This window comes from Aricia agestis, chromosome 4 (assembly GCF_905147365.1).
Source record: "Aricia agestis chromosome 4, ilAriAges1.1, whole genome shotgun sequence".
Classification (NCBI taxonomy): Eukaryota; Metazoa; Arthropoda; class Insecta; order Lepidoptera; family Lycaenidae; genus Aricia; species Aricia agestis.
In genome coordinates this window covers 16,160,794-16,414,729 of record NC_056409.1, presented here as the reverse complement: position 1 = coordinate 16,414,729, position 253,936 = coordinate 16,160,794, and the positions used below count along the sequence as shown (strand labels likewise).

Sequence of the window (253,936 nt, the reverse complement as noted above, 5' to 3'; positions counted from 1 at the left end):
TTTGAAGTTTGGAGTGAAATATTATTGGTGCAAGTTATAGATATTAACATTAAATCCTGGAGATGTTGAAGTCCTAAGATGATCGAAGATCATCTTCGAACATGCTTGGTCCGCACACAATGGGTCGGCGGTCCGTATGCGGACCGACGTCCGCCATTTGGTGACCCCTGGGCTATAGGCTAGCCTAGCCCATAGCCATAGGCATAGCTGATAGCATAGCCCATAGTCAGAGTAGACAGAATGATAGAGTGTGTCGACTTAGAACTGATGTTGAAATTTTTAAATTTGACGTATTATGACGAAAATCGTCGCTAGGGTTGTTAACTTGTTACCTACGAATTTAAAAATATGACATATTCGATGGACGTGTTCCTCTTTGGTCGTATTGTTGTTTGTGTTTTGCAATGATATTCTATGTTACTAACGTAACGTTTTGGCACATTCGATTAAAATTGTCAGAATCCAATTTTGAAATCTTTATTTTAAATATTTAAAAATAAATTATATCAGCCAGCGCGAGGCACAATCCGTTTAAAATCCTAGTGAAACCTGACGAATTTGACAGATATTGAAACCTGTCCGTTTCTTTGCAGTCGAACTACTGGTAGTTATGTCTATTGTGCCATAGTCCAATCTAAGGTAGTTTGTAGCATGTTTGTAGTACGACAGTATATTATTATACAGTCGGTCATAAAAGTCATGAAATGTCATCCCTTTTTTCTTGATTGATTTGAAAGGGATGACACTACGATGTTGCCACTTTTTAATTTCATGATTTTTTTGACAGACTGTAAGTTTATGGTTTGTAGTCATAATCCTTGAGACATATTGGCTTTATAAATGATAGCTAAATAAAAAAATATAATAATCAATATTATCTTTACTGTCAACAGTCAATGTCAGAGTGACGTTTACTTTACAATTAAAAATTCAAAACAATAACATTTTACATTTACCAAAAAAGGAAAAAAATCATTAAACAAAAGTTCAAATCTTTGCAGAATTATAAGCATTTTCTAGTTGTTATCAAAAATAATTTCTTAAAGTTACTGATGAGAATATAGTAATATAGATAATGTTTATCATTGATCTCATCAGTTGATGTTGTTTAATCTATTGTAACTTATCTGAAAAGCTAGGAAAATGTCTAGAATTAATTCTGAAAATGTAAATGGAGTAAATGTTACCTTGGTTGTGAACAAGCGCAACCGGACGCAGCCATCACAACGGTTTACAATCAGTTACAAAGATGGCCAAAAAAGCGCTCCTTGGAGATTGAAACTCTTTTTCCTAGCCATTATTTTTAATGTATTCACTATGTCTTATATTCGTGTTAGCGTATTTGCTATATTAATTATTGCCATAGTATTTTCAGTATTGATTATATTCTGGATAACACATAGTGTTCAGTCAGGTTGGTTTCAAATAAAATTTTAACAAATATTTATACAATAAAACACAAAAGATAAATATTATTAATTCTTGCCCTTTCAGAAAGTATTCTTTTCATCCCAAGAGTGGGCATTGAGTCAACAGTGAAGTATGTTTTTGGTCGAGAAGATAATTTTGTACCATGGTCACTTATTGATGATATTATTATACGTGAAGTCATTAAATTGGTGAGTATAATTATTATCTATATTACTACTACTATTACTAGCTGTAAAAATTGCATCCTCACCCATATACAACAGTATTTCTGGCATAAAAACTATCTCCGATCTATTATTCAGCTTTACTTTTTTATATTTAGTTTTATTATTACCTCGATTGTGGAAAAACCAGACCATAGCTTATCTATTGTTATCGCGGTCGCCGGCAACCACTTGGGGCTTGAGGCATTAATAAGCTGTTATTAAGTAACAAAATAATGTCTGTCATTTCAGAATCGGGTGCTGTATTATCTGACAATTATTTTAAAATCACCCAATGCTGGTGAAAGTGACTCTGTAAAAATAATACCACTGTTTAAGGTAAATTATTATGTTTTATTTCTGTACCATTACTAAATGCTAAATTCATATCTGCAATACACTCGAGCAGTTCTTGAGTGGTTGGTGCAATTTTCAACGCAATAGCTCTAGAGCAGTCGATCCTGTGGCCTGTCTATGGCCAGGCCACTTAGCAGCACATTCAGCAATTTACTTTCATATTAAAGATATATACTATATGCCTTCGAGAATATTAAATAGTTCTAATTTTTGTTTACAAAATATAAATTGTGGTATTTTTGTTCCCAGTACACCAAGCCCAGACTGGCCATGTTAGAAGTCATATACAATGAACTTTCAAGCTTTTTAATAGCTTTTAGAAACGAGCAAATGGGTTCAGGTGATGCAGAACAATGAAGTATTGTAGATAAGTTTAAATTAGTACTATTTATTTAATTTAAAGTAGTTGGTATCAGAGAAATTGATTCACAGGCAGATGGCGGACCTGCCTTACTTGCCAATTGCCTAAAATCAATATTCTAATAACTGTACAAATATATTATTATTCCAAAGATTGAGAAGACTAACAAAACAATATGTAATTTGGTCTATTAATATTATATTAAAGTTGAACATTCCTTTAATTTGTGTGTTTTTTGGAACCAGCCTGTAGAAGGTAGTTCTACTAAATAATATTAGCTATTATTTTAGGACTATTGACATTTATTTAACAATAATAATTAAGTATAATGCTTTAGGAAGTAGTGTTATAGGCAACATCAAAATAGGTTTGGGTCTTATACACAGCAGAAGCATAGAAGTTTCTAAACTTTTAACTAGATGGCATAATTCTACAGTAGTACATAAAACGTTGAAAGGCTTGCAGCGCAATTTTTTTTGTGAAGAAGGTACTTCTTAAACTTTAACATATGAGACAAATATTTAAGAGTAAGTACTTATTTAAAATATTTTTATACAAAGTTTCTATTTAATTTCTTCACCTTTTTTAATTACAAGAACACTAGAGCAAATACTGCAACTAGACACCCAGTTAATTGACTAAACTAGGAAACTAGTCAATACGAGGATAGGTGCCAGCTAGCTAGAGAGGTAGGTATTAATTTGTGACGTGTCACAGTCACGACTTCACGAGTGATGAGCGAATAGCGATTTTCAAATTTATCGCAAGCCAGAGAAAACACTGACCTCCATATAGAGGTCAGTGCAGAGAAAAACTCACTCTGCCTCTTTAAATATTATAGGCGCGTTTAGACGTGCGCGGTTTCTGTGCTCGCGGATTCAGCGTCGCGTGTTTTCCCAAACGCTTCAGCAGAAAACGCATAGAAAAATGATTCATCATATTATTATTAATATTAAAAAAAAAGAAACAAACAAAATTTGTTTGTCAAAACTCTGTTATATGTCTTAACGAGCTTTTGCCCGCGGATTCGCTCGCGTTAAGGAGTATTATTATATACAAAACTTTCATCCTCTATTTGAACCCCTTGGGATTGGAATTTATCAAAATTCTTTCTTAGCGGATGCCTACGTCATAACATCTACGTCTGCATGCCAAATTTCAGCTCGATCCGTCCAGTGGTTTGGGCTGTGCGTTGATAGATCACTATGTCAATCAGTCAGTCAGTCACCTTTGAGTTTTATATATACTTATATAGATTTTTAGGGTTCCGTACCCAAAGGGTAAAAATTTTGCTCCAAAAGCGAATCAATAATAATAATAAGGGCCTGTTTCACATGGTTTCACCACTTCCTGATAAGTGAGGATAGGCTATCCACCACTTAACTTGACAGATAGAGTATGGAGAATCTGACAAGTTAAGTGGTGGATAGCCTATCCGGCACTTATCAGGAAGTGGTGAAACAGGCCCTTAAGTGTATATTGCACCCGTGAAGCTATTTGACATTTTAATTTGGCTTTGCTTTTATTCACGACTCCCAAATACTTTTCGCATAATTTATGTGTGTACTGTGAACTGACCCTTAGTAAAAATTAGGCACAATCGTTAACAATATAAATAATATTGTTAACATAATATAATAATAATCACTTAGGTGCCAAAATTCTTTGTAACAGTTTAGGTACTCAGGAAGCCGAATATCAATATCTAGGCTGGAGCCATCAATTATTAGCCGTGTATCGAGCGCTCCGCCCGCGCCATTCCGCTGCACTCCAATGACAGCAGCGCTCAGGAATCGGCGACTAATTGACGTGGAGCTGCCACCACTGCCACCCACAGACACCGTTGGATGATTTCAATTACCTAATTAGATTTAGGTGGCTTCGCTTCGGCAGGAACGTATCTGCAAGTTGATTGCGCCATGAATGCGCCTTTGATTGTCTAATGCAGCTAACGACGATGTTTATTTCTCAGAGACTTGCGAGTTGATTTTAGATTAATTTAGATAATTTTACGATTCAAGATGGGTACCAAAACTATAATGTACCTACCTACTTAATGATAACTAGATTACTAGAGGAATACGCAACCGGGTGCGGGGTGTGACTTTTATTTATTGTTCACTATGTACACAATAATACAATAATTTACAAAGAGTTTATCCGAACAAAATGAATTGTGACAAAGAGCTTAACTGCGCTATGTAATTTTCTAACGGCCTTAGCAACATAGTTCCTCATTCTTTGAAGTCCTTAATGTTTTTGCAATATCTTTACAAATTAAACAAATATAAAGTTATATTTTTTCTTATCCGAAAAGATTCATCTCGGGGCACTCGTGGAGGGCGTGATCAAAGCCGGCGTAAGTGGGGCGGGATCAAGTCGTTCTTGTGATATCTGATATTTTTATTTTTGAAGACGGATGGTGGGTGCTTCACTTTAAAGGTTTCTAGTGTAACTAATTCAATTTCTTTATAAATAGGAGTATGAAATGTTTTCATATTTTTTTCTATTGTAGGCACTAGGAGAACCAACTTAGTAGGTAGTGTAGTTAGAGGTGCGGTTGATTCAACTGCGGATACTTTCAAAGCATGATCTTTACGAGACGCGATCGTTACTCCGTTGCGCCAATTTTTTTTAACGAGTGGGAACAGTACATTTATCCGCAAGAATTACTATCCTTTGTCCACCGACCGTGAACCACCGGTTGTGTGGTCGGTGCCTTTTAGTCCAATTAGTATAGTAAGTTCACCTCGGAATTCGAGATACCCAGCTGTTAGTCTGTAAATATTTGTATATTTTACCCTAAATATTGTCTGAAAACCTACATATGGTAGGGTGTGCGGAACTATTAAATTTCAAGGTCAAAAGGTCACAAAAATAGTTTTTTTGCACTTATTTTGTAAATATTTAATTTCCTATGGGTTTTTTGCTAGTTGTATTTATTACTTACTTGTTGTACTTTTGTTCAAAAATTTTTTTCATAATATGGTGAACCGTTTCCGGTAAATAGGGCGGAGAGCGCGTCACAGTATCACTTCAGGTTAACCGGTGCCTCCGGTCGGAAACGCATCATATTCAATGTGTCGCGACACCGGTGTCCGATCCTTTAGCCCGGCCGCACATTGTCCGAATTCTCATCAGAAACAGTTGAATTCCGCCGGACCGCCACCCCGCATACTATCCGAAATATCCTTCCGGCGAGTTCGAGCTCACTCGGCTCAGTACAAAATGTAAGAGACAGCGCGGACGTTCAACTGGTTCTGATCAGAAATTTCGGACAATGTGCGGCCGGGCTTAATGTCGTAATGTATGGCATATTTCATGAATAAATTGGCTCATCAAAGCGCACGAAGTGCGCGGCCAAGTTCCAGCAGGCCGCGCGTATGCCGTGCACTATTTACACGAACCGTTTCGACACACTTTTGACCCCCTGTAGCTCAGTGCCTATTGCGAGTGCAAAGATAAAATTAAACCTACGTAATTATATACTAGTACTAAGGCAGTATACCAAATTTAATAGACATAGCTTCGATAGATCCTGAAATATCTCCTTGTGAAAATAGCTAATTTTGGCACTCACTCACTCACTGACCGGTAATCAAAACCTCTAGGCCACTTCCAATTGTCCTAGCGTTATGAAGTTTCAAATTTGGCACACAGGTCAATTAGTTACAGTATATTAATTTCAAAGCCCTGACGAATAACAAAATGGCCAAGCCACCGATTTTGGCTAATGTGTCTATAGAGTTTTTAGATTCTTCTCGTGCGGCTGACACATTATAATATTATTATCAAATATTTTGCCGCGCTTTAGTGTAAAATTAAGGTTTTTAAACTTAGGTCTGAGTATGTAAGGTTAGAAACTTGGCTCTACATGAGATCTCACTACTTTTTGACACGACGAACTATAGTATTATGTTCTTATCTTGGCAACATTTTTACATGAAAATATTTTTGGTGGGATTTCATTTCTTTTTGTAAGCTGGTTTACGGGTATTTTTTAGGGTTCCGTACCCATAGGGGAGAAACGGGACCCTATTACTGAGATTTCGATGTCTGTCCGTCTGTCTATCTCCAGGCTGTATCTCAAGAACCGCTATAGCTAGACTTCTGAAATTTTCACAGATTGTGTTTTTCTGGCGCCGCTATAACAACAAATACTAAAAACAAAATAAAGTTAATATTTAAGGGGGGATCCCATACAACAAACGTGATTTTTTTGGCCTTTTTTGCTCTATCAATAATGGCAACAGTTAGGTACTTGAATTTTTCTCAAAATCCTTAGTTATATGTCTACTTTAATATTTAATAATATGTAATATTAAAATAAAATAAAAAATTAAGGAGGGCTCCCATACAAAAAAAACACAAATTTTTGCCTAATTTTGCTCTATAATTGTACGGATATAGGTTAAGTTGGGTTTGATAATTTTTTTGTTGTTTCAGTACGGACGGTAGGCGAAAGTAGTACGGCAAAAACGGGGGGAAATTATTTGAAAGGGCTTATTTGAACGCGCTAATCTCAGGAACTACTGGTCCGATTTGAAAAAATCTTTCAGTGTTAGATATCCCATTTATCGAGGAAGGAACAACTATAAACCTAAAGTCCACGGGGACGAAGTCGCGGGCTACAGCTAGTATAGTCAATGGCGTACGAGTCCTTTGCAGGACTTTTTAGGTTTTAGGTTTAGGTAGGTTTTATAGCAACAAACTAAATTATTCTGTTGATTAAAACAATACTACCTACTCCTGAAGGGTTTCCCTTAAAACTATTGGAACGCAAGGGATAATGTTAGGCTCAGTTACCTTCGTTTAGGTTGATTGATTGTGTTTCTTCGCTCATACAATCTATATGCTAATAGAATGCGAGCGATCTTTTTTAAGCGGGCCTCCTTTATGTAAATTGTAACGTCATACTTATTTTTTTCCCGATCAGCCGCTCTCCTGAATCCTGATACCATTAATGTTACACTTTATTTCATCATAATTCATAGGCTAAAATAATATGAGGTATAAGGATTAAGGTAAGCCATAGTTAGGTTACCTAACGGCTAACAAGCGTTTATATTAGGGCTTCATTCCACCGCGGAGCACGGAGGGGCTACGCACGTGCGTCAAGCTTGCTTTGTAAGAAAATATATGTGACTGTTTCCACTGCAACCCACGAATACGGTGCTCACATAGCTCAACGCTAGCCACGCTACGCATGCTATAGATTAGTTAACTAAAGCTGGAATTTCACTATACAGTATGTTTAAAAATATAATATGTTTGCATCATGATAAAAATTATCGTATAATCTGCGTACGATAATAATATGCTATCGTACATCGTACGTACGCACAAAATTATCGTATGGTACCTATCGTACGGTTCCGAACCCTGGCCGCGCGCCGATCACACGTTACCGACTTGTAACATCACGCTGTATTTATAAACAGTAGTATAAGAAAAACAATAACTGTCCCCTTCACGCTCATAAGACAGACCGCGCGCGAGAGAGACGGACATACTCCTTATGATGCGTATGTAGTACGACGTCACGCCACGCGCTTATTCGATAGTACACAAGCGCAATGTTTAAATGTGTTGATCGTGCCAGCTCTTGTTAACTGACCTGTATGCACGGAATACACGGAAGCGTGTACATAGGCAGTGGAAACGTTGACCCACGTAGTCAAAGAAATAAATCCGTGCACGTCCACGCGTGGCCGTGCACAGCGTGCGCCGCGGTGGGTTGGCGCCTTTAAGTACATATACAAGATATTGCCCACACCTGAATTGAGCTAAAATTTTTGTAGCGAGCAGATACCGAATATTTTCGGCGAAAAAATTATTATTATCGATCAAGTGAATAACATAATTGCAGGGCGAACAGAAACTTGGCAACATTAAACACAAATTACAACGGAGACCGCGACCGTTACAATCTCAAATAAAGACACGTTGGAAAAGTTTCCGAACTTTTCTCCCTGAGGTTACACTTTGACAGTTGGTTTTAAGTTAAGAATTAAGATCTTATAAATAGTGTTCCCAGAAGAAGAAATTTCAGGATTACTGAGTGTTTTTCATGATTGCGAAAGGGGCTCCGAGGATTTTGCAGCGCCGCTGAGACATTGCGACAGATCCAGTTGATTTCGTCTAACTCTTTTATGACTTTTGTTTATATTGCCTACTTTGGAGTTTGTAGCGAAAATTGATAGCACTTTACATGGGCGTAGCCAGGATTCTATATATATAGGGGGGGGGGGCATAGCCCCTTAAATTTTATTTTTATTTTGTTTTTAGTGTGTACTTGTTGTTATAGCTATTACCGTTCTTGAGTTACAGTCTGGAGACATACAGACGGACAGACGGGCAGACTACGAGTTCTTAGTAATAGGGTCCCAATTTTACCCTTTGGGTACGGAACCCTAAAAAAAGTCGTGTGGAAGGGCCCTTATTAGGAGTGATTTCGTTTGTCCTATCTACAGGGTGTACGAAGTTCACTGTAAATGTGGCAGCGCTGAAAAAGGGGCTTTTGTAAATTTTTGTTGCATGGGTAAACTCATAATGCTGGGGTGCTTGCCCATACAAATCTGAAATCATAAAAAATACTCTTTCAGCGCTGCTATTTTCACAGTGAACTCTATTTAGGGACACATACATACACACCCTAAAATATTACCACTTTGTTTTAAATAATAGTTACTGTATTCAGTACACAAGACGTACTTATTTAAGTACGTCTGCGTCGCGTCGCGTCGCACGTCGTCGTTAGCTTCAGTGAGGACGTCTTATTTAATGCAAATTCGTGTCGTTTCCATTCCATTTCAAAAATACAATGCTAGAAATGAATAAAAGTTATCACTTACCTATCAGTTACAGTTATGAAGATTGAATGAGCCGTTCAAAATATTCCATTGCATTTCTACTTAGTAAAAAATGTTTTTTGTTAGTAGTGGCTTGGAGCCAACACAGGATATAATTAATCAAAGAAGCCATGTGGCAGCCTAATTACCCTGGATGCCCTGGAGTAACCCCAGACTATGTTATACTAGGGCTTAGATTAAGCTATTAAAGTTTTTTTTTAAATAATTAAACCTTATTAGTCAGGGTACCCTAGAACTTTTTTGATTACTAATTACTATCAAGCTAATATTTTATGAGAAGCTTCATTTTGATAAGACAAACAACATTTTTATCTGCGAAAAATCTTGAAAGTGCTAGCTAACAGAGATAGAACGGATTTCATACTTTGATTTGATGGTCCTAAAATATGGATATTTCTATTTGTAGGCCAATGTACTCTTCTATATCTTCTAAGCACTGCCGTAAGTAGGGCGGTGCCACCAGTGCCCAGGCACAGGGCGTAGGCTCTGGGGGACGCGCCGCGCAAGAGACAGGCCTATAATATGTAGCATTGCTCTGGGTACCTATAATATCTAAAAAAAACAAGGGTGCAGTTATAGAAGATTGCACAAAAAAGGCTATTTACGGCACTGCTTCTAAGTATACATAATATTATAAAACAAAGTCGCTTTTTTTCCCTCATGTCCCTTTGTTCCCTTTAATCTTTAAAACTACCCAACGGATTTTGATAATTCTTTCAGTGTTAGTATGGAGTGTAGATGGAGGAGAACTATCTCTGTATGTAAAAAGTGTCCGCTGAAATGCGTTAAATTAGGGTGTCGCTACAGTAGCAACAGGGTAAATTTTAAATCATTTAGCAGCTTTTATTTCAGCTATTTTAGGTTATATTTTGAAAATACATTGGTATTAACCCAGTAATTCTGTGACTCGGCTATACGGCTAACTTCAATTTATATTTTGTCACCAACGGCTACATTCATTCCATACCCTTTGCTGCAGCTAGCGCCACTCTTGGAGGATTTTGCAACTGTTATTTGCAATAATGAAAATAAGGGGGCAAACGAGCAAACGGGTCACCTGATGGAAAGCAACTTCCGTCGCCCATGGACACTCGCAGCATCAGAAGAGCTGCAGGTGCGTTATGGTCGATTTACACGGGTGACTTAAGCGCTTATTCCACATGTCCTATTGAGAAGTCCTAGCTAGGATCCTACATAGGAGATTAACTAGAAGCTTCTTATTCCACTTGTCCTAATTTAGTAACTAAATCAGTTTGGTCAGACGTCTTCTTAATAGCTCCAGTTCTATCAAAGCAACAAAAAATTGGTCTTCTCATAGGCTTAGCTGTTGGCTCAATGAAAATAAAAATAAATAAAAGGCGAAAAAGATGGTTGAAAGAATTTTTGTTCCATGAAAAATTAGGTAAGTAATAGGTTCCAAGTAGTTCAGAAAGTTCATAAACTTTCTGAACTACTTGGAACCTATTATCTATTATCCTATAGAAGAAATTACCTACGAATGGATTCCAGATCTTATAACATAATATAAATTGACTTTAATACAGATTTAGCGGTTCCCACTACAGATAAAAGGTTGAAACCATCTGGCAACACTGATTTAGTCAGTTAGAACTTTAGAAGCCACATTTTTTCCGATTTAGGATCCTAGCTTTCTAAATGTTATTTCACTTGACTAAATTTTTTAGGATCCTAGCTAGGAGGAATAAGCGCTTAACGGGTCGATTTTAGTCACCCGGTAAGTCACCAGTCGAATCGCCACCCCATTTACACGGGTGACTAACGGGTCGATTTTAGTCACCCGGCAAGTCACCAGTCAACAGTAGTATTCGCAGCAAGCGATCGCTTACGACTGAGCGTTTGCGCGGTCGATTTTAGTCACCAGCCGCATGCGGCCATTGGCCGCACGACTTTGGGGCTTGCGACTTTAGCCGCATGCGGCGTAGTCGAATTGCCATTTACACGGTCGACTTTCGCCGTGCGGCGGAAATCGTGCGGCTTTAGTCACCCGTGTAAATAAGCCATTACCGACCTTTAAAGAGAGAATAGGGTATTAGGGGAGGGTAGGGAAGGGAATTGGGCCTCCGGTAAACTCACTCACTCGGCGAAACACAGCGCAAGCGCTGTTTCACGCCGGTTTTCTGTGAGAACGTGGTATTTCTCCGGTCGAGCCGGCCCATTCGTACTGAAGCATGGCTCTCCCACGTTGAAGCTATGCATTTTTTGTATCCAAATTATTAATTGATTTGACATTTTTAGCACTAATGCCTTATATAGCACGAATAAGGGATTATTAAACTTATAAATGATCTTTTTAGATTACAAAAATACCGATTGCTCAAGCCCAAAAAACGTTGTTCAAAACTTACGTATTTAATGTTAAATCCACGTGTTTGAGGCATTCTTTGGCCATTCTTATGGTTTATTATTTAGCGGAACCACAAAACTCAATAAAATGTTTACTAAAAACCTTTATTACTTAACACTTTTATTAGATGAAATATGCAGACCGCTGACCGACTCCTTTATTATGTCCTAGTAAGAAGGACATTACACGTTTTTGACGCTTATACACCGATATAAGGCTCTCTCCTATCTATTGTACCTCAATGGTTTATATGGTTAATGGTGCATCTAAAATGCCTTTACGTAATTATACCCCTGTAGAACCGCCAGCCTGGTACAAATGACCAAGAATTTTGTATCACCATCTACAGGCCTATCTCTCCTATGGATAGTTGTCTACCCATACGCCATCTAGTTACTAAAATGAAAACTGTTTGACAATCAAATTAAAAAAATAAGGAAATGCCTCATTTTTGGCATAACGTCTACTGATTTTCTAAAATTCGGTGTGGCAACACTGGCGCAAGTGATGTTGTGTTTTTGTATTAAGCGCTTATTCCACTTCACTTAATTTAGAAGTTCTAAATGATTTAGTGTCTAAATTTAGTCAAGTGAAATAACATTAAGAAAGCCTAATTAGTGTACAGCCGGCGCCAGACATGGGCTTCAAAGTTTGAGCAAACTTTGCACAAATAGGCAAATGTCAGTGCCACACTTGGCGAATTTGCGTATTTGATCACATGTCTGGCCGCCCGCCTACTAAATCGGAAAAAGTGTGGCTTCTAATTCTAACTGACTAAATCAGTGTTGCCAGATGGTTTCAACCTTTTATATTCTGTAGTGGGAACTCTTCGAGGTACTATAGACTGGAGAGAGCCTTATATCGGTGTTTATGCGTCAAAAGCGTGTAATGTTATGTCCTACTTACTAGGACATAACAAAGGAATCGGTCTGCATATTTCATGTAATAAAGGTTTTTAGTGAACATTTAATGCTAGATATTGTTGAGTTTTGTGGTTCCGCTAAATAATAAAACATAAGAATGGTCAAAGGATGCCTCAAACACGTGGATTTAACATTAAATACGTAAGTTTTGAACAACATTTTTTGGGCTTTTCAATCGGTATTTTTGTAAGCTAAAAAGATAATTTAAAAGTTTATTAATCCCTTATTTATGCTAAGTATATAAGGCATTAGTGCTAAAAGTGTCACATCAATTAATAATTTTGCTATAAAAATTGCATAGCTTTTGACTAATTTTTACGGATTCTCATAACTTGAACTATAGTTAATCGATATCATGAACTAATTGACTTTCTTTCCTGTATTATAAAGTGCTTCGAAATAATCGACAAATAGAAATATTCTAGAAAATAAACGCACACTACTTGTATGAAAATAAGCACAAAATGGCCACGCGATAACGGCTAAGACTACATCTCTCTCAACCATCTTTTTCGCCTTTTATTTACTTTGATTTTCATTGAGCCAACAGCTAAACCTATGAGACGAACAATTTTTTGTTGCTGTGACAGAACTGGAGCCATTAAGAAGACGTCTGGCCAAAATCGCCTCGTGGTCACAACTGATTTAGTTACTAAATTAGGACAAGTGGGATATATATATATATATATATCGCACCTTCGGTACAACAAAGTCACAACAGCTCATTTTCAAATTGTGCAGGACAAGGGTTCTAATTTTTCCGCATGTTTTTCTACATTTAAGGATAACAATTCATAGTAGGTTTGATATCTTTAAATAATTAATTCTATATTTAGTTGGCTATAGTTCTAAGTAAAAATCTTCTACTTAATTAACAAAAAAAATCGAATAAAAGACATAACAAAAAAAGTGTCCTTAATTATGCCTTTGTTGCTCCAGGAGTTATTAAGTTTAATGACTTAAGCAAGGTATGTTTTAACTGAAATAAAGTGTCTTAATCAAACATAATCGTATATTTTCTTCTCTAAAATCAACTATTAATAAAAGGTAACGCAAAACAATTAAATTCTAATGACATTCACAACAGTAAATGGCATCATTTTAATACTTTGAGTTGCATTCTAACGCCTCCGTTGTCTAGTGGTAAAGAGTGCAGCTCTTGACTCGAAGGTCGTGGATTCGAATCCTGATTGTCAGACAATTAAGATGATCCATGAGTCGAATGGGCGTGTAAAAAGTCGGTCCTGCGCCCGATCTCTCACCAGTAGTGTCGGTCGTCTGTCCTACTGGGTTATGAGAGTAAACGGAATAGAGAGTGCTCTTGTGTACTGCGCACATACTTGGGCACTATAAAATTAACCCTGCGTAACTGGCCTGGCTTCAATGAAACCGGCCACCTTCACCGAAAGCGGTGTGGGAAGTTATTATGCTTGACCATTATGCTTGTTTTTTTAAATACTTTCTCTGGTTTTTTTGCCATTGACTCGGGTTTCTGGTTCTTTTTTAGACTTTGTAACAATACTTCCTTGTTCAGTACTTGGTATATTATCACAGACTGCATTATGATACACAATTATTGGCACATTAGAAAGACGTTTGCAGCGAAATGTAGATTTAGAGTGCTTGGAACGACTGCCAGATGAGAGCTATATGAACTTGAGCTGGATGTACCGCCATTTGAGCTGGAAGAATCGCCGTTAGAATAGAAGGAATCACTGCTAGAGCTGGATATTCTACGGATTGTCGGAATAACTTTCTTTTGTACCTTTTTTGCGGTGGTTCATAGATCCATCTAGAATAAAAATATTATTAATAAATTACATTTTTATAATACAAAAGCCTGAAGTCAGTAACAACAGTAAAGAAATTGTGAATTGTTTTCAATTTTATAGTTAATCTAATTGATCAACCCTTAATTAGATCAATTAAAATTGAAGACGAAACTCTTTCGGTCCAGCGTGGATCTTCAACTTTATGTTCTAGAATGTAGATCATAAAGTTGGAAATCCATTGGGTACATGATTGTAGTTTCGGTGACGAGCAGATCATACAGCCTTTCAGAAAATAACATAGCTGATCATCACTATGGTCATCAAATTAATAATAAATAAAAAATATGCGGTTCAATAAAGTTGCAAGAACTTTGATAAAAAAATGAACATAAATGAACCTATGGAGTAACAAAGTCTCAATTTTATTTTTAAACTAAACAGATAGTACTCATGATACAAAAAATTGGAATCAAAAAGTCACAAGTCCTTTATAACCAAGTTTTAAATAATAATATTGAACCTTTACAGCATTATTATAGTTTATGACTTTGTAGATCCAATTTGTATAGTTAAATAATATAATAATTTTGGATCAACAAAAACGGTTATTAAAGAAATGCCGTTGTAGCTCCAAAATTATTGTAATTTTTTAAAAAATATTGAGGTGTTAATAACAGATACGTATTTATTGCTCCAACATATAAGAATAAAAATGGTCATAAATACCTTTGTGTGGCTGTAGCTCCAACGTATGTCAAACACTCGCGGGCGCGAGGACACTACTGACTAATGAAACTTTGTCGGCCCAAAATACAATGGAATAACCGCCAATAAGCACAAAGGCACTTGCGCCATCTAGTATAATTTCGAGAAACTTTCGCGAATGTCTTTGTTGCCCCAAGTACAGGCATGGTTTAGAAACAATTTGGCATAATTAGCTTGATTTTGCAGTTTTGGCTATTTGTGACTTTGTCGCACCGAAGGTGCGATATATATATATATATATATATATATATATATATATATATATATATATATATATATATATATATATATATATATATATATATATATATATATATATATATATATATATTTAAATCGCCGAAGACTTGTTGCGTCTTTTCAAAGTCGAACCCTATGGCGTCTACCATTCCCAATGACTTTTTAATTGTTATTCGTGCGAATATAGTTACATTGCTATCATGTGAATTCTATTGTCGACGAGAAATTTTGTTTACGTACGAAAATTAGATATTCAATTTGAAATAATTCTCGCTGGTTTTTTGCTTCCGTTCTCGATGGAAATCATGTGACACATTGTATATTTTTGTATTCGTTCCATGCATTTAATCGTTTTTCCTACATCCATTTAAATGTATGGATATATTGATACCGTATATTGTACTATATTAATTCCATGCATTCTACTAATTAAATGACTCCTTACTATATTTGAGATTATATCGGTACCGTATATTATTTTTGTATGTACGCCATAAACTGTTGAGTTTGTTGCTTCCTCCTAACCTTATATGTTATATCGATATATACATAGGTACCTATATAATAGATCCCAATAAATTCATTGCGTGATGTGGTCTCTGTCTACCCCAATGAGGGACAGGAGTGACGATATGTATGTATGAATAGAGAATCATCCCTCTTTATGAAGTCGATTAAAATGAAATACTTATTTCTATAACTTGGAGGACATAACAGACATTAAAAATAAGTTATCCCTATATTACATAGATTAATTAAATTTAAAATTATAATTAGGTAAGTCCGCTAGGCTAACTAAAAAATATTAAGGATAATTATGATAGATATGATGTGGGAGCATTTTATTTATGTGAGCGTGTTTCTTCTGAACTTAAGTATGAACACAAAATAAAACAATTGTTTCGGTAGTAGGTATTTTTAAGTTTTATTGTTTAAAATCAAGTAGGTACAATAATAAACCCATAGTCATAATAATCAAAGTGTCGGACAAATCAAATACACCGAAATAGGAACATAAAAGTAATTTAAGAAATTAACAATTTTAAGAACGACCAGTTGAGAGGCTAATTTACTGTGACATTGACTATAGTTAACTTGTGTATGTAAGCAATACTAGTTTTCAATCGTGGCTCTGCCCACGTGACAAGTTGATAAAATTTAACAAATTGAAATTCGTTATTAGCCGTTTAGGCGTTAAAAAAATAAAACAAAAATGCTTAGAAAAATATTAACCTGAAGAATCACATATCAGACATACGTACAAAGTCTCAAAAAAAGGCCCTTTAGGCGTCGAAAAGAAAAATAAAAACGTTTAAAAAATTATTAACGTACCTATCAAAAATAAGATAAAACAGTCCAAAATCTCAAAAAATTACACAACTACACAAAAATTACACAACAATATATATACTTTGTTTGTAAATTTAAATTATGGTTATTATCTATAATAGTACCTATTATTTCTGTTTATTTGTTTTGTACAAAAAGAGGACGGTATTTGATTATAATACAAGTTCACAATAATAATAAATTTTTTCGTAAGTAGTTGGTTAACGCGCGCGCGTAAGCAAACACGACGCGACGTTGCGTTCTGTGCTGTGATAGTCATAGTCAATCATGGTTGTCGTGATTGATGTAGATCGTTTCAATCGTTTTTTGTATTGTTTATTGTATCTCCTTCTTCCTAGTCGTATCCTCATGGCTGAGGGACGTGACCACCAAAATTTGCTTTTTGGGATAGGGCTCTCCACTTGTCTCTATTTTTGGCCTGATGAAATGCCTCCTGGAACGTGCAGTCAGCAGCCTTGACAATCGCGTCTGTCCATCGTGTAGCCACTCTGCCTCTGCCTCTTTTCCCCTCTAATTGCCCAGCTAGTATGAGACTCTCAAGATTATTAGGCTCCCGGCGGGCTATGTGGCCAAAAAAGGCAAGTGATCGTTGTAGACAAAGCGTGGACAGGCGGGTGGTAATTTTGAGTTGCTGAAGTATAGACGTGTTGGTCTGGTGTGCGGTCCAAGGGATGCCGAGCATTTTACGCCAGCACCACATTTCAAAAGCGTCAATCTTAGCTCGAGTACGTGCTTTTGTGTCCATGTCTCGGAGGCATATAAAAATATTGAAAAGATTAGGGAACGCATTAGTGTTATTTTTGTGCTACGATAGATGTTCTTATTCTTCCATATCTTTTCTAAGCGCCCAACCGCAGATTTAGCCATCTGAGCCCGTCGGACAACCTCCCTCTCGCAGTTACCATTGTTGCTAATCAACGATCCCAGGTAGACAAACTCCTCTACGGGTTGGAGATCTTGTAGTAAGGATGTCTTTTGTATTTGGTTCAGCTTATCGACGTACATCAGTTTGGTTTTATTGCGATTGATTTGGAGGCCAAAGTCTCGACTAATCTTTTCGAGCCGCGCTAGAAGTTCAGCAAGTTTCACTTCGCAAGTACTTATAAGCGTGGTGTCGTCAGCGACCCTTAGGTTGTTGAGAAGGTATCCGTTAATTTTAATACCATCCTCCCAATCTTCCAACACTCGACGCATTATATATTTGCCTACGAGGTTGAACAGCTGTGGAGAGAGGATGCAACCCTGTCTGACACCACGCTCTGTAGCAAACGGCTCTGACAGATCATTGTCTAATCGCACCCTTGATCGACCTTCCAGATAGAGGTTTTGTACCAAAAATATGAGATGATCGGGGACGCCCAACTCTCTCATCAGCTCCAGCATTTTGGACCAGACGATGCAGTCAAAGGCCTTAGCGTAATTCACAAAACAGAGTACTATTGGGACATTGAATTCTCTGCTCTTTTCTATCAGCTGACGGATGTTTAGGATTTGTTCTCGGGTACCCCTGCCCTTTACGAATCCCGCCTGCTCTTTGGATATCTGTCTAGTTATATAGTGTGCCAATCTGTTGTTTATAACATGGAGAAGAATCTTACTGGCGTGTGAAATTAGAGAGATGGTCCGATAATTTCCACACTTTTTAGTCGACCCTTTCTTATGTAGTGGTATCACGAGAGATTCTGTCCAATCGTCTGGTCACTGTCCTGTTCTCCATACTTTAAGACATTTTGTATGCATTACTCTGATTCCAGACTTACCCAAGCTCTTAAGCACTTGTGCCTGTATACCATCTCCACCGCAAGCTTTTGTTTTGAGCTTATTTATAGCTGCTTCTACTTCATGGAGAACGATGTCGGGTTCTTTATCTGTAAAATCTAATCTAGTGTCAGGTTCATCAGCGTCATATTTGTACAGGTCTTGGCAGTAGTTCCTCCATCTTGTCATCACTTGGTTCTTGTCTAGAATCAGGTTACCCTTTTCATCTTCTATGTTCCAAGATTTTGATTTTCCTTCCCGTGTGAGAATTTTTACCTTTTGGAACATGTCTCTTGGATGTAGGGTATCAGAGTGTGTTTGTATATCTCTACATATAGAATTGATATATGCATTCTTGTCATGTCTACAGAGACTCTGTACTAGTGAGTCAAGTTCAGAGTATCGCTGTTGTTCTTCCTTTGAACGAATTCCTCCAGTCTTTAGAGCCTTTCTTTGTGCGATTGCCTCCCAAGTGGTCATCCACTCAGATCTAGGGTGTTTTACTTTCCGTCCATTTGTGATTGTTCTAGTTGTCTCTTCTAATGCGGCCTTAAGCTGATTCCATGATGTATTGGCTGAGTCAAATGGGCAATACGTTTCACTGTCCAGTCGAGTTTGTAGTGTGTCCTCAAAAGCTTTCGCTTCTTGTGTTAGAAGAATATTTTTGGATGGTGGAGGCTTTGAAACTACTTTGAGGCGGACTCTGTATTGAGCTATTAACAGCTGACGGTCGCTGCCACAATCTGCACCCGGAAAAGTCTTTGAGAGAGTTATGCACGACTTCCATCTGCTGCTGATTAATATGAAGTCAATCTGATTTTTATGACCTGTTGGCGATCGCCATGTCCATAAGCGTCTTGGATGTTGTTTATATGCCGTGTTAGTTACGAATAGTCCTTTTTCAATGCAAAACTCTAACAACATCTCACCTCGACTGTTGCGGGCTCCTAAGCCGTATTCCCCAATAACATTCCTTAGGTGTTGATCATTATCAGTGTGCCCTATCTTAGCATTAAAGTCTCCCAGGATGATAATACATTCCTTCTTTGGTAACGCTTTACAGGTTAATTCTAGCTCGTGGTAAAATTCCTCCATCTCTTCTTCGGTGGCTGCAGTGGTCGGCGCATAGACCTGTACAAAGTTAATTGGGTGTGGATGGGCTGAAATTTTTAAGGATATAATTCTATTGTTGATGGTATTATACCCCAATACCTTGTCTCGTAGCCAGCTAGCAACTATGAAGCCCACACCACTAAAACTATTGTCTTGCCTGTCAGAGTAGATTACCATATTTCCTTCAGGTGTGATATGGTATCCGTTATCTTTGACATGGGTCTCACTCAATCCTAGTATAGCCAGATTATAGCGCTCCATCTCCGCTTCAACAACTTCGATTTTACCTGGCCTTAAAAGTCCACGGACATTCCAGGTTCCTATTGTTATTGCCCTTCCCTTGGGTGTTAGTTTGCTAGAGTAAGATGTTATGTTTCCAACTGCAGCCGGTAGCCAATTTCACACCAGTCAGCCAGGAACCAAGCTGGCGCCGAGCGTTAGTCGGGTCGCATGACATCATATTATCTCTGGTGGCGTTCTTAATCACGGTGGTTTTCTTGGGATTATAGTCGCGGTAGTTTCCCGTTGCTTTCCGCGCTAGACTTTTTGAGGGTATTTAGTCCTCAAGGCCACTACTGCCTAGGAGTCAGGTTATCATATCCGCCGCCTGAGACTCGGCGTTGTTACTCGTTTAGCACCACCCGGGGGACACGTGTAGGGTAGTAAAAGGTAATTCCTACGGACGCGAGTAACCACCGCCCCCGTTTATTGTATCAAGTTTGATTAATTTTAAACATTGATTTGATTTGTAATCTAATTTTAATTGCCTGAAATGTAAAATCAGCGATATGCGATCAGTAGTTGGGAAAGGGTCCGGTGGCTTTAACACAGGTTATACTGTAACCTAGCTAAGCTGCCGGTTGCGATCTTAACATTCTAATATAAAAAACCATTGAAAATAAAATAATTTGCATGTTGTAATTGTCTAGATTAAGGTTTTTATGTTATCGAGCTGAATAAAAGTACATTATTATTGTTACGTGCTAGGGTTCGAGGATTTGGAGAGAAAGACCTGGTGACTCTCTTGAAGACTTTATTAACACTGCACTGAACACTAGGTCACAACACTTAGCACTAAGTCCAAACACTAATCACTAGGTCCAATCACTAAGCACTATCACTGTCCTAGGTCGTAGCCAAGTCGCAGGTTTCACTGGTTCACTCACTATTGATCACTTGATGTCGCCTTGAAGATCGCTCAGATTGAACTGACTTGCCGGGCCTGCCTGCGGCTCTTTTTATATGGCGAGACGAATTCCAGAAATTTCCCGATTCACGTAAACAAGTAAACAACCGTGGGAAATTTCTAGGCGGCTCGGGCATGTACCACGTTAAAACTGCCGTCCTTGCGATAAGTGCAGTAAGTTGAATTTAATTTAGACCTTATGGACTCAGTCATAAGGTCTAAATTCAAACACGCTAACAAATAAAGGGTAAACACGTAAACAAACATTGGACCTTTTTAGAAGGTTCAAGTATGTACTTGCGCACCACGTGTCCGTATACCATGTACCGTAACACTACTCCCCTCTTAGAGATGCTCGTCCCGAGCATCATTGTTACTGCCATGGTAACGCGCCAGACGGTTCCTACGACTACTCCTGGTCTGTGGTCCCTTTACAGCAGCGCAAGTAATACATCTGTGGCACCAATCCTGCACATCATCTCTCCAATGCAACCAGAAGAATCGTTCTCGCACTTTCCTTAGCATCCTCTTGACGCCTAGATGACTCCCTGATACGCCCTCATGTATCTCGCGGAGAACATCTGGTACTCTTGCCCTTGGGACAATTATCTGAAAATAGAACTCTCTGCCGTTAGCCTTCTGCCATTTCCGGTAGAGTAGTCCGTCCTGAAGTATCAGACTGTCCCATTGCTCCCAGTACGCCTTAGTGACAGCGCCAGTGGGTGCAACCTCACTCCAGATTGGTTTTATGTCACCCCGTTTCTTCCATGTGATGATGTGCCGAAGGTCGTCATCTTTTTCTTGAGCCTTTCTCATAACTTCATTCTCCATGTGCCCCAAATTACTTGTTCTCTTTGTTCCGCTCCGTGCCTGGGAGGTAACAGTTACCGGGGCTTTCTCCGCGTCATCCAGTACTCGCCCCTTAGTTCTGGATTCTATTCGTTCCCCATGACTCCGGGTAGGGGACGAAACCGCTTGCTTCTTCAACTCCTCCATTTGTTCCTCGATCCTTTTTATCCTTGCCATCTGGGTCTTCTTCTGCGGACAGTTTAGCTGAAGATGGCCCCTCTCACCACACTTATAGCACATGGCTTCAAGTCTTTTCCTCGTAGAAGCCTTAACTTCCTTGACTTCTTCAGAGACCTTGTGGATCTTATGGGTCTGCCGTATGTCATGGCGCACAGCCTCGACTTCCAAAGCATGCGCTAATGCTTCCTTTAGCGAGGTATGGTGACCAAGTCTTACTGCAGCCCTGACCTCCAAGTCTTTGATTCCGTCGACAAATCCTTGAACAATATTTGTGTCGACCATCTTGGTGTCGGCTCCTGGATATGCCTTCCTGACGAGTTTTTCAATTTCCAACGCCCATTGTTGAAGTCCTTCTCCTGAACGTTGGACTCTGTCACGCAGTTGGGCACGGAACACGTGCTCCAGGTGTCGCTCCCCGTATCTGGATTCCAGTGCCTCCATCAGGTCTTGGAAACCATTTCCCGTATGTGGCAGTGCCTCCAGAACCGACACAGCTTGCCCTCTGAGTGCAACAGTGAGAGCGGTCAAGCATTGCTCCTCCGTCCATCCGTTTGCGGTAGCAACAGTCTGAAATTGCCGACGATAAGCGTTCCAAGAAGTAGTGCCGTCGTACGGTGGCACCTTTACTCTTGGTCCTTGCGCCACACCAGTGACTCCACTAGACACCGCAACTCCCGTAGTTTCTAGGCGCACTACTCTCTTCTGTAGTTCTGTGAATCCGGTTTTCAAATTTTCCACAACCGTCTCTAACCCAGTAACTCGTTCTTTCATTACGTCGACATCTTTACGAAGCTTAGTCACCGTGTCACTGACATCCTTTATGGCCAGAAGCGCTTTCTCTTGGAGGTCCTTTTGTTGCTCTTGAGACTCCTGCAAAGCGCCGAGCTTGCGGTCTTGTGACTCCTGCAAAGCGCCGAGCTTGCGGTCTTGTGACTCCTGCAAAGCGCCGAGCTTGCGGTCTTGTGATTCTTGCAGAGCCTGAATTAACTCAATTAGGCTTTGTAATTGGGGAGCCACTTGAGGGGCCGCAGAAGCTACGGGCGATGCATGGTGGCTGGAGCCAGTAGGCAGGGGTTGAGCAGACGGAGCTCGGTTGGCGGAGCTAGTGGGCGTGGCCTGGTGGGCGGAGCCAGTGGGCGTGGCCATGTCCAAAGTGGGCGGAGCCTGAGGGGCGTGGCCAGTGGGCGTGTCCCGGTGGGCGGAGCCAGTGGGCGTGGCTTCAGCCAAAGTGGGCGGAGCCTGGTGGGCGTGGCCAGTGGGCGGAGCCATGTGGGCGGGACCAGTGGGTGGGGCCTGTCCCTCAGTGGGCGGAGCTTGGTCCCCAGTGTGTGTGACCTCCGCAACTCCTCTCTCGGAGTCAATGGCAGCAGCTCGCTGCGCCCTTGTCCTGACACTCCCCTTGAAGTCCTCTCTCGGAGTCAATGGCATCTCCAAATCGCACTTCTGACACCAGTTGTTACGTGCTAGGGTTCGAGGATTTGGAGAGAAAGACCTGGTGACTCTCTTGAAGACTTTATTAACACTGCACTGAACACTAGGTCACAACACTTAGCACTAAGTCCAAACACTAATCACTAGGTCCAATCACTAAGCACTATCACTGTCCTAGGTCGTAGCCAAGTCGCAGGTTTCACTGGTTCACTCACTATTGATCACTTGATGTCGCCTTGAAGATCGCTCAGATTGAACTGACTTGCCGGGCCTGCCTGCGGCTCTTTTTATATGGCGAGACGAATTCCAGAAATTTCCCGATTCACGTAAACAAGTAAACAACCGTGGGAAATTTCTAGGCGGCTCGGGCATGTACCACGTTAAAACTGCCGTCCTTGCGATAAGTGCAGTAAGTTGAATTTAATTTAGACCTTATGGACTCAGTCATAAGGTCTAAATTCAAACACGCTAACAAATAAAGGGTAAACACGTAAACAAACATTGGACCTTTTTAGAAGGTTCAAGTATGTACTTGCGCACCACGTGTCCGTATACCATGTACCGTAACATTATTATTATAAGTATGCCATCACAGTTACTATAAATCTTGTCAAGGGTGTCGATTTATGAATGAAGAAAGTCAAGATTAAAAAAAAATCTCAGAACACTGTACAGTGTACAGCCTAGCCCATGACCCGGTAACCACTTGACGTTGAGTTTCGATGCACTTGTTTGGGCTATTTTCTCATTACCGTGGCTTTCTAATAGTGAAAGAATTATTTAAGTTGGTTCAGTAGTCTCGTAACTCGTAAGTTAAATAGTAATAAGCAAACGATTAAATATTTCGTCTCTACAATATTAGTAAGTATAGATATTTAAATATATTAGTCCCAACCCAATTCGCAGTCTAAACTCAGTCACTGATGGGCTTTTGTTTAAAATATACAATAGGTAAGTACTTATCAAAGAAAATCATATACGTAGGTATGTAGGTAGGGACATAGTAGTTAATACAATCGATCCAAAATACTTTTAGACAGGTAAGTATATAAACAGTATACAATATTGTTGAACACAACAAACAGGACACCGGACGTCAGGATAATGATCGTAAATTGCATATTTATTTGTTAATAAATATGCTGCACCAGAAAAATGAAGATTTATAAAGCGATTTTATGTTCTTTCGTTTCATAGGTAGAACAAAATTATTTGTAATAATATTGATATTATTCTTGGTCGTTGCACCACAATTAAAACATTTTTTTTGTATTACAAAATGGGTCGACGGCCAAGGCCATTTTATTTTGTCTTTAAAATAGTTTTTAAAATCACTTCTTTTAAAAAAACGATCTACATCAATCACGACAACCATTGACACGATAATCTAACACTGAAAGAATTTTTCAAATCGGACCAGTAGTTCCTGAGATAAGCGCGTTCAAATAAGCCCTTTCAAATAATTTCCCTCCGTTTTTTCCACATTTTCCTCTATTTCTTCGCTTCTATTATTCTTAGCGTGATAAAATATTGCTTATAGCCTTCCTCGATAAATGGGCTATCTAACACTTAAATAATTTTTCAAATCGGACTAGTAGTTTCTGAGATTAACGCGTTCAAACAAACAACAACCTCTCCTGCTTTATAATATTGAAGTGTAGATAACATTTTTACTACTTTTCTTACTATTCTACTACTATTTTTCGAAAATGTGTCAAATAACTACCTAATTGTAATATCGACATTGTATTGATTCGATATATTTGTTCCTGTTTTCCTGAAATACAGTTACAGATTTGATCATTATTCTGAATGATCGTCATTATGTTTTTAGGGCTATTCAGGAAAAAGACGTTCAGGAAAATGAGGAATTCACTAAATTTGTTTATAATTAAGTATTGATATAAAGAAAATTATTAAGAACTTAGAAATTTTGCGGGCCTTTATAACTTGGTATAAAAAAAGTAGTGAAAAACAGACAAATGTTGGCACAGTCGAGAAATGTAAATGACGTCTTATTTGGAAATTTTTGTAGAACGTATTTCAAAGAGAGAGAGAGAGCATAAAACGAAACCTCTATCCACACCAAAGCACTGCGATCAAATAAAGTGAGCCAGCAGATTTTATCGCAAAATAGGTTTCAACCCGTCACGTTGAGTATATCGGCAAGGCATTCAAAACAAACAATGCGCAGGACAATGACGCGAATTTTATGAACATTTTAAAAATATAATTTTTAGTTATTTAATGTAAGTTGATGTGTTATTTGTTGGTATCGGATTCTTCTCTTCTTTATCTTCAAATTAACATTAAATTTTTAATCCTTTCTAGCTCATTTTTATAAATAATAAATTGTAAGCGGCAGTATCGAAACGACACGCAAAAATTTCATAATTTGGTACTTTTTTTTATAATAACTTTTGAAATATTAACTCTACTTTCAAATAGTTTTAGCAGCATTTTTGTAAGTTAATTAGACATTGAAATGTGTAATGTTACATCAAATTTACGAAGGCGTTGTGAACCCAACTTTGAAGACATGAATTTAGTCTCTCTCAAATATTCGCCCCACTACACAATATTTATACCACAAGCGTCATTACGTCCGCGCTGGCCGGCAAAAAATATAAACAAAAACATGCCCTTGCATGTCGCGTGCGAACTCCGCCCCCTCGCCTCTGTCACCCCCGCGTCTCCTCTGGGACGATGTCGTTTTGTGGGACGTAATTAAATCACACATTAGAATTGATAAAAACTTTATTATATACAGGAATCCACATTATCGGCGTGTTATACGTAAACAAAGTATCGAATATACGCCACCGATATACGGCGCACAGTAGCGACCTCCAAAATTCGCGCGCCAAATAGCGGAACTAAGAAATACGCCGAAAAGCACTCCAGTGACAAAACAACGTCCATGCCAATATTTCACCCAGCCATTGTACTAACCTTAACACTACTTGTGGCTGAATTTGAGAGATGGTCAATCTTGCGTCCGTATACAGGATGCAACAAGTCAGTCGGACGCAATATCATCGGTAAAAACCGCCATGTAGGACGTAGTATCAACTCCGGGGTGGAAATATATATATATATATATATATATATATATATATATATATATATATATATATATATATATATATATATATATATATATATATATATATATATATATATATATATATAACACAATTTTAGGAAAACAAAGCGCTATATATATATATATATATAGCGCTTTGTTTTCCTAAAATTGTGTTACTGGGGTTTTTAATGTGTAATGTAGGTAGGATATTAACCATTACATATTCGTTATCGTGCACAAGTGTAGGAAAGTGATGCAATATCCAGAAAAGAGCTATTTTGTATTCCCTCCAAAACTCCATCGAATGTTTCAGTAAAGCGTCTACCACTTTACTGAATCGACCGACTTGACTTCTTACTTCGACTTTCACTAGACTTTTAACCTGACGATATAAGGAAACGATGCTGAAAATTATTGTATGCAACAATACTGTTTTCCCACCTTTTATAATACTTGACACTGGCCATTAGCCGAAGTGCCATAATAAGAAAAAAAAAATTTCAATTTGCATTCTGTCATCTGCATTCTGTGGCGCGGCGTCCAAAGCAACAACAACAACAGCCGAATCGTTATTTTCTTCGCTAAAGTAGCTGTAGTTTGTGCTCTTTACCAAATTATTTAAGAAACAATGGAAAGGTAAGTAATTATTGATTATTTAAATTAAAAATTATAATACAATTTAAAAATACTTACTTTAAAACTCTGTGACTTTAAAAAATATTATATATTCATTATCGAACCACGAGTGTGACTTTATTGTCGTCATTTATTATTTCTTCTTAGTTGTTGATATTTTGTCGGGAATGAATTTTCTCGTCGAGAAAAAATATGTATTGAAGAATATAGTAGGTAATCATATGTTTGTTTCAAGTTAATAATAATATGGTTTGTTTTGACTTTTGAGTTTGATATGTCAACGCGCGAACGTTTGACGTTGACAGGCAGCCATGTTTTTTTCTTTTGGCTCTCGCCTATCGGGCCTCGGCTTTGGCCAGTGTCAAGTAAAATATGGCGGGAAAACAACATTCGTCAAGTAAGAGCCATTAATAAAAAAGAAGAAGAAGGGTTTCGTTATTCGTACGGTACCCAAAGGGTAAAAATCGGCCAAGTGCGAGTCAGACTCGCGCATGAAGGGAATCACCGGTATGGAAGTACCGGTATAGAGCGAAAGTAGGCAAAAAAATGTGTTTCTTGTATGGAAGTAGGGATGCCAGGCGTTCTATTGCCTGTATAAATACTAAATAGTCAGTATTCAAGATGCATCTCGGTCTCAAGATACGGGTCAGGCTCTGTGATTGGTTGGCTGTAAAAATTTGGACCAATCACAGAGCCGAACCGCGTTTTGAGACCGGGTCGCTTCTTAAGTACTGACTATTAATACCAGCCTAAGTTCTGTATATCAACATGGTTGTTTTAGTGTAATAAAGAATTTTAATTCTTTTATTCAATTATCTTTATTTTTCACTTTTAGCATATTATGTTTTATAATATTACTTACTAGATGACCCGGTGAACTTTGTTTCACTAAACAATAATATTCTGCATTTTAGTATTTTTACTAATTATGTGAGTTTTTACAAATAGGATGACCAGTTTTGATATCCCCAACAATATGGATCAAACCATAGGTTCTTAGTAGTGCCTCGTGTACTTAGAATACCTGCGAATTTGTGTAGCTCTATGTGTGGTGTGACCAGGTACCAGGTACCAAAGTGGACTAAATTTCAGAAAAATCGGTTTAGCAGTTTGGGCGTGAAAACTGAAAAGGTTATCTTTTCACGCCCAAACTGCTAAACCGATTTTGCTGAAATTTGGCACTGATATACATTGAGCCCCAGGAAAGAACATAGAATGCTTTTTATCCCGGATTTTTTTTGCGCAACAAAGTTGTGGGCGTTATCAGTAATTAATAAATGGACAGACAGACAGACAGACATACAGGCTGAAATATCTTAGTGGTCTGGTCCCGTTTTTACCCTTTGGGTAAGGAAACATAAAAGGGAAAAATTATTATTATCAATCTTTGTTATTATACTATGCTGACGCGGACGAAATAAATTCAAAAAATAAATTCTTGCAATATTGTTTTCTAAGGTGTTTTATTAATTTACTAGCTTTTGCCCGCGGCTTCGCTCACGTGGAATTCGAACATCGCGTTAAATACGAATATTCTTGCAAATCTCCTTTGAATACGTCATGATGTTTTTCCAAGACCAAAAGTAACCTATGTTACTCTTCATCCTTTCAACTAATTCTATGCCAAAAATCAAGTCGATTGGTTGCTTCGTTAGGCTGCGAAGAAAGGACAAACATACAAACACACTTTCGCATTTATATTAGTATGGATAGCTGATGCCCGCGACTTCGTCCGCGTTAGCATAGTATAATAACGGAAATGGATAATTTTCTCCTTTTTATGGTCCCTTACTCAAAGGGTAAAAACGGGACCCGAAAAATAACGCCTTCAAAAAAAATTGCAACGAAGTTATTTTTAAAGCGGCTGATAAAAGTTTTGGTCACTGAAAAGTGTCTTGCACTACATGATACTAGTTCAGAATAATATTCTACAAATTATATATAAATATTAGCCATGACAAAATAAGTACTAGAAGACTAATTTTTAGTCCACTTTGGTACCTGGTACCTGACCAGGTGTCACACGTAGAGCTACACAAATTTGCAGGTATTCTAAGCACATGAGGCACTACCAAGAACCTATGGTTTCATCCATCACAAAGTAAGTTATGTCTTATCCTTCTGGGATCCAGGTCCACAAAGAATATTTCACTCAAATTACTGAAAGATACAAATGGATCAATCAAACTTCAAAGCCGGATATAAGTAGAGTTTTGATGAAGGAAAACAATTTTCCACCTGATAAATGGCTAATAGTTAGAGTTATAACATAACATCTTGCCAAGATCTTAGGGTTAGAGAAACACACACAACTTTTTTTAAAAGTTTCCGAATCCAAATCGAACGGAAATCGTGAATCAGCCTGCAGGACTGTTTGTGCATGCGTTTTTATTATAAATATGCTTTTTAATATAAGACAACGAGTACGAGTACCTCGCGGGCGACGCACGCGTGGCGGTCAAGGTGGTGGATTGGGAGTGCCTACGCGAGGTGGGGCTCAGAGTACCACGCCGCAGGGTCCGGGACCTCGCTCGCACATAAAACGCAAAGTTCCTGGAATGCTCACTAAGTATGAATTTGTCTTAGGAATGAAGACATGAGTGAATGAAGTGGGTAACTAACAATTTGAAAATAGTAGTTTTTTATAAGTGGTGGCTTTAGGACCGGGATAATTTTTTGAAATAAAAATGTGGATTATAAGTATGTATAGCTTGATATAGGCTAGATTTCAGGGGTTCCCAAACTGTGCGCCGCGGCGCCTTGGTGAGCGGTGGAAAGGCAAGAGGGGCGCCGTGGCCCGTGAGCCGATCCTCCATCATTATCCATAACCACAAATATTATAAAATAAAATTGTAATATGAATTAGCTATACAAAGCGGGCAAATGATTAAAAGTTTGTTTATTATTATTTACTTGCTTAACCTAACTAAAATCATTAAAGGTGTTTATTTATGTATCTTTTTGTAATAGCTAGGCTAAAAAAAATATTGACTTGTAAGTGCGCCGCAGGCTGAAAAAGATTGGGAACCCCTGGGCTAGATGATCAAGTAGGTAAATTACAAGGTTTGCTCTAAGCTTAAAATTATTTATTTCTTTTATGATGTAAAATGTTAGTTACCCAGTTCTTCCACGCATGTCTTCGAATAATTTTCAGTTTTTTTTTCATTATTTTTGTTTCTTCATTGTCTTGGGATGTTGCTTTATTTAAGGAATCATTTGGCAGTACTTTTGACCCCCTCATAATGGGCATTGTCCAAAAAAAATCATATGTACTTTTTATATTTTTTTTCGTTAAAATAGGGTATTTTAAGAATATAAATTAAAGAATTTTGAAATTCATTAGCTAATTTTTTCTCAATAAATTTTTAAAGTTTCGCTCTGACGTCATCATCGGCCGCCAATTGACCTCTGCATATGTTTTAAATTTCCTTTCAATCTTATTTATAATGGCTGGTTCGTCAAATGCAAGTTCTCATTATGTGAAAGCTGATACGAGAGGCTTACCAAAAGTTCGAAACGTAATGTTGGTCGAATTTATTGCTAATTTAACGCCATTGAAGGTCAAACAAAGGTTCAACGTATTTGTTCAAAAATATAAGTAACTAATGGGTATTTTTTTTCCGTTTATATACAGTAGTCTTGAAAATTTCGGAAAGTTTCCGAAACTTTGGAAAGTTTCAGGAAGTTTACCGGAAGATTTCCGTGAAAACTTCCAAAGTTTCCGAAATTTTGGAAACTTTCAGGAACATTAGCGAATTTTTTTTAAATGGTTTTTCTTCTATAAAATAGTAATTTTTACCGACGAAAGCAGATGAGGTACTCAATTCAATACGTAATTTTTTTTATATAAGTATGAGTAAGATCAAATCAGCTGATTGACTTTAGAAAGAAGTTTAGCCGTTAATTCGACCCTTAATAGAGACACTTATACTTCAAAAAAATGTTATTTTCTGTATTACTATTAGAAAACTATTCTAGTTTTTAATTAAAAAATACAATTTTATATGTTTCAAAGAAAAATATACTTAATATAAAAAATCGAAAAGCGTAAAGCAAAGTCAATCCTGAGCAATATATTATGTTTGAAAATAATGTTATCTTAGATAAATATTTATGATAAAAAAGATCTAAATCATGCGACTGAATAATAAAGTAGACAAATCTGCTTTCATATCACATATTTTATACCTATAGTATGTTCAATTTAATCAAAACTATAAAAAGTACCTAATTTTAGTGTTATTTGCATTTAAAAATAAACGTCACAACTGTCTTTATAAGATAAATGACAGTTTTCAAAACTTCCAAATTTGGAAGTTTTCAAGAAGTTTTCAGGAAATATTCCTTAGAAATGGAATCTTTCCGGGGAATTTTTATCTCTAATATACAGAAAAACGATCACTGACCTTATTTCTCGAAATGTTTTTGTAATGAGCAAAATTAAAAAAAATGGACAATCCCCATTCAAATAATACTTTACATAAAGATGCCAGAATCGCATAATATATCGAGACCTGGGACATTGCGAGACTAAGCCCGGCAGCACATTATCCGAATTGCTGATCAGAAAAATTCGGACGCCCCGCCGAAACGCACTCTGTTCACAATTTGTTGTGGACCCCGCATACTATCAGAATTCTGACGTGTCCGAATTTTTCTGATCAGAAATTCGGATAATGTGCGGCCGGGCTAACCTAGGTGTTATAGATTTTGAAAAATTTTAAATTTGTCATAATCCACTCTAAAAATATATATCCATACTTTTATACATTATATATTATTAATAATTATTATAAATGCGAAAGTGTGTCTCTGTCTGCCTGTCTGTTACCTCTGAAAGCCTAAACCGCTGAATCGATTTTGCTGAAATTTGTATGGATATTCATTGGGTGCCGGGAAAGAACATAGGATATTTTTTATCCTGTAAAAATGTACGATACCAACGCGATAAACTAATTTTAGCGCAATAGAGTTGGGGTTGAGGGCATCATCTAGTATTTTATAATAATTATTTATTGATATGAGAACTAGCCCAGTCAGAAGTCAGAATTGATAAGTGTTAGTTAAAATATGCCGACCCCTTTTAATATCAATTAGTTATTTTTTATTTTATTAATTATTTTGTGTTTTTGATAAGATTAATACTTACAAATAAAAAATGATGTTATTAGCTGAGTAATAAAATATATTTTTAATATTTTAATCTATATTTCAGGGTAACCAGTGGATCACTGGAGAGCATTAAACAGGTCCAAGCTATGGAAACTCCGCTCTCCAAAAACACGAGGTCGAGGGACCGGTCGCCGGCAAAGAAACTACCTGATGGGTAAAATAATATTTTGAAAATTTGTTTATTTTAATGCAGCTGTTTAATTATTGTGCTGGTCACGGGCGTATATAGCTTTGATAAGGGGGGGTCCCTAACGTAAAAAAGCGGCCAAGTGCGAGTTGGAATCGCCCATGAAGAGTTCCGCAGCAGCAAATACGCAACAAGTTTAGGAAATCAAAAATATTTTTTATACATGTACCGCACTGATTTTAATCGGCGAGGTACATATATTTGGTCGAAATTGGACAAGTAAAATGGATAGTAATGAGGGGGGGGTCCGGACCCCCAGGACACCCCCCCTTATATAATCCCATGGTACTGGTGTATATAAACAAAATTAACTCTTTATTTATTTGTAGATTACAATCTCTTTGGTCCTCCTTTGAAGAGATCAGCCCCGTCTCCCCCGCCAAATCAGAATGCAGCAGCAGAAGCAGCCAGTCGACTCCACAGAGTACCCCTAAAAAGCGACCTTCGTGAGTTTATATTTTATTAGCTGTTGCCCGCGACTCCGTCCGCGTGAAGTTTAGTTTTTAGCGCGCGATGGTTCCCGTTGCCGTGGGAATGCCGGGATAAAACGTAGCCTACATTAAATTCTCAAAGCTTCCTCAAAATACATGCAATAAACAAAGTTGGTGTCAAAATTCAAAGCTTCGTGAAACCTTTGACAACATAATATTTTGGTGTACTCCTTTATTTTAAAAATGCCATCTGTTGTCACAAATACAATGGAAATAAGATATTTTCCCTCTTAAAAATGGCCCTCCTTTCTCCTTCTTTTCTCAGGCTCTAAACTATATGTGTACAAAATTTTAATATTTATATTACAATCGGTTCAGTACTTTTGGCGTGAAAGCGAGACACATATATACTTTCGCATTTATATACATAGTAGCTTTTACCCGCGACTTCGTCCGCGTGGACTTCAGTTTATAGCGCGCGGTGTCAACAAAATTGGTGTCAAATTTAAAAGCTTATTAAAACCCTGGTACTTACCCCTTAAATCAAAATACCCAAAAACAGCTGTGCAGTGTGCACATAATAGTTCATTATTTTAAATAAACTTTATTTATGCCAAATTTTAAAGCTTATTTAGCCCCCCATTACACAACTTTACCAATAAACTATTTATCATTGATAAGTTTACCGTTTAACCCTTAAGGTTATGTCACTGCATAGATAAAGTATAATACTGAGTAGTGAGTTATTTATAAACGTGTATAAACAATCGAAAGAATCAAAATGGTACCACCTCTTTTAGAAACGTTTGAGTAAGCGCTAGCGCGATGTAGGCGACTCTTAGCGCCATCTGTTATGAATTTTTGGAACTAACTTAATTTGAACAAATTTACGCATAAACACAGGGGGTGTTTATGTTTACAACCCCTTTTTCCAGTTAAAAAGTGCCTATGTCCTTTCTCAGGCTTTAGACTATCTTTGTACAAAATTTCATTACAATCGGTTCAGTAGTTTTGGCGTGAAAGCGAGACAGACAGACAGAGATACTTTCACATTTATAATATTAGTACTTATTAGTTATTACTTATTAGTATGGATTCGTTTTATGAATTTTTGTCATAAAACGAAAAAATAACAAAAGGATATTTTGTTATTACAGGAAAAATGACTCTACCAGAACTACCGGGAAGAGTCCAGCAACAAGGCGGCGCTTGTGAGTTTAAAAATTAACGAAAAGTATATTATGTAGGTAATTAATGCGTCGTCAAATTTTATTACAACGTTATTATTTTTTCGTCTAAGGAAGCTCGCCGGGCCTTCATCTTCAGATAAGAGGAATAATTCCATGTCACACGAGGAAAAAGCCCACCTCACAAACTATGGTAAGTCATTACATGTAGTAGGTAGGTACAATATATTCTAAAGTGAATTTTTTAAGTATATAATTTTTTATCATTTTCGTCCATCTATCGCATGTCGCATGTCAGTTGCCTGTGGAGTCTGTGGAGTACAGGTGAAGTGAAAATGTTTCACTTTTGCCGTGGCTTCATAAATGATAAAACCATATATACGTGGGAGAGCCATGCTTTGGCACGAATGGGCCGACTCGGCCGGAGAAATACCACGTTCTCACAGAAAACCGGCGTGAAACAGCGCTAGCGCTGTGTTTCGCCGAGTGAGTGAGTTTACCGGAGGCCCAATCCCCTACCCTATTCCCTTCCCTACCCTCCCCTAATTCCTTCCCATCCCTACCCTATTACCCTTTTCCCTCTTAAAAGGCCGGTAACGCACCTGCAGCTCTTCTGATGCTGCGAGTGTGCATGGGCGATGGAAGTTGCTTTCCATGAGGTGACCCGTTTGCTCGTTTGCCCCCTTATTTCATAAAAAAATAAATACCATTGAATATTTTCTTGGGTTAGCAATTTTAATGGTTTCGTTTTTTGGTTAAAATTTCTTTTAGAAAGGTAAATATTAAAACTACAATAATATACTGTTTGTCCAATTAGGCAGCGACGAGGAGAGCAACAGCGATAACGAAGATGAAGATCTATTGGCCCAGCCAGTGCTGATGCCCAGGACTGCCGAATTTTTTGTATTGGAGGTAGAGGAGGAGATCGAGGTCTCATCGACAAACGTCGATTTATGCTTTAATTGGCCACCTCATTGCATTTTCCTGCAGCCTGAACCCAGCGCCGAAGGCGAGCTTGAACCCAGTGAAGAAAGCGAGCCCGAACCGAGCGCCAAATGCGAGGCCGAATCGAGCGCCGCGGCTGAGCCTATTGATAAGTTTGATTTCAAGTGGAGAGAATTTCCACAAACTCAAACTCCTCCCGAATTGAGAAGGGAAGCATTTGTTGATATGGGTTGTGGTCCCACAGTACGATTAGCGAGCCCATATGAAGCGTTTACTGCAATATGGGATCGTCAAATAATGGAGCATATAGCAGTAGAGACAAACAGATACGCTCAGCAGGTAGCGACTGCCATGATTAATAACGGGACACTTCGTCCAACCAGCCGTATTACAAAATGGCAGGACACGGACGTTGATGAGCTCTACGTGTATTTCGCAATAATCATGGCGACAGGGATTTTAGTGAAAACACGCACAGAATCATATTGGAATGATGCTCAATCTTTCCCTGGATTTTCGGATTTGTTAGTTACCCCTGGATTTTCGGCAACAATGTCTTTTACCCGTTTTCACCTGCTTTCGAAATGTCTACACTTTAATAATAATAATAACTGCAATCCAGACATAATGACGCGATCGGAAGCGAAGCTTTTTAAGATGCGACCGATTTTTGACCATCTTAACGAACGATTTCCTCGGTTATATCATTTATCGCGAAACATTGCTCTAGATGAGAGTCTCACTAAATGGAAGGGCCGTTTAGATATAAAACAATTTATCCCGAATAAAACAGCTGGAGTCGGAATTAAGACTTACGAGATTTGTGAGTCCAAGACTGGCTACTTGTGGCGGTTCGAAGTACACGCGGGGCACGAACAACCTTCGCAAGATAATCCTTCGCCCGGGATAGTGAATACTCTCGTACTCAGACTTCTCGATGGTCTCGAGCACAGGGGTCACACTGTATGGATGGACAACTATTACAATAGTCCTACGCTTGCGCGAGAGTTAAAGTCGCGGGGATTGGACTGCGTCGGAACCCTCCGTTTGAACCGACAGTTCGTTCCAACTGAACTAGCTAATTTGACCAAGAAGGATTTGGGAGTCGGTCAAATGCTGGGCTGCACTTCAGGCGATGTAGACTTGATGGTATGGCGAGATAAGAACATTGTTCCTTTTATCTCGACGTACCATGGGTTTGCAGCCGCGAAGTCTGGCAGCGGTTTAAAGCCCTCAATCGTACCCGATTATAATGTATGCATGGGTGGCGTCGATCGAAAGGATCAAATGCTCGCGATGTATCCTTTGGAACGGCGGCGAGGTCGAGTATGGTACAAAAAGTTTTTTAGGCGTCTTCTGAATGCCAGCATCCTGAACGCGTACATTCTTCTCCGCACACAGACGGCAATTACCCACCGCAGTTTCCGTGAAACTCTGGTGCGGGAATTAATTGCTAAACACTTGCCATCTCGACCCGCAGCTGCTCCGACGTCGATGTTACATTCTTCAATACATTGTCCGGGTCAGTATGACTTTGTGGCGGGAAAATGTCACGAACGCCCGAGGCGATGTTGCGTTGTATGCAAAAAGCGAACATCTACATACTGTAAGTCGTGCAACGTTCCGCTGTGCGTATTCACCTGCTTTGAGCCACATCACACTCGAAAGCGCAGAATATAATATTATATTAGTAGTACCAACAGGATTCCCACTCGCGAAACCCGTTTAAAGAAATAACGACTCATGCTACGATACTATAAAGTTCAAATTCCGACCGCGCAGTGCTAGGTGCCTACAATTATATTTACCCACCTACATGTGCGCTCTCTTTCTATCGCGTGAGATTTAAGAAGTACCCTTTCTGACGAAATCAAGATTGTCACCTTTTAGAAAATAAAATAATCTTCTTTTAATTACTATAGCTACTAACAGTATACTTTTTTATAGTAATAATCAAATTTTAGTAACCCAACCTATTTATATATTATAATAGTTTTATATTCGATTATAGTGCAGGAGCTGGTCAGGAATTTTTTTAGAACTTAAACAGTAACTTGCATTTATTTCTGTGTAGTATGTGGTTTGTTTGTAACAAATTGGTTTATTTGCTATGTTTGTGTATTTTTTTATCTTTTTTGTATTTTAAAGTATTCAATGACCTTATTGAAATATATCCTTGACCTTTTTTCAATAGTTCATATTTATCAGATTAATAACGATTCTTTCACAGCGGTTAAATCAGTACGTAGATATATGCGACGAAAAAATCTTGCGCGTGCGTCACTGCTCGCTTGTGAGTCCCTAGTGATCTGTCCCTCTAGAGGGGTACTTACAGTTCGATACCTACATACGCGAGTGGGACAGGCCTGTTGAAAGTAACACTACACACATACGCTATACCTACACAAGCAGACAACGCACCTGCAGCTCTTCTAATGTTGCGAGTATCCGTGGACGACGGTAGTTGCTGTCCATCAGGTGACCCGTTTGCTCGTTGCGTAGCGAAAAAATTGTTCACAACGCGTTGTGGTCACACAGTGAAACAGCCACGACGCGAAATTCGCTTTGTGACTTGTGGGCTGTGGCTCTAATGAAAACGGCCACGACGCGTATTGGTAATCACAAAAAGACCATAACGCGAAATTCGTGTTGTGTTTTGAATCTTGATATGCTACGTTTTTCTTGATTTGTTCTTAATTGATTAATCGTCCATAGGTATGGAAGGTTATATTATTTGACCGCGTACTACAAAATATTTTTCTTTTACTAAATCACTGCAGAACGTGTTTATCATTATTATTTATTAAATATCTATAGTTCCATACTATCCGTACTAACTATTATACGTAATAACTATTATTACTGTCTGTCTGTCTCTCTGGCGCAACGTGTTGTTTGTTGCTGTTTTTGAGGGTTCCGTACCCAAAGGGTATAAACGGGACCCTATTACTAAGACTTGTCCTATTACTGTCCGTCTGTCTTTCTGTGTGTCTCCAGGCTGTAACTCAAGAACCGCTATAGCTAGACTTCTGAAATTTTCACAGATTGTGTATATCTGTTGCCGCTATAACAACAAATACTAAAAACAAAATAAATTAAATATTTAAGGGGGCTCCCATACAACAAACGTAATTTTTTTGCTATTTTCTACTCGATATCAATAACGACAATACATAGGCACTTAAAATATACACGAAATACTCAGTTTTATTTGTATTTTAATAATTTATAATACAATTGAAATAAATGAAATAAATAAGAGTGGCTCCCATACAAAAACTCATTTTTCAGCATATTTTTTTGCTCTATTGTGGTACGGAAACGGAACCCTTCGTGCGCGAGTCCAACTCGCACTCGATCGATTTTTTTAAATATAAATTATAAAGTAATCTGATCTCAATAAATAATAAAAATATACTTTTATTTTAATTTAATGAGCCACTACACGAATTTCGCGTTATGGTCTTTTTGTGATTGCCAGTACGCGTCGTGGCCGTTTCACTGTGACCACAACCACAGAATATATAATTAGTACTTTCCACAACGCGTTGTGAGCTATTTATATGTCACCGTAAGATTGTAATATATACAGATTACAATAAAAATATTATTTTAGTCTTAGTTATAAGGTGTAAAATAACAAAGATGCATTTAAATTTCAAGTAAGTACTTACATAATATTATGTAAGTACTAAGTACTTAAAATGCATTACAATATTATACTAATGAATTATAAGATCATTTTGCTTTAGTCGCCCCATACCAAAGAAATGTGCAATGTCGTAAATGGGAATTGTCCATTTTTTTTTAATTTTGCTCATTACAAAAACATTTCGAGGAATAAGGTCAGTGATCGTTTTTCTGTATATAAACGAAAAAATACCCATTAGTTACTTATATTTTTGAACAAATGTGTTTAACCTTTGTTTGACCTTCAATGGCGTTAAATTAGCAATAAATTCGACCAACATTACGTTTCGAACTTTTGGTAAGCTTCTCGTATCAGCTTTCACATAATGAGAACTTGCATTTGACGAACCAGTCATTATAAATAAGATTGAAAGGAAAAATCATACTGCAGAGGTCAATTATTGGCCGCCGATGATGATGTCAGAGCGAAACTTTAAAAATTTATTGAGAAAAAACTAGCCAATGAATTTCAAAATTATTTAATATATATTCTAAAATACCCTATTTTAACGAAAAAAAATATAAAAAGTACATGTGATTTTTTTTGGACAATGCCCATTGTTTATTCAAAACCGTTAACGGAATGGTTATGACTAGACTATGACTATGACATCTAAACATCTAATCATAACTTCCATGTGACGAAATACAATGTGTCCCGACACCGGTGTCGGAAAACTTAAATGGAATTGTACAACCATGAGAGAGATAAAAAATTCGAGGGCCAATTTGTCGATAAAATATGCCTTTAACATGACATTAAGGGAGATCGCAGTAGGCAAACTTTTTGTGTGATCGAGTTTGCGGCGCACAAATTACACACATTAAATATCATTATACGTGGGAGAGCCATGCTTCGGCACGAATAGGCCGGCTCGACCGGAGAAATACCACGTTCTCACAGAAAACCGGCGTGAAACAGCGCTTGCGCTGTGTTTCGCCGAGTGAGTGAGTTTACCGGAGGCCCAATCCCCTACCCTATTCCCTTCCCTACCCTCCCCAATCCCCTTCCCTTCCCTTCCCTAACCTCCCCTATTACCCTATTCCCTCTTAAAAGGCCGGCAACGCACCTGCAGCTGATGCTGCGAGTGTCCATGGGCGACGGAAGTTGCTTTCCATCAGGTGACCCGTTTGCTCGTTTGCCCCCTTATTTCATAAAAAAAAAAATCATAGCGTCTGTTCCTACTGCGCGCCGTCTGCGTTAGCACTTAGCGCGTGTTGAAGCAGTTATTAACGTTCTATTTTTCACACTTTTTGTGCGGCGCGGCGCGATCTGGCGCGGTGCGGTGTGCCCTAATTACACGGATTTTTTTTGCGCCGGACTTTTTGCGCGTTCTATTTCCACAGACTAAAAAGTGATAGTCTGTCGTCTGCGCAGCACCTTAAGGATCGGACACTGGTGTTGGATTACATCTATTTATTATTCGTAGGGTCACATTGTATAAATATTATAATATTACATATCTAGGAATTGAGCTACTACTATTGAAGACTGATTAAGTTAGGTCATCCTTTTTGCTTATACATATTAGTTATTATATTAAACTAAGAATAATTTAACATTTCTAATTCGTAGAGTTTATAACAAAAAAAACTTTGTGTAAAAAAAGAAAAGAAAAGCTGTACCTACCTAGTGCCATGTTAAGTTTGAGTTGTATTTTATGCTGTATTAAACTGTAAATAAAGATTTGAGTATCATTTACATTTTGTTATAATTAACCCATCAATCCCCAAACGGCACCCGGCTGTCGCATAACAATTGAAAATCTATCTGTCTGCGTAGCCACGATCGAGTTATTATAATAATAACAGTTTTTTTTATTAAATCTCAATTCTCAACGAACCAGGGTAGGTATGTTGAATGAATATTCCTGTGAAGGATCTAAAAAATTGCAGTCTTATGTATCTTAGTTACGACGTATGTATGCCCGTCGGCCCGCTGCTCGCTTGCCTGGTAACCTACATAATATTATGAGTCCTCCTTTATTTTTGCCTTACAGCTAATTTTCTTTAACTACGAGGCTACAAACACTTTAAGTTGAGAAATTAATATTATTTTTATACAAAACGGCGAGTATATATTGTGTTGCACTGTTGGTCGCAAGGGAAATCAAACCTTTTGTAATTAAGTACCTATGTGTTTTGTCTCCTCTCCTTTGATTTTACGCCGGCAGGGAGATTTTTGTACTTCTATCGACCCGGTACGAGGAAAATTACTTTTTTGTTGAATTGTAAATCTTTCGGAGTTCCTTTCTTCGTTGTTATTTTAATTGAAATAAAGTACCTACGTCAAACTCACTTTTCCTGAATAGTATTTTGTTTACCTTTCGGCAATTTCCTCTTTCTAGCACAGGTAAAAATGAATGCAGAATAGGCTACGTTTACAACATGACACACAATAATTTCAGTAAGTATTATAAATTAATCAAGGTACAATAAGCAAAACAATTATAGTAAGTATTTAGTTGCCTCTTCATGGAATGAGACTGAAAATGGGGATCACATTTTGATGGTTTGACGAATTGACGAATACTTAACATGGTGGTTAGGATTCCGTACCCAAAGGGTAAAAACGGGACCCTATTATTAAGACTTCCTTATCTGTCCGTCTGTCTCCAGGCTGTACTGTATCTCATGAACCGTTATAGCTAGAATTCTGAAATTTACACAGATTGTGTAAGTATATCCTCTGGTATATCTGTTGTCGCTATAACAACAAATACTGAAAACATAATAAAATTAATATTTAAGGGGGGCTCCCATACAAGTTACAACAAACATGATTGTTTTGGCCTTTTTTGCTCGATATCAATAATGACAACAGTCAGGCAGTTGAAATTTTCACAGAAGTACATATTGTGTACTTTAATAATAAAATTAAAATTTAAGGGGGCTCCCATACAAAACACAACTTTTGGCCAATTATCTCTATAACGGTACGGAACCCTTCGTACCCGAGTCCGACTCGCACTTGGCCGATTTTGTTTAAACTATGGACTATCCAACTTTTAAACTAAATAAGTATCCTAAACATTTACAAATTAATGCATATACTTACATAATATTTATTAGAGCTTAACATTGATTTTTATGAAGTTTCACATGATTTTTAAAATATACTTACAAGTTGTTAGTGTAAACACCGTTATCTTTGAAGCCATCAAATGAGCGCGTAACGGTGTTTACACTAACACACTGTATAAGTACTTCTATCCTAACCTAATTTACTTGTTCCTCGCAATTTCCGAAGGCTTCAGCGTGGAGCGTCGGTCAGGGGCAAAAGTTGGGGGCACGGTTCTTTGACCTTCGACGCGACTTCCATATTTAAATTTAGGCTGACCGGAGTCCATGCGATGGGATATCGACGCTATCACGGCCGCGGCGGTCTTCGACGGATGCGGCAACTCCGGAATTTCTGATATGCAATGCTTACGGATATTCCCTCGCTCATCTGGCACTCGAATCCGTGACTCATCTCCGATATCAGACAAGCGATCTTCGTTATCGAAAGTTGACATTGAATTGAGGCTATCAGTGAATGTTAGGTGCGTGTCGTAGCGCTGCTGGTAGTACGACAGTCGGAGATGCGAGTAGTCGTCGATGTAGCCGTCTTCGTTTGTTGTCGCTGATGAATTTATGTCCTTGTTTCCGTCCATATTTATCTCAAAATATTATTGTAGCTTGCAGAGTCGTAGATACAGTTCGACAACGCTTTAAATGAACGTGGGTGACATTGACGGGAGCGCTGCTGGTAAAGGAGGACTGTCAAACACATGTCAAAAATGACGTTTTTGTATGATAGAAGCGTTTAGTTCCTTTTCTCGCCACGTTCATATAAAGCCTTGTCAAACTGAAGTTACACAGGAATCGTAGTTGACAGGTTTTTGCAAAATACCCTCTAAACAATTATTATGAGGCGTTTTTTTTTCCGTTAAAGATATTTTGTTGGGTAAAGAAATTCACGAAACATATTTGATAATATGAGTAGGAAGTCAGGAAAATAAATTGCGAATATTAAGTAAGTATATTAAGAGGGCGACTAACCCCAAAAATCAAACATCGTCCTTCTCTCTTCACACTCACGCCCGTCTTTCATACGCCTGGTAAAAAGGAACGACGCCGATTCATCGCCAAATTAGTTTTTTCTCAATAACTCGATAAATATACAACATTTTAAAAATCCGCTAGGTCAATCTCTCAATGATAGAATTTTATACAATGTGTTAAAATATTAACTTAGTTGAATGCACGGTTACGGCAATAAATGAAAAATTCGTGAAAATTAGATGCATCTTTGTGATTTTTTTCTATCGTGGAAATTTTAAGATATCGTGTTTTTGCTCAGATCGAATTCTCGGAAATATAATGTAGTATCCAATTTCAGAAAATGAGACAATTCGGGGCTTATTTTCAAGTATAAAAATGAATTATAAAATCGACACTTTAGGGTTAGCCTTAATGTGATTCTATCCCACTGCCCACATGTACTGCACAACTTTTACGTAAGCTGTAAATGTTATAATTAATTAGTACCTTACTTAAGTCCTTAAGTACCTTAAGTAACTTTTTTTTACGCCTGTAATATAATATTGAGTAGTGACATAGTATACTGTACTTTGAAAACGGATTAGAGTATCAAGCAGAAGCATAGCAGAACATGTGGCGTTCCTTTATCTCGCAAAAGCGATAAACCCTTCTTTTGGGTATGAGCAATCGATGTTAGGACAAGTATCTTACATAAGATGATACTCATGATTGATAAGGTATCTCGGACTATATAAGAGGTTTCGGAAACTCTCCAATCATCATTCTCATCATGAAGGTCGCTTTTGCTCTGTTGGCTCTGGTCTCCCTGTCGTGCGCTGCCCCTCAGGCGCGGAAGTCATTCCACGAGCACTATGAAGACTTCATTGGCCTGATCATGGAGGAGGCTCGTGATGACATCAAACACATCACCGGGCACTACCTGGAGTTCGAGGAGTTCCTGGCTGGACTCGACTACCTGGGCAGCAAGGACTTCAAGGAGCTGGTGTACGAAATGGAAGACTTGCCCGAATTCAAGGCTGTAAGTTGTCTTTGGTCTTATCGAGTAGATAAAGTGAATGAACAAAGTGAGTCACTTTGTTGATTCATTTATTCAACCTCTCAACCTTTTAACTTTAATGTAAGTAGGTACCAGAATAAAATATTATGTCTTTTTAAACTTTTACAAAAGCAGACAGGATAAACTATCCTGTAGCTGTCATTGCCTAACATATGCCTTTTATAACGTGTAAGACAAAGACAGCGACATGGATTAGTTATTCCTGTCTTTAGTTCGTTTTTTACAAGACCAATTAAGTTTAGTTAATATAGCATAGCAGCAATACAGCTCATTATAGAGGTATCCGTTTTTTATCTAAAAACTCGACTTAACAGTGAGCAAGTTTCAATTACAATTCATTACTTTCTTGTTAACTTCTACAGAAGATTGATGGTTTGCCTCGTCGTTGTTTCATAAAGTCGCAGCGAACAAAGATCACTCTCTAGAACTTTGTTTTTATAGCCTCATCAACCCTCATAAAACTTTAGTTCCTGAAATGATAGTTTATTTTTTTACAGGTCGTGGAATTCTTGGAGGGTCACGGCATTGACATTATGTACTTCGTCGATTTCCTCAACCAGACTATTGGTAAGTTAGAGAGTTATTAAAAAAAACACTAACTATATACTTACTGTAAATACTAAACATAAGTAAAAACTCCAACGTGTACAAATATTCCGTGACTCCAACAGACACTGTTGGGTATTCAACATTACTCAAAAACATCAACATAACCAAAAGCATTTAGTCACACAGTTTTTGTCCTTGAAAATTTTATTTTATGACTTCTAAAACTCGGAACGGTGAATCAAAACACAATACTTTATTCAAAATACTTAATTCAACAATACTGCATTCAAAAAATCAGCTGGTTAGGGTTCTGTAATCAACAAAACTTGGTTGACTACGGTACCCTAACCAGCTGATTTTTTGTACATTGGTAGGCTAATAGTTATATAATTTAAGAGTAACATTGTCCTACAAATAGAACAATCCATATTTTAAGGACCATCAAATCAAAGTATGAAATCCTTTCTATCTCTGTTAGATACCACTTTCAACTTTCAAGATTTTTCGCAGATAAAAATGATGTTTGTCTTATCAAAATTAAGCTACTCACAAAAAATTTGCCTGATAGTAATAAAAAAAAAATATGTTCTAGGGCTATTAATACATAATATTACTTTTCTCACAGAGTCCATGGGCAGCAAGCGCACAGAGAGGCACACGCTCAGCGGGCGCGACATCTCTGCCTACATCAAGGACGTCATCTCCGAGTTCCCCAAGGCCAAGCTGACCGCCCTCTACGAACAGAAGGTCGCCGAGGACGAGGACTTCGCCAACGCCATGGCCGACCTGGAGACCGACGAGTGGAAGCAGATCTTCCAGGCGCTGCTTAACAGCGAGACTTTCCAGAAGGAAGCCCAGACCCTTCACGAGCACGGCATCGACCTCGACGTCGTGATCGGCGAGATCACCGCCGTCTTCGGTATCTACTAAGGATGTAAATGATCAATAAATACTAAAATCTCTAAGTTTTTGTTAGTAAATTACACACTTACCCCCTTGGCCCTCACTAAGAAAATTAAATTGGGAATAATTATTATAAGGTCTGCTTCCATCCATACTTTTTTTTTTAATCGTTTATTTAGTTATCTAAACAAATACTATATTTAACATAGTGCCGTACCACGGAAACCACGCAGAGTTTATCTGTGATCCAGCGAGTCGCTAATTACACAATAAGTAGATTGTTATTAACTTGCTATTTAGGTAAATGTAGTGTAGTTGTTACTTAGCGTACATTACATACAACAACATAATATTATTAGCTATTGTTTTATAAAATTAGGTAAGTAGTACCGTTTTAACTTATGATACAAATTCTTAACATTATACTTGTTGGTTTTATCTATGGCTTTATACAATTTTTGTAGGTCATTTGGTAGTTCATTAGCATAATGTGGTATTAGATAATCTGAAGTTCTTTGACCATAAACATTGTTAGACTTTGGCAATACATATTTATTAAAATAGGATACTGTTCTTAAGTTCGAAGGTCTCTTTTTTTCTATTAGACAATCTGGATTATAAGATACTGTTAAGATTTGAAATTTAATTTTATCATATACACTCATAACATGACAATATTTAAATAGTTCATTTTCACTGTTTACAATTTTCTTTATAATATTCTTAGGAGTAATATTTTTTAGTATTTTTATTTGTAATTTGTAGATAGCTTCTAGGTATGTTTTATAGGTTCTACCGTAGGTACTTATACCATAAGTAATAATCGAGTCAGCTAAAGCCAGGTAAAGTAACCTTAGTATTTTAAAGGGTACTTAATTTATATTTTAAAACATACAACTCACTCGTTAGTGATCTTAATTTATTACATACGTAATTAATGTGAGGGCCCCAACAAAATCTATTATTAATGCGAAAGTGTGTCTCTCTGTTACCTCTTCAGTCTTCACACTTAAACCACGGAACCGATTTTGATGAAATCTTGTATGGAGATATTTTGTATCCCGGGTAGTTTTTATCCCGGAAAATAAGTGCGGTTCATGCGCCATAAACGAATAATTTCTGTGCAATAGCAGAGTTGCGGGCATCGTCTAGTCTATAATAATATTATACCTCTGACTCGTATGTACCATCGAGGAAATAGATTCCGAGGCAGTTGACGGACCTACGTCATGTGGTCGGCTTTAAATGTCAATTCAATGTTAGCTGTAATCGGTCGGGTGGGTTTGACGTAACGTGACCAAATTACTTTACGTCCGCCATCAGCCTAGGTATCAACTTCTCTGATAGTATTCAAGATCATCTGCCTTTTTCTGTCATGTTTATAGTTTTCCAAAGTTTCAGACAAAGAGCAGCTGACCAGATATTATGAGAATCTTATTACTAACAGTAAACTGTAAACAGCCGCAATCAATGCTACTCTTAAAACCTTTAAAACACGACGAACGGATGATGTTGGGTTATAGCAGTGAGCAGGTAGTTATGATTATAGTGATTACATTGGCAACAGTTTCAAACAACATTAAATTCAATTGCCTATCGTGATCCGCCATGTTTAAAGTGGAATATTGCAAAGGGATTATTTTATATCCCACCTATCTGATCGCTGATGATTTTACTAATTATTTTACGCCACATACAAATATAGGTAGAATATTAGTAACGAGTAACGACTATCAATCTTATTGTCTGCACTTTGCTACAATATGTCTTATACTTATCTATAACAAAATGTTTTGGTAGGTATAGTTAACTACGTATGAATAGTGAATAGCCATTACCTAATTGGATTAGTTAGGTACTTATAAATAGGTTTCCAAAGATTTCAGAAGTTATGATTCTCGACAAAAGTATTAATCAAACGTAAGTTACGCCATTTATGTCAATGACATACCTTAAATGTCAAAAAGACCCCACATATTAATATTAGTAATACTATCTTCTTCTTATTTATAAAAATGGATTTTCAAATGTGTTAGTCGCGCTAAAACTCGAAAACGGCTGATCGGATTGGGCTGATTTTAGACTTAAAATATTCGTAGAAGTCCAGGGAAGGTTTTAAAGTGACACGAAGTTCACCGGGATAGCTAGTAATAATAATATTATAAAGCGGAAGAGTTTGTTTGTTTGAACGCGCTAATCTCAGGAACTACTGGTCCGGTTTGAAAAATTCTTTCAGTGTTAGATAGCCCATTTATCGAGGAAGGCTATAAATTATCACTCTAAGACCAATAGAAGCGAAGAAACAGAGGCGAATGTGGAAAAAACCGGGAAAATTATTTGAAGCCGCTTATCTCGCGAACTACTGGATGAATTTATAAGTTATTCGGCACATAATATGTAGAGTAGACCAAGTGAAGGGACATAGGCTATTTTTTTGCGGGAAAATGTACGATTTACGTAAAATTCCTAATTTATGCGGGCAAAGCCGCGCGGAACGTCTAGTATTATTGTTATACCTAGGTATTGTTCACATCTGTGACAATAAGTATATTTACAAAACAATATGACTATAATATATTTATTGCACTCCAAATACCTCTTCACGCTTAAACGTACACGTACATTTGCTTGCAAGCAGTGCGGCGTGCAGCAGGAATGTACGAGAATAAAGTTGAAGGAGAGGTTATTTTTTAGTAAAAATGGAATATTTTAGTATTGTACTGATCATTAGTGATATATTTGTTACTATAAACAGTGAATTAAATCAGGTAAGTAAAAATTAGGTTGCCTAACAGTCCTTAGTAATCCATACTAATATTATAAATGCTGTCTGTTACCTCTTCACGCTCCAACCGCTGAACCGATTTTACTGAAATTTGGCATGGAGATACTTTGAGTCCCGGGAAAGGACATAGGATACTTTTTATCCCGGAAAAATGTACGGTTCCCGCGCGATAAACTAATTTTGGCGCAACAGAGTTGCGGGCGTCATCTAGTCATTTATAATACCTACTTATATGTAGTAATAATAATGTCTGTTGGTTGCAGGTCAATGTTGCTGAAAATAGCTCATTTAATGTGATGTGGGATAACTCACAGCCGAAAATGACGATTGTTACTGGTAAAGATTTGGACAACGAGTTGTACAAAACTGGCGACACGAAAAACTTGACTGTAGATGAAAGATCTTTAGTTCTTTTGAACAAAAAAATTAAAACAAAATCGTTATTTAGACAAATGAAGGTACCTTTTCCATACGCAAAGTTAATACTAAAAAACCATTTGCTCAATATAGAAAATATGCTAGTGGAAGGACAAACCAAAAAGTATTGTAACAATTTCATTGATAAGCAGATATTAGATGACGAATATAACACAATAGTTCACAAAGTACAGAAAGACAATTACAGTGCTAACGAAAAACATGACGATTCTCAAAGCGATACGAATCTGCGAAAATATGGATATATTCCAGAGATAGAAAAATTAATAAAGAAACCCTTAAGTCATTTCAATAAAACATGTGAAAGTAAAAACTTGACAGTCCTTCAGAACTAATAATTACAAAGTGAACTAATTATCAAAATGATGGTATAAGTACTACCTATAGCTATTTACCCACTGACCTCCATGTATAATGGAGGTCAGTGTATTTACCAAATAATAATTTAATGCAATCGAAATTGTATTGTAGCAACATAATTAAAAATAGGAAATTTAAAACCTAATTTTCTTCTACAGTTTCTGGAATTAATACTTAAAAACCTTAATCTCCTTTGTTGTCCTATTGTCATTCCAACACTCAGAACTAAACTATGTCAACTGCTGAAATTGTCCAGTGAGATAACAATCTGAAATCGTATATACAGATGCGTGTGACAGAAGTGTGCAATTGACGAATAAAAGGGGCAATAAAAAGTAAGCAAAGCAGCAAAGGGACTGAGGAAGTTGTAACCGGGAGCCCGGTTTAGTACAATAGCAACAGAAATCCCTCCATAGTGCGGCGGCCGTGTCGATCAAGATTACGACCGTTCAAAGCTATCGCGATGAAATCTGCGCGCGCACACTTTCTGACTACGCCGTTTGTTGCTTCGAGAAATGAAATGTAAACACTGCAGAATGCCAACAGATGTCCAGATAGCCAATAGAATATTCCCGGACTTAGAGCACTGGAAGTGAAACTTTGACTCATCTCTGAAATGTTCTGGAATTTAAATCCCGTAGGAACATAGGATTAAGTAGGTATTAAATCCATCTTTATATTTGTGTTACCATTAAAACGAAATATTCTTAAGATCATTATCTAAAATCCTCAATTCTAGGTTTTTCAATATGTATTAACCAATAATAAAATTAATAATATACTAACCGTCTTTTATTTATTGCATACCAAAGTAATTTCCGATGTAAAATATTGTAAATAATAATTAACAAGAGTTCAAGTTTTGTTATGTTTATTAATGTTATAAACATAAACCTTTTTTTTAATTCACAGCAAATTATTTAGACTATGCGGTATACCTCACAAACACCCATCTTGATACTTCGAGAATGTTATTTGTATGTACCGTTTTAAGGTGGCTCATCTATTATATTTATATCTGTAAAGTTCTTTGCTGTATTTGTTGAAGAAGATGACTTCGTTCGGACTAGGACATTGTCCACGGATATACAAATATTTTCGGACGTTTCACTGCGAAAAGACTGTATTCAATCTGCTAAATTATTTCGCTGAGCTTAATCTCACTATTTATACTTCCTACTCCTCCTATGATTAAATTCGTTGCGGGTCCCAAGACAGCTTTAGCATGTCCCTAGGGCTCCCTGAGATCATATCAAAAGGTTTTCGTGGTTAGATACCGCTGTCGATCCTGGCGACAAAGGAGATACAGTGGTGGGAATGTGTGGTGGGCCAAAGCCCTTCAAAAAAAGTTATAAAACAGCATGCAAATCCATAATGATTAAAGCTGAACGAGCACAAATATCCTTACTTAAAGTTATGTTTAAAAAGCCATTCAGATACCCTACTAATAATCTTTACCAGGACTCTCAAGTGCTATCAGTCAGACGTCTTTCTTCAATTCTCCATGCTATACTTCACAAACACTCCGAGCTTATTTTTGACCCTGATATACAGCTTAAACGTAGATCAGATAAGGTCTGCATTGTTGTAAAACATCACTCTGTTTTTTTCACTCGACTTATTAAATATTTACGATAAAACAATATATAAATGTAAATCAATTGTGCAAAAGTGGCTATTAAACCTTAATTATAATGAAACTGAATTACTTCTATCAACACACACACACACACACACACACACACACACACACACACACACACACACACACACACACACACACACACACACACACACACACACACACACACACACACACACACACACACACACACACACACACACACACACACACACACACACACACACACACACACACACACACACACACACACACACACACACACACACACACACACACACACACACACACACACACACACACACACACACACATACATATACACACTAACACACACACACACACACACATACACACACACACACACACACACACACACACACTCACTCACACACACACTCATTCACACACACCACACACACACACTCCAATTTAATATGTTAAATACCTACTATGTTAAGTTGTGTGAAATTTTTTTTTTTTATTATTAGTTTTTTGTTTCTTTCTTTCAATGCCCGGTTCCGGAGGTTTTTTAATGTTTATCAACATCGCTGTTGATTGGCTAACATAATATTGTCTAAAAGTAGTGAGTAGATAAACTCTGGTCAAAAAACTTTAGAAACCGGCAATTTTTTTTTAGTGAATCGTGACCGAGGGGCAAGACCACAAAATTTTGCTTAACGGGTTAGGGCACTCTTTTTAGTTTTTCTACCTGTTTTTGGCCTGGTGATACTTCTATTTAATTATTGAATTAATAGACCAATTCACTAACAAATGATTTTCAAAAATTTTTGGGGTAAAATACGGGCTCAAAATCCCCTATTTCTAGGCGTGAACAGAGTCTAGTGAAATATTGTTTGGCAATAGGGTCCTAAATTGGTACATATTTGTTAGCGCCGCAAAGCCTGATTTACCTGATTATATCACACGGATGACGTGCATTACGCAGGCTTCGCCGGGCCGGGCGCGTCAATCGGACTCAGTCCTCAGACACATGTAGGGTGAAAACCTTTGTTTTTGCTCCGTGGTGAAAATACCGCCATTTTAAAATGCTTTTGCATCATTTTAATTAATAATGTGCCCCTTAACTTTTTTGTGTCAAAATTTATATGTCTCACACAAGAACTTTTTTTTTCTTCCGAGATAAAAACTTTCCTATGTTCTCCTCCAGGACAAAAACAGCATTATTTTTATAACGCAACTGGTAGCAGGCGAAATAAGTAAAACATCTTAATTGTAAATTATGACCTCAGTGCCAAAGTTTTGAAGTTAATTCGAGATTGGAAAGCACCGCTCAAAATGTTGAGATGTGCATATTTTATTTATAACCGCGCTGATCCTAGCAAGTCAAGTTTCTTAGCAATTTTGTTAATAAAATTACGGTATGATATAAGAGAAACAATTTGTTAATTATCCTATATTCCCTTTAGTATACGCAAGTAGGTACTTTTAGTTTTGTTTGTTCTATCTCAACACATTTTTAAACAAAATTGGGTCCTACCTAGGAAATTGGAACACTTAAAACTTGTACAAAAAAATATAATTATTAAAATTAAAACAAGACGGAGAACAGGAAGAGAACAAGTGGTTGAGGTATCACAGATAATAATTATTATTAATAATTACTCATTACTCATTATCTACAATTGAAATATTATTTTACAAGCACTAGTAACTAGATGGCGCTAACAATAAATCTATATACAGGGTGTAACAAAAACAAGTGATAATACTTTAGGGTGTGTACGTGTTCCTTGTAGGGCTCGAGCGTCACGAGCTTCCCCATACAAAAGTGAAAAAAATGTTCGTCTTTCAGAGCTGCTACTTTCACAGTGAACTCTCTACAAGGAACATGTACACACCTTAAACTATTATCACTAGTTTTTGTAACACACTGTATATGTCGTTGGATGATTTGTTAAATCGGATTATCGCAAAAATTCTAGAGACTTCGCGAAAACACGGATAATTAGATAATGCTGTTTATATTTTTAAATTTTTCTGAAAAAAGTTAGGTTTTTTGCGAAAACGCGAGTTACTTTAGTAACATTGCACATTCTTAACGCTGATTGGCTTGATTTTTGCTTACTGGCCAATTCTTATTCTGATTGGTTACTATCTTTTTCTATATGTATCTTTGAGGTATTATACCATAGAATTGTAAAGAAATGACAATGCCTGTTCATAGGAACTGTACTTTTTATTTAACCTTTTTCTTATCTCAACCATAACCTCAGAATTAGTTTCTGGATCTGTTGAACTTTCAGCACTAATTTCACGTCTTGTATCAGTCATTTTGTGTTTACAGACACACTTTTAGATAACTTTTCGCGCTACTTTTCAAGTCCAACTGCAATTTTAAACACATTAAAAACATCAAAAACTGCTAGCTCGCTTACAAAAACGACCACAAAAAAAAAACAACGCGTGACAATGAATTGACATTTTAAACGTAAAGTCTTCAACCAATCAGAGAAGATGTTGTTGTGGGGCGCTTAAACCGACCAATCAGTGATTTTTTTCGGTTATAACTAACGATCCATTTTGCAATCTTACTAAGTCAACTCGCGATTTCGCGAAAACAAGACCTTTTGTCGTTGTCGAGGTTGAAAAATGTAATCACCATTGTCTAATTATCCGTGTTTTCGCGAAGTCCCTAGAATTTTCGCAATAATCCGATTCATCAAATCATCCTACTTACGACATATATAAAAATGGATTTTCAAATGTGTTAGTAACGCTAAAAATCGAAAACGGCTGAACGAATTGGGCTGATTTTATTCTTAAAATATTCGTAGAAGTCTAGGGAAAGTTTTTAAGTGACATGAAGTTCACTGGGACAGCTAGTACTACAATAAATACTTTACAGCTGTTGAAAGAAACTTTGACTATATCTATAGTCTATATTATACATTTTATAACCTTTAAAGGAATGCTAAGCTTGATTAAATATTGTACTTGTCGACTTCAATTGGACACTTGTTTTTTATTACCACTTCAAGTACCCTACCTGATACCTCCTAAAAATTGTATGTACATAATTCCACGTGTAAATATCGCGATACAGAGATACCAAATATATTATACTTATAAATAGATACGGCACTCAAAGTAAAGATTATAATTTTTAACCTGCAACGCACGTGAAAAATGTCACGACTCAGGGCAAATTATTTAGACTACCCAATTTTTTCAAATTTAATCATCATATTCAATTTAATTCATCTACATATTCCCCGTTTGAATTTTTTTAGACCAATTTTGAACTAAGTAAAAAAAATTGGATTTTTGTGCGATCTCGGCAACGCGTCAAATGTATGGTCAAGGTCGTTTGCTCGGATTAATATTCGTCTCTGAGTGCGGCAGTAGACGCCAATTTTGTCTACGCATTCTTCATTGTAGGAGTGTTTTTTCTACAATGTTTTGATCAATAATACCTAAAACTAGCAAGCTTGTTTGCTCCACTGGAAATTCATCACACGAAAATATATTGTGAAACATACATTAAAATATATAAGTACCTACTCTTTGTTTTGTTTTGTTAGGACTCAACAACACCTATCAGAATGTCCTATAATGATTTTTCAGTTTCGAAACGTCAGATCTTAAGCAAGACGTTTTAGCCAGAAAATTATGATGTACAAAATCTAGGATAATCTAGCACCCTCGCCAAGTTTTAAACAATTAAGTATAATAATTTGCGGAATTCAAGGAATATCGATCGTGTTCCCCGCGACCTTCCATAACCTACTTGTAATGAGTAGGTACTTCGACGAGATGGGAATAGGAACTTCGCAGTTCGCTATTAGAAATTTCTGTATTTTCGCCTTAAACCTTAGTCTATTTATATAAGTCTAAGACCCAATTTCACCAACCTCTGTTTGTTAAATCCTAACATGGCATTACTTAACGGACCTTGGAAAATTAAACAGACTGTTAAAATACTTATGTCCCACAGTAAATATTTAACAGCGGATTAGTAAATACAATGTTAAGTGAACAACGAGTGAATAACATTCAATTCGTTCGTTCTTGTTATAAGGCGACGAAATTGCAATGTACTTACAAGTTTAATACTGTTGTAAATGTTGGCTGCAATGTGTCATTTTCACCTTATTCGTATAATACGTCATCTGGTAGATAATGCGACCAAATTAAAATATCACTGATCGCATACATTTGTTACACTACAATAGTTCTTTTTAATTTACTTTTCTTTTTAAGTTGTATCATGATTCACATGATACAAACTTTTATTTACTTATTTCGGTTTGGTAATTTTGATACAAGTCAGTGTATTTGCAATGTCAAGGAAAATCCGAGGGCTGAATTTTTGACAAAATGAAAATAAATAATTATGCATAACATGAAAAACATGGCGGAAACACTCAATAGTCAAAACAGATTCTTTTATTGATATTGGATATTGTCTTTGAAAGTTGTTGTTTTGACTATTATAACGGCCTGTTAGAAATTTAACGGACCTCCCCAGCAGGAATTAAAATTTAACACCGTGTTAGGCGATTTGACATGACATTAGCGTATGGTGGAACAGGCCGTTAACTGATTTAACAAGCCAGTATTTATTTAACATTGCTTGATGAAACTGGGTCTGGGCAGAGTAGACAGAATGATAGAGTATGCCGACTTAGAACTGATGTTGAAATTTTTTAATTTGACGTATTATGACGAAAATCGTCGCTAGGGTTGTTAACTGTTACCTACGAATTTAAAAATATGACATATTCGATGGACGTGTTCCTCTTTGGTCGTATTGTTGTTTGTGTTTTGGTACATGCGATTAAAATTGTCAGAATCCAATTTTGAAATCTTTATTTTAAATATTTAAAAATAAATTATATCAGCCAGCGCGAGGCACAATCCGTTCATAATCCTAGTGAAACCCGACGAATTTGACAGATATTGAAACCTGTCCGTTTCTCTGCAGTCGAAGTACTGGTAGTTATGTCTATTGTGGTATGGGTCAATTCAAACAGCAACGCGACGCGTAGATATGCATTTCTAATTTTGTATGGATTTGACAGACGTGCCGTCTGTCCATCTGCGAAATCTGTCAAATCCCTACAAAATTGAACCTTAGACTTATATAAATACTAAATAGACTAAGGGCCAACCCACACGTAGTTTATAAAAAAATAATATGGTACCTATCCTTATATTTGCCGTGCCCGTGCGCGATGCGATCAAAGTCAGATAAAGGACTTTTCCTGTTACTTTTCGCGGCCCAGGCCCAGCTTAATAAGCACGAAATTATCCCTTTTCTTTCAGTCTGCATTTATATTTCGAATATAAAATTATTAAGTATATTTACTGCTTAAATTTAATGAATATCATTAATATATATTAACGAGTACCATTTATGGTTTAAAAGGAAAGAAACTTTAGAAATAATCGGTAGTAAGTATAGAAAACGTTAATATCACGTCGCGTCGCGGGACCCACGGAAACGGTCACGTATATTATTTCTTAGGGCGCGTGCCAACTTCTGTGAACGAGCATTAGCAGGACCAAGATAACAGACTCCAAGAGACAGTAACAATTTTATCGAAGGAATTCGAAGCAAGAGTACCTACTATAGGGACCGTGTAGGAACTATGAGGCGTAGGTACAGTACTTGACAAGTAAGTAATATCTGATCAATTAAAAAACAGTAGATGGCAGAACATCTATATATTATTACGTGAGAGAAAAACTTTGTAACCAAAATGTGTGTTTTGTGTTTACGAAAAATGGGGAGACGTAGGTGCATGAAATTTCGCACAGTTATAGTTTATATGGTGAAGGAGTGCATCGAGCTAATATTATTTTAAAATGATGCTTTTATCATATATATATTTTTAAAAAATAAAACGTTACACACACTTCGACACTACTACTAGGAAAAATGACAGATTTTTGAGTGACAAGCCTATACATACGAATTATACTCTTTTATTTATGGTTGAAGTCTGTTGACAACAAGTTGACAAATTGAAAATGGATTATTGTTTTTTTTTATTTAATTTTAGTTACTATTAGATAATGTTTAAACGGCCAGTCTGAGATCAGCTGAGTCCCAGAGACAAGAAATGAAAAAAACTATGATGAAGTCAATATTTTTTACAAAATATAGGTAGTACTCGAAGGTCGAATTTCGACCATTGGGCTATCTCTAGTTTTAAGTAAATAATCAATTTAAGAAAGTATTAATTATCAGACATGTTCCATGTTTAATAATATAGTCATCTTCCTTTTAACTAGAAAATGTTGTTACGAGTAACAAAGCTGAATAAAACATTATGTTACATTAAAATAACAGATTCAGGATATACCTACACTGAGTTTAATGGTAATAATGTATATTTTGTAGTTTTTTATATTAAGATTAAGACTGCATCGAAACCTTAATATTAAACCATTAATAGAGAGTAGTTAGTTCTAGCTACACCGGTATCGCTTATACATATATGCATCATGCGCAGGACGACTCTTGCTGGTCGTGTCGGATTGTCTATCCCACTGAGGATATTATCTAGACGAAAGAGAGTGTCTTTAAGCGCTGTGCACTACACTGGACAGTGGACGTGGACGTGCACACAACAAAACTACTCATAGCTAGCCTTGTTCCAATGAAACTGACCACCGTCACCTAAACCAGGGAATCATTACTAGCCATCTATGTACAACATGTACGCCCAAGTCGTTGGTAATGACAACATTGAGCCCCGTATAATCCTTTGTAACGTGTGCATGTCAGCGCTTTTATTTGTGACTGAATAGGGTCTGACAGGTGAACCGCTCTTAGTATTTATTAGCGCTGCTATTTTATTTTATGAAGAGGTTGGCAAAATAAATGTGCGCCTTATTACCTACTCATCGTTTTCGATTCTGTCTTATTACGGCCTGAGGACAATACTCACTCAAATGATCCTCGAAGAATTATTAAAATGTAAAATGACATCTTTTTCAGAGATATTTTGCTTTGATTAAAAAAATATAAGCGTTTCAAATTATGTTTTGCAATAAAAATAAATATTTGAAGTAGACTTTAGGCGTAGTTTCAATGTGCCTGAAACTACAACAACCCAAATTCGTTAACGTGAGGCAACCGTACATTTTAAAATCAATTTTCGAGGCTCTCATATCCGAACCAAATTTAATTAAAATCGATTCAGCGCTTTCAGCGTGAAGAGATTATAGTCAAACACACTTTCACTAACACAAAATAATTGATTCGAGTGATCTTCATCACGGAAGACATATTACCCTCCACAATACCTTCTCTCCTCCGTTTTATTGAACTCATAAGGAGAATAAAAAACTTCCTGTTAAGTATCGATAATCTCTCCTCACAAAGTTACAGCGTTTTGGGAATACTTTTAGCTTTGATGTTTTATTTTTTATACTCGGTGCGTGTTTTGTGCTGCCAATCATTTCCTGGCTGTATTGTTTGAGGCAGCTTCTTTTTTTTTTTTGAAAGCAACTTCCGTCGCCCATGGACACTCGCAGCATCAGAAGAGCTGCATGTGCGTTACCGGCCTTTTAAGAGGGAATAGGGTAATAGGGGAGGGTAGGGAAGGGAAGGGAATAGGGGAGGGTAGGAAATGGAATAGGGTAGGAGATTGGGCCTCCGGTAAACTCACTCACTCGGCGAAACACAGCGCAAGCGCTGTTTCACGCCGGTTTTCTGTGAGAACGTGGTATTTATCCGGTCGAGCCGGCCCATTCGTGCCGAAGCATGGCTCTCCCACGCTTATTTTTTTAGTGAGATAAGAGATTTTTTAATAATTGACAACAGCTAAGTAAACAGGCTTTTTGCTCATACAATTCACCGGATTAATGTTTGGTACGTACTAGTACGTACCTGTAGCTTGTCAAAAAAGAGTAGACGCTGTGCACAATTTTTAAATCACATAAAAATATGCAAACCTTATTAAATCTGTGAAAATACCATAAAGTTAATATACCTAGCGGAATAGAGAAACAAAGGCCTGAGCAAGCGAGATGTCACTATCAGTAACACTGCTTGATAAAATGAGACGTGTGATACATGACAACAGCACTCTTTTTTGACGTCCAGTCGGTACGTGCAGCACGATGACAATTTAATCTCATAGAATTCATGTTCAATCATGCTTGTGTAAGTGTATACGTACACATATTTTTACACACAGATGAAACCAATTTCGGTTTCGTTTGACAGCTCGAGATTGTTGCTCTATTCCGCTAGGTATATTAATTTTAGGGGAAATACAAAGAGAAAAAACCACCTTTTAGCGTGATTACGTTTACAAAATTTTGTACTATACTCATTCTTGCGACAGACTGTATAACTATCAACCTTAAAGATATCAAAGGGCATTTTCAAAAAAACGTGTACCCTTGTAAAAATATAAATATATATTTTTAAGGTCATTTATTTACCTTTATTTGAATGTCATATACAAGGAAAAATATTGAACTAATGGAATAAGTTAGAAAGAAGGCCGAAAACGTTATATTATTCTGATATTATTGAAACAAAATCGAATTTTCGGTCGGGTTGTTTTTTCATGATTATAATTTTGATTAATTTGTAGTTAAATTATATTAGATTTTTCAATAACAACACATTTAATTGATACATTTTTTGATACTTTAGGAATCTAAAATATGTTTTTTAAGCAACTTACTTTAAGAAAAAAAATAGTTATTAAAGATTTTGTTACAACTTCTGGGAAGGGGACAGGTGAATTTAATAATATTTCAGTACTTAAAAACCCTTATAAATCTTATACTAAATAAAATTTTATACAAACGTGAATGTACTTTAATAAAAGAAAACTTGTTTTTGCTCCTACATTAAAATTACAAAATGTTAGTATGTAATTTTTTACAAATAATCTGTAGCGAAGTCAAGGGACAAGGTAAAAACCAGGGGTACAATTTTTTTTGAAAATGCCCCAAAATGAAATTGGTATTTCTGATACAGTTCCTGAAAAATACTACTTTTGCATTTTTCGGTAATCCAATTAGGATTACCTAAAAATGCAAAAGTAGTATTTTTCAGGAACTATGAAATTATAAGAGTTTATTTGTTTATATTAATAAACAAATAAACTCTTATAATTTCATAGTATATTGCCTATACCTAAACTATAGTATATTAACATTTTTTCTATCATAAAACATTAATTATGAAATTCACTTTTATAAACTCGGGGGCTGCTGTTTCTAACATAGACGAGAAAGAGATTTTTAATATCCAAACGCAAAATGAGAAAGAAAAGTATAACATAAAACAAAAAGGTTGTACAAAGAAAATATTCCGCGAAGGTCGTAACAGAGGGCGCTACTAGCTTATATCTTATATCATTTCCTCTCAAAGATACAACATTTCTGCTGCATAAAATAGAAAAATATTTTGTCGTAACTTGTTAAAAATCAATGAAATATCAACTTTAGCACAATTTGAACAAACTCATCGTATCTAGGCCTCAGATAATATAAATACGTTCCAATTTTTAACGTTCTATGTTGACGAATATGGAAGTTATGAATTTTAAAAAAGTTTTTTGGCTCTACTGTAAAGTTGGGTTTTTCGAGATACGCCACTTCTGCTTTCACCCGTCGATATATAATTGGAAGAATATATATAATTGGAATCTCGGAATCGGCTCCAACGATTTTCATGAAATTTAGTATATAGGGGGTTTCGGGGGCGATAAATCGATCTACCTAGGAATCATTTCTAGAAAATGTCATTTTCATCGGATACCGAGCAAAGCTCGGTCACACAGCTAGTATAATATTATTTGAACAAACCTTGTATGATGTATCTTATTACTTACATCATCTAGATATACGCAAAATCCTCATTTTTTATTTAAAATCATTTACCCGGTCCTAAGGCCTCCATTTATACAAAAAACGAGGAAAAATTTCAAATCCATACTAATATTATAAATGCGAAAGTGTGTCTGTCTGTCTGTCTGTCCGTTACCTCTTCACGCCCAAACCGCTGGACCGATTTTGCTGAAATTTGGCATGGAGATACTTTGAGTCCCGGGAAAGGACATAGGATACTTTTTATCCCGAAAAAATGTACGGTTCCTCCGCGATAAACGAGTTTTGGCGCAACGGAGTCATGTAGTTATAAATAACCCACTTCTTCCACTTCATTTATAATATCAGTACGGATTATGATTTTTTAAACTTTTTTCCCTTTTTGCTAAATAACGTAAATAATTATGTTAATCAGGTGCAAATATAGTATTTCGGGTGTGGAGCTAAAGCACTAATCAACCCGTGAACAGTTAAGCTCATAATAATAATTAGCGTTGAGTCTCTCTATTTAATTTCATAAACATTACAACGATAGATTAGCGGTTAGCCTATATTTTCGGAAGCATACACTTTTTATTTGTAGTGTTTTAGGCAAGCTTTATGATACAAATACTATAAAGCTATACCAATATTATAAAACTGAAGAGACAAGATATTTGAACGCGCCAATCTCAGGAGCTAGCTGGTCTGGTACTGGTGGTCCTATTTGAAAAATTATTTTAGTGAGTTTATCGAGGAAGGCTATAGGCTAATTATATTATCACGCTAAGACTAATAGGACCGAAGCAACAGAGGAAAATGTGGAAAAAACAGAAATAAATATTTAAAAGTGCTTATCTCACGAGCTACTGGTGCCTTTTTATGTTATTTGGTACAGATATAGAGAGGAACACGTGAAGGGACATAGACTATTTTTTTGTGGAAAATGTACGGTTTCCGTGAAATTCCTGATTTCCGCGGGCAAATCCGCGCGGGCGTCTAGTTGACAATGAAAAAGCTAGGAATAGACTCGATTTTGAATACCAATAATAGTTTATTTGTTTGACCCCATTTTCCGCATACGAGTATGAGTGGTCGTAAATCGTAATAATATAATCGACCATCTAATAATCTTTTAATATAATATAGAAAAAGTATGTTCTTATGTATCAAATAGGCTCCGAAGTAAGGAAACTTTCGATATAGATAAAGCCAAAGGAAAAGGACAAGAATATAATAGGCTTGCCGGAAAAGTCCGTTGATAATAATTCTTATTTGTATACTATCATACTAAAGTATCTGGATGACCGAGCTTTGCTCGGTATAGCAAACACTCATTGACTTCGTGTTACTTAATAACGCCATCTGCTGGTCGTTAAAACAATTAGTTGCTAACAAAATAGTATTATTATTCGCCAATAGATGTCAGGAAGAGTCATATTTTTCAGATTATCGATTATCGATAAAACACGAATAAAAAGACATTTTCTGAAAATGATTCCTAGCTAGATCGATTTATCGCCCCCGAAACCCCCTATATACTAAATTTCATGAAAATCGTTGGAGCCGATTCCGAGATTCCAATTATATATATATATATATATATATATATATATATATATATGTATATATATATATATATATATATATATATATATATATATATATATATATATATATATATATATATATATATATATATATATATATATATATATATATATATATATATATATATATATATATATATATATATATATATATATATATATATATATATATATATATATATATATATATATATATATATATATATATATACAAGAATTGCTCGTTTAAAGATATAAGATAAGGGAAACGAGGAAATAACATAATATTGCACCTATAACTGTGAAGTCTGTACACACAATGGGTTATTAATATGAGTATCTAAATCTATTATTGAACTAGCTGTCCCAGCAAATATTGTTTTGCCATAAAATGATTTTCCCTGTTTTCCTGCTTTTCTCTTGAAGTTTTTTCTGATTTTTTTAAGACCTCACGGAGCCCGAGACCTTTCCAACGAATGCAAAACCGTGAAAATCGGTTCGTGCGTTCTGGAGTTATAGCGCCAGGAAGGAAAACCCGACTTATTTTCATATATTATTAGATATAATATAAAGTCGTTTCTTGGCCCAGCTGACAAATACATACACACACACAGTTTATTGTTATTAAATATCGCGCTTGTGACGTAATAAAAAACGAAATGCCTGCAGCAAAAATGTTAGGTGTATCTCAAACGGCACATGGGTGGACTTTATGATTAAATTTCGCTAACATCAGAATGCAGGTCGTTAAAAATCATAGCGGGACCCTTTGCGGGATTCACCCTTTGCGGGACTTTTCACACACTGTAATGAAATATTTTATTTCGGGGCTACAAAGCTTGCGGGATTTTTACTGAGAACCAAAGCTGCTTTCGGACTACGCTATAATATAATAGCATAAAGCATATCTATAATATAGCTCATAACTCAAACATTTTCACGCAACTCAAAAAAGGTGCAAAGCCGTCAAAGAAGATTCACTTCAAAACAGTGCCGTAAATAGGGCGGTGCCACCGGTGCCCAGGCACAGGGCGTAGACTCTCGGGGGGGGCCTATAAGTAGTATTGCTCGGGTACCTATAATATCTAAAAAAGAAACAGAGCGGAGTCATAGAATCTCGCACACGGCACAGGGCTCAAAAAAGGCTATTTACGGCACTGCTTCAAAAATTACTATGTAGGTACTATCAGAAAAGTTGATTCATAGGCAGATCGCAGACCTACGTATTTTGGTCGCATTAGGTTCAATTCAGACCTTGAGGTCTGAATTGAAAAGAAATCGCGTCGCGTTGACGCGACGCGATTTCTTTTGAATGGATTTGACAGATTTCAATTGCGTGAGACGTCATGCAAATCTGTCAAGTCCATATAAATTTATAAATGCATCTACACCAATCCCAACCGACCAATTGATGTAGGTCCGTCAACTGTCTTTGAATCAATTTCTTCGATGGTACATGAAAACTATGTTAGTGTGCTAATTTCAAGTGTCTTTTTGTAACTTCATTTTCTAATTTATGTCTTATATTGATAAGTTTGAAAAACAGAAAAAGTTTTATTCATCTTGTTAAATGGCTGCTTTCTAATTCCATAGCGACGCGGAGATAATTATCCAGGGAATCTCCATTGTGTCTCGAAAAAGAATAGGCATTTTTGCCTCTTAGCTCGTTATAATATTACTAACCAGCGTTTAGCTTGTGAGCAGGTTTCAATTGAATAAAACCGGTTTGCTTATGCGCCAAATATTGCAGTGACTAGTCTAGACTAATCACTAATGCTTTAAGATACGTCCACCGTTTTGGAATCGCGCTGTATGCTATGTATGCGTTGTAAGTATTTGCAAAATTTACGATATCATGGTGCACCACACAAATTATTACAATGAATTCTGATGTGTGTTACGGCCTAATGATAATAATTCATTTATTGGTCTGATCCTAAGTTAAATTACTAGATTGTTTGACTAGTATTCCTTGATATTATAATACTAGGCTCTATTAAATCTGTGAACAACATGATTTTCCAGTGGAACAGAAATCTCATTTTATGCGAAATGTTTTCACCACAATTATACAGAAAATAGGTTAAATTTTCAGTTTCGTTGGTTATGTTTAGATAATATTTCACATGAGTTAGTTTCACAATAATTTAATTTTAGTGGTCAAATGGTGAATCTGCAAATAGTCTGCGGTCGGTGGTTGGATAGTTGTATAGTTTAGGTATGGGTGCTAAATTTTTACGGTCGGGCATTAATTTTTTTACACAATAATGGGTCACAGGATTAGGGACAATAAAGACAGCTTTCTATGCCAGGAATATGTATACCCATGATTGCGCCAGAGCTATACACTGTACAGAGCACAGCATGGGAAACCATATACAAATATAGTGAGACGACGTAGAGTTTCCGTATAATAATAACTTTATAGCAATACTAGATGACGCCCTATTCCTTTGTAGCAAAACTCGTTTATCGGGCGGTACCATTTTCTGATAAAGTGCCGGATAGGCTATCCAAAACTTATTTAACAGATTCTCCATGCTCTTTCTGCTCTTTCACCAAGTTAAGTGGTGGATAGCCTATCCGGCACTTATCAGGTAGTGGTGAAACAGGCCCTAAGTATCCAAGTACCATACAATATTAACCTTAAAACCTTAATGTCAAGTTTCATGAAGTTTTACCCAGACCGATGTTACAAACTATAGCCAGAGTATTGCACTATAGCCGAGTTGTAATACAAAAACATAATACAATCTACTGTTCAATTTGAGAACCTACCTAGGCGTTTTATTCGTTTCCAGCGGCCGTTTAAATTGAAAATATCAAACAAGGGAATGGACAGTTAGATTTTTATTATCAAAAAGTCGATTAAAAAAGAGAAAAGCATCGCTTGGGGACGCGAAATTGAATATTTCATAGGTTCGTTTGGTCCGGGCCGGGACAAGTCCGGCTCATTGAGTCCGGCCCCAAACAGTCCACAATTGCCGGGGCCTCCGGGACTCGCGGGACTGGAAAGACTATCGGACAACTTCCAATCCTATTAACTAAGAATTATATAATTGGTCCGCCATTTTCTTTCCAGTCTACTTTATTTTTATGAAGTGGAAATTTCGATGTGCTATCGAGTAAATAGGATTATAGGCTCGTACATCTAAGCTTAGTACAGCGTATTGAATTAATGGCTTAGAAGAAAATATGTTTTGATTCATCAAAAATACAGTTTTACACATAAAGTTTATTATTGATTCGAATAAGATATGCCATTGGGATATTTTGGGATCCAAAGAGGAAGAAAAAAGGTCATAAGATGGTTTTTATTGCAGCAAAATGTACGGTTACCGTTAAAAAAAGAAGAATGAAAAAAAAGATGGCTATAATATATTATCTATCAAAAGAGATACTATCAAAAGTTTAGTAAATTATGGTTTTACTTTTCTTTTGTAATAACCGTTGGGATAGGTACTATATCAAAGTTGTAACCTAAAATCCCCGCACACGTACCGGTCACACCTACATTTAATCAGCACCTTCAGGTGCAGTTGCAGTAAGTAAATAGAGCCGGCAATGAATCACCCTAACAGTTTTCCGATAAGGACTCTCTGCGATAGTAGCGAGCCCTGTTTTATTGTGCCAGTATTTTCAGTATCGCGCCCGCCGCCGCCCGCCGCCCGCTCGGGCGGAAACGCGATAGGGCGACCTCTATAATATACCGAACTCCATTTCACTGCACACAGCATCCGATTTCTGATTCTTATTTACGTCTTGGTCACTGTGCGTAAGGTTGTAATTGAAATAATATGCATAATTTAGAAAGTCTCGAGATGAATTGACAAAAAATCTTTACTTCTACTACTAACTTAAACTTATAGAAGTTATAGAGAACCTATAACTTCTGCAAGCTTAAGTACGAGTAACATATAGTCTGCCGTAACCTTAACAAGTAATAAAATGCAATTCTTCTAATTACGGATAGCAATACTTTACAGAATAGAAGACATCAGACGGCAAAAAACACAACAAAATATTTTTGAACGGTCCAATTTTGGAGAGCCGTCGTAATACCTACTTACGCGTACTCCTAGACTATTTTACTTAATCCATGTACGAGAGGGGTTTATCACAAAAGTCTCGGGAGTTTTATTTGCATCGCTCGTTTGTGAGATCACTTCGTTTGAGAAGTGAAGAGGGTCAACATATCAAAGGGCATCTTGTTTCCGAGACACCGGATTATTACGAGACGTGACTTCAAACGACTACAAAATTTCACTACATGTAATCCTTTATTGTGATACTTGATATGCGAGGAGGTAATTACAAGAAGCTTATTTGAAGAGATATTAATAAAGTTTCTTGGACGGTAACTCTTGCACGACACTTTCACCGAAGCAAGCTCCGAATTCTTTCTTACATTTAACAATAATAATAATAGCTCCCACACCGGTTTCGGTGACGGTGGCCGGTTTCATTGAAACTAGGCCAGCTACGCAGGAGTATTTTTATAGCGCCCAAGTGTGCGCGCAGTACACAAGAGCACTCTCTATTCCTTTACTCTCATAACCCAGTGGGACGGAAGACCGATACGACCGGCGAGAGATCAGGCGCAGCTCAGGACCGACTTTTTACATGCCCATCCGATGCATGGATCATCTTACTTATCAGACAATTAGGTGATCAGCCTGCATTGTCCTAACCAAACTTGGAAATAACATGTTTCCAACGCAGGAATCGAACCCACGACCTCCGAGTCAAGAGCCGTGCTCTATACCACTAGACCACGGAGGCGTTCACACATTTAACAATAACAATGTGCTTTATGAAGGAGTAGCGAGATAATATTATGTATCTACGACGTTCTCCGAAAGTGTGCCAATATTTGTGTCTGTAGGGTACAGTTTTCAAGAATCTATTTCTATGTAGCGTCGTTAAAGATGAAAGGCTTTTATTAGGCCGAATAAAACGCGCGTCTATTCCACAGAACGACAGCATCAAAATGTGGTAAGTACATAATATTCCCGACGCTGAAACGTAAGGCCATAACGAGACAAAGTAAAGAAGGCACTCGGACTCAGGAGTGGAAAACTTTTATTTCGCATCTTTCATTTTAGAGACTTTTATACGTCTGCACGAAACAATGGAGGACGTCATACGACGAACCGGAGGACTGCACTTTTAAAACAAATAAAGTCTTCTAATAAAACTGTTCATCTTCCGAAATTGACTTCCTAGTGCCGAAGCCGGGAGATCTGCGAGAAGATCGGGGCGTGTCTGGAATTGAAATCGCGCGAACTTCGGTTTCATGTTTTGCATTTCAAAAGTTTAAACTCGCATAATTTTTCTCGCGCTCGCAGAAATTATGGTGTGTGGTGCACTCGAACGAATTATAGTTACGATAGATGCTAATGATCCGAGCTCACGCCGACGCGGAAACTTTATGTAGGAGTTCGGTAGGCGTCTGCTGCAAAAACATCCATTAGGCTGTATGAATTTTAATTGGCCTGCTCCTTCACGTAAGATTTATTATAAGGAGCGTAGGAGGATATGATTGTATAATTCTCAAAGGTCATTTTTTCAGGATCCTAGCATTTTCAAAGTGTGCTTAAAAGCTTTGAATATTTGGATGGTAAAGTGTTGTATTATTATTTAATGTGATAACTTTATCAAAGGTAGTATTGCTCAGGGAATAGGACTATCTTTTATGATGTACGTGAGTGCTTAGTTGCGTATTACGAGTAAACAATTTATATAGGAGTTAAATATAAATTATTTAGATGTAATTATTATAATGTTGTGCAGGTAATATTGTGTCCCTGTACCTGTATTTATCGTAATATATAAAAAAATCGGCCAAGTGCGAGTTGGACTCGCGCACGAAAGGTTCCGTACCAAAATAGAGCAAAGCCCCACTTAAATATTTCATTTATTTTAATTTTATTATAAATTATTAAAGTACAAATAAAATTGAGTATTTTGTAAATATATTTAAAGTGTCTATGTATTGCTGTTATTGATATCGAGCAAAAAATAACAAAAAAATGTTTGTTGTATGGGAGCCCTCCTTAAATATTTAATTTATTTTGTTTTTAGTAAATTGTTGTTATAGCGGCAACAGATATACACAATCTGTGAACATTTCTGAAGTATAGCAATAGCGGTTCTTGAGTTGTACAGCCTGGAGACACACAGACAGACATATAGACGGACAGACATCAAAGTCTTAGTAATAGGGTCCCGTTTTTACCCTTTGGGTACGGAACCCTAAAAATATCGTAAAATGAATAAAATTCTAGCTCATTTAAATCATCAAATCTGAATGACACCAAATAATATTTTAAATGTTATTAACTCCCTTGGGGGAAGTTAGGTTAGTACAGTTGTAAATATATCATGTAAATAACATGAATCACAATAATTATTTGTTAAGTTTGGCGACCCACGGCTGTCCCTTGGGTGAACATGGATCAGCGGACAACGAACAATGAACATACCTATTACATACTCATGTAGTAATCAGTAATCACTAATCATCAATGACAACTCCACTGATTTTGAGAATTCCATATCTCAAAAAGGAAAAAAAAATACACAATATTAAGTAGGTAGACACAAACTTATTATCTAGATATCCGTCCGTCTATCTTTATGACAACACTTTTTATCTTGCGAACATGAGGAATTCAAATTTCTCTTTCGGATCTTTTAAAATATAAGATAAACTATTTACACAGTTTCATAATTCACAGTAGCAGCATAAATTTCCCACTTCTAGTAACATAATATTATAGATTTTTACTATTAAAATTTAGTGCTAGAAATAACCAAATCTAGACCAAATACACATTTCAGTTTGATTAAAAGTTCCCCGGCGTGTGAAATATTCTGCTTAGATTGCACTTTATTTTGTTTCGAAGCGCAAGTGCGGTCGAAATTACATTAGGAAAATACGACTACATAACTCTCCCCTGCAGATATATTCCGCGCGTAGTTTTGATTTTATTCAATAGAAAACTCTTTTAAATATTGAGTGGAAAAAACATCGCGATCGTTAAACGTTTACGTGTTTGGAATTCGTTTAAAATAGGTTTAGATTTTTATTTTGCGATGGTTATCAGGGCGAGCGAAGCGAGCCCTAGCGTTAGTAACATAATATAATATCATTGAGCCCTAGTATATCTCATAACCTAAGCACTTTTGTGGTACACGGGGTACCCACTACCGTAGACCTTATGAAAAAACTGATTTGTGCTTTAATATAGTAGTTTTTATTTATTATGTAGATGTGTTATCATCGGCCAGTCAAGGTTTGGTTACTATTAAAAATTAAAATATAAAACAAAACTGCCTTAAATATATTATTACCACGCAGAAAAACGACGCGAGCTCTCACAAATCTCGGCTTTTAGCTAGTTTAGATTTGTAACAGATACATCCTTTTTTCTACCAAGGTATGATCAGGGAAACTGATTTATAATTCTATAGATGGTGGAGTGGCGTGGACTTACATTATTCGTCACTGTGAACAAACAATATTATGTCCAATAGCCAGAAGGTGATTTTTAATGCTCAAGTGATGATTCTCATTTGTAGTTACATGAATTTTTTTTGTGCCTTAGACAGCTTTTGTTCTATTAATTATTATGATTTATTCTTGGAAAATCTTAAAAAGGTACCTAATTAGGATGTATAGATTAGGTACTTACAAAAATAAAATCCCAGCAATTTCAGCTTTAAGTATACTTAAGCGTATTATTTACGATTCTATTCAAAAGTTGAATGGTCCCAGTGGGACGTTTTTTATTTTGTTATAACATTTCGGGAATTCCAGAAAAATATTTTTAAATATTGTAATTACTCGTATTTTACACACATAACTGTTACAGAAAGTTATCCAGTATTAAAATATCGATTTTACATTGAACACTTTAAGCACGATAGAGTGTAGACGAACACTGACTAGACTAATAAAATTTTTAGAGCCAATATAGCCGTAAACCTTTTAACGGCAAATTAATGTTGTATAAAAATCCTTTTAGGTAAGTACAGGATATTCTTTTAACATTTTTGCTTGTTTGATATTATACTAGATGACACTCGCAATTCGGTTGCGCCAAAACGCGCGGGAACCGTACATTTTTCCGGGACAAAAAGTATCCTATGTCCTTTCCCTGGACTCAAAGTATCTCCATGCCAAATTTCAGGAAAATCAGTTCAGCGGTTTGGGTGTGAAGAGGTAACAGATATACAGACAGACGGACAAACAGTCAGACATATACACTTTCGCATTTATAATATTAGTATGGATAGTAAGTACTATAATGTACTATGGTTTATATGTCATGATTAGCTAATCATCTGGTTATCTGACAAGAAAGATGATCCATGGGAAAGTAAAAGAGAGTTCTGTTTCTGATCTGACGTCATTCGTATACGTCTCCTATGACACATGAAACTCCTCTAAAATCTAGGCAATTACAGAGTCTGTCTGCCTGTTATTTCGACATAGATGTATTACTATTCGTGACATGGCAAAACTGATGATTCTAATCATTACATTTATTTCTTTGTATAATTTAACAGGTTGCCAGCTTGATCAGAATGGTCGGAATGCAGCAGTCATTCTGACTTGGCTGTCAGTCAGCATTGGTATTGTGGGCGCAGCTGACGTGCGACCCAACATTATTAGCACCGTGATATTGACATACGGAAGTTCCGACCCAAGAATTGGGCAGAAAATAAAGAAAATAATGTTTTGATTTATGTAACACAAATGTATTTTGTACTTTTGACTCAGAAGTTATAAATTAAGTCAATAATAATTATCGACAGAGCCATACCTCACCGGGATGGCGGGACGGCGACGTGGCCAGTGACGTTACCATGGACTCTACGTCGTCGCAAAGCGGTGTTTTTCTTAAATTATATAAAGATTTCAGAAAGTACTTTGAAAAAATGTTCAATTATCTGAGGATATCACTAAAATCAGCGACTGAGTGAGTAACGGAGCATACAAAGACATGCAAACAACTGGCAACGTCAACAGTCACCGCATGCGGAGCGGTCAACTCTGGCTACTGGCGACGGCGACGTAGAGACGCCAGGCTCAGCCAGGTTAGACGCCAGGTTAGATAGCCCTATTAGAATTCGACATTACCTCGGGTCTCGTCTCTCTGTTGCAGTTTAGTACTTATTATGTAGTATAAACACTTGAAATGAATTGAACAAGAAGCAGCAGGTTACATGATAGTAGTAGTACTAGTAAGACTATTTCCTCTAATATATGTAGTTGCGTTATTGGTTCTAAATAGAACTTACTTCTAAAGTGAAACTACCCTAAATACTAAACATGCACAGGCGGAGTCGCAAGCGAAAGCTAAGGCGAGTACTCTAACAGCCGACAAGCAATTATCAGCTCATACACGAGACATAGACACTACGTCTACAATATTTGTGAAGTAATCTATCAAGCCCGAGCGTCTGGTGGAAAGATCTCTTTGAGGGATAACCTCGTCCTTTGTACTTTGCTGTTTGTATTATAGTAATGAAATTAATGCTGTTTTCTATTAATTTCATTATCAAACTAATTTTTATGTCACAGCATGCTACGTGTTATTGCTTTGCTATTTGCTAAAACGCGGCATCGTGAATTATCGGCTCACATCGCACCTGTCGTATTCTCAAAAAGTCTAGTTGACGCACAGGAATACTATCAACGCCCTCTGACCTCTACCTACCTCTAATAAAAAAGTGTCGAGGTCAAATATCGTTCTCTCTAGCTTCCTTTACGCCGAACGCGCGATAAGGAACTTCGTTCCAAAACTTCGTTCCAAAACTTCGTTCCAATAAATAAAATAATACAATATGTTTTATCACTGAATAGATTTGAATCAAAAAACTACTGTCAGAACGTCCTACATGTTACCTACCACCGGTAAAAAGTATGTCCTTTTCCGGGACTCAAAGTATTTGTATACCAAATTTCAGCAAAACTGGTTCAGCGGTTTGATCGTGAAAAGGTAACAGACGGACAGACAGGCATACACACTTTCGAATTTATAATATTAGTATGGAGGCATAGAGAAACTTATCCGTGATGGAAGTTATACCCTCTGTATGTTGAGAAGATATTGTATGAAGTGAAAGAAACCGCTCACAAAACTATTGGAAAATAACATTTAAATAACACAACAGACTGCATTTTACATAACATTGATATTGTAAGCGCTCAGGAGCGGCGAAAATACATAACGTTTTCAATCACTTGGCGCTCAAACTGTTCCAATTTCAACCAAATTCAATGCGGTCGTATTCAAAGGGATCCAAATGGATATACAAACACGTGGCTTAAGGAGAATCGTGTATTCTTTGGGTAGATTTCTCGGTGCATTCTGTGACGTCACGCGCGGAGGAGTGCCTCTACAAATCCTCGTATCGGGCTAGCCGACACTAACAATATCTGTTTAGTTTATGTATTTTGTCTCGTTTCGTTCGCTCAAAAGTTCAGTGTAAGTGGCTTAGCACTGCAATTTGAAATGTTTGTTAGAATAATCCCAGGTTATATTACGTATAGTCCGTCAAGAAAGTGAAGAAATTAAAAAGGGGCAACATCGTAGTGTCATCCCTTTTTTCTTAGATTTGATAGGGATGACACTACGATGTTGCCACTTTTTAATTATAATTCTTTCGTGATACTTGTAGAATGAACAAATTAAATAAAACACAGAGAATGCCCTCAACTCCGTTGCGCTTAAATGAGTTTATCGCGCGGGAACCGTACCTTTTTCCGTAATATCCTTTCCAGGGATTCAAAGTATCTCCATACCAAATTTCAGCGGTTTGAGCGTGACGAGGTAACAGACAGACATACAGACACATTTTCGCACCTATAATATTACTAGATGACGCCCGCAATTCTGTTGCACCAAATTTCGTTTTCGAATAAAAAGTATCCCCTGTCCTTTCCCGGGAATCAAATTATCTTTATATCAAATTTTATATAGGAATGGGGCCCCGTTTACTATTTTCTATCTATACGGCGACTAGACTTTGGTATTTATAAAAATAGAAGACGCATTTAATTGAAATCAATTTGAAAGTTAGTGGAAAGTTAGAAAGCAATATAAAATAATTGGTTTGAGTTAATATAATATCAATAGCCCATTGACCGGGGAAGTTTGCGAACAGCTTTTGATCCGGCGCTTACAGTGTTTGCGCGGTACTTGCGTGCTATTGCTTCTGTAGCGATCACTTTATTCAATTTCATATCAAAATTTTATTTATTACTTTGGAGTTTGGATCAATCCGGACCCTGAATAAATTTCGGTCCTTCCTGGTATTTTCAATTTATCAATCACTACGCTACAATTTCGGTCATTTTTCATGCCTTTCTTTATCGAGACCTGATAAATTTTAAAATGTATAGAAAATCTATGTTTTTCACTTTATTTTATACTATATCCGTTTCTGTCCTTAAGAAGTTTCTTCAACTCTAAGTCGATTCATTTCAGATAACTCGGGCGGAATTTTCTCGATCCCAGCTCAGTTCGATTACGAACTAGCTTACATTTTATAAAACCTAATAAACGATCGGTGTTAAACCTTAATTAAGCTAAGCTAAGTCCCGAAGCGTTTAAGTATTTACGGCCGTCAACAAGTTATTAATAAGATGTTCATTGCGGGACCGTCTTCGTGCCATGATTAATTAGGTATTTAACTTTTATGGTGCTGCTAAGTGGCGCGACGAGAAACTCGTCCGGGGTAATGTAAGCTGAAAAGTTAAACAAATTGTCCCTCGGGAACTAAAAAAATACGAATTGTTCCATTAAAACGGGGCGATCTAAGAGAAAAAGAACATTTAGATTTTAACGAGGCAAAGTTCTGTTTTAATTAGAAACGTCAAATTCGAGAAGGTGTTTGGTGTCTCATGGTCATTTATAAAACTTGGTTTCTAATTCTGATCATTCTAAAATGACTTAAGCGCCAAATGACGTCATTGGTACGGTCATAGAGCTGGTCTCTGGTACGGTTGAACAACAAAATACCTTTGCACGTCATATATTATGATTTCTTTAAAAAAAACTGTCAGTACCTACTGTCACTGACTTTGTGGTAGGTACTTTACTTTGAGGTTATTGAATTTGTTACTGTGTTTAGATCTGCATTATTTTCGTTCCTACAAGCAAAGGTGTGTATCGTATCGTATTCTGCCGTACCAATGACGTCACAAGTGGATTTTTCGTTTTAATTTTTTTTCTCGGAAATTAATGATTAAAAAAATCTGTAATTTTTTTTTGGACTTCGGAAATAAAAACAAAGAAATGGTATTTTTTATTTTTGATGATTAATTAAATGAAATGTTGTCAATTGTTGTCGTGTGACAGATCGAGGGTTCCTTGCGTAGGGACTCGCGGTGAGGCCGACTAATCTTAATATCGGGAAACAATCTCCCCAGCCTGACAATCTCCGCTAAGAGAATATTTTAGGAAATCGTGAATAAGACATGTTCCACGTTGTGTCAATCCAAATATTGGGTTCTAAATTATATTAAACAACAATTTTCATATCATATTATGAAATCTATTACCTGACTAGGCTGCTTATTATTATGCTTTATTATAAACAGGCAATGATATTAAATGAAAAACTCAATAAGCAGGTGTTTTGCTCTTACTACTTATTTAATTAAGTCAAGATTATGCAATTGCTCGAAAAGCGAATTTCAAAAGAGCAAAGACGCAGTCAATTTCAAAGAAGAGCGCCGAGCTCACTTCATTTAGTTATGTCCCAATGTTCAGAGCATCCGACAAAGGTTATGAAAACATCTAATTAGGAAAATATACCGTTGGAAAGTTTTTCAGCTAATTCAATCACACTTGGAGCACGCTGCAAAGTTGGTCTCTCGAATATCATGAGATAACTCGCATCACAAAGCTTTGTCAAGTCGTAATAATGTTTTATTGTTTACCTTTGTTTAGTAAGACTCTTAAGATTATCGTGTTCTCTTTCTATTATCTTAATGTTTCATTAATTACAGAACACTAGCTGTCCCGATGAACTTCGTGTCACTTTAAAACCTTCCCTGGACTTCTACGAATATTTTAAGACTAAAATTAGCCCAACCCGTTCAGCCGTTTTCGAGTTTTAGCGTTACTAACATAATTGAAAATCCATTTTTATATATTTGACTTTTAAGTATTATCACAAATCTTTTGTATGGGAGTATAGAAAAGTATTGTTTTTAGACTTTTTCAGGAAATTTAATTTTTTTTTAGAATTTTTCTCTCCGTAAGAACCATCCTCCTACTTCAAGGAATATTTAAAAAAAAGAATTAGCGTAATCGGTCCAACCGTTCTCGAGTTTTCCGCTTAGCAACACATTCAGCGACTCATTTTTAGTTTGTTATTATTTTTAGCAATATTCCGCGAAAACAACTTCCACCTTTAAGTAAATGAGTGAGTGTACGCATAGGCATGCGTACAGCACCTCCCTCCTCCCACTGCCTATGCGTACACTCGCATGCAAGAACTTGCAAACACCACCACCACACAAGCAATAATGTTGGCAAATCCGTGCAAGGCCCCTCACCACCATGCAGGTTGTAAACCTCGATGCGCGTTTCGCCCCAACACAGGAGCATCCTCAGGAATTGCTAAAAATAATAACAAACTAAATTTAAACTATGGATTTCCGCAAAGTAACGCCTGATTCCATTAACTATCATTTTTATATTATAGACTAGATGACGTCCGCAACTCCGTTGCACCAAAATTCGTTAATCGCGCGGGAACCGTACATTTTTCCTCTCATCCTTCTTCTCCTCCTTCTTCCTCCTTTCCTGGGACTCAAAGTATCTCCATGCCCAGGAAAATCGGTTCAGCGGTTTGGGCGTGAAGAGGTAACAGACAGACAGACAGACAGACACACTTTCGCATTTATAATATTAGTATGGATTTAAAACATTACATATTCGAAATCTTTATTTGAACTCGCGCTAAAAACTCATTTATTTCAGCATAATCAGAAGTGTTTTCGCGCGTGCATTTCAACATTAACAATGGTTTTTGCACGTTTCAAAACGTTCGCCCGTATCTTTATCTGGCCGTCAAGACGACGCCATTGTGCGAGTTTCCGACCCGCTGGCATATGCAAGGAAGCTTCTACACCTTTGACTCGGGCGCACTGACGGCCTTACACTTCCATGCACCTCAATGTTTTATTGTTACACTTGCATTCGCCGGATGAAGTCGAAAAAACATTTATTCCATTATGAGAATGCAGATCTTGAACTAGAATTAAGATGGGCTGCCTCGAGGTAATGGAAAATCATTTTTGTTGCATTGGGTGCCATTGTTAAGTGTCAAAAAAGTGGGGTGGAATAGAATAGCATATTTGCATTACTTATTCTATAAAAAGTATGTATAATAGTATAGAATGTTGGAATATATTTGTAGAAGCATGAATGTAAAATACTTTTGTACATTTACTTTTTAAATCATTTCAATGTTCCCCTTTTCAGTCAACATGCGGAGAAGAATTTAAATTATAGGAATTATTTTTCTGATTCCAATTAAAACCGTGTGTATGCTTAAAATAAAATTTAATGAATCATTGACTTTAATCCCCTAAAACTCGCGACAAAAGTTGATCTGTGCGCAATTATTTCTGAATTCTACGTAAATCTTAGACATAACAGTCGGTCCCGAGGTATTTTCATTGATTCGTGTAATAACGAAGTCCACAGAAGAAGTATGAATGAATAATGAGTTTAGAACAAAGTTGTAACTCTCGTGAAAGTTCCACGATCGTTCTTCATAAACATGATCAGCTTAATCCACTGGAATATTTAACGAATGAATTATAATTGAGATAACAAACATTGAATTCGCTCAGCTCTAATTGACAGCTTCCGTTGAGCTCCGACACACCTCGACTTTGAAAATAAGTCCGCTATCATGGTTAAGCCGGCTATTGTTAGACGGATTCTCTCATTGATTTTTACGTGCCTGAGCTAGCAGTATCAGATTCGGATAACGCAAAATATGATCCTGTAGAATAATTGTGAAATACTTTCTCTCCAATATATAAGTATATAAGTATAAATTACACAAGAAATAGAACACCTATATTATCTCGTATGACTTACTTAATTAAAAAATGATTTCGATTAAGTGTCCTTTTAATTGCATGAAATGCAAAAGCAAAAAAATTAACGGCTAAAGTTTGGAATTGAAATTGATTCACTTAATGGTCGTATTATGGCAGACATCGGCTAAAAGAAATCTAAACTTATAATTGCGACAGAGTTCTAAGTAATAATTCACACCCTGAAAGCCTTAAAGTTTCCTGGTGTTCTGTGTAACTTTGTTTTATAAAGCCATTACTCATTCTTTTGTTAGCGATTACGACAGCAAATTTTTCACGATGAGACAAATTTTGTGAATAAATTAAGCGGTGTTATAATCTCGTGTAATAAAAATAGCTGAGGGGAAAGAGTTTTAATTCGCTTAGAAAGTTTACCTGCCTCAAAATTATTATGTTACATAAAAATTCTAAACTCGGAACGGCTTAAACATTTTTAATGATCGTAACAATTAAAAAGTGTACAAAATATAATAAAACGTTGTATCGTGTTTCTCTGAAAAAAGTTACTATCGGAGACACCTTGCTTACTAAGAATTTGTTTTTTTATTAAGCCTTCCCAGTACTAATATAACAGAAATCAATTTTTATACGTTTTAGTCTTTTACTTTGCGACTGAAACGACCGTGATGATGATAGCTCCGCTATTTATTTAGTGTGAAGCGCTCAGTCGTTTCAGTTGAAGCTAATTTGAAGCGATAAAGTAAACAAGGCGGTCGTCTGCTCAGACAAATGTACGAATTGTGAATATAACTGGGATGAGCCCGTGTCAATTACGTATTGAGAAGGGTCTGCCCTGCGACAAATAGAATAGCTCCGACTCACTTCACTGACGACTTGCTGATCAATAACCACAAGAATCGAGTTATAGACATCATCAGGAGCAAACAATAAATGACCTCACGAAGGTCACATTTTTGCCCCCAGAGAGATTTGAACTCTCGACCCCTGGTTTACAAGACCAGTGCTCTAACCCCTGAGCTATGGAGGCTGTGTGTGTTCCATGAAATTCAGGCTGATGCACAAAACTATATGTGTAAATCAATCTAAAACACTTGTGCAAAGAAGAGCTATAAAATATTATGATAAAGAATATACGCATGCTGATAAATATATACTGACACTATCTTGTATGTTATTTTAAAAGATAAAACTGACTTAAAATTTGTAAGTAATTAAGAATTAAACTTCTGTAGCTCAAAAACTACTGAACCGATTTAGTTGAAACTTGCTGTATTCTCTAAGTTGAACAATACCTAGTACAACAACAAAAAATCACTTTAATAGCACATGTAGTTCCAGAGATATGCGAATACAAACAGTAAAACAATCATACATACATATTACTTACACTTTTGAAAGGCACAAATAACACATAATTTACGAAAACTGGGGTGTTATGGAAATATTACATACATACGGGTCGAAAAGATAACCTCCTTTTTTTGTAGTCGGTTAAGAATTGATAACCTCCTTTTTCTAAGTGGGCTAAAATATAAAAAAAATAATATTAGATATAACTTTATATTGGAATAGTTCACCCGGCAAACGGTGTTTTTAAGCCGTTTCGGAGAAGTTTGGCGAACATTACGTGATGCTCTCCGTCGGTTGCATTTCGTAGAGACATCTACGAACAGCACATTTGACACTCGAAGAATGTAATTGTTATATTGAAAAATACTATTCCTACACAATATAATACTACTATAATACACGAACAAAATAGTATGCTCTATTAGGGATACATTATCAAAGTTTATATTTTCACATAAAGTGAGATGATTTTACACTTGTTATAATAGACGTTTGCCTAAACGTTAACGTTATTTGGTAACATTTGTTTAGTAGCCATCCCCTTGTTTATCCTTCATGTGATAGTGACAGCTTTGTTCTATGATAGATGACTTTCTTACTCAGAAACTATGCGTGTTACGACGTGTAGGACATATTTTAATTCTAAACAGATATTTCCCGAAAGCACAAATTTCGGTCACAGTATTAACTTAACTACGTCCATTCCACAGAAAATCTATTTGTATCCATCAATATCAGTCTAGTAGTTATTAACCCTTTAAAAATTAAAGTAAATAGTTTTTAAACATATCCAAATTTTTCTTCATACTTACATAATTTTTCTATACGATATAAGAAGTTACTCTGAATTACCCTCAATTGTTAACTTCATACATTTTCCTTTATTGACCATTTTGTTGCAAAACTTTTTTTGGACACCGGGGGTGTACTTTGCCATATACGGTACGGTAAAGTAGTAGGTGGGTGAATTTCCCAAACGGCTTTTTTTTTGGCTTCGTTGAAATTGCTATTAAAAAAAGGGATTACTATTGTAAATTATTTGTTTTACTATTCAATGGTTAGCTATAGGATTGTGGCAAAAATATAATATGCCTAGGACTATTACAAAGGTAGAAATAAATAACTTAAATATCTATTTTTATCAAATCGGTGCTGTCCCTCTACTTTTTTTACAAACAAAAACGCTTACATACTAGAAAATATGAATAATTTAAGTGTATAACTTATATTATTTCGTAGAATATTAGTTAATATATTATTATATACCATATTTTATTATATAATTAACGATTATAGTTACTTAGAGGCACAAATGTACTTGTCCTGAGAATTTTCCTCATATCGCTGGATAAAAGAAATTTGAGCATTACTTTTCATCGACGAGTCGGACAGTCTCCCCACCCCAATTTTAATTTACTCCTTAGTGTGTGCTTCCACGCAGTCAAGACAGATTTGCGTCAAACCGCTGCATATTCGTGCCAACAATATAAGTATGCCATTAAAATGTTCTCGGGTAATTATTTTATAATATCGGTGATTGAATTTTTTAAATGTAATTAATAGTTTTAAAATTGTTGTTTGGTTCTAATGAATGTATTAAGTGGTTAAGCTTCATTATCTGTAACCAAGTTTATCCTAGATATAATGCATTTTTTATAATTTCCTAAAAAGTGCGTTTTTTCGCACGTCGCTGCTCTCATTGGTGGTGGTGTAATCGGTGGTCATTTCAACCACCGATATGATAAATTATAAGAAAAAACGAATCGGTGTCTTAAATCTAATATTGGTGTTTAGAATCATGACCAACGCACAGTTTTGTCACATCGGTGGATTGCTTTATCATATCGGTTGATAATTTTACCATATCGGTGAATTGTTTTATCATATCGGTTGATCTAGTGGTATTTTAAAGAAAATACAAATGCGCATGATAGTAAAAATAAATGGATGTTAGGATGTTTGTGCCATTTAAAGTTTTTATTTTATTTTTCTTTTCACATTTAGTTCATTTTAATAAAGACAACGATGATATTTTTTTTATTATTCTATATCCCTACATCAAATGATTGGATTTCCCAAACCACTTTTTTGCGCGGCAAGGCTGAAAACTATCTTATTTTTTCAAGATATCGTCTTCATTTTTGATTTTAAAAGTAAAACAATCTTTATCCTATCTTTATTTTTTTTTAAATAATAATTATTTTCGAAGAAAATAAACATAAATAGGCGATTTCCAATTTTGGTAGCTTGTCGCCGAACAATTTTACTCAATATCTAGACCGATTAACAGAAAACTTGATACTGGATTAGATTTTTATTTTTATGTAGTCGTTTTATATAGTTGACATAATAATATATCAATTTTATTGTGCTAACTTCTGTAGTTGAGTTTTTATGACACAGCTTAGGTCTGTCGCGGAGAATTTTTAAATTTTGGTGGGATTTACGGAACGTTGTTTCTAAAAAATACCATTGATCGCTTAAGCATAAAAAATACGCCATTTACTTACACTTAAGCATAAAAAATACGTCATTTACTAAACTAGTAAGCGTGTGGCTGAATTACATTCAGCCACACGCTAACTAGTTTAGGAGGTGGCTGTGGGCTGGGTCGTACCAGTTTCCAGCCAGAAATGAAAGAAAACCGTTTTATCACAAAACCTCCGATTTTATGCAATTTAGGTGTACTTAAATTATCCTACTTGTGGCAATAATATCATGTTGTTATTTTGAATATCGGTAGAGTTTTGGTTTGTTTAAAGTTAACTTTAGTGCACGTAGTTTTTTAAATGATTATTTTTCTCGCAAATTCTAATTTTGGTGGGTAAGAGGGTGTGTAAAACATTATTTTTACAAAATACCATTGATTCTTGAAGCATAAAAAATACGCCATTCACTTCGTTCTGTCATAAGCTAACTTGTCTAGGTGGTGCTTGTCGTACCAGTTTAATAAGTAAGTAAGTAGTAAACACCTAATCTCCAATTTTGGTGGAAACAAAAAATTCCATCAAAATTATATAAAAATGCAAGTTGTTGAAATCCACTCAAATATTGTAAAACATTTTTAAAATATTTTAATTTTATTTTAAGTACTCTATTCTGGATGCATAAATATAATATTATAAAGGTAATATTATCATATCGCTGGATTAGTATGTCATTTCGGTGGTTTAGCTTATCATATCGGTGGAAACCAGAATTCAAACTGAATTTTCTCCTTAGTCTTAAACGATACGTTAATGATATTAAATTTGGTAATATTTTGTATCCTAAAGAATACATACAACCTGAAAAGTATATAAAATATGTATAAATAAAAAAGTTCACCGATATGATAAAAAAAAGGTCATTTGTTGAAATTCACCCAGGTACAGTACTCCCAAATTAATAATGTGCATGGAAATCTTCACTAATTGTTGTAAACACGAAAACACCCGAATCTATGAAACTTGCATTTTGCACCTTGTTTAAAGGAAATAGAAGTAAAATATATCATATAGCCGATGGCTGTTCGCTGTCGCTAACTCATCCGGGTAGCCATCACGGCGTTACCATGGTAACGTCCAAGCAACGTCAGGTGCCTCTACGTCGCTGCAAAGTGCTGTTTTTCTTAGATAAGTTTAAAACAGCGCTTGCCGCAAAATAACGAAAATTTCTATGCGCATTATCACTTTGGGAGCACTGTACTAAGTCTTCTTTATAATTTTCAGCATCGTTTTACTATATCATCAGGTTCAAAGTCTAGTCAAAGTCTAAGTAAAAGTCAATACAGTCTAGGATTCAAGTCAGTCGATTCCGTAAAGTGGGAGCGTTACGCTTTACTGAAACTTTCGATGGAGTTTTGGAGGGCACACAAAAAAGCACGTTTTTGGATATTGCAACACTTTCCTTCACTTGTGCATGTTATTGAATAACTAATTTCCTACCAATAATACACATATAAAAATTTATGGAATATAATACAATAACACAACATCACTCTGTCACATTCCCGGCTAAACTCGTTGCAAAACTTACCAAAATTACATTAAATACAAAGAAAAAGGTTCGATGCACTTTTCCGAACAACGATCCCCAATACATGCGGAATAAAAACAAGGCTCACCCTCTTTTTTTACAACCACGCCTCACGGTAAATAAACCGGTGATTTATTATTATCAGATAAATTATACCGGGGGTATGATGAAATCGACCTAAGCCCATTATTTATTGAAGATATTTTTATGGCGTGTTAAGGAATGGAACTAAAATCCCTTGAAAAGTCAAGGGTAAAAGTGTCTTAATCGTATATATTTTGTTAGAAAATTGCTTTAGCAAAAAACTTTTACATAAATGCGACTAGTTTTCATCAAAACCAACTTCAATAAAAGTTTTTGATTTTGCCCATCGTAACATTTTTTTAAATCTCCCTACTCAATACTCATTCTATTTGGGATGCTTCATTACACATCTATTACTGTTATCTAATATTTTTTTGTAATCAATAGAATAATAAAAGTGAAATTGAATGAAAATTGAATACGAGTATTTCAGCATTGGAATAACTTAAAATCGAAAGTGAATTTGCATAAAATTATTTAACTCTGCAGTAGCTAGTGTGCGCTCGATCTTCTATTAGCCGTCTAAAGTATGGTTTGATATCCTGTAACAAAATGACGATCCAGCAGAACCGCTGGCAATTCCATTAGACTGTAAATAAATTCATTTCAATCCGAAGTTTCTTTACTCCGTAGATCTCTCGATTTAAGTCTTCAGAATTTTATAAAAATGCACCAGCCATCCAATTAGAGTGAAAACTAAAAAGTGATACCCTTCTACTGTTTTAACTCTACAAACTCCTTCATCAGCTAAGTGTTCGATGTATTTAAAACCGGGTCCAGACAAGTGTAACGTTTAATGTAAGATTACGTGTAATCTTACATTACAGGTTACGTTTCGTTACGGACGGCACTGCGAGCGCCTTTGTTCTCGCGCGAATAACCGACAGCCGATGGATCAACCCCGAGCGTTACATGTGATGCTCGTAGTGCCGTCCACACGTAGAATTCGTGTTACATTACACGGTGGATTACATTGCACGTTACACTCGTCTGGACCCGGCTTTAGATATATAGGTAGTAACAATGCTGACGTAGAGAATGCATTAAACGTATTTTATCTTCGCTAAATATGTATGTCCATGTAGTACAAAAGATAATGAACATATTTTTTGTGTTACAATATTATAATATCAGTACTTAATTAAAAAAAAACCGATAAAAAATAAGGTAAGTACCGATGTTTTTTTTAAACTCGACGTGATGTGACCTTCCCGTCAACAGCTAGCTTCAATATGTCTATAATATACTTGAACCGAAATGGTTAAAAAATAAGCAATATTAGGTATTACACGCCATTTTTTCCCGTTCCGGTTCACAAAAAAGGGTCAACAGTAAAAAGTATGAATTGGAGTCATTAATATCGCTGCAAAGCCTGATAATAATTATATCATTTAGGTGGAGCCGGGAGGAGGCAGTAAATTAACCCCGCGGTGGCTACATTATCTCGTTTCCAGCAGAGTTGCGGTCGCGGCGACCCCGCACCGGTCGCTTCGACCCCACGCTGAGCATCGGGAAACAATATGTCAGATAGTGCGCCTCGATTTCAGAAATTTGTGTTTAATAACTAGATATTACTATTAGATAATTTATACTATTGGATTTTTTATAGATGCCGTATTATGTAATTCATGCTCGGATTGTGTTTATAATGCTATTCATATTTTATTACAGTAAAGTGGATAGGATCGCAGATATTATGAATCCACCAAAGATCATGTTGCATTTATCATTAACAATTTTTGGCGCGGTTGCATGAAATTAACCTTGATCCACTATTATAGTTCAAATAACACGTTTTGTTTTAACATTTAAGAATAAGGTTTTTACACAAAAGTAAAATAAGTTCAAATCTAAAACAGATTCCATTTATTTCATTGTATATTTTGGCGAACAAACTTTGATAAATTGCAGCAAAATATATTTAATAGAACGACTTAAAACAAAATATTACCTCGTTGAAAAATACTACAAAGTCGAGAGAATAAGGAAGAAAATAATACTGTACAGGCATTAAAAACTTCTACCGACAAATATAATAAGACAAGGACTGTTTGACCTACTTGAGTTTATTAGCAAGAATCCTTGTTAGGAGGCTAATGTTTCTTCTATTGTGCAATAAAAAACTTAACAACTCCGTCTTCTCTTGAGTTCTTTTCGCAGCGAATAATTATTTAAGTCTGCTAAATAAGGAACTGGTTTTAGAAAGTGTTACAGTTGTTTATTGATCCAGGTTACTGACTTTAGACTGCAACTTGTGATGTTGGTAGGTTTTTAAGTATTTAAATAAATTTCGAGTGCAAATCATATTGTATGTATTAATCCTCTATCTACCATTTCAATAATTGAAAAACTAAAAACCGTTTAACTTCCGAGAAAATCTGAAACCGGCTAACATTTCATGAAACACATTTTAATCGGAAACTAATGTAAAACATCGAGCTGACGATAAAAGGGTAAAAATATATAAAACTTTTAGCAAATTGAAGCACACTTTTATGTCCGATTGCCAACGTGCCCGCCCGTACAAATTACCAAACATTTGCTATGAAATTTCGGTTTATCGATAACGGAAGCGGGAAAGATTAACTTCGGCACGAATCTCTCATAAACGTGGCGGGCCGGCGATAAGATCGCGGGTGCGGGGCGTCGCCGCTGACTATTTGAATATTGTATGCAATTGACACGACAACTGACCAACCACTTATTAGGCTTGCTTGGATTTTGTGCTTATTGTAGTTTTAATGAATGCGATGGCAAGTTTTTATTTTTTTATTTTTATGTTATTGTATATGATTTCTAAATTAAAGATAACCTATGACTATTATGTGTATAACTTCGTTATTATCTGACCAGCCCTAGTAGACAAGTGGCAAGCGATTATCGTAAACGCTAACACAATGTACCTATGCGATTTGACATAAGCCATCGTTTCGCTAGCGAATACTAATGGCAAATCCCATGCATTTTGTGGCGTTGGCGTTTACGATAATCGCTTGCCGCTTGTCTAGGTCCTCTCACCCTCTGGACCTCATAGCAGAAATACTTTAACGCAAAAATACGCAACGAATCGAAAATGTCGTCGATTTCGATCAAATAGTCATATTATAAAGTCTCTTTTTGATAAATATAATTTTAATTATACTCATTGCCTGTGTTTTCACTTTTTTTTTTTTTTTTTTTTTATGAAATAAGGGGGCAAACGAGCAAACGGGTAACCTGATGGAAAGCAACTTCCGTCGCCCATGGACACTCGTAGCATCAGAAGAGCTGAAAGTGCGTTGCCGGCCTTTTAAGAGGGAACAGGGTAATAGGGGAGGGTAAGGATGGGAAGGGAAGGAAATAGGGGAGGGTAGGGAAGGGAATAGGGTAGGGGATTGGGCCTCCGGTAAACTCACTCACTCGGCGAAACACAGCGCAAGCACCGGAGAAATACCACGTTCTCACAGAAAACCGGCGGTTTTCTGTGAGAACGTGGTATTTCTCCGGTCGAGCCGGCCCATTCGTGCCGAAGCATGGCTCTCCCACGTATATATATATACTTACAATATCTACTGTAGTATTCATGAAATTAATAAAGTCGTCAAATTATGATCATTTATTTTGTGGAATACTAAAAATGTTGAAATAGTATTACACATCACACATTGTTCTTGAAAGATACAAATATTCTGATATTGCAAATCTCGTCCTAACTATTTTCAAACAGTAAACCAGCTGTTGCGTGTTCAGGTAAATAATTAGTATTGTTATATATTATGTCACGTGTAAATTATTGTACTTGAATTATTCGAGGTGCCACGGTTTAATGGAGCCCATCAAAAGCTTACTCGAATACTAAATGCTAATACGACGTTGGGCGGATATGCAAATCGCACAAATACATGCAAAAAGTCTGCCCACTCGACATCGATACATGTTTAATATCGAGCTCATGATGATTAATAAACCGTGGACTAAAGAAAAATGTTATGTAGGTATTCAAGTAAAAACTACAAAAATGCCTTTTAAATTTTATGTCAATTCAGACTTAGGATTTAAGTATGAGCTAAAGTGACCGTGCTGCCTCAATCTGTAAAGCCTTAATCTCTTTTGCCACATCAATTTTAGATGGGCGGACACTTTGAAGTAACAATCTTAAACTGATAACGTCGAGTCCTCTCACAGCAACCTCGATAAATTCTACTCCATAACTCTGTAAGTCCGAAAATACCGCATACTTTTATAACAACACCTCAACATGTGGGGCGTAATATCAAAATGAAGCGTAAAATCGCGAATTAGCCGCGCGAACGATTTGACTAGTTTTAACGAGAACTTTGGTACGGTCAGCGCGCTAATTCCGTTCACAGTAATTAATACGTACCTTGTATCGTTACCTGGGGCGCCGGGCGCGGGCCAGTCCGCCGCGCGCCGTCACGGGGGGCGCACGTGTTCTGTGCTCCGCCCCGGCCTCAACTCTCACGTAACTTTGTGCCGAATTATGCACTCGCCGTTAACCGAGTGCCAACGACAGATTGTGTGATGACATAAAAGGATGCTTTGCAATGCGCGCTTTACTAGGTTAGTATTTAAGGCAGATCCTGTAGTTTGTTGAGTATCTAAAAGCATTTGGTGTTGTGATATAGTTTTGCTTATGTTATTAATTATAATTAGTAGTTGATGCGCATTTGTGATAACGTGCAAGTTATAAAGTATTTAATTTACTGTACATCGTAAAGTATAATTAAATACTAAATGAAAGAGTTCTTTTATATTTTTGCTGTTTCAATTAATACTTATATTTGAATAATGCATAATGTGCATGATTAGATGTTTTATTGCCTATGCAATATGCATGATAAGATGTTGTTTTTTTTTCATAATAAATGTTTTGCTTCCTGCCTCACCGGCAGCGATTTCTGAGTCTTTCTTTTTAAATCTGTAACTTCTAAAGTCTAAGGCAGTGCGAAGCAACTATGCCGTAGCCCGTAGCACTTTGTAGCGCTGCTACGCCCGCGCTTCGTAGCGCACCGTAGCTCCACTATGAAAGGCTACGGCGCGCGTTGGCGCTACGATGCTACGCCGCTTTCGGCCGAGCGGTAGATTCTAGTATCTACTCAGGGTCGGTTTCACCACTTTCTGATAAAGTGCCGAATAGGCTCGTCATAAGTTTTTTTGATAGATTCTCCATACTTGATATGTCAAGTTAATTGTTGGATAGCCTATTCGACACTAATCAGACGGTGGTGAAACAGGCTAGCCCACTTTAGGGCTAGCTAGTTTCACCACCTTCTTTACCTTTTTTCTTGACCTGTGGAAAGCTAAAGGTAGATTTTAGAATATACTAAAATTTACCGCTATCTAAAAAAACTGACGTAGTTATATTTAGTCATAGTCAATTTATTGTAATAATTAGGTATGACATCTCGATCGTTACGTTTTGTGTTTTGTTTATAATATTGAGCCTGTTTTTTTGGAAGCTGAATTGCTAGCTTAAAATCTTTTAAAGCTTTTTTTGTTGACGTTACGTTAAAAAAGTTTCCCTTTATATTTCCCAACTTTTTAGACGGATGAAATATTAATTAAAAACCTCTACCATCAAAGGCAGGCATCATGTTACAAAAAGGTTTATCAATATTGTAATAAATGTATAATTTATCGAACTTCCTATCAAAATAAAGGTTTGATTTTACTTTTAATAACTGTTTACTGCTACCCGCCATTTTTTTTTATTTTTGCAAAATTTGTATTGTTGTGTTTGTTTACCTGTTTTATTCTTTACGAGCTTTTGCCTGCGGCTTCACTCGCGTTAGCATGTATTATTATATACAAACTTTCATCCCCTATTTTGACCCCTTGTGGGTTGAATTGATCAAAATCCTTTCTTAGCGGATGACTACGTCATAATATCTACCTGCATGCCAAATTTCAGCCCGATCCGTCCAGTTGTTTGCTGTGCGTTGATAGATCACTATGTCAGTCACCTTTGAGTTTTATATAATATATATAGATTATCACCATGCCAAACATTCCAATCGGTTTAGCGGCTTAGACATCAACTGGTAACAGACGTACACATTCTCGCATTTTTAATATTAGTATCGATAGTGGGCGTGAGTATGCCGCTCCCGGTTATTGAATACAAAATATTTTCTCCACGTTGCAATACTTGAGAAGGAAAATCTTTAGCGTGAATTTACGAGAAAATAAAGTTTTATAACACTATATAGTCAAACACTTCGTTGTATGCGTGTTGGCTTATTACAGCTGCCTTTCTAGATGCATTTTAATAAAAATATCTATTACAAGCTTCGTGTTTTACATTAATTTTTTTCATAGAGTTTTTTATTTATTTTACACTACAATATGACTCTTGAACTTTGTATCTCTTCCCTCCTAATATATCTTTACTGATAAAGTTAATATATCTGGCGGAATAGAGCAACAATCTCGAGCTGTCAAACGACACCGAAATTGGTTTACGTCTGTGTGTAAAAATATGTGTACGTAATACGTATACACTTGCACAAGCATAATTAATATGAATTCTATGATATTAAATTGTCAACGTGCCGATAAGTGCAGACTGGACGTCAAAAAAAGAGTTCTGCTGTCATGTATCACACGTCTCTTTTTACCACGCAGTGTTACTGATAGTGACATCTCGCTTGCTCAGGCCTTTGTTTCCCTATTCCGCTATTAACTTTATGCTTGGACTTCTACGATTTAAAGACTAAAATCAGCTAAATCGGTTCAGCCGTTTTCGAGTGCTACTAAAACTAGCAAATTGAAAATCCATTTTTACTTACATAGATTATATACTGATCTAACATATTACACATACATTTTCCGTCAACAAAGAGCGGAAAAGTACTTACGTTACATAAGAAACATTGCTTCCATAAGTGGTTAGTCAATTTTCTACCGACACGAGTGAGTCAAGTGGGAGGATAAATATATAGCGTTCTCGGGGACCACATCAATAAAGTGAAAGCAATATAAGAATAAAGTTAACCCTCAAATATCGAGGAAGACGATATAACACGATTTGTGTAGTAGTCCGCAAACTTTGTATTTGCTTTTCAAAATCAATGACCCAAGAAAGTTAAGGTACAATACACACAACAAATTGTTGTGTATGAAAGGTGTTTGGTTATTGTAGCTATAAATATTTTAATTACAAAACGCTCTGAAAGATTTCATGTTATCAAAATACTGAATTAAAAAGTGTAATTGCTTGTAATAAACATTACTTTTGATCGATTTGATCAACGGTTTTACTTTTTTAATGAAATGTAGTATTGAGATACTTTAAGTAAGATAGTTTTCTCTACGAAAAAATTATCGGTTTCCAGGCGAATAACAAACAGCGCAGACGAAGTTAGGAGCAACGTGTTATAGCAAAATTACGTAAGCAGTCAACCTTGCCAGTCATCAGAATTGTTAATTTTACTATCGTAACCATAAAGTTAATATACCTAGCGGAATAGAACAACAATCTCGAGCTGTCAAACGAAACGGAAATTGGTTTCATCTGTGTGTAAAAATATGTGTACGTATACACTTACACAAGCATGATTGAACATGATTTCTATGAGATTAAATTGTCAACGTGCGGCACGTACCGACTGGACGTCAAAAAAAGAGTGCTGCTGTCATGTGTCACACGTCTCTTTTTACCACGCAGTGTTACTGATAGTGACATCTCTCTTGCTCAGGCCTTTGTTTCTCTATTCCGCTAGGTATATTAACTTTATGGTCGTAACACGCTGTAGTGACATAATATAATATCAAGATGCGTACTTAATACGATCCTAATGGCTTTTAAATTACCACCATGCTTTATATTTTGATAATAATCGCTCGTGTAACTAGCCTTGTTATAACACAACTAACGATCAATATATGTAAACTAGCTGTTGCCCGCGACTTCGTCCGCGTGGACTTCAGTTTATAGCGCGCGATGTCAACAAAATTGGTGTCAAAAGCTTTTATAAAAAAACCCTGGTACCCATTAAATCAATACAGCTGTGCAGTGTGCAAACAATAAGTACTTCATTTTTGTATGTTAAACTTTATATATTATGGCAAATTTTAAAGCTTATTTAGCCCCCCAATTACACAACTTTACCCATAAACTATTTATCATTGATAGGTTTAGCCCCAATTTCACCAACGTCTGTTAGTGTTAACAGCTTGTTAAAATATCCTGTCTTCTCTTTCATTCATATGAAAAACGAAACAGCTAACGTGATACTAATTCGAGCATTAACTTTAACAGTCGTTGGTTTAAATTTGGTATTAAGGTTACGTCACTGCCTGCACAGATAAAGTACTGAGTTATTTAATACCGTAGAATAGATATAACAATCGAAAAAAATCGAGACTTAAATGTAAGATGATACCACCTCTTATAGAAAGACTTTTGAGCAAGCGTCAGCGCGATGTAGAAGACGCACGGCGCCATCTATTATGAATTTTTTGAACAAATTTACGACCCTTACAACCCTTTTTTCCAGTAAAAAAGTAGCCTATGTCCTTTCTCAGGCTTTAGACTATCAGTATACAAAATTTCATTACAATCGGTTCGGTAGTTTTGGCGTTTGGCGTGAAAGCGAGACTGACAGACAGAGATACTTTCGCATTCATAATATTAGTACAGATTATGTGCACACTGCACAGCTGTTTTTGGGTATTTTGATTAATTAAGAGGATTCCACACCGCCCTTTTTTCCATACAAACATTGTCCCCTGTTTCCTCCCTGGATAATGCTAGTAGAGTTATATTTTTTTTCCTGAATATCTACGGCCACTAATACAATGTCCCTATGTTTTATTTTTTTTTTCATAATTTAATTATTAAATAAGATATGAACGTTCAAAAACCCAAAAAAATGGCCAGATTTTCCACTGTGTTCAAACGTCCAGAAAACAGATTTGGCTAGATTATACAAAAAAAGCAAAACATAGGAACACAGCTCAAGCCTTTTTTTAATCTTTAATGAAAAAAGTACTTAAATCGGTTAAGTTTTGGAGAAGGAATCAGGGGACAACGAATCGTTGATTTTCTGGATTTTCTGCAGTTGTCTCTATCGCGTTCTGCGGTATAGGCTTGAGGTAAGGGAGACAGCTATAGATATTACACGTACTTTTTTTTCATTTCTCTAGCCGCTGTTGTATCCTCTTAAGGGCCGCGCTACACCGGAATGGCAGCGGCGAGGCAAGCACTTTCAGCGCTGCCATTCCGGTGTAGCGCGCTGCGCGGCCCTAAGAGGGGTACCACTTACCAGGGTTTTAAAAAGTTTTTACATTTGACACACATTTTGTTGACACCGCGCGCTATAAACTAAAGTCCACGCGGACGAAGTCGCGGGCAACAGCTAGTTATGAATAAAAACAATAATATATAATAAAGTAGGTATGATTAGTTCTGTTATAATAATGAAGTAAAAAAATAAAGCGCCATCTGTTTTCATATATTAGAATTAAAATGTTGATTGCTGATTGCATTGATATATTTTCTGGATGGAATATAGGCCAACACAACACACTCGAACTCCTTAGAAATGCAGTAGGAGTTCTATAAGATAAGATAGATTGATTATTATTATAGCAAGTGATAACATTATTAAACATAATATTCTAACGTATTAAAAACTATAAACAAAAACATAACAACTAATAAGTATGATTAGTTCTATGTTACAACGAAGTAAAAAAAAGCGCCATCTGTTGAATCGCATTAGAACTAAAATGTTCATTGCATCGCGTCGATATATTTCTGGATTTTTTATAATATTATACATAAAATATATTTAAGATTTTTGAAATATTATTTTAATACACATCCAAGACCCAGGAACATTAAAAACTTTTTGTTCCGCCTGCGGGACTCGAACCCAGGACCCCCGGGATGAGCGCTGGTCACGCGCAATGCGAGGTAATTTTCATCGATATTTTCATGGAAATAAGATATTTTCCCACATCAAAATGTAGCCTATGTCCTTTCTCAGACTCTAGAATAACTGTGTACAAAATTTCATTGCAATCTATTCAGTAGTTTTGGCGTGAAAGCGAGACAGACAGGCAGACAGACAGAGAGACAGACAGAGATACTTTCGCAGTATATTTCGCAGTATTTATAAGTCGCGGGCAACAGCTAGTTATGAATAAAAACAATAATATATAATAAAGTAGGTATGATTAGATCTGTTATAATAATGAAGTAAAAAAATAAAGCGCCATCTGTTTTCATATATTAGAATTAAAATGTTGATTGCTGATTGCATTGATATATTTTCTGGATGGAATATACCTAGGCCAACACAACACACTCGAACTCCTTAGAAATGCAGTAGGAGTTCTATAAGATAAGATAGATTGATTATTATTATAGCAAGTGATAATATTATTAAACTTAATATTCTAACGTATTAAAAACTATAAACAAAAACATAATAACTAATAAGTATGATTAGTTCTATGTAACAACGAAGTAAAAAAAGCGCCATCTGTTGAATCGCATTAGAACTAAAATGTTCATTGCATCGCGTCGATATATTTCTGGATTTTTTATAATATTATACATAAAATATATTTAAGATTTTTGAAATATTATTTTAATACACATCCAAGACCCAGGAACATTGAAAACTTTTTGTTCCGCCTGCGGGACTCGAACCCAGGACCCCCGGGATGAGCGCTGGCCACGCGCAATGCGAAGTAATTTTCATCGATATTTTCATGGAAATAAGATATTTTCCCACATCAAAATGTAGCCTATGTCCTTTCTCAGACTCTAGAATAACTATGTACAAAATTTCATTGCAATCGGTTCAGTAGTTTTGGCGTGAAAGCGAGACAGACAGACAGACAGACAGACAGACAGACAGACAGACAGAGATACTTTCGCATTTATAATATTAGTATAGATTACTTTTTTGGTTTTCGTCGAGAATTTAACGAATCTTGATATGAATTTCCTTTGCTCTTGTTTATTTACAATTTTATTATAATCTATATTCTATACTAATATTATAAATGCGAAAGTGAGTGTATCTGTTTGTCTGTCTGTTACCTCTTCACGCCCAAACCGATTCTGCTGAAATTGAGTATGGAGATACTTTTGTCACGGGAAAGAATACTTTTTATCCCAAAAAATTAACGCTTCCCGCCGCCCCCGTGATTAACAAATTTTAGCGCAACAGAGTTTCCGCCATCATCTAGTGGTTTATAATTTTCTTATTGAAATATAAATTAGTAGAAATTTTAAAATTGTTTCATTGTTTTATATAATATACAACGTGACATTTTAGTGGTTGTTTTCCCGCTGCAGAACGATTTACTTTTATTTTTTGACAATAAAAAATATTTTGTATGACGTACTTTATACCAATAGGCGCGAGCGGCTATAACCCGGCCGATTTTTTTTTATTTTTATTTATTTATTTTTTTATTTATTTATGATTTGAATAAAAAAAACTTCTCTTCTCAAATCTATTGTACTAGTAAGATATAATTATTTTACTGCGGGAAAACAACCATTAAAATTTCACGCAATATTTCACAACTTGATAAATATTATATTTTAATATCATGTTACAGTTTGCAGGTTTTTTTATTATTTTAATATTTTTTTTATTCTGGTCACTTAGTTAAATTTGTTTTATAGGCCAGTCATTAAAGCCAAAACCTGAAAGAAAGTAGTAACTAGATAAAATTTTAGGGGGTTGTTAAAGAAGGTAAAGTAACTTACCGTGTGATTTTGCAGCGTTCTGGGGTGTACGGAAAGGGTTGAAAAAGGTTTTTTGTTAATAACATTGCGTAAAAAATTAGTAACACGCTGCAAATTTGGAATTAGGTTGTTCTTACCGTTTTGTAATGTGTATTAAATTTGCAGCGTTTTGCAATACACGGAGCATTGTTTATTATTAAAAAACAATAAAATTTGTTAATAACAGGGGTGAAAAAATTAGTAACACGCTGCAAATTTGGAATTAGGTTGTTCTTACCGTTTTGTAATGTGTATTAAATTTGCAGCGTTTTGCAATACACGGAACATTGTTTATTATTAAAAAACAATAAAATTTGTTAATAACAGGGGTGAAAAAATTAGTAACACGCTGCAAATTTGGAATTAGGTTGTTCTTACCGTTTTCTAACGTGTATTAAATTTGCAGCGTTTTGCAACATACGGAACATTGTTTATTATTAAAAAACAATGAAAGTTACTTTTTTTCTTTCGGGTTTTGGCTTTAATGACTGGCCTATTAGGAATATACGGCAAAAGGTGAAAAATAGTAATTGTGATCCGAACCATACTCGCAAAACTTCATATCAAAATATATTCAAATTTTCCTTTTGGTTTGTACTATACCAACTACGCCTTTATTACTATAACCTAGTAATAATTTAGAGTAAATATTACAGATGATATCATTATACGAACGTTCTAAATATTAGGGGACCAGCGGAAGATGAGCAGTCGACATTGACATGACCATCCGACGCGTGATGGATGGCCCTTCTTGTCAATCTGGTCATCAGTCTACATTATACCAACCAGATTTCAGGATATTCTCCATATTCTTCCACTTGTTACTTAAGTGCGTTATGACATCACTACATAATATTATAAAACAAAGTCGCTTTTTTCCCTCATGTCCCTTTGTTCCCTTTAATCTTTAAAACTACGCAACGGATTTTGATGCGATTTTCTTTAATAGATAGAGTGATTTAAGAGGAAGGCTTATAAGTCTAATAACATTTATTAAACAGTAGAAAAATACTGTTATGTTATTTTTGGTGTTTCTAATGTGATGTCGTAAATAATTATTTTTTTTCCGCTTACATTGCACACGCAGGCTGAACCCTACGAGATTTATCAAAATATTGTACACATTGAAAAGGTGTACAGAAAGCTCTGCGATGGTATATTATGTCTATCTCTTATGGATATCCCCACAATAATATTTTTTGTCATTTTCTTTTTACGACAAATAATGGCTAATTTTCGAAGCAATTTTAATAAATACAGCATTAATCCTTATCCAATGAAATAACTTATATACATTGTTGATTTAATGTAGATCTATATGGCCCTTTATAGCATATTATGATTAAAATGAATATTTTCGAAGATATTACGGATTTAAAATTGCGGGAAGTAGCTTTTGCGGCGGTACCGACCAATGCGGGCCACGGGTAGTAACAATGAATACAAGTCAAAACTTCTGAATCGATTTTAATCATTTTTTCAGTGGCTATATATTTTATACCCATGCGAAGCCGGGGCGGGTTGCTTAATTATAAAATTGGTATAACTGTTACTTTTTAAAATTGTTTAGTTGTAATTTTGTAGCTGTGTTAAATTTTAGTATGTACTTATTTAAAATATTAAAAAACTTTTATGCAAATATTTATATAGTAGATATTATGTCCAAATCTGTATCTTTTTATCACCAAGGGTCGGCTCACGTGACAAAACGATGCGAAGCATTTTTAATGGGCATTTGAAATTGGAATAACACTACAGGCAGTTCGTCTGTTAATTCTATGTGTATCTTCCTGACTAAACAATTAAATTCACTATTTAAAGGCTCATGAAAATTCATAGCTTTGTATCTTATGTTCACGTTGCAATGTACAATGACCCCAAGGAGGTAAAAATAACTTTTGTTTGAAAATATTCGTAGATGAACAATTTATAATAATAAATAATATCTCCAGTAAAGCGGGGTCTCGCTGCTATAAATTGGTGGGTCTTAACTCTAAGCTTGTAATCAACACGCTCCTCTATTCAAATACATCATCTAAGGGTTAAAATGTACTCTTACTTTAACTTGTTACGGTAATTGTAAATTAAGGATTTCCGTTAATTTATCTGCCATTTTGATATTTTTTATTTTTTGTAAGTATACAGTTTTCCATGGCATTAAATTTTTACGTTAAAAAAAACCAGCTAGAAATCTAGAGAGTATAGAGCCATAATATAATACGTAATTTTTTTGTCTAAAACTTGAGAAGTTATCAAGAAAATTAACACTGTTTTCAAAGATGAGCGTTTTCCTTCGGGTAGGTCTTTTATATTCTATCTAATATATCCCAGGGTATATGTAATTCATACGATAAATGTTTTAGACACTGAAATAGCCATGTTGACCGTCGTCTAGATCTGTTTTCGATTAGGCACGTCCCTTGAGACTATAATCCGAAATAAAATATTCAGATAAAACATATTGAGAACTTCTGTCTTCCATTTGAAAGGTATAAAAATAAATAAGATAATACATAATTTGGAAGAAAAAGACCAAAAGAAATAAACCTAAAAAGCCATGGTGTGTTTGTAAATGTAGTTTTTGTCAGCTATTTCAAATTTATAAATACGGTTACCCAATAATATACTGTGTATAATTTTAGGTAAATCAGTAATATCATATTTTTTAGAAACATAGAACTCATTCTAAACAAAAAGTCATCAAAATCTATGCAGTGTTTTTTGTGTGAAACGGTATAAAACACACACATGTGCCTCTCCATAAAACGGCATACTCCCCAAAACGCCTCCGTGGTCTAGTGGTATAGAGCGCGGCTCTTGGCTCGGAGGTCGTGGGTTCAATTCCCACGTTGGGCACATGTTATTTCCAAGTTTGGTTAGGACAATGCAGGCTGATCACCTGTTTGATGACAAGTAAGATGATCCATGCGTCGGATGGGCATGTAAAAAGTCGGTCCTGCGCCTGATCTCTCGCCAGTCGTCTTCCGTCCTACTGGGTTATGAGAGTAAAGAAATAGAGAGTGCTCTTGTGTACTGCGCACACACTTGGGCACTATAAATTACTTCTGCGTAGCTGGCCTGGTTTCAAAGAAATCGGCCACCGTCACCGAAACTGGTGTGGGAGCTATTATTATTATACTTCTAAAATGTAATATACAATGTGTAACAAAAATAAGTGATAATACTTTAGGGTGTGTACGTGTTCCTTGTAGAGAGTTCATCTGTTCATCTCGCTGAAAGAGGATTTTTTTTTTGACTTTTGTATGAGCAAGGGCCCGAGCGTCACGAGTTTCCCCATACAAAAGTGAAAAAAAAAATTGGTCTTTCAGAGCTGCTACTTTCACAGTGAACTCTCTACAAGGAACACGTACATAATCTAAAGTATTATCACTTATTTTTGTTACACACTGTATAAAGAAAATGCATGTGTTTGACATAAAGTAAAATGTATTGATACAGCGCCAGTGAAAGTATTTGCGACAATCCGTCGTATATTTAGCAACGCCATCACGTAAGATCTTTTTTAAAAGGCAGCAATACAGGGGCACACTGTCTCCTAAACTATATTAGCGCTTCGGCTCTCGGCACGGGTCGTTGAGCTGCTTTGATGAAGGATTTGCTTCTTGAAAGCTTTTGTTAAATTTTTCTCCGAGAAATTCTCTTTAAAATAAATAGAAAGTGCCTTGGCGTAGATAGAGAAAATTGTACCGAGAAATTGTAGTTATGCAATTACGCTTTTTACGTTCGAACTGCAAAGGCAAAAAGTTTACTTTATATACGATTTATATTTTATTTATTACTATTTTAAAACTGCGTGTGTGTATCTTTTAATAATCATTTTAATGATAAAATAAAAATTTGTTTCAGGTTAACTCAAGAACATGATAATGTGAACACGGTGAAAACATTTGAAAAAGCCTAATTATTTAAAAGTAATTTAACAGCCTACATTTATTAAACCTACACAAAATCAAAGGCTTTGTTAAATTGTAAACATAACACGGAACTAACAATATGGACGAATTGAACGAATCAAATCGATTGTGGAAAATCGACAATAGGTAACGAAGGTTATTCTTTACGGAAGAAAAACTCGACTGTATATAGCTTATTATGTTCAAAGAATAGGCCAGTTTTGTAGATAAGTAAATGTAATTTTTAAAGTTTAAACTATAACCTTTAGCTTGGAGTGGTACTTAGTGGTGATGTACAAAAACCAATTGGTGTAGTAGACATTCTGACATTGCCAAAAGTTTCGGTTTAATTTAATGTAGTGAAAATATAGATTTAGAATCTTTATTACATGTGCGAATTTGTCAAATAGATTGTGTGGAACAGATATAATTTATATCATCTGAAGAGAAGGAATAATCTGGACTAAAAGAACAGAAGCTTTTTTCATTATATAGAAGAAGTTGAAAAAATGGCATTTAGACAATGAAATTTAAATAAAGAAGAATTTAATTATTTCAGAATGTGTAAAATTAACTACCAGTGGTTTGATAATGCGAGTGACAAAATGAACTTGAAACGAAAATCGAACTTGTAGTAAATAAACTAGCATACTAGTTGTTTAAATCAGCCAAGAATCGCTCTTGTATCACTGGACTAAAAGTTGTTGAATTAGCATTAAAAGTAATAAAATGTGTAAAATAAACAAGCAGTGGACTTAGACATTTTAGCAACAATCGAACCAGCCACACATTTGTACTTGTGGACTAGTTGAAGTAGCAATAAATAGTAGCAAAAAATGTGCAGAATAAACTAGGGGGGACTAAAAAGTTGAAATAGTTATAAAAGTACTAAAAATGTGTAAAATAAACTAGCAGTGGACTAGCAATATGAAGTTGATAGTGCTGTTGTGCGCGCTGTTCCGCGCGGCGGCCGCGACGGGCGAGTGGACGGAGGACGCCGAGGACTTGGGTACGTTTAATTTGCTTTGACTTCCACTGCTTATGCTACTGTAGTTAGACGCAGAAAATGGTAGGTAGAAGATGTAGAAACCAGTCTATTTTCAGCCAAGAAATGCTCTAAGAACATTTTAAGAACTGTTGCAGATGCAGACGTGTTATTAAAATGATTTTTTTCCTTACATAAATGTAAACTGCTTTTTGTTAATTGTATATAGGTAAACTAAATAAATTTTAATAACTCTAGCGAAAATCTGAATGCAATTTGAAAAAATGCAATAAAATTTTATTTTAAATATTGATATGCAAAATTATTTGTCAAATTTAAAAAGTACTTGTTAGTCGTTATTGTGTCGATTTTCCGCCGAAGCGTTAAGCAGTATCGCGAAAAAACCAATTAATTTTAAAATTCGCAACACTTCATTTTTTCGGTTCGAGCTTATGACGTTTTTTTTTTCATAAAATTGGATAAATAATTCACATTTTTCTACTAGAAAAAATACAATATTATGATGTGTGTTTATTATTGATGATTGCAATTTTTATTTTCATCTATCAATAAAGTAATTGTCTATACATAAATGCAACTGGTAGTGTATTTAATTCAAAGCTTGCTTTTAACAAGAAAACCTACCAATTTCCATACAAAAAAAATTTCAAGATTTTAGTGTTTCATAGCGCCAATTGTATAAATAGCCGTTTTCACAAGTGAGGCTAAATCTATGTGAGTTCATTTATAATGCAGCCGGTACGCCACTTGCACGTGAACCGAGCCTTAACTTTGCTCTTTATGATACTTTATTATACACTGCAGCATCCAATCTCTCTAAAATAAACGTGATGTTTTATATTCATATATAAAAGAGACGAAAATTTTCATAAAGAAGCTATGATTTCATTTTTTGTTTGCGTTAAATATGCACTGTAACTGCAAAAATATATAAATCTCGACGTTGGATTGGTGAATCATAACCAATAGTTTTTTTGGTATTACATAACATCTTAACGTAAAATCAGTAGAATTAATAGATTAAAAGCTTTCCTTTTTCCAGCAGTTTCCTTGAGAAAATACGACTAAAGTAAAATAAACAAAATATCAAATAGATCTCCAAAACCTAGCGTCGATAACAAGGCACAAACGTCACTTAAACTCGTGCTAAACCTGCCTCCTGTTTATTTCCTATCTGTTTCTACTCCCTCTTTCCATTACCGCCTCAGATAAAAGTTTGGGGAACAGCATTCTCTGAAGTCGGTGGAACGTATAGCGAGACGTCATTAAAATGGCTCGAGCGTTCCGCAATATCAAAAGCACAAGTTCCACGAAGAACGAAAACAGAGGAGCAGTACAATTTGCATTTTTATTTCGGAAGCTACTATCGGTTTCAAACAACAAAACTTTGCATTCTCGTTTTAAAACAGAACAATCTTTGATCGGCTGCGTTCCTATTTCCATACCTGCTGCATGGAATCTGGCGTCACGCCAATTCTTTGTCTCGTCTAGGCTTCGAGTGTCGTCGATGTGGATGTCTACATTATTGAATAAATTCACGTGAAGTGGCTTCCTAACCTTATGGAGATGTTCGCCAACATATAGATTAATAAACCACAGAAACACGAGGTACATCTGTGGTTTGTTTTTTCTCACCGGTGTGGTGTTCTCACTTTCAAAGTAACGTAATAACGAGGAACCTATACAAAGAAGCTATCTCGAACTATGCTTTTAGCGGAGGTACATCTAGTTAGAAAAGTTAGATTACCAATTTTGAAGGCAGATAATGAAATTGGCAGCGGTAAGGTGAAGTAATTTGGCCCCGTACATTTGTGTTGATAACTCCCATTTACCACTACTTAAGGAAGTTACCGTTACATTAGCACATTGGCTCCGAGAACCCCTATTTTTTGTTCTTATCAGATGGACGTTGCAAATGAAGAAACTTGTATGACGTTAAATAGGTCTCCTTTTTCTGCCTTTTCTCTTATAAATAGGATTTTCTGCCAATATAAAACTAAGACACCATAATCTGTTTTTAGATTATAGATGTAGATATATTTTAATAATAACGAGCTATATCCATGACAACACTGTTCTTTTTCAGGCTTAAATAATATAATCTATCCATATATCATTTTTATATATATAAAAATGGATTTTCAAATGTGTTAGTCGCGCTAAAACTCGAAAACGGTTGGACGGATTGGGCTGATTTTAGTCTCAAAATATTCGTAGAAGTCCAGGGAAGGTTTTCAATTGACACGAAGTTCACCGGGACAGCTAGTAATATATATTTTTCTATTAATCCAAAGTATTTTTTAATTAATATCCGTTTACAAGTTACTCGTACAAACATACGCACTGAAAAGCTTTCACTGTATTATTAGTGTTAATTTACACTTCACACTAATAAAAATGACTACATTAATCAGATTACATAAATTAAAATACAAAATATCAATAACACATCCGTAAATATAAAAGTCTAGAACTATCAAAGTAAGATATAATATGCATACGTGATACTTTTCAGTCTGTAGTGTTTTTCACTCAAACACTTTTTCATACTCTATGTAAATGCGAGATGCTCGAGCTCGGAGCGTTTCTTATGCATTCTAAATTAAAAAGGGACGATATAGGAGGTAAGCGCGAGACATTAAGGCCCATCAGCCGTGGAAGTGCTCTTGAAGACTCAAAGTAATTGTTTGGCGGGTCGCCAGCGACAGTCCCACATACAAAATCGCACTGCCTATGGAAATCTGAACGTCTCTACCTTGAGTCTTTTGCTGAGACGTTTTAAATGTTCACAAAGATATGGTAATTATTTCTGTGACACATAATTTAGTCATTTTTATTCTTACTTATCAGCTGATGTGTCGAATGAAAAGTAACTTAAGCATAACATGATTGTAAGGCATAAAAGTTTTTAAATCGTATACCTACCTGATACAATAAGAATCTACCTGGACTAATATTTTCATATCAAAATAATATCATATTTTTTTCATAGTTTTTTTTAATAATAATTTGACGTATTGATGCCAAAAATTTTCGTACCAATAAAGACAACACTTTATCTTGAAGTGGGATCTCAAATACCGAGTCCCAACAAGATATATTTGTATACTTTCATCCCTCTGGGGTTCGAAGTCAACCGCTCCTGTTCAACTGGAGTATTACTATCCAGAAAAATTCAAAATGCAAGTGTATTTTGATAGCGAAAGAGGGAAACGTTATATTACTTTAAGGCTTCGGTACAAAAACCTTAAATAAGAAAGAAGTTACCATATCAAAACAGGTCTTTTCAAACAATTTATTAAGATTAAAACTATATTTGCTATCTGCTGATCTGGATAAAAAATAAAATATATCGGTCGTGTCCGGGTCCGGGGAGCGAAGATACGATTACCCGATCCTCTTTTACTGCTAAAACAGTTTTGGAATACAATTTTATATATTGTGGTACTATTTTAAATTTTTCATCTAGCTATAAGTCGTACTGTTTACTTATTAGAAGATAATTTACGGAAAATGTATTTAAGTTATAACATTATCTACTACTAATTAGCTATAATACATCATATAATAGATTTCATTATCTGCAGCATTCTATGCAGCAGTATGGATAGCAATACTCATATTATTATAGTTTGTCTGTCTGCCTGTCTGTTACGTCTGGACGCATAAATCTCTAAAACCATTTGTTTAAAAGTAACGAAGGTTAAAATATATTGATATTTTTATTGGCGGAAAAATATACGGTGGATAATATTTGCGGGTTATATTTTATAAATCAGTAAATACAGTTTTTGGCATGAAATCGTAAAAAGTATTTCCATAGCTGCATATCCACTTAAATGGTTGAAATATTATCAAACATTAATCGATAAATCCCCATAATCTCCCGCCTAAAAGGCTCACATGAAAGTAATAACTATTTTGTGTAAACGCCGAAAAAACTTGTGCGGGTCGAACGTGGACTTTATCGAGGTCGATGTATAAAAAGAATATTCAACTTAAATCCTTTTCGAGTGCGCTCCCACGTAGCCCACTAGTTGGATGCCAGACGAGAGGATTATTGTTGTATCGTCCGCAACGTCCTAACGCTAATACGACTCGCTAATAAATAGCTGATAGTTTCCGTTGTTGAGACAACTCACTCCTCATTTATCATAATGTAGAATCATTCGGGGAATATTGTTCGAAATATGTTAGGAATTAATAGAAGATGAAACAACTACTTGTTAGCGAGTCGATACGGCGCTAATTCTGTTCGAATAAACTTTACAAGATTGATTGAACGTTATTAGGAAAACGATAGTTGTATAAAGTTACCTCAGAAACGAATACATTAATTAGTTATCATAAAAAGTAAAACAAAGTTATCGGGGCGACGCTAGTTACGTTTACCTTCGGAGTTCGTTGTTCAATAAAAGGTAAATATTTTACCCCAAAATTGGAGAGGGACCACCGAAAGTTACGAACTAAATTTATTAGTTATAACTTTTAAGCCGAAAATATTTCGGCGATCCACTTTTAACTTTTGCCGAATGTCTCCCGTGTAGATTGTAGACTCAATAATTTTAATTACCGTTTTCCGAATACCGCTTTCATTTTATAATGCTCGGTCAAACGTCAGTCAAAAGGTTTTATAGCCAATTAAAATAAAGCTGATTGGTCTCCGGCATATTGACTCTGCAAATGCCAATTTAATTACTTTGTTTTATATCAGATAGTTAAAATATTATTGTTGGTTCACCGTTACCTCGTTTCTTCTTGTATTTATCTATATTAATGAAAAATGATTTATAGATTTGTTTGCATTAAATATTTGTTTGCATTGCATTGCATTTAATAGCGGGCTTAACTACTGAGCCTATATTTATATAGATTAGATCACAGGAAGGGATATAGGCTACATTTTATCGTGAAAAAGTCCCTTGAAATACTCTATTTAAGCGAGTGGAACTTTAGGCAAAATAATAAATAACATTTGGATTCGGACGGCTCTCTATCTATATTAGAGGGAACATGTCCGGAAATAACATACTCAGTTCTATATATTCGCTATCGTACTAGATCTCCACACTTAACTTTAGGCTATAAGTGGTCTATAAGTGGAACCAAATTACTCGGCACATCTCGGAGTAAATTGCTTAATATATCCGCGACGCAGCTGCCTAATGGGATCTTGATACATACACGTTGATAAGTCCAGAGCGTCCCTGATGACCTATTAAAGTTTATGTTGCTCGGAAATTTCGTATTAAAATATAAATTAAAAATCTCAATTTTTCAGAGGTAATGAGGTGCTGGGAATGACGTCATAGCACGAGAGTGCGTTCACGTAGGGTAATGTCTATTCAAAGCTGTTTCGCCGAGGTAAATAAGCTTCTAGGTATTCCGGGAGATCAGACCTTGAGCGTTGCATAGTATGTTTGGAAAGATGTTCCTCCACACCTAATTTTATATTATTAATACGCGAGCGAAAAACTTTGGAACTCTTTTTACGAAAAATGGGGAAACGTAGGTGCATGAAATTTCGCACAGTTATAGTTTATATGGAGGAGTGCATCGAGCTAATATTATATTGAAATTATACTTTTATCATACACTTTTTAACAAATAAAACATTACACCCCCTACAATGTGTACACTACCATATTCTTTTTAAATGACAAGCCTATACATACGAATTATACTATATACTTATTCTTTTGTTTATGGTTGAAGTCTGTTGTCAAATTAAAAATGGATTGTTGTTTTTTTTATTAAATCTGAAATAGTCAATACTGTTACGTTTCGAGGATTTGGAGAGAAAGACCTGGTGACTCTCTTGAAGACTTTATTCACTAAGTCTAGGTCACACAAGCACACACTAGGTCACAACACTTAGCACTAAGTCCAAACACTAATCACAAGGCCAATCACTAAGCACTATCACTGTCCTAGGTCGTAGCCAAGTCGCAGGTTTCACTGGTTCACTCACTATTGATCACTTGTTGTCACTGTGAAATCGCCCCGAAGATCGCTCAGATCGAACTGAACTCGCCGGGCCTGCCTGCGGCTTTTTATATGGCGAGACGAATTCCAGAAAGTTCCCGATTCACGTAAACAAGTAAACAACCGTGGGAACTTTCTAGGAGGCTCGAGCATGTACCACAATAAAAGTAAACAACTAAACACGTAAACAAACATTGGACCTTTCTAGAAGGTTCGAGTATGTACTTGCGCACCTCCTGCCATCTAGTATTGAGTAGGGGATTTATGTTGCCTGTGCTCCCTCGGTTAGTTTCGCTGGTTTGTCGCTAGATGGCAACACGTGTCCGTATACCATGTACCGTAACAATACTTTAAACGGGAAGTTAGAAGAAGAAGATAAATAAATTTAAGGTCGAATTTCGACCATTGGACGATTTCTAGTAGATATTAATTATTAATTAAGCATTGGTATTCCATTCTATAGAAAGCTTTATAGAAATTAGACTCATAATATGACTGACAAAATTTTAGCCGTTTGCGACATGATATTATGAAACAAGATAATATGAAACATTCGAAGTGGCCATTTCCAACTTGCTGATCCCAGAAAGATTTAGCATATTAAACTTTTGGCCGATGCAATGAGATTAAAATATTGTCATAATGTCATATTGGCCACATCGATGACCATTTACAATATTGATACTTTCAACAGTTAAATTTATATATTCGTTGCCATTATCAAATACGTTTAGGCTAAGTGCCCAAGTACCCAACTTTCACTAGTGAGACGGTAAAATTGCGTAGGATTACCGTTGAAGAATACAATGCCCCAGGCTCAAGACCCTGTTCGCTACACTAGAAACTAAGGTTCTTCGTCTACGTCATTTCTGTCGAACTTTTGATGTTAACGGTAGAGATGGTTTTAGGTTTATAGTCACAATGAAGGTTGAAATTAGGTTTTCCATTATATGAATCCCCTCTCCACGTTGTGTAAAGAATAAACATGATGTAGTATGCAAAATAAACACAAATGTTTACTATGGATCTTTTAAATAATATTGAAAATGAAGAGAGATATTCGTAATTGCTTCTATTATAGGCTAACAAGGAGGGTCGCAGAAAATATTATTAATAATAAAAATCAATTTGTTATTAGGTAACCCTTAATAAGTTTATTTTTATTATTATCCTGTCTCAAGCTCTGATCTTCAATAACCTTTATCATAGACATAATATATGGCATTATAGGTTTATGACCTTTATTAATGACAATGAACATAATGCACTATTAAATGACCACAAAGTAACTATAATATAAACATTTAAAATGAATAATAATTATTACTTTTCAGTGTCACAATCAAACAAAGAAGGCAGGAGCTTAACAAAAATGTATTGTTTGAGATTGACATCATATTGTCGATTTTAATGAAAAACATGAAAGACTTTTATGAATACAGACTTGAATATTTAAAAGATATAAAACACGGAAGTTTAAAATAGTATTCATTGGCCATTCCTCTTGAAAAATAAAAGCCGCTTCAGGAGTGTGCACTTTACATGATATTTCATATCAAATTGTACATTGTTTCATTTCGAACCATTAACTTGAATCAGAACAGCAATAAAGGTGAGAAATAACCGCGTAATGTGATATTTCACTTTCATAGCATATGAATTTCAGATGTAGGACTCTCAGTAGGGGAAATAGTGTTTGTAGCGTACTAAACGTCTCTAACATTTGCATTTTCCTTATATACCCCATTTTACGGGGTTATTTTTCATTTGTTATTACCGGTTTGGATATTTCGACTCGGATTCTATTTTAAATTATGGCGCACTGCAGTTTTGTAGTATCCTTTGCATTATAGCCTCATTTTATGTATGCAGGAGGTGTGGTATAATATTATGAAATTTGAGATTTGTTTCTCGAGCTTTCTTTGTCGATTCTTAGCCTAAAAATTAATATAAAAACTAAACTAAAACTCAAGTAAGTTTGCGTATTTTACAGTTACATTGTGGTACCATTTAAGTAACAAGTAATATTACTAGTTTATGGCTTTATACCCGCTACAACGAGCTGGGGTTACAGTCTTTAAATCACCCAGACTTCCCACGCTCGAGCCAAAATTAAGGTCAAAGGTAACTTTAGTGTGGTCACCGCCGTATTAATATTGAAATTAGTTTCCAGATTACATGCCCTTTCGAAACGTGCACGGAAAAATTTCAAGTTTATCCGATAATTTTATGACCTTTCGCAGTAAAAAGGTTGCGATACGAAAACTTTCGGTGAAAGCTACACGTAATTACTTTTAAAATTAAAACGGAACCACAATATTTGCCGAAGCTGCTCCAATTTTGAATAGGAATTAATTCCTAATTAAAAATTAATCTCGAATGAGACCTGAGTAATTATTTCGGATATGGCAACTTTTAGCCGCTTATAGAGACCGTGTCACGGGCCGGTGACCGCCATATTTGTTTGCCGAAAATGCGCAAGCTTAACCGGCGTAAATTAATTACATATTTGCCGGGTGTAATGAGTGAGCGCACTACCGATGCAACTACGACCTAGTTTTTTCGTAATGTGAACAAACTGGCGAAGGTTTAACGCTAAGTAATTACGGAATTTATAGGGTAATACAAACAGCACTTATTAAAACTTACGATACATTTTAATTTTTCTATAAGTAGAAATGTGAGCATGAAAAATTTAAGTTGCTACCCCGATTGTGCTAATTTAATGTAGCAATAATGCTGCTCATGCAAAATTGTGTTGTTCGCTTATTTGTTGTAAATGAGTACCTACTATATTTTGTTTTTTTTTGGACTCGTAATAAACATTCTAAAGTGAAGACTTACGATTGTAAGACACGATTCTTTAATTACTCTAAAACACCTTAGAGGCACAACAAAACCTGATCAAAATTAATACACCAATGATAATATAATAATAGATTGAAACTATTAAGAAGTTATCTTAGAAGGAATTATACGTAAGTCTATTTTCAAAAGCACTATAACCAATCTAAACTAACACCTAACGACCCTTTAGTGTAAGGAATATTATGATGTTATTATCATTTGAAGACTTGAGAAGTGGTTAAAGTGGGATAACTAACATTTTACTACATAAGAGCAATTACTCATTTTCCCGTTATAATTTTAACAAACCTTGTAGCTTACCTGCTTCATCAACTAGCTAATATATCTAGCTATACATAGAATCTATTTTTTTTGATTTTATATCATCATGCGGTTTTACCGCCTCCATTAATGAAAAAAAGAAAGAGTCCAAATTGTTAGTTACCGACTTCATACCCTCATGTCTTCTTCTTCTTCATATTTTATTACATTAAGATTTCTCTCACAATGGCGAGGTTCTGAATAAATAAACTTTTTAATTAGTTCGAGAGCAAAACTAGCAGTTAAGTTGGAAAATAACTGGAACGATACCAGAGATTAAAAGTGCCAAATACGATAGGTTTGGCACTGGCGTTAGAGGTTTGCGAATTGGGTCATAGGTTTTTCTTGATACATATTTAAAGTATCTAATAATCATTTTATAATTTGTAATACGATTAGGAATTCTTTGTTTAACAACATGAATAATAATTAATATTTTTTCGGTTTCCGTGTTACAGAACCAGTTCAATAAAAACATCTCAAAAATATATAGATCACTTTATTTCAGCCGACAATCAAACCTAAATATTATATAATTATGATATTGAATGTACCGTAACTTCTTGGTGGAAATTCATGTTTCACAGTAGTAATAAAGGACTTTTCATGCACTTGTTCCACTTTAATTAATTTATTTTATTACAATAAATAATTAATTGTAATGTAATTAATTGTAATAAAATAAATTAATAAAAGTGGAGCAAGTGCATGAAAAATGTATACGATTCTCTAACCGCCGTACTCAGAGACATTTAATTACGATTAACATTCGATTTAATGAACAGTTTGACAGATAATGTATGGGGCTTATGACAACATTTTGAATTAATTACATTTAACTAATTAATGTTCCACTCTGAGTGCGGCAGTAAATGTTATAGTCCGTGCAATCCACGAAGACGTGCCCCACCAATTTTTGGGTGAGCATCTTTCCCTTTGACCGTGACGCTTTTTCTCAATTATATTATTGGTCTATTTATCTCAGTGTGCGCATGCACTCATAGGTAATTAGTATGTACCGATAACACTCAAACATTGGCGAAAGCTTACAGTAGACACATATTATACTATATATAATAGTGGGGCGCGTCTTCGTGGAATGCACGGACTATATTATGTTCTTTTGTTTTTAAGCACGTATAAAAATAAACTTGCTAAATCTTTCATGATTGGTACACATAAATTTCTGGGTAAAATCAACACGTCGCGATCTGTAGGAAATCTCGCTTTTAATTTGATTTTCGAGAATCGGGAATTAATTTCGCATGAGAGGTTATAAAACTTGAATCATTTTTTAATTCACGCGAGTAAAATTTCAATAAAAGAAGGTTCAATCATAATCATAATCTTTAATAATATAACGCACTTGTGATAAGCATGGATTTCAGAATTAAAACATAATAAATCTATGTTATATATTATTAAGAGCTCACCTGACTCGAAAAATCAAACATCGTCCTTCTCTCTTCACACTCACGCCGTCTTTCATATGCCAGGTGAAAAAGGACGCGCGGAATCATCGCCGAGTTAGTTTTACTTGAATAAAAGACGAACTATAATAATTATGAAAAAAGTGTTAAGATTTTATCAATAACTTTTTAGATATTAAAAAATATTAAAGAAAAGACAGCAAACTTCGAAGATCCAAGCAAAAATGTGTCTAAAACAAGGTTTTTTGTAAAAAAAGAAACTATCGAGCATTTCTTGAGTAATCGTGTTTTCGTCTTGAGCATTTAATCTTTATGAACTGAAGTTACTTGTGTCAAAAAATCAGTTTTCTAGACCTTACAGATTTTGAGATCTAGGTTAAAGTATGTAGTCAAGTTAGGGTCATATGGGCTCTTAAGTCTATGTACCTAGTAAATTTCTTGTAGTTACTACGAATAATAATAGTTTTCATTATTCCTAGTTAGTAGGTACAGTTCTAATTTTCTTTAAGGCTTATGTTTAACTTACCACCAGATATTATACCAACATAATGTTATTTTTGACGACTATAATTATAATATTTTTGCCTTTTGAATATAGTTTTATATATGTTACGCTCAAAGACCGAAAACGCTCAGTGAGCGAAAAATGGCTCACAACGCCTTGTGGTCATAGTGAAACGGCCACGACGCGAAATTTGTGCTGTGCAAAATTTGAAAAAAGTGCTAAAATATATTATAATAGTCTGGATCCTCCGTCTATTTAAAGAAAAAAACGTATTAACTGTCAACAAATTTTATAAACGAACTAAAATGTCTCATTTAGAGCCAAACCACAGCCCCGGCTTGCAGGTACATTGGTCACAACAACGTTGTTCGACAACACTAACATCATAACAACAACTTTCTACTCTAAAAAGTTTGCACACGACAACCGGCATGTATAAAACATTAAAACAACGTTTAACTTTTAATTAATGATATGCGTTGCATTGTTTTTTTTGTACAGGCAAGCTTTATTACAATTTGAAATTTATTTAAGACTACTATAATATAACATGACTCAGGCCTTAATACCTAGCTATGAAAATCATTGTTATGATTTATTACTTTGTGTCTTATAAGATTATTTTCTCGTGCTTAACAAATAAAAATGTATAATCTGAGGAACTCTGTACGCAACAACTGTCCTTCAAGTGACATTTGATTAGCAGCATAGACGCCTCTGTGGTCTAGTGGTATAGAGCGCGGCTCTTGACTCGGAGTTCGTGGGTTCGATTCCCGCGTTGGAAACATGTTATTTCCAAGTTTGGTTAGGACAATGCAGGCTGATCACCTGATTGTCTGACAAGTAACATGATCCAAGCGTCGGATGGGCATGTAAATAGTCGATCCTGCGCTTGATCTCTCGCCAGTCGTGTCGATCTTCCGTCCCACTGGGTTATGATAGTAAAATAATAGAGAGTGCTCTTGTGTACTGCGCACACACTTGGGCACTTTAAATTTACTTCTGCGTAACTGGCCTGGTTTCAATGAAACCGGTCACCGCCACCGAAACCGGTGTGGCAGCTATTAAGGGTCAATACGCGGTCTACGCGTCTCGTCGCGGTCAGAATTGAACCTCACTTTCAAAAGTCACCACGCGCCATTTCGTGTTGGAAGTTTTAGACCTCAAAGACACGATAAAACATTTATATAACACGAGTGGGTGGAGACGGATGAACGGCAACAGATATGAGCACGTAATGACCATTAAAGTAACATAACGTATGAGTATTGACCATGTAAGTGACATTTTACAAAACGCTCGCCCTAATCGGCGCCGCGTCGTTTTTCACGGCGCTCGTGTTACCGGCGTCGGCGCGATACGAGAGCCCATTTGTACCGGACATTTGTTGAAAAAATCCCACGGAAACTTCCACAAGAAAAGGGCGAAATCATTTATCTTGCAGCATTCGTGAGAAATTCTAAATACAAACGTTGAAGAATCTAAAAGTGATTTCTAAATATAAATGTAGATCAAGTAGCGACATTCGCTCCCTACTCGATTTAAATATAATGATAAGTCAGAAGATAATCATTGACATCATACTTTACTTATCCAATAGGTACAATAAAACAAGCGAGATTAAGAAGCATGTAATATATTAGTACTGAAGGCCCTCATATACCGGGAAGGTCCTATAAGTATAAGTATCCTATGTCCTCTCCCGGGACTCAAAGTATCTCAATATCCAGCTTAATCGGTTCAGTGGTTTGGGCGTGAAGAGGTAACATACAGACAAACACACTTTCATATAATATTTATAATATCAAGACGCATGGATTAATGTAAGGCAACTCCTAAGTCCTAACGCATGAAAACAAATTTACTTTTATTAACCAATGCTAGTATCATGTACTGTTGAAATGCAAACTAATTGGCCACCCATCCGCTTCCACTGACCGGCCGCTTGACGTTGCTATAAAAATTACCTGGGGGGTGAGCCAAGATCTTTTCTTTAAAAAAAAGCTTTTATAAAAAAACCTGGTACCCCTTAAATCAAAACACCCAATAACAGTGTGCGCATAACTTATTTCATTTTTTTAAATTTAACTTTATTTATGCCAAATTTTATATATTTTTATGCCAACACAACTTTACCCATAAACTATTTATCATCGATAGGTTTAAGGTTACGTCACTGCATAGATAAAGTACTGAGTTGAGTTATTTAATGACGTTAATAAGAAATAACAATCGAAAAACTCGAAAACCTAATGCAAGATGATACCACCTCTTATAGAAAGACGTTTGAGTAAGCGTCAGCGCGATGTAGGAGACGGCACGGCGCCATCTATTATGAATTTTTGGAACTAACTTAATTTGAACAAATTTACGCATTTTCACCCACTTACAACCCTTTTTTCCAGTTAAAAAGTAGCCTATGTCCTTTCTCAGGCTTAAAACTATCTGTGTACAAATTTCATTACAATCGGCTCGGTAGTTTTGGCGTGAAAGCGAGACAGACAGATCTATACTATATACTATATATCTATACCATAATATTATAAATGCGAAAGTATCTCTGTACTTTCGCATTTATAATATTATAGTATAGATTACCGGTCAAAATGTATGGAATTGACATAAGACGAGTCGAAGGTCAACATCATATTAAGGAGTGAGCACACTGAGACGGGCCGTGCTGGGGCTCAGCGTGCCGGGGCTCATCGCAAAAATCCGCCTCCATACAATTTGTATGGAAGCAGATGCGCGTATCGCAAACTATGTCGGGGCGCAGCGGATTTCCGCTTCCATACAAATTGTATGGAGGCGGATTTTTGCGATGAGCCCCGGCACGCTGAGCCCTGGCACAGCCCGTCTCAGTGTGCTCACTCCTTTAACGAACGCTTATGGCAATCCATTTTGATCGGCAATTCTATAACGAAGCGATAACGAAAAACTCTTGGCCAAATGGCCTGGTATTGCATTCGTTTTTGAATTCAATTAAAAAGCAATTTTGTAGAAACATTCTAAGTACGTACTAAAAATCATTTAGTATTTGTGATTTCACGATAAACTAATAGCGTATTACATTCCTCGGGCGATTTAATTACGATGTCTACACGAAACCGAAACACGAAACAAACTACTGGTAATATTGTTAGAAAGTTTTAACTGAGTATGACTCAAAGCGTCGAGCGATCGTTAGCGGCTCTCATCGATCTATCGAACTAGCGATTAAATGTTTTACAATAGAATAGAACATTATTTATTTCTTGTAACTTAAAACTAAAATTATCCAGTGAAACCTGGTTAATTGGGATCTCAAGAGACCAAGACTTTTGTACCAATTATTAAGGCCTCCCAATAGTCCAGTTATCCAATTAGGCAGGTTTAAAATTATGGGTGTCTCATTTACAGAGGCTCGGCACTCACAGAGGTCAATATTTGCCGTTATTTCCTTTTTAAAGCTTTTTTTATATTTTATTTTTAGAGTTTTCCTTTTCCATCAATACACTGAGACCGAATTTCCTCGTTGTTTTTTATAATTCTACACAGGGTTGACTTTAAAACTGGTGATTCTCTCTACATTCATCACGCGACTTTCAACAATCATTAAATCTGATAGAAGTTTCATTTTTCAGATATCGATTACGTTTTATATTTACGTTTGGACATTTTTTAAACTTTATTCCTTGTTTTTAGGTCAAAAAATGAGATAGTACAAACAAAAAAACATGCACAATAGACGATGCGAAATGTATGTAAACAAACATGTCAAAACTCGTTACACCTATCGTAAATTGTCTCATTTATGCAGGTTAATGAGCTACAAAGTCTCAATTATGGAGTTAAATATCTAAAATGTCTTCTAATCTCATTTTCAGAAAGAATTCTAATCTCATTCGACCAGGTTCAAACATTCCATTAACAGAGGTAATTTTATGAAATAGTGCCTTCATTGCAACTTTCAATAATAGAGGTTTCTCATTTGGCCAGGTCCCGCTTAACCAGGTTTCACTGTATGATAAAAAATAAACAAGGAACTGTAAATAGGCGGCCTCACTGCTTACGGCGGTTGTTTTAGATTCTTATTGCTATAATAATAATATCTAAGGACGCTTCACACCACGTCAGTCTGGCCCCGTGCTAAGTACCTGAAGGACTTGTGTTACAGGTACCAGACAACGGAAATATATTTAATCGGTCAAAGTCGGATGGGAATGTAAAAAGTCGGTCCTGCGCCTTATCTCTCGCCAGTCGTGTCGGTCTTCCGTCCCACTGGGTTATGAGAGTAAAGGAATAGAGAGTGCTCTTGTGTAGTGCGCACACACTTGGGCACTATAAAATTACCCCTGCGTAGCTGGCCTGGTTTCAAAGTAACCGGCCACCGTCACCGAAACCGGTGAGAGAGCTATTATATATCTAATATCTCTATGTTGATTTCATTGCGACAAAAACGATAATCGAGCGGAAACTACTTATTTTTACGAAATCTATACACACATATAAATAAAATTGGAGTGTCAGTTACCTCGCGACCACCGCGCTCGGTCCACGCGTTATCGCACACCGACGTACGCAAGGCTCGCCTACTAGTTATCGTAACTACCTAACTAACATTATCGCGGGTGCTCCTGCCTGCAGGAGCACCTTATTTGTGATGGAGAAGATGTCGAGTACCCCCACTGTAAGTTATGCCAACGTTACCTCCAGAATAATGTACCCCAAGAAAGACCAAGCCATCGTAATAGATTCGATTGACGGATTGATGCTAAGAGATTATTTAATGGCACTCTCAACTGTAACAAAGTCGACGAATATTCGATTTATTTCTCGGATTGCTAACTCAAGAATTTGTGTTTACATGGATTCCAAAGAAACTGTAAATGAGCTAGTTGATGTAATTAAGACAATAAAAGTTAAAGATTATTTATTAGAGATTCGCCCATTGATTTCAAGAAACAAAAGGATTGTTTTATCGAATGTTTGCCCGATCATTCCCAACGAGGTTTTGATAGAAAAATTTAACGATATTAACATTAAAATCTTAAGCCCGATTACTTTTATGAAAGTAGGTATATCGGACCCTGGCTTCTCGCATATAATGAGTTTTAGGCGACAATTGTACGTTTCCCCCGAGGACGAAAAAAGACTGCCGGAATCATTACAGATCCAGTACGAAGACACCAATTACTGGATATATGTATCAAACGAGTCTATGAAATGTTTCGTTTGTAATACTATGGGGCACTTGGCTAAAAACTGTCCTCAAGGTAACCACATATTATCTACTCCTAAAAACACTAGTGATGTCACACTAGGACCTACCGAAAACCCCAACTATATTTTAGAAGAGTCTTCAAATTCAAAAGTTCTGTCGCAGGCAGACAATACTAATTTACCGTCTAAAGATTTTGAAACCAGCAAGGGTATTAAAAGAATCCGTTCTTCTACGACATCAGAACCTTCTCATTCTGATTTAAATCAAACCACTGACCTTGTTATGGAAGAAATCGTACCATTGAGTGATTATACTAATGACACCGATAGTAATTTTTCATTAGAAGAAGAAATACCTAGTAAGAAAAACCTAAAGAAGAAGAAGAAAACACTAGATAACAGATCGGAAGAACAGGTTTGGACGGATATTAAAATTGAAATCAAGGAATTAGAAAATGAAGATGCCTTACCACACTTCCCCTTAACATTAGACCGATTTAGAAAACTCCTTGACGAAACGCGCAACAAACAGAATATACAAGAAATTTTACAAGATTATACTGAAAACACCGCTGAGTTAGTTACAATGTGCCTATTCATTCATCCGAAACTTAGTAGGAATTTAAAAAACCGATGTTCGAGACTAACGAGAAAACTACAAGAGCTTAGTTTAATGAAAGATAAGTGATTTCCTTTTGGTATATATTATTTATATAAGTTGTAATATTAAAATACATAATTCCATATACATATATTGGTAAGCTTATAAACATAATGCGAATTTTGCAGTGGAATGTAAATGGTTTTCATGTAAGATTTGAAAGCATAAAACTACTTTTGAATGATGTCGATCCTTTATGCTTTTGCATACAAGAAACTAATTTTAAAAATAATTATTTTGCTAAATTAAAAAATTATGAATGTTTCTATAAAAACCGAAATAACAGCAGTATTGCTAGTGGTGGTGTAGCCACATATGTTAAGCCCCATTTGTTACCTGAAGTTATTTGTATTAATAGCTGCCTCGAAGTTGTAGTGATAAGAATAAAATTCCCTTTAGAGATTACTATTTGTAACGTGTACATACCTAATAGCTGTTCTATTAACCATCTAGTATTGGACAATTTACTTAATCAGCTTCCAACACCTTTTCTTCTATTAGGTGACTTCAATGGACACCATTTTTATTGGGGCTCTAATCGTTGCGATCAAAGAGGAAAAATAATAGCAGAATGGTTAGATTTAAGTGATACTTTGATCCTTTTAAATAAAAACCAACCCACACATTTTAATTCTAGTAATGGCCACACAAGTAATATTGATTTATCTTTTGCTTCTCAAAATATATCAACTTATTTTGATTGGAATGCATTGGACTACCTTTATGACAGTGACCATTATCCTATTGTTATATCTGCAGAAGTTGAATTAAATCCTGATCGTGCATTAGGTTCTAAGCATTGGAAATATTCAAACGCTAATTGGTTAAAATTCCATGATGACATCGAAAACCATATAAAACAATTAGAAAAATTAAATATTACGTCATGTGTTTGCATCAATAAAACTTTAAAGGAATTCAACGACATCATTTTTAACTCCGCTGAATTAAACATACCTAGGACAAGTGGTAAGCTAAGAAATAATCAGGTACCATGGTGGAACGATGAGTGTTCTAAGTTACTGAAAGATACAAAAAGAGCTTACAGAAAATATATAAAAATAAAAAAAGTTAATTTAAATAAACAAATTTCGGAAGAATATAATGAAGAGGATAAACGTAGGGAAGAAATATTGAAGATAGAATATCGTAAAGTAAGATCTAAGACTAGAAGAATTTTCAAAGAAAGTAGAAAAGTTAATTGGCAAAAATTTGTTTCATCAATAAATAGTCAAACACAGATAGGAACTGTGTGGCAGAGAATTAATTCTATAAATGGTAAAAAGAAGAATAAAACAGAAATAATTTTAAAAAATAACGAAGAAAAGCTTTGTGGTAATCCTAAACTTAATTCAGAGTTATTGGTTAGAGCTTTTGCTGCAAATTCAAGCTCAAACAATTATAGACAAGAGTTTTTATGTTATAAAAAAGAAAAAGAAGATAGCTGTTCAGGTTTTGATAAGCTAAATAATGAAAATACTATTAACAATAAAATTACCTTAGAGGAACTTAAGCTCGTTATTCAAAAATTAGGAAATTCCAGCCCTGGTCCTGATAAAATATCAAATGTTATGATTAAAAAACTTCCATTATTGGCGCTTGAAAGACTTTTAGACATTTACAATTACATTTGGGTTAACCAGGTTTTTCCTGATTTATGGAGAGAAGCTATTGTAATACCCATCTTAAAACCCGGTAAATTAGCTACTACTACATCGAGTTACAGACCGATTTCACTCACATGTAACCTTTGTAAAATTTTGGAAAAAATTGTTAGTAATAGGATCAGATGGTACTTAGAACGTAATCAATTTTTGTCATCTTTTCAGTTTGGTTTCAGACAACTTAAATCAACCCTAGATCATCTGAGCCTTTTAGAAGAAGATATCCTTAGGTCGTTTGCAAATAAGAATAAAGTAGTACTAATTGCCCTAGATTTGGAGAAGGCTTACGAAATGGTTTGGAAACACAGAGTAATATTGCTTTTACAACAGTTAAATTTAAAAGGTAACGTTTTAGCTTTTGTTATAAATTTTTTGTCAGATAGGTTTATAAGGGTTAAAATAAATGATGTCCTTTCTGAGCCCCTCTGCACTGAAAATGGACTTCCACAGGGGTCTGTTTTGAGTGTAATTTTATTTTTGTTGTCAATTAATAATGTCTTGGAAGTTATAAAACGACCCGTCAAAGGATATTTATTTGCAGACGACTTAACAATTTTATGTACTGGAAAAAACCTAAAACTCGTTGAAAAAATACTACAAGAGACTTTAAATAATTTGAGTAAATGGAGTCTAGAAACGGGCTTTAAGTTTTCTGAAACCAAAACAGAACTAATGGTAATGTCAAAAAATAAAAATAAGGAAAATGTTAACCTATTCATTAACAACTGTAAAATTAATGAAGTAAATGAAATAAAAATTTTAGGTCTTACCTTCGATTCTCGATTAAATTGGGTATCACACATAAAAAAACTTAAGTCCGAATGTTTTAACAGAATGAATATTATAAAAATTTTATCATCAAATAATTGGGGATCTGACAGTAAGTGTATAAAAAATACGTACAAAGCTTTAATTATGCAAAAGATTGATTACGGTTCAGTTTTATATGACTCAGCATCAAATAATATTTTAAAAATTTTAGATAGTATTCATAATACGTGTTTGAGATTAAGTTTAGGAGCCTTTCGTACTAGTCCTGTTAATAGTATTCTCGTTGAGTGTAACGAAATGCCTTTATCTTATAGAAGGAAGGAACTGTGCCTAACATATGCAGCCAAGCACGTTGTCAATAATATAGATTCTCTCTTTTTAAAATCTGCTTTATTATCAGACATAGAATTTAGTTTACGGCCTTCTCTTGCTGTTCCCCTAAGACTAAGGGTCAAAAACTATTTACACGAAATTAAATTAGACTTACCTCCATTATTTACACGTCATTTTCCTTTTAAGCAACCACCTTGGGACAAAAATGTACTTAAAATAAATGTAGATCTAGCTGAAATATACCCTCGTGAATCTACTCCAGATTATATTTATAGGAACTATTATTATGAACTGACGGAGAAATATTCAGATTATACAATGTTTTATACTGATGGATCTATTTTTAATAACAGAACAGGCTGTGCAGTCGTTTCAGAAAATTGTAATTATAAATATAGACTACCTGATTATACTTCTATATTAACTTGTGAGGCCATAGCTATCCTAAAATGTTTGGAGATTATTAGAATTACTCCTTCTGTTTCAAGAAATTATGTAATATTTTCTGATTCACTATCGTGTTTAACTGCATTATTAAATAATAAAAATATTGATCCCTTAATTAATACTATAAAAGAAAACCTAATAAATCTAATAAGTAATAACTTTTCTATAGAAATTATTTGGATTCCTAGTCACCAGGGCATTCCGGGGAACGAAAAAGCAGACGCTCAAGCTAAGGAGGCTACGAAATTAAATCAGTGTAGTTTGTTAACTTCTAATGTTTCTGATCTTAAAAAATTTTTTCGGTTAAATATTAAAAAACTATGGAACAGCTATTGGGTTACAAATAATAAGAGTTATTTATACGAAATAAGAAAATCAATCTTCGAAAAATGTACCTATAAATTTAACAAAAGAAGAGATGAAATAGTAATAAATAGACTAAGAATAGGACATTGTAATGCTACACACATTCACCTAATTACTAAAACCCCTAAGAGCAAATGCACAAGATGTGATTGTGAATTGACCGTAAAACATTTTCTTATTGATTGTCCTATGTTCAATCCAGAAAGAAGTAGTGTAAAACTTCAAAGTACATTAAAAGATTGTTTGTTAGATTGGGAAAACACTTTACAATTTCTAAGGTTAACCGAATATTATTCTGTAATTTAATGTATTATTGTTATTACTTGTAGTCGCTAATGACCTTCGATGTTTAAAGCGACTTTAAATAAATAAATTAAAAAAAAAAAATTGGAGTGTCTGTTTGTAATATTGAAAGAACCGTTTTTTACTACATGCATATGAATCTATATACGCTACATACACCAAAACAACATTTTTTACAATTTTCGTCTGTATGTCTGTCTGTCTGTTTGTTCCGGCTTATCTCTGAAACGGCTGGAGCTATTTTGCCGGGACTTTTTTTGGTAGATAGCTGATGTAGTAAGGTGTAACTTAGGCTACTTTTTAACCGACTTCCAAAAAGGAGGAGGTTATATTTTACTTTTTTCATATTTGTTAGCGGACTATCCATCTTTTTTATTATACTATGTTGATTGTTGACGCGGACGAAGTCGCGGGCAACAGCTAGTAATAACTATCTTATTATTATGTCCTTTTCTAGGACATACAAACCTTGGCACTTATAATGTTAATATGGTAATATATAATATTTTTAGGCAGCAACAACATATTTTCTCAATTTCAAAGAGGCTGTCTAATTTTCAAAATAAAATATTGTACAGTTTAGTTATGATAAAAAGTTATGATAAACTCTTAAAAGTTACACACAAATTTTACATCGCAATAAATGTTAAATACGTCTAATAAAATAAAAGGTTTGTCTCATCATACATTACTTGCAACAAACACATCCATTAAGCTTATTAAAACACAAAAATAGCGTGTTCTAAATACGAACATTCGAATAAAGAGCGCATTAAAGTTTAAACTGTTTCATAATAAACACAATCAACAATATTAAAACCTTTTAAAAGTGACTGGAATTTTGAATACATTACTTCGAAGCCCTACGGCGTTCGCGAAATTTATCTCCATTGTCCGAGTCTGTTCTCTCTTGGTGGTTAAATTTGTGAATTATAAAAACGACGCATCCCGAGTTGAGTCTTGTTTCGCGACAATATTCATTCTGCCGGCTCAGTAATATTAATGCCGCCTCTAATGAGATACGTTTTGCATTTTAACAAACATTTTTCGGCTTTATCAAAATTAATGACACGTTTAAAAGGAGATCAAGGGATTTCGGATTGTTTCTGAACAAAATGTAAAGAGTTTAAATTTAAATTAATTTGCGTTTCAAAATTATAAGTATGTAATACTAGGCGTTACCCAACTACGTACTTTTTTTTGCAACAAAAACAAAAACTATCATATTATGTCCTTTCGCGAGTTTCAAGGTTTTTTTTTAATGAAATAAAGGGGGCAAACGAGCAAACGGGTCATGAACGGTGTGGTCCCAGTCAATGTGGCGGCCAGTAGATCCCACATTTTCCGATTTCCTTAGATTTTATGCTGCTCCACCCTTTGCCTTTAGATGTTGTGACATTGGCTTGGTGGAGAGGGGTCACTCAAGCTGGGTGGAGTTTCTAGGGTGTTAAAAAGATATCGTTCTGTGTCGAATCTACCCGCTATGTGGCTGAGGACTTTATCGTTCCTGTCTTTTATTGCCATTTTTATGTTGTAGTCTTTTATGCGTTCGGTTGACACCTCCGTGGCTCTTTTTATGAAGCTTGCTACAGCGTCTTCATCAGTGTCAGTGTAATAGACACAGGTGTTAGTGTGCCGGGATATAGCTAAAACTGCATGAGGAACGCTGTCATGGATTGCCAGCTTTCGGGACTTGGTCTGTATGATGATCACCGAAGGACTCGTTAATCCCTGAGCTTCATGGATTGTGAGGACGCGAGAGTCCGTTCCCGATTCATAGCCTGTATTAGTGAGGGCTGCTTTTTCCTCTTGTGTGTGGACAAGATACAGGGTATTTAGATCGGTTTTAGGTATTCTCGCTCCTGTATACTTCATTAGCTTTAGGGACCGCACAATTTCCTTCGATGAATAGATGTTATTATAGACCATGCTTAAGGCGTATGCCACATCCATATGGCTCCTGTGTGTGCAAGACAACTCCTGGGTGATGCTGGTTACCAGGTTTGGACGAGTGTAATTAAGTTTAAAGAGGTTTTCACGCTCTATAAACGGAAGTTGGTTAATATCTCCAATGAGGATGACATTGTTGGCGCCTGTTAACTGATTCGCCATGACGATTGAGCCGAAATGGTTCATGAGGGCCTCATCAACTATCAACCTTTTGTAGATTCCTTTTGTCCCATTTACCAGCAAAGAGGCCATGGTACGAACTTTATCTTTAACTTTGTTGCCAGTTCGTAGCGATAGCCTTTGCTTTAGATCCTCGGCTGCTTCGATTGTCGTTGTTATTATAACGTCTGTTTCCTCATTGAAGTTATTAATGATCCAAGTTGTCTTTCCACACCCAGGAACCCCATTGACCCACGAGTAGTTGATAGGTTTCGCGAATATGTCCCATGGATATGAATATGGATTTGGGGTCCCCAGATAGGACTTCTGCCATTTCTAGTATCCTGTCTTCCAGCATTATTCTGGTACATTCCGCTATTACCACTATTGGATTCTCAGATTTTGTGATAAATTTGAGTGTTCCCGTGCGTTTTGTCTCATCCTCGTCCAGAACCACGAATCCGCAGTCGGCACTTAATGCCGCCATATACTGCACGGTCATCGCCCCGGCAATTATTGTGGAGGTGACATTGTCGTATATGACAGCTTTTGCATCCTCGAGTCTCACTTTTAACAGCTTTTGATTTTTCCACTGATAGGCCTGCATCATCTTATTGCAGGTCAAGAGCTTTATGGTCTTATTTGCTCTTATTATCGCCTGGAACTCGAGGAAGGCATTTATCATATGATCTTCGGGGTTCTGGGCCAGTCTGAGTTTTGGCGGGAGCACTTGCCCGAGATCAGCCCTATATCTTTTGTTTTTATTTGCCGGTGTTTGTGTAGATGGTTCCCTCAAAAAAGCCTCTATTGCTAAAGCCTGCCGATTTGTTTGTGATGAAGCCTTGATCCGAGAAAGGGTGTTTTTATCCTCGATCATGTCTATTTTTTCACGATGAAGTACTTTTTTGATGGAGCCCACAAACGCTTTTAATTTAGCCTTATTAAAAAATGCGTGGGGTGGTACTGTGTCTTATCTCCATTGCTCCCAACTCCTTTAAAGGCGAACATGCCCGTTCAAAGGCTATTTGCGCGTCCCAATCGAATACTATTATCGTTTTGGTGTCTGATTTCAGTATTCAACGGTCTAGGGTTAATATCAACAACAGGCGCCTTTCAATCTCATTGTCAAATAAATACATTAAAATATTGTTCAATAATATTGTAGGTTTCAGAGCTGCCTTAAATGCAGTTCTCAAATTAGGTCATGTTGGATGCACAATCGTAGACGAAATTCAAAGACCAATATGCCTCCAGCCCCTCTACACTAGTTTCTTATATCAATGCTCTACACGTAAGCTCTTGTATATGTCCATTGTCCATCAATGGCCAAACTGTAGTGGGCGCATGACGATTATAACGATGTAAAATATGGGTCGCGCGCGAGATATTTTATTGCGAGTCTCCACGCTTGTATCACGTGATCCCACAACAGATACGAGTGCACGGACACAGTTATGTAACGCGAGAGAAATGGACCGTTTACCGTAATTGTCCATTCGCGAGTACATTTCACTGGGAAAATGTACACAAAATTATACAACACACGCTGAGGTACGCCGCTGTTCACGGTGGAACACGCACGCTTGTACTTCATTACTGGGACAGTAAGAACATCAAAATCATTTCTGTTCACATAAATATCACTGTAGGCACGTAAAATGAGTGCGATATACCTGAAGTCACAGTAAGCTACTCCATACGATGATAACTAGTAGCAGTACGCCGTGTTGTTTTGCAATAGAGCCTTTAGATATTTTATTGCGACAATTTAAATAACATTCATTCATTCATGCATGCATTCATTTCAGATTCGTGTACCTTTATTCGACAATTATTTTAATATTGAATTTGTTAAAATGTGCTACTTGCAACAAGAACTATCCTATGTCCATTCCCGTTTCACGAAAAATCTGTCATTTCGCACCCAACACACACTTTCGAATTTATAATATTATATTATTTAGGATAACACCAAAACACATCCTGTAAACAGCCTCGAAAAATAAACACGTAAACGTATTTTGTTTTGCTAAAGCCATTGGAATTTGCATGATTATTTAATGGAATATAATCGGGGTGGGGAATCGTCCGTGACTAGTCGACTCAGCTCATTAACTTCTTCTTGAAACGCTAATTAAGTAGTCTTCGAAGCGTTCACAAAGCGATTGCATCGCGTCGACACCACCAATCTGCATTCTCAATTATGCAATACAATTTCCCCAGTATTAGACTTTAAAAAACCTATTAAAACGTCGAGTTTTCCACTTAAAGCTTTTTATCGAATTAGACGTCATCAACAGATTTACGATCGAATATCGATTGCCTAGAATTGGAATTATTATTGTGCAAAAATAGGTTTAAGCTACTGTTTGAAACCTTTTTAGACTGGTTCTAAATATTTCAAAAGTACCATTTCCTTCGATTTAATTGGTTTTGTCAATTGATTAGAAATATTATTAAATTCGGCCGTTGAGCCATCCTCTGATTAATTTAATGAAAATTCATTTAATGAAGTGAATGCACTTATCTCATTTAATTATCTCATTTACACAGGTACAGTGTCCATACTAATATTATAAATGCGAAAGTGTGTCTGTCTGTCTGTCCATCTTTTACCTCTTCACGCCCAAACCGCTGAACCGAATTTGCTGAAATTTGGCATGGAGATACTGTGAGTCCCGGGAAAGGACATGGGATACTTTTTATTCCGGAAAAATGGACGGTTCCCGTGCGATAAACAAATTTTGGCGCAACGGAGTTGCAGGCGTCATCTAGTATTTTTATATAACTATATATTTTTCCCACATTCATCTCATTTATTATAGTAATATATTATATTATAAAGGAGCATAAGGCGATTTCTTCGTGAATGAAAGATACCTACCCCACGATGATAATATTATTATTATCTCTAGGAATTTAGTGACCACCATTAACGATATTATATAATATAGAAGCGGCACAAAATCTACGTACGAAATATTTTTTTGTATTTTGTTTACAGATTTTTTGCGAAAAATTGTATTTTTAGTTAAATACATAAATGTAATTCGTTTGATGTTATGGAATTCAGCGAAGTCATGTTGCCGCTAATTAATTTGAATCCATTGGAATTAAATGAAATTAAATCATACAATGAATGCTAATCAAGCTAATCAAGCCTAGAATATGTTTTAATTATCATATAAGTAATTTTTACTAAAAGCATTTGCTTGGACAAACTTACTTACGAATATTGCTTCTATATGACACAAATTATAAGTTTTATTCTTGGAATTAAATAACTATATTATAAAATTTATCTTCAAATATAATTTTACTAAGCTCCCTATTTTATTTAACGTTGACGCTGAGCATTTCGCTAAGTACGCAGACGCGGCTAGGATTAAAATGGAAATGCTGAACTGTGGTTTCAGAATAGTCATAAAATTGAAAAATTGAACATTCGGAAAAATTGAAAGCTCACAAGTTTGACAGGTAACATAGTCGCGCCTTGTTACCTCTGTCGACATTTTATACATTGTCTCCTCCATTTGATTTTTAACCCCCGACAAAAAAGATGGGTATTTTAAAATTTACGTGGTGGTCTGTCTCTCTGTGTATGTCTGTCCGTGGCATCGTAGCATCCAAACGGGTGAATTTTGATCTTGTTTTTTTCGTTTAAAAGAAATTTATTGTCACTTAGTCACCGTCCGAGAGACCGTTATGTCTGCTCGTATTTCCTTATCAATAATCATAATGAAACTAAACATACAAAATAATTATCGACAGACAAGTAGGCTTAAAGACTCATTAAGACTCTTGATCCATATTCTAGCACGGATCACAGCTAATATTCTACATTTTCTGCTCGTGTTTCCTTAAGAAACCCCTGCACTACCTAATTGGTTTACCCATTTACTTTGCAGAAATACCCACTTTCATACTGCATTCCATACTTATACGCCAGCAAAGAACGTAAACTGTTTTGTATATTAACAGGTAAATTGTTTACAAGAAAGCATTGCACCTCTAAAACGTTAACACCTTGGCTTTGTATTAATATTGAATAGGTTTGGGTTAAAATTTGTACGTAGGGATTTTTATAATATGATGTAGTTAATATCAAGGAGTATATCAAGTAATAAGAAGTAGGTAATTCATGGGCAGATTGCGGACCTACGCAGTTTTCGTCGTTTTGTGTCCAAACCCTTTACGTGGGAGAGCCATGCTTCGGCACGAATGGGCCGGCTCGACCGGAGAAATACCACGTTCTCACATTAAACTGGCGTCAAACAGCGCTTGCGCTGTGTTTCGCCGAGTGAGTGAGTTTACCGGAGGCCCAATCCCCTACCCTATTCCCTTCCCAACCCTCTCCCCTATTCCCTTCCCTTCCCTTCTCTACTTTCCCCTATTCCCTTCCCTTTCTTTCCTTACCCTCCCCTATTACCCTGTTCCCTTTTAAAAGGCCGGCAACGCACTTGCGGCTCTTCTGATGCTGCGAGTGTCCATGGGCAATGGAAGTTGCTTTCCATCAGGTGACCCGTTTGCTCGTTTGCACCCTTTATTTCATTAAAAAAAAAAAAACCCAGCCGACAGATCGCGACTAATGTTAAACTGGCATAACTCTACCAAATGACGTAGGTCCATCAACTGCTTATATGAATCAATTTCGTCGATGGTACCATCGAGGAAATTATCATATAGGCAATTGACAGACCCATATCATTTGGTTAGATCATGTCAATTCATTGGGCCAGGCCACAACACTGCGTTGCGGCGGCGAATCGCAAAAACAATATCGGACAGACATGCGATGCGTTGTTACAACGCAAAAATTTCATCGGAAATGTCGCTGACGCATCGAAAATTTCCACGATGCGTTCCGCGACGTTGCGCGTCGGAGATATTTACGATACGGCGCCGCAACGTATTGTTGTGGCCTGGCACATTAAGTGTGATCTGTCGCCTAGGTTTGACATAAAGCGACCAAATTACGAAGATTCGCCATCTGCTTATGGATCAACTTCTCTGATAGTACATTAAATTTTTTTAAATATTTAAAACTCAAAACTCTACATTAGTTGAAATGAATCAGACACTAATAAAACATAGTTTCTGGTTACTAAATATGTACTTAACGAAGCATTAAATTTCTGGCAGACGCTACCCCATCACTCAGTTTTAAGTATTAATCGCATGAAAACGATTAGCGAAACTTTTGGGACAGTAAAAGACTTGAGCTGCTGAACCAGATAGCGATGGCTCTAAACGGCTCCCCCGAATATTACTAAAAGAAGTCATTAACGAACTTTCAGTAAATTCTGGCCCAAAGGGGAACAAATATTTCTTAAAGATGCCAAGAACAATAACAATTCTCTTTTGTGTAGTTTATGTGATAAATTACGAGGACATTAAAAGCATTACGAGGTTTAATTAAAGAATAATAATATGAGCGTTCAATGTTTAGGTTTAATTTTACAATTATCTTGTGATAATATAAAATATTATCTAAATAATATAAGTTTCGTAACAGATGTTTTAAGTTTCCGTTATTAATTCATCTCAAGTAAATAAAAATAAAATCAGCTAAGTACGAGTAGGACTTTCCCACGAAGGGTTCCGTACCGTTATAGAGGAGGTTAAAATAATAGGACAAAAACTATGTTAATTGCATGGGAGCCCTCCTCAAATTTTTATTAAATTTTTATTCTATTTTATCCTTAAATATTTATTAAATTTTATTTTTATTATTAAAGTACACATATTGTTATTATTATAATTGAGGAATTTGTGAAGGTCTCAAGTTTGCCAATATTTTACGTTTTCATTTGTTATTCTGTTTTTAGTATTTGTTGTTATAGCGGCAACAGAAATACACAATTTGTGAATATTTCAGAAGTCTAGCTATAGCTGACGGATGGACAGACAACGAAGTCATAGAAATAGGGTCCCATTTTTACCCGTTGGGTACGAAACCCTAATTAAAACTTTGCCTTTGAATCCGTTGTGGATTATTTATACAGTATTTTCAGAGACAAGTAACCACTCTTCAAATACTGTATCTGGGACAAGATTTTAAATGCCTGTATGGTTGCCCAAGAACATACGGTATTCTCGCAACATAGTCGGCCTAGCCCAGAGGAAAGAACGGGTCAATACGTCTTGGACCAACCATGTGCGGGTTTCCTCAAGATGTTTTCCTTCACCGTACGAGCGTCCGTATTGAGTACTTGAGACCTTGAATGTCTCATTGGTATACGCCTCCACCCGAAAACAAACCTGCATCCTCTGAATTATTCTCTTAACATCAGGATTTTTTTTTCGCATAATAAAAATGTCCTTAATTAACGAACTCGTTTTTCAGGTACTAATAGGTACTTCATACTTAAATATTAATAATAATTAAATGTTATTAACAATGAAATATAACAAGGTATTATAATAAAAGTGAAGGTAATTTGTAAGCCGTATAATAAAGGAAAAAGGAGACAAAAGGAAAAATTGTAACTGAGCGAAACAATATAAAATTATTTGAAATTCCGAGTAAAACATCGTTTCACAAATAGACTCTCCTGTCCTGTTAAAACTTTAAACGGTAAAAAAATATGAACCTTAAATAGTTGAAATATAATTTCCGTTTCAAAACAATAAAACTTATTACATTTCAATGACTAATTGCCGCACTCAGAGACGAATATTAATAATTACTATAATTAAGATTTTGTGACATAAGCCCACTGACATAGAGTAAACATTATAGCAAGCTATAGAGTGCTTTTAACAAGGTATGAACTGTAAGCAAGAGTGTGAACATATTTTCCTATAAGCGTCTTACGATGGCGCATGGAACATCACTAGACTTGCGTTATACGTTTGACAAGTATCTATAGAACTTCTGCTTACGATCGGCACAACGGGGAACGAGCGATGCGCGTGCTCTATAGCTTGCTAATGTATACTCTAAGCCCACTGACCTCTATAATACACTGGACAGGCTATGCCGTACAAAATGACAGCTATTTCTTATGCCGATTTGAAGCGCCGCGGTGAGCGTACTGTGAACTAATTTATATAGAAAATGACAACCGCTATTTGCAAAATAGTAGTTCCAAGTACACTCACTACTGCTTTCACATAGCAATCAGCGCCAATATGGCGACTTTCAAATAGGAATATTTTATTGATAGCGATCGCCTGTCCAGTGTATTATAGAGGTCAGTGCATAAGCCCCGTACATTATCTATCAATCTTTTCATCAAATTGAAGTTTAATCATCATTAAAATATGTCTCATAAACAAATTTTTTTACCCAATAGAATAATATTCATTATTATGAATTGTCACTGTTATCCAGGTAGAATATTGTAATCACTATAAGAAATACTCATTTACCTGTATGTAATAGATCAGCAGGAGGAATTGCTCGACAAATTCCAAGGAGGGTAGTTTTAACTATGATATTTAAAGAATGTTATCGATCCCCTCTTCCGGCGGCTCACAATGACACGTTTCCCTACTCAAAATACAACAAAAAAGAGACATTTCTTATGGGCCTACTGTAACAGTGAGGAAGGAAGACATTGGAGTGACGTTAGTTTGATATACGAGCGGACTCCTTTGTGGGCGGCGGTATACGGCACAATGCAGAGTTACGCCCGACTTAAGAACTCTGGGAATGACGTGTTCGTAATCAGCTACTTGATTTACTCGTTTTTACCCGATGGCTCGAAAAAAAGGGTTTTATTTTTGAGTGTGTGTGTGTGCGTGTGTGTGTGTGTAATGCTCTGACACGGTCTAGAGTTAAAACTTTTTTTTTTGCACGTGAGTAGTTTTTGTGCTTGAGCATTTGAACTTGAGTGGTTTGTGGTAGTAATTTCGATCAAGGCAGTGAAAATTTTGGATTTTTTAAATGGTCGGTATAAGTATGCATAATGCTGAATGCACATAGATACGAGCGTAAACTCTGCTGCTTACTTGACATCATATAATATTTACACAATGACAAAAATCTTAACGAACAGCAAGTATCAACAAAACATGAGTCATTTTCATATCTAAAATGATGCATGTATTTGACTCTGAAAACCTTAATGAAAAAGAAAAGCGAAGTTATAAGCACGTAACAAGTCTTAGTCATCTTAGCGACTAACATAGAACTTGAAAGTTTGGGGAAGCTCGATTTTGCATTCGAAACATTTATGAATAATATAGCTAATCTTAGCTTATTAACTTTACTTATGTGTACACAGAAGTTGGGCAGTGCTCGCTGACATCGAAGTCGAGAAGTTAGTTTAGAACTACACAGCTAATAACGGCGAGTGAAGACAATTCGTCACTGCCCGCCGCTGTATCTATGTAGCTCTGTCAAAGATAAATTACAAAGATATAAAGCAGACACCACGAAATGTTCATATTTTGCACTGACATTTTATATCTCCTTAATAAATTGCAATGAATGTCCGGTGATAATAAAAGGCGGAATAAAAACGTGCCATTTAAAATTAAGGACGCGTTAACATGGATTTTACTAGGAATTATGTAAGTAGCTCATAGGTACAGTAGCTGACAGAAGCGGTATAACACTTTTAGACCTTGTACCTTGGGTTGCACCAGAGGCGTGGTTAAAGTTATAGTTATAGTTAAGGCAAATTTAACTTTAACCTTAACTTTGACCGGAGAAATTGACAGATGACAGCTGGTCAGATAAGGTTATAAATTAAAGTGGGCGGAGGCGCTGCTGGTAAAGGAGAACTGACAAAAATGGCGTTTTTGTATGATTACAGCGTTAGTTCCTTTTTTCGCCACGTCCATTTAAAACCTTGTCGAGCCCTATAGTTATGGTTAAATATGGCGTCTTGATGGCGTCCATTTTTAACTCTAACCAAAGATTTTACATTTTGCATTGTAGTTAAAGTTAGTTGGTGCAACCCAACCTTAGCAAAAAGTCGAAACAAAATATATATATAGCGAATCTGTCAGCGCACTGTGTTAAAATATTGACCTAGTTTTGAAAATTAATTATGGTTTTTACTTAAAACAGGAATTTTAATTATCATTTGCGATTCAATATTTGTCTGGCGTCGAATTAATAAATCAAACAACACGAATTAATAACAAATGAACATTGTTTACATTCCAGTGATATCGATGTCAGTAAATCTTTAATTAATTGTATAGGGAGTGGCTGGCGATACAGACGCTTAGAAAATAATTGTATGCACATAATTATTTGTGCATCGCAGTCTTTGTACGAACAAGCGGACACAAAGCGCAGAGAAAGTAAAGAGCTTTGTGGTAAAAGTTAGGTAAATCCCTGTGTGAAAATGAAGTAAGTTGAAGCCTAGCTATTACAGTTTTATTCTACATAAGATCTTTAGTTTTTATGTAAACTAAAATAGGCTTTATGGCAATACATTCACTGTTTGGTACGAGAATTATTATTCAGAAAGTTCTGAAATCTGCATCTCTAGTAGTTGCTTTCCATCAAGTGACGTGTTTGCTCAGTTGCCCTGCTTTATAAAAAAAGTCTTGTTTGGGGCAGACATAGTGCATAATAAGTACATCCGGGAAGGATAAAATAAGAGAACTATATGTATGCCTCTGAGAAAATGTACGTTTCTGAATTTGCTTAAGAACAAGCATATGAATCCTTCGTAGACGAATCTTCTATATCTTAAAAAAATATTTTATATACAGCCCATGTCTTGGGAAACATCTGCCAAGTAATAAAATCAGATTATTGAAGTACCTACGCACTTACGTTTACGTAACGTAGAGTTTCAATAATTAGTGAACCTTTGAAGGATCATTAAATGAAAATTATTTCATGAAATTAAATTTCAGGTCTTACCTATATTCTAAATTGTCCTTAATAATTCAACCCTTTTACCTTTAAAATATTATATCAAATATTTTACTCAATTAGAGTCTTTGAAAGTTAAGTATGATAAAATTAGTGCCTCTACAGTTGTCTCTCTGACAAAGGCAAAAAATATTACCTTATAATCTTTTAGCACCATAAAGGTATACACAGTGCGATCATATTTATAATACATATAATACTCTTGGGATAATTTTACGAAGGAGATCCCTTTTCAACAGGTAAATTGCATAAATAATAATTTGTGTCACGAAGACCGCTAAAACTAGTACAAAATATACTTTTTTGGACCTCGCGCGACACTAGCGCCTCTAGTGGCAAATTCACACGCGGAAGCCCCCATTGCTTGTAACCCATGGCCAAACCGCTCGTTTTCGCGGTCGCATATAATATAAATCGAGCCTATAAGTGGATTGAGCGCTGCTTCTTACCTATGAGTGGATTGATCCTGCCTGCCTGATAAGTATGGACTTATCAGGCTAATCATAATTTACATTTAATTTTTATTCACATTTTATTTCTTATTCTTAAAATATCAATATACGTGGGAGAGCCATGCTATACGTGGGAGAGCCATGCTTCGGCACGAATGGGCCGGCTCGACCGGATAAATACCACGTTCTCACAGAAAACCGGCGTGAAACAACGCTTGCGCTGTGTTTCGCCGAGTGAGTGAGTTTACCGGAGGCCCAATCCCCTAACCCCTACCCTATTCCCTTCCCTACCCTCAACTATTCCCTTCCCTTCCCTACCCTCCCCTATCTATGCCCTCTTAAAAGGCCGGCAACGCACTTGCAACTCTTCTGATGCTGCGAGTGTCCATGGGCGACGGAAGTTGCTTTCCATCAGGTGACCCGTTTGCTCGTTGCCCCCTTATTTCATAAAAAAAAATCAAAGATTTATAGCATGCATAGCAAGAATATTCCTTATAATGGTATAAGGAATATGCTTGCAGTGGGCTACCTTCGGTATTTAGAATATAAAATAATAATTACTATACTGCGTAGCACCTTCGTAGCGCTTCGTAGCGCGTGCTACGAAGGCTGTTACAACGTAAACGATTACATTCTACAAATGAGGTTACACACCAAAGGCGTAAAACCTCCTTTACTCTTTGACGTTCGTAAATTACGCCACCACTCAGATTCGACTGTAAATTAAACCTTCTCGCAGAAAACCATTGATGTAAGAAACAGAAAACTGTTTTGTGACTATTGAAACACCTTAACGCTTTTACACAATATCACATAATTGCATAGAAGAAATATATTATACCTCTATAAATAACTTGATTGCTATATTTTGATAGTATGGTCGTTCAATACTATTTTTCTGAAAGTAATTTAACGACCCATATTATTTCGGAACATAATCTGACCTGAGGAACACCATGAATTTACAAAAACTGGTATAAGGTAACAATTTTGTTGGACGTATTATAGGCTGTAGTCGTCAATAAAGTCTTAGACGTGTTAAGTTATTGCTATAACATAATACTAATTACTAACCAAGCTGACTACTTTTCAGATTTATAATCAGCATTAAAAAAAGACATCACAAATTATACTAAAAAAGGTTACAAAAATAAATAACTTTAAATGCGTTAAGTTGGTTACTTTACGCATTTAAAGTACTTTAATTTTGTAACCTTTTTTTAGTAAAAGATATAAATTATTTAAAGGATATATAATATTTTTATCCATACACCACACGTGTCAGTGAGACTCAATTACGTCGCGATAATAGAGGAGTGTCAAGCTCTATATTTTATGTTCTTTGTTACTATGTAATACTGTCTCCGTGGAATTGCCCCAAGAAAATAATATTCTTTTTCCCTTAATGTAAACATGTACTGAGTTTTAATCAAACTTTGTATTTTTATATAGCTAGAGCTGTAAGAACAACAGTGGCATTAAAATATCTAGCATAATATTGTATCTATCGATAGTAATATTATATTAGGTGCTGACTGATGTGAGATATTATATAGTAATAAATTAGTAAAGCAGTTTTTTTAATGAAATAAAGGGGCAAACGAGCAAACGGGTCACATGATGGAAAGCAACTTCCGTCGCCCATGGACACTCGCAGCATCAGAAGAGCTGCAGGTGCGTTGTCGGCCTTTTAAGAAGGAATAGGGTAATAGGAGAGGGTAGGAAAGGGAAAATGGTAGGGAATTGGGCCTCCGGTAAACTCACTCACTCGGCGAAACACAGCGTAAGCGCAAGTTTGGAAAATTATATTTTTTTTAGTCAATCCGAATTATTGATTGAATTCGACGACCTCTGTGCAGGGCCCCCGCTACGATATGTGTAATGTGTGCAATGCACACGGGCGCCATCCCCTAACGGCGCCAAATCGTCATCTTTAGGGGTGCCAAAACCAAGGACCCAAAAAATTTGCTTAAAGGGGCGCCAAAATCCTTATTTTTTACAGGTGCCAGTAGCCTTTACGGGGGCCCTGCCTCTGTGGCTCAGTTGGTGGGCTGTTGGTAGCCCAAGTCGGGTGTCGCGGGTTCGAATCCTTCCTGTCGGAACAAAAAGTTTTCAAAGTTCGTGGGTCGTGGATGTGTATTAAATATGTGTATCATAATATAATAAAAATCTTAAAAATAAAATAGTATAGTATAAAAGTATTAAATATATTTCCGTTGTCTGGTACCCGTAACACAAGTCCTTCAGGTACTTACCACGGTGCCAGACTGACGTGGTGTGAAGCGTCCATAGATATTATTATTATTGGATTAAACCTATTGAATCGATATCAATCTAAATACACGCAAGATTTTTCGATTTAAAGAAGAAAAATCATGCATTTATTAAAGTTATTTACATAAATTACACATAAATATGGTATATTAATTTAATATCGAAAAAGACATCGGTTTTTCGCCACCGCTTCACGCACCACCGGGTAATGTGATCAGGCTGAAATTTCGCTGCGCCGCGCTTCCACCTCGACGGAGACAGAAATAAAATCTACGAAATATTCCCCTCATCACCCGCGCATATCATTAAATTATTGTAACTGTATATGGATTGTAATGCTTTTTACTGTACTAACCTAGATGACAATTTTTCGCATAACAATGTGATGAAACAAATATTTTTATATTTGGCTCATCACATTATTATAAATTTTTTAATTTATTTAGGTTCGCTTCGCACTTCGCATATCAGGGTCATTCGACATCACCAATGTAAATGTTTGTTTTACTAATATGTCACGAAAATTTGTAAAATATAATATTATGGAATAATATTTTAAGATCTGAGAGAATGATTTAAGTAACTAAGGGCCTGTTTCACCATTTTCTGATAAAGTCCCGGATAGGCTATCGACCACAACTTTTTTGTCAGATTCTCCATACCCTATCTGTCAAGTTACGAGATGCATAGCTTATCGGAACTTATCAGGAAGTGGTGGCACAGGCCCTTAATATCATGTTTATTAAGTCAAAGTATAACAAAAAACCCTCGAGTTGCTCCGAGTGTGAGCAGTGAGTTAGAGCCCGCGGATTGCGACACTGTTTACTTCTAGTCGTAAAAAGTTATGGCCGAATGAAAACTTCGTCTGAAATTTCAGCGTTCAATATTTGTTTTCACGTTGTATGAGAAATACGAGGGTGACAAGTCTGCTACTTCATAAGATATTGTTTACTTAGATCACACTTGTAATGACAAAAGTTTAAAGTATAATGCGTGATACCTATAATATTATGCTCCAATACTAACTGAACGGATTTGATAAATTCGACATGGTTTAGACTTATATTAACTTATAAGCTTCTTTTCAATTATGCACTTATGTATTTAGATTTCGTGAAATCTATGTAGAAATAATAGGAAATGCAAAATATATAACTTGAATATGGGTACTTATAACTTTCTGACGACTTGAACGTTGACTGATCCGAAAACTTTATACTTAGTAAAAATCTAAACATTATTAAAATTACACGCTGTACCAATAGATCATGTGAACTAAAAGCAAACAATATAAGAGTGAAGTAAATAGTGTCGACGTGTGCGCCATAATTCAAGTCGCTTTGTGTCGCCTGCCCGTTTAAGTCAAGATGTTTCAATGCGCCGACGAAAAAGGAGAACGGCAGCATTTCAGCGTAGACGAAACCGCAGGTGTTTCATTATTCCATTTTAATAGCGTCAGCGGGATCGGGCTACATGTCTGTGTGTTACGAATAACGTTCTTGCGAATGAATAGGATTTTATACGACTACATATTACGGTCTATGTAATAAAAATGTCGGCTATTCATTTTAATGCCGCCTAAAGTTCTGCTAACGTAAAAATAGAGGGTTGGAGTTTGTTTCGCGCTGTTATTAACGTAAATGTAAATAAATCGCGGTGAACGCTGGATTTGCGCAGCTTTTACATTCGCATTTGTACGTCTGCAGTTACTTAAATTTTGGTTAGCCATTAAATTAACTAGTTAAAAGCTTAATAAATTAGGTAAGCTAAGCGTAATCGTTGAAATGACTCTCTTTATAATTTTCTACCTACTAACTTATTTTAACATTGAAAATTATTATAATATAAACAAGTAAGCAAGTTAAGGAAGATAATAATTTATTTATCGAGCACCTTGTAAAATCGAATTTAATTTAAAATTAATAACAAACTCATAAGCTTCTCTACATATATAAATATCTGTACTTATTTGTTTACTTTATAACTTGTATTGTGAGTGAATGAGAATAATTATTATTATCAAACAAACATGATCGTGTGACCTTATGTAAAATGATTACCGTCAAACGTCTGACTCTACAGAACTATACTACTTAACAAAATTATGCCAAACAAAAATAATCCTTTAACTAATAAGATTAGGTTCATATTTCCAAATGCTTGGATTTAGCAGCAAAGCCGATTCCTGAATTAGTAATTTGGCGGTTTAAGCTCTAACCCCCGGGCATACAGTTGAATTTGCGTCGCAGCTCCACGGCGCTAATGCGATCAAGGAGAAGGGTGTTTTGAGGAGCGCAGTCATTGTCATGGCGAATCAATATTCAACCCGTTTTATGATTGAGTCATTTGGTTTTATTGGCGATGTACGTGCGTCTGAACCTGCATCATTCGGCGGCAATAAAAAATTCCCAGCGCTCTTTTATATTGCATACGTAAAGGAGAAATAAAATGTTCGCTCCATGTTTGATGCGACGTTAAAATTTTATTTTATAAGCTTACTTCATTTAAGTGAATTTGAATTTTCTTGGTTTAGTTTATTTTGGCATTCAATCAATGTTATATTGGATGAAAAATAGTAAAAGTATTTGAACTTTATCAATTATTATTTGTAAACTAAAACAAATCACTATGTGAATAATAAACTGAATATTTTGATAGATCTGAGAGACTCAATGGTGTTTAATTATAACTAGCTATTTGACCGAGCTTTGCTCGGTATTCGATAAAATACGAACAAAATGACATTTTCTAAAAATGATTCCTAGCTAGATCGATTTATCGCCCCCTAAACACCCTATATACTAATTTCATGAAAATCGTTGGAGCCAATTCCGAGATTACAATTATATATACTTATACAAGAATTGCTCGTTTAAAGATATAACAATAACAAGAATAACAATTAAGTAAATTCAGTAAAATAACTGATGCGGAAAAAGAGGAAAAAAATTCCTTTAAAGTCGGTTACAAACGAGTACAGACACGTTATCCCGGGCCAGGCTGTAGGGACATCCTCCTACTTCGAGCTCCCGATCACCTTTTTGTTTGATCTTCTGTTGTTATTTTTTTGTAACTTCAAAGAAACTTTTTTCACTTATTTTGTTACTTATACAATACTAGCTGTTGCCCGCGACTTCGTCCGCGTGGACTTCAGTTTATAAAGCGCGATGTCAACAAAATTGGTGTCAAAAGTTTTTTAAAAAAACCCTGGTACCCCTTAAATCAGCTGTGCAGTGTGCACACAATAAGTATTTCATTTTTTATATTAAACTTTATATTTTATGCCAAATTCTAAAGCTTATTTAGCCCCCCAATTACACGACTTTACCCATAAACTATTTATCATTGATAGGTTTAAGGTTACGTCACTGCACAGATAAAGTACTGAGTTATTTAATACCGTAGAATAGATATAACAATCGAAAAAAATAGAAACTTAAATGTAAGATGATACCACCTCTTATAGAAAGACTTTTGAGCAAGCGTCAGCGCGATGTAGAAGACGCACGGCGCCATCTATTATGATTTTTTGGAACTAACTTAATTTGAAAAAATTTACGCATTTTCACCCCCTGACAACCCTTTTTTCCAGTAAAAAAGTAGCCTATGTCCTTTCTCAGGCTTTAGACTATCTGTATACAAAATTTCATTACAATCGGTTCGGTAGTTTTGGCGTTTGGCGTGAAAGCGAGACTGACAGACAGAGATACTTTCGCATTTATAATATTAGTATAGATTATGTGCACACTGCACAGCTGTTTTTGGGTATTTTGATTAATTACCGCGCTACACTGGAATGGCAGCGGTGAGGCGAGAACTTTCAGCGCTGCCATTCCGGTGTAGCGCGGCCCTAAGAGGGGTACCACTTACCAGGGTTTTACAAAGTTTTTAAATTTGACACAAATTTTGTTGACACCGCGCGCTATAAACTAAAGTCCACGCGGACGAAGTCGCGTGCAACAGCTAGTAACTAATAAGTATGATTAGTTCTATGTTACAATGAAGTAAAAAATAAAATGCCATCTGTTGAATCGTATTAGAACTAAAATGTTCATTGCATCGATATATTTCTGGACTTTTTATAATATTATACATGAAATATATTTAGGTAAACAATAAAACGCCATCTGTTTTCATATATTAGAATTAAAATGTTGATTGCATTGATATATTTCTGGATTTTTTATAATATTATAATACATAAAATATATTTAAGATTTTTGAAATATTATTTTAAAACACATCCAAGACCCAGGAACATTGAAAACTTTTTGTTCCGCCTGCGGGACTCGAACCCAGGACCCCCGGGATGAGCGCTGGCCACGCGCAATGCGAATTAATTTTCATCGATATTTTTATGGAAATAAGATATTTTCCCACATCAAAATGTAGCCTATGTCCTTTCTCAGACTCTAGAATAACTGTGTACAAAATTTCATTGCAATCGGTTCAGTAGTTTTGGCGTGAAAGCGAGGCAGACAGACAGACAGACAGTGACACTTTCGCATTTATAATATTAGTATGGATACATGCATTTTTGTGGTAGTTGTGAAATTTGTTTTGTTATTTCAAAGTGGTTGTAGCTCACACCAAGTACATGCTAAGTAAGTATCCAGAAAGCCTTACTAGCAGTAAGATGATTTTTTTTAGCTATTTCAAAATTAAAATTTGGTGACCTACTTGCAATAATTCTATATGACTTACCTACATTTGGGAAACTTCCAAAACCACTTACAATAAAACAATGATGATGAACACTTATGTAAATATCACTTTACTTTTATAACCCAGTTACACACAAGAAAGTCCAAATGCGGCGTTTTCGTGCAAGAAAGCACTTATCGTCAGCAACACGAACTGACCATGTGGAACTAAGAATACTGAACTTAATTACACGTAACAGAATACCGCAACTCTCCAGCAACGAGTACAAATTGTACTCGATACTCGTGTAATACTCACACGAGATGGACTTTTAAACTATGTTGTAAGTTTCAATAAACTATATTGGTACCAATAATACTTTTCAAAAGTTATATAAACGTCTTGACGTTTTCTCGAATACGTATAGCGTGAACCTTTTATTTTAAATCGCGTTAAAATGTGGCATTTTTCCTGCGTAACTTTTTTGCAGGCATTTAATGAATTATTAAATAAAAACTTTTTTTTCGAGCATCCGTCATTAAAAAAAAACAGATTAAACACTAAATTAACGCATGTAAATTATGTATTTAGTCTTTAAATAATTGGAAATAAAATAAATCAACGCGCAGGACGCTACGGCATGTTTTGTAGTAAACTAGGATTACAAGTGCAATAACCCTCGTTTACACTCCATTGACATTCTATTTACAACAACAACAACAACGCGACGCGAATTGAAGTTTACAAACCGAAAATATTGTTTACAAGCTATTTACGCTTGTAAATCGCTAACATTATCTGTGTTCCTTAAATCATCGCGCCTTTTATCAGCACCATAAATTACGGCGGCGTATCTGCCGGCTGATCAGCTCTGCTATTTCCATGGCTAATACACGCCTCTCCAAAAATATTTGTACTGCTAACAACCTATGAATTAATTAAAACGAAGTTTGCTGGGGTGTAGGTGTTTGGTGTAAGGTTGTTGACTAAGATTTTATTTATAGAAAATTGTATGAAGTTGCATCATTAAAAAATTGTATGAAGCGCTTTTAAGTTTACGGTCCCCTACCCAAAATATTGAAAACTAGCCAAGTGCGAGTCGAAATCGTGCATGAAGGGTTCCGTACCGTTATAAAGAAAAAATAGGCCAACAATTGCGTTTTTTGTATGGGAGCCCCCCTTAAATGTTTATTTAATTTTTTAACAGATATACACAATCTGTGAAAATTTCAGAAGTCTAGCTACTTATAGCGGTTCTTGAGATACAGCTTGGAGACAGACAGACGGACAGACAACAAAGTCTTAGTAATAGTCCCGTTTTTACCCCAAAAAGGGACATTATTGTCTGTCTACATCAAGCTGTATCTCATAAACCTTGATACATAGTTTCAGATACTTAAGCTTTCAAATCAAAGTTCTAGTGACCTGGCTGAACCGGTGCCTTCACCTGAAGTCCTGATCCCTATTAGACTTGCTATTTCTATGCAATACTAATTAAGATTGTTAAAAGTAAATCCTTCTTAAAACGTGGTCGACTAAGGTATGGATTAGCATCAAAATCTACGAACCGCGGCCTAATCAACACAATTTTTGTTACGAACACGCATTATGAGTGTGCAAATAGGTTTGATAAACGAGCAGGGCGTTATCTTCTGTCAAGTCGTTTACAAAATGGCGGAGTTGGCGAAAAACACCACGTGATACGATTAAATGGGAACGGGTTTTATCAGCTGTTTAACTAAGTATGCGAGTCTCATATTGTCTGATCCCCCTTTGGAGTTTACGTTAAAGTAATGCCTTCTTAGAGTGTTTCAGATGTTTTGAAACAGTGAAAAAAATAAAATAATGTTCCTGAATGTTTTTAAAAGTCTTACAAATCATGATTGATATAAATTTAATATTTATACTAGCTGTCTCAGCAAATGTTGTTTTGCCATATAAAGTATTTCGCCCATACTATTTGAATTATATTGAAGTGACTAAATAAGTATGGCACCATGGCAACGTCCATCGCTATCCCGTCGCACAAACAATGGTTGCCGTAGGTTATGAGTTGTAAATTGTAATATTCAATAAATGCATTATCAATAGGTATAAAAAAAGTAGCCAGTAGCCGATTCTCAGACCTACTGAACATGCATATAAAATTTGGTAAAAATCAGTAAAGCCGTTTCGGAGGAGTATGGTTACATTGTGACACAAGAATTTTATATAATAGAAGAAGATAGATATAAAAATATATAAATAAACTAGATGACGACCGCAACTCCGTTGAGCCAAAAATCGTCTATCACGCGAGTAGGTACCGTACAATTTACCGGGATAAAAAGTATCCTAATATGTCCTTTCCCGGGGCTCAAAGTATATTATATCCATACCAAATTTCAGCAAAATAGGTTCAGCGGTTTGGGCGTGAAATGGTTACAGACAGACATACAGATAGACAGACAGACATACGCACTTTCGCATTTACAATATTAGTATAGATGTATGGATATGGATAAAAATGAATTTTAAATTTTGTTAGTTTGGCTAAAACTCGAGAACGGCTTTACCGATTTGAATTATTTTAGTCTCAAAATATTCTAGGAAGTCCAGGGTAGGTTTATAGTGGGAGGAAAGTGACACGAAGTTCACCGGGACATCTTGTTTACAAATAAATAATATGTATGTTCATTTTTTATTCTTTAACAAATCAAACTTCCTTATATTTTGAACTTTGAATTGTGAAACGGAATGAATGGGAACGGAGGGAACGCAACATGTGCCCTTCTCAACAATAAATAAAAACAGCAATAACTATAACGAATGTGAGACTGTAAAAAGGGGGTAAAGGTTAAAACTGTAACGTATGTCCTCGTAAAACTGTAATATATCTGTGGAGGAAAAATTATCTCCTGAGTTATTTTCTTATTTGAGTCACAATAAAGTGAGAGAGCTTTCTAATAATTATGTTGGTAATTAATCGCAAGTTTTGCAACTTCTAGGGTTTTCTTTAATTAAATTATCACCTGAAGGAAAGCAACTATCGTCGCACACTTGCAATATCAGAAGAGTTGCAGGTGTGTTGCCGGCCTTTTAAGAGGGAATACGCTCTCTTCTTGAGGGTTATAAAATAATAAGAAACACGATTTACTTTATTTACTCCACGCTCGTGTGTTTGATTTTTAATCGACTTCCAAAAAGAAATTCCAAAAACGTCACGGTCACGGAAGATGTCCAGGTACAGCGGCGACGCCGCTGTCAAAACCGTGGGAAGGGGCCAGGGCACAGTATAGCAATATTAGTCCCTATGTCATATTGCTATACTCTGGCCAGAGGCACAGTATAGCAATATTAGTCCCTATATTGCTATACTGTGGTCAGGGGGTCACTTAGATCTTGACAGCGGCGTTTTAATTTTTTCGTGGCAAAGCACTGCCACGCCGTAATTTTGTACTTTTTTATGATGCATGTTTTAGAATGGTTTATTGTTATTTCTTTGTTTTATTTTCTTAATAGTTATTTTTTTTTCTTTATATGTATTTTATAATGAACCACCATTATAAAATATACATTATTCTTCTGTCACGTAAAATGAATAAAATGATTCTTATTCTATTTCTATAACGGCTGTTAATATTTTTGAATCAATTATTGTATGTAATATAATACTTTTTAGCTCTTATTCGCTTCAGTGAATTCCGGATCATAAATGCTAGCCTACAGCTTGAATTTTTAAGGGAATCTATAATCTTAATAAAAACATTTTAAACTCTCGCAGCAAAATTGCAAATGTCAGTGTACGATAACAGTTTTTCAGTTTCAAAAATATCATAGCTGTAAAATAAAACTAAATAAAAAAATGGAATAAACTCACCTCGCACAAAAGTTCTAAACGTTTCCACCGTTTTCGCTAATGCTCCGTAATTGTAGGTTGAGCTGAAATTGAGTGCGGAACACAGTGTAGTGAAATGAAACCCCTAAATCATGTGTCGCAGTTCTGTCCACATGCCACTAGCGATGCGTGCTGGATCATAAAACATGTACCCGCACTTGTGACGGACTTTTTCTGAATATTGCACGATGGGTAACGTTTACGGATTGGTTTTTTATTTATATTGTAAGATAAATCTTATATTTTATTATTTTGTGTAAGATATAGTAGCAATTATAATCATAGGAACACTTTTTTTATTGCGGCTTTATCGGAACGTGTTGTGTGGCGTGCAGGGTGCATGATAGATAAAATATTTTTATATTATACCTATCATAAATATTCAGTATAAAAGGAGGAAAATTCGAGAAATCAGAAGAGAAACATGAGAAAGTTTCCTAGAAACCCTGGTAGCCTTAGGGCGGGTTGCACCAGAGGCGTGGTTAATGTTAAAGTTATGGTTATAGTTAAGGCTAAATTTAACTTTAACTTTAACCTTAACTTTGACTGGAGAAATTGAAAGATGTCTGTTGCGTTAATTTTTTTATTCAAGCTACAGGTAACGAGATCGAGAGTATAAAAATTTTCATTATCTGTAAAAATCGACAGGAAAAATATTTCTTATAACAACACAGTAAATATTCACGAAAAAAATGTCGATTTAAGTAGGTATGAGCGGTTATGTTTAAAGTTAAATATGGCGTCCTTAACCAGAGATTTGACTAATTCTCAAATCATAAAACCTGATCAACTAATAGTTATTCAACGTGATCGATTCACAATAATGTAAAGAAAAATATATTTTGACATTTGAAATAAATTTAACAAAAACTCGAAGCACTTAATTAATTGAAGGTACAATTTGTGTTATAAATGATTGTTTCCGATTAGTTGCGGCCCATAAACAGTTGCACAAACTTTCCAATGAATTATTCAAAACGTTTAAATATCCAAGGAAGTTCGGGGGTTATTGAAAGAGTTTCGCGGGAAAATAATGAGGAACTTTAATGAGATTTTCGCAAATGTAGGCGGACGATAAAATTATCTCGGTTAAAATATTTGACTCGGAAGTCATAAAGGAAATTTCGCTTGTAAAGATTTTCGAGTTTAGCCGACATTGTTTTACATTTTAAGCCTTAAACAAAATATACAATGCATAATTAATCATTTTGACCTCTGAAGAGATTAAGACAAATGGATATAGGTTAGAGGAGCATTGGTCATCTAAAATTGTACATGCATAGTTATTATTAATATTATAAAATTTATAAATATTATAAAACATGAATTACCATGAAGGACGGAAGATATAAATGTAGTATTCAGATCATAATATTATATAATATGGAATTAAATATGTTTAAAGAAACTAGGCAAAAAACCGGCCAAGTGCTAGTTGGACTCTCCCATGAAGTGTTCCGCAGAAGTAAAAAGGTTTATTTTTATGAAATTAAAAGGTTTTTGATTTATTTTCATATTTCTGTTGATTTAATGAATGTTAAATTAAGGTTTACCATTTATGACGTATAAAAAAACTACTTGCTAGATCTCGTTCAAACCAATTTTCGTTGGTAGTTTTTATAGTAATGTACATCATATATTATTTTTAAGACTTATCATGCCCCTACTTTATAACTTAGAGGGGGGATACAGATTTTACCATTTTGGAAGAATCTCTCTCGCAAACCATTCAGGTAAGAAAAAAATGATATTAGAAACCTCAATATGATTTTTCAAAACCTATCCATAGATACCCCATACGCATAGGTAATATTTTTTTTTGTTTCAGTTGTATAGGTACAACTGAAACAAAAAAAAAAATTAATAATTTTTACATTTTTTTCAAAATCTTAATGCGGTTCACAGATTACATCTACATACTAAGTTTCAATAGTATAGCTCTTATAGTTTCAGTGAAAAGTGGCTGTGACATACGAATGGACAGACAGACAGTTATGACGAATCTATAAGGGTTCCGTTTTTTGCCATTTGGCTACGGAACCCTAAAAACTATGTCTAGGTGAAGTACCAACAGGTCACAATGTTATCACATGGAAATTACAAAACTGTAAGTTGGTATTTTTGAAAAAATAAAATTATACTATTTAATAATTAGGTACTAAGGTTTTCAGATTTAGATTTATATATGAATACAGTTCACTAGGTATGTATATTTTGCATAGCGAAAAGCATTGCCCAGCGTCGATCATTATGTAGCAGATTATAATGCTTATACCGAAATATTGAATGAGACGATCGGAAAATAATTAAAATCGATGCTATTGCTTTTTGGTCGTTTTATTTTGGTTTCTGTGTCGCCCAAACATTTCGTTTTCGTTGAGTGAGCACTGCGTGATAAAATATGATAAAGCAATACCGGAGCACGAGTTATTTTGATTTCATATTGCAATCATTTTTGAAACTTGATTAAAATATTTTCCTTTTTACCGTTTTTAATGTAACTGCAAAATATTTTGTAACTTCAATTTTAAATCAAAAATAGAACATGATAACATAACAGCTATATATCTTTATTGATTATTCATAGCTGTATGCATTGCGTTTATATTTAACTGTTTTTTAGGATATGCGCCCTCGTTCTCCCTCCTAAGCCTAGGAAAAAAGTCGACAGTGACATTGTATATAAAGATCTTTTACAAAGATGTGTAATGACACCTCGCTGTATCTGATTTTCCCCCTTTGGGAAAAGGGGTTGATGCTTTCATCTTCACCCCTGGCCTGGGTCGTCAAGACACTCGTGGGCTCCCCCTCAGTTTAATAAGGGTTAACACAAGCCCTAGCCTTATTAATGAGAGCGTCCTTCACCATTACCCCTACATATTGTCAGTTCGATAATATCTCCACATATAAGGAAAAAGCGACGGTCTTGCAAAATTTTACCGTAACAAAATATATGTCGCAGCCAACTGATTTAAATAGCCATTCAATCAAACAGCCCTTTGACTGAACAACGCCATTCAATCACACTTTTTAATTGAATATTTAAGTAGCTGAAAACGTGGGTACGTGAGTTTTGTTTACAATATGGCGTCAACTAACCTGTGTTTTTTGGTTTTATTTAAGTTATTTTTCGTAAATATACTTTACAAGTATTATTAAAGATACAGAAATTATGGCGGCATATACGAGTAAATCCGGATACCGGAATTACCGGATTTTGAAATGCATCACCAAGGTATTTATTGCAATTAGTGTGTTCAAAATAAGTTAGAATACAATTAATCTGCTTGTTATCATGAGGGAGATAGCAGACGACAGACTTTTTGTGCGATCGAGTCTGCGGCGCCCATACAGTCGGCAGGGCGCACGCGCGGCCGTGCCATGCCGACTGTATGGGCGCCGCAGACTCGATCGCACAAAAAGTCTGTCGACTGCGATCTCCCTTACGCTTTTTTTTAAATAAAATAAGGGGTTAACGAGCAAACGGGTCACCTGATGGAAAGCAACTACCGTCGCCCACGGACACTTGCAACATCAGAAGAACTGCAGGTGCGTTGCCGGCATTTTAAGAGGGAATACGCTCTCTTCTTAAATCTTTGCAGGTTGTATAGGTCCGGAAAAACTGCTGGTGACAGTTCGTTCCAGAGTTTTACAGTGCGCACCAGAAAGTTACGCGAGTAACGCATCGTGGAAGACTGCCACTCATCAAGGTGATGAGGATGGTATATTTTTCGCGTGGGACGATGGCGAAAAGTTGCAGGTGGTATGATTCCGAACAATTCCTCAGAGCACTCCCCGTGATACAACCGATAGAGGATGTAGAGTGAAGCTACATCTCGGCGTAATTCCAAGGGGTCCAAGCTGTTTGAAACACTATGGCAGTCAACATTTCGAGCGGATCGTCGTTGGATACGATCTAGAGGGAGCAGTTGGTATTTAGGCGCCCCTGCCCAGAGATATGAGAACAATATTCCATATGAGGCCGAACGTGCACCTTGTAAAGTATGTGTAATAATAGCACTAAACTAATGGTCACCTTAGTTAATTTACCATTTAACCAGATGGCTAAGCGTCATCTAGCTGTACGGTTGAACGTTGCAGTCCATAAGTCGGCTAAACGACGTATAGCCGTGTGGTTTAATGGCGTTGTTTAGTCAAAGGACTAGCTGTTTGAACCAGTCTTTGAAAATTGCTTTTTTAATCAGTCGACTGCGAGTTGTGACCTATACACAATAACAGCTAAACTAAAAAGAAAAAAGACCGGTAAATACGGGGGCGGCGAAGGTGGTGTGAAGCGTACATAAAATAAACTACAATATGTGGCACTCGGGGACTGCCACGGTAATGCTGTTGCATAGCGTTTTTATTATCTTACGCAATTGTTATAATTCGAATTTGTCTAGTCGCACCTAGTCGCACGCACACAAATAGCGTGTAGAAGTTTGGCAACAGGTTTTTTTCATTACGGAATTTCTTGATTCGGTCGCCGCACTCAAAGCCCGCGATAAAAGCAATAGCTTAAAAATAAAAAAGAGGAAGCTCCAAATATTTATATTTATTTTACTATTAGATCAAAGCCAGATAATTAAAGTAATAACGCCATTCTGATTGGCTAAGTCGCTTTAAACGCTATTAATTGTTTTTTCATTGCTGCGGCGTGTTCGAGCAATAAATAAACCACTTGGCTAATGATTAATGGCTTTTGACATTAAGTGCGTAGAATGAAAAAAAAAAACATTTAGATAAAGTGTTACAAATGAGAAAGCCTCGCAGTCGAGAATTCTCCACCAGGAAAAAGGCAAAGAAAAAGTCCAGCATTTCCATGTCTTAATTAACATTTCACTAATTAGTTATTTATTAAAGCGTGAATCCGAATTAGAAATTATTTGGGAGTTTATATTTCATTTAGATTCTTAAATATCTTGCCATGTATATTATAACATATAGCTGTTTGACCGAGCTATGCTCGGTATTCGATAAAACACGAATAAAATGACATTTTCTAAAAATGATTTCTAGCTAGATCGATTTATCGCCCCCCAAACCCCCTAAATACTAAATTTAATCAAAATCGTTGGAGCCGATTCAGAGATTCCAAATATACAGAATGTAACAAGAACAATAGTGATAATACTTTAGGGTGTGTACGTATTCCTTGTAGAGAGTTCGCTATGAAAGTAAAAATTTCGTCTTTCGGCGCTGCTACTTTCACAGTGAACTCTCTACAAGGAACACGTACACATCCTAAAGTATTATCACTTATTTTTGTTACACACTGTATATATTATAAGTATACAAGAATTGCTCGTTTAAAGATATAAGATTCTATTTTATGCATTATCTTAGTAAATTAACAAGACAAGAAAACACGATTTAATTTATGATCTTGTACCTAGGAAAGTTAGTGTTTTTTTTCTCATTTTCCCAGATCATGTGTACTTGTCTTAATATTATAGACTATTTTTAACAGATTTTTGGTTTTCTAGATTTTTAAATACAAGTGTCTGAAAGGTATCCGTGGCATATAAAACAACCGTCGCAGCAGAGAGGGCAACAGCGGCCACTAATACGTTTTTACAATCGGCCCGCGGTAATAAAACAAGGATGGGTCCGGGATTAAGCTCGTTTATCATTCGTTTTGATGGCCCTTTTTGCTGTAATCATTCATTTTTCTTCCGTCGTTTTCTCCTTCACTAGTTTCTAAACGCCCCTTTGCTAGTAAATATATTACTTTTATTAAATTGACTTCATAAACGAGATAAGTTTTTGTACGAGGACAAATGGAGGCTTGATAGATTCTTTGTTTCAGTCGATAGAATGTTAGCTAAGTCTTCACATTGTACCATCTTTATATTAAATTGGAATGACTGTTATATTTATTACTGATGTTATTCTAAAATTATTTTATAGTATTTCCATCCTAGGGAAGTGTATGAAACAACTTTGTAATAAAAGTAGAAAACTCTCTAAAATGGCCGGCTCCATTGTGTCCAAAACAATTACGGCATAGAGTTTCCTCTTCGATTTAATAAGAAGTTACGATGTTACGGCTCGTAGCCATAAAACTTGACCACACGACAAAAGATGTTCGGATAATGGAAAATTGTCCGATGGGGTTTTTTCCACACTATACACTTGGGGGTTAAACGAGAATTTACGACGATTTCCTCTTATTGTCCACACTAGCTCCGAATGCATTATGGTAATCGTTTGAATTTCGAACAACGGTCCCGGTGAGCGTTCCGGTTATTGATATACGATGAATTGAAGTCAAATATGGGATACTCCCGTCACGGTCAAGCGGTAATGGATTTGAGTGTCTAGTGGCTGCTGCAGGATCGCCACTAATATGTACAATGTACATAATATAGTAATTGTATTTACCAAATGTAGGTAGTAATACTGGACCTGACTGGACTGATCGTAGGCCGGACTGTCTACCATCAGTCCGGTAAGATCTGTCGGCGATCAGTTTGACTGGATCGATTATCACATAGACTAATGTTGTATATGACAGTATGATGTAGAGTTTGAGAAACTCAAGTATACATTTCAATAATAATAATAGATAATAATAGTAACAAAATACTTTATAATAAAATCAATATAGTATATACCTACCCGGAAATGCATGAGGAGAATTTACGTCATTTTCTATAAATTTTTGCAAATAAAATCGAATAAAAAGCGATATAAAACATATAGTGCTTTAGTTATTGGACGCAAACGGTTTTATTCCGCTTGTATTCCTTGAAAAATTCGCACTTCTATCACTTATTTTGCAATATAAGTTTTAAAATACATTTCGTAAAATGCATCGGTTATAAAATATAAAAAACCTAAGTACTGCTTTTAGAGGTTTTTAAATATTTATTCGTCGTTAATGTTTCTGTTTCAATTATTGTCTTCGTCTATTTTCTCATTTGCAGTTAACAAGCTATCAGAATTTCTTTGAAAATTTATCTTCACTTTGTAGCTTTTTTAGGACTCTGAATGAACTTTCAAAGATTGATTAAGTTACTTTAACTTTTGTAATTGTGTAATGAATTTAAAGCGAATGAAAACCAATATTAACGGTAAATGGCAGGATGATTACGTATCTTGCGACAAATAAACAACAGTCATTTAGCAGCGGATATTGGACATTAAGGGCCTGTTTCACCACTTCCTGATAAGTGACGAATAGGGTATCCAACAATTAACTTGACAGATGAAGTATAGAGAATCTGTCAAAAAAGTTGTGAATAGTCTATTCGGCCCTTTATCAGAAAGTTGTGAAACAGGCCCTTAAGGCATTAAATTTGCTGTCAAAATTTTGTATACAAGAAGTCTGACAGATAGTTGTTGTATATAATATTATAACGTTTATTAGGACTTTTTGAAACGATTAAACCATGATGCTGTCTGCAAAACATCTGCTAAAATACGTCTTTACGAATCTAAGCCGATAGTAATTTGTAATTACGTAATCGCCCTGCGATTTTGCTAAACCTATACCATGACCAAACAACGAGCCGTTGTAAAACTTCATATGAAATCTCAATAAATTTAATCTTAATAACATGCAAATAGAATATTCGTCAGTAATTACCAGTTGCAATGTACACCGCGGGTTATAGAGCTGTCTGGATGATAAACGCGACACGCAAATGCGTTAACTGTCATATCACTTCTGTTTGTTTGTGTGTTTTGGTTTGTGTAATTTACAGCAGTCCAATTGTTAGCACATCGTGTTTCTTTGCCCTATAATATATAATATTTTTGATTTCATTATTTGTATATGTCGCAGTCATCTGATTTAATCTGCGATTCGATTGAATGACTAGCACATTCATTGAGTGACACCATTTAATTGAATGACTAAGGATCACTCGTCAAGACGTTGACTATGACGTTTAACGTCTTGACTAAAAGTCATAACAATATAGTGAAATCGTTAAATGGCATGGCATATTTTTTTAAGTAGTCGTTGACGGGGAAATTCAGGTTAATCCACGCTGTCATAATATTATTCCATTACTAATTTATGTAACTTTAAAGTAAATTTAATGGGCAAAATATCAACATAATGCTATCAGTAGCTGTACGAGCTGTTTGACGCCATATTTGTTTTAGTGACTACTAGCACCGCAGTGGAAAAAAAAAACAAAAACGTTTAATTACCTGACTGATTTCATGTCCCCTATCTTCAAAAGGCTATGTTACAAATCGCTAACTAGTTGGACGTTGAGTGACGATCGCTCAATCGACATTCGGCCGAGTCATTCAATTGAATGCTGTCATTCAATGAATACGCTAGCCATTCAATCGAATCGCAGATTAAACGAGATGACTGCGACAGGTACACAAGAAGACGCCTTGATTTTATGCGTCTCTGAAATGATTAATTCATCAATTCTCCCAAATGATAAAATTTTACGCAGATTTTTATTTTTACTCCCGACGAAAACAGAGATTTTAGGGTTCCGTACCCAAAGGGTAAAAACGGGACCCTATTACTATAACTTAGTTGTCTGTCCGTCTGTCTTTAAAAACATAAAAAAATAAGCACTAAAAACAAAATAAAATAAATATTTAAGGGCGGCTCACATACAAAAAACACAATTTTCAGCCATTTTTGCTCTGTATCGGTACGGAACCCTTCGTTCGCGAGTCCGACTCGCACTTGGCTGATTTTTATTTAGTTTGAAAAGTCTGTAATTAGCGTTTTTATTGTGTCCATTCGTGGCATACATACGGGTGTATCGATTGTAAGAAAAAACTTGCGATAGTACTGAAAGGCAACTGTAGACACCGACAACTCTACGTGACGCAATATTTACTGTCGTTATCATTTTTTTAACCGACTTCAAAAAAGGAGGTTATCAATTCGACCCGCGTATGCAATTATTACTAAATTAGATGACCCGTGAACTTCACATCACATAACTTCTTTCTCATCATATAAACCTTCCCAGGACTTCCACGAATTGCTTCTTAAGAAAAATGGGCGTCCCGAAGATCAACCATCTGCGTACCGCCCCATTGTATTGCTGGATGAGATGAGCAAGATATTGGAGCGAGTTCTGGTATCGCGCTTGGTGCACCATTTGGAGACCGTAGGGCCGAATCTGAGTGACAACCAATTCGGTTTTCGCTCGGGCCGGTCTACAATTGGGGCGGTCGCTCGTCTGAGAGATATTACGGAAGAGGAGGTGAGCCAGGGTGGTGTAGTGTTGGTTGTGTCTTTGGATATATCAAACGCTTTTAACTCACTGCCCTGGTCCACAATAAAAGATGGCCTACGATACCACGGCGTTAAAAAGTACCTGCAAAGGACGATTGGCAGTTACCTCTCGGAGCGGTCAGTGCAGTTCCCGACTCAGGAGGGTTGGGAGGAGGAAGAGGTTGACTGTGGTGTTCCGCAGGGTTCTGCTGTTGGTCCGACCTTGTGGAACATTGGATACGACCCGGTATTGCGAGGCACCTACCTCCGGGGCATAGAGTTGGTCGGCTACGCTGATGATACGGCCGTCGTTTGTCGTGCCAAAACCTACCGCGAGGTGGTGATACTTGCTACGGCGGCTGTGGCGCAAGTGGTTAATCGGATTAGAGCACTCGGCCTAACGGTGGCCCTAGATAAATCCGAGGCCCTGTGTTTTCACAGGCCAAGGAATCCGCCACCACCGGATCTGGCTGTGCTTGTGAGTGGAACTACTATAAAAGTTACTCCCACACTCACCTATTTGGGACTCATCCTAGACGGTCGATGGTCCTTCAAGGAGCACTTTCGTCGGCTCTCTGACAGGGTAACCAAATCCGCAGGGGCCTTGGCATCGTTGCTCCCGAACCTCGGAGGCCCAAATTTAGCATGTCGGCGCCTGTACATGGGCGTTATCCGCTCCATGTCCATGTACGGAGCTCCGATTTGGGCTGGGAGACTGTCGGCCGTCAACAGGCTTGTACTGGGGCGGTTGCAAAGAGTGATGGCGACGCGAGCGGTGCGTGGGTATCGTACCATCTCCCGCGATGCGGCATGCCTACTCGCTGGGAGTGTCCCGTGGGACATCGACGCAGAAGCTCTTGCCAACGTTTATTGGCGTTGCGCAGCGGTTCGCGCGGGAGGCAGCAACCCCGTCCCGGACGTCATACGTCGGTGGAGAGCTGAGGCGAGCGAGAGGTCGTTAGACCTTTGGGCGGAGCGTTTGCAGGAACCGCTGGTAAGCGTCGCCCTGATAGAAGCAATCCGCCCACTATTTAAAGAGTGGGTAAAACGGAGACACGGAGCACTCTCCTTCCATCTGACACAGATGCTGACCGGGCACGGCTGCTTTGGTCGGTACCTGTGCCAGATCGCGAGGAGAGAGAGTGACACAAGGTGTCACCACTGCCTTAACGAAATGGACACGGCCGAACACACATTGTCGACCTGTCCATCTTGGACGGAACAACGCGCGGCCCTTACGGCTGCCATTGGAGTGGACCTCTTCCTGCCATCAATAATCCGGGCAATGTTGACCAGCGAGATTGCGTGGCAGGCGGTGAATTACTTTGCCCAGGATGTCATCACTGCAAAGGAGGAGGCCGAGCGCAGGAGAGAACGGGAGGCGTTCGACCCCTTGAGACGGCCGAGAAGAAGACGCGCACCACGGAGTGGCCGCAGCGCCTTTTCTTAGCTAGGATACTCGGGGTGGTAGTGTGGGGACACCGCCGCCCATTACACCGAGTTCCAGAGAGAGCCGTGATGCGCATGGTGCTCCTGCACATCGCGGCCACCGTGTGGGCTTTTCTAGGCCACCTCGCGAGGCGACCTAGAAAAGCCTGCATGTTTTGATGGGTCTGACACAGACAAACGTTGGCAAAGTTGCGGTAGGTTGATCGTGCCCGTAACTTTGCCTAAGCGGTGAGTTGAGCACCATGGGGTTTTAGTGGCCGATGTCCCCATTCCGCCGGGGATGCGTAACGCATTTCCCCATGTAAAAAAAAAAAAAAAAAAAGTACTTCCACGAATATTTCAAGACTAAAATTAGCCAAATCAGAGGGCCTAGACAAGCGGCAAGCGATTATCGTAAACGCCAACGCCAACGTCACAAAATGTATGGGATTTGACATTAGTATTCGCTAGCGAAGCGATGACTTATGTCAAATCGCATACATTTTGTTAGCGTTTACGATAATCACTTACCACTTGTCTACTAGGGCAGTTCAGCCGTTTCCAAGTTTTAGGGGACTAAAAAAAATAAGAATTATTTTTATTTACATAGAAATACACATAAACACGCTCAGTTAATCAGCTAAAAATGTATAAAACGCTCGAAGTGTTCCCATTGAATTGGAAGCGATTTAATGCAAGCGTTGTGTCAAGCACCACGTTAACTTTTAATATTCCCTACGAGTTTTATCGCGACCCACACCGTATTTTCCACGCTCAATTGAACGCAGCTTTATATACGGTACTAGCTGGAGCCCGCAGTTCTACTATGACGAATCCTTTTATAAGAATATTTTTATCAGTAAAGGTGGCTTTCGGATCTTTGCCGCGAACGTCCGCGACCGATAAAAATTCAAATAAAATGCTACTCTATGACATACACTATAGGTATCATTTTCTACTGACATTTGTGTGGCGACCCACGCTGCCGCCGGCGACGGCTTTGGAACAAAAAAACAAAAATATCAAGCCCCGGACTTATCCGCTAAAGTACTAAAAAATGTGGATGCATTACGCATTTGAGGCAACTCGTGCGCCGCCCGGCCCATCCCGGCCGATCGCTTACCTCACCCCCCGCCCTCTACCTCATACCGCACCCGTTGTCGCCTTGTAATTAGTGCGCCCAAGCAGTTTAGATTGGATAAAGGATAAATTAATTGAAATGAAAAAAATATATATTTGTGAAATAATATGCTCTATTAAGGTACGCGCACAGTTTGTCGGCGCGTGCCGGGGCGCCCCGGCACGCTGAGCCCCGACAAGGCCCGTCTCAATGTGCTCACTCCTGTATCTATAATACCAATGACGTGGTAAAATTTATTGTACTGGTGAAAAAATAATCCTGTATCCTTGTGCCAAACTACAAACCTCCATCCAATAGCATTAATATTAGTCAGGACGATGACGTCATAACACATAAACTCGACGTGTGTACTGTGTACATAAAATAGTCCAGGAGCAGGTGGCAACATTTAAGGGCTCAGCCCGAACGCATTTTGAGCCCCTAATTGCACGTAAAACGTCCCCACGAATATTTTATGTGCATCAAATGTTTTTAAACGTTCATGGCAATTAAGTATGAAACTTCCTAGTCGGGAATAATTAAGGAGTCTACGTCATTTTGAATTCATAAGTTGCAGACCTATCTCAGATCGAGACGGAAAAGGAAAATTTGTGGTGGAAATTAAAATTTAATACGTAGATATTTGCATTCACTAAGTACCTAATAGTAATAGTATTTTTCATGAAATGTGGCACAGAAATAGAGCAGACCCCAAGAAATTTCAGATATAGGCTACTTGAGATCCTAGAGTAGGATTGGATGTTGAAAATCAATGTCCTTAGTAATATTATAAATGCAATGTTTATCTGTCTGTCTTTCTGTTAGCTCTTTACGCCTAAGCCGCTGAACCGATTTAACTGAAATTCGTTCTGGAGATACTTTGAGTAAGTTGAGAAAGTACATAAGATACTATTTATCCCGGAGTTGTGTGCGTCATGAAGTTTTATATAAACAAAAATTACAATGCAAATCAAGTCTTGTTAAGATTCCTTCAAGTGCAAAAGGGAACAATTTGGTGACGTCATCGGTGACGGTTGATGCGCAGGTATCGGCCGACGCTATCAGCCCCTATTCTGTAGTGACGTAGCGAGAAGCGGACGCATTGGGATGACCATCCGTTTTTGATAACTTGGACTTGATTTGGTCTATAATTATGGATCACGTGGCCAAAATCAAAGTCGATTTAATAGGAATTGGCAATTTCAAGAAATAATATAGTTTAATATCGATAGCACAGTATTTTAAATCACTACTAATCTGAGGTAACTAAAACATAATTAACTAAGCTCACTTCACAAGTGTGTGAAGGGGGTTTAGTTACTCAAATCATAAAAAGTTATAGTTTGGCCATACAACGAGGTAATGCTGCCAGTGTAATTGGCACTTTGCCCGCAGCCTCCGATCCAGACTTAATTTTTTACTTATAGTTTATATATGTTAGTACTGTTTATATTTTATAAAATAGTTTAATTTTGTATTTTTATGGTAAACATTTTATTTGTATAAATTATGTTTATAAATCATAAAATAAATTAAAAACTCGATTGTCAAGACCCGCTTACAAATGTCCAGATTTAAGTTAAGCTTGGATAAAATTTGATGTGATTTTAAGCGTCTCGTGTTTATGAAAGGCATAATGTCAATGACAAAATTGTGCCTAAATAAATTAAATCTAAAGTCCTATTAAGTTCCAAATCGTGGTCCCAATATTAGGCTACTCATCGGCGTTACACATTGTCGCTGGCATCGGGAATGACTGCCCTGTAACTCCCCTGTAACACCCCTGTTACACCCCCGGCCCAGGTGCTCGCACTCCGGTATAAAGCCTTGGGCTATCTACCGTTACCCTAGTTACCCATTTCAACGGATTACTAAATATCAACGCGAGAATTTTTAATTTTGCAACTTTGTAGTTATGATGATGAGAATTAAATGAGTAGGAACATAATATTATTATCATTTATTTTATAATAACTTAACATGATAATATCTTAATATATAAAATTCTCGTGTCACAGTTTTCGTTGCCATACTCCTCCGAAACGGCTTGACCGATTTTTATGAAATTTTGTGAGCATATTGAGTAGGTCTGAGAATCAGCCAACATCTATTTTTCATACCAAAAAAATATATATGGCAAAACAACGTTTGCCGGGACAGCTAGTTATTTTATATATTTTAAAGACATGGGAGTCCGATAATAAAATAGTAATAAATACACAGGTTCGTTTACAAAATTTTATTACGTGGGAGAGCCATGCTTCGGCACGAATGGGCCGGCTCGACCGGAGAAATACCACATTCTCACAGAAAACCTGCGTGAAACAGCGCTTTCGCTGTGTTTCTGAGTGAGTTTACCGGAGGCCCAATACCCTACCCTTATTCTCTACCCCTCCCTACCCTCCCCTATTACCCTATTCCCTCTTAAAAAGCCGGCAACACACCTGCAGCTCTTCTGATGCTGCGAGTGTCCATGGGCGACGAAAGTTGCTTTCCATCAGGTGACCCGTTTGCTCGTTTGCCCCCTTATTTCATAAAAAAAATACTTGTGGTAGCAAATTGCCTACAATATTTTTTACTAATTTTCTAATGTTCGATACATTAGAAGGATAACACGTCATAGTATGTAATTACTTTAGACATTACTAAAACAATGCATTAAGAGCCCATATGACCCTAACTTGACTACATACTTTAACCTAGATCTCAAAATCTGTAAGGTCTAGAAAACTGATTTTATGACACAAGTAACTTCAGTTCATAAAGATAAAATACTCAAGACGAAAACACGATTATTCAAAAAATGCTCGATAGTTTCTTTTTTACAAAAAACCTTGTTTTAGGCACATTTTTGCTTGGATCTTCGAAGTTTGCTGTCTTTTCTTTAATATTTTTTAATATCTAAAAAGGTATTGATAAAACCTAAATTTGCTCAAAACACTTTTTTCATAATCATTATTTTCATAATCACTTTTTTCATAATCATTATAGTTCGTCTTTTATTCAAGTAAAACTAACTCGGCGATGATTCCGCGCCGTCCTTTTTCACCTGGCATATGAAAGACGGGCGTGAGTGTGAAGAGAGAAGGACGATGTTTGATTTTTAGAGTCAGGTAAGCTCTTAATAAGAAAGCATGCAAATTTTTATTAATGACAATATGATGTTTATTATTTAAAGTATGTTGTGTATACCCTTGTACATAATTCGATTATAAGTCTATACATTAAGCCAATAATCGCCCCCGTTGATCTTAATCAATGTATTCAAAGTTTAAATTCATGTCATGATTTAAAGCAATTTTAAGCCAATTTTAAAATCAACGCGGAAGACCGAGGAGCGACTTTAAAGTTCAAATGTAAGTCTGAAAGCTTTAATTAACTTCGTTTACTTCTGCTGTTGTAGTTGTAAATGTTTCACCGAAGTAAAGGTACATCTTCAAAGTTTCTTGAATGAATTTCTTTATTTTCTTCTTGCATAAGGTTGAGGGAATAATTGTTTTTTCGTTAAGCTGTCGTGTAAAAAATAGGGCTTCTAAGCAATATTTTGAGCCATAGTTTCAAAAAATGTCTTGTAGTATCTATACAATATTTATCAAACTAATACAATCAATACACTCATAAGAATTTGTGGAGGCAACTTTTGATTGCAACAAATTACATCGAGATTTTCTTACAATCAAAAGTAGCCCCTGTTTTATGTCAGTGACATTCTTTTAAAATAAAACCAGAAGTTTGAGAGTATGTTCAATAGAAATAATTGAAAAAAAAAAATCAGTGCAGCGGTCTTGCTGCTAATGCTGAGCTGGGTCTATCTTTGGCATCACACAATATGATGTTAATTTAAATTTAATTATAATTTGTCCTTGTTCTTGCGTCTGTTTGTAAATATTGTATTGTGTGATGTGCATTTTACGTGGGAGAGCCATGCTTCGGCACGAATGGGCCGGCTAGACCGGAGAAATACCACGTTCTCACAGAAAACCGGCGTGAAATAGGCCTGAAATGGGCCGGCCAGACCGGAGAAATACCACGTTCTCACAGAAAACCGGCGTGAAACAGCACTTGCGCTGTTTTTCGCCGAGTGAGTGAGTTTACCGGAGGCCCAATCCCCTACCCTATTCCCTTTCCTACCTTCCCCTATTCCCTTCCCTTCCCATCCCTACCTTCCCCTATTACCCTGTTCCCTCTTAATAGGCCGGCAACGCACTTGCAGCACTTCTGATACTGCGAGTGTCCATGGGCGACGGAAGTTGCTTTCCATCAGGTGACCCGTTAGCTCGTTTGCCCCCTTATTTCAATAAAAAAAAATGTGCAAAAAAAATGTTTCTTATTATTATTATTTATTTTAAGTTTCGTCTCGGCTTTCACCGGCAGAATGAAGCAGGTACGGGCATTTGCCAAGTATCCTGTTCATAAAGTGTGAAGTTTAGTTGCTATGAGATGTTGGAAAGGATGAAGATGAATTAAGGAAGCGGCGTACTATAGAGCAGGTTATGTAGGCACATAACAATTGACTTTTGTAACTGTATATATGTGTTTTTGTGAAGGTTGAGGGATTTGAATGCAACGGCAAGTGTTTTTGGGATAACGCCGGTTGAAGAGATGATAATAGGGATTATTTTTACTGTATTTTGATGCCATTATTATTATTATTATGTAAAAGAGACAGTAGTCTCGGCTGTTTGCCGGGAAAATGACTCAGGTACGGGCATAAGCCAAGTATCCTGATACATGTGAAAGATGTGTTACGATTCGTTCATAGGGAAAGATGAAGATGGGTTTAGAAAACGGCGGACTAATGAGCATGTATCTATGATGATTGATTTTTACATTCGAATATATGTGTTTTTGTGGAGATCTAATGTTTTCAGAGGCTTATTATTATTATTATTATTATAAACAATTGAATCTTTCAGTATCAAAGTACAGATAAAATCTTTCCGACATAACCAAACAGCTCTATAGGCTAGCAGAGGCTAGCAGACATTTAGGTGCTATTAAGATACCGTTAGAGTGGAATTACATTATTCGATAGCGCATCACACTCGCAGTCGGAACGTCCAGGCGTCCACCATTAAGTGGTCGCTGAAGGGAAATGCGGTTTGCGCCATACACGTGTTAATGGATGTCGATCCTGTCCTGAATTCCAATTACAATTTACTCTGCGGGTTTATACACTGTGGTTGCAGGTAACATTCAATTTTCAGATGAAATACAAGAAACGTATCAACTTTTGCATTTAAAATTGTTTTATTGTACGATTAATAATATCGGGCTCGTAACATTAATTACTCTACGAAATTGACTTCACCGAAGGCATATTTGACCATCCATACTCGCCAAACTAACTCGGAACTATGCAATAATACAACTAAAACAATGTTTCATTCAATTCTCCTATAGAACTATGACAACAACTCTAACACAAATTTGAATAGGAGGAGACTATTTCAGACTCCAATGTTTTGAAATGCAGTAATGTTTGTGAGAACAGTGAAATAAAACATCATCCTGTTTGTGCCTCGTAGACATGCTACGGTTGCGTAGCACAGCGTAGAAGGGCTACGGTGGCGTAGAGATAATATTATAAGCATTTTGTCATCATTCTTACAGCCTGTTTTTTATGTATTTATTTGTATCTATATATTATTATTACGCGAGCGAAAAACTTTGGATCCCTTTTGACGAAAAATGCGGAAACGTAGGTGATTGAAATTTTGCACAGTTATAGTTTATATGGTGAAGGAGTGCATCGAGCTAATATTATTTTGAAAGTATGCTTTTATCATACGTTTTTTAACAAATAAAACATTACATACACTACAATGTGCACACTACGATCTTTTGAATGACAAGACTATACACACGAATTGTAATCTTTTATTTATAGTTGAAGTCTGTTGTCAAATTGAAAATAGATTTAGTTTTTTTTATTGCATCTTAAATATTGTTTCTGTCATCATTTGACTTTATTAATTGTCTGACTGACTGTCTGACAGACTGTCGCAGGAATTCTGCTTAAAAAATATTAAAGTCTATATATTATTGACAATAATTTATAGAAAAGCGTTGAAATTTGAAACTTATAATTTATTTTTTTATTTGAGGTCGAATTTCGATCATTGGCCGATCCCTAGTTCATTATAATTATTCTTATCATTTATTTATTATTTTTCTCACTAAATTTCCTGTTATACTTAATTGCATGTCATTTATTTTTTCTTATCTGTGATGTGTAGAAACACGAAAAAGAACTATCACACTATTACTTCATATTATACTTAATTACTTTGTGAACTTTTATTCACATTACCGATCAACTTACATTGTACCATCGAGGAAGTTGATTCCTATGCGATTGACAGACCAACGTTATTTGGTCGAATATGTCAATTCAATGTTAATTAATAATTGTGATCTGTCAGCTGGGTTTGACGTCACGCAACCAAACTACTTAGGTCCCCGATTTGCATAGGAATCAACTTCTCTGATAGTACATCTAACAAATTTGAAACTTTTAAAAACTCTGCACATCCCGTCCGATACACAATTTAATTCCGAATAATAATTCAAAGTTATATTGTTCACTTGTTCACACTAGCTGGCACAATCATATTAATATGCTCGAGTGAATATGGGTAAACTTTTGAAGTAATTCACGGCGATTTGCGGAATATCCCTGTATATTCCGGTACATAAAGCCAAGTTACGAACAAAGCATCTCCATGGCGAGAAGCCTCCGCCAATTCTGCCACACAACCTAAACTTATTGTTTCGAGGAACGACCGTGTAAATACAAGTACTAATCGAAATAGACATGAACACTGAACAGCTAACTGAACGCTACACTGAAATTCACTTGCTGAATCTGAAAACATCAGTAGGTTTCTTTAATAATCCTGACTGATATTGTAATTTTGCAAAAGTCTGTTTTTATGTTACTTTTTTAACGCTTTTTTTTTTGTAATGAAATAAGGGGTCAAACGAGCAAACGGGTCACCTGATGGAAAGCAACTTCCGTCGCCCATGGACACTCGCAGCATCAGAGGAGCTGCAGGTGCGTTGCCGGCCTTTTAAGAGGGAACTCCGTTGCGGAGGCGTCTTGTGATTAGTGAAGCAATTCAGTATTGTTGTAATGCTTTAATGCAGAAACATGAAGCGTGTTCTAAACAAAGTAAATAGTTAGAAAAATAAAGCTCTTTAATGCGGAATCTAAAAGCAAAGGGCAGCAACCGACGATCGTGTAGTTTCGGGAGCGATTGGCATTTCTTTCAGATGTTACTAGCGCGACGTAGAATTAGTTTGTCCCGACTGTTTCTAATTTATTGTTCCCGGACTCTCACTAACGTGGACATTTTTAGTTATTCTATTTTCACGCTTGAGTAGATAAAGCCATTCAAATTCGTAATTCGATTTTTTTAAATGCCCAATTTTTATAATTGTCGTATTATAAACTAAAATTGCACATACCATTATTATATCACCACTATTATGTTTAAATAGATTTCCGATACCACATTATATTATTATGCTTTTAATTTATCATTAAAATTTTGTAATGGCTGATTCAAAAAATAGATTCAATTAATAGTTTCCTTTTTCAGACCGCTTTCCTACGTAGTCGATTTTGGTGATAGAGTTTGTGTTGATAGTGTTAACATACGAGCGACCTTATTGTTTTACTAGATGATGCCCGTAACTCTGTTACGCCAAAATTCGTTTATCGCGCGGGAACCGTACATTTTTCCGGGATAAAATGTATCCTATGTATCCCGGGACTCACAGTATCTCCATACCAAATTTCAGCCAAATCGGTTCAGCGGTTTGGACGTGAAGAGGAAACAGACAGACAGACAGACACACTTTCGCATTTATAATATTAGTATGGATTATATTATCAAGTGTAGAAAGCTAGGAACTTTATCAAATTTATGAAATGCACACGTCGCTAGCAGACCTTACCCACCTGTACAATTTACGGCCTCAAATGGAAACGAGATAAAATCTCCTACAGAATCACACAAGTTATTCTCATTAATAATTTTCTTGCAAATAATTATACGTGGCAGCGAACGTATCAACGTAACAATACGCATTACAAGGCGCGAGCATACAAAGTTTAGGTTCACGTCGGCGCGCTCGCTCGTTTATTATTTCACCTAAATGGAATCAAGTTCAGCTCCGTGATAATTTAAATTAAAACAAATTTCAATTCCAAAGAAAACATTAACTCGTCGAACGATGTAACACGGTTACGACGGAGTGAAGTTCTGAAATTTATATTCTAAGGTCCCGAGAAATTGCTTCGCAAACTTCACAGTTTAGATACAACGGCGAAAACGGGCGCCGGGAAGGCGAGACACTTTAGAATTTTAGAAAATTTCTCACAAAACTTTGTAATTTTACTAACGCGTCTCGGACTTTAAGATAAATCATAAAAGTTTCATCCCGTGTAAACTGAATTGTACGTCGCTGGGCGCGTTGCTCGCACGCCGCGTGCCGCGTTCTTACCTACTCGAATAAAATCTCATTGAAATCACACTTAACTGCCTCTTTGTCATTTGTGGAAGACAAAATATGATTACATGATACATGAAAGGTAATAATAACTTGTTTTTTAACCCCCGACAAAAAAGAGGGGTGTTATAAGTTTGACGTGTCTGTTTGTCGGTCTGTCTGTCTGGCTGTGACATCGTAGCATCCAAACGGGTGGACCGATTTTGATCTAGTTTTTTTTGTTTGAAAGCTGACTTCATTGAGAGTGTTCTTAGCTATAGTTCATCATCATCAGCCTGCTCCGAGCTGAAAAATCGCGGTTCATCTGGTTCGTGAAGGGCCGATTAGCAACTTGCAGTTGTTTGGTGGGCTTTATTGCATTCTAGTTCGTGACATTTATGAATATTTACACATTAATGGAAAGTTGACCTGGTGCTGCAGCATCACCTGGTAATCAATAGGATACCCAGCTCCTCGCCAACTTAGAGCACCGGTTTCGTGTTTGGGCTCATTTGAATTGCGACAACTAGTAAGACGTAGATAACCAATATTTTTTTGCATGCTGCTGCTGCAGCATCACCTGGATTCTATAGGAGCCGAGCTCCATATGAACCCAAAGTGGAGGTTTCATGTTTGGACTCATATTGACGGCCTCATCCAAAAGGACATTCGTAGATGGTATTCATTGGGATATAATATGATCCTGTTGATAGGAATTATTCTGCACTATAACCAACACAAGTTTAAAAAGCATGAAATAAAATTAAATTAAGAAATTAAAAAAAAACCCCGCCAAACAACTTTAAAAAGTATTGAAATAATAAATTTTACTGACTTTAAGTTTAAATAATTCCTAAGTGTAAAGTGATATTTTAGTCCATAATTGTTGTCAAGGTGTGTCGGGGGACCGCTAATGTAGATGTTTAGATTTAGATGATTTCACATAACATTATAGTTTCAGGGTCAGTTCACAGCGAACCGAATCAAGACAATCAGTGACATGGCGATACAAAATGCAAAACGACACTGTTGGCGGTCCCCCGACACACCGTGACAACAATTATGGACTAAAATATCACTTTACACTTAGGAATTATTTAAACTTAAAGTCAGTAAAATTTATTATTTCAATACTTTTTAAAGTTGTTTGGCGGGGGTTTTTTTAAATTTCTTAATTTAATTTTATTGTATTATTTTATTAATACTTCGATCACAGTTTCCAGGAAATGCTATTGTATTCTATTGTTGTCGCGATCACCGGTGCTCTTATGGGGCTTGAAGAATTAATTGATTTATTTTTTATCATGGATAAAGTAATCATAGTTAAAGTGTGTCATGATACATAAATAAATAAATTAATTAATTATATTATAACCGGAGTAATATCGTCTGTGGGCCTCCGTGTGCTGCCGAGCGAACTGGATGGATATTATACAAATTAAATTCAAATAACAATAAATACATCCAGTAATTATATTTTAGCGATCGTTTTCTTGTACACAATAGTAACCTAAGTAGCCTTAACAATTACAGCAGAGTGCTCGTAGACACGACTGTATCCATACTAATATTATAATTAATGCGAAAGTGTGTCTGTCTGTCTGTTACCTCTTCACGCTCAAACCGCTACACCGATGTTGCTGAAATTTGGCATGGAGATACTTTTAATCCCGGAAAAATGTACGGTTCCCGCGCGATGAACGAGTATTGGCGCAACGGAGTTGCGGGCGTCATCTAGTTGAAAATAAATCATATACCATCTACTATTATTCCTGCGGATTTCCTAGTTTAATTGTAATAAAAAACATAATTGAATTTATCATATTATAACGAAGTATAGTCAATAGAATTAATGAAAATGCAAAAATGGAATTGTCAGATAATACCAACGATGTAGCTAACGATAAATAATAATAAATTACTTATCAAAAAGTAATCCTACCTATTCATGGCATTATTTACATAAAAACGGCTCAATATATTTTTCAATTTACCTTAAAAATTCTAAAAAAAAAGGCTGACAGCACTTAATTTTAGTTTCGAATGCCGCTTTAATTGGATGTACTCATGTACAAAAGTTTGTTCAGCTTGTTTGGAAACATAGTGCTGTTTCAGCGTAATTCATTTAATTGCCTTAGCAAAATACGTATTTCCGGAGAAGCTAATGAAATTCAAGACCGAACACTTTTTGACTTTGAAAGTGCTTGGCGACAAGTTGTAGATTATTGTCAATATATTATGTATTAATTTTATGTTTTTAATATAAATTATTAATATTAATTAAATTTGTTATTTATAATCTTTAAAAAAAATGATTTATTTCGTATTACAGTCTACTTGCAGTGAAATAATAAAATTGATCAATCCATGGCGCGGCCTAAAGGCCAACTGAAGGATGGCTAAAGGCCAGTCGAATATTCCATATATTTTTATTATCTGTTTAATATCAAATTCGGAACTTAAACGTTGGAAATTAACTATTTACGATGCCAACGAAACTAGCAAAATCAAGTGTTTATATAAAGTATGTTACATGAGTCCACAAAGTCATATTTCGTCGAAGGGACGTACGTGTAATCCCAACATTTTGGGACAATTTTGTTAAAATACCACAGTCACAAATTAGTCCCATCCCAGCGAAGTTCGCTACTCATATGCGGTTTTTTGGGTTTGCCTGCTCCGAGTAGTTAAAATCCTACCCCTATTGCGACCCGACCATATTACTTGCTTATTTCACTGTATTAAATTGAAATTTGTAGCGCGTTAATCTTCGTAAGAGTTGCGTTTAGCGGTTGGAAGATATAAATTTTCATTTGTAACAATTTATTCGCGAAGTCATAGTCGTACTAAATTAATTAAAGAGAATATAGTTTGCCGGCAACTCTGTAACGCTCGCAATGTTTTGATTATAATTACAACATACCTCATAACCGAGGGCTGGTCTAATTAAAAGTGGTTCATTTTGACTTCATTTTGTGGGTGCGAATACCGTGTTTTGTTTATACCGACAAATGAGATGACGAATAAAAATATTATTTTATATTTAGACGTGCCATGCTTCGGCACGAATGGGCCGGCTCGACCGAGAAATACCACGTTTTCACAGAAAACCGTCGTGAAACAGCGCTTGCGATGTGTTTCGCCGAGTGAGTGAGTTTACCAGAGGCCTAATTCCCTTCCCTACCCTCCCATATTCCCTTCCCTTCCCATCACTACCCTCCCTTATTACCCTATTCCCTCTAAAAGGCGGGCAACGCACCTGCAGCTCTTCGGATGCTGCGAGTGTCCATGGGCGATGGAAGTTGCTTTCTTTGGTTGGTGACCCGTTTGCTCGTTTGCCCCCTTATTTCATAAAAAAAAAATATAAAGAAACAAAAGGAATATAACAATACATACTGATTTATAAAGCGTCCATCGGTCCACAATGTCAGCCATTCTTTCATATTAATATTTTTCCACTTCTGCATTCGAACATAATATAACCTCCTCGTTTTTTGGAAGTCGATTAAAATACTTTAGTTAAAGGATTGTTAGATATATGGTACATGTAACAGAAAGGATTTTATTTACGTGATAATTGTTTCCGATTAAGCCGAAAAAACTGTTTCCGATTAAGCCTCAATTATTGCAGGCCTCAAATTCATTTGAAATAATGAATGCTAGTATTACTATAAATTATAATTATAAGTTACTAAATTAAAATCGTTCAATCGTAAATGATTTAACATAATTAAATTTTAATATTGTTAATGTATGTTTCATATTTTACATAATATTTAGCGTCTGTCGTTAAATGTGGTTAATTACTAAATGACACTACTATGAGTTAATAATATTAAAATATATATATATATATATATATATATATATATATATATATATATATATATATATATATATATATATATATATATATATATATATCTTAATATATATATTTCTTGTGTGCGTGTGTATGTGACTGAACTCCTCCTAAACGACTGGACCAATTTTGATGAAATTTTTTGTGTGTGTTCGTGGAGATTCGAGAATGGTTTAGATTTACAGTTTGGTCTACTGGAAAATGTTTTTTCAATTAATTTCTTATTTATAAGGAGTTGTTGATTTTGGAATGTTTTACATTAGATCCGGCGGACGGCGCTATCATCGCATTCAATATTATTCTATTTCAATTTTAGTTTGTCCTGACAGATGGTGCTACGATTAATTTGAAAAAAATTTTGTTATTCAGTTCATGTGCTGATTAAAATATTAAATAAATAACACATAGGCTACAATTTTAACCGACTTTCAAAATGGGGGAGGTGTTATGTTCGTTTTCTTATATTCAACGATTACTCCGCCGTTTGTTAACCGATTTCAAAATTTTTCTTTTGGTATATAGGGTATCATCCCAATTTGGTATTATATTCAGAAAAGTGGTGATCTGATGAAGGATCCATAAGTAATCGAGGGAACTCCTCAAAACTTATAGGGAAACATATGGTGACTTCGGTTTCGTGAGAAGTATTCTAAGCATATGCTACCAACAAGTAAGATTTTGCACCGAGATATACCTGGTATACCGTGGTTCGGAAGGTGCTGAGAGAATTCCTGATTCTTTATAGATACAAGTTTGGGAGTTTCGGCGTTGTTTTAAGAACAGAAAGCATATGCTACTATGCAAATTACATTCTTCATCATCATCATCATCATCATCACTACCATATTATACCATTTCATAGTCTTTTAGATCGAGACTCGAGTTTGTCAAGCGATAATTAAAAAAAATCTATATCTACCTAATATTATAAACCTGAAGAGTATGTTTGCTTGAACGCGTCAATCTCAGAAACTACAGGTCCGATTTAAAAACTTATCTCAGTGTTAGATAGATCATTTATCGAGTAAGACTCATCATTTATCGAGAAGGTTATATTATATTATTACTCTAAGACTAATACGACAGAAGAAACTCAGGAAAATGTGGGAAAAACGGGGGAAATATTTTTTATGGGAAAATGTACCTACGGATTCTGTAAAATTTCTAATATACGCGGGCGAAGCCGCGCGGGACATCTAGTATATATATATATATATATATATATATATATATATATATATATATATATATATATATATATATATATATATATATATTTAAGTACTACTTTACTTACACTTTACTATAATATTATATTCCATTATAAATTAGTGAAACCGTTATTCCGCCATAAGGAATAAACAAAATACTTAGCACGTCATAATTACCTAAATTAATGAAGCCCCGTGGGTATAGAAATCAAATCAGTCACAACTTACAGGGGTTCGTAACTATGAAATAATTCCTATTCCCGTGACATTTATGGAGTAATTAACGATTTATGGGAGGTATTTCCGCATTATATATTAATTACAATTTGCTCATGTGTATGTGCTGTTTTATGTGACTTGATATGCTTATAACGAAAATCTGGCTGTAATTTATTATACTATATTATAATATTATACTATATTCTATTTCAGTTCTACTTGATTTCCTAAAGAAATCTCAGTATAATAATTACTAGCTAAAAGCCGAGCTTTGTGAGGCCTCGCATCGTCACACCTTGACTGACTGATAATAACACATAATATACATATAAATATAAATTACTAAAAAAATATGTTCTATGGTATTAATGGCCGAGGTGAGTGAGTTTACCGGAGGCCCAATCTCCTTCCCTTTTCCCTTCCATACCCTCCCCTATTTCCTTCCCTACCCTCCCCTATAATTCCCTTCCCTACCCTCCCCTGTTACCCCTTAAAAGGCCGGCAACGCACCTGCAGCTCTTCTGATGCTGCGAGTGGCCATGGGCGACAGAAGTTGCTTTCCATCAGGTGACCCGTTTGCTCGTTTGCCACCTTATTTCATAAAAAAAATTGCAGTTTTAATGACCTTTTAATAAATAACCTATGTTAAAACACAAATCAATAACGTGATATTTTTTCCGTAAAGTGTACCACAAAATGTACAGGTTGTGGGATATACTAGCTCGCTGCACTCGCCCTGATGCATTATCAGGGTGAGTAATAATATAAGTGTCTTAATATAGTAATTGAAATCTGTTTTGTGCTAAAAAAATCAATAGTCTTACTGACTCAGTCACTGTGAATAATTTCTATAGGACCTTATGTTGCTGAATTTAAGCTCTCTTTTATAAAAGAGCTCAGAGCGTACTTATTTTAGCCAAACACAATATATATTTTGCATAAGACTGCGTAAAACAGCTTGTTGAACAGAGCGTCTTGGTTAACACGCATGGATAGATAAAGTCATTCGTTAGAGGCGTGACAACGTGACAGACAGGGGTCCGACACCAGTGGCTACGAACATAAAAATACGCCACATAAATTATATCACAAAAGCCACGATAATTCAACATGACGCCAATGTTACATAATTCCGTGTCCGTAACACGCAAAAATGCGAATGTGATTTAACATGCGTGCCTTAATGAGCTATAAATTAGAATTTGATGCCGAAAACTATGACATTAACAGGTGACAGTAGTGGTTATACTTGTGATGTTAAAATATTTGTACCTACGATATGACATTCCTAACAATTCCAAAAAAAAATTATGCGGCTGTTATTATTTTTTCATTATATAAAAACGTAACCTCATTAAAATGATTTACTTACTTTCAAATCCGCAATTCTTTCTCATTGGTTAATCTACATTTCTTTTCGTATTAATACCAGTATAACGGTCCAAAATATACAAGTGAATAATTCCTTTACTGCTGGTATCGATTTGTGGAGCTGTCCGTTATTCTGCGAGATTTATATGCAGGTATATCGCAAGGAAACCGATAGCCGCGCTAACGAAGCCTGACCCGCCGCCGTCTAACGAGCCTGCGCCGGCTCGCAAACATTTAATCACGTATAATTTTGTTTCACTGGTTTTTCTTAACGTAATGTTTGAGATTATAATGTTAGTGTGTTTTGGATTCTAAGGATAATATAGACAAATATTTTTAGCAAAAAACTAAAACCGACTTCCAAGGTAAATACAATAATAATATGAACTTAAAACCATTAAATAACTCTTACTCTATAATTATAGTGCCTTTTTCAGAATTCGTCTAAATATCAACTATTTCTGTACATACTGTGTCTTTATTATTTTGAAGTCGGTACCAGCTAATTTAATTAGTCAATGTCAGAATATCTGAAACTTTTGGGACTGGTACCGACTTTAAAGTAATGAAGACTGTAGTATGTACCGAAATAGTTGAGATTAAGACGAATTCTGAAAATGGCACTATTATACAGTAATAGTTATTTAAAGCTTTTAGTTCATATTATTATTGTTTTCACCTTTGTAGTCGGTTTTAATTTTTTGTTAAAAATAATTATTTAAGAATAAGAATAAGAATACTTTTACACACGAAACATCATAATTATTAAACAGTGTTCAATGGTATAGTTATTATGATCTAGTTATATATTTTATAACAATGCTGTGTGATGCCAATCATTGGCCCCAGCTCAGCAAACGCAGCAAGCGAGCCTGCTGCACTGATATTTCACTCTTTTTAGTTATCTACAAGGTAAGGCTTTATGCGTAAGTAACCACTACGAATGTTAACTATGTTACTGTAAGCGGAAAAGCGAAAATGCTTACAGTTATTTAAGCAATGCTGCAATTTCCAAACTTTTATCTTTAAAGGTTCAGGAGTTCTGTTCAGTGCCTTCGGATCAAGAGACACCTTCGTATGAAATTTCACTTATTTGTAACACATATGTTTAAGTTATTAGAAACAACTCCTTATTATGCGTGATTAATTCATCAAGCCCCATACGGTCACCGGTGAACGAGACACAATAGAATATCTATTGTGTCTCGTTTTCCCACGATCGACGGGTTGAATAAATTTCAAGGATTTACCTCGACTGCTCATAGATCCCATCATCAGATCACCACTTTTGTAATTGTTAAACAAAATTTAGATTATATCCTATGCAACACAAGAATTTTAAAAATCGGTCCACAAACAGCCAAACAATCATCAAAAACATCTGCTTCGATGCAAAGTATCACGAAAAACACCAAAAATTGGGTCATAATGTAAAGACCCATGATATAATTATGTTTGTGATGATGATGATTAATCAAATTGATATATTGGTTTATGCTTTCAGTGGTTTAAACAACGCCGAAATCCCCGAACCTGTATCTATAAGGATTCAAAGGTTCTGTTGTGTCTAATTGTGTCTTGTGTGTAGTAAAAATAAAATTTTTCTTTCTTTCCTTCTTTCTTTCTTCTTTCTTTCTGTTGGATACCTCCGGATCCAGGGTTCAACCTGGTGTGATTTACTTTTTGGTAGCATTTACCTCGAAACCACTATATTATGCTTCCATACAAATTTCAAGCAGTCGATCGATTCAAGAACTCGATTCCTCATGGATCCCATCATCAAATCACCACTTTTGTAAACATGGTACCAAATTCGAGCTAAACACTATACAACACAAAAATAATTTTGAAAATTGGACCACAAACGACTGAGTAATCGTTGAACATACAAAAAAAAGATACATACAGCCGAACGTATTACCTCCTCCTTTTTGGAAGTCGGTCAAAAATATTAGCTAGCGATATATTTACATAACTCGTATATATTTTGTTTTGTGTGTAAAATATCCGTAACCCAGATTAAACGAGTCTAAACCGGAACTCAAATCACAAAAAAGAGCAAAATTCGAGCAAAAAATAAAGTCTATGAAATCGACAAATACGAAAAATTGGAATATTGAAATATAAATTCAGTTGTATAAAAGTGTTAAACGTAGCTGTCGCGCGCAAAAGGCCCTCGATCACATTGTGCGAGCATTTGAAACACAAACGCCGAACTCATTTGACGATCTGTAGAGCTTTTTGAGTTTATTGCAGTTTTAAGCTGAATTCAATTAAAACCATGCAAATGTACCTTTTCGAGGACCTGCGAACGTTTTGTGCTTCGTTGGGGGAATTATTGAATTGGAGTTCCGAATTGATGCAGTCCGTCCGAACTCGGAGCGTTTCGGACCTCGGCGTTGTTTATCGTGTTTCTACTTTACTAGATTATTTCATACGACTATAATATCGGCTTTGGCTGAGCGTAAGTATTAATTTCAAATCGTCCGATAGATATTGTGACTCGTTGGGGCTTATTATAATTCTGCGAAGGCATCCAATCGCTTCCAAACAATATAAAACGAAAGGGAATATCGGGGCTGGAAAACATTTTTATTTCCACAAAATACGTTTTCGTATTTTATCAAACGGTTTTTTATGAAAATATAATAAAAATCTAGAAAGGATATGAGAAATTATAAGAAATTCGCAGTGGCGAGGTGGGTGTTTAAGATAATCGAGTCACGTGCTGTCATACCGCAGGGGGCTCGGTTGGGGGGCTCCCCGCCGCTCCCCGCAGCTCCCCGCAACTCCCCACAGACCGGCCAACCGAGTCTTCACGTGAGATGGATTCAAATTGAATAATCGATTTAGGACAACATAGTAATCTGTTTTATGGAATCTTTGAATTTCCTGGCATTGTTTGTTTCGTGGAGTTTGCTGACATTTACTAAATCTAGGTTAGGTCAGTCTAGAATACTAATAGTAACTATATAACTGAAGTGTTATGCAAGGGTACATTGATGTTCCTATTTGAATAAGTAATAGGTTACCGCCTCATAATAATATCTTTATATTATCTCCGTTGTCTAGTAGCTTAGAGGTTAACTTTAGACTCCGACGCGACGTCGGGTTCGATTTCCGCGTCGTAAAAAACGAAAAGGTTGCTTCTAAGTTTTTTTAGAGAAATGCGGAATGATCACAAAAAGGATGATCCATGCGGTATGTGAAAGTGGATCCTGCACAAGAACTCTTACCGATCACATCGACGTAGTAATCCCACTAAACGATCTGAGGTTTTGTTGGTGTTTTGTGCACAAAATTGGACACTAGTAAAAAGGGTTCCTACGTAGCTGGCAATTCCAAGACATAATCCTCTAAGTAATGTGCCCGGCCCTCCTTATACAAAATATTTTTTTTAGAGACTGTAAAGCGACTTAAAATTCAAATAAAATGTATATAATATTATGTTTTTGGTTTCTTACGTAACACAATTTTACATTACAAACAACGTTATCACAATCGGATGAACATTTGGCGCATTAAGCGCGAACAAACAAATGTGGGACACGATCGAAATGAAATGTGCGAAATGTTGAGAGATACATCTAATGAACTGGAATGAGATGTAATGCAAGATAAATATTTTCAATATCCGTGAAAGCTTTATTCGAAGGCGCAGCGTCGCATGTCAATGTTGCAAATCATGTTACGATGTTGCGTACAGTCAGAAGGTTCCTTGTGAGAAACCAAATATTCAATTATCTTAACTAATACAAACATTACTTCATCATCATCATATCAGCCTATAGTCGTCCACTGCTGGACATAGGCCTCTCTCAATGGACGCCAAGATGACCGATCTCCTGCTACTCGCATCCAACATGGGCCTGCAACTAAGCGGAGATCGTCGTCCCACCTAGTTGGAGTTCGACCTACACCCCGATTTTTTTGAATTAACCGAAACATTACTTATTGGTAAATAATTAGTATGTGTATAAAAGATCTTTGTCAGGCAGTTCTAAGAGCCACTTGGAAGACAAAGACATGTACTAAGCTACTAACGACATTACTAATTGTCTTACCTAAGTTTTATCTTATGCGCTGCAAAGTCTATAGTGTTATTTAAAAAACGAGTATATTTCTGAGTGTTGAGTATAATATTATGTTTTTGTCATACCTTGACTAAAATAATTTGTATGGCTTTGAAACGGCGCCCCTAGTGGCAAACAGAAGCAACTAATTCAACGTCATACAAGTCTTCGTATGCCCTCACGGTAGAAAATGATAAAATAATAATAATAATAATCTTTATTTATTATAAACAATTACATTAGTAAGATACAAGATTGAAGTCACCTAGTAGGCCTTGGCCTGTGTCAGGTAACAACGCTCTTCCATACCTAAAAAACCGTAGAAATCACTTATTATTTATAAACAAACTATTTAAGTTATTACTTATTATTAAAACTACTATAAGTAGGTACACACGAAATAAAATACTAAATAGATAATAATTATGATACACAATTTTAACTTAAAACTCATAAACTCATGCTTGATTGTGCAGTTATGTATTGCAAAGAATTTTTAGATATATTATATATTTTGTAAGTATGTGATGTAAGTATGTGATGGTAGTTCTGTCTAACAATAATTAGTGTGGGATAGATCTAACATCAAGCGCAGTTAGTCAACCGAAGGATGGCGGTAAAACCATCAACGATAGGGTCAGTGAAGAAATCCATGGTCATCAATGGGCTGCAGCATTGATGGTTTGATTCATTGGCCCCCTGTCAGATTGCCAATCCGCGTGCTCCGCGTGGCAATTATGAGCAAATGACTCTTATGAAACGCACCAGAAAAAGATGGCCCCTAGTTCCCGGTAGCGGTACTATTCCTGGCCACGGTAGCGGCCATGGTAATGGCACTGCGAGGGGTGTTAAGAATCTCCGGGCTACGGATCGCTACCACCAACTGGACCTGGCGACGTACAACGGACGAACGCTTAGACTCGAAGACCACCTAGTCGAACTGGAGGTAGAATTGGAAAAAATCCGTTGGCACGTATTAGGGTTGTGCGAGGTCCCAAGACAAGGGGAAGACACCATAACTCTGCCATCGGGTCACCTTTTCTACTTCCGAGAGGGAGATCATACATCCCGGGGCGGCGTGGGATTCCTCGTCAACAAATCTCTCGTTGACAACGTTGTCGAGATCTCGAGTGTGTCGGAGAGGGTAGCGTACCTTGTTTTGAGACTCACCGATAGGTATTCTCTCAAGATAGTACAAGTGTATGCACCAACCTCGACACATTCCGATGACGAAGTGGAGACCATGTACGAAGACATCTCCAAGGTCTTAAATACCACCCCTAAGACCCACTTCAATGTTGTCATGGGAGATTTTAACTCCAAAGTAGGAGTACGAGCTAGCGGCGAATCTTGCTTGGGACAGCACGGTGTTGGGATTCGAAACCGCAGGGGGCAAATGCTGGTCAACTTTCTCGAAAAAGAGGGGCACTTCTTGATGAATTCCTTCTTCAAAAAAAAGCCCCAAAGTTACCACAGAGTCAGGGCTTCGCCATGTCCACTTTGGACATGGCGAAGCCCTGACTCTGTGGTAAGGAACGAGATAGATTTCATCATTACGGATCGGAAGTATATATTTAGGGATGTCTCTGTGATCAATAGGTTCAATACCGGTAGCGATCACCGACTACTGCGAGGATCCTTGAGTGTATGCTTCAAACTCGAAAGAGCCCATATGCTGAGGTCTACTCTCCGACCCAACTCCCAACAATCCGTCGCTGACACCCAGAAATTTCAGTTACAACTGAGAAATAGGTTCGACGCTCTTAACATCTCGGAAACTACAATGGAAGTTGACGAGGCTTTAAATGCAATTGTGGAGAGCATACGGGTCGAAGGTGAAAGGTTTTGCAGGCCCAAGCATGCGGGCAGGAAATCCAAACTTTCGGATGAGACACTCAAACTTATGAGGGAACGGAGGGAAAACACGGACTCGGGTTCGTCAGATGCAAAACTTCTCTCGAGGCGAATACGGAAACTTATACGTAGAGATCTTCGCCGCTGGAAATCACGGAAGCGATTGAGCGGAATAGAGGGTCTAAAGTTTTCGTAAGGCGCCTCGGGAGGAGTCATCTGATGAAGGTGAAGAATAGCTGTGGCCAAATTGTTTCCTCACGAGGGGGGGTTCTGTCCGAGATCGAGGATTTCTATAGCCGCATGTATGCTTCACATGCTTTGCAAACTGATCCTCGTGATGACGACCCGCGTGCCAAACTCACCCAGCATCTTTCTGGCGAGCTTCCTGACGTCAGTATGGGCGAAATCGGATTGGCTCTGAAACAACTTAAAGGAGGAAAGGCCCCGGGGAGGGACGGAATTACGATCGAACTTCTCAGAGCGGGAGGCGAACCCGTCTTGAGAGAGCTTCGTAAAGTCTTTAATTTTGTCCTTCAACGGGGAGTTTCCCCCAAAGAGTGGCTTAAAAGCGAGGTGGTTCTCTTTTTTAAGAAAGGCGATAACACCCTTCTTAAAAATTATAGACCCATCTCGCTTTTTAGTCACATATATAAGTTGTTTTCTAGGATCATTACGAATCGCCTATCCAATAAACTTGACGAATGCCAGCCACCGGAGCAGGCTGGGTTTCGCAGAGGCTTTAGCACCATAGACCATATTCACACTTTAAGGCAAGTTGTACAAAAGTCACATGAGTACAGGCAGCCATTGTGCCTTGCCTTTGTGGACTATGAGAAGGCTTTTGACTCTGTTGAGACCTGGGCTGTTCTGAAAGCCCTGCAACGATGTCAAGTCGATTGGCGTTACGTCGAAGTTTTGAAAGGTCTATATAATGCCGCGTCTATGTCCGTCCGAGTACAGGGGGCCACAACAAGGCCAATCTATTTGCATCGAGGAGTGAGACAGGGGGGTATTATTTCCCCGAAACTGTTCACAAATGCGTTAGAGGACGCCTTCAAGACCCTAAACTGGAAAGGACGTGGCATAAACGTTAATGGCAAGTACCTTTCATACCTTCGTTTCGCTGACGATATCGTCATATTGGCGGAATCGTTGGATGACTTGCAGGAAATGTTGAACGACCTAAATGAATCTTCCCGGCGGATCGGTCTCGGGATGAACTTGGACAAGACGAAAGTCATGTTCAACGAACATGTTCTCCAGAGGCCGGTTGCAGTTAACGGTGTCTTTCTCGAAGTCGTAACGGAATATGTCTATTTGGGGCACATACTGCAGGTAGGTAGACATAACTTCGAGAGAGAAACCGATAGGAGGAGGAAGGAGGTTGGGCAGCATTCAGGAAGCTAAGCCACATTCTCACGTCGCATATTCCGCAGAGCTTGAAGACGAAAGTCTTCGATCAATGCGTGCTTCCCGTTATGACCTACGGGGCGGAAACCTGGCCTTTTACAGCAGGGCTAGCTCGTAAGTTTTCCGTCGCTCAGCGTGCTATGGAACGCGCTATGCTCGGAGTTTCTTTGGTGGATAAGCTTCGAAATGAAACAATTCGTCAAAGAACTAAAGTCACCGACATAGTGCAGAGAATCAGTACGCTGAAGTGAAACTGGGCTGGTCACGTAGCTCGAAGAACAGACGATCGCTGGAGTAAACTTACTTTGGAATGGAGACCAAGGCTGGGAAATCGGGGTGTAGGTCGACCTCCAACTAGGTGGGACGACGATCTCCGCTTAGTTGCAGGCCCATGTTGGATGCGAGTAGCAGGAGATCGGTCATCTTGGCGTTCATTGAGAGAGGCCTATGTCCAGCAGTGGACGACTATAGGCTGATATGATGATAAGTATGTGGTGTGTGCGTGTGTGTGTGTGTGTGTGTTTACGAATGTGATTTTATATGTGTAAGTACGACTACACTACAACTTTAATGATTCAATCAGTTTTTCAGTATCATCGTAATTTAAGGGGCTTAGATAATCTCTAACCATTTTCTTTAACTCTCTGTTATTTTTGTTAGTAATTATTTTGTTGTAAATTATAATAGACATCTTAACGTATTGTTTCATCGCAAATTCGGTTCTTACTTTAGAGAGTTCAATTTTTATCCTATTTCTGCGCCCAAGTATAAGATTTTGTCAGCCGTTAATAGTTTTATGCCTTTTAAGAATCGTAAGTAAAATAATATATGTATTATAATTTCCTAACGGTTAGCAGTTTGCTTATTCGATACAGTTCATCTGTTGGAGTTTTTTTGCTCTTAAAATGTATAATTTTTAACAAACAATATTGCGCCCTTTATCTAGTATTTTTGTTTTGCATGCACCTCCCCATACAGGAAAAAGGACATCAAAGGACATAACACAAAGGAAAGATGTTGAAGCTGGATAGCGCGTACCAAAATATCGTACAAACATTTCTACGTCTACTTCATACCGTATTTTCACGGGCTCGGATCGTGTTTGGGTCGGTCGTAGTGCGATATCATTCTAAATCGAAGAAGTAACTTTTATAGTGGTTTTCAATTTAAGCAAACATATGCGATATTTCGCCGACTGTACATCGGAAACGCTGAGACGAGGAATGCATTATGATAATTTGAACCCTTTCCATCGTGGAATGTTTGCATCGGAGTTCTTCCGTTCGACCGACTCGGCCAGCGCTGGACTCGAGTATTGTTTACTTCGGGTTTTGTACATTATACAAACTATCTCTATTGTTCGACGCAGCCCTAGAAGCTTAAATTACTGCATTTTCGTTGCGGGTTCGTTCAAGAATGCTTACAGGTATTTGTAGCTGATTTTAACAACTTCGTTTATTGTCTTTGTAGTTGCTGTGGTTTTAATGTAATGAGTATTTGCTATTTACCGTACAAGTGGATCCATATCCTGAATCAGTTCCCGTATATTTTATTATAGGTAAGTAATCGATTATATTAAAACATAATAGGGTATAATATAAATAAATTATGGTATCAAAATAAATATGACGGTACATTATAATATACAGTGTGTATCAAAACATAGTGATACTCTTAAGGATTTTTATGAGTCCCCTGATAGAATTTACTGTAAAAGTAGCAGAACTTCAAAAGCAATTTTTCAAACTTTTGTAGGGATCAATTCATAATAATCGTTCACCTATACAAATAAAAAAAAGCTCTTTCAACGCTGCTATTTTTAGATTGAACTCTATAGTATAAGGGACTCATACACACCCTGCTTCTGTATTATCAGATATGATTAGAGATATGATATGATAATACAGAGGCAGTACTCGTATGTGCCATGCCATGCCAATTTTTGATAAAATTTGCAAATTATTATACTCTGTATAATAATTTACAAATTTTATCAAAAAGATAATACACGTTGAAATAAATATTCAATTCTCATTTCTGCGACATTTATGATTCTTTTTCCGTGAAAACGCCAGATTTTCTCTTATTTTCCATATTTTAATACTCATACGCTCAATTAGTTTAAAAATATGTTAAATTGTATTTCAGATATTCAAATTGCAATAATTTTATATTGTAGGTTTTATTTGCGGCGAGTGGCGACTGATATGATCTGAAGCTAAGGTACTCGTCTTGCTCCAGCGTGTAAAGGTTTTTCCTTCCGATAACTGTTGATTTTAAATATTGTAAACTAAAACTGCAAAGCTATTTACATATTGGAGAGGTTATAAAATATATATTTTATGACGCGCATAAAAAATCATATATAATATTATATAACTGTCGTATAACTTTGCAGTCATAAAATATTGATAAAGTAAAATTAAGTTTTATTTAATCTCGAGAACGTGAGCCATTTCTTTTTTCTCGGGCTCTCATACTAATATGACCAATGCTTATACACTCCATGATGAGACTTTCTGATGCCTTTAAAAAATCACAAAGGTGCGAAGCGAACGCTCAAAATGGGGAAGGAAAATATTACAATAGCTTAATAATTAAGGATCGTAACGAAACTGCAAAAAGAATTTTTCAATCATAATATTAATCAATGATAATAATAATAAATACAAATTATTGGTAATAAATTTCAAAATACGGGAATTCTTCTCATATTCAGTTCGTTCCAAAAAACTCAACTGTTCAACAATTTTACTTAACGTTTACGTTGTGTCCAAAAACTTATTACATGCGTATTTTCTTTGTTTTAGTGTAATGCCAGGTAATTTGAAATCGATTGCCATATCTCGCGGGTCTTTCTCAAAAAACTCAAGTCTCAAATGCGGGATTTGGTCAACGTGATGATGAAAATTTGAAATGCAAAGCAAAACCAATCACGCCTTCGGCCTTTACTTCGGTGTTTCATAACTTTCGCTTGTAATAATTATGTCAAATATTTAGACGGCTCGCGTGACCGAGGTCAGCTGGCCTGACCTGCTATTACTTCAGTTCAACATTACGCGTTCATAATAACCTTAGATTCGACTGCTTTTAGGGGTATCTGTAAATCTATAAATAACCGAACTCGGCAGTGGTGGATTTACAAATTTGCCGCCTGTAGGCTATTCAATTTTTTGCCGCCCTTATAACTGACCTTTGAATTTCAATACGTTAGTTTAGTTCACAATCATATCCCACCAAAAACATTTTTTGAAAATTTTTGCTGAGACGACCACACATTACAAGGTTTCACCCTGTGTGGTAGCGAAACGGCGAAGCCATACATATTTTCTGGTATGTAGAATTTGTTTAAGTTAGGGTCAGTAGAGTTAGGCCGTGTAGATTCAGAAGCTTGGCTCTACATGAGATCTCATATCTTTTTACAGGGTAAACCTTATGTGGTCGTCTCGGAAATATTTTACAAGAAATGTTTTGGTTGCATTTTTTATCTCTGTAAGATAAAAAATGGAGTTAAATTTGCCGCCCCTCTAAATCTGCCGCCCTAGGCTCCAGCCCACTTAGCCTATTGGTAAATCCGCCACTGGGACTCGGTAAAATGGACCACAAAATCGTAGAAGAGCCAACAATAATAACTCGACTTGAAAAGTGCAGGAGGTCATAAATACGGCTTAGGTTAGGTTAGCTTCGTGTTCTTTATCATGTGCCTAATATATTTTAACAAGTTACAAGTACAATGAAATAAAATTAATGAAAACATTTTGTTTTTACGGTAATTGAGGACTTTTCGTCGCGGTCCATAAAAAATATTTTAAATTGCAACGTATACGCTAAGAAAATTTATTATAATTAAGGAAAACTAATTAAACGAATATCTCTTCCAATATCAGCTATAAATTTCAACTTAAGACCCATTTAGATGGTACCGAAAGCTTCCGAAAGGACGGATTTTATACTTAAGTAGGACGTAACTTTTCCCTAACTACTATCGGACCTAGCGTGTCTGCGACCTCAATCTCAGTTATTAATGCTGTTTCAATATGAATTTAAATATTAATTTCTAAACTTAATGTTTATCTATATGTTACGCTCAAAGATCGAAATCACTCATTGAGCGAAAAAACAGCTCACATCGCGTTGTTGCCACAATAAAACAACCACAACAAGGTTGTGGCAATCACAGAACGACCAAATAGCGAAATGTACGGGTTCCTCGCGATAAACGAATTTTGACGCAACGATGTCGCGGGCGTCATCTAGTATTTAATGATAACAAAGACGTTATGCAGTGATTTTATAAAATAAAAAAAAATGTTTCATAAGGACATCTACGAAAACGTTTCCAGTCTAGGCTCAATATTGAGGAACTACTATAAAAGTTACTCCCACACTCACCTATTTGGGACTCATCCTAGACGGTCGATGGTCCTTCAAGGAGCACTTTCGTCGGCTCTCTGACAGGGTAACCAAATCCGCAGGGGCCTTGGCATCGTTGCTCCCGAACCTCGGAGGCCCAAATTTAGCATGTCGGCGCCTGTACATGGGCGTTATCCGCTCCATGTCCATGTACGGAGCTCCGATTTGGGCTGGGAGACTGTCGGCCGTCAATAGGCTTGTACTGGGGCGGTTGCAAAGAGTGATGGCGACGCGAGCGGTGCGTGGGTATCGTACCATCTCCCGCGATGCGGCATGCCTACTCGCTGGGAGTGTCCCGTGGGACATCGACGCAGAAGCTCTTGCCGACGTTTATTGGCGTTGCGCAGCGGTTCGCGCGGGAGGCAGCAACCCCGTCCCGGACGTCATACGTCGGTGGAGAGCTGAGGCGAGCGAGAGGTCGTTAGACCTTTGGGCGGAGCGTTTGCAGGAACCGCTGGTAAGCGTCGCCCTGATAGAAGCAATCCGCCCACTATTTAAAGAGTGGGTAAAACGGAGACACGGAGCACTCTCCTTCCATCTGACACAGATGCTGACCGGGCACGGCTGCTTTGGTCGGTACCTGTGCCAGATCGCGAGGAGAGAGAGTGACACAAGGTGTCACCACTGCCTTAACGAAATGGACACGGCCGAACACACATTGTCGACCTGTCCATCTTGGACGGAACAACGCGCGGCCCTTACGGCTGCCATTGGAGTGGACCTCTCCCTGCCATCATTAATCCGGGCAATGTTGACCAGCGAGATTGCGTGGCAGGCGGTGAATGACTTTGCCCAGGATGTAATCACTGCAAAGGAGGAGGCCGAGCGCAGGAGAGAACGGGAGGCGTTCGACCCCTTGAGACGGCCGAGAAGAAGACGCGCACCACGGAGTGGCCGCAGCGCCTTTTCTTAGCTAGGATACTCGGGGTGGTAGTGTGGGGACATCGCCGCCCATTACACCGAGTTCCAGAGAGAGCCGTGATGCGCATGGTGCTCCTGCACATCGCGGCCACCGTGTGGGCTTTTCTAGGCCACCTCGCGAGGCGACCTAGAAAAGCCTGCATGTTTTGATGGGTCTGACACAGACAAACGTTGGCAAAGTTGCGGTGGGTTGATCGTGCCCGTAACTTTGCCTAAGCGGTGAGTTGAGCACCATGGGGTTTTAGTGGGTAGTTCCTCGGAGAGTCCCACATACCCCGGCCGATGCCCCAATCCGCCGGGGATGCGTAACGCATTTCCCCATGTAAAAAAAAAAAAAAAAAAAAAAAAAAAAAAGGCTCAATATTGAAAAGTAATGTGCGTCGTTATTAATATTCCATCGTCATGGCTTTTCATCATGGCCACAACGCGTCGAGATCGAATAGTATGTCAGCCACGGCATGAATTTCGCTATTTTGGTCGTTCTGTGATTGCCACAACGCGTCGTGGCCGTTTTTATTAGATCCACAACACGACTTTCGCGTTGTGGCTGTTATAACAGTAAAACAGCCACAACGCGAAATTCGTGTTGTGGCTCACATCAAGTTGTGATCACAGGATTACAACCTGATGTGAGCTATTTTTCCGCTCAATAAGCGTTTTCTGTCTTTGAGCTTATTTAAATTACTAGATGGCGTCTGCAACCTCGTTTATCGCGCAGGGGCCGTACACGTCTTTTTTGGGGGAAAAAAATTATCCTATGTCCTTTCCCGGGACTTATCTCGTATCTCCATATTAAATTACCTCAAAATCGTTACAGCGGTTTGGGCGTGGAAAGTAACAGACTGACAAATACACTTTCGACTTTATAATATTAAAGCATAACTAAAACATTTATTGACAATTATAATTTATACTACTAAATAAAATCTCTACACCGCAAGCGGAAATTAAAAAAGAAAAGAAGACAAAAAGAAGATAAAGAATTAAAAAAGCTATTATATTTTCTAACAAAAATTTCGACACAATATTGCATTTGTAAGTTAGAATTTTTGTCGAAATGCGAGTTCTATTATGGTAGTGTTTCAATGGCTATTATTTTCTTATAAATGGGTGTGAGCCAAACGTTATGTCGTCAAATTTTATTTATCTTCCTTCAAGATACCTATAATTTTGGAGAAGACGACCGTTTTCACTGTCATTGTCTAATAAAAGCTTTATTTCACGGCATTATACTGTCTTGAGGAGATCACGATACAATACGCTTTGAGATAATATTATTATCTTTGATGTGATAATAATCAATGGCATATTATATCTATTGAAAAAAAATTAAGTGTGTATGTTTTTTTGTTATTATATCATATTATTATTATTGATTTTGAAAATAACTTTGAACATTGTTAATAACTCTGGAGATTCTTCTTAACGTAGCTTAACGGGTTCATTCGTTGTGTAGCAGCAAAAAAAGCAGTGCACATAAAGCGAGAGACACATATAAAACTAACAAAAACCCTATATTTTCGTCAGGGGTGTTTTTCAGCACATTGAATAGCGAAAGATGATTTGAACTCACAACTCTCCGATCAGTTATCACCACTTGTATAAATGTAGGTACAATTAAATAAATTAATTTACATGGGGAAAACAATAATATTATGATTGTTAATAGACATTAGACACCACCTTTTTAACATGGGGAACCCCCTTTTTTTCGCATTCTCAACGGATTGGGGACATCGGCCGGGGTATGTGGGACTCTAAGAGATTACCCACTAAAACCCCATGGTGCTCCCTCCACGCTTAGGCAAAGTTACGGGCACGATCAACCCACCACAACTATACCAACGGTTGTCCGCGTCTCGCAGACTCATCAAAACATGCAGGCTTATCTAGGTCACCCTGCGGGGACGCTTAGAAAGGCCCACACGGGGGCCACGATGTGCAGGAGCACCATGCACATCACGGCTCTCTCTGGGACTCGGTGCAATGGGCGGCGGTGTCCCCACACTGCCACCCCGAGTATAATGGACGGACCTACAATATTTAGTCATGTAATAATATTGTGAATCAAGTCAATATTGTCCGTGATTGCTAGGTTTAACATAAACTGACCAATTCACGTAGATTCGCCCACAGAGTATAAAGACCGTTCTGTGATTCATATTTACCCTTTTCTGTGGGTTTGAAATGATCCGACCAAATGACGTAGGTTCACCATTCGCCTACGAACCAATTCCACTAATAGTAACACGAGCTTTACTCAACCGATGGACCGTAAGTTGTAGTTTGTAAATGAACTAATGACCACACGTCAGACCCGTTTAACTCGAGCAAACATCTTCTGATGAACGTCACAAACACTCGGGAACATCGAAACTATTAACTAATATTGTGCCCCACTAAATCAGTTTATAATGGTTCGACCTTTGGACTCGTATATTTAACTTCAAACACTCATCAGTCATCATCAACAGATAAGGGACAGAAAATGAGGCGCGCGTATGACGCATAAAAGCAATAAAATGGCTAGATCTAGATACAGCTAGATTTTTTCGATTTTGTGTTACCAGTATGTATCTTAGCGCTTTATCTATATCTAACTATAATATTATAAAGCGAAAGTTCGTTTACGGACCGCGAAATATTGTAATTTATTTTATACCAAGCGTGAAACAGCAAGGTTTCCTGTGAGAACGTGGTATTTCTCCGGTCAAGCCGGCCCATTCGTGCCTAAGCATGGCTCTCTCACGTATTCACGGAAACCGTATATTTGCGGGAAATGTACGGTTTCCGTGAAATTACACTTAAATAATTAAATATAATCAAAACAAATATTAGGGTAGGGTCAGCATCATAGTATTTTTTACAATTTGGTTACTGGACTATTTTCTACTGATGTTAAAATTAATATTTAGTTGGATTTACCCATTTTATATTGACAAATAACCTTATATCACATAAACAGATGTCAGATCCTAAAAATAAATAATAATTGTTTTTAAATTTTCCGATTAAAACCTGTCACAAAAATAACTATCAAATTTTTAAATGTCAAAAAATTAAGGTACACAATGTCAAACTAAATTAATAACGAGACAATTGTCCAATTACATTACATCACCAATAATTTAATTGAATTGTCCATAATATTAAAAATTATAAAAATGTTAATATTATACCAATGTAAACTTAAATAAATAAGAAAATAAATGAATATAATAAAATGTCCATAAAATATATAAGTAAAATTAACAAAATATATCAGGTCAAAAAAAAATGCGGTGAATTGTACCTACATATAAATTAATGTACAAGTAATCTAAATTCTAATATATAATATAACAATGAGTCGCTGAATGTGTTGCTAAGCGCAAAACTCGAGAACGGCTGAACAGATTGGGCTAATTTTAGTCTTAAAATATTCGTAGAAGTCCAGGGAAGGTTTTTAAGTGACACGAAGTTCACCGGCACAGCTAGTATATAAATATAAGTCGGGTTTTCCTTCCTGCGCTGTAACTCCAGAACGCACGAATCGATTTCCACGGTTTTGCATTCGTTGGAAAGGCCTCGGGCTCCGTGAGGTCTACAGAAAAAAAAAAACAGAAAAAACTTCAAGAGAAAAGCAGGAAAACAGGGAAAATCATTTTATGGCAAAACAACGTTTGCCGGGAGAGCTAGTAATAATTGAAATGTGTTGTAATAATATTGAATTTCATAGACATGTCTGGTCGTTTAATAATTTTCCATATTTTTATGTCTGTTGACTTCTAGTGCTTCCAAAGCGTCCATTTTCTTACTTTTGGATGGTTTTTTTAGGGCACTCCACAACTGAACAAGTCCATCGCGTATATCACGTCATAAGACAATGTCTCGAAAACAAGAATTACTGCTTAGCGGCCTTTCTAGACGTGCAACAGGCATTTGATCGAGTCTGGCACAAAGGATTACTCGCAAAAATAAAAAGACTCTTACCGCACTCCTTGTATCACATTATAAAGTCCTACTTGAGCGATAGACTATTTCAGGTCAAATAAGGAGAAGCTAGATCTTCGCTGTACCCAATAAGAGCTGGAGTCCCACAAGGCTCTGTTCTAGGTCCTGTGTTGTATAACTTCTACACGTCCGATATTCCCACCGTTGCCGACGTGAGTGTTGCGACATACGCTGATGATATTGCTTACCTGGCCGTTGATAATGACCATGAAAAAGCCAGTGAAAAACTCCAGCATGTCCTAAATTTAGTCTCCTCATGGTTCCAAAAGTGGCGCATTCGAGCTAGCGCACTCAAATCAAATCACATCACCTTTACCCTAAGAAGAGGTAACTGTCCCCCAGTATACCTAGAGAATAGTGCTTTACCTCAGACAGACTGTGTAAAGTACCTGGGTTTTCATCTGGACCGACGAATCACGTGGAAAAATCATATTAAAGCAAAGCGAGATCAAATCAACCTTAAGTTCCGCAACCTGAACTGGCTGTTAGGAAGAAAATCACCACATTAAAGCCTATTTGGACATATGGAATTCCAATATGGGGAGTTGCCTGTAAAAGCAATATCATGTGCCTCCAAAGAGTGCAAAATAATATTAGAAGGAACATAGCCAAAGCTCCATGGTTTACTAGATCCAGCGAAGTACATGAGTACCTAAATGTACCAACTGTGGCCACTGAGATTGAACGCTATAAAAATCAGCACGCCATACGCCTTACCAATTATGTAAACCCCCTTGCCCAGGAACTGCTCGACTCCCGCAACGTGGTTAAAAGATTGAAAAGAAACCACTTACTCGTATTTCACTGATTAGAGTATGAAGCACTGGCTTCAGATTCTCTTAAACGCCATTCAATCATTCAAAACATCTAATTATAGTCTGGCGACTGATTGTAGATCGAATACAAAAAAAAAAAAAAAAAAAAAATATATATATATATATATATATATATATATATATATATATATATATATATATATATATATATATATATATATATATATATATATATATATATATATATACATATATATATATATATATATATATATGAAAATGACATTTTCATCGGATACCTGCCATCGGCACGTGCCGCACGTTGACAATTTAATCTCATGTTCAATCAATCTTGTGTAAGTGTATACGTACACATATTTTTCACACAGATGAAAACCAATTTTGGTTACGTTTGACAACTCGAGATTGTTGCTCTTATCCGCTAGGTATATTAACTTTATGATATAATATACCTCCACATGTTTTATTTTTTTTATTTTTCACAAGTGTTACGACAGCGCTCTGAGCTCCGCTGTCATAAAACTGCACTATTTTACTAAACGTCTAGTAATAAAACGAAAATATTTGTCTGTAATTAAGGAAGCATAATTCATTTTACTACTTCGCGGTAAAATATCCTCCTTTATTTCATAGCCTGAATATAATAATAAATTATGCATAGAGAGCAACAGAGAACTCCAATTACTAAGCGGAGATAAATGTTGGTACTAAAATGGAAATTTCACCAGAAGACTTAATTTCGTCATATCTTTCTTCGAGTTAAAAAAAGGGGGAATTAGGTACCTACAAAGTTTTTATTTTTGAAATGATTAAAAATAATGGTCCACTTTATTAACCGACTAAGTTACAGCCAAGTTAAGGTCAATGTCACGAAAATCGCCAAGCTGGTTGGTATAATAACATATCTCTAATTAAAAGCGTCTAAAACAATTTAATTAATCCTTACTAATATTTTAAATGTGAAAGTGTGTCTGTCTGTCTGTTACTTCTTCACGTCAGAGCCGCTAAACTAATTTAGATATGAGTATGAAGATACTTTGAGAGACGTAAAAAAATAAATAGTTGCCGCGCGATAAATAAACTTCTTCGCAACTTAATATAATAATTTATCAGTTAGGTCTAGCATCAAATGCTAGACCTAACTGATAAATTATTATATTAATACGCGAGCGAAAAACTTTGTATCCCTTTTGACAAAAATGCGGAAACGTGGGTGATTGAAATTTTGCAAAGTTCTTTTACTAGCTGATCCGACAACTGTTGTTTTGCCATATAAAGTATTTCGCCCATATTATTTTACTAGCTGTTGCCCGCGACTTCGTCCGCGTGGACTTCAGTTTATAGCGCGCGATGTCAACAAAATTGGTGTCAAAAGCTTTTATAAAAAAAAAACCCTTGTGTCTCTTATATCAAAACAGCTGTGCAGTGTGCACATAATATTTCATTTTTTAAAATTAAACTTTATATATTATGCCAAATTTGAAAGCTTATTTAGCCCCCCAATTACACAGCTTTACCCATAAACTATTTATCATTGATAGGTTTAGCCCCAATTTCACCAACGTATGTTAGTGTTGTAAACAGCTTGTTAAAATGTCATGTCTTCTCTTTCATTCATAAGAAAAATGAAAGAGGTAACGTGATACTAATTCGAGCGTTAACTTTAACAGTCTTTGGTGAAATTCGGGCATAAGGTCACTATATATAATATAAAGTACTGACTTATAATTAATAACGTAAAATAGAGTTAACAACCGAAAAAAATCGAAATTCGAATATATAATGATACCACCTCTTATAGAAAGATGTTGGGCAAGCGTTAGCGCGATGTAAGAGACGCACGGCGCCATCTAGTCTGAATTTAGAACTAACTTAATTTGAACAAATTTTCGTATTTTCACCCCCTTACAACCCCTTGTTCCAGTAAAAAAGTAGTCTATGTCCTTTCTCAGGCTTTAGACTATCTGTATACAAAATTTCATTACAATCGGTTCGGTAGTTTTGGCGTGAAAGCGAGACAGACAGAGATACTTTCGCATTTATAATATTAGTATAGATTAGTATAGATTGAAGTGACCTAATAAGTATGTTACCATGACAACGTCCATCGCTATCCCGTCACACAAATAAAGGTCGAAGTCAGTCTTGAGTTGTAATAAGATGACGCCCGCAACTCCGTTGCGCCAAAATTCTTTATCGCGCGAACCGTACATTTTTCCGTGATAAAAACAATCTTAGGTCCTTTCCCGGAACTCAAAGTATCTCCATGCCAAATTTCAGCAAAATCGGTTCAGAGGTTGGAGCGTAAAGTGGTAACAGACAGACAGACAGACAGAAAGCCAGACACACTTCGCATTTATAATAATATTAGTATAATTAGTATGTACAGTATGGATATGGTGAAGGAGTGCATTGAGCTAATATTATTTTGAAATTATGCTTTTGTCATACATTTTTTAACAAATAAAACATTATATAAAAAAATAAAAAAAAATTATACTCTTTCGTTTATGGTTTAAGTCCGTTGTCAAATTAAAAATTATTTAAAATGGATGTTTTTTTTTAATTAAATCTCAAATAGTCAATGCCTTAAAACAGGGAACCAAAAAAAGAAGATAATTAAATTTAAGGTCGAATTTCGACCATTGGGCGATCTTCAGTAATAATTGAACAAGGAAATAAATTTTCGTAGTGTGAAATTTTTGTTGTATTAACCCGGGCCGGAACCATGAGCTCACTTCACTCTACGAAAAGTTATTTCCATGTTTAATACCTCGATAGTGGGAATTTTTGAAAAATTTTGCTCAATAGCAATCTATAATAAACTAGATGTCCCGCGTGGCTTCGCCCGCGTAAATTAAGAATTTCACAGAAACCGTACATTTTCGAATAAAAATAGCTATAAATACTCCTTTCACGTGGTCTACTTTATATAAATGCCAAATATTGCTACAAAAATTGCTCCAGCAGTTCGTGAGATAAACCCTTTCTAATATTTTCCCCGTTTTTACCACATTTTCCTGAGTTTCTTCGGTCATATTAGTCTTAGCGTGATAATATAATACAATATAGCCTATAGCCTTACTCGATAAATGAGATATCTAACACTGAAATAAGTTTTTAAATCGGACCTGTAGTTCCTGAGATTAGCGCATTGAAGCAAATATACTCTTCAGGTTTATAATATTAAGTATAGATTTTTTTAAATTATCGCTTTACAAACTCGAGCCTCAATCTAAAAGACTATGAAAAGGCTCATAGTCATGGGACGATGCATGGTATAATATTATGGTAGTGATGAAATGATGATGAATGTAATTTGCATAGAAGCATATGCTTTCCGTTCTTAAAACAACGCCGAAACTTGTATCTATAAAGAATCAGGAGTTCTCTCAGCACCTTCCGAACCACGGTATACCAGGTATACCTCGGTGCAAAATCTTACTTGTTTGTAGCATATGCTTAGAATACGAGTACTTCTCACGAAACCGAAGTCACCACAATTTTCCCCATAAAATTTTTAAGGAGTTACCTTGATTACTTATGGATCCTTTATCAGATTACCACTTTGGGAATATGATACCAAATTGGGATGATACCCTACATACCAAAGGAAAAATTTTGAAAATCGGTTAACAAACGGCGGAGTAATCGTTGAACATAAGAAAACGAACATAACACCTCCCCCATTTTGAAAGTCGGTTAAAATTGTAGCCTATGTGTTATTCTGATGTATAAACTATATTATTGTAAAGTTTTATACAAATCCGTTCAGTAGTTTTTGCGTGAAAGAGTAACAAACATCCATACATCCACACATCAACACATCCACACATCCACACATCCATACATCTATACATCCATACATCCAAACAAATTTTTGCCTTTATAATATTAGTAGGAAGTAGGATATACAATACAACCTATAATAATACATTACTATAATATTGTAGGTATTTTTGTGTGTGAGCGCGCCGACACCGACTCAACTCCGGCGTTTTCATTAAATTACTGGCGTAATGAATAAATGCATTACACCGGGGATTCCTTTCTACACTTTTTCCTTATTTTATTATAAAAAAGTAAGAAAGTGCCTTATATTAACTAATTTTTAGGGGTCCGCGTCTTAAGTGAAATTGAAGTCCGTAAAGAAAATTATCTGTAACGAATGATTCTACCTTGTTCCACGAAGCAAAAAATGTTCTCAATATTAATGTAAAAGTTGGATAAACTGGATTATAAATAAGAAATAAAATATTTTTTTATGAAAGGCTCCGGGCAATAAAGGCGTCATATCAAAACTCGTTTTTTACAGGAGAAACAAAATAAAAATAAAATATGAAAAAAATAGGGGTGATAGACCGATATTAGCTAAGAGGAGCCAAAATTCAAATAATATTAAAAAGGGCGTAACCGGCGTTTACCACTTTATTGCCCGGGGCCAGCGATGTAATAAAAATTGTAAAAAAAAACTAGGAATAGTACAATAATTATTAACAATACTGAATACAATGTAGGTGATATCTCTCACTCAAATTATTTACTGCTTCTTTAAAATTACAGAACCTTTTTCTATATTTATAACTTAATATCTTATCTTCTTTACAAGATTTTAATATTACATGTAATAAATATAACTTTAACGGCGATCCTAAAAGAGTTCTTTTTAATGTAAATGAGATTTAAGGAATAATTTTTGTCATTTGCGTAATAAGGAACTGGTGTCGAAAGCTGTCTCAAATTTTATTGTATTATATGTTTGTTATTTTCAACACAGAGAAATATGATAAAGCTTACTTTGAACAGGGATTCAAGAATAATCTGACAGGTTTGATATTATGATTATATAACAATGTAAAGTTTAGTTACTGAGAAATAGTTGTGTATGTAGTAGGGTTTTATTGATATAGGTACTGATTTCTCCAATGTTCCAATAAATTATCCACAAAAATTTAGTATGTGACTTCCGAATACATATTAAGTCATTAAAAATAATATGTTTTTATTTACCGTTAAAAAAATTTATACAATTATGTATTATTAGTATCGCAAGCTCACCGTAAAAAACCCGTAATAAGAAGCCCACGTTTTTAAACCAAAACCTCGATAATACTTATAACGTGGTAAAAGTGTTTATATGTACATACGATGTAAGTGGCGGCCGAAAAGGAATATCTTCCGACCAAGCGAGATAGCACGCTCGGTCAGGCTCAAGACCGCAGACGTTGTATATTATAATATATATTTTATACAACATCCTTATCTTGCCGTTCTCCAAAACTGCGATAGCGCGATGCAGTATTGTGAGGCTAATTGTGGGTTATATCGCCCCAAGTTCATCTATCCTTACTCACTTTCTCATTTTATAGTAGAAGAATAAAGGTTTAATATTTTTCTTGTATTCCAGTGTCGACGGTGGACGTGGATGCGGTGCTGGGGCGCACGGCGTCGCTGCCGTGTGACGTCACGCCCGACGCCGCCGAGGACCGCGTCTACATGGTGCTCTGGTTTCGGAAGAGCGGCGGAAAACCTATCTACAGGTAATATTTCTTTTGGGGATGAATAGCGGACGGTAGGATAAGATGAGGTGCCTATAGTTTAGAGCTAAACGACAGGAGTTGTTATGTTGGCTGACTAGCCGTGATGGTAGGGAGCCGTGCCCTTTGAAACCGGGTTCAAATTGACCTTATGTAATAATAATAATAATAATAATATAACTCTTTATTGCATACCAAAATACAGTACATAATACGAAAGATACAATAATATATATTACTAATTGATGTACAAAAGGCGAACTTATTGCTACAAAGCAATCTCTACCAGTCAACCTTTTGTAGCTACGATAGAAAATTGGGAATGATATAAAAATCGTGTAGGTGCGCAAACTAAACTAATACTAGTGCTTATATTACTAAAACTAAGACAAATTCTAAAACTATTACTAACTATTACTAATGTACTTGGGAAAGTTGTTTTGTTACCTTGTTATTTTGATAGAAAATCCTACGTTAATTTTAATTTGCCTAGTAGTAAATCGTTAAAGTGAACATAGACCACTTAGTTATTTGAAACATAAACTTTTGACAAAAACATTAAGAATTTCGGGTGTTAAAAATTGTATCCGTGTGCGAAAGATAAAATCGTAAGGGATTAAAACGAGTTGGTAGTCTTACTATTTTATATCAGTCACTCCGGCGTTTGATTAATAATATTAAGACGGGGCTAATGAACCGTTGACAGCGTAAACGGATGAGAGGAAGCCGAGCAAAGTCGATCCAATTACCTTTCGGAAATACACTTACGTACTAAGACTAGCGTCTTCGTCGACCGCGTTTTGTCTATGAAATAATCACGTATCTTTTAGATTTCATTGTTTTTGAAAAAATAGATAATTGGCGAATAAGAGGCGAATTGACTTAAGCCCATATTAAACAATACTGTATTCATGAACTCTCATCCTAATTTAGTGCCTGAAAAAGTGTGGCGTAATATATATTAGGTGTATAGTTATTAGATACCAATTGTGGCTTAAATTAACGTCCATTTTGTAAATCATCTAATGCGGGTAATACTATAAATAATCGCCAGGATTAAAAATAACCTAAGTTTTTGTGCACAGAGAAAATAAAATTCCTTTCAAATATGTATTCAATTGAAATATAAAAGCAGAATCACAGTGGAGCAGCCGAACAAAGCATTTATTTAAGAATAACAATTTCATTCAGAGCGGGCTTACATGTAAAACGTATCGCAATAAGTACCAAAATAATAATAACAGAGGAAATAAAGGTTTCGGGGATAATACCTTCATAAAAAAGCTAGTTAAATTGTTTAACGTACCTGCGAACAGCGGGGCGCACAATCAAATCAATTCCCAAAGCTTCTTGCTGTATAAATTAGGATGAAGGTTGAGCTCGTCCGGAAATTGAAAAACTTCAGTTACCTTCAAATTTTTTTTCTAGAATTTGACAGCCTTTGGGGCCATAAATCCGGAACGACCTAATTGAAAACGATGGATTTAATTTACTTTAAAACGTAAACAGAATAAACTCCAGCCGTGGTTGTGGTGACGTTGTATTTTTGATACAAAACACTACATTATTTAGTTGTAAATTGTAATTCGTGTTAAATTTTAAATTTTTTTATTAATTTCGTTTCGTTCTTCCTAATGTTTATACAATATTACTAGCTGTCCCGGCAAACGTTTCTTTGCCATATAAAGCATTTCGCCCGTATTATTTTATTGAAGTGACTAAATAAGTATGGCACCATGGCAACGTCCATCGCTATCACGTCGCACAAACAATGGTCGCCGTCAGTCTTGAGTTGTAATAATTTACTATTATTTATTCAACAAATTAATGCACTTATCAATATAAAAAGTACCCAGTAGCCGATTCTCAGATCTATAACTGAATATGCATATAAAATTTGGTAAAAATTAGTAAAGCCGTTTCGGAGGACTACGGTGAATAACATTGTGACACGAGAATTTTATATAGAAGATAAGATGAAGACGAAATTGAACATTTATGACTGTTCGAGGTTAAAGTAAGAGCATGCTTTTGTGTAACCGCAGAATTTGTAATTTAAACTAGATTTTCTAGTTTTCTCTCGCAGAAAGAGAGTAAGCGGTCCCCTAGACGAATAATTTTATTGTGCAACGTATTGCGTAGTATTATTATTGACCGTCTAGGGTGATATTGAACATGCTTTCAATCTAAATGTCAAATAAACTGTTCAATAAAATTGAAGCGTGATATTGAACGTGATATTGGGCCGGCTAAAGAAACAGAGAGTGTGCTTGTGTAGGTGCTGCGCGTAATATATTGATTACTTATTTTGTTTTATGAATTATTTCTTCCTAACTGGTCTGTTTTCAAGGAAACTAGCCACAGTGATCGGAATCGGCGTGGGTGCCATATTTTTTCAGTCAGAGTTTCAACTGATGACAGGTGATAGGTAGAAAGGTGAGAAAATTCTTATTGACAGTTTTTCTGTCAATAAAAACCACTTCGTGTGAGTCGGGTCCATTCCTTAGCGACAAATTAAACATCTAAAACTCTCTTAGGTACAACATTCAACAATATGTACAACCCTTTTGGTTGGTTTGGTTTTTTTCAGTTTCGACGTGCGTGGGCGGTCGTTCAACAAGGCGCTGCAGTGGTCAGATCCGGGCGCGTTCGGTCCGCGCGCGTACTTCGCGACTATCACGCGGCCCGCGGCGCTCACACTCAGCTCCGTACAACTCGACGACGAGGGCACGTACCGTTGTCGAGTCGATTTCAAGAACTCCCCGACGAGAAACTTCCAGATACGCCTCGTTGTTATTGGTGAGTGAATTTGGGTACAAATGAGTGGCCGTTGGCTAACGATATTGATACACTGTTACTGTTAAAATCTGAGTGCTTAGTCATTTTGAATGCCCTAATTTTGAAAGTGATATAAGATATCAAAATGTATGGGATTTGAATGCCTTGACTTGTTATTTTGAAGAAAACGGCCATGGAGCTTGCGATTTGAAATAGGACATCGATATGTGACATGACTCTAATTTACAAGTGTATCTAAGTAATTATTACATTACATTAATTTCCTTGGTTTGCATTGGAGTAGATTATGATACAGGAAACACGAGAAAGATTTCGGTTAATGTCACTAAATGGAATGTAACGAATCCAATAAGATATTATGGTCTAGAATACATCGTATTAGAAGATATTGTATGATAAGATAATGTGACTTACACGTGTAGGTAAGAGGAAGCAATTATCAAGCAGACATTAAAACAAAAGGTTGTAAGCGTAGATAATACACTTACATATTCCACAACGGCGGGAATCAATTCAGTCATTATGAACACGGCGGTAGCGACGTCCCGCGGACATTTAATTATCAGTCCGGGGCCTCGGAGGTCTGGGGACTGATAAAAACGTCCCGGTAACAATGACACAGATAAAATCTGCTTGAGACAGGTCGAATTTAAAATAAAATTAGTGAACGGATAAAAAGTTTTATTTTGATTGCTATTTTATCATTCCATTCATAAATCTTATAACATCTTGGGAATCTCCTGAATCTTTAATATGTCCACTTGCGAACGGATCTGGTTTTAGTTTTGGCATATATTTTATCTGTTGAGATCAAATACTAAGAGTAAACAGAACGATACATTTTTAACATTTACTTCTTGGTTTTTACGATTCATAATTACCTAGTAATATTTAAGTTGGTCTTTAACCAGATTGCCAAGAATAGTACTGTTCAATACAAACGATTTTTGATTAATTAGAGTGGGCTAATATTTGCTGACGGACGTACGTGTCCAAGACATTTACAAGAGGCTACTTTATTACTTTTTGATTATATAGAAAACAGTAGCAACATAATATTTTTATGGGTCATAATTTTGTGTGAATGTGTGGGTGGCACGTGTAAGGCGAACATTACATCAAGACATGTGAAGTGCGTGTCGATAGGAACATGTTGGGTTCCGCAAGTATTTATAACAGATTTAATAGAACAGAAAGATTACAGAGTATAAATCTTAAAATGATGGCTATAAGTACATAAAACAGAGTACTCTTGACAAAGAAAGTATTGAAATAAATGAGGATATTGTTTGGAATTTTGTTCTAATGGACATTATTCTGTAAAAATAAAAACTAGTCAGTAAATGCAAAATATTTTATTATAAGCATCGCCATGTTTCATAAAAAGAACGAGAAGTATGCTATTGAAATAAATCTGCTAATTAGTTTGGGATAAAAGTTGTTCGAATTTATTATTCAAATCATCTCATTGTGTTTGATTGAGAGATCTTTTATTCCACACATTTCTATAGCGGCTTAAAATTATTCGTTTCTCTTTTGAAAAGAGAAATAATTTTCTATTTCTTGATCATTCTTTTATTTCTTGGACTCATAATTGCGTAATTGGGCTATCCAATATTTCAGACCATTGTATTTAAATCTTTTCTATTTAAATCTTGACATGTATCCAGATGTAGTTTGTTAGGGTTCCGTACCCAAAGGGTAAAAACCGAACCCTATTACTAAGTTGGCTGTCCGTCTGTCCGTCTGTCTGTCCGTCTTTTTTTTTCACAGAATATATTGTGTATCTGTTGCCGCTATAACACATACTAAAATAACAAATATTAAAATCAAAATAAAATTAATATTTTAGGGGGGCTCCCATACATGATACAACAAACGTGATTTTTTGGCCTTTTCTGCTCTATATCAATAATTACAACAGTTTAGTATTTAGTAGTATAGTATTTAATAATAATTTTAAAATAAAATAAAAAATAAAACCGGCCAAGTGCGAGTTAGACCCCCCTATGAAGGGTTCCGCAGCAGCAGTAAGGATTATTTTTATGAAATCAAAAAGTTTTTCATTTATTTTTATATTTCAGTTGATTTAATGAAAGTTTATTTGATGTTTACTACTTGCTAGATCTCGTTCAAACCAATTTTCGTTGGTAGTTTTTATAGTAATGTACATCATATATTTTTTTAGGTTTATCATGCCCTTACTTTAGAAGTTAGAGGGGGGGCGAGACACATTTTACCACTTTGCAAGAGTCTCTCTCGCAGACTATTCAGGTTAGAAAAAAATAATATAAGGAACCTCAAAATGATTTTTAAAGACCTATCCATAGATACCCCACGCGTATAGGTTATGTTTCAGTTGTACCTATGGGGACCCCTAAAATTTTTTATGGTTTTTCCATTTTTATATCAAAATCTTAATGCCGTTCATAGACTACATCTACTTACCAAGTTTCAATAGTATAGCTCTTATAGTTCCGGAGAAAAATGACTGTGACATACGGACGGACAGACAGACAGACAGACCGACAGACAGACATGACGAATCTATAAGGGTTCCGTATTTTGCCATTTGGCTACGGAAACCTAATGAAGGGGGGCTCCCATACAAAAAATACAAATTTTGGCCAAATTTTGCTGTATAATGGTACGGAACCCTTCGTGCGCGAGTCCGACACGCACTTGGCCGATTTTTTATAATAATTAATTATAATTGCAATTAATGTATTCTGTGTTAAGCTTAACTTAAGTTATCCATAGGTACTTTAAGTTCAGTTGCGGTGTATGTTTTGCTGGAAAAGAGACAGAATGAATATTAACATAACTCAATACAACATGTTATGAAATAAGAAAATTTATCCAATAAGACGTGGTTCTGTGGAACGAGCACAATCCAGCTCTTTGCGTTGCCGTGAAAGTATTCTAAAGCAATAAGCGCGGGAGTAGCTGCGAAAGAAATTACCCCATTCATGGCGACGAAAGACGCTGCAAAGGAGATGAGGGAAGTAAATTACTTTTATACAGAACAAAGAGTTTAAAGTGAGCCTACATATATGCAACTCCATTGAAATCCATTAGGCAGCTCGCGCCAAGAGGCCGTTTTGCGGAGAATCTTTTATTAGCGAAGGGACGGCAGCACAAAGAGCTCTGTAATCACGTACGTTTGTAAAGTAATAAAATTATTTCAACGAAAATCCACGAATTATACCCGAGCTAACAAATATTTGTTCGATAGCCGTTTGAGTGGCTTTTCAGTATTAATGAGTCCCGTTTGTGGTGTATTTTTAATAAGATCTGGGCAACGAAATGGTCGGAGAAAAAGAAAATTGGTGTACGAAGGTTCAACGTAGCCTTTAATGCCTAATTTTATTCGAGGAGTCGATTAAAATACATAATCTAATGTTTCTAGAGGATTTTTGCTTCCGGGGGCTAGTTTATTCAAGTTTAAGACCTTGTTGGTTCCTCGGGGGCCTGTAGTGCCCCAGCATGGGGGTTAACTATCACAACTGCGTTAATATTCAACATGTATTCATAGATCTCGGCGGGCCGGAGTGAGCGGAATAGTAATTTATTCGTAAAATGCTAGGTTAACTATCATTATAATATTTAACTATTCAAGTAAAATATCAGATGCGCAACCTATTATAATCTGTTCTAAATACCATCTAAACTTATAATATAATTTAATACTAAAATATTATATTACTAGCTGTCCCGGTGAACTTCAAGCCATTTTCGAGTTTTAGCGTTACTAACACAATTGAAAATCCATATATATATATATATATATATATATATATATATATATATATATATATATATATATATATATATATATATATATATATATATATATATATATATATATATATATATATTATAATAATTCAAATTATTTCATATTATGTACATCTGTACCATCGAGGTAGTTGATTCCTATGCAATTAAACCTTATCTGTGATGTGTAGAAACACGAAAAAACTATCACACAATTACTTCATATTATACTTAATTACTTTGTGAACTTTTATTCACATTACCGATCAACTGACATTGTACCATCGAGGAAGTTGATTCCTATGCGATTGACAGACCAACGTTATTTGGTCGAATTTGTCAATTCAATGTTAATTAATAATTGTGTTCTGTCAGCTGGGTTTGACGTCACGCCACCAAACTACTTAGGTCCCTGATTTGCATAGGAATCAACTTCTCTGTTAGTACAACAAGAGAAATAATTATTGGTTCATAGGCAAATGGCCTACCTAAGTTATTTTGCAGTTATGCGAAGTCAATGATAGTCGTGATTTATTTTTTGGCCTTGACATAGCCCAATAAAAAAAACAGGCTGGCAACGCACCTGCAGCTCTTCTGATGTTGCGAGTGTCCATGGGCGACGGTAGTTGCTTTCCATCAGATGACCCGTTTGCTCGTGTGCCCCCTTCATAAAAAAATTACGTGTGTCCACTATCTGCCTATGAATAAATTACTCTAGTAGTACTAAAGTCATAAAATAAGTAGTGCACAAAGTTTTTGTGCTTAAACATTCTATGGAATCGTAATAAGACCATGATGGTATTATAAATTAAATATTAATATATAAAGCGAACGATACTAGAGAGCTATTTGAGAATGTCTTATTTTTCTTGAGATCGTCGATCGGCTTAAGTGATATTGAATTGTACCAGTCTTATTGTTATTGTTATTGCTTCGCCAATTTGCACAGTAAATGTGCTTCAAATATAATGATATTGTGGCTTTACCAGTTACGTTTCTAGAGGAAACAAGCAAAGATGAAATATAAATTAAATTTAAACAGTAAGATACTATTTCAATTGAATAGATGTTTCATCTTTAGTTTCATAAGCTAATATTTTACTTATATACACAAATTCTGTTGCTGGTTTGAAAGAAAAAAAATATAATTGATTTGCAATAATTATGTTTTGTAAATTGTGGTTGACATAATATTATTAAAATGTTTAATTTAATGTATTTACACAAAAATTATACGTGGGCAAGCCAAGCTTCGGCACGAATTGGCCGGCTCGACCGGAGAAATACCACGTTCTTACAGAGAACCGGCGTGAAACAGCGCTTGCGCTGTGTTTCGCCGAGTGAGTGAGTTTACCCTGAGGCCCAATCCCCTACCCTATTCCCTTCCCTACCCTCTCCTTTTCCCTTCCCTTCCATTCCCTACCCTCCCCTATTATCCTATTCCCTCTTAAAAGGCCGGCAACGCACTTGCAGGTCTTCTGATGCTGTGAGTGTCCAAGGGCGACGGAAGTTGCTTTCTTAAAAAAATTGCTTATTTCATTTAAAAAAATTACTATACGTGTATGCCTCTCCACATTGGTCCACGATGGCTAGCTATTACTAACATGTAGAATATAAACAAAAGGAATATAACACTACATACTGATTTATAGAACATCCATCGGCCCACAATGTCAGCCATTCTTTCATATTAATATTTTTCGACTTGTCCGACGACTTTCGAGATAGGAAATCATGGTAGAGGCCTTATTTAAAGAGAGGTCTTGAACACCAATAATAATTATGATCTCTAAATCTCTAACCTCTGAATGAAGTGTTTGTGCGATGATATTTTATCAATGATTTTGTTTCAGTTCCCCCGCATCAGATGCTGCTGTACGACAAGTCGGGCGCCGACGTGTCCGGTGTCGTCGGACCTTTAGAGGAGGGAGCGGCCCTGGTTTTGGTCTGCGAAGTTAGAGGAGGTATGGACTAATATCTCAAAAAAAAATAAGTGAAAATTTCTTCAGTGGCATTGAACTCGCAGCCGGTCATGTGATTTGATGAAAATTCGACGACATCACTTCTGCCAGCACTCCCGGAAAAGCATACCCACCAAACACCCCCATAAAACAAAGGGTTCCAACAGTTTTTTTGTTCGATATAGCCATTGTAATGCTTTTAAGAAACACTTCGCTTCGCTATCTTCACAATAATATGTACATATTACACAGAAAATACATCATTAGCTTTCAGGAATGGCAATTATTCAATATTTTTTAATTATACATTTTCCATTAAAAAACTATTACTGTCAAGAACAAGTTGGTTTTACTTTACCAGTACTACTGCCAGACGTCCAATGTTCTTAATTTTATCACACGAGCCACTGCCATTTTTTCGCTAAATTAATTTTATACTTTAACCCTTATAACACGACATCAGAGACGTCACCAAAATATCGGGTGGTGTGCCCGAAACACCCTAAACAAACACACAACAAAATATTTGTTCGAGGGAAAGTCATCTGACTTTTCATCACTCTGGTTGGAAATCTTTACCTTTAGAATGATGCAGGCACTGAAACAACAGAGTCGTTATAAAGAGTTATTTAAAAGCTTACTATGGAATTAAAATGTGAGAGGGACACTTTTTAAAGTCATTGTATTGTATGCAATAGCTAATTGAAATTAAATGTTTTGTATGCAATAGCTAATTGAAATTAAATGTTTTAATGGTTTCTAAACAAAAATGGCGTTATAACAGAAGTGTTTCCTCAAGTCATCTTTGTTGCTTTAGAAAAACTAGCAATTTGACCGAGCTTTGCTCGGTATTCGACAAAACACGAATAAAATGACATTTTCTTAAAATGATTCCTAGGTAGATCGATTTATCGCCCCCGAAACCCCCTATATACTAAATTTCACGAAAATCGTTGGAGCCGATTCCGAGAGATGATATAAGATTAGTTCTCATATATGTAGATGAGGTCTAAGATTTTTTTAGCTCGTTACTTATTTTATTTTATCACCCAAATTACACAGCAGTTTTCTCGTTATGGCGTCGCGCGAGAGAGAGTAAAAATTACACAACAAGTAAAAATTCATAGACCACAACATAGACTATTGACACAGATTAAATAAAGTTATTTGTTTATTGATTAAGCTTATTACATACTGCAAAAGAAAAAATCCTACATATATATAAAAAGATATGATATGATTGTACAATGTACACACTACACAGCCAGTATTTCGTTAATTCATCAACAGCGTATGGACTACAATCTGCCTTTCCAGTCTGCAACGCATTCAAATTCGAACAAATATACTAGGCAATATTAACTAACACAATTACTATCGGACGCTGAAATAATTCATAACACAATATTGTTTCTATTACAAGACTGACGTTTGTTCGATTCCGATACAACACGTAATGGTTCAGCGTGATTTGTGAGCGATACAAATGATTAATACAGAGACACAGCTTCAACTGTTCGTGTCTAATGACTAATTCGATTATTACGTTTACAATTTGTATGTTTGGATGAGTCCAGTGATATGAGTGTGGAATCTATGACATCATAATGTTACCGAATACCAGTAATTGTAAAATTTTTGGTCAAACTTTTTGATAAATTTAAAAAAGTTACGACTAGTTAGAACTCACTGGTCTTCCCTCTGTTGTGAGTCACATAATATTATGTGAAGGACAAAAAACTGAAATTTAATTTACTTTAAGAATCTTTAAAATTATTATGGTCCAAGTAAGACAGACGGAAAGGTTTGAAGTTTTGTTTTTCATGGAAACTCCTAGACTTCTGCAAGAGACAGAATGTTGGAATTTCTTGTGAGTCGCCTCGGGCGAGAGGGGAGGAGTCACGTGCAGGCCGCGGGCGAGTCGCACGTAGATCCTGTGTAACCTAAATAAAGGACAAATATTGAAATCCTCACAGAAATAGAACTACTCGTGTCAATAATCATAACTGTATATTTCCTTTTTATTTTACGTTGATTAGATAGTTTTATAGTATACTTGATTTTTATAATTTCACTAGTGTTGTTTTTATTTCTTTTAGATATTATTTATTATATAAAGCTTTATGATGAAATGCCAAGCATCATCAAAAATGTTCGCTAAATGGAACCAGAAAACATTCGCCATTGAAACAGTTCAGCCTCGTTGTCATTGAAGCATCTTTGAAATCTTTAAAATGTAGCCGAAATTAAGGCTTTTTATGTCGTTTGACTTCTTTCATGGAAACATTGCGAGAGATATTCCATTCGAATGGGTTCATTGAAAAGTCCGCAGTACGGCCGCCTGGCGGCGCGCCAGTTCTGAGCAGATTATCTCCTGCCCACCGATTGTGATGATGCAGAGGTCATTGTGACCTGACCCGCTTGTATCGGGGGATTGTTCGCGAGCATTTTACGACGATAGCAAGGCTTTAATGTGACATGCGGATCAACTAATCTGTGACATGAAGCGGCGCAGTTTGGAAGCAAGTAGCAATTTACGAAAATTTCGCAGGTAAAGTTACTGGAAAGTTCTATAAATCTTTTCATATTATTCTCATAGCAGTTAGTCGCGCACGTGTATGCGGATGATAAATACCTGGAGGTACGCATGTTGAAGTATAGTTATAGTATCGATAATGAACTGTGTGAATCTTGTTGCGACTCCTATTTAACACTTAATTTACGACAACTTTACGATGGCGTAGCTGTCTACGGAATCGCTTACCCCTCATTATGAAAGCGTTCGACTGTAGGATCGAGCGTCGTTGTGCAATGGCTTGATCGAACGCGGTGGTCTCAGATAATATTAATATTGTTATTAATTTTATTATTAGCACTTGATTTCGCAGAACTATTAATTATGTAAACAATTATTAAAGTCTAATGTTTAGACGGCGCGTGCGGCCATAATTGTAACATAACTTCATACGTTAAGTAAATCATTCAGTTTAATTACGCTCAGCCGAACGATCTTACACGGGAATGTTTGCTTAAATTAATAATTTTGAAAATGGTTAATTTGCACTACAGACTACTGTATATGCCTATATATCAATTGGTTCAGTAATTTATCATCATACATTTCATACTCGCTACTGCTCTTTAACCTACTAGTGTAAAGCCTAAAGTTTAAATTTCTTTTTGAATAACTTTCTATTTCTGATATTATGTTTGGTACTCGTATTTATTTATGTGTACACGACTTAGGAATAATTATAAAATTGTAAAATCTGGAATAATTTATAGGAATTATTGAACTATATAATAATAACTCCCACACCGGTTTCGGTGACGGTGGCCGGTTTCATTGAAACCAGGCCAGCTACGCAGGAGTAATTTTATAGTGCCCAAGTGTGTGCGCAGTACACAAGAGCACTCTCTATTCCTTTACTCTCATAACCCAGTGGGACGGCAGACCGACACGACTGGCGAGAGATCAGGCGCAGGACGGACTTTTTACATGCCCATCCGACGCATGGATCATCTTACTTGTCAGACAATCAGGTGATCAGCCTGCATTGTCCTCACCAAACTTGGAAATAATATGTTTCCAACGCGGGAATCGAACCCACGACCTCCGAGTCAAGAGCCGCGCTATGTACCACTAGACCACGGAGGCGTTAATTGAACTATATTTTGTATATGAAAGCTGAACGAAGGAACAGATTAAAAGCTTTTCATAGGCTACCATGTCATGTTAACGAAGCCCCATTCGCAAATAAAAGCAGCTGTCAGATGCTACGACGTAGTTCTTCGTAGCTCCGGCTCTACGCCGCTACGATGCTACGTAGCAGTTCTACGAAATTGATACAGTGTGATATAAAGTTTATTTTGTACTTACAAAGAAAATTTAATGTGTGTACGATAGAATTAAGTGTTATGTCTTATTAAGTTAAGATTCTATCTATATTTATAACATGGACATATTTTTTTTGTTTCTATCGAATAAGTTCTGAAAATATCGAAAAAAGAAACAACACCTCATTTTTATAGTTTGGACACAAGCTTGCAAATAAAAAACAGTGAAACTTTTTTTAACTTTGCGAGAGACTATCTTAATTAGGTTTTTTTTATGAAATAAGGGAGCAAACGAGCAAACGGGTCACCTGATGGAAAGCAACTTCCGTCGCCCATGGACACTTGCAGCATCAAAAGAGCTGCAAGCGTTGCCGGCCTTTTAAGAGGGAATAGGGTAATAGGGGAGGGTAGGGAAGGAAAGGGAAGGGAAGGGAATAGTTGAGGGTAGGGAAGGGAATAGGGTAGGGGTTAGGGAATTGGGCTTCCGGTAAACTCACTCACTCGGCGAAACACAGCGCAAGCGCTGTTTCACGCCGGTTTTCTGTGAGAACGTGGTATTTCTCCAGTCGAGCCGGCCCATTCGTGCCGAAGCATGGCTCTCCCATGTATAAATTTTTCTTGGCTACATTTGTGATTATTCATACTTCATTACTAGTTACTACGAATAATAAAAACTAAGGAAACGTAACTCCCATACTTCAACCGTTTTGAATTTGATTCCTTTTGGCGCATTAAAATACGGCAATAGCCACACACACTAAAACACTAACACTAAAATTTATGAAATAAAGATGTTGACATTAATTGTCACTACTATATTTATCCAAAATTGTGTACCGAATACATGCATAAAGTTTTTTTTTTTATGAAATAAGGGGGCAAACGAGCAAACGGGTCACCTGATGGAAAGCAACTTTCGTCGCCCATGGACACTCGCAGCATCAGAAGAGCTGCAAGTGCGTTGCCGGCCTTTTAAGACGGAACAGGGTAATAGGGGAGGGTAAGGATGGGAAGGGAAGGGAATAGGGTAGGGGATTGGGCCTCCGGTAAACGCACTCACTCGGCGAAACACAGCGCAAGCGCTGTTTCACGCCGGTTTTCTGTGAGAACGTGGTATTTCTCCGGTCGAGCCGGCCCATTCGTGCCGAAGCATGGCTCTCCCACGTGTATCGAAAATGTATTCGGGTCACATTTTGTAGACTCGTGGACAAATTTTTGACACAGTTACTCTTCCTTAGTTTTATTATTCGTAGCTATATATATTAATACTTTTCAGGTCGGCCCGAGCCAGTGGTCACGTGGTTGGTGAACAACGCCGCAGCGCCGAAGTACATCGGCGTGAAGACGGACACCCACGTGGTGGTGAACCGCCTGGAGATCCCGGCGCTGAGGCGCGAGGACCTCAACACCACGTACCGCTGCCGCGCCACCAACACACACCTGGTGCCGCCGCACGAGAAGACCGTACGCCTGGAGATGAACTGTGAGTATATATTATGGTATAGTAGTGTGTGTGGCGCCTGGAGATGGATTGGGAGTGTAATAGTGTGAGGGGTAACCGCCTGGAGATAAACCGTCAGTATAGTAGTGCGAGTGGCAATTGACTGTACCTGTGTATTATAGTAATGTGCGTGGCGACCACCTGGAAATGAACTGTGATTATACTAGTGTGAGTGGTGACCGCCTGGAGATAAGCAGTCAGTATAGTAGTGCGAGTTGTAATGAATAGTAACTGTGTTTTATAGTAGTGTGTTTGGTGACGACCTGGAGATGGACTGTGAGTGTAATAATGTGAATTGAGAACGCCTGGAGACGAGTCGTCAGAATAGTGAAGTGAGTGGTGATGAAAATAGTGTGTGTGGTGATAGCCTGGATTATAGATCGTGGATGTGTATCGAATGCTAGTGTGAGTGGCGACTGCCTAGAGATAAACTTAAAGTGTATCATATCATTATTATGCTTGAATGACGATGAGCTTCTGCATGGAGAAACTGGAGATCTGGGCTAACTTTTATTAAAGAAATTTTAATTAAAAAGTTAGCTTTGAAGTATATTTTTCGCTAACGTTCTATTAAGTTTCCAGAATAATCATTTTTATTGTAGTTGAATAAGACAACTCAAGCGTAACAAAAAATAAATTTCTTAAAGGGACGGTTAAAATAAATGAGTTTGATAAGACAAACAAGGACGGGGTATTAGTCTTCGCTTAATAAATTTAAAACAATATAATTGTACTAAAAATGGTACTCTATAAAAAATAAATGGATCCCATATAAGAGGCTTACAAAGGAAAATAATATTAGGTTCTCGATTTAAATATTTTTATGACTGCAAAATGTTTAAGGAGTTGATAAAATTTGTTTTGGTAAGAATGTTTTTCTTTTCATTGTATTTTATTCGCTAAATGTGCGTATAGATCAAACTCGTAATCCTAATTGCATGTTTAGCTTTAATAAAGTATATTTGATACCACAGCATTTGCTATAGTCTGTGGCGATACCCACAATAATTCGTCTAACATTCCTGCATCGCGCTATCGAAGTTTTCTGAGCGCGTCGGTATATATACGACAGCTGAAATGTATCACGTGGGCTCCGGCCTGACTGAGCTTACCACCTCGCTCGATCGGAAGCTCTCCCTTTGTGGCCATGCATATTCTTCCCACGAGTTATAATAATAATATTAATAATAATAAATCTTTATTTCAACCCCACAATAGGTCATATTTTTAAATTACAAATAACATTAACTATTACTTAGAACTTTATTACAAATAACATTAACTATTACTTAGAACGTTATAACTTAGAACTTTTCCTTATTCACGTGAGGTAAACACAGCGCTCTTGTTTATCAATAGCTAACTGATATCAGTTTTTAAACAATACCTGTCACACGAACGCTAGCTACGAACAATAATGCGTTTAATTTCGAAACTTGCATCTTACCTAAATTTAAAGTTTAAAATAATAAAGTTGCACACCCTGTATAAACCGCAGCTGAACGCTCCGGAACCCTTTGTCAGGGCAACAAAAGGCTCCCCCTGTATAGTGTTTCGACGCGCCCGGCGTCCGTGAATTTGTTAAAATAACTTTTATTCTAAACACACTTAATGCGGATAGGGAAAACGGGAATGAGATAAAATAAACTGTTTTGTGTTCATCCTCATTTCAGTTTTTTTGGAATGTTATGTAGCAGTTTTTTAAAGTAGATTTCATTTGGGCAAAAACATTAGAGTAACAGATAAACCAAGTTGTCAGTTTTAAATGATTTTTTATTATGATTGAGTCAATCGTAATTTATTTATACATTTTATAGATCCACCCTCTTTAAACATGATAATGAAATATTGTTAAAAAACACAACGTCTATATTTATAAAACTCAAAGGTGACTGACATGGTGATCTATCAACGCACAGCCCAAACCACTGGACCGATCGGCCTGAAATTTGGCATGCAGATAGATATTATTACGTAGGCATCCGCTAAGAAAGGATTTTGATCAATTCCACCTCTAAGGGGTTAAAATACGGGTGAAAGTTTGTATATAATAATACTTCTTAACGCGAGCAAAGCCGCGGGCAAAAGCTCGTTTAATATAAACTAAAGAAACGTAACTCCCATACTTCAACCGTTTTGAATTTGGTTCCTTTTCGCACACTAAATTATGACCAACAACGAGACACAAATTTTGTTATTCGTAGAAAAAACATAAAATTATTTTTATGATTCGTAGAAAAAAAAATTAAAATTGGAGTTCATGGAAGTGCTTTATTTCAGTGGCTCCACTATCGGTGTCTCTGCTCAGTAGACCGCAGCAGCTGGTGGCGGCCTCCACTACGTCGCTACGATGTGTGTCTGAAGGAAGCAGACCTCCAGCACAGATCGTGTGGTACAAGGATAACAGAAGTTTTGGGAGAGATAAAGTATGTATAGGTTCTTTTTTAGAGTTCCGTACCCAAAGGGTAAAAACGGGACCCTCTTACTGAGACTTCGATGTCTGTCCGTCTGTCTGTCTGTCTGTCTTCAGGCTGTAACTCAATAACCGCTATAGCTAGACTTCTGAAATGTTCATAGATTGTGTATTTCTATTGCCGCTATGACAACAAATACTAAAAATAAAATAAAATAAATATTTAAGGGGGACTCCCATACAACAAACGTTATTTTTTTGGCCTTTTTTGCTCGTCATCAGTAATGGCAACTGCTAGGCACTTTACATTTTGATAACGGCCTTAGTTATATGTCTACTTTAGTAATAAATAATAATATTCAAATAAAATAAAAAAATTTAATACAAACAAAAAACACAATTTTTGGCTTATTTTTCGTCTATGACGGTACGGAACCCTTCGTGCGCGAGTCCGACTCGCACTTGGCCGATTATTATTTATTATAATATATCTATTCGTATGTTTGTGTGTATAATTTTTAACACGCTTTGCAGCCTTAATATCGTTATGGATTTTAGCTTCAGATATTATGTCGCTAGATTAGCATTTACTGTAAAACTGGGCAAGCCTTAATTCCGAGACTCCAAAGATAGTCTTTTTATTTTCTAAATTACAATGTGAAAGAAAACCAATTTATTTTCATATACGAAATAAATTGTACGGTTCAGAGAAATTTAATTTAAATTTTACGTGTACTAAACAAACACTATTTCCCAAAGTAACCTACATACAATTCTTTGGAGCATTAAGAAATACTAATTCCGCGAAACGGAGCAGGTATCTAACAACCTGCAATGCGGCGTTCCGTATTTCTTTTTAGGTGAGCGATCATTCGAACGAGACGTGGTCAGTGAGCACGTTAACGTTCACGCCGGTGCCGGAGGACAACGGCGCCGTGGTCAAGTGCGTCGCCGTCAACGCCGCGCTGCCGACGAAGACCATTGAGGACCAGATACAGTTGAACGTAGTGTGTTAGTATGATTATATAATCTTACGATTTGTGGTCAGTGAGCACCATAAAGTTAATATACCTGGCGGAATAGAGCAACAATATCGAGCTGTCAAACGAAACCGAAATTGGTTTCATCTGAGTGTAAAAATATGTGTCCGTATACACTTACACACGCATGATTGAACATGATTTCTATGAGATTAAATTGTCAACGTGCGGCACGTGCCGACTGGACGTCAAAAACAGAGTGCTGCTATCATATATCACACGTCTCTTTTTACCACGCATTGTTACTCGTAGTGACATCTCTCTTGCTCAGGCCTTTGTTTCTCTATTCCGCTAGGTATATTAACTTTATGGTGAACACGCTCATCTTCACGTCGGCGTCAAAGGACAATGGTATCGTGGTAATGTGTTAGATTTAAAGTCTTTAGGATCACTTGCAGGAGAAATCATCGATACTCAGTGAGTCATCGCTGTCTTGCCAGCACTATCACAGTGATAAGATGCGTACGCCGTATGGGCATTCCCAACTGTCAGCTTGGTGGCTTCCAGCCTTCACAACCGTTGCCATGTGGCGGCGACAGTATTCCTAAGTAAGCGGGCCCCTTATAGACGATCAATTTTATTGCGCAATATCACGTAATGTACAACTTTATTGACCATCAATAAATATTGAACGCGCCCGCCTTTTTTCTATTTATTCTTATTGTCGAATAAATTGTTCAATATTATTGTAGGGGCCCGCTAATAAGTAATTGTCTACCTACAAACATTTACTTACCTAAAAGTGTGAAACGGTAAAATTGTTAATTTAGCTCGTGACACATATTTCATGGCTGGACTTGTTAACAAAGTTATTGGTTTTCAGTTTACACTTTGATAAGCTTTAGCAAAAAAGCGTTGTTATCCACGGCGCTGCGGCGCGGAGCTCCAGTTTAGAGCTTGTTTTTTACTAAATTATAAAATAATTACAACTTCGTGAACATAAACTCGATTTTGGTGAAACATTTTATCCCCTAAAATAAATGGTTATAATTATGAACATAAACATAATTACCAACACGTTAATATTTTGTCACCTAACTACTAAAACAAAATGATATAATATTTAATATCTAATATTTTACCTTCGAATCAAAACGTAAACGTCCATATTCAAATGCCAAGTCATTTATTTAGTGTTTAATATTTATTAAACAAAATACGAATTCGTGAGGTACTGAAATGGCCATAAGGCTCGGCACGAATAAACTGTCTCAAATGAATTAATATGGCGTCCTCAAGAAAATCAGTATGAAATAAAATATGTTATGTTTTGCATATAAGATAATAATACCTTGAAATCCTACTTTGGGGATATCTGGGGGGGGGGGGGGGGGGAGAACAGAAATGCAACTTTGCAATACGAAAGTATTTTATATATGGTTCCATTTGTGTTGCTAGTGCGTATTGACGGTAGCTGTCGCTTAATACCATCAAGTGACTTATTAATTCATTAAATAGCAAAATGTTGCAACTTTCCCCATACACCATAATATTTCGCTCGCAATATTTGGGGAAACTCCCGCTCGTTACCTCCTCACGTTCCTCGTAAATGGACGTCCTAATCAACTATCGCCAGAGAAACAAATATTTTTTGTCAATCAACTTAGTTTATGGGGATATATTCTTTTATTATTATTGTAACTATAAATACAAACAAAGACAAAACTATAATAGTTTAAATATTGTGTGCTCGTTATTTTAACTGAGGATATGTACATTTTATGTTTAGACTAGACTTATTGACCAGGCATCATTGTCCATAATTAATATTCCTAATGGAAAAAACAAATTTTGTTTTTGAATATTGAGTATTGACGCATCAAAAACGTTTATTTACTTTTAAAACAATCTCCTTTAAAAACATTCAAGTGACGAATAAGCGGCATAATATTATAATGTAATTTATAGATTTTTTTTGCGCTTCTTTTTTTATGAAATAAGGGGGCAAACGAGCAAACGGGTCACCTGATGGAAAGCAACTTCCGTCGCCCATTCGCCATTTGCAGCATCAGAAGAGCTGCAGGTGCTTTGCCGGCCTTTTAAGAGGGAATAAAGTAATAGGGGAGGGTAGGGAAGGGAATAGGGGATTGGGCCTCCGGTAAACTCACTCACTGTGAGAACGTGGTATTTCTCCGGTCGAGCCGGCTCGTTCGTGCCGAAGCATGGCTCTCCCACGTATAAACACATTGAATCTTATGACAGTATCCGCACTTGCCATAAAAAAATCGCCGTAAATTTATATGAGACGCACGGAAAATAATTCGCGCGATTAGCAGTGCGGACTATCTCTTAAAGAACATATTCCACAGATAACCCGCTGGTGACGCTGAGTCTGGGCAGCACGCTGAACCCCCACGACATCAAGGAGGGGGACGACGTGTACTTCGAGTGCACGGTGCGCGCTAACCCGCGGGAGCACCGCATCTCCTGGTACCATAATGTAAGCTTCAACTTTAATATGCATTACCCAAATTCCACTAGGTCCCGTGAGTAATAGGAAACGTGCAGCTATAGGTGATAGCATGTGGTGGTACATATCGAGTAAATGCACCGTTGCGGACGTTCCCTAAAAGTATGTGAACGTTTAAAAGATTAATTTTTATATCACTTTTTTTGGTAAAAAAGTGCGCCCCCTGGTAGGCCCCCTGCCAGGTTCTTCTCGCTGGGTTAGTTCCCGAACCAGCGCGGTGGTAGGCACCGTAGTATCAATGTTCTGAAAGCATTTTCTTAAAATATCTATTCAGAAATAAAACCATTTTTATTTATTTTATTTTTAATCATCATCATCATCATATATTAATACGCGAGCGAATAACTTTGGATCCCTTAATTTGACAAAAAATGCGGAAACGTAGGTGAATGAAATTTTGCACAGTTATAGTAAAGAAGTGCATCGAGCTAATATTATTTTAAAATTATGCTTATATCATACATTTTTTTTAAATAAAACATTACACACACTACAATGTGCACACTACCATCTTTTTGAATGACAAACCTATACATACGAATTTTTTGTTTATGGTTGAAGTAAGTCAAATTAAAAATGGATTGTTGTTTTTTTATTAAATCTGAAATCGTCAATACTTTAAGCGGGGAGCCAAAAGAAGATAATTAAATTTAAGGTCGAATTTGGACCATTGGGCGATCTCTAGTATTTTATTATTAAATACTAGATGACGCCCGCAACTCCGTTGCGTCAAAATTCGCTTATCGCGCGAAAACCGTGCATTTTTCCGGGATAAAAAGTATCCTATGTCCTTTCCCGAGACTCAAAACATCTCCGGGAAAATCGGTTCAGCGGGTTGGGCGTGAAGAGGTGACAGACAGACGCACCTTCGCATTTATAATAATACGAGCTTTTGCCCGCGGCTTCGCTCGCTTTAAGAAGTATTATTATATATAAACTTTCATCCCGTATTTTAACCTCTTGAGGGTGAAATTGATCAAAATCCTTTCTTAGCGGATGCCTACATCATAACATCTACCTGCATGCCAAATTTCAGGCCGATCGGTCCAGTGGTTTAGGCTGTGCGTTGATAGATCACCATGTCAGTCAGTCACCTTTGAGTTTTATATATAAAGATTAAGTATGGAAGTATGGATGGGCTGAAGGGAAGAGGAGCGTCCTAAAATAATAATATTATGACGAAGCCCAGTTTCGCAAATTGATGCAGAACTATTTGACGTAGGCAAACTATAGATATGATGAATAACAACGATAACGACTATGATAATATTTAGCTTTGTTCACACTGTGCCTTTTTCTGTTCGTCAAGGGCATGCGTTATAGCGCCGTCAACAGCGAACGTGAGGCATACCCGCGACGCTAGCCCTCTGACCGTATCCAAAAAACAAAAATGACAATGTTGGCGTTGCGTTCGTTGACGTATTCAATTATTGAATTCGCCAAAATGAAAGTTGAATGAAAGAAGATGACGAAAATTGAAGACGAAAGCGCATAGTGTGGACATAGCTTATCTATATATTAATACGTGAGAGAAAAACTTTGTAACCCTTTTTACGAAAAATGGGGAAACGTAGGTGCATGAAATTTCGCACAGTTATAGTTTATATGGTGAAGGAGTGCATCGAGCTAATATTATTTTAAAATTATGCTTTTATAATATATATTTTTAACAAATAAAACGTTACACACACTACGACACTACAACTAGGAAAACTGACAGATTTTTGATTGGATTTTTGAGTGACAAGCCTATATTACGAATTATACTCTTTTATTTATGGTTGAAGTCCGTTGACAACAAGTTGACAAATTGAAAATGGATTATTGTTTTTTTTTTATTTAAGTTTAGATAAGACAATGTTTAAAGTTTAAAGTAGACGGCCAGTCTGAGATCAGCTGAGTCCCAGAGACAAGAATTGAAAAAAACTATGATGAAGTCAATATTTTTTACAAAATATAGGTATAAGGTAGCAGTCCTAATGTCGTTGCAAGTAAGGTCGAATTTCGACCACTGGGCAATCTCTAGTAATAATTAATGCATATTCAAAGTATACGTCAAAGATTAACTCGATACGACAATTAACTATTTTATGTAAATAGAGAAACCATTAAAGTGTCAAGTTGTTGGAGCTGTTATGAAGTCACACAAACGTTTTATGCTAAGTTCGACTATCGATGTCTGGAAGCGACGGCTGATCTTTTATTTCGTTAACTTTTATATAAAACTTTTTATTGTTGAGTATGTTCAGTTTTTGTTGTTTTATTTCTTCTATGTTTCTCAGCAACTGCTGGAATCCCTAGTTCATTTTTCTGGGCTCGAAAATTGTGATGAAATAATTACTTAAAGTTAGCCTCAGGCTTTATTTAGGGTTCGCTCATAAAGTTAATATACCTAGCGGAATAGAGAAACAAAGGCCTGAGCAAGAGAGATGTCACTATCAGTAACACCGGGTGGTAAAAAGAGACGTGTGATACATGACAGCAGCACTTTTTTTGACGCCCAGTCGGCACGTGCCGTACGTTGACAATTTAATCTCATAGAATTCATGTTCAATCATGCTTGTGTAAGTGTATACGTACACATATTTTTCACACAAATGAAAACCAATTTCGGTTTCGTTTGACAGCTCGAGATTGTTGCTCTGTTCCGCCAGGTATATAAACTTTATGGGTTCGCTACTAGGTACTATACTGTACACGGCGAAACATGGCGGTAGCGGTCATTGACTCCCTGTCAACAACTTGTCATTTTCTATACAAACCGCAATTGACAATGAAGTGTCAGATGTTGTCAATCGCGGCTTTGTATAGAAAATTACAAGTTTTCGACAGGAAGTCAATGACCGCTACCGCCATATTTCCACGAGTACAGTATAGGTAGCCTACAGGTGTACAGAATGTTTGCGTCAAAATTTGTACAAATGAAAAGGAAAAAAATCCTTTTACAAGTATTAGTTTCGTGATTTAGTGACGTATGAAAACTACTCCAAAATATTATTATTAAAGTGAATCATTATATCTAGAGACAAAATATATTACTTACTCAACTGTAATTCAATGAAGATTTTGTTTCATACTTTTCATTAAATTGAAGTTTAATCGTCACTAAATGTCTCTAAGGGCCTGTTTCACCACTTCCTGATAAAGTGCCGGATAGGCTATTCACAACTTATTTGACAGATTCTCTATACTCTAACTGTCAAATTAAGTGGTGGATACTGGATAGCCTATCCGGCACTTATCAGGAAGTGGTAAAACACGCCCTTAGGCTTCTTACAGACGAATGGCATGCGTCGACGACAGTCGCTGGATTTTTTTCATTAATTTTTTTTGACACATCTTGTTGACGGCAGTCAACGGCGGTCGACGCGTGCCGTCGACAAGTGCCGTTCGTCTGTAGGTGCTTTAAGTGCAGCCGTAAGACAAATATTTCTTAACACCATGTTATCGTAGGACAGACCAGTGACGCAGAACATGACGTCGGGTATCATCGTGAGCACGCGGTCGCTGGTGCTGCAGAAGGTGACGCGGCGCGAGGCGGGACAGTATGCCTGCAAGGCGGCGAACGCGCGAGGCGAGACGTCTAGTGAGAGCGTCGCGCTGCGCATTCAATGTAAGTGATAATTGAAAACACGAGAGAGACATTATTGACCAAATATTTCTCTAAAATCATTTCAAAAATTTAGCATGCTCTGTAGTAATGTACTACGAAACCGTCTTAAATTAAATATAATATGTCCAGGGGACGTACCACGAAACCGTTTTGAGACACAAACCATCGCGTCGGCTGAAAATGCCGCGTCCCACTCTAACAACGTAATCTCTCATTTGTTAGAGTAGGACGCGGCATTCTCGTACGATTGTTTGAGTCTCAAAACGGTTTCATGGTACGGCCCCTGGACATATTAAACTTAATCTAAGACGAATTACATGAGTTATATTAATAGGTAATGTTTTTATTGCTTCAGTCCATCTTAGAGCGCTTAGAAGCTGAGAAGTCTTAGCTTTATTTCTTAAGTCCTGCAAAAGGCTGTGACAATGATTGAAATAATGACAGTTTTTGATGCGCATCCGACTAACAAATGAAATAATGAAACACGGCTAAAAACATTCACAACAGCAGAATAATAGTTGAAGCTGGCAAACGTGAATCCGGATCCGGAAATTTCCCTTTCTCACAGATAAAATAATTCCTGTTTGGACAGATGTGTCATGTAGGTAACTGTACTGTGAATTTAAAACGGGAATGGTGTATTTCCCGTTGATTAATAGGTCGTGGTCTGTTTCACCTGTCGAATTCCCCCGTCGATAAAAAAGTTCATCCCCTTAGGCGGTGTCGAAAAATATTTTAATTTTTCAGCGTCATTCGACCGGCACGATTTTGCAAATTTTCATGCATATGCATAAATCTTTCCCGCACACCTCATGGGCTCGTATTTATCGCGAGAATGCAAATGATTTTCAAATCCCGAGAAGCGGTATTAGTTTATCATTTAAACGACGAAACAATTAGGTATGTTGATGATATCCTAATTATGCAATTAACGTAGCAATATTATGCTAACAGAGATCCCATATTCTAATTATCATCGTGAAATCGTATCCCCGTCCACTTAGCCATTGTATACGGTTGGTCAACATCGGAATACATTAATAGAAGTACGCGGAAGTCGTCAATAAGTCCGCTGAGGACACAGAACTACATAGAACGCCACTCCGTTCGTATCAAAATCCCATTCATCAAATAGCAATTTTCCAAGTTATCTGTGTAGCACGTAGCGCGGTAATAACGTTTCACAATTCAGACGTCTCCAGTGGCCAGAATTTATAATTTGCTGATCAATATTTATAGTTTTCGTGAATTTTAATCGACCGATAGTTTGAATTTTGATGGAACAGGAAATTAAAATGTGGGAATTATGTTCCTTCTAAATCTTACCTGTCATTTCTACATGTAACGTCTATCGTCTTGCTCAATCCGCATTCTAGATAAAATTTGATATTGAAGACGATAAAAGGATCATAATCATATCAGAATCATATTATAAGGATAGTTTTCATCACATAAAAAATAAAGGTTCCCGCCCGTTTCAAGTTTCAAGACGCAATCAAACGCAAGTTTCTGTCCGATAAAGTTGCGGGCAACAATCTACTTTAAATAAAAATTATTGCGTAATGCGTATATCCTTTAACATAGAAACGTATCCGCAACAAAACAGCTTCATCTACATAGTGTAAACTACAAGAATGTTCGTAATTTTACTGTCTGTCATTAATCCCATCCATAAAACATGGCGGGCCGCATAATCACCGGCATTTACATATCCTCACCGTACATCTATTGTAACAATAAAATGTCATAGCGAGTGTGAGTTACGAAGCTATAAATACCGATGTATATTCAAATGATTGCGGCCGGGATCGAAGCCGTTCCTTCCGCCGCCGACCGCATAGTAATTGGCCCGAGGAAGGCGGTAAATCATCCAAATTATTACCTAATATTACCACGATTCGCCGTACCGATCTGTTGTTTTGCTACTTTAATTCATATAGTTTTAGTTTGTGGTTTAAATTGCTCCGGCTTAGCCCGGATATTTGTTTGCATTAAGGCGTCGCGTCGGGCGAATCCTTTTTTTAATGTCGGCCACATTTTATCTACCGAAATACTGCGATGGATTATAACGAATTAAAGCACCAGCATATTTATGAAACAATGAAGTGTGTTTTTAAACTTTAAAATAATAATTATGTACGCGAAAATGTTTGTAAGTTTTTGCACCGACGGCGTTTATGCGACCTGTTTTTACATGATTTTGATGCAATTGGAAGTATTTTTAACCTTTCCTGCCTTCCTTAAATGGGTTTTATTAGATCACAATATAAAATCAACATCCTTGTCTTGAATAAGCTGAATCCCGAGATTATGAGCTGCAAATAGCGTTTTCAGAATTTCGTAAAACGATCGATTAAAGTTACGACAACGAAAAACAAATTTCTAGCACATATTTTTAAACCGTATTACTTTGTTGACATGTTTCACCATCCTTTTTTATCGAATGCACCCCTAAGTGATCTTTTTTTTTTTGTCTTTAAATAGTGGGGTAGCCGAAAAAGTAAAATCGTAGTACTAGCTGAACAAGGTCAGGCTTAAAATCCAGTTTTGTCATATTATATTTTGTTTAATCATAATATTATTAGGTGAACAAGGTTTAAAATCCATTTTTGTCGTAGACGCACCAGTATGTGGTCTGGTGTCACCTCAAATAGTGGGTGCGGCGCTGGACGAGTCCCTGCACGTGCGGTGCTCGGTGCACGCTGACCCCGCTGACGTCACTTTCCTCTGGCAGTTCAACAACAGCGGCGAGAGCTTCAACGTTTCACCCGCGAGGTTCGGTAAGTATATGAGCAATTGAACATGCCAATTTATAAACAATATGCCATACATTTTAAGAGCAGTATACAAACATGCCAATTTGATAAAAACAGATTTGTGTTTGAAATAGGCTTCGAAGCTACTGGGATTATGGGGTAAAGATATGATGCAAAATTTAGCGCGTACAATACAAAGAGTAGTGTCTTTAAAGGAATACTAACGCTATAAAAAATTTATTAATGTTCTATCAGATGCGGATCTACGTTATTTGGTCTGTAAAGTCAATAAGTCGTGATTTGTGGACAGTGTGTGTTAACAACGTCCACCATCTATTTTCAACATGAATTAATTTCCTCGTAGTTACAAAATAATATGCAATATGTTTATGTACAACATGTTTCTAAAATTTTCTACATATTTTACAAACTTTCTGCTCATTTGTTTCCCTCATTCTCGAGTCTCACTCATCGCATAAATAATTCCCACGGACCATCCAATTCAGAAAAGGTCTTGGGCCAGGGTAAATGAAATGTGTATTTGCAAGGTACGCTAAACGGGAGTACCAGCGAGCTGCGGTACACGCCCGCGAGCGAGAGGGACTACGGCGCGCTCACTTGCCGTGGAACAAACAACGTCGGCCAACAACTGCAGCCTTGTGTCTTCCAAATTGTGCCCGCAGGTGAGGGTTAATTGAAAAAAGGTCCGCTTCGAGACTCGAAAAGTTGGAACCGCTTTCGAAAGTCGAAATTAGGATTCGAATCTAGAACAGAGGCCTGAGTTATATTGCATTCGCTAGTTTCGACAGCGAAAAAACGTACGGGATTCGACAGCTTCCCCAAGTGTGCGATCCGTCAAACACAAATTAAACACATTTTTGACATCTAAGGGTTGATTTAGACCGCAACGCGACGCTTAGATGCATATTTTCTAAATTTATATGGATTTGACAGATTTGCAAGACGTCTCACGCAATTGAAATATGTCAAATCCATACAAATTTATACCGCGCTGCTGAGCCTCGCCTCGCCTCATCGCGTTGCGGTCTGAATTGACCCTAACTTAGCAATCGTAACCAGCGAATCACAATTTGTTTAAGTATGTACTTTAAGCATATCCTAGACACATTTGATTATCTACGCACTACGTTGATAACATAAAAAGACGATTTCGTACGCATAATCTTTGTCTAGACAAATAAATATGTAAGGTATTAAAGTCAATAAGCCGTAAAAGCAAGTTTGTCTAAATCTGTGTTAAGACAAGACGTTAAACAAGTCTGTACTTATTTTCCATTGTTATTGGTAAACAATCAGCTTACAACTTTTTACTTCAAGAACTATTTGTAAAGAGATGATTTTCTAATATCTTACTTTATGAAGAAACTTTTATTGTTTCGTTTACTTAACATTTTGTTGAAGTTTTATTATTTTGCTAATACTTACTTTTACTAAATAATAAAATTTTAGAAACAGACACAGGTTCAGTAACGTTTAAGGGTGGGGTGCACCAGAAGCGTAGTTATAGTTAAGGTTATCGTTAAATATGGCGTCCATTATGGACTTTTACTAAGAATTTGACAGTTCATTTGACATTTCGTTATGGTTGCGTAGTCTGAAACCAGCGTAGACAGATATGTTTGTTGTGATTCAAATTCATTCTTTAGAAATGCATCTAACGTCGCGTTGCAGTCTGTATTGACCCTCATAGATAAAAGGTAGATATTTTTTAAATAAAGAATGAAAAAAAAATCCTCATCTTTAGCACGACCGTCCCCGCCAAGGAACTGCACGGTGTCATCGGGGAATGACTCCAACTGGATCGAGGAGAGAGACGAGAGCGACTTGGTGGTGCGGTGCGTGGTGGGGTACGATGGTGGTCTACCACAGCTAGTGGTGCTAGAGGCCGTGGATACCCTCACCGAGTTGGTGAGGTTCAACGTCACCGCCAACGAGACTAGTAAGTATTACAATGTGAAGAAAATGTATACACGGAAAAAATATTCTATAGAACGATTACTCGCATACATTAATTATTTTTTAAGAGCGTTTACACCTAATTTCAAGTTTCCATACAAACCTGCGGCGGACTATTTGAATTGCTTTGCGCGCAGCGATTTATAGTAGTCTTAAAATATTTGTAGAAAAAAAAAACAACAAAAGATTTGTTGATATTTAAAAAAAATTGAATTAAAGTGTTCTTCTATGATATGAAGCTATTATTATATTAAATTAAGTTAAATAAATTGGTAAATAAAAAGCTTTAATTCCTTGATATTTCTTGGATATTTCTCATTCTTTGAATTCAAATTACATAAAGTTAAATACCTAAACGAAATATTTTTTCTGCTAAATATTTGCTTAAGGATCTTGTCAATAGGTTATTATTATTTTTAATTAGATCTGTCGCAGGTTTCGTAAATTAAATGCTTCGAAACTGATACTTAAACGGAATTTAAGAAAACCTCTGTTAAGGTATCGAGATTTAATGTACAAATCTTATATATAAAATTCTCGTGTCACAATGTTCGTCCCCGTACTCCTCCGAAACGGCTTGACCGATTCTCATGAAATTTTGTGAGCATATTGAGTAGGTCTGAGAATCGGCCAACATCTATTTTTCATACCCCTAAGTAATAAGGGTTGTTCACATTATTAAAAATTATTTATATGGCAAAACAACGTTTGCCGGGTCAGCTAGTATATAAATCGTATTTTTTTCTCCGCTAACTATATAGACAGTGCAATTTTCTATAATAATAAGTAATCAACATTTTTATAAAGATAAGTGATTGATGATTTTTTCAAGTTTGAAAAGTGCAGTTATAAGCCAAATTGAGCGTGAAAACGCTCTGTTATTGCATCGCTTTTATCGCGGACTTTGAGCGCGGCGATCGAATCAAGAAATTCCGTAACGAAAAAACCGAACACCCCCACGTTGGCGTTGCCGTATCGCTGTGCCGGTCGGTGCGGTGTTGCCAGACTTCGGCACGGTGTTTGTGTGCGTGTGACTAGATGTTTACGAATTATAATGTCATTAGTATCAACTAATGTTATGCAATAGCTTTAAGTATTGCGGCAGTCCCCGAGTGCCTCACTTTTTTTTAATTGGCTATTTTCTTGATACTGACCCGAGTATGACAACCAAATACAATTAATACTCCTTGGTTTTTTTTTTAAATAAGGAGGCAAATGAGCAAACGGGCCACCTGATGGAAAGCAACTTCCGTCGCCCATGGCACTCGCAGCATCAAAAGAGCTGCAAGTGCGTTGCCGGCCTTTTAAGAGGGAACAGGGTAATAGGAAAGGGTAAGGAAGGGAAGGGAAGGGAATAAGGGAGGGAATAAGGGAGGGTAGAGAAGGGACGGGAAGGGAGTAGGGGATTGGGCCTCCGGTAAACTCACTCACTCGGCGAAACACAGCGCAAGCGCAGCTGTTTCACGCCGGTTTTCTGTGAGAACGTGGTATTTCTCCGGTCGAGCCGGCCCATTCGTGCCGAAGCATGGCTCTCCCACGTATAAAAATATTGGTGTACATTTGTTTGACTCAGTTACATCAGTCATACTATGGTACTTCGATGGGAAATCGAATAAGATATTTACAAATTATTCTTGTCAATATGTTGTTTCTGGTAGATTATTTTGCTGGTTTGGCAAAGCCAAATGACCATAATATTACATGGTTAATTGTCAGAAGTTGACTGAAACGATTTAGGAAAAATAAAAGTCAGCGTATTTTTTAATTTAAAAAGCGTTAAAAATATACGATGTAAAAACTCAATGAATTGTTAATTATGTGTTTCATTTTAACTGTGGCTCTACAGACAGATGCTGACAAATTTTATAATTGTGAATAATTACTGTAATATCGCATAGTTAATTGAAATTTCGTTGATTTAAATCTGTAAAACAATATTAACCTTTCACTTTTGAAGTTGCATTCACTTTTGAAGTATTTAAATGTATTACTATGTTAAAATGTTTGGTATAATTTTGGGTGATATTGTTTGTAAATGGAAATTAATAATTAACAAGTTGTTTTTCGTTGTAATTGCAACAAATTATTACATTTAATAAAAATTGTGAGGTTGGACTATTATTGTAAAAGTATGGCGTAGAGCTTCTACGCCCTAGAGCCATCGTAGACCTTGTACACCGTCGAAATATCGTAGACGTAATAATAATATTGGTCACTGTTAAGCATGTGTGTATTAACCTAGAGTTTTTTTTGTTGAGTTATGAATGTAGTCTTGTTTTTTAAAATGATCTATATAATATAACATAACAATCATTACTCAATACGTAATTGTTTTGTTTTGGATGATACACAAAATAATATGCTTAACAGCGTCCAATTGTGAACACTTTGTGTCTATACGTGGGAGAGCCATGCTTCGGCACGAATGGGCCGGCTCGACCGGAAAAATACCACGTTCTCACAGAAAACCGGCGTGAAACAGCGCTTGCGCTGTTTCACGCCGAGTGAGTGAGTTTACCGGAGGCCCAATCCCCTACCCTATTCCTTTCCCTATTCCCTTCCCTTCCCTACCCTCCCCTATTAAAAGGCCGGCAATGCACTGGCAGCTCTTCTGATGCTGCGAGTGTCCATGGGCGACGGAAGTTGCTTTCCATCAGGTGACCCGTTTGCGGGTTATTTCATTCCCGCTTATTTCATTAAAAAAAAACTTGAATTTCTTAGCAAAAAAACAAAAATGAATTAAAACACGTCATTAGAAGTAAGTATGTATTAATATTTTTGCATTTGAAATAGATGGTGTTGCCCTGTTTCTGGTGCCAGCCGATATAATTTGGTCTACCGGCAACGCGCTGCAGCTAACCGTGTTCTCGAAAAACGAAAAAGGCGTGTCCGATCGAATCACCATTCAAGCGCTCTCGTATCAAGACCCAGAAAGAAGAACAGGTTACTATTTTTGCAAAAAAGTGCATTTATGTGCATGTTTGAAAATGCTTATTTTAAGTTAAAAAAAAAACTAAAATGTTTTTACATAAAACATATTTAAAATACCCAAGAGTCTGTCCCGAGTCTCTGTTCTGTGAATGTATTAGTACAATAATAATATTATGATGCATTAATGTTTTATCGGAACTACCTCTATTTACAAAGAAAATTATTGTAGAAATACAATATTTACCAAGAAACACAAGAGATGCCTCGCGAAAGATTAATTTCATACAATAATAACGTTCACTAACATTATACAAAATAATTAAAACATAATAAGCTTTCAATAGCAATAAATTGTTTCCTTCGTATATTTTGTTAGAAAATAAAATAAGGTCATGTTTTGCCTTATATCATAAAGCATAACATAATGAAGTTTTCAAAGAATGTGCTCGTTTAGTTCGTAGCCGTTTCAAATTAAGCTCAGAGCTTTATAGAATAACCTCTCGCTCCTAATCTTGTACCAAATTTAGTTAAACTTAACTTCACTGAGTATAAAGCGTTAAAATATTTTAAAGCATTAAAAACTTTAGCAAAGCTTATTTTATAAATTTGAAAATATTTCGGATTTCGCCCTAAAAATTTCTTGGTTACTTTTAGGACGAAATGTAAAAGATTTTCAAATTTATAAAAGAAGTCAGAAGTAAAGAAACTTAAAATAATGCAAAATAAAATGGAGATAAAATATGAACAAAATTTTAAAAACATATAACACGAAATAACAAAATATTTTGTATTACTCTCCTATCCCCTGTCCCGCTAGGATGAAGTATGGCACTTTGCCATCTGGAGTGAGGCACCCTTCAAATTATTAAAGAATTATTTAAATGTAACGGACAGAACCCTTACATAAAATACTTCACATTACAGCCTTTTAGCTCGAGTATTTCTTCGTTTTATCGTGGTGTAGGCCGTTTAAGAAACGCGCATTTTAATACTTAACACTTTACGGGGTCTTTACCTTATAACCAGTTTGATTAACTTGTATTTTAAGTAGCGCTTTTTATCGATTTGCCTAAGGGCGCGTTCAGACGTGCGCATGTTTTGCGCGTGTTCTGCGCGTGTACTGCTGTAGCGTTTGGGAAAATACACGTGCGGATTCAGCGCGTGCCGCGTGCTTGTTTTCCCAAACGCTACAACAGAACACGCGCAGAAACGCGCACGTCTGAACTCGCCCTAAGAGTCTACTTACATCACTATCCACCGTACTCAGAGACATTTAATTATGATTAACCTTCAATTTAATGAAGAGTTTGGCAGATAATGTATGGGGCTTATGTCAAAATTTTGAATTAATCACAATTTAGTAATTAATGTTCCACTCTGAGTGCGGAATATGTGATAGGATATGTGTGATTATTATTGACAATTCAAAAGTAAAATTTATATTCTACTAAATAAAATACAAATTGAATTGATTGCCTTTTCCATACATGATCGGAACAGTTACGTTGTAATTTAAAAACTAACCTTAAATAAATCGGTATACATGATTTATGCAGTAATACTTACATTCGCGTTATAAGACATTGCATTACTTTTAGATGGTGGTCACAGTTTGATGGCTGGTATGTCACGTGGTGCGTTTTGGGCGATCCTCCTCACCGTGGTAGTCGGCGCTTTGGTGGTGATGGGGACTGGGTTTTTGGTTCGCCGTAGAAGGTAAATAATGACCCATATATTTTATAGATAAAAATATGGACCACTTAAGAATCTTTTTTTCTTAAAATACTAGATATTGCCCTTATCCGCATTTATGCAGAATTTCTCGAGCGTGGGTACTACTCTGTCCATAGGATAAATTATCATAATACTCTTCCTCGGAAAAAAGTAGGTTCCAAGAATGAATTTCAATAAGAGAAGAGAAGATTCAAAAACAAATTTCAGCTAAATGGAATTAGCAATTCGACTATCAAGAGGCAACAGACGGACAAAAAGACACTGTAGCCATGTACTTCCAGATACATTGATTTCTAGACAGAGATAGATGCCAAGCCCTGCCTATTAATTTAACTTTGCCATTGCCCGATCGAATAAAGAAGATAGGTAATCTGACTTTGAATGTATTTTTCTGATGGTGTATTAGTATGGGTGTCACCAGGTCGACGGCAACTTCAAAACACCAAAGCCCCGAGTTGCAGCTGAACGCTGGAGACGGGCAGTACGTGGTGGCCTACACCCTGAAGCCGGCCAAACACGCGCAGCCGGACATACTCAACCCGCCACCAGGTAGCTATCTTAGGGACTGAGCTCAACTGTTTGTGGTTACCCACAATTAGCGCCACATTCCTGCATCCCGCTATCGAAGGTTTCTAAGTGCCTCGGTATATAAGACAGGTGAAATCAATCACGTGGGCTTCGGCCTGTCCGAGTACCTATAACACCTCGCTCAGTCGGAGGATCTTCCTTTGCGGCCACTTCGCTTATTCCCTCATGTTGAAATCAAAATATTATCTGTTTAACCTGTGAATTGGAGGATAAATATAAAACATATTATCTTGCAACAGATAATATACAGCGGATGTTTTTTCGTCTGTTGTATTGCTGTCGCAAGAACATCAACATTCTGAAGACATAGTTCTTGCTGATCTTGTAAATTAGTAGTAACTGACAAAGCTACGCCGTTATAATATCAAAACGTGTCTTCTTTAACTGGTAGTTAAAATATATACACATTAAACATGTTTCAATTCAGTCCAGCATCCTACTAGTGTCCGTAACTGTATCAATAGAATTTTTTTATTTAAATCTCCCAAAAAACTTTATATCGCATAAAAAACTAAATTAACTGCTGAAATTCGTTATTTTCGTCAAAAATTGATGAAAAGCTGTTCAAGTGTAAGCGGTCGGAATAATTATCAATATGTTTTCAGATAGCAGCCCTCCAAACTTGAAGTGCCGGGCAGAGGCGGTCGTCAAAAACGGATCACTCGCTCCGGAGGAGAGGGGGGCGCACTCGCTGCACCGCCAAGTGAGTATAACGTATTTGCAAATACAAATTGCCGTACTTCTGATGTATAAAAGTCTAAATATGAAACATTTTTGAGGTAAATTAACATTGGAGGATGTTAGTTTATATTTTGTAAATCCCTAACTGCCGCACACAGAAACGAATTTTAATTTAATTACTTATGGGGGCGACTAACCTAAAATTTGCGATTTTATAATGCATTTATATACTCAAAAATAAGCCCCGAATTGTTTCATTTTCTAAAATTAGATACTACATTATATTTCCAAAAATCCGATCTGAGCAAAAACACGATAATATCTTAAAATTTTCTCGATAGAAAAAAATCACAAAGATGATTTGAACTAAGAATTGAAGATTGAACTAAGTTAATATTTTAACACGTTGTATACAATTCTATCATCAAGAACCCAACCTAGCGGATTTTTAAAATATTGTATGTTTATCGAGTTGTTGAGAAAAAACTAATTTGGCGATGAATCCGCGTCGTCCTCTTTCACCTGGCATATGAAAGACGGGCGTGAGTGTGAAGAGACAAGGACGATGTCTGATTTTTTGGGTTAGTCGCCCTTTTAACTGTAATTAAATAAAGGTGTTGGCATAAGCCCTATACACTATTATCGACCATTCGTTGTTGAATGTTCTTTTGATGAAGTGCCTACATTCTAGGTACGGACAAAGAAGATTATACAATGCATCCAAGTTTTCATGATTTCAGCGTAGTATGAAAACAATATTCTTGGCTAATGGCTCGCTCATAGAATACGTACACAAAAGCTTCGTCTGATATCAGGTTATCGACAGGCGTTGTTGACGGCTTACCTAATATTACCATACGCTATCTCTTTCCAGCACGTTGATGTGGTATTTTTTGTTTCAGTCAATATCGTCTACCAGTAGTTTATCAGTAAGTAAACCCAGTGCCATAAGTACCGCGACGTTGAGCAGAAGAGAACACCTCATAGCCGAGAGCGTACCCGGGCCGGAGAGTTGTGTATAGACTAGTGTAAATTTGTTATAATTTTATATGAATTATTATGTATTGACTGTGAAAAATGTGATATAAATGCTGTAAATAAATTAAAATGGAAATATAAAAGTCTTATAGAAATCGTTTTTATTGCAACCTTTTCTGTTTGGAAAATAATAATATTTTTATGGAAGTTTTTCATCAATGTTATTAACAACAGCTTATCTACATGTCGTGCGTTTGAATAATATTTCGAAAATTTTTATCATTGCATTGTTATATCCTTAAAAATGCAGAATTTGGTGATGCGGTAAATAGCCTGTACTTACAACTAACTGCAATATTCTTTCTTTTTAACTCTTTTACGACGCTAACAAAAGAAAACTTCGTAGAATTTTGTCCAGATCTTTTCACTTTCATCGTTATTGAATTCCACTTAATTAAAATGTTAGAAGAATGTCAGGCTTCGCTTTGAACTCGGCTTTGAAAAAAAGTCGATAAAATACACCTCATATAAAACTGACTTTGTGTGCTTAATCGAAATTTTGAAGTGTTAATTTTATCTAACAAATAATTGAAACATATTGATGTTTGTGATGAAATACTCAAATAAAAATATGAATTCATACAATATAAGGGCCGAATCACACCGGAAGGGCAGTGAAGCGGCTAGCATTTTCAATGTTATATGATTTTAAACTTTACATTCATTATTGTAATACACAATATTGCTTGAGAATTCGCGACCGCGCTGCCATTCCGGTGTAATCGGCCCTAAGTATCGGTAATTTCATCTAAAGATGAGACTGTATGACCAGCATTATTCTGATATTATGTAGTTATTTTTTTATTTTTATTTATTAACCAAAATATAAAAGATACATCTTAATATTAAATACAGCAACAAAAAACCCTGATAGGTTTATCCTGTTGCTGGTTCGCGCTCCTTATAGAACTAAATAAAAGCTACCTATTACTACTATAATTTTAAAGTAAAATACAAACCTACATTTACAGTCTGTCAAGAAAGAGTAAACGCATTACAGAATTTTCTAAACGTAATCACTATCAAAAGATCATCGTCTTGCACATTTTTATCACGATTTAATAAGGTTTTTATAATATTATTTATGTGATTTCAAAATTGTGTACAGCTTACATGTTTATAATTCACACTACACCTATAGCTTGACCGCTGTAAAGTCGACCCTCGTAGCATACTCGTAGCATACATTTAGTATGCTACGAGAATGCTACGAGGGTCGACTTTACAGCGGTCAATCTATAACAGTCGAGCGCTCGGTGCGTACGACAGTGAACGCGCATGCTATACGTCTCGACCTTCTCGTTAGGTACTGAGAACATTATGCGGCGCAGCGCAGGCGCAGACGGCTGTCGCACGCACCGCTCGCTCGTACTTGTATTAAAGTAATAACTATACAGAATGTTGTGTCTCGTTTTTCCGCGATCGATGGGACTGTTTTTTATATTGAGAGGTGTATTTTATTTCGCACTTCAGGGGGCAATTAGAGTAGATATTATATAGTCTGAGGTACGACTACCATAAAAGTTAGTGTGTTTAGGTATTATTTTTTTTAATTTGATGTAAGAAATTCTTGTAGCTATAGATGGTATCTTTTCGTAGTTTGTAGTATAGTTAAAAATTGATCGGAGAGCATGATATAGTCACGTTTTTCAGAAACCGGTAATACTTTACAATAATTAAACAATCCTAAGTAGTTATTTTTAAATTTTTCTTTTATTTTTGACGGCACTATAGTCTTAAGTAGTCTACACTGTAATTTGAAGATTGGGTTAGTACGTCTCAAAAGTGCGAACGTAGCTGCTCAAACCATAACAGACTATACTTTCTGCTAAGGTCTTATACAACGTAAGTAACACACTAAAAGGAACTCGATCTTTGATTATGACGAGATTTGCGAAAATGACACGTAATTTTCCACAGAACCTGTGAATATGTTTGGACCAGTTTAACCTATTGTCTATGATGAGCCCTAGGTACATATTTTGTTCTTTGACCAATTGTAGTTTATACAGAAGTTAGTATGAAGACAATGATGACTGTGAGCCGTTACGACTATATAATTATTATCTTATATATATATATATATATATATATATATATATATATATATATATATATATATATATATATATATATATATATATATATATATAAGAAGATAGGTAACACATTTCATACCCATACCTAACACAGTTTTTTTATTGGATGTTTTTAAAACATATTTCTTATTAGCTATGTTGCTTTCTCACAGATAATAATAATTAGAGAGTAGTAAAATAATTAAAATTAATAAATATAAATAAGTTTGTTTCTGAATAATGAATCAAATACTTTCAGAACGTGCACGACGTGTTGCTTACCAGCGGCTAACTCAATAATTAATTATGACGGACAAAAAAAACTTAGATCTCGAAAAAAAAAAACACGTGATTAAGTTTGTATTTATGCATTTGTTGCATTGAGTCTAATAGCCCAAACGTGATTTATGCAGCGGCCTTAAGGGGAATCCCGAAAGCGCAATAATGAACAGGGCCGGTAATCTCCCCCGGTAAACCAATTAGGGCGCTCTTCAGCTCATATTCTATTAAACACCGGGCTCCCGCTCTAATTTTTTCACGGTAAACTGTTGTAAGCGCTACCCGCTTAAGTGGGTTTTGCATTAAATTATATTAGTTTAAGTTTGCACTATACTTTGTTTTAAATATTAAGGTAAGCGTTCAGTAGTTGCCTCTAGAGCACGGTAACAACACTTTGACCATTCATCAATTTATGAATTTTATATTTCCTAAAGTTATATTAAAGACAATTATAAAATATATTGTTTTATGGTATTAATTCAAATTTTCTAATAATTGTTTTATCAATGGTGCTATGTGTTCCCTACACACTGTTTCAAACTATCATAATAATATGGGATGTTTTTTTTTTATGAAATAAGGGGGCAAACGAGCAAACGGGTCACCTGATGGAAAGCAACTTACGTCTTTTAAGAGGGAATAGGGTAATAGGGGAGGGTAGGGAAGGGAATAGGGGAGGGTAGGGAAGGGAAAAGGGTAGGGGATTGGGCCTCCGGTAAACTCACTCACTCGGTGAAACACAGCGCAAGCGCTGTTTCACACCGGTTTTTTGTGAGAACGTGGTATTTCTCCGGTCGAGCCGGCCTATTCGTGCCTAAGCATGACTCTCCCACGTCAAATTGTCGCTGCGTTCAAGGCTGTTTGCTATTCTTTTTCACTTTACTGCAGCAGAGTGTAGCGCACAATACCGTCTCGGAAACGATTATACTAGCGACTGTCCTTTAGGTCTGCTCATTTTTCTTCCCTTTTTCCAACCCAAACGGTAAAGAGAAACTTAATTGGAGGCTTTCCCGCCGACTCTCAGGCTCAATGAAAAATTACGAGGTAAACGAGCACACACTTGGGAATTTTGTGCTCATTCTCAGCGCACTTTCCAGAAAAAACCCTCGCAACGTAAAATAATTCTTTAAACATAGAATGTATCTGATGAACTCAATTTAGAGTAATAAAATTTTTTGCAGATATTCGCGGGAAAACCAAAATTATATAAATTGTGCTATTGAGTAAGTCACTTTGCTGCTGAATGACTGATTAGCACTATTTTTGTTTGTGTGAATATGTGAATTAACATAGAAATGCTGTCAAGTGCCAATCTGTGATCCCAATCTGGAAATAGGTATAAAAAAAAACTTTTTTAATCTATATCTATATCAATATAAGTATATTAAACTCAAAGGTGACTGACTGATTGACATAGTGATCTATCAACGCACAGCCCAAAACATTGGACGGATCGAGCTGAAATTTGGCATGCAGGTAGATGTTATGACATAGGCATCCGCAAAGAAAGGATTTTGATAAATTCCAACTCCAAGGGGTTAAAATACTGGATGAAAGTTTGTATATTATAATAATCCTTCTTAACGAGAACGAAGCCGCGGGCAAAAGTTCGTAGGAAATAAAATTGGAAGCATTTTACATGGATTATTTTATAATACAATACAATACAAAAGTCTTTATTCACCATGAAAATTTTACAAACATTTTAACAAATAACGGTACCCCAAACTAGGCGAGGCCTGTCCTATGGGGGAGTTTAATTGAGTACAGTAAGTATTGCGGCTAGAACAACAGAAACATAAACATAACTGTCATAGAATTAAAATTCTATTCTATTCTAGCTCTAAAGAGCTTCCACTCGATTCTCGATGGAACTGTGAAAAAGAATATGACGAAAACAGAGAAATATGGTATGTTACTTCTGGGTAAGCATTTATACAGTATTTTGTAATAATAACGTATAATTCTTGGCGAGGCGTAAATGGAACATTATACATTATTTTACGGCGTCCGTACAATAAATTCACTCACCTCCAAAGCCTATAAAATTGTGTGGGTTGATTGAGTCAGTATTTTTATTGTTTTCGTCCGTGAATCAATGGTGAATGTTTGAGTAATAAAAGCGTTTTACGATTGTTTTCACAGGAGAATTTGTAGCCCGTGAAATGCTCTTCCACGGTCATTTTCTTATTGAATGCTTCGTTCTGGAGACGCACTTAAACCTCTAGGGGCAATTAATGTAACGGTGTCACCTTATGTCTCAATTCATCGACTCGATTATACGACGTCGATGGTTTCGTAGACGTGAGTTGGTAATAATACTTATTATTATCTAAAGAAAGTAAATAATCGGCCAAGTGTGAGAAGGACTCGCGCACGAAGGGTTCCGTACAATTATAAAGCAAAATTAGGCCAAAAACTGTATTTCTTGTATGGCAGCCCCCCTTAATTTTTTTATTAATATTATTATTAATATAAGTTTTGATATTATTGTAAAATATTAAATTATACATATAACTAAGGATTTTGTGAAAAAACCCTACCTGTTGCCATTATTGATATAGAGCAAAAAAGGGCAAAAAAAATCACGGTTGTTGTATGCCCTTAAATATCAATTATATTTTATTTTTAGTATTTGTTGTTATAGCGGCAACAGATATACACAATCTGTGAAAATTTGCAACTGCTATTACCGTTCTTGAGTTACAGCCTGGAGACAGACAGACGGACAGACAGCGAAGTCTTAGTAATAGGGTTCCGTTTTTATCCTTTGGGTACGGAACCCTAAAAAAGAGTACTAAAATATTCCCGCGACCTTACGCTCATGGCAACTAAAGATTAGTTATTCGTGTGATGGCGAATGAAGGCATTTTTTCAATTTACGAAGAAGGCATGTCTTTTTCCCTGGGCTTTTCTACGTTTGATATCAACACAATCGATTCAGTAGTCTCAGGGCCTTCAAAGCAAACAAAAACAACATCTACTTTATGTGATTTAGTGTAAAATCGCAACAAAATTCCAATTAAACAACAACAGTGATTAAGTAAATTAGAATAGAGCATCGTTGATCATTTGGGCGACTAATAATCTTGTTGGGTGTAATTGGTACAAAATCAGCTGTTATTTCTGCTCGGAATTATACGACTCAATAACTCTGCGAACCAATTATTAAGCTAATATGATTTTCGTACAACGCTTCGGAAATCTTTATTTTTTTCGTATTATTTATTACCCGTACAAGTTTCTAAATCCACACGAATATTATAAACACGAAATAATGAGAGACATTCTTTCGTGTTTATAATATTCGTGTGGATTTAGAAGATGTTTGTCTGTTACCTCTTCAGGCTTAAACCGCTGAACCAATTTTGCTGAAATTTAGTATGGAGATACTTTGAGTCCTGGGAAGGGACATAGGATATCGGTCAAATAGCTAGTGTATTTTTATATCAGATGCCTTTATTCACTATACACACTATTTATACATTTATCTTCAATAATTTTACGAAAAACCTATTTTATAACCAAAAATAAAACAACTAGAAGCCATTAATCGCCGTAAAGAAAACAAGCTGACAAGTACGCACACAAACGATTCACATTACAAGTGGAAAAAAGACAGGAGGCTCTCGAGTTGGCACGTATTTATGGAACCCAATTATCACTTTGGCATTCATCCAATGCAATTTTGGAACTAAACACGACGTATTCCACCGAAATTGCATGGTCTTTTTAAGCAAATACCTTCCCACACGCCCCACCTTCTCATAAATTGTGAATCTCCTAATGTGATAATAAATTACAACTAGTAGATTTGGGTCGGCAATAAAAGAGGTGCAGTAAATTTAGTTCGGGCATTATGGGTTATAATTATTTCTAACTGAAGTGCTCGAGATACTATCGCGTACGAATTGAATCTTCCGGGGAAATGTTTGGACTGGTCGTGAGATGTAGGATGTAACATGGGAATGCGAAGTGGGATACGCGTATAATGTCACAGAGACTAGAGAGTGAATTAAAAGTAGTGGTTATGATATTATCACTAAAGTACCTTCAAAAAACTGTGCAATCTAGAAAAGTTACTATATTTTTGAACTGGCAGGAAAATGATTATATAACATAACTAGCTGTCGGGGCAAACGTTTATTTGCCATATAAAGTATTTCACCCATATTATTTTATTGAAGTGACTAAATAAGTATGTCACCATGGCAACGTCCATCGCTTTCCCGTCGCACAAACAATGGTCGCCGTCAGTCTCGAGTTGTAATAATTTACTATTATTTATTCAACAAATGCACTAACCAATATAAAAAGTATCGATTAGCCGATTCTCAGACCCACTGAATATGCATGTAAATTTGGTTAAAATCAGTAAAGCCGTTTCGGAGGAGCACGTTATCTAACATTGTGACACGGGAATTTTATATATTATTAGATAATAATATGGCTAGCAATATTATTTTGTTTGTGAAATATTACCAAAATATCACCGTTGGAATTGCGCACCTCGCGAGTGACGTGCGATCGATTAGTGCATTAACGCAGATTTGCAGCTCATACGGTTACCGCCATTCCTCTCCCGGCTCATACATCGACAGGTAATAGTTGTCGCTTAAAATATAATATTTAGGATTAAATTATTATAAAAGCCCCTGAAAAGACTTACCTGAGAAGGCTATTCACAATATAATTATTACACTCAGATCGTGTTTCTCCGACAGAGAAATCCTCTTAGGTTTCGTAAAATAGCTTACTGCCAATTGCCGGTTACGCTGAAAACTGTTATAGCTCCCACACCGGTTTCGGTGACGGTGGCCAGTTTCATTGAAACCAGGCCAGCTACGCAGGAGTAATTTTATAGTGCCCAAGTGTGTGCGCAGTACACAAGAGCACTCTCTATTCCTTTACTCTCATAACCCAATGGGACGGAAGACCGACACGACTGGTGAGAGATCAGGCGCAGGACCGACTTTTTACATGCCCATCCGACGCATGGATCATCTTACTTGTCAGACAATCAGGTGATCAGCCTGCAATGTCCTAACCAAACTTGGAAATAACATGTTTCCAACGCGGGAATCGAACCCACGACCTCCGAGTCAAGAGCCGCGCTCTATATCACTAGACCACGGAGGCGTCAAACTGTTATATTGCGCCAGCGAGTGCGCAATACACGAGAAAATTTCCGCTTCCTTTGCTCTTATATCTTAATGATTCATGACCATATTTACACGCCCATCTGGCGTATGAATCATGATTCTTGTCGATTCTTGTCCATCTGGTGTTCTGCAGGTGAAGGTCTACCTGCAATATTATGATACAAAATAGTCCAGTTGTCACCTAGAGAGATATTGGAACAATAGTACAATATTCTTGGTATTTGCATAACATCTAGCGAACCGACTACCTGCTCTGCCATGGTTTACAATTAATAAAGATGTAAAAGCAGAAAGAGTAAATTGTAAAAAGGTATTTTAATTAAAAGCGAGAAAGAGTATTATAACAGAGACGTATACTTTTAGTACTTAACTAAACGCCCAAGCGAGGCTTACGTAGTGACTATTAAGTAATCTGTGGCGAGGGTACAGTCAGTGTTGCTACATCAGCACATTCAATCTTTTCCACCTGTTCCGAGTAATATTCCTAGAACCTGTCCAATTGGAGGTCCTTACAAACGGAAAATGTGACCGCAGCGGAACGGCACGCGGGGCGGCGCGGCGTAATGTCAGACGCGGGTTAACTAATTGGGTGGGGCGGGTCGGATGTGCGAACAAGGCAAATGAAGATTTATCATCGGCCCGGTCCTTTGGGCCGCCGCCGGTTTACTGTTTGTTTCGTATCCCTCTGTTTCGAATTAGCCAATTACAAAAAATCACTTCAGTTATTCGATTTCAAGTTTCGAGGTGTTGAGTTTTAAAAAAAATGCAAATTATGTGTAGAGAGTTGCGCTTATTTCTACAGGGTGTAACAAAACAAAGTAATGAAACTTTAGGGTGTGTACAATCATTTCACTGTGCATATCATTTCACTAAGCAGCAGCGCTGAAACAGTAACTAGGCCGGTGTAAATAGTCAGTACTCAAGATGTATCTCGGTCTCAAGACGTGGTTCGGCTCTATGATTAATCCAAATTTTGACAGCCAACCAATCACAGAGCCTGAACCGTGTCTTGAGACCGAGATGCATCTTGAGTACTGACTATTTATACTGGCATTATTTTAACTTTTATATGAGCCAATTCATGGCGTTGCGTTGGGGCGCTTGCCTACACAGATCACTAAAAAAATTGCTCTTTCATATGTTCGCAGTGAACACTATTTATAGGACACAACGTCCACATCCTAAAGTAAGTACATACTTTGTGTTATTACGCTCTGTATAATAATATTGATAAATACCAGGCTAGCTTTACAGTAGTTACTAGTTATCAGGTAGGTATCTATCATAACGATATGTCCTTTTTACAAACAGATATATTCTGTAACAAGTACTTTATTTAATGGGTACAAAATTGCTTTCTTCTTTTCTCGTTAGATCTTCTTTTGACGATGTTATATATGTATTTCGGTTTTCCATTAAATATCAAATTCTTTTGACAAAAGAAAGAAAATTTTTAGTACAAGCATAATATAGTCAATATAGCCTAAGAAGATCGTAAAATAAAAACGTAGAAGAGACCCCTTCCATGAATTTTATATTATATTTAGTACCTATCCTAAGTTATCCATGAATTTTATATTATATTTAGTACCTATCTTAAGATATCCATGAATTTTATATTATACGAGCTTTTGCCCGCGGCTTCGCTCGCCTTAAGAAGTATTATTATATACAAACTTTCATCCCCTATTTGAACCCCTTGGGGTTGGAATTTAACAAAATCCTTTGTTAGCGGATGCCTACGTCATAACATCTACCTGCATGCCGAATTTCAGCCCGATCCATCCAGTGGTTTGGGCTGTGCGTTGATAGATCACTATGTCAATCAGTCAGTCACCTTTGAGTTTTATATATATAGATTGAAGATTGATTTAGTACCTATCCGAACTTACTTTAAAAATACCAATTTTTATAAATTATACTGTTCAAAATTATGATGTGCGTAACAAATGACACATTCTTTAATTTATTTTCTACTTTCGTGCCTGCAACGTTGGCGGACTATCCTATGCCGTCTGATCTCTTATATAAACATCAGCAGCTGATGACGCCTGCAGACGCGTCCGCCTACTTGTATAGGAGACATAATGAAATAACCAAGGCAACTTCTGATAGGTACCAGAAAGACATCATTTAGTAAAGGAGTTTTTATTTTACTTTAAACTAAATATCGGGTTTACATGATTCCAATCCGGTGCTGGATTGCATCTGCCATAATGTAAACCGGCCATTACACTTACGGTACAATCAACATAAATATATAATATAGAATTATAAATAATTAAAACCTTGCATTCCTATTTAATAAATACTTTCAAACATTACACTTATAATTATACTAAATTTAATTTTACTACTATTTTAACTATTATAAACAAACACACTTAACACACAATTGACACACAAATATACCCTTATATTAATTATTTATATAATTTACTCTCTGCTCTCCTGATCTCTATTTTTTCATATACTGAATTATTCATCTGTGGTCACCCCTGTTGGTTTTACATTCAGTAAATATTATAATTGCATACTTTACTTTACTAATATTTATGTAAGACTGTTTGGAGACCCCAATAAACGAAAATAAAATAAAATCATCCAGTAATCTGATATTTGAATTTCTAGCCCCAATACCTATTAGGTTGAAGTTGGCCAAGTATTATTAAAATCGGCCCAGTAGTTTCAAAGTCGTAAAGTGCGAGGGGTAATACATTTGTCCCAAGGCGGAACGAAGCGGAACTATGTTAATTATAATTTAGATATGCGTATAACCACAATACAAATACTTGCGGTAGTGTAACTCGACGCCTTCGAGGAGGTTTAGCGCTTGGTCTCTCGGATTGGCTCTCGAGTTCGCGGGCTAGATTCAAGCTTTCGAACAATAACAAATTGTTGTTTTCAGTTTGGTAAGGTGAAGGCAGGCTGATCACCTGTATGTTGATGGGTATGTAAAATATCAAATTAATTTCTGTGAGTAACAAACAAAGTATTCTCATATATTGCGCATAAAATTTGGGCACTTTAAAATTACTGGCTTGGTTTTAATAAAACCAACTGCATTAAAATAGGTTTGGGAGCTAATAGCGCAAAACATAGATACAATAATATAGATATACACAAGTTTTACGCTAGTTTTACTTACTAAACGATAGCTTACTAGCATTGCTCTCTTAAATTATCAACAATCGCGCTTATGCGTGTGCGCACCTATATCGTGCTAATTTTATTATTTGGGCGTTTTTAAGTAAATATGTAATATCAATACATATTATAAAACAAAGTCGCTTTGTTCCCTTTAATCTTTAAAACTACGGATACGAACAACGGATTTTTATGCGGTTTTCTTTAATATATAGAGTGATTCAAGAGGAAGGTTATAGATATAATAACATTCATTTAAAAAGTATAGAAATACTGTTATTGTTGGGGTTTCTAATGTGATGTCGTAAATAATTACATTTTTTCCGCTTACATTGCAAATACAGGCTACCTTACGAGATTTATCAAAATAATGTACCACGTATTGTACACATTGAAAAGGTCAACAGAAAACTCCGCGATGATACATACCATCGCGGAGTTTCCTGTAGACCTTTTCATTTTTTATGTCTATCTCTTATGAATATCCCACAATAACATTTTTTTGTCATTTTCTTTTTACGACAAATAATGGCTAATTTTTAAGCAATTTTAATAAATACAGCATTTACCCTTATCCAATTAAATAACTTAACGACATTGTTGATTTAATGTAGATCTATATGGCCCTTTACAGCATTTATGATTTAAATGAATATTTTCGAAGATATTACAGATTTAAAAATTGCGGGAAGTAGCTTTTGCGGGCCACGGGTAGTAATAATGAATACAAGTCAAAACTGCTGAATCGATTTTAATCATTTTTAGGGTTCCGTACCTCAAAAGGAAAAAACGGAACCCTTATAGGATCACTTTGTTGTCCGTCTGTCCGTCCGTTCGTCTGTCAAGACCCTTTTTCTCAGGAACGCGTGGAGGTATGAAGCTGAAATTTATATCAATTACTCAGGTCTACTGTCCCTTGAAGCTGTGAAAAAATCAAACTTCTAAGCCAACGCAATCAAAAGATACAGCCGTTTATGCCGCAAATTTTCGACACTTGCAAGGGAATCAAAACCTACAGGGTGCTTCCCGTGAACTCAGAATCTTGAAATTTGGTACGAAGCAACGTCTTATAGCATAGATAAAGGAAAAATTACGAAAACCATAAATTTTTAGTTACATCACATAATATATTTTTTTTTAATAATTTTAAACTTACTACCCATTTCCTCATAAACGCGTAGAGGTATTAAATTGAAATTCATACCAAATACTCAGGTCTATAATACCTTTAAGCTGTCGGAACCCTCGGTGCGCGAGTCCGACTCGCACTTGGCCGGTTTTTTTTCAGTGGCTGTACATTTTATACCCGATGCGAAGCCAGGGCGGGTCGGTAGTTTTAATATAAAATTAGGGGCAAACGAGCGAACGACCTGTTTGCTCGTGATGAAAAGAAACTAGCGTCGCACATGGACACTCACGTAGAGCGATGGCAAAAAGTTGCAGGAGGCTTACTGTAAATAACTTATACTGTGATAAAACTTAGAATTTGACCGGCCGAGGATGTGCCACTTGCCAGAGGTAAGCGGTCCGTAATGTAATTATACAGGACGATTACTCGTGGAAAATGTAACTGGAATGATTCAATTGAAGTGAGTTGTAGAGGTTACGGGATACCGTCCGAATAATATTAAATCTCATCACTTGTAATATTATGCTCCGTCTATAGCAATATTATAATAGTTACGTGTATGGAAATAATAGGGTTGTTTTCAAGTTATAATTCAATTTTGCAAATATACCTAATAAACATACATAGCACAAGATTAATTAAGAAATTTAAAAGAACCCTCCAAAAAGGAACTAGACGAACTTCAAAGTTTTCAGTAGTGAGATGATGATGAACTATTATAGAAAAAACAAATGGATGCTACGACGACAAAGATTTTATTGGTTTAGAATTGAGCGCTCAGTGCTTGAGCGCGTGGTGGGTCAAGCCAGGGGTCGCGGGTTCGAATCCCGCCGCGAGCTGTAAGATAACCATAATATGAAGTCCGTAATAAAATAATAATAATATTTTAAACCTTGGGCACTCTTTTCATTCGTCTTGATGAGTACTTTGTAGTTCTTTACTCAACAGTTATAAGAACACTAGATGACGCCCGCAACTCTGTTGCGCCAAAACTAGTTTATCGCGCGGGAACCGTACATTTTTCCGGGACAAAAAGTATCCTATGTCCTTTCCCGGGACTTCAAGTATCTCCATGCCAAATTTCAGAAAAAAATGGGTGCAGCGGTTTGGGCGTGAAGAGGTAACAGACAGACAGACAGACAGACACACTTTCGCATTTATAATGTTATAAGATATAAAATATAAGATATATAAGAATATAAGAATTATAAGAATAAGAATATAAGAACATATTTTTCATAATGTTTAACTATTTGGTTTATATTGAAGTCATATTTTAGTCAGTTCTAACGTGTTGGTTGTCCCTTTTGATATTCCTATTTAGTAAGCTAAACGTCATAGAACCTTTATATATACAACTAATACTTGAAACTAGTCTGAAGGTATCCCAGAAAATTAGGAGCATGAAAATATACAGTATGTTTTATCTCATATTTACCGACGTCAAAAGAAAAAATATTAAAAACTGAGTACTTTCATCGGTTTGTTTGACAAACGAGAAATTCATCTTTGAAGGTGTTTACCTCAACGCGAAATAAAACTTCGAGCGTGTTCAAAACGTGTTTGCTCATGTGAGTCGCTGTACGTCTAGACAAATATCGTCGCAACTTTATAACTACGAGACATACGGTTCAGAGTTGAAAAAAAAACCTGCCCAGTACAACAGTCGTTCGCTCTATAGGTGTCCCGTTAAGCCGATTTTTATTACGTTTCAAAGTATTTCGGCATAGATTAACTCGCGAGAAGATATTGAAAAGAATCTTCACGTTTTGCACACTGAGATCGTACATAAAAGAGAACCTTCGAGTGTTTCATTCGAATGGACTTTTTAAATTCGTCCTTGCTAAGTAATTGAAATTGGTACGTAATATTTTATTTGATGTGAGGAGTCAAAAGCGAGAAAAATATCTTTAGGAATCGTTCGGCGAGTTTCCACGTGTAAGGACGGGTTACGTTGGCCCGTCACGAGAGCCCGTCGTATGTGCCATGAGGCGACACGACCCCGGGGGTAGAGCCTTGATCAGGGTTAAATCGTGAAGGGCCCTATTGTGTACACGTCAAATTGTAAATACCGTTTTATTATAATATTTCTATTTCTATAATATAGTAATTTTATTTTAAAAATAACTTTGCTTTTAACCATTTTCAAGCAAACGCCCGCACAAGGTACTAAGTTTGTACAGTTTACAATTAAATGTAATAAAACATAGACGAAAATAATAGCTAAGGTGACCGTGACCGCTCTTTGTCTGATAGGTCCCTTACACCGAAATTCGCTCGAAAAAAAAATACTAATATGCCCTTTCTCGTCTCTTAAAATATAATTGCTAAACCGATTCATGCCAAATTTTAACTGAATCTGTTCATCCGTTAAGCATGAAAAGGTAATCAGACAGGTAACAGACAGACAACAATATTTTCGCATCCATGCTAATATTATAAAGTGTGTGTCACTTCTTCAAACCGCTGAACCGATTTTGCTGGGTATGGAGACACTTTGAGTCCCGGGAAAGGAAGGATATTTTTATCCCGGAAAAATGTACGGTTCCTGTGCGACAATCGAATTTTGGCGCGACCTGCGTCATCTAGTTTATATAATAGTACGGGACCTCTAGAACAATTTTTTTTTATTATTATCAAGCTAATTTTTTGTGAGTAGCTTCATTTTGATAATACGAACAACATTTTTAATTGCGAAAAATCTTAAAAGTGGTAGCTAACAGAGATAGAAAGGATTTCATACTTTGAGTTGATGGTATAATATGGACTGTTTTATTTATAGGACTATGTTACCCTTAAATTATAATATATGACTATTATAAATCTATCAATATACAAAAAATCTGCTCGTTAGGGTTCCGTTATAGGGTTCTATAATCAACAAAACTTGGTTGACTACTGAACCCTAAAACGGTACCCTAACAAGCTGATTTTTTAAAATTGATAGGATAATAGTTTAAATATAATTTAAGAGTAACATTGTCCTACAAATAGAACAATTCATATTTTAGGACCATCAAGTCAAAGTATGAAATACTTTCTATTTCTGCTAGCTACCACTTTCAAGATTTTTCGCAGATAAAAATGTTGTTCGTCTCATCAAAATGCAGCTACTCACAAAAACTAGCTTGATAGTATTAAAAAAAATTGTTCTAGGGCTCCCGTACTATAAGTAAGGAGTACCTATTAACGGTTTCTGCAGGAGCAAAAGTAGCGTTTCGGTTAAAATGGCACAATACACGACATCAGTCACCGGTGACACGAGGACGGATATTATGACCGATGCTATAGCTGTGTAGCTGTGTCGCTGTGTGTAACACGACATTGGCAGTGACTAATAGATCCGACGTGTCTTCGCCGTAATTACTGTGTGCTTATGTATCTCCTGTACATATTGATGGTTCACGTTCAATTGTTTACATCAATCATCGCGTTTTGATTTGATAATGAACGGCTTCTGTGGATTTTTGACAGTTCGCTAGCGATTTGATTGAAAATTCTATGAATAATCCATCAGTTGAATAGTTTGACTCCTTATAGCTTTGTTCACACTGTGCCTTTTTCTATTCGTCAAGGGCATGCGATATAGCGCAGTGAACATCGCACGTGAGGCATGCTCGCGACGCTATGACACTTTTCTTTCCAACGCGGGTGGATTTTGACGCATTCAATTATTGAATATTAGGCCAAACGATATAATAGTTGAATTAAAAGATGATGACGAAAATTGAAGATGAAATTGCATAGTGTGGACATAGCTAATAGCTATGTCATGCCAAATTTTAGCCCGATCCGTCCAGTGATTTGGGTTGTGCGTTGATAGATAACTATGTCAGTCAGTCACATTTGAGTTATTAATAATATAATAATAAAATCTTTGGACGCTTTACACCATATATATTATTATTACCATAGATATTATATATTTAGATTGCATAACATATTTTATAATATATTATATTAATTATAGTCTGAGTCTATAGATGCTGGCGGGAAAGATTCCGAATTATTCCCGTCGAATACTTCGGAAGTATTCCGAAATATTCCGAAACTTTGGGAATATTTCAACTGTCAAAAATAACGAGGAAAATTGCGCTTGGAAGTTGTAAACTATTTATCTTTAGTTGTGTATCTAAGAATATGTGATGCCGGTTACTAACATTATTAGCCAAGCGGCGAGAAACGGTTTTTTGGCTTATTATCATTACTAGCGATAAATAGCGGCTGGTAACGGCTTGTTACTTTTCTTTGATAATACCTAATCATATAAGTTCGTTTATTTTTTATGGTTTTTATTCTGATTTACTTACAATAGGATATATCAGTATTAGTAAATGTTATTATTCGACAAATTTAGTATTCGAATAATTCGAATATTTTACAAAAGTTTTCGAATAATTCGAATATTATTCGAATAATTCAAAATTTTTGAAAAATGCTGAAAACTCTGAACAAAAGTAACAAAAAACTTCGTACAACCATGCACAACCTATTTTGTTAATACTACGAAGTAAGCAATTCTAATTTTTACTTTTATCAACATAAATCTTTGTAAATATATAATTAACAAGCATTTTCTGGACGTACCTGGTACTAATATTGTACCCCAGCCCGCCTTAGCCTATTCGATTCCCATACCTTTTGTTCATCCACCTTCAAGTTTAAAATAGTTAGTGATGATGATGTCCTAAAAATTATCAAGTCGTTGACATCCAAGGCTATGGTCGTTGATAATATTAATTCTGATATATTGTTGATGTCGTGCCGCCTACCTAGCTGTCTAAGTGTTATGACCCATATTATTAATACCTCCCTCCTTTCCTGCACCTTCCCCGAGCCGTCTTTCAATCGTTAAGCCCATCCCCAAGAAAGACAACGTATCTGATCTGAAAGACCTCTGACCAATCAGCATTTTGCCATGTTTATCTAAAGTCCTTGAAAAGGTTGTACATAGCCAGATTAGTAATTATGTTGAAGAAAGCAATATATTACCTTCATTGCAGTCGGGCTTTCGTAAACATCACAGTACATCTACTGCCTTGATAGATGTAGTGGATAATATCATCACGGCACAGGACGCAGGAGAGGTTACAGTCTTGGTACTATTGGACTATTCACGCGCATTTGAAACTCTCAATATAAATTTGCTTCTTTCTAAGGTGAAATACTTTGGTTGTGATGCTGGAGTAGTATCCTGGTTTGCCTCATATTTAATTAATCGATTTCAGGTAGTCAAAGATATTAATAAAAATGGAAAGTCATCGCGTTCACGTCCACGTAATGTTAATAGAGGTGTACCACAGGGCTCAGTGATTGGTCCTTTATTATTTTCATTGTATTGCGCAGATATAGTCAGGCAAATACGCTTTTGTAAGTTCCATATATACGCGGATGACATATAGTTGTATATTACTTTCAAGCCAAATAACCTTACGGAAGCCTTGCGAAGGCTGAATGAGGACTTGGCACGTATAGCTAAATGGTCCGTAAATAACGCCTTTGTACTAAACCCTGCTAAGACTAAGTACATGATTTTGGGCACAAAAGTTCAAGGACACAAAGTTGTTGCTAATCAGCCTAAAATATGTACTAATGACGTCAGTATCGAAAGGGTGACTGGAGTCCTGATGGACGAAGGACTGAGGTTTGAGAAGCACGTCACTAAGGTCGTCAGTCGTTGTTTCTATCATTTAAAGCCCCTGTACAAAATTGGAAATTTCATTCCAGAAAGATTACGAGCTTGGCTGTGTGAATCTCTTATACTTTCTAATTTAAATTACGCTGACGTTGTTATCGGTCCTTGTCTTTTTTCACGATCCAAACACCTCATTCAAAGGGTACAAAATGCATGCGCAAGATACTGTTGCAATGTGCCTCCCCGCGATTACGTAACGCCGTACATAAACAGTTTGAGATGGCTTAAGATGGACGGTGGCCGACAGTTACATTTTGCCACGTTACTGTTTGGTGTGGTAAAATTAAAAACACCAACCTACCTGTATAATAAGCTGCAATGGGCATGCGACAAACAGCTGACGCTCACCACCAGGGGTTCGGCATACCTATTAATTACTCCTATTCATCACTGTAACAAAGGCTGTAAAGTGTAAACCGTTTTCGATCGTAGTACCTTTTACTTTTCTCATGTGATTATGCTTGAAAGAAGTCAATGGATACAGATCGTGAGCGACCATTACTGCCGATACTGAAATCCATGACTGAAAGGAGTTTATAATATATTTATATATATGTTTATAATATTTTCATGTCTTTAGGCAAAATGGTTATTTTTCCTAAAAACATGCAAATGAATTTATTAGACGTTTGTTTCTAAAAAATGGTCAACGGCGACGATGAATGGTCGTATACTCATTAGTTAGACTAAAAACAGATTTATATATTATACTTCATATTATCATTAAAGATGTAGAATATTCATAAATAATATTATGTTTCTGAAATTAACCTAATTATGTTCTTATTCCATGTTAATTTTATGTTTCATAGCGTTTTAAACAAAAATAAAAAATATTTTTACTATTCGAATTATTCGAAAAATAATTTGGCGAATATTCGAATAATAAAATCGTCGAATATTCGAATAAAACGAGTATTCGAATATTCGAATAACATACCCTAATCAGTATGGATAGTATGGATATAAGTAAGTAATAAGTAGGTAAGTATAGATTAATCAATCCCATTGGCCATTACTAATTTATGATAAAACTAGATGACGCCCGCAACTCCGTTGCGCCAAAATTCGTTTATCGCGCCGGAACCGTACATTTTTCCGGGATAAAAACTATCCTATGTCCTTTCTCGGAACTCAAAGTATTTCCATGTCAATTTTCAGCCAAATCGGTTCAGCGGTTCGAGCGTGAAGAGGTAACAGACAGACAGGCAAACAGACGCATTTTCGCATTTATAATATTAAACCTAGAAGTAGGTATAGATAAACAATTTATATTTTACTTAAGTACCTACGTAATGTACCACTGAACAAATAATTCACTCAACCACCACAAACAAACACGTATATTTCCATTGAATTATTCCGGCGAAATATTCGACGGAAACATTCGATTGCGGGGTACGAATCTTTCCGCGGGGTGAGGGAAAACTTCTCCGGGGAGCATCTCCCTTCCGCACCGCCGTCGCCCGCTCGTACGGGCGAGCGGGCGACGGTGGCGCGGAAGGGAGATGCTCCCCGGAGAAGTTTTCCCTCACCCCGCGGAAAGATTCGTACCCCGCAATCGAATGTTTCCGTCGAATATTTCGCCGTGGCAGTCGGCGCGTGCGAAGCGGTGATAGCGGCCGGCGGGCGACGCTCTATGCGCGGCGGCGATCGATGATTGATGCAAAATACGATTTTTCAGCATAAATAAAAATTCATATTTTTTTTATTAAAAACATTTTGAATAATTCAAATTTATAGAAACTTTCCCAGAAGTATTCCGGAATTATTCGGAATTTTTCAGAAGTTTTGCAACTATAAGTCTGACTGAGTTATATTATTTATAACCTGCCAAAATGAAACCTTCTTGTCTTAACTTCAGAACGATAATATTTATGTCCATTTAGTTTAATAATATTGACCTTTACAGATCTCCGTATATAGAAAATTGATTCAGAATAGAACACGAGCCCACAGGACTATTTGAGAGGTTAGTGTAGTCAGACAATTTCATAAATAACTTTTGCCGTGGTACAAAGTAGGCCGGTTATAAATAATAACTTGTAGCTTTGATGTTACTCAAGATGATTAGAAATAAGATGTTACTGATCCAATGTCTTGATTGACTCATCCTGAATACTTCCATACTGATATTATAAATGCGAAAGTGTGTCTGTCTGTCTGTTACCTTTTCACGCTCAAATTACTAACCGAAATTAGTGAAATTTAGTGTGGAGATACTTTGAGCCCCGGTAAAGGTCATAGGATACTTTTAGTCCAGGAAAAATGTACGGTTCCTGCGCGATAAACGAATTTTGACGCCACAAAGTTGCGAGCGTCATCTTGTATTATTAAAGGCCTGATAGACGTAAGAACTTAAAGCACATGGGTTTAAAGTTCGCGAACTTACTCGGCTCGACGTCGGTGACACACGAAAATCGCTGACACTAGATACCATGTCCCCAGGATTTGCTGACACACAGGCGAATAAGATCGTCGCGCCATAGGTCCACGTACTTACGCGCACGTCTGTCACCCCTTTTATAAATTCATTTTTTTGCGCCATGTGATCGGTGCCATGATTATTATTATTATTAAGTTCCCCCCTTCAATAAGAAGGGACAATTATTGTTTACTCTTTATTAAATTTTTACACTTAACATTTGTTTTAAATTTATTTACATATAATTTCCACTTAACATTTGATACAACTTTTATATTATCATTCACATTGTTCAATTCTATTTGTCTTAACTTTATTTGTTTACATTCCCTGTTTTATTTCTAATTTATAACATATACTAGCTGTTGCCCGCGACTTCGTCCGCGTGGACTTCAGTTTATAGCGCGCGATGTCAACAAAATTGGTGTCAAAAGCTTTTATAAAAAAACCCTGGTACCCCTTAAATCAATACAGCTGTGCAGTGTGCAAACAATAAGTACTTCATTTTTGTATGTTAAACTTTATATATTATGCCAAATTTTAAAGCTTATTTAGCCCCCCAATTACACAACTTTACCCATAAACTATTTATCATTGATAGGTTTAGCCCCAATTTCACCAACGTCTGTTAGTGTTAACAGCTTGTTAAAATATCCTGTCTTCTCTTTCATTCATATGAAAAACGAAACAGCTAACGTGATACTAATTCGAGCATTAACTTTAACAGTCGTTGGTGAAATTTGGTCTTAAGGTTACGTCACTGCCTGCACAGATAAAGTACTGAGTTATTTAATAATAATAATAATTATAATAATTATGAATTTTTTGAACAAATTTACGACCCTTACAACCCTTTTTTCCAGTAAAAAAGTAGCCTGTGTCCTTTCTCAGGCTTTAGACTATCAGTATACAAAATTTCATTACAATCGGTTCGGTAGTTTTGGCGTTTGGCGTGAAAGCGAGACTGACAGACAGACAGACAGACAGAGATACTTTCGCATTCATAATATTAGTACAGATTATGTGCACACTGCACAGCTGTTTTTGGGTATTTTGATTAATTAAGGGCCGCGCTACACCGGAATGGCAGCGGCGAGGCGAGCACTTTCAGCGCTGCCATTCCGGTGTAGCGCGTTGCGCGGCCCTAAGAGGGGTACCACTTACCAGGGTTTTAAAAAGTTTTTAAATTTGACACAAATTTTGTTGACACCGCGCACTATAAACTAAAGTCCACGCGGACGAAGTCGCGGGCAACAGCTAGTTATGAATAAAAACAATAATATATAATAAAGTAGGTATGATTAGTTCTGTTATAATAATGAAGTAAAAAATAAAGCGCCATCTGTTTTCATATATTAGAATTAAAATGTAAAAATATTTTCTGGATGGAATATAGGCCAACACAACACACTCGAACTCCTTAGAAATGCAGTAGGAGTTCTATAAGATCAGATAGATTGATTATTATTATAGCAAGTGATAATATTATTAAACATAATATTCTAACGTATTAAAAACTATAAACAAAAACATAATAACTAATAAGTATGATTAGTTCTATGTTACAACGAAGTAAAAAAAAGCGCCATCTGTTGAATCGTATTAGAACTAAAATGTTCATTGCATCGCGTCGATATATTTCTGGATTTTTTATAATATTATACATAAAATATATTTAAGATTTTTGAAATATTATTTTAATACACATCCAAGACCCAGGAACATTGAAAACTTTTTGTTCCGCCTGCGGGACTCGAACCCAGGACCCCCGGGATGAGCGCTGGCCACGCGCAATGCGAAGTAATTTTCATCGATATTTTCATGGAAATAAGATATTTTCCCACATCAAAATGTAGCCTATGTCCTTTCTCAGACTCTAGAATAACTGTGTACAAAATTTCATTGCAATCGGTTCAGTAGTTTTGGCGTGAAAGCGAGACAGACAGACAGACAGACAGACAGACAGAGATACTTTCGCATTTATAATATTAGTATAGATTTTTATTTCTCTAATTATTTATTTTATCGGCGCCATGATTGCGCCAGCTCACACACACACACACACACAATCGGTGTCGATTGGTCGTCCTTTTAAGAGGGAATACGCTCTCTTCTTGAAGGTTTGCAGGTTGTATTGGTCTGGAAATACTGCTGGTGACAGTTAGTTCCAGAGTTTTACAGTGCGCGGCAGAAAGTTACGCGAAAAACGCGCGGTATAAGACTGCCAATTCATCAAGGTGATAATGGATGTTCGCGTGGAACGATGGCGAAAAGCTAAATAAACGGTTAAATTCAATATTCATCAGTAGGTCTGTATTCTGTAATAATTGCCTATACTTGTCCGTCATTGACTGAGACTGAGAGTTCTAGTGAAATAAAGTAATAAAAACATCTTTAAAAACCGGCCAAATGCGAGTTGGACTCGCCCATGAAGGGTTCCGCAGCAGCAATAAGGTTTATTTCTATGAAATTAAAAGGTTTTTGATTTATTTTTATATTTCAGTTGATTTAATGAAAGTTAAATTAGGGTTTACCATTTATGACGTATAAAAAAACTACTTTTTAATAAAAAACGTTCAGACCAATTTTCGTTGGCAGTTTTAATAGTAATGTACATCATATATTTTTTTTAGAAATAACATGCCCCTACTTTAAAAGTTAGAGGGGGGGGGGACACATTTTACCACTTTGGAAGAGTCTCTCTCGCAAACTATTCAGGTTAGAAAAAAATGATATTAGAAACCTCAATGTGATTTTTAAAGACCTATCCATAGATACCCACACGCATAGGATTTTTTTTTGTTTCAGTTGTTTTGGAAAAAATGTAGGGGTCCCCATAGGTATCGGGACCCCTAAACTTTTTCCATTTTTGTATCAAAATCTTAATGCGGTTCACAGACTACATCTACTTACCAAGTTTCAATAGTATAAGTAGATCGTATTGTTTCGGAGAAAAGTGTCTGTGACGGACGGACAGACAGACAGGCAGACAGACAGACAGACCGACAGACAGACATGACGAATCCTTAAGGGTTCCATTTTTTTCCATTTGGCTACGGAACCCTAAAAAGCGTCATGTATGGACCTTTACATGTATCGTCAACGAAATATAAATGCATTGCATTTAAACTCCTTTTTTATAGGTATCATATTTATTAATTAACATATTCAGCCCCGAGTGTAAATATTTTAGTTTTATTTTTAATTAATATTCCCAGAAACACTACAAATTTTAAATCGACGACCTGTACGTTGAACATCGAAATAAAATGTATTTCACAAAATAAATAATAACGAATTTAATAGTATTTTATAATTGAAAACGATACACGATTATTTTATAATTACCGCATTGTTAACATAGAGTAATAATAATTATGATGAATACCACAACATGGTGTTCGAATTCCTAAATAAACATGAAACCGGCCAAGTGCGTATCCGTGTCCGGCCAAGTTCCGTAGTACTGCTAGTTTTTGGTAATTTTTGTATGCCCTAACTTTACACCTCTAAATTCTTGAAGCCCTTAAAAGTACTTACCTGAAAAAAAATGTTATAAGTAAAAAAATATAATAAGGAAAAACTCAAAGACGTATCATAAAAATATGAGGAGGATGAGTCGCAAAAAACTGGACGTGGAAAATATAAAATAAATTGTGACAAAAACGAAATTAGCCTTGAAGTGACGACGGGGCTTTTCAAATGGGTTCTCACAGTGAAGAGGTCATTAGTGGAGGCGAAGACGTGGCGATACAAACTTCATATCCGCACGGAAGAGCGGGGGGATGATGGAGCATTTTGCCACTTCCCGTATCCATGCACAATGTAACGACGATGTTTGGCAATGATTCATGTCTTCCTGTTTGCCCTGACAACACTAGTTATGGAAGACGGCTGGGGATTGATAGTTACGTGTTTAAGATAAAGCCTGGTATATGGTCCATTCCGACGGAAATGTTAGCAGACGGTGTTGTTTCCTTAACTTAGGAATTTGATGGGTTTAAATAAGTTACCATTGGAATTTGGTCGGCTTAAATAAGTTTTTATTTATTCTATATTTAAACCATAAAACCGGAAATGAATAGTTGTACATTTTCAATAGCAACATCAAATGGAAGGCCATTAAAACCTCCAGTTCGAAGTCACCTAAAAGAACTTCCAGGCCACAAACTTTTTATGAAGCATAAAACCAATACAATAATGGCCTCTACAGATTGCTATTGAAATCGAGGATAGTGCACACGCTGCACCGCCCATTATCCTTCTCATATTCCCATTCTAGGACCATGCCGTCGATAATCGCGGCGCATGCCTTCCCTCTTAATTGTCGCTGGGCTATTGGGCACCGCGTACCTAAACGGCTCTATTGAAAACTACGCTTACATATTGTGAACTGGCTCCCAGCCAGCAGATTATCCTCCGCTGCGATATTTGTGTCTCACGTACGGCATTCAGGCGATCTAAAAACTTTTCTTATATTATGCTCTCATCAAAACGAGCATTTACTTCTGATGAATATATTATAATTATTACAGTTAGTGTTAAATATATTTGTAGCCCAAGAAAGTTAATACTGTAAATTTAACTGGAACATGGACATTAATTATTTTAAAACTGGTAACATTTACCTTTACGATAACCTTTATTTAGAAGCATCTATTTATAATATCAAATAGTTTATATATTAATAAGCGTTATAGTAAGTACTTTATAGTATGGATGGATATTGATCGTGTTTTGATTTGATGCATATTATACTTAGAATTATTGATGTAAAAGTACAAGGAAAAATATATCTTTTTGAGCTCCTGTGGAATCAGACAGTTTCTGCGATAATAAATATCCCATATCAATCTCAGGCTCAGCAACATATCCAAGGTACGTGAAAAAATGACGAACGTGTCCACCCATAGCTAGTTATAACGTTTTGATAAAAACCAACTTACTTTTTCCTTTACTTACATTTAAATTATAAGTTGACAGTGAATCGTTACTTTTGGAAAAAAAATTGCACAAGGATTTCTTATTGAAACAGATTATTAATTATAATTTATATTGTTTACTTTCAAATACTCAAATGCTCGCGAATTTTACCATTGTTTAATAACTTTCCTATCTGTTATTATTGATTTAAAACTTTAAGGCTGTCTTGCACTTCATTAACCTGACAGACAACAGACAACCCTGGGTCAACTTTAACCATCTGGGTTGAAGTGCAAGTGGGCTAAAGTTAATATTATACAAGCGGTTTTTACCATGCAAATAATTTTATATCTCCTTCTTTCTCTGATACATACATAGACTCAACTACTTCTACTACTTACACTATTTGCTTCTATTATCGATGATGATTTACTGCCATGATAGGCAGTCAGTTTGTTCGGCTATCCGCTCGAAATAAATCAAGAAGTTTACTTGCATATGTAACCGCTGGACAGGGGCCAAGCAAATTGTGTCTGCAGACGAATTGTTGATAGCAGCCTATACAGGATTCATCACTCGATTTAGTGCCTGTATTCCCGTATTTGATTTGGCCGCACAAACAAGATTTAGAATAAGACGATAAACATAATAATACAAACAATACTTAATTTGTTTATAGTAAAAGTCCTAAGAACAAAATATTTTTTAGCTCAGAATAAAGCACTGTGAAAATAGCGCCATCAATGCCATGTAATTACCCGACTACGGCGAAGCAAAAAGAAGGGTTATAATTTTGGCCTGTATGTATATTGTATTTCTAAATGTCAACATGGCCCTAAACCAAGATGGTTGCCCTAATTAATGGTCAATTGTTTAATCTTTATAAAAATAAAAATCTATGGAATGGACGCCATATTAACACTATTGAAGCCATTTTTACACGTTTACTAAATATATTTTTATGTAAAACACATTTACATAACAATTCCTTTCTGTTTATGTTTTACTGTCAAAAACATTCGTTGTTTTATGTTACGAGTATTCAGCCAATATAGGTACGGGTATGAATATTTTTTTCACCATTCGCCATCTTTTTCGGCAAAATTACTCCCCACGCTCAATATTTTCAACATAAAAGTTTTTGGAAA

General features: G+C 36.3%; 6 protein-coding genes, 1 long non-coding RNA gene and 1 other non-coding gene across 8 annotated transcripts; 6 read left to right on the top strand and 2 right to left on the bottom strand.

Moving 5' to 3' along the window:
• The first annotated feature begins 969 nt into the window (after nt 1-969).
• On the top strand, nt 970-2,575 carry LOC121725849. Its single transcript, XM_042112971.1, has 4 exons — nt 970-1,414; nt 1,495-1,619; nt 1,887-1,973; nt 2,241-2,575. Exons 1-4 carry the CDS (start codon nt 1,144-1,146, stop codon nt 2,346-2,348), a joined length of 591 nt encoding a protein of 196 aa, XP_041968905.1. The 5' UTR covers nt 970-1,143; the 3' UTR covers nt 2,349-2,575.
• Nucleotides 2,576-26,802: 24,227 nt separating this feature from the next.
• On the top strand, nt 26,803-36,490 carry LOC121726077 (piggyBac transposable element-derived protein 4-like). The gene is made up of 7 exons (XM_042113304.1): nt 26,803-26,880; nt 29,297-29,449; nt 32,096-32,206; nt 32,569-32,685; nt 33,828-33,881; nt 33,971-34,050; nt 34,675-36,490. The coding sequence occupies exons 1-7, from the start codon at nt 26,873-26,875 to the stop codon at nt 36,480-36,482; spliced, it is 2,331 nt and encodes a 776-aa protein (XP_041969238.1). The 5' UTR covers nt 26,803-26,872; the 3' UTR covers nt 36,483-36,490.
• Nucleotides 36,491-41,541: 5,051 nt separating this feature from the next.
• LOC121726238 lies at nt 41,542-42,246 on the bottom strand. The gene has a single exon (XM_042113492.1). It carries the CDS (start codon nt 42,146-42,148, stop codon nt 41,717-41,719), a length of 432 nt encoding a protein of 143 aa, XP_041969426.1. The 5' UTR covers nt 42,149-42,246; the 3' UTR covers nt 41,542-41,716.
• Nucleotides 42,247-43,278: 1,032 nt separating this feature from the next.
• LOC121726083 lies at nt 43,279-45,076 on the top strand. Its single transcript, XM_042113312.1, has 3 exons — nt 43,279-43,557; nt 44,094-44,163; nt 44,771-45,076. The coding sequence occupies exons 1-3, from the start codon at nt 43,309-43,311 to the stop codon at nt 45,073-45,075; spliced, it is 624 nt and encodes a 207-aa protein (XP_041969246.1). The 5' UTR covers nt 43,279-43,308; the 3' UTR covers nt 45,076.
• Nucleotides 45,077-47,570: 2,494 nt separating this feature from the next.
• On the top strand, nt 47,571-48,634 carry LOC121726147. The gene is made up of 2 exons (XM_042113379.1): nt 47,571-47,816; nt 48,097-48,634. The coding sequence occupies exons 1-2, from the start codon at nt 47,748-47,750 to the stop codon at nt 48,604-48,606; spliced, it is 579 nt and encodes a 192-aa protein (XP_041969313.1). The 5' UTR covers nt 47,571-47,747; the 3' UTR covers nt 48,607-48,634.
• Nucleotides 48,635-77,717: 29,083 nt separating this feature from the next.
• Trnat-ugu lies at nt 77,718-77,790 on the bottom strand. The gene has a single exon. It is a non-coding gene; the product is annotated as a tRNA-Thr (tRNA).
• Nucleotides 77,791-93,902: 16,112 nt separating this feature from the next.
• Nucleotides 93,903-94,287, top strand: LOC121726293. Its single transcript, XR_006035517.1, has 2 exons — nt 93,903-94,053; nt 94,194-94,287. It is a non-coding gene; the product is annotated as an uncharacterized LOC121726293 (long non-coding RNA).
• Nucleotides 94,288-98,431: 4,144 nt separating this feature from the next.
• Nucleotides 98,432-228,013, top strand: LOC121725940 (synaptogenesis protein syg-2-like). The gene is made up of 17 exons (XM_042113139.1): nt 98,432-98,892; nt 192,705-192,837; nt 195,425-195,633; nt 201,264-201,374; nt 206,485-206,691; nt 208,990-209,135; nt 209,983-210,133; nt 212,472-212,602; nt 216,086-216,245; nt 218,864-219,025; nt 219,550-219,684; nt 220,767-220,961; nt 223,772-223,921; nt 225,508-225,625; nt 226,065-226,192; nt 226,837-226,934; nt 227,815-228,013. Exons 1-17 carry the CDS (start codon nt 98,811-98,813, stop codon nt 227,932-227,934), a joined length of 2,436 nt encoding a protein of 811 aa, XP_041969073.1. The 5' UTR covers nt 98,432-98,810; the 3' UTR covers nt 227,935-228,013.
• The last annotated feature ends 25,923 nt before the right edge of the window (nt 228,014-253,936 follow it).

What these genes read in the sequence shown, in the direction of transcription:
- LOC121726147 (XM_042113379.1), top strand. Translation starts at nt 47,748, where the DNA reads ATGGAATATTTTAGTATTGTACTGATCATTAGTGATATATTTGTTACT. An exon ending in TAAACAGTGAATTAAATCAG is followed by an intron (nt 47,817 to 48,096) that starts GTAAGTAAAAAT and finishes TGTTGGTTGCAG; the next exon opens with GTCAATGTTGCTGAAAATAG.
- LOC121725940 (XM_042113139.1), top strand. Translation starts at nt 98,811, where the DNA reads ATGAAGTTGATAGTGCTGTTGTGCGCGCTGTTCCGCGCGGCGGCCGCG. An exon ending in CGTACGCCTGGAGATGAACT is followed by an intron (nt 206,692 to 208,989) that starts GTGAGTATATAT and finishes GCTTTATTTCAG; the next exon opens with TGGCTCCACTATCGGTGTCT. An exon ending in CGTCACCGCCAACGAGACTA is followed by an intron (nt 220,962 to 223,771) that starts GTAAGTATTACA and finishes CATTTGAAATAG; the next exon opens with ATGGTGTTGCCCTGTTTCTG.
- LOC121726238 (XM_042113492.1), bottom strand. Translation starts at nt 42,148, where the DNA reads ATGGACGGAAACAAGGACATAAATTCATCAGCGACAACAAACGAAGAC.
- LOC121726083 (XM_042113312.1), top strand. Translation starts at nt 43,309, where the DNA reads ATGAAGGTCGCTTTTGCTCTGTTGGCTCTGGTCTCCCTGTCGTGCGCT. An exon ending in ACTTGCCCGAATTCAAGGCT is followed by an intron (nt 43,558 to 44,093) that starts GTAAGTTGTCTT and finishes ATTTTTTTACAG; the next exon opens with GTCGTGGAATTCTTGGAGGG. An exon ending in TTTCCTCAACCAGACTATTG is followed by an intron (nt 44,164 to 44,770) that starts GTAAGTTAGAGA and finishes CTTTTCTCACAG; the next exon opens with AGTCCATGGGCAGCAAGCGC.
- LOC121726077 (XM_042113304.1), top strand. An exon ending in GCAAAGAAACTACCTGATGG is followed by an intron (nt 32,207 to 32,568) that starts GTAAAATAATAT and finishes ATTTATTTGTAG; the next exon opens with ATTACAATCTCTTTGGTCCT. An exon ending in CCAGCAACAAGGCGGCGCTT is followed by an intron (nt 33,882 to 33,970) that starts GTGAGTTTAAAA and finishes TTTTCGTCTAAG; the next exon opens with GAAGCTCGCCGGGCCTTCAT.
- LOC121725849 (XM_042112971.1), top strand. Translation starts at nt 1,144, where the DNA reads ATGTCTAGAATTAATTCTGAAAATGTAAATGGAGTAAATGTTACCTTG. An exon ending in AACACATAGTGTTCAGTCAG is followed by an intron (nt 1,415 to 1,494) that starts GTTGGTTTCAAA and finishes TTGCCCTTTCAG; the next exon opens with AAAGTATTCTTTTCATCCCA. An exon ending in AAATAATACCACTGTTTAAG is followed by an intron (nt 1,974 to 2,240) that starts GTAAATTATTAT and finishes TTTTGTTCCCAG; the next exon opens with TACACCAAGCCCAGACTGGC.